The sequence below is a fragment of the Oncorhynchus masou genome, chromosome 11 (assembly GCF_036934945.1).
Source record: "Oncorhynchus masou masou isolate Uvic2021 chromosome 11, UVic_Omas_1.1, whole genome shotgun sequence".
NCBI classification, from domain to species: domain Eukaryota; kingdom Metazoa; phylum Chordata; class Actinopteri; order Salmoniformes; family Salmonidae; genus Oncorhynchus; species Oncorhynchus masou.
In genome coordinates, this window is record NC_088222.1 from 8939449 (window position 1) to 9157779 (window position 218331).

Here is a 218331-nt window from a genome sequence, read left to right on the forward strand (position 1 = left end):
TAGTCGGGAGATTCATGAAATGGGTTTTCATGGCTGAGCAGCCACACACAAGCCTAAGATCAAAATGTGCAATGCCAAGTGTTGGCTGGAGTGGTGTACATCTGGAGCAGTGGAAACACATACTCTGGAGTGATGAATTCACCAATTGGCAGTCCGACGGACAAATCTGGATTTGACAGATGCCAGAAGTACACTAACTGCCCCAATGCATAGTGCCAACTGTAAAGGAATGGGGCTGTTTTTCATGGTTCGTGCTAGGCCCTGAGAAATCTTAACACTACAAAATACAATGACATTCTAGACGATTATGTGCTTCCAACCTTGTGGCAACAATTTGGGGAAGGTCCCTTTCCTGTTTCAGCATGACAAAAAAAAACAATCCTACTTATTCGAAGACAAGGGGGACTTGCTTCCACAAAGAGAGGTCCATACCGAAATGGTTTGTCGAGATCGGTGTGGAAGAAATTGACTGGCCTGCACAGAGCCCTGACCTCAACCCCATCGAACACCTTTGGGATGAATTGGAACGCTGACTGCGAGCCAGGCCTAATCACCCAACATTCGTGTCTGATCTCACTAATGCTCTTGTGGCTGAATGGAAGCAAGTCCCTGCAGTAATGTTCCAACATGTAGTGGAAAGCCTTCCCAGAAGACTGGAGGCTGTTGTAAGGGCAAAGGGGGGGGGCAACTCCATTTGGGAATGAGGTGTTCGACGAGCAGGTGTGCACATACTTTTGGTCATGTAGTGTATATGCAGACAGACAGACCTATTTTTAGGTCTCACTTCTAACTTTCCAATTCAAATGTTCCCTTCAGGGACAATAAAGGATATCATTCAGGGCTTGACATTAACTTTATTTAGTCACTTGTCTTCGGACAAGTAGGACTGTTTTTTTCACTGTCCCGCAAAAGAAGGTCTGTAACACCATTTTTACATCATTGTATGATGCAAGGAACCACTTCACAAAATATATGCATCACAATGTTTTTTTACTATAGAGTATCAGATCAAATGAAGGCTACACTCTGCCTTATTGGCTTCTTTGTCAAATCACATTGTATTTGTCACATACCCATGGTTAGTCTTTTTCAGTGGCTAAACCAACTAGGCTCGTAATTGAACAACTTTATTTGTATTTACAGATGGCATACAAGTTTGTTATTAAAGCACACAAAATGTCAAATGTTACACATGGCATTTCTGCCCCCGCCCCCAAAACAAAATAAACATTCAAATGCCTCTCCTGTGAAGTCGTGACTTCCTGAAGCAAGTCACACCTTGTTACATTAAAGCCTTATTCTAAAATGTATTAAATTGGGTTCTTTCCTCATCAATCTACACACAATGCCCAACAATGACAAAGCAAAAACAGGTTCAGAAATGTTTGCATATGTATTTAAAATAATAAAAACTTAAATAGTACATTTACATAAGTATTCAGACCCTTTACTCCGTACTTTGTTGAAGCACATTACAGCATTGAGTCTTCTTGGGTATGACACTACAAGTTCGGCACACCTGTATTTCGGGAGTTTCTCCCATTCTTCTCTGCAGATCCTCTCAAGCTCTGTCAGGTTGGATGGGGAGCGTCGCTGCACAGCTATTTTTAGGTCTCTCCAGAGATGTTAGATTGGGTTTACTGTAGAGGAACTCAAGTCCTTCTGTTCCTCACAATCAAATGCCGTCTGTATTATCTCCCAAGAGATTATTGGTTATTGTCGGGTATTGTCACTGCGGTGTATATCCCCCCTGCCCCCAAGCCGACACCACGACGGCCCTCAAGGAACTCCACTGGACTCTATGTAAACTGGAAATAAATCCGGAGGTTGCATTCATTGTAGCTGGGGATTTTAACAAAGCAAATTTGAGAACAAGCCTACCTAAATTCTATCAGCATATCGAATGTAGTACCCAGGCTGGCAAAACACTGGATCACTGCTACTCTAACTTCCGTGATGCATACAAGGCCCTCCCCAGCCTTCTGTTCGGCAAATCCGACCACGACTCAATTTTGCTTCTCCCCTCCTATAGGCAGAAACTCAAAAAGGATGTACCTGTGACTAGGACCATTCAACACTGGTCTGACCAATCAGAATCCACGCTTCAAGATTGTTTTGATCACGCAAACTTGGACATGTTCTGGGTAGCCTCAGAGAATAATATAGATTTATACGCTGATTCAGTGAGTTTATAAGGGAGTGCATTTGAGATGTTGTTCCCACTGTGACAATGAACCTTTCTAGCGCAGGGGAACCCCTCGACAACATTCCGCTGAAAAGAAAGCGCGCGAAATTCAAAAATATTTTTTAGAAATATGTAACTCACACATTAACAAGTCCAATACAGCAAATGAAAGATAAACATCTTGTTAATCTACCCACCGTGTCCGATTTCAAAAATGCTTTACAGCTATTGCACAACATATGATTATGTTAGATCACCGCCAAGTCGAAAAAACAAACAGCCATTTTTTCCAGCCATAGATAGGAGTCACAAAAAGCAGAAATATAGATAAGATTAATCACTAACCTTTGATGATCTTCATCAGATGACACTCATAGGACATCATGTTACACAATACATGTATGTTTTGTTCGATAATGTGCATATTTATATAAAAAAATATCAGTTTACATTGGTGCCTTACGTGCAGTAATGTTTAGATTCCAAAACATCCTGGGATTTTGCAGAAATACTCATAATAAAACATTGATAAAAAATACTAGTGTTATTCACAGAATTAAAGATAGACTTCTCCTTAATGCAACCGCTGTTTCAGATTTCAAAAAAACTTTACAGAATAAGCATAACCTGAGAACGGCGCTCAGAACCCAAAACAGCCAGAGGAATATCTGCCATTTTGGAATCAACAAAGTTAGAAACAAAACCATAAATATTCACTTACCTTTGATGATCTTCATTAGAAGGCACTCCCAGGAATCCCAGTTCGACAATAAATGACTTATTTGTTCCATAAAGTTCTATCATTTGTGTCCAAATAGCCACTTGTTGTTAGCGTGTTCAGCCCAGTAATCCATCTTCATGAGGCGCAGGCACTTCGTCCAGACAAAAACTTGAAAAGTTCCGTTACAGTCCTTTAGAAACATGTCAAACGATGTATGGAATCAATCGTTAGGATGTTAACATAAAACATCAATAATGTTCCAACCGGAGAATTCCTCTGTCTTCAGAGAAGCACTGGAACGAGAGGTAACTCAGTCGGGAGCGCGCGTCATGAGACCAAGGCTCTCTGCCAGACCACTGACTCAAAGAGGTCTCATGAGCCCCTCCATTATAGTAGAATCGGCATGCAAGTTTCAAAAGACGGTTGACATCTAGTGGAAGCCATAGGAAGTGCAACCTCATCCATATCTCAATGTGTCATCGGTAGGCCAAGCTTTGAAAAACTACAAACCTCAGATGTCCCACTTCCTGGTTGGATTTTTCTCAGGTTTTCGCCTGCCATATGAGTTCTGTTATACTCACAGACATCATTCAAATAGTTTAAGAATCTTCAGAGTGTTTTCTATCCAATAATAATATGCATATATTAGCATCTGAGAAAGAGTAGGAGGCAGTTCACTCTGGGCACGCTATTCATCCAAAAAGTGAAAATGCTGCCCCCTATCCCAAAAAGGTTAATACCTACCCTAAGCAGAAACTGGCATTCGCACAAAACTGAAAGCGCAAACCACCGCATGTAACGATGGAAAGATGACTGGGAATATGGCCGAAGACAAACAGTTATTCCCTCCGCAAGGCAATCAAACAAGCTAAACGTCAGTATAGGGACAAAGTGGAGTTGCAATTCAACGGCTCAGACATGAGATGTGTCGCATGGTCTACAGGCAATCACGGACTACAAAAGGAAAACCAGCCATGTCACGGACACCGACGTCTTGCTAACAGACAAACCTTCATTGCCTGCTTTGAGGATGATACAGTGTCACCGACGCGGCCTGCTACATTTACATTTACATTACATTTAAGTCATTTAGCAGACGCTCTTATCCAGAGCGACTTACAAATTGAAATTGCTACCAAGGACTGTGCCTCCCCTCTCCTTCTCCGTGGCCGACGTCAGTAAGACATTTAAACGTGTTAACCCTCGCAAGGCTGCCGGCCCAGACGGCATCTCTAGCCGAGTCCTCAGAACATGAGCAGACCAGCTGGCTGGTGTGTTTACAGACCAATCTTTCCCTATCCCAGTCTGCTGTCCCCACATGCTTCAAGATGGCCCCCATTGTTCCTGTAGCTAAGAAGGCAAAGGTAACTGAACTCAATGACTATCGCCCCATAGCACTCACTGCTGTCATCATGAAGTGCTTTGAGAGACTAATCAAGGATCATATCACCTCCACCTTAGATGTCACCATAGACCCACTTAAATTTGCATACCGCCCCAATAGGTCCACAGACGATGCAGTCGCCATCACACTGCCCTATCCCATCTGGACAAGAGGAATACCTATGTAAGAATGCTGTTCATTGACTACAGCTCAGCATTCAACACCATAGTACCCTTCAAGCTCATCATTAAGCTTGAGGCCCTGGGTCTGAACCCCGCCCTGTGCAACTGGGTCCTGGACTTCCTGATGGGCCACCCCCAGGTAGTGAAGGTAGGAAACAACATCTCCACTTTGCTGATCCTCAACACTGGGGACCCACAAAGATGCGTGCTCAGCCCTCTCCTGTACTCCCTGTTCACCCATGACTGTGTGGCCATGCACGCCTCCAACTCAATCATCAAGTTTACAGATGACACAATAGTAGTAGGCTTGATCACCAACAATGACAAAACAGCCTACAGGGAGAAGTTGAGGGCACTCGGAGTGTGGTGTCAGGAAAACAACCTCTCACTCAACTTTAACAAAACAGGCAGTTTTCTTTGGGCACGTCATTCAACCGGAAATTGAGAAAAAAGGGGCCTAGCCCTAAGAAGTTCTCACAAATGGACCTCTAGTAACTTTATTAATGATGTTTACATATCTTGTATGTCACTCATCCCAGATGTATATACTGTATTTTAAACCTTCTATTGCATCTCGTCCATGCCGGTCGGTCATGGCCCATCCACATATTTATATGTACAGTTGGAAGTTTACATAAGCTTTAATCACTCCAACCTAAGTGTGTTTTTCAACCACTCCACAAATGTCTTGTTGACAAACTATAGTTTTGGCAAGTCGGTTAGGTCATCTACTTTATGCATGACATAAGTCATTTTTCCAACAAATTGTTTAGACAGATTATTTCACTTATAATTCAGAAGTTAACATGCACAAAGTTGACTGTGCCTTTAAACAGCTTGGAAAATTCCAGAAAATAATTTCATGGCTTTAGAAGCTTCTGATAGGCTAATTGACATAATTTGAGTTAATTGGAGGTGTTCCTGTGGATGTATTACAAGGCCTACCTTCAGACTCAGTGCCTCTTTGCTTGATATCATGGGAAAATCAGCAAAGAACTCAGAAAAAAATTGAAGACCTCCACAAGTCTGGTTCATCCTTGGGGGCAATTTCCAAGGTACCTGAAGGTACCACGTTCATCTGTACAAACAATAGTACACCAGTATAAACACCATGGGACCACGCAGCCGTCATACCGCTCAGGCTGGAGACGCGTTGTCTCCTAGAGATGAACGTACTTTGGTGCGAAAAGTGCAAATCAATCCCAGAACAACAGCAAAGGACCTTGCGAAGATGCTGGAGGAAAGAGGTGCAAAAGTATCTACATCCACAGTAAAACGAGTCCTATATATCGACATAACCTGAAAGGCCGCTCAGCAAGGAAGAAGCCACTGCTCCAAAACCGCCATAACAAAGCCAGACTATGGTTTCCAACTGCACATGGGGACAAGAGAAATGTCCTCTGGTCTGATGAAACAAAAATAGAACTGATTGGCAATAATGACCATCGTTATGTTTGGAGGAAAAAGGGGGATGCCTGCAAGCCGAAGAACACCATCCCAGTGTTCTTCAGGAGGGACTGGTGCACTTCACAAAATATATGGCTTCATGGGGAAGGAAGATTATGTGGATATATTGAATCAACATCTCAAGACATCAGTCAGGAAGTTAAAGCTTGGTCGCAAATGGGTCTTCCAAATAGACAATGACCCCATGCACACTTCCAAAGTTGTGGCAAAATGGCTTACGGACAACAAAGTCAAGGTATTGGAGTGGCCATCACAAAGCCCTGATCTCAATCCCATAGAAAAACTGTGGGCAGAACTGAAAAAGCGTGTGCGAGCAAGGAGGCCTACAAACCTGACTCTGTTACACCAGCTCTTGTCAGTAGGAATGTAGGAAGTTATTGTGGGAAGCTTGTGGAAGGCTACCTGAAACAATTGACCCAAGTTAAACATTTTAAAGGCAATGCTACCAAATACTAACTGAGTGTATGTAAACTTCTGACCCACTGGGAATGTGATGAAAGAAATAAAAGCTGAAATAAATCCTTCTCTCTACTATTATTCTGACATGTCACATTCTTAAAATAAAGTGATGATCCTAACTGACCTAAGACATGGAATCTTTACTCAGATTAAATGTCAGGAATTGTGAAAAACTGAGTTTAAAATATTTGGCTAAGGTGTATGTAAACTTCCGACTTCAACTGTACATATTTTCATTCCATCCCTTTACTTTGTGTATTAGCTAGTTGTTGTGGAATTGTTAGATTACTTGTCGGAATTAGAAGCACAAGCATTTCGCTACACTCACAATAACATCTGCTAACCATGTGTATGTGACCAATAAAATTTGATTCTGCCACCACCATGCTTCACCGTAGGGATGGTGGCAGGTTTCCTCCAGACATGATGTTTGGTATTCAGGCCAAAGAGTTCAATCTGGGTTTCATCAGACCAGAGAATCTTTACTTCTCATGGTCTGAGAGTCGTTTAGGTGCCTTTTGGCAAACTCCAAGACGGCTGTCATGTGCCTTTTACTGAGGAGTGGCTTCCGTCTGGTCACTCTACCGTAAAGGCCTGATTGGTGGAGTGCTACAGAGATGGTTGTCCTTCTGGAAGGTTCTCGCAACTCCACAGAGGAACTCTGAAGCTCTGTCAGATTGACCATTGGGTTCTTGGTCACCTTCATGACCAAGGCCCTTCTCCCCCGATTCCTTAGTTTTGCCAGGCGGCCAGCTCTAGGAAGAGTCTTGATGGTTCCAAACTTCTTCCATTAAGAATGATGGAGGCCACTGTGTTCTTGGGTACCTTCAATGCTGCAGACATTTTTTTGGTACCCTTCCCCAGATCTGTGCCGACACAATGCTGTCTCAGAGCTCTATGAACAATTGCATCGACCTCATGGATTGGTTTTTGCTCTAACATGCACTGTCAACTCTGGAACCTTATATAGACAGGTGTGCGCCTTTACAAATCATGTCCAATAAATTGACTTTACCACAGGTGGACTCCAATCAAGTTGTAGAAACATCTCTAGGATGGTCAATGGAAACAAGATGGACCTGAACTCAATTTCAAATCTCATAGCAAAGGGTCTGAATACTTATTAATTTAATCCGTTTTAGAATGAGGCTGTAACGTAACAAAATGTGGGAAAGGGAAGGAGTCCCTTTTCCACATTTTGTTGTTACAGCCTGAATTTACAATAGATTAAATTGAAATTGTGTCACTGATCTCCACACAATACCCCATAATATCAAAGTGGAATTATGTTTTTAAAAATGTTTATATATTAATGAATGAAAAGCTGAAATGTCTTGAGTCAACAAATATTCAACATTGTTGTTATGGCAAGCATGAATAAATTCAGCATAAATTCAGGATTAAATAATAGCTTAACAAGAAACATAATAAATTGCATGGGTTCACTCTGTGTGCAATTATTGTGTTTAACTCTTGAATGACTATCCCATCTCTGTACCCCATAAAATGATCTGTAAGGTCCCTCAGTGAATTTTAAACACAGATCCAACCAGAAAGATCAGGGAGATTTTCCAATGCAAAGGAGTGAAAAGGAAGCCTGTACAGAATTAAAATATTCCAAAACACACATCCTGTTTGTAACAAGGCACTAAATACTGCAGAAAATATGGCAAAGAAATGTAGCTTTTGTCCTGAAAGTGGTATGTTTGGGGCAAATCCAACACGTCACTGAGTATATCTCTTCATATTTTCAGATCAAATCAAATCAAATTTTATTTGTCACATCCACATGGTTAGCAGATGTTAATGCGAGTGTAGCGAAATGCTTGTGCTTCTAGTTCTGACAATGCAGTAATAACCAACAAGTAATCTAACTAACAATTCCAAAACTACTGTCTTATACACACAAGTGTAAGGGGATAAAGAATATGTACATAAAGATATATGAATGAGTGATGGTACAGAGCAGCATAGGCAAGATACAGTAGATGGTATCGAGTACAGTATATACATATGAGATGAGTATGTAAACAAAGTGGCATAGTTAAAGTGGCTAGTGATACATGTATTACATAAAGATGCAGTAGATGATATAGAGTACAGTATATAAGTATACATTTGAGATGAATAATGTAGGGTATGTAAACATTATATTAGGTAGAATTGTTTAAAGTGGCTAGTGATATATTTGCCATCATTTGCCATCAATTCCCATTATTAAAGTGGCTGGAGTTGAGTCAGTGTGTTGGCAGCAGCCACTCAATGTTAGTGGTTGCTGTTTAACAGTCTGATGGCCTTGAGATAGAAGCTGTTTTTCAGTCTCTCTGTCCCAGCTTTGATGCACCTGTACTGACCTCGCCTTCTGGATGATAGCGGGGTGAACAGGCAGTGGCTCGGGTGGGTGTTGTCCTTGATGATCTTTATGGCCTTCCTGTAACATCAGGTGGTGTAGGTGTCCTGGAGGGCAGGTAGTTTGCCCCCGGTGATGCGTTGTGCAGACCTCACTACCCTCTGGAGAGCCTTACGGTTGTGGGCGGAGCAGTTGCCGTACCAAGCGGTGATACAGCCCGCCAGGATGCTCTCGATTGTGCATCTGTAGAAGTTTGTGAGTGCTTTTGGTGACAAGCCAAATTTCTTCAGCCTCCTGAGGTTGAAGAGGCGCTGCTGCGCCTTCTTCACGATGCTGTCTGTGTGGGTGGACCAATTCAGTTTGTCTGTGATGTGTATGCCGAGGAACTTAAAACTTACTACCCTCTCCACTACTGTTCCATCGATGTGGATTGGGGGTGTTCCCTCTGCTGTTTCCTGAAGTCCACAATCATCTCCTTAGTTTTGTTGACGTTGAGTGTGAGGTTATTTTCCTGACACCACACTCCGAGGGCCCTCACCTCCTCCCTGTAGGCTGTCTCGTCGTTGTTGGTAATCAAGCCTACCACTGTTGTGTCGTCCGCAAACTTGATGATTGAGTTGGAGGCGTGCGTGGCCACGCAGTCGTGGGTGAACAGGGAGTACAGGAGAGGGCTCAGAACGCACCCTTGTGGGGCCCCAGTGTTGAGGATGAGCGGGGTGGAGATGTTGTTGCCTACCGTCACCACCTAGGGGCGGCCCGTCAGGAAGTCCAGTACCCAGTTGCACAGGGCGGGGTCCAAGCATGATTGTGGCTGTATCATGTTTTGGGTTTGGGAGTTATTTAGGATTTAAAGAAACAGAAAAGAGCCAAGTCCAGGTATAATTCTAGAGGAAACCCTGGTTCAGTCTGCTTTCCAACAGACACTGGGAGACAAACTCAACTTTCAGGAGGATAATTACCTAAAACACAAAGCCAAATGTACACTGAGTGTACAAAACATAAGGAACACCTTCTTAATATTGAGCTGCATTCATTTTGCTCTCATACGGCATCTATTCGTCGAGGCGTGGACTCTACGAGGTGTCTAAAGAGTTCCACAAGGATGCTGGCCCATGTTGACGCCAATGCTTCCTAAAGTTGGCTGGATGTCCCTTGGGTGACAGTGGTGGTGGTGGTGGTAAAGACAAAAAGCTGAGGATAATGTTGTGTTGGCCCAACTCTGCGAAAAATCTCTCCCTCCAGCAGGTGGAATTTTTGCAATTTTCCACCCACCAAATTAGGAGTTTTGTATAGAGGTCAATGAGTGTCGGATTTGGTTAACAACATCAAATAAATGGCTTATTTGCTTTTATGTCATGCTTAAGTTGTTATGAGTGTACTGATTTAATTAGGGCACCTGGCATCCTGGCAACTTTGAGAATAAATATTATCAGTTGAACCTGGTCGTTACTTCATACCAATTTGTTCAAATATATGAACCACTGTTAGACGTGCAGATTCAGAAACATGTAGTTAGATTTTTATTGTCTTTAACAAAATTAAAATAAACTTTTAAATTGAACATTTACCTCAGGATCATCATCATAAAACATACACGACCCCTTGGTCAATGGTCAAAGGTCATTTGAAAAGCCACACCTACTACACCTCACCCTGATACCATATAAACTGGCCCATGAAGCAGACTGCCATTGTGTTCAAAGGTAAGTGAGTGAGTGTGTTTGGAGTTCAACATGTAGCCTAGCCTATGATACTTTACTTACGTCAATTTGATATGTAAACGCTTGTGCTGAAACTGTTTCAGGTTTCATTAATTCCTCAAAAAGGCCATCTATTCTACATAACTGCAGGAAAAATGGTGAGTTATTTTTAATTCAACATGACTGCTTTGTCATTTTTTTTTTAAATCTCGACTTGTGCTTCCCTGTGCTAATTTCCTGTTTTGTTCATATAGAATGTACATTCAGGATAAATGAGAACTGATAATGAGTTGTGAGATTTGTTGGAGGTGACAGTTTCTTCTCCTCCCAGCTTTAATGTCAGGATTTATGATTGCTGGGCTCAGTCCCCCCTTTTATAAATTATTGATCGACTAAGGAGTGTTTATCTCGACAGAGGGAGTGCATTTCCGTCCACATCGGCCAAGCAGGAGTCCAGATGGGCAATGCATGCTGGGAGTTGTATTGTCTGGAGCATGGTTTCCAGCCAGATGGGACCATCCATGCGAACACTGCTCCTCAATTGACTGACTCATCGTTTGGCACCTTCTTCAGTGAGACTGGGGCTGGGAAATATGTTCCCAGGGCCATCTTCTTAGATCTGGAGCCTACTGTTGTGGGTGAGGAAGCTGCATGTATAGTGGTGGCCTTAACCTGGTCTCAGATCTGTTGTGTGGTTTTGCTTACGCCTATGTTCATTGTCATTGAATGACCTTAAAGCGTTTTGAAGACTGCACAAACAGATCTGGGAGCAGGCTCTGTCTGCCCCAAATTGGTAAACAGTTCATGGTATGCATTTTGTAATGATTCAGTGTTTGTAGCCTTTGCTGCTGTTCTGTCCTGTGTGGTATAACATTGCCTTCTTATATTGTGTTCATATGTATGTCCATGATTTGTTGTAGATGAGATCAGGGCTGGCCACTACCGTCAGCTGTATCACCCTGAACAACTCATCAGTGGCAAGGAAGACGCTGCCAATAACTACGCTCGTGGCCATTACACCATCGGCAAGGAGATTGTGGACTCTGTCATGGACAGGATGCGTAAAATGGTGCGCTGCTGAATGTTTGCAGGGCCACTGCTGTTTACCATCCAGTTTAGAACTTTTAAATTGAAATCATTGACTGGTTAGCTTGGCTGAACTTTATCATAAACAATCTTATTTTTTGGGTTTAACTGCTGAATGTTTAGTTTAAATCTTTCAAAGCCCCAACATTGGGTGAATTACTAATGATTCCATGTCTTCTGTCATCAGGCTGACCAATGCACTGGACTACAAGGGTTCCTCATCTTCCATAGTTTTGGCGGTGGGACCGGCTCTGGTTTTACTTCCTTGTTGATGGAACGCCTGTCTGTGGATTACGGCAAGAAGTCCAAACTAGAATTCTCAGTCTACCCTGCTCCCCAGGTGTCCACAGCAGTGGTGGAGCCCTACAACTCCATCCTGACCACCCACACCACCCTGGAGCACTCTGACTGCTCTTTCATGGTGGACAACGAGGCCATCTTTGACATCTGCAAGCGTAACCTGGGAGTGGAGCGGCCATCTTACACCAACCTGAACCGCCTCATCGCCCAGATTGTCTCCTCCATCACAGCCTCCCTACGCTTCGATGGAGCTCTCAATGTAGACCTGACAGAGTTCCAGACCAACCTTGTGCCTTACCCCGTATCCACTTTCCCCTGGTCACCTATGCCCCCATCATCTCAGTAGAAAAGGCCTACCACGAGCAGCTCTCTGTCCCCGAGATCACCAACGCCTGCTTTGAGCCGGCTAACCAGATGGTGAAGTGTGATCCCAGACGCGGCAAGTACATGGCCTGCTGCTTGTTGTACCGCGGCGACGTGGTTCCCAAAGATGTCAACGCAGCCATCGCCAGCATCAAGACCCGGCGCAGCATCCAGTTTGTAGATTGGTGTCCCACTGGGTTCAAGGTGGGGATCAACTACCAACCGCCTACGGTGGTTCCTGGAGGAGACCAGGCCAAGGTCCAGAGGGCTGTGTGTATGCTGAGTAACACCACAGCCATCGCTGAGGCTTGGAGTCGTCTGGACCACAAGTTCGACCTGATGTATGCCAAGAGAGCCTTCGTGCACTGGTACGTGGGTGAGGGCATGGAGGAGGGGGAGTTCTCTGAGGCCAGAGAGGACATGGCTGCTCTGGAGAAGGACTATGAGGAGGTGGGGGCAGACTCTGGGGACGCCTGTGAGGACGAGGAGGATGAATACTAAATCTGTCAATCTTGTTCTCTTGAAAGGAACTCGTCCAAAGCAATTTTCAATAAAAACCAAATGCATTTGAATTCTTGTCTTTATGTATTACTCAGTTTACAGTATCAGATTCTAAATCAAATCAAATTTTATTTGTCACATACACATGGTTAGCAGATGTTAATGCGAGTGTAGCAAAATGCTTGTGCTTCTAGTTCCAATGCAGTAATAACCAACAATTCCAAAACTACTTTACACAAGTGAATATTCTTTATCCCTTTACACAAAGATATGAGTGATGGTACAGAGCGGCATAGGCAGGAGAATGTAAACAGTGGCTAGTGATACATGTAGACACCCTACATTATTTCTCATACGTATGTAAACATTAAGTAGCATTGTTTAAAGTAGCTAATATATTTTGCATCAATTCCCATTGACTGAACTCCAGCCACTTTAGTGTGTTGGTGGCTGTTTAACAGTCTGATGGCTTTGAGAGGTGTTTTTCATTCTCTGTCACGCCCTGGCCATAGTTTACTTTGTATGTTTTGGTTGGTCAGGGTGTGATCTGAGTGGGCATTCCATGTTGGATGTCTTGTCTATTTCTGTGTTTGGCCTGATATGGTTCTCAATCAGGGGCAGGTGTTAGTCATTGTCTCTGATTGGGAACCATATTTAGGTAGCCTGGGTTTCACTGTGTGTTTGTGGGTGATTGTTCCTGTGTCTGTGTTTTGCACCAGATAGGGCTGTTTAGGTTTTCACACGTTTGTTATTTTGTTTATTAGTGTATAGTTTTCTTTATTAAAATGAATAACAACCACGCTGCATTGTGTGCTTTCTCTTCCGGCGCCGACAGAGATGGCCGCCTCGCTTCGCGTTCCTAGGAAACTATGCAGTTTTTTTACGTGTTATTTCTTACATTAGTACCCCAGGTCATCTTAGGTTTCATTACATACAGTCGAGAAGAACTACTCACCATCAGTACGACCAAGAATATGACTTTCGCGAAGCGGATCCTGTGTTCTGCCTTTCAACCAGGACAACGGAATGGATCCCAGCCAGCTCCCTGTCAGAACTACAGATCACAAAATGGCCGACCACCAAAACTACAAGTTCCAGAAGCAAGGGGAACCCTCAGAAGGTGGAGCCAACCCACAGATAAAGGGTCAAGAAAAACCAGGAAGAGAAGAAGAGAGTGCTGGAAGGATCTATGAACAATAGAGATAGAGACAATAGAGATTGGCTGCATTTACCGTGTATGAGCTGGACTGTTTTGGACTTACCTGTTGGCGTTTGGACCTGGACCTACCGAGAACCCGATTCGTGTACCGAACCCTGCTATCCTTGACCTCGCCTACGGCCTGGGTGGACCAGGATGGAGAAACAAACACACAGGTACTGTCCTGTTCGAAAGAACTCTCATTCTTGGGTGATTTGGTGACAGTTTACCACTTAGTTTGTGACAAACGCTCCTAATCTTGAAGAGGTTTGCCACAACGTATATACTGTACTCTATATAATCTACTGCATCCTTATGTAATACATGTATCACTAGCCACTTTAACTATGCCACTTTGTTTACATACTCATCTCATATGTATATACTGTACTCGATACCATCTACTGTATCTTGCCTATGCGGCTCTGCACCATCACTCATTCATATCTTTATGTACATATTCTTTATCCCCTTACACTGTGTATAAGAAATTAGTTTTGGAATTGTTAGTTAGATTACTTGTTGGTTATTACTGCATTGTCGGAACTAGAAGCACAAGCATTTCGCTACACTCGCATTAACATCTGCTAACCATGTGTATGTGACAAATAAAATTTGATTTGATTTGGTCCGCTCCTCCTTCCCACAACGAAAGCCGTGACAGAATCACCCACCACAACAGGACCAAGCAGCGTGGTAACAGGCAAAAGCAACAGCAGGAGCAACAAAAAAAGGAATGGACATGGGAGGACGAATTAGACGGAGAAGGACCCTGGGCTCAGCCTGGAGAATATCGCCGCCCCAAGGAAGAACTGGAGGCGGCAAAAGCGGAGAGGCGCCAGGAAGGGGAGGCAGCACGGCGACGCAGATGGAAACCCGAGAGTCAGCCCCAAAAATGTCTTGGGGGGGGGGCTCAGGGAGAGTGTGGCAGAGTCAGGAGTCAGTCCTGAGCCCACTCTCCCTGTTTATTGTGAGGAGCCAAGGAGGAGACCAGAACCAGAGCCGGTGTTTGAGGTGAGCGAAACAGAGACTGTGAAGGAGTTAATGGGGAAATTGGAGGAGAGAGTAATGAGGGAGTTGCTATGTTGGTGCTTTAAGTATGGCATTCGCCCGACGGAGCGTGTTGGGGATTTGATGGCACCTGGGACAGCGCTCCATACTCGTCCTGAGATGCGTGTTAGTCGGCTGGTGAAGTTGGTGCCAGCCTCACGCACCAGGCCTCCTGTGCACCTCCCTAGCCTTGCATGTCCTGTGCCAGCACTGCTCTCAAGATCTCCAGTACGCCTTCACGGTCTAGCCCATCCTGTGCCACCTCCACACACCAGCCCTCCGATGGCAGCTCCCCGCACCAGGCTTCCTGTGCGTGTCCTCGGCCCAGTACCACCAGTGCCAGCACCACGCATCAGGCCTACAGTGCGCCTCGCCTCTCCAGCGCTGCCGGAGCCTTCCTCTCCTGCGCTGCCGGAGTCTCCCGCCTGTTCAGCGCTGCCCAAGCCTTTCTCCTCTCCTGCGCTGCCGGAGTCTCCCGCCCGTTCAGCGCAGCCAGAGCCTTCCTCCTCTACAGCGCTGACAGAGTCTCCCGCCTGTTCAGCGCAGCCAGAGCCTTCAACCTCTCCTGCGCTGCTGGAGTCTCCCGCCTGTTTAGCGCTGCCAGAGCCTTCCGCCTCTACAGCGTTGCCGGAGTCTCCTGCCTGTTTAGCGCAGCCAGAGCTGCCAGCCTGCATGGAGCAGCCAGAGCTGCCAGCCTGCATGAAGCAGCCAGAGCTGCCAGTCTGCATGGAGCAGCCAGAGCTGTCAGTCTGCATGGAGCAGCCAGAGCTGTCAGTCTGCATGTAGCAGCCAGAGATGTCAGTCTGCATGGAGCTGCCAGTCTGCATGGAGCTGCCAGTCTGCAAGGAGCTGCCAGTCGGCAAGGAGCTGCCAGTCGGCAAGGAGCTGCCAGTCTGCAAGGAGCTGCCAGTCTGCAAGGAGCTGCCAGTCTGCAAGGAGCTGCCAGAGCTGCCAGTCTGCAAGGAGCTGCCAGAGCTGCCAGTCTGCATGGAGCAGCCAGAGCTGCCAGTCTGCAAGAAGCTGTCAGAGCTGCCAATCTGCATGGAGCAGCCAGAGCCGTCAGTCTGCCAGACTCTTCCAGATCTGCCAGTCAGCCAGACTCTTCCAGATCCGCCAGTCAGCCAGACTCTTCCAGATCCGCCAGTCAACCAGACTCTTCCAGATCTGCCAGTCAACCAGACTCTTCCAGATCTGCCAGTCAACCAGACTCTTCCAGATCTGCCAGTCAGCCAGACTCTTCCAGATCTGCCAGTCAGCCAGACTCTTCCAGATCTGCCAGTCAGCCAGACTCTTCCAGATCTGCCAGTCAGCCAGACTCTTCCAGATCTGCCAGTCAACCAGACTCTTCCAGATCCGCCAGTCAGCCAGGATCTGCTGGAACCGTCAGTCTGCCAGACTCTTCCAGATCCGCCAGTCAGCCAGATTCTTCCAGATCCGCCAGTCAGCCAGGATCTGAAAGAGCCTTCCTCCTCTCCTGTGCTGCCGGAGTCTCCCGCCTGTCCGGCGCTGCTGCCGGAGTCTCCCGCCTGTCCGGCGCTGCTGCCGGAGTCTCCCGCCTATCCGGCGCTGCTGCCGGAGTCTCCCGCCTGTCCGGCGCTGCTGCCAGAGTCTGAAGAGCCCCTCTGTCCCGAGCTGCCCCTCTGTCCCGAGCTGCCCCTCTGTCCCGTGTTGATAAGTAGGGTTGCCGTGGCTGGGAGGTCACGGAAGCGGACAAGGTGGGGGAAGACTGCGGTGAAGTGGGGGCCACGTCCAGCACCAAAGCCGCCTCCGCGGACAGATGCCCACCCAGACCATCCCCGATAGGTTCAGGTTTTGCGGCCGGAGTCCGCACCTTGGGGGGGGATACTGTCACGCCCTGGCCATAGTTTACTTTGTATGTTTCTATGTTTTGGTTGGTCAGGGTGTGATCTGAGTGGGCATTCTATGTTGGATGTCTTGTTTGTCTATTTCTGTGTTTGGCCTGATATGGTTCTCAATCAGGGGCAGGTGTTAGTCATTGTCTCTGATTGGGAACCATATTTAGGTAGCCTGGGTTTCACTGTGTGTTTGTGGGTGATTGTTCCTGTGTCTGTGTTTTGCACCAGATAGGGCTGTTTAGGTTTTCGCACGTTTGTTATTTTGTTAGTTTATTAGTGTATAGTTTTCTTTATTAAAATAAAATGAATAACAACCACGCTGCATTTTGGTCCGCTCCTCCTTCCCACAACGAAAGCCGTGACACTCTCAGTCCCAGCTTTGATGCACCGGTACTGACCTCGCGTGGTTGTTGTCCTTGATGATCTTTATGGCCTTCCTGTGACATCGGGTGGTGTAGGTGTCCTGGAGGGCAGGTAGTTTGCCCCCGGTGATGCGTTGTGGGCGGTGATACAGCCCGACAGGATACTCTCGATTGTGCATCTGTAGAAGTTTGAGTGCTTTTGGTGACAGGAGTCTGAAGAAATTCAGCTTGAGGTTGAAGAGGCGCTGCTGCGCCTTCACGATGCTGTGTGGGTGGACCAATTCAGTTTGTCTGTGATGTGTACGCCGAGGTACTTGCTACCCTCTCCACTACTGTTCCCTCTGCTGTTTCCTGAAGTCCACAGTCATCTCCTTAGTTTTGTTGAGTGTGAGGTTATTTTCCTGACACCACACTCCTCGGGCCCTCACCTCCTCCCTGTAGGCCGTCTCGCCGTTGTTGGTAATCAAGCCTACCACTGTTGTGTCGTCCGCAAACTTGATTGAGTTGGAGGCGTGGGTGAACAGGGAGTACAGGAGAGGGCTCAGAACGGACCCTTGTGGGGCCCCAGTGTCGAGGATCAGCGGGGTGGAGATGAGGAGTGGCTTCCGTCTGGTCACTCCACCGTAAAGGCCTGATTGGTGGAGTGCTACAGAGATGGTTGTCCTTCTGGAAGGTTCTCGCATCTCCACAGAGGAACTCTGAAGCTCTTTCAGATTGACCATTGGGTTCTTGGTCACCTCCATGACCAAGGCCCTTCTCCCCCGATTCCTTAGTTTTGCCGGGCGGCCAGCTCTAGGAAGAGTCTTGATGGTTCCAATCTTCTTCTATTACGAATGATGGAGGCCACTGTGTTCTTGGGAACCTTCAATGCTGCAGACATTTTTTGGTACCCTTCCTCAGATCTGTGCCGACACAATGCTGTCTCAGAGCTCTATGAACAATTGCATCGACCTCATGGATTGGTTTTTGCTCTAACATGCACTGTCAACTCTGGAACCTTATATAGACAGGTGTGCGCCTTTACAAATCATGTCCAATAAATTGAATTTACCACAGGTGGACTCCAATCAAGTTGTAGAAACATCTCTAGGATGGTCAATGGAAACAAGATGGACCTGAACTCAATTTCAAATCTCATAGCAAAGGGTCTGAATACTTATTAATTTAATCCGTTTTAGAATGAGGCTGTAACGTAACAAAATGTGGGAAAGGGAAGGAGTCCCTTTTCCACATTTTGTTGTTACAGCCTGAATTTACAATAGATTAAATTGAAATTGTGTCACTGATCTCCACACAATACCCCATAATATCAAAGTGGAATTATGTTTTTAAAAATGTTTATATATTAATTAATGAAAAGCTGAAATGTCTTGAGTCAACAAATATTCAACATTGTTGTTATGGCAAGCATGAATAAATTCAGCATAAATTCAGGATTAAATAATAGCTTAACAAGAAACATAATAAATTGCATGGGTTCACTCTGTGTGCAATTATTGTGTTTAACTCTTGAATGACTATCCCATCTCTGTACCCCATAAAATGATCTGTAAGGTCCCTCAGTGAATTTTAAACACAGATCCAACCACAAAGACCAGGGAGATTTTCCAATGCAAAGGAGTGAAAAGGAAGCCTGTACAGAATTAAAATATTCCAAAACACACATCCTGTTTGTAACAAGGCACTAAATACTGCAGAAAATATGGCAAAGAAATGTAGCTTTTGTCCTGAAAGTGGTATGTTTGGGGCAAATCCAACACATCACTGAGTATATCTCTTCATATTTTCAAGCATGATGGTGGCTGTATCATGTTTTGGGTTTGGGAGTTATTTTAGGATTTAAAGAAACAGAAAAGAGCCAAGTCCAGGCATAATTCTAGAGGAAAACCTGGTTCAGTCTGCTTTCCAACAGACACTGGGAGACAAACTCAACTTTCAGGAGGATAATTACCTAAAACACAAAGCCAAATGTACACTGAGTGTACAAAACATGAGGAACATCTTCCTAATATTGAGCTGCATTCATTTTGCTCTCATACGGCATCAATTCGTCGAGGCGTGGACTCTACGAGATGTCTAAAGAGTTCCACAGGGATGCTGGCCCATGTTGACGCCAATGCTTCCTAAAGTTGGCTGGATGTCCCTTGGGTGACAGTGGTGGTGGTCGTGGCAAAGCCAAAAAGCTGAGGAGAATGTTGTGTTGGCTGCAAGTGAGCCAAATGAAAATCCGGAAGTGCCTTAACCAACAAAACATGCAGTCAGTGGAATTAATGAATACCATTTCTAGTTATCTATCTTGCTAGCTCCTTCCTGATACAAATGAGAGAACAGCTCACTGTGACCAAGTTATTCACCCGAGCATTGTTGGTTTGGCTGTTTTAGTGTTGTCTAGAGCGTTGATGGCTAAAGATTTTGCCAACGTTTACTGACACCGGTCATATTCAACGCGTGGTGCGGGTTTGTAAATTCATCAGTAATTCTTTGCTCTGGCACACTCAGACGAAGGTGCTCTGAAATAGGAGTAGATAGCCAGAGTGAATTTATAAATCAAATCAAATCAAATGTATTTATATAGCCCTTCTTACATCAGCTGATATCTCAAAGTGCTGTACAGAAACCCAGCCTAAAACCCCAAACAGCAAGCAATGCAGGTGTAGAAGCACGGTGGTTAGGAAAAACTCCCTAGAAAGGCCAAAACCTAGGAAGAAACCTAGAGAGGAACCAGGCTATGTGGGTCCATCGATGTGGATAGGGGTGTTCCCACTGTGGCCAGTCCTCTTCTGGCTGTGCCGGGTGGAGATTATAACAGAACATGGCCAAGATGTTCAAATGTTCATAAATTACCAGCATGGTCGAATAATACTAAGGCAGAACAGTTGAAACTGGAGCAGCAACACGGCCAGGTGGACTGGGGACAGCAAGGAGTCATCATGTCAGGTAATCCTGGGGCATGGTCCTAGGGCTCAGGTCCTCCGAGTGAGAGAAATAAAGAGAATTAGAGAGAGCATATGTGGGGTGGCCAGTCCTCTTCTGGCTGTGCCGGATGGAGATTATAACAGAACATGGCCAAGATGTTCAAATGTTCATAAATGACCAGCATGGTCGAATAATAATAAGGCAGAACAGTTGAAACTGGAGCAGCAGCACGGCCAGGTGGACTGGGGACAGCAAGGAGTCATCATGTCAGGTAGTCCTGGGGCATGGTCCTAGGACTCAGGTCCTCCGAAAGAGACAAAGAGAGAGAAGGAGAGAATTAGAGAACGTAGACTTAGATTCACACAGGACACCAAATTGGACAGGAGAAGTACTCCAGATATAACAAACTGACCCAGCCCCCCGACACATAAACTACTGCAGCATAAATACTGGAGGCTGAGACAGGAGGCATCAGGAGACACTGTGGCCCCATCCGAGGACACCACCGGACAGGGCCAAACAAACCCTTTGTGACTTAACTAGTGGCAACCATGATTATTCCTGTTCACAAAGAGCTATAGCTACCAGAGAGGAAGAGAAGGAGAGAGGCCCAACTCTGCGAAAAATCTCTCCCTCCAGCAGGTGGAATTTTTGCAATTTTCCACCCACCAAATTAGGAGTTTTGTATAGAGGTCAATGAGTGTCGGATTTGGTTAACAACAACAAATAAATGGCTTATTTGCTATTTATGTAATGCTTAAGTTGTTATGAGTGTACTGATTTAATTAGGGCACCTGGCATCCTGGCAACTTTGAGAATAAATATATCAGTTGTACCTGGTCGTTACTTCATACCAATTTGTTCAAATATATGAACCACTGTTAGACGTGCAGATTCAGAAACATGTAGTTAGATTTTTATTGTCTTTAACAAAATTAAAATAAACTTTTAAATTGAACATTTACCTCAGGATCATCATCATAAAACATACACGACCCCTTGGTCAATGGTCAAAGGTCATTTGAATAGCCACACCTACTACACCTCACCCTGATACCATATAAACTGGCCCATGAAGCAGACTGCCATTGTGTTCAAAGGTAAGTGAGTGAGTGTGTTTGGAGTTCAACATGTAGCCTAGCCTATGATACTTTACTTACGTCAATTTGATATGTAAACGCTTGTGCTGAAACTGTTTCAGGTTTCATTAATTCCTCAAAAAGGCCATCTATTCTACATAACTGCAGGAAAAATGGTGAGTTATTTTTAATTCAACATGACTGCTTTGTCATTTTTTTTTTTTAAATCTCGACTTGTGCTTCCCTGTGCTAATTTCCTGTTTTGTTCATATCAAATGTACATTCAGGATAAATGAGAACTGATAATGAGTTGTGAGATTTGTTGGAGGTGACAGTTTCTTCTCCTCCCAGCTTTAATGTCAGGATTTATGATTGCTGGGCTCAGTCCCCCCTTTTATAAATTATTGATCGACTAAGGAGTGTTTATCTCGACAGAGGGAGTGCATTTCCGTCCACATCGGCCAAGCAGGAGTCCAGATGGGCAATGCATGCTGGGAGTTGTATTGTCTGGAGCATGGTTTCCAGCCAGATGGGACCATCCATGCGAACACTGCTCCTCAATTGACTGACTCATCGTTTGGCACCTTCTTCAGTGAGACTGGGGCTGGGAAATATGTTCCCAGGGCCATCTTCTTAGATCTGGAGCCTACTGTTGTGGGTGAGGAAGCTGCATGTATAGTGGTGGCCTTAACCTGGTCTCAGATCTGTTGTGTGGTTTTGCTTACGCCTATGTTCATTGTCATTGAATGACCTTAAAGCGTTTTGAAGACTGCACAAACAGATCTGGGAGCAGGCTCTGTCTGCCCCAAATTGGTAAACAGTTCATGGTATGCATTTTGTAATGATTCAGTGTTTGTAGCCTTTGCTGCTGTTCTGTCCTGTGTGGTATAACATTGCCTTCTTATATTGTGTTCATATGTATGTCCATGATTTGTTGTAGATGAGATCAGGGCTGGCCACTACCGTCAGCTGTATCACCCTGAACAACTCATCAGTGGCAAGGAAGACGCTGCCAATAACTACGCTCGTGGCCATTACACCATCGGCAAGGAGATTGTGGACTCTGTCATGGACAGGATGCGTAAAATGGTGCGCTGCTGAATGTTTGCAGGGCCACTGCTGTTTACCATCCAGTTTAGAACATTTAAATTGAAATCAATCTTATTTTTTGGGTTTAACTGCTGAATGTTTAGTTTAAATCTTTCAAAGCCCCAACATTGGGTGAATTACTAATGATTCCATGTCTTCTGTCATCAGGCTGACCAATGCACTGGACTACAAGGGTTCCTCATCTTCCATAGTTTTGGCGGAGGGACCGGCTCTGGTTTTACTTCCTTGTTGATGGAACGCCTGTCTGTGGATTACGGCAAGAAGTCCAAACTAGAATTCTCAGTCTACCCTGCTCCCCAGGTGTCCACAGCAGTGGTGGAGCCCTACAACTCCATCCTGACCACCCACACCACCCTGGAGCACTCTGACTGCTCTTTCATGGTGGACAACGAGGCCATCTTTGACATCTGCAAGCGTAACCTGGGAGTGGAGCGGCCATCTTACACCAACCTGAACCGCCTCATCGCCCAGATTGTCTCCTCCATCACAGCCTCCCTACGCTTCGATGGAGCTCTCAATGTAGACCTGACAGAGTTCCAGACCAACCTTGTGCCTTACCCCGTATCCACTTTCCCCTGGTCACCTATGCCCCCATCATCTCAGTAGAAAAGGCCTACCACGAGCAGCTCTCTGTCCCCGAGATCACCAACGCCTGCTTTGAGCCGGCTAACCAGATGGTGAAGTGTGATCCCAGACGCGGCAAGTACATGGCCTGCTGCTTGTTGTACCGCGGCGACGTGGTTCCCAAAGATGTCAACGCAGCCATCGCCAGCATCAAGACCCGGCGCAGCATCCAGTTTGTAGATTGGTGTCCCACTGGGTTCAAGGTGGGGATCAACTACCAACCGCCTACGGTGGTTCCTGGAGGAGACCAGGCCAAGGTCCAGAGGGCTGTGTGTATGCTGAGTAACACCACAGCCATCGCTGAGGCTTGGAGTCGTCTGGACCACAAGTTCGACCTGATGTATGCCAAGAGAGCCTTCGTGCACTGGTACGTGGGTGAGGGCATGGAGGAGGGGGAGTTCTCTGAGGCCAGAGAGGACATGGCTGCTCTGGAGAAGGACTATGAGGAGGTGGGGGCAGACTCTGGGGACGCCTGTGAGGACGAGGAGGATGAATACTAAATCTGTCAATCTTGTTCTCTTGAAAGGAACTCGTCCAAAGCAATTTTCAATAAAAACCAAATGCATTTGAATTGTGTCTTTATGTATTACTCAGTTTACAGTATCAGTTTCTAAATCAAATCAAATTTTATTTGTCACATACACATGGTTAGCAGATGTTAATGCGAGTGTAGCGAAATGCTTGTGCTTCTAGTTCCAATGCAGTAATAACCAACAATTCCAAAACTACTTTACACAAGTGTAAAGGGATAAAGAATATGTACATAAAGATATGAGTGATGGTACAGAGCGGCATAGGCAGGAGAATGTAAACAGTGGCTAGTGATACACGTAGATCATTTCTCATACGTATGTAAACATTAAGTAGCATGGTTTAAAGTGGCTGGAGTTGAGTCAGTGTGTTGGCAGCAGCCACTCAATGTTAGTGGTGGCTGTTAAGCTGTCTGTGTAAGCCGAGGAACTTGCTACCCTCTCCACTACTGATCCATCGATGTGGATAGGGGGGTGTTCCCAATCATCTCCTTAGTTTTGTTGACGAGTGTGAGGTTATTTCTGACACCACACTCCTCGGGCCCTCCCTGTAGGCCATCTCGTCGTTGTTGGTAATCAAGCCTACCACTGTCGTCCGCAAACTTGATTGAGTTGGAGGCGTGGGAGTACAGGAGAGGGCTCAGAACGCACCCTTGTGGGGCCCCAGTGTTGAAGGGTGGAGATGTTACCTGGGGGCGGCCCGTCAGGAAGTCCAGTACCCAGTTGCACAGGGCGGGGTCGAGACCCAGGGTCTCAAGCTTAATGAGTTTGGTGGGTACGATGGTGTTAAATGCTGAGCTGTAGTCGAACAGCATTCTCACGTAGGTATTCCTCTTGTCCAGATGGGTTAGGGCAGTGTGGTTGGACCTATTTGGGCGGTAAGCAAATTGGAGTGGGTCTAGGGTGTCAGGTAGGGTGGAGGTGATATGGTCCTTGACTAGTCTCTCAAAGCACTTCATGATGACGGAAGTGAGTGCTACGGGGCGGTAGTCGTTTAGCTCAGTTAACTTAGCTTTCTTGGGAACAGGAACAATGGTGGCCCTCTTGAAGCATGTGGGAACAGCAGACTGGGATAGGGATTGATTGAATATGTCCGTAAACACACCAGCCAGCTGGTCTGCGTATGCTCTGAGGGCGCGGCTGGGGATGCCTTCTGGGCCTGCAGCCTTGAGGGTTAACACGTTTAAATGTTTTACTCACCTCGGCTGCAGTGAAGGAGAGTCCGCATGTTTTGGTTGTGGGCGTGTCAGTGGCACTTCATTGTCCTCAAAGCGGGCAAAAAAGTTATTTAGTCTGCCTGGGAGCAAGGCATCCTGGTCCGTGACTGGGCTGGTTTTCTTTTTGTAATCAGTGATTGACTGTAGACCCTGCCACATACCTCTTGTGTCTGAGCCGTTGAATTACGATTCTACTTCGTCTCTATACTGACGCTTAGCTTGTTTGATTGCCTTGCAGAGGGAATAGCTACACTGTTTGTATTCGGTCACGTTTCCAGTCACCTTGCCCTGATTAAAGCAGTGGTTCGTGTTTCAGTTTCACGCAAATGCTGCCATCAATACACGGTTTCTGGTTTGGGAATGTTTTAATCGTTGCTATGGGAACGACATCTTCAACTCATGTTCTAATATACTCGCTCACCGAATCAGCGTATTCGTCAATGTTGTTGTTTGACGCAATACGAAACATGTCCACGTGATGGAAGCAGTCTTGGAGCATGGAATCAGATTGGTCGGCCCAGCGTTGAACAGACCTCAGCGTGGGAGCTTCTTGTTTTAGATTCTGTCTGTCGGCAGGGAGCAACAAAATGGAGTCGTGGTCAGCTTTTCCGAAAGGAGTGCGGGGGAGGGCCTTATATACATCGCGGAAGTTAGAATAGCAATGATCCCTGGTTGCGCAATCGATATGCTGATACAATTTAGGGAGTCTTGTTCTCTGGAAGGGTGGGGAGGATGTTCTCTGGAACAATTTACTTGTGAATAACATGAAAACCACTGACTTTTGGTGCAACTAAAGTGCATTAGACCCAATTCTCTTGAATGGCCGACACTCTTCCCCATTTGGTTGACTTCAGATCACTAACTTGTATCAAATTTTGGCCCATATCCTGATCACATTGGTTCCTTAACATTTGGCTGAAACCAAGGCTAATCTTTGATACATGAGGTTTTCAGAACTCTTACTGCTCCCTACCAAGGGAAAGGTTGCAGTAAATCAAGGCCCGGATGGCACTTCTCTTTTGGCTTTGGTCAGACAGACTTAATTCCACTTCACCCTCAGACCAGCATGTGGGGAAACACTGATACGCTTGCAAATACTTAGTTGGCAGACTAGAATACATTAAGGCCATTGTCATTTTGTTAACCTTTAACTAGCCAGGTAAATAACTACTCAAAAGTGCATAGGAAATGCCAATTGCTTTTAAATAAAGTACCAACATGTAAATTTCACTTTTATTTACAAATTGCAATATTTCAAAAGATGAATATGTACACTAATTTCCTTTAACACTGGCAGCAATAACCATAATACGATTTACAATGCAAATACTGTCGTATTCTGTCAAGGCAACTTCCAGCATCAAAATCTTTAAAATATGAATTTATTAACTTTCAGATATTTCATAAGCCAATCTATATAAAAAAAAAACATTGCTTTCATGTAGATAAGACGGGAACATCAACTGTATTGTTCTTGTGTATACATTAAGAGAAGGGGTAGCAGCTACAGAGGTAGAGGTCAAGCAAACAAAAATATACAGACTCCTGTGAGGGACTACTTCCCCCAGACACAGATCGAGCCTGGTCGTGGACTAAAAACCATGTTAAATGGAGATTCTCTATTGAAAGTACCAGTAAATCCAATACTAGGCTTGATCTGTGTTCGGGACACCATCCCAGACTGTTAAGGCGTTGGTTGAGCAGTGGTTTTGTAAATCCACTGCTTGGTGCTGTGCTGTGTGTAGTCTCCGTCGTTGTTCTGCTCTCACCAACAGGTGTGCGCAACATTGGGACTTTCGTAAGGTTGCTATCCTGAGATTTTCTCCTCAGCTTGAAGACATCGGAGCACATATAAGATGACTTGATAGCAGAAGATGTATTGTTCCTGTGTGGAATAAACAATGATTATGTATATTATTATTAATGCAGAAATAGCATGTACATTACAGACTCTTGAAAGGAATCAACATATTGTAGTTGTTACCTCCGTTTGTACCATTCCTTGTCTCTGCAGCCTCATGTTACGTACCACATCTGAAATATCAAACTAAAAACAGTAGTGCGTGTTAAAATATCATCTCTCAAACTGGAAGAAGTGTGGTTGGACCTTTTTTAAGCATAATAAAAGCTATAGTCTTGTCACCATACTTACATCAGCATCTTTACTGATGAGGCCGAGAACCACGTCTACGCAGATGAGAGTTCCGGATCGGCCAATCCCTGCACTGCAGTGCGTGATGATGGGTCCTGATTGGTGGATGTGCCTCATGTAGGATATGAACGTCAACAGCTGCTCAGGCTGCGAGGGCGTACCGTGGTCTGGCCAACCGGTGTAGTTCAGGTGGGTGACGCGTTGAATTTCTTCAGTCTAGAACAGGAGGGATAGGCCGTTATCTGATGCTCTGAATACCCAAATGATTTTGCACTGGCTTTTGTTTCTATTTGTTTAACCTTATTATTACATTTACTTGGTAATAAAGTAAAATTCTAGAAAAATACATCTCTTCACGGTTAAGTATGGAGTCCTGCAAGGCTCTGTTCTGGGGCTCCTGTCCTTATAACCTACTGTATACCTAATCTCACCTGGATATCTTTGACCTCAATGAGACGGATAACAAAGTTGTCCAGGTGCTGATCTTTGACCAAGGTGATCTGCAGCCTCTCGTCCACCATCTCAGCCGTCCGCGGGGTGTCAGGCCAGTACCGTTGACATTTGACCTTTCCCCCTTCCACTTCCTGGGTCATCATAGCAATGACATTAGATTTCTGCTCCCAGATCATCTGCCAGAAGTCACCCAGAGTGGTGGGTAGGGGTCCTTGACAAGCAATGAACATGAAGTTCTCATCTTTCACTGGCATGTTGATAAAGTTGGCATTAATGTAGCCACCATTTTTACCCAGGATCACTCTGGTGGTATCGACTGGAGAAACAAGAGAACACAGGAGAAGCTTTGATTGGGCTCGTTATATACTGCACTGGGCTTAAGTGGAGGCTGTTGTGGGGAGGACGGCTCATAATAAATGACTGGAAAGGAATGGTATCCAATTATATATTTGATTGCGTTCTACTCATTCCGCTCCAACCATTACCATGAGCCCGTCCTTCACAATTAAGGTGCCACCAGCCTCCTGTGCTGGGCTATTATTGAAGTAGATAGAGGAATATTGACACGTATAATCTGCACCATTCCCAGGTAAAACACTTCAGCGATAATGGGTGGTGTTTTCGTTGTGACATTCTATCTCCAGCGATAATGGGTGGTGTGTTCGTTGTGACATTCTATCTCCAGCGATAATGTGGTGTTTTCGTTGTGACATTCTATCTCCAGCGATAATGGGTGGTGTGTTCGTTGTGACATTCTATCTCCAGCGATAGGGTGGTGTGTTCGTTGTGACATTCTATCTCCAGCGATAGGGTGGTGTGTTCGTTGTGACATTCTATCTCCAGCGATAATGTGGTGTTTTCGTTGTGACATTCTATCTCCAGCGATAATGTGGTGTTTTCGTTGCGACATTCTATCTCCAGCGATAATGTGGTGTTTTCGTTGCGACATTCTATCTACACTTACAAGGGACAATGTTCTTATAACGATTCTTCTTCTTGTTTTCCTTCGTCTGACCAATTAGACAGTCGTCCAGCGGCTGTAGATTCTGCAGATTCTTTTGGAGAGAGAAGTAGAAATAAGTAACTTTACAGATTTTCAAGAAAATAAAATGTTCTGTATTATAGTGATGTCGTGTATTATGCATCGAAGTGTTTTTTTAAATGTAATTTTGAAAGTAATAAACACAGGCCAGCGCCAGACAAAAAGCTTCAGAACAACATACTATGGAAGAAAACCAAGAGGGGATAATGTTGAGGCTGTTTAATGTAGAGCAATGGTGTGAAACTCATTCCATGGAGGGCCTAGTGGAGGGGGGAGGGCCTAATGGAGCCCCCCCTTTCAATTAAGCCCTAGACAACCAGGTGAAGGGATTTCTTTACTAATTAGTGACCTTAATTCATCAAGTACGAGGGAGGAGTGAAAACCGACAGACACTCGGCCCTCCGTGGAATGAGTTTGACACCAGATGTGAGGTTTCTATACTAGATCAGACAGACAAGTTCGTACCTCAAACTCCTGCAAAGGGATCTTCTGTTCGAGCAGACCCCTCAGCATACGCACCACAGTGTTGAGTTTGGCCCCAGTGTATTGTCCTTCAGGGACCACCTTCACCAGGGGCAGAGAGGTCAGCTCATCCTCTGTAATGATGGGCTTATCTGTGGGGGAGGGGAGGAGAATGTTGAGACGCAGCTAACCAGAGACTCAGCTAACCAGAGACTCAGCTAACCAGAGACTCAGCTAACCAGAGACTCAGCTAACCACTCACTCGAGAAAATCCATTCAATTGCATATGTTTTGGAAGAGGACATTCAAAATCGGCAGATCCAAAGGTCAATCAAGGTTAGGCAATGAAATTGGTGACGTTGAGTCGTTGGGTGCGGTGTTCACGCTCAAAGTCAATTTCCAGTTAATATTCTCTATAGTAAGAATTTGTTCTTAACTGACTTGCCTGGTTAAATAAAGGTAAAAAAAATAAAAAATAAATAAATAAATAAAATAGATGGGCTTACCGTCAGTGAATTTGGAGTTGATGTTCTCTATAGGCAGCTCGTCACTCCCCCAGGTAATCTCATCCTCTTCTGGAAGCTCTGACGTCATCTGCAGGTAGCTGGGAAGGAACATACGATATGAGATTTAAAAAAATATATACAAAAAAAAAATACAAAAATGTTCTCTGGTGACATTCAGTCACATTATTCTGGAGCCCCACCTTACCTTTCATTCAGTGGGTCGTCAACACTTTCTTCTTTCCAGTCGGCTTTCCGGGAGGTCTGGAATTCCACACACAACACAGAAACAAGCTGAGTTTTGACCCTCCAGGACTGTAATTGTCTCTGGCCCCCTCCCAGTTAGGGGGAGTGATGAGCTCGACAGCAGAGTCTCTGGCCCCCTCCCAGTTAGGGGGAGTGATGAGCTCGACAGCAGAGTCTCTGGCCCCCTCCCAGTTAGGGGGAGTGATGAGCTCGACAGCAGAGTCTCTGGCCCCCTCCCAGTTAGGGGGAGTGATGAGCTCTACAGCAGAGTCTCTGGCCCCCTCCCAGTTAGGGGGAGTGATGAGCTCTACAGCAGAGTCTCTGGCCCCCTCCCAGTTAGGGGGAGTGATGAGCTCTACAGCAGAGTCTCTGGCCCCCTCCCAGTTAGGGGGAGTGATGAGCTCGACAGCAGAGTCTCTGGCCCCCTCCCAGTTAGGGGGAGTGATGAGCTCGACAGCAGAGTCTCTGGCCCCCTCCCAGTTAGGGGGAGTGATGAGCTCTACAGCAGAGTCTCTGGCCCCCTCCCAGTTAGGGGGAGTGATGAGCTCTACAGCAGAGTCTCACAACTCAATCGCTAGTTGAAAACTGTTTTCTGCCCCTCCCAAAAGATAGAATTTGTAGATAATTGGCCCTCTTTCTGGGACTCACCAACAAACAGGACCAAGCCTGGCCTGTTGAGGAGTGACGGACTCCATCCTAGCTGGAGGGGTGCTCTCATCTTATCTACCAACATAGACAGGGCTCTAACTCCTCTAGCTCCACAATGAAATAGGGTGCAGGCCAGGCAGTAGTGAAGTCTGCCACTAGCACAGTCAGTGTAGTCAGCTCACTATCCCCATTGAGACTGTCTGTGCCTTGACCTAGGTTGGGCAAAACTAAACATGGCGGTGTTCGCCTTAGCAATCTCACTAGGATAAAGACCTCCTCTATTCCTGCCATTATTGAAAGAGATCATGATACCTCACATCTCAAAATAGGGCTACTTAATGTTAGATCCCTTACTTCAAAGGCAGTAATAGTCAATTAAATAATCACTGATCATAATCTTGATGTGATTGGCCTGACTGAAACATGGCTTAAGCCTGATGAATTTACTGTGTTAAATGAGGCCTCACCTCCTGGTTACACTAGTGACCATATCCCCCGTGCATCCCGCAAAGGCAGAGGTGTTGCTAACATTTAAGATAGCAAATTTCAATTTACAAAAAAAAAAAGAATGTTTGTCTTTTGAGCTTCTAATCATGAAATATATGCAGCCTACTCAATCACTTTTTATAGCTACTGTTTACAGGCCTCCTGGGCCATGTACAGCGTTCCTCACTGAGTTCCTATCGGACCTTGTGGTCATAGCGGATAATATTCTAATTTTTGGTGATTTCAATATTCACATGGAAAAGTCCACAGACCCACTCCAAAAGGCTTTCAGAGCCATCATCGACTCAGTGGGTTTTGTCCAACATGTCTCTGGACCTACTCACTGTCATACTCTGGACCTAGTTTTGTCCCATGGAATAAATGTTGTGGATCATAATGTTTTTACTCATAACCCTGGACTATCGGACCACCAATTTATTACGTTTGCAATCGCAACAAATAATCTGCTCAGACCCCAACCAAGGAGCATCAAAAGTCGTGCTATAAATTCTCAGACAACACAAAGATTCCTTGATGCCCTTCCAGACTCCCTCTGCCTACCCAAGGATGTCAGAGGACAAAAAATCAGTTAACCACCTAACTGAGGAACTCAATTTAACCCTGCGCAATACCCTAGATGCAGATACACCCCTAAAAACATTTGTCATAAGAAACTAGCTCCCTGGTACACAGAAAATACCCAAGCTCTGAAGCAAACTTCCAGAGTCTGCACAACACTGCCAGGACCTTGGATCAAGAGAGCCACTCAAGTGTTTTAGTACTATAACTCTTGACAAAATAATGAAAATAATAATTGTCTCTAAACCTTCAAGCTGCCTACTGGAACCTATTCCAACTAAACTACTGAAAGAGCTGCTTCCTGTGCTTGGCCCTCCTATGTTGAACATAATAAACAGCTCTCTACCCACCGGATGTGTACCAAACTCACTAAAAGTGACAGTAATAAAGCCTCTTGAAAATGCCAAATCTTGAACCAGAAAATATAAAAGACTGTTGGCCTATATCAAATCATCTATTCCTCTCAAAAATGTTTGAAAAAGCTGTTGCGCAGCAACTCGCTGCCTTCCTGAAGACAAACATTGTATACGAAATGCTTCAGTCTGGTTTTAGACCCCATCACAGCACTGAGACTGCACTTGTGAAGGTGGTAAATGACCTTTTAATGATGTCAGACCGAGGCTCTGCATCTGTCCTCGTGCTCCTAGACCTTAGTGCTGCTTTTGATACCATCGATCACCACATTCTTTTGGAGAGATTGGAAACCAAAATTGGTTTACACGGACAAGTTCTGGCCTGGTTTAGATCTTATCTGTCGGAAAGATATCAGTTTGTCTCTGTGAATGGTTTGTCCTCTGACAAATCAACTTTCAGTGTTCCTCAAGGTTCTGTTTTAGGACCATTATTGTTTTCACTCTATATTTTACCTCTTGGGGATGTCATTCGAAAACATAATGTTAACTTTCACTGCTATGCGGATGACACGCAGCTGTACATTTCAATGAAACATGGTGAAGCCCCAAAATTGCCCTCGCTAGAAGCCTGTGTTTCAGACATAAGGAAGTGGATGGCTGCAAACGTTCTACTTTTAAACTCGGACAAAACAGAGATGCTTGTTCTAGGTCCCAAGAAACAAAGAGATCTTCTGTTGAATCTAACAATTAATCTTGATGGTTGTACAGTCGTCTCAAATAAAACTGTGAAGGACCTCGGCGTTCCTCTGGACCCCGATCTCTCTTTTGACGAACATATCAAGACTGTTTCAAGGACAGTTTTTTTTCGATCTACATAGCATTGCAAAAATCAGAAGCTTTCTGTCCAAAAATGCAGAAAAATGTATCCATGCTTTTGTTACTTCAAGGTTACACTACTGCAATGCTCTACTTTCCGGCTACCCAGATAAAGCACTGAATAAACTTCAGTTAGTGCTAAATACGGCTGCTAGAATCCTGACTAGAACCATAACATTTGATCATATTACTCCAGTGCTAGCCTCCCTACACTGGCTTCCTGTTAGGCAACGGCTGATTTCAAGGTTTTACTGTTAACCTACAAAGCATTACATGGGCTTGCTCCTACCCATCTTTCCGATTTGGTCCTTCCGTAGATACCTACACGTACGCTACGGTCACAAGACGCAGGCCTCCTAATTGTCCCTAGAATTTCTAAGCAAACAGCTGGAGGCAGGGCTTTCTCCTATAGAGCTCAATTTTTATGGAATGGTCTGCCTACCCATGTGAGAGACGCAGACTCGGTCTCAACCTTTAAGTCTTTACTGAAGACTCATCTCTTCAGTAGGTCATATGATTGAGTGTAGTCTGGCCCAGGAGTGTGAAGGTGAACGGAAAGGCTCTGGAGCAACGAACCGGCCTTGCTGCCTCTGCCTGGCCGGTTCCCCTCTCTCAACTGGGATTCTCTGCCTCTAACTCTATTACAGGGGCTGAGTCACTAGCTTACTGGTGCTCTTCCATGCCGTCCCTAGGAGGGGTGCGTCACTTGAGTGGGTTGAGTCACTGACGTGACCTTCCTGTCTGGGTTGGCGCCCCCCCCTTCGGTTGTGCCGTGAAGGAGAACTTTGTGGGCTATACTCGGCCTCGTCTCAGGATGGTAAGTTGGTGGTTGAAGATATCCCTTTAGTGGTGTGGGGGCTGTGCTTTGGCAAAATGGGTGGGGTTATATCCTGTCTGTTTGGCCCCGTCTGGGGGTATCATCGTATGGGACCACAGTGTCTCCTGACCCCTCCTGTCTCAGCCTCCAGTATTTATGCTGCAATAGTTTGTGTCGGGGGGCTAGGGTCAGTCTGTTATATGAAGTACTTCTCCTGTCTTATCCGGTGTCCTGTGTGCTCTCTCTAATTCTCTCTTTCTCTCTCAGAGGACCTGAGCCCTAGGACATGCCTCAGGACTACCTGGCATGATGACTCCTTGCTGTCCCCAGTCCACCTGGCCGTGCTGCTGCTCCAGTTTCAACTGTTCTGCCTGCGTCTATGGAACCCTGACCTGTTCACCGGATGTGCTACCTGTCTCAGACCTGCTGTTTTCAACTCTCTAGAGACAGCAGGAGTGGTAGAGATACTCTTAATGATCGGCTATGAAAAGCCAACTGACATTTACTCCTGAGGTGCTGACTTGCTGCAACCTCGACAACTACTGTGATTATTATTATTTGACCATGCTGGTCATTTATGAACCTTTGAACATCTTGGCCATGTTCTGTTATAATCTCCACCCGGCACAGCCAGAAGAGGACTGGCCATTCCTCAAAGCCTGGTTCCTCAATGCTAGGTTTCTTCTTAGGTTTTGGCCTTTCTATGGAGTTTTTCCTAGCCACCGTGCTTCTACACCTGCATTGCTTGCTGTTTGGGGTTTTAGGCTGGGTTTCTGTACAGCACTTTGAGATATCAGCTGATGTAAGAAGGGCTATATAAATAAATTTGATTTGTAGTTGAATAGCCTCACCTTAGAGGCAGGTCCTCCCCACAGTATGTACCCACCTCAGGAGAGTCCCCTGGTAGAGAGGAACAGTCACAGTATGTACCCACCTCAGGAGAGTCCCCTGGTAGAGAGGAACAGTCACAGTATGTACCCACCTCAGGAGAGTCCCCTGGTAGAGAGGAACCGTCACAGTATGTACCCACCTCAGGAGAGTCCCCAGAGAGGAACCGTCACAGTATGTACCCACCTCAGGAGAGTCCTCGGGTAGAGAGGAACAGTCACAGTATGTACCCACCTCAGGAGAGTCCCCTGGTAGAGAGGAACCGTCACAGTATGTACCCACCTCAGGAGAGTCCTCGGGTAGAGAGGAACAGTCACAGTATGTACCCACCTCAGGAGAGTCCCCTGGTAGAGAGGAACCGTCACAGTATGTACCCACCTCAGGAGAGTCCTCGGGTAGAGAGGAACCATCACGGTCTGTGTCTTCAGACAGCTCAGTGTTCTCCACCTCACCCTCTCTCGTCCTCCGTTCCATTGAACCTACATCATAGTCTGGGTGACGAACACAGGAGAGAAGAAGACTGTCAAACTGGCACATGGTGTTGACAACAGTGAGGAGCAGGCATCAGAAAACTTCAGAACTTTTCAACATACCCTTCAACACGCAAATCTGTAGGGATAAAGAGTAGTAACTTACCTATTGGCGGTATGTCAGGAGGGCTACTGTTCTCATCAGGTGGACTAGACGGTTTAGTCTTCACCCCAATGTCGTCACTGTTGCCGTTGCACTTGTCAGAGATGATGGGGAGGTAGGCCAGGTAGGTGTTGGGGTTTTGGTCAGGCGGTCTGGACACTATGAGGTGGACCAGTCCTTTGACCTTTCGGATAGTGGTGACAGCTTTAGTGTGAGACACACCAGTCATCAGCTCCTCGTTCACCTGATGGATAGAAACACCGTCAGCTAGAAACATCAAAACTGCGTCATGTATGGTAGGGTGAAACATTTTGAAATGGACTGAAACAGGGAGGTAAATGCCTGAATTTGTTTTGCTGTTGTAAAACCTTTATTACGACGTGCCCTAGTGCACAACCCTGCATTCAGATGAGTTATGGTCAAAGATCACCACCTAGTGGACAAGAGCTGTTATTACATTGAAAACACCTCAAGAGTAGATCCGACTTACTTTGAGCAGTCTATCCCCCACTTGCAGCCGTCCTGTACGATCTGCTATGCCACCAGGGGTGATGGACTTGACAAAGATGCCCCTCTCTCCTCCGATAACAGAGAAGCCTAGGCCTCCTGCCGCAGGCTTGTCAAGGTCCAACTGAATGATCTCCTCCTGGAAGCACAACAAAACAGAATTAGAATATTACTTTCACTTTCCAATGTTCAGGGGTAATCGAAAATCTCAAGACACCCACAGGTCGGAGTCAACAGATCAGAACACTTTAGTCTACACATTTTATTGACTACTAAAGGACATATCCTTATAGCCATCAACAGGGAAATGGTCAAAAACATCAAGTTTCTCACCATAAACATCTACAAGGAGCTGAAATGGTCAAACCACAGACACCCCGGTGAAGGCATGACAGTGACTCTTCAAACTCTGGAGGCTGAAGAAACTTGGCCTGTTCCCCGAGGGTTCTCAGTGTTCTACAGGAGCACCAGAGAGCATATTGTCGAGCTGCATCACAGCCTGGTACGGCAACTCCACCACCACGGACGGCAAGGCTCTTCAGAGGGTGGTACGCTCAGCCAAACGCGCCATTGGGTGCACACTGCCTGCACTCCAGGACACTTATCCCACCAGGTGGCTCAGGAAGGACAAGCTGATCATTAAGGACCTCAGCCACAGACTGTTGTCCCTGCTTCCGTCACTCCGCACGGAGCGAAAGGCGAGAGCAGCCGCTTTCAAGGAGCGGGACACTAATCCGGAAGCTTATAAGAAATCCCGCTATGCCCTCAGACGAACCATCAAACAAGCAAAGCGTCAATACTGGACTAAGATTGAATCCTACTACACCGGCTCGTCGGATGTGGCAGTGCTTGAAAGCCACGAGCTGCCCAGTGACGGTAGCCGAATGACTTCTATGCACGCTTCGAGTCAAGCAACACTGAAGCATGCACGAGAGCATCAGTTGTTCTGAACGACTGTGTGATCACGCTCTCCGTAGCTGGTCAGTAAAACCTTTAAACAGGTCAATATTCACAAGGCCGCAGGGCCAGACGGATTACCAGGACGTGTACTCCGACCATGCTCTGACCAACTGGCAAGTGACTTCACTGATACGTCCCCATTCACATCGACAGGGCTGCAGTGGAGCGGGTCGAGAGCTTCAAGTTCCTTGGTGTCCACATCACCAACAAACTATTATGGTCCAAATACACGAAAACAGTTGTGTAGAGGGCACAACACCATCTATTCCCCCTCAGGAGACTGAAAATATTTGGCACGGGTCATCAGATCCTCAAAGAAATTCTACAGCTGTACCATCAAGAGCATCCTGACTGGTTGCATCACCGCCTGGTATGGCAACTGCTCGGCATCCGACCGCAAGGCACTACAGAGGGTAGAGCGTACGGCCAAGTACATCACTGGGGCCAAGCTTCCTGTCATCCAGGACCTTTATACCATAAGTCTGCTGGACAGTTAATCAAATGGCTCCCCAGACTATTTGCATCGACTCCCTTTATTACGCTGCTGCTACTCTCTGTTTATAATCTATGCATAGTCACTTTAACTCTTTACCTACATGTACATATTACCTCCATTACCTCGACTAACCCGTAGCCCCGCACATTGATTTGGTACAAGTACTCCCTGTATCATTTCATTGTGTTACAGTTTTTTATTAAACTTTACTCTGCATTGTTGGTTAAGGGCTTGTAAGTAAGCCAGCATTTCACAGTAAGGTCTACATCTGTTGTATTCGGCGCATATAAACAACATTTGATTTGATTCAGATGCGGGCAGTATAGGAACATCATGGCAAAAACACTAACCCCAGACCATTAGGACATTTACACTGCCCCCCCCCCCCACGAATGGACATTTATACTGCCCCCCCCCCCCAATGAATTGACGTTTATCATGCTGAATAGTCACCACTAGACAGCTAACCACTCCCCCCCATTGGTACTGTTGGAGCTCAACATTTCTCACTGTACCCTACATTTACATCTCTGTGAATGTGACTAATGAACTCTAGTCGAGTTAACCCAATTGCTTATCCTTATAGCAGAGTTAACCCAATTGCTTATCCTTATAGCAGAGTTAACCCAATTGCTTATCCTTATAGCAGAGTTAACCCAATTGCTTATCCTTATAGCTGAGTTAACCCAATTGCTTATCCTTATAGCAGAGTTAACCCAATTGCTTATCCTTATAGCAGAGTTAACCCAATTGCTTATCCTTATAGCAGAGTTAACCCAATTGCTTATCCTTATAGCAGAGTTAACCCAATTGCTTATCCTTATAGCTGAGTTAACCCAATTGCTTATCCTTATAGCAGAGTTAACCCAATTGCTTATCCTTATAGCAGAGTTAACCCAATTGCTTATCCTTATAGCAGAGTTAACCCAATTGCTTATCCTTATAGCTGAGTTAACCCAATTGCTTATCCTTATAGCAGAGTTAACCCAATTGCTTATCCTTATAGCAGAGTTAACCCAATTGCTTATCCTTATAGCAGAGTTAACCCAATTGCTTATCCTTATAGCAGAGTTAACCCAATTGCTTATCCTTATAGCAGAGTTAACCCAATTGCTTATCCTTATAGCTGAGTTAACCCAATTGTTTATCCTTATAGCAGAGTTAACCCAATTGCTTATCCTTATAGCAGAGTTAACCCAATTGCTTATCCTTATAGCTGAGTTAACCCAATTGCTTATCCTTATAGCAGAGTTAACCCAATTGCTTATCCTTATAGCAGAGTTAACCCAATTGCTTATCCTTATAGCAGAGTTAACCCAATTGCTTATCCTTATAGCTGAGTTAACCCAATTGCTTATCCTTATAGCAGAGTTAACCCAATTGCTTATCCTTATAGCAGAGTTAACCCAATTGCTTATCCTTATAGCAGAGTTAACCCAATTGCTTATCCTTATAGCAGAGTTAACCCAATTGCTTATCCTTATAGCAGAGTTAACCCAATTGCTTATCCTTATAGCAGAGTTAACCCAATTGCTTATCCTTATAGCTGAGTTAACCCAATTGCTTATCCTTATAGCAGAGCTAATGCAATTTAAATGTGTGTAAGTGACTAAAGTTGAGTTGCTATAGTCACATGTAAAGCAAGTGTTGTCAACCTATCCACCAATAGGAAAGTAGTAGACTGAATAAAGCAGGTGTAGTTACCTCTGGAGGACATAGTGTAGAGAAGGCCTCTGTTTCTCTGTGATCAGCCCCCAAGACATAATCTGTGACAGGGGGGAAGGAACAGTCACATCATACTCCACAACAACATTTTTTATTTTTTATTTTAATTTTACCTTTATTTAACCAGGCAAGTCAGTTAAGAACAAATTCTTATTTTCAATGACGGCCTAGGAACAGTGGGTTAACTGCCTGTTCAGTGGCAGAACGACAGATTTGTACCTTGTCAGCTCGGGGGTTTGAACTTGCAACCTTCCGGCTACTAGTCCAACGCTCTAACCACTAGGCTACCCTGCCGCACTAGGCTACATACCAGCGTTACGTTGAAGACGGCATGTATTGTTCATAACATGCAGAGCCTTCAGAAAGTGTTTCATACCCCTTCAGTTACTCCACATTTTCTTGTTACAGCCTGAATTTAAAAATTGATTAAATATATATATTTTTTTGTCACCCATCTACATACAATACCCCATAATGAAGTGAAAACAGGTTTTTAGAAGTGTTTGCAAATGTATTGAAAATGAAATACAGAAATCTAATTTACATAGGTATTCACGAGTCAATACTTGTTCGAATCACCTTTGGCAGCAATTTCAGCTGTGTGTCTAAGAGCTTTACACACCTGGATTGTACAATATTTGCACATTATTATTTTTAAAAAATCTTCAAGCTCTGTCAAGTTGGTTGTTGATCATTGCTAGACAGCCATTTTCATGTTTTGACCTACATTTTCAAGCTGGTTTATGTCAAAACTGTAACTAGGCCACTCAGGAACATCAAACGTCTTCTTGGTCAGCGACTCCAGTGTGTATTTGGCCTTGTGTTTATGTTATTATCCTGCTGAAAGGTGAATTCATCTCCTAGTGTCTGGTGGAAAGCAGACTGAACCAGGTTTTGCCTGTGCTCAGCTCCATTATGTTTCTTTATCCTGAAAAGTCCTTAACGATTACAAGCATAGCCATAACATGATGCAGCCACCACTATGCTTGACAATATGGAGAGAGGTACTCATTGATGTGTTGTATTGGATTTGCCCCAAACATAACACTTTTGTATTCAGGACAAAAAGTGAATTGCTTTGCCATATTTTTGCAGCATTACTTTAGTGTCTTGTTGCAAACAGGATTCATGTTTTGGAATATTTTTATTCTGTACAGACTTCCTTCTTTTCACTCTGTCATTTAGGTTAGTATTGTAGAATAACTACAATGTTGTTGATCCATCCTCAGTTTTCTCCTATTACAGTCATTAAAGTATGTAACTGTTTTAAAAAGTCAGCAGTGGCCTCATGGTGAAATCCCTGAGCAGTTTCCTTCCTGTCCTGCAACTAAGTTAGGAAGGACGCCCGTATCTTTGTAGTGACAATCAAAAGCCTAATTGATAACTTCACCACGCCACACTCAAAGAGACATTCAGCAACTGCTATTTTTTAATTAATTTTTTACATCTACCAATCGGTGGCATCCCTTGAGAACTTTAAAAAAAACTGTGGTCTTTGCTTGAAATTCACTACACAGTTGAGGGACCTTACATATAATTGTATGTCTGGGGTACAGAGATTGGCTAGTCATAAAAAATAAAAATGTGGGTTATTGTGTGTAGATCAGTAACATAAAAATTACATTTAAAATTCAGGCTGTAACAACAAAATGTGGAAAAAGTCAAGGGGTATTGTATACTTCCTGATTGTGAAGGTAAGAGAACTTGACTGGATGTACTTACTGTACATGTACCATAATGCTATACACATTCAGCAAATCTTTCAAAGGATAACAGTCTACGATTTGTATGGATAGGTTTTTACAAGTACTTACCATTGAGGCCGGTGGAGACTTCAGGACTGACGTTGTTGTTGAGAAAAGAAATACTCTTCTGTCCTGGAGACACTGGTTTCCCATCCCTGGAGGGAGAAGAGAGATCAATTAGGTCAAGGATAATGAACACGTGTACCTCTTGGACGGGTATCTGAAGAGGGCATTATAGGAAGTAATCATTTATTGAGTCTCAGTTCCAAACCTCTTTGACACGAGCTGGCAAGCACTGCCTTGCACAGAGATGGACTGACGATGTTAACTAGTAAAGGACATTTCTTGGACAAAAAAACGTGTTTATGGTACATAAGGCTAGCGTTTACCTGGTGAGGTCCCTGAGGGACCCTCGCAGGTCTACACCTAACCCAAAGTGACTAGTGTGTAGGGGCGAGGGGTCTATTTCGAATTCAGGGTGAGGGTTAAGTTTACCTTGTAGCTTTGATAGTGAGCTCCCTGAGGGAGATCTCCAGCAGCCTGCAGCTCTCATTGAGGGTCAGGTCCAGAGTTGGAGCTCCGTTGATATAGTGGACCAGGTCCAAGGGCCTCAGACTCCCCTCCAGCAGCGCCACCGAGCCAGGCAGTACCTCCTTTATGAATAACACCCCGTACACACTGTCACTGCCCCCATCCAATACTAGACCTGTAGGGAGAGACAACACCCCGTACACACTGTCACTGCCCCCATCCAATACTAGACCTGTAGGGAGAGATACAACACACTGTCACTGTCCAATACTAGACCTGTAGGGAGAGATACAACACCCTGTACACACTGTCACTGTCTAATACTAGACCTGTAGGGAGAGATAAAACACCCCGTACACACTGTCACTGCCCCCATCCAATACTAGACCTGTAGGGAGAGATACAACACACTGTCACTGTCCAATACTAGACCTGTAGGGAGAGATACAACACCCTGTACACACTGTCACTGTCTAATACTAGACCTGTAGGGAGAGATACAACACCCTGTACACACTGTCACTGTCTAATACTAGACCTGTAGGGAGAGACAACACCCCGTACACACTGTCACTGTCTAATACTAGACCTGTAGGGAGAGACAACACCCTGTACACACTGTCACTGTCTAATACTAAACCTGTAGGGAGAGACAACACCCTGTACACACTGTCACTGTCTAATACTAGACCTGTAGGGAGAGATACAACACACTGTCACTGTCCAATACTAGACCTGTAGGGAGAGATACAACACCCTGTACACACTGTCACTGTCTAATACTAGACCTGTAGGGAGAGATACAACACCCTGTCACTGTCCAATACTAAACCTGTAGGGAGAGATACAACACCCTGTCACTGTCCAATACTAGACCTGTAGGGAGAGATACAACACCCTGTCACTGTCCAATACTAGACCTGTAGGGAGAGATACAACACCCTGTACACACTGTCACTGTCTAATACTAGACCTGTAGGGAGAGATACAACACCCTGTCACTGTCCAATACTAGACCTGTAGGGAGAGATACAACACCCTGTACACACTGTCACTGTCTAATACTAGACCTGTAGGGAGAGATACAACACCCTATACACACTGTCACTGTCTAATAATAAACCTGCAGGGAGAGACAACACCCCGTACATACGGTCACTGTCCAATACTAAACCTGTAGGGAGAGATACAACACCCTGTACACACTGTCACTGTCTAATACTAGACCTGTAGGGAGAGATACAACACAGTTAAGCTTTATGAACAACACCACATACACACAGTCACTTCCCACGTCCAACAACGTCCCTGCAGCGAAAATAATATGTTTTAAAATGTGTTGCTATGGAAAACTGAAGTCCAGCTCGGTTATACCTGTTCCATTCTCTTCTGTTTGGTGCCGAATTAACACAACCCTGACCTTCTGAACCAAAAGCTTGGTTATACCTGTTCCATTCTCTTCTGTTTGGTGCCGAATGAACACAACCCTGACCTTCTGAACCAAAAAGCTTGGTTATACCTGTTCCATTCTCTTCTGTTTGGTGCCGAATTAACACAACCCTGACCTTCTGAACCAAAAGCTTGGTTATACCTGTTCCATTCTCTTCTGTTTGGTGCCGAATGAACACAACCCTGACCTTCTGAACCAAAAAAGCTTGGTTATACCTGTTCCATTCTCTTCTGTTTGGTGCCGAATTAACACAACCCTGACCTTCTGAACCAAAAGCTTGGTTATACCTGTTCCATTCTCTTCTGTTTGGTGCCGAATGAACACAACCCTGACCTTCTGAACCAAAAGCTTGGTTATACCTGTTCCATTCTCTTCTGTTTGGTGCCGAATGAACACAACCCTGACCTTCTGAACCAAAAAGCTTGGTTATACCTGTTCCATTCTCTTCTGTTTGGTGCCGAATGAACACAACCCTGACCTGACAAACACAGATATTTTCAACAGTTCAACAGTTGAGATGATACACGTGAATTAAATAGATAATTGTAGGCGGTGTAAATAGATCTCTATAGCTCTCTTACCTAATGTTTGGTCAGGGCACTGGAAGGAGATGTCCGACAGTAGGTGTGCTTCTATAGGGGGTTTAGGAGCCTCGAGAACCCTTCCTACCACTAGATCGACCACCCTGGGGGCTGCTCTCACCAGGTTCACCACCTCAGTGTGACCCATGTTGGACACATCTTTGTTGTTCACCTGAAGGGGGAGGGGGCAGGGTCATTAGTGAAGAGCTACAGGTGAAATGCTTGTGATACAGCATGACAGGGAGTGTTAAAACATGACTATCAATTTGTCCGTCTTCAATTTCTCGTATCCTCTCTCCATGAGTCCTGAAACTGCATTGGAGAAGGACACCCAAAGTCTCTCCTCACCTCCTTAAAACGCATTGGGGGAGGAGGTGAGGAATCAAGGAAAACCAGATTGAGAGTGTTCAGTAGCTACATTCAGCAGATGTGTACCATGATCATGCGATCCCCGGGACGCAGCCTGCCGTCTCCCTTGGCAGGGTCCTGGATGATGTCATGGATGTAGCAGCCCAAGTCATTCCCTTTGGTCAGAGTAAACCCCAGGCTTCCTTTCTCAGACTTCACAAGGGACACTTTCAGCTCCACGTCCTGACGAACAGACAGTGGTAAACAAACGCTGTTGGAATCAAACTGCGCTAAAAAAGGAAATTAATACTGAATACTACACAAACTCAGCATAAAAAGAAACGTCCTGTTAAATGCGTTTATTTTCAGCAAACTTAACATGTGTAAATATTTGTATGAACATAAGATTCAACAACAGATAAACTGAACAAGTGGCCAGCAGCTGCATTAAGTACTGCAGTGCATCTCCTCCTCATGTACTGCAACAGATCTGCCAGTTCTTGCTGTGAGATGTTACCCAACTCTTCCACCAAGGCACCTGTAAGTTCCCGGACATTTCTGGGGGTGTGGAATGGCCCTAGCCCTCACCCTCCGATCCAACAGGTCCCAGAAGTGCTCAATGGGATTGAGATCCGGGCTCTTCGCTGGCCATGGCAAAACACTGACATTCTTGTCTTGCAGGAAATCACGCACAGAACGAGCAGTATGTCTGATGGCATTGTCATGCTGGAGGGTCATGTCAGGATGAACCTGCAGGAAGGGTACCACATGAGGGAGGAGGATGTCTTCCCTGTAACGCACAGCATTGAGATTGCCTGCAATGACAACAAACTCAGTCCGATGATGCTGTGACACACCGCCCCAGACCATGACGGACACTCCACCTCCAAATCGATCCCGCTCTAGAGTACAGGCCTCGGTGTAACGCTCATTCCTTCGACAATAAACGCAAATCCGACCATCACCCCTGGTGAGACAAAACCGTGACTCATCAGTGAAGAGCACTTTTTGCAAGTCCTGTCTGGTCCAGCGACGGTGGGTTTGTGCCCATAGGCGACGTTGTTGCCGGTGATGTCTGGTGAGGACCTGCCTTACAACAGTCCAGCCTCTCTCAGCCTATTGCGGACAGTCTGAGCACTGGAGGGATTGTGCGTTCCTGGTGTAACTCAGTTGTTGTTGTTGCCATCCTGTACCTGTCCCTGCAGGTGTGCTGTTCAGATGTACCGATCCTGTGCAGGTGTTACATGTGGTCTGCCACTATGAGGACAATCAGCTGTCCGTCGGCGTCTCAGTACGGACATCGCAATTTATTGCCCTGGCCACATCTGTAGTCCTCATGCCTCCTTGCAGCATGCCTAAGGCACGTTCACGCAGATGAGCAGGGACCCTGGGTGTCTTTCTTTTGGTGTTTTTCAGAGTCAATAGAAAGGTGTACACTCTTTAGTGTCCTAAGTTTTCATAACTGTGACCTTAATTGTCTAGCGTCTGTAAGCTGTTAGTGTCTTAACGACCGTTCCACAGGTGCATGTTCATTAATTGTTTATGGTTCATTGAACAAGCATGGGGAAACAGTGTTTACACCCTTTACAATGAAGATCAGTGAAGTTATTTGGATTTTTACGAATTATATTTGAAAGGCAGGGTCCTGAAAAAGGGACGTTTCTTTTTGTTGCTGAGTTTAGTTCCATAATTACATGAATAATGCACATTGCATCCTTGCCTCCTCTGCCCATGAGAAATTCCCTTGGACCTCCTCCAATGTGCTTTGAGAGAAAGGAATGGAGGAAACCAGGACGGTCAAAGTACTTATGCTTTCAGACAGGTCCTAGTGTTCCCCTGCTCTTACCGGCACAAACTCGTCCATGTCCTGTCTGTTGTCTGTCAAGGTGTGGTTGAAGTGTGGTGGTCGAGGGAGAGGCAGGGGGTCGGGACTGGGGGCTTCTGGAGATAATACCATAGGTTGAGGGGTCGTGGTCAGGTCAGGGACCCGAGGGGAGGAGGGACACCTGTGGAAATAGAACACAAGGAATCCATCAAATAAGTGATTTTTAAACCAACAGTTGTCGCAAGGTTGTTTACTGTAACCTGGTTTAGACCCCACGGAGCAAGTAGAAGCTGAAGCACAGTGTACAACTGAGGTGGCATTCTTAGTCTATAAGGTTATCATATGAATATATTGTGTAGAACAGATCATACAATATTATTGTCTGTCGGGTAGAATAAAACAACTTTTCATTACATTTCACCTGACTGCAATGAGTCACCTCTCATTGGTTACGGTACTAATGACCTGGAAACTATATCACCTCTCATTGGTTATGGTACTAATGACCTGGAAACTATATCACCCCTCATTGGTTGTTCTAGTCGGTCCATAATAAAGCACTGCTCTACCTTATCAGCACTATCAATAAGGCAGGTCCTACAGGCCCTAGTTTCTACCTTCTTAACAACACTATCAACAAGGCAGGTTCTACAGGCCCTAGTTTCAACCTTCTTAAAAACACTATCAACAAGGCAGGTCCTACAGGCCCTAGTTCTTTTATTTAACGAGGCAAGTCAGTTAAGAACAAATTCTTATTTACAAATGACAGCCTACCCCGGCCAAACCCGGACGACACTGGGCCAATTGTGCGCCGCCCTATGGGACTCCCAATCACAGCCGGATGTGGGCACAGCCTGGATTCGAACCAGGGACTGTAGTGACGACCTCTTGCACGGAGATGCTGTGCCACTCGGGAGACAAGGTCCTTTCAGGTGTTTTGTCTCATCTGGACTGCTGTTCAGTCAGGTGCCACAAAGGGACATAGGAAAATTGCATTTGGCTCAGAACAGGGCAGCACGACTGGCCCTTGGATGTACACAGACAGCTAACATTAATAATATGTATATCAACCTCTCCTGGCTCAAAGTGGAGGAGAGATCGACTTCATCACTACTTGTATTTATGAGAGGTATTGACATGTTGAATGCATACACGCACACTCACACACACACGTACACATGGATTTAGTATTGTAGATATGTGGTAGTGATGGATTAGGGGCCTGAGGGCGTACAATGTGTTGTGAAATCTGTGAATGTATTTTAATGTTTTAAAATGGTATAAACTGCCTTAATTTTGCTGGACCCCAGGAAGAGCAGCTGCTGCCGTGGTAGGAAATAATGATGATTTATTATTATTATCCTCATTTTAAGCTCATCTTTCAAAAAAGTATCAAGTATTTTTTCGACTGTTTAGATGCCGAATATCAGGCCCGCCCCCTCTGCGGGATATCAGGCCCGCCCCCTCTGCGGGATATCAGGCCCGCCCCCTCTGCGGGATATCAGGCCCGCCCCCTCTGCGGGATATCAGGCCCGCCCCCTCTGCGGGATATCAGGCCCGCCCCCTCTGCGGGATATCAGGCCCGCCCCCTCTGCGGGATATCAGGCCCGCCCCCTCTGCGGGATATCAGGCCCGCCCCCTCTGCGGGATATCAGGCCCGCCCCCTCTGCGGGATATCAGGCCCGCCCCCTCTGCGGGATATCAGGCCCGCCCCCTCTGCGGGATATCAGGACCCGCCCCTCTGCGGGATATCAGGCCCGCCCCCTCTGCGGGATATCAGGCCCGCCCCTCTGCGGGATATCAGGCCCGCCCCTCTGCGGGATATCAGGCCCGCCCCCTCTGCGGGATATCAGGCCCGCCCCCTCTGCGGGATATCAGGCCCGCCCCCTCTGCGGGATATCAGGCCGCCCCCCTCTGCGGGATATCAGGCTAATATCAGCAGTAGGATATAATCTTTACCTTTTGCTGAGGTTGGACAGTGACAGGTTGGAAGAGTAGTAGGCAGAGCGGATGGTGTCATCCAGCTCACAGGGGGTCTCATACTGGCGGAGTCTCTCCAGAGTGAGGTTACTGCTGGGGGTCTGGTAGATACTACGATCCCAGGCTTGTCGGCCCTGCTCCAGAGATGGGCTGAAGGCCTCCTCCACCTGAATGAATTAAGTAATGAATGAATGAATGAATGGATAAATAAATAAATCCTTTGTTTAGTCATTCATGAATTTGACAAAATGTCCAGTTGCCCCAGCCGAGTGAAACAATACACACATTAAAAATCATTAAAAACTCAATAGTTTACAGACCCATTCCTATTGTGGTTCTTGATATCAATTGTTACTAATTATCAATGAAATCGTTACCTCCTCATCATCTGTGCTGTCGCTGTAGCTGTCCCGACGGCTGGGGGACTTCATGAGCAGCCTGTCCAGAGCTTCCTCCATTTGCCCAGGTCCCAGACCCAGGCTCGTCTTCCCTTCAGACCCCACAGGAGAGGCTGTTCTGGGCCTGGCCAGGCTGGATTCAGGCTGCTGGGTCTGGACTACTGGTTCCTTACGAGGAGAGGCCATGGGAGTCTGGGGAGGGAGAATGAGATACACTCAGTATGTATATTAGTGTATAGCTCACTAAACATCAAAAATACACTGCACTCCTCTTATAGTGAATGCGGTCCTATGCCATCACTATAAGAGAAAAGCAGACATTTTGCCCAGTTTGTGGCCCACGTGAGAGGTGCTGCTGACTGGTAGAGTTCCTCACCAGAGCAGAGGCGTCCATCTCAGGTAAGACACCCTGATCAGGTCTACAGAGCAGCAGAGTGACCTCTTGGCCGGTCCCTCGCAGCGCTGAGATCACCTCCTAGTGGCAGGGCAGAGAAACGCAACAGAATATTTAATATGAAAATGGTTAAGTCATGTAATATTGGAATACAAGGGAGTCAGTTCTTCAACTGAAAAAGACATTTGAAACCCCACCCCTTAATATAACCCATTGTTCGACCTGATTGATCGATATTGACAAGGTGCCATACGTGCTGCGAGAGTCCTTTGAGGGGCGTCTGGTTGACACGGACAATGACGTCCCCCACGTTGATTCGTCCACTCTCAGCAGCAGGTTGCCCAGGGAAAAGCTTCTTCACCCGGACCATGCTGTAGCTGTTACCAGGGCCGTTACCAGTGTTCTGGTCAGGGAGGGTCTCCTCTCTACTGAAGCTGAACCCTAGGCCTGACGAATTCTTCAGCAAGGGCACCTCAAATACATTGTCTTGGGGACAGGAAGACAAGAAAACTTTAACTCTCTCAGGCACCACACACCTGAGATACTGGTAGGAGCACAGGGTCAGCTGCAGAGTAACGCCCCTGGAGCAAATTACGGTTTAAGTGCCTTGCTCAAGGGCACAACGGCAGTAGGGCACAGTGTCATAATCAAACATCAAAGACTAGCAACTGCTGGTGACGTATAAGAAAGTAATGAATGAATTAATGTGTGTACTGTACACTCACTATCAGTGATGAAGATGTACTCTGGCTGGGCTCTCGCCGGTTGTTGCTGGTCGTTGGGAGGGGTGCACTGAGGCGTCAGTGGGGCATGGATACGGTCCGCAGGGAGCTGACCCTTCTCTAACAGCAAGTGGACCATCTGAAGAGGGGAGGAGCGGAGGAGAAGGGGAGGGGCGGAAGAGAAGGAGTGGAAGAGAAGGGGAGGAGCGGAGGAGAAGGGGTGGAGCGGAGGAGAAGGGGAGGAGCGGAGGAGAAGGGGAGGAGCGGAGGAGAAGGGGTGGAGCGGAGGAGAAGGGGAGGAGCGGAGGAGAAGGGGAGGAGCGGAGGAGAAGGGGAGGAGCGGAGGAGAAGGGGAGGAGCGGAGGAGAAGGGGAGGAGCGGAGGAGAAGGGGAGGAGCGGAGGAGCGGAGGAGAAGGGGTGGAGCGGAGGAGAAGGGGAGGAGCGGAGGAGAAGGGGAGGAGCGGAGGAGAAGCGGAGGAGAAGGGGAGGAGCGGAGGAGAAGGGGAGGAGCGGAGGAGAAGGGGTGGAGCGGAGGAGAAGGGGAGGAGCGGAGGAGAAGGGGTGGAGCGGAGGAGAAGGGGAGGAGCGGAGGAGAAGGGGTGGAGCGGAGGAGAAGGGGAGGAGCGGAGGAGAAGGGGTGGAGCGGAGGAGAAGGGGAGGAGCGGAGGAGAAGGGGAGGAGCGGAGGAGAAGGGGAGGAGCGGAGGAGAAGGGGAGGAGCGGAGGAGAAGGGGAGGAGCGGAGAGTAACACCACTGGTCAGAAAGCACAAGGAGTCTCAAATTGGAAAGAAGACACCATAAGCCTATATAGTAGATACAGTTGAAGTACAGTATATACATACAGTATATAAGAATACAGTATATACATACAGTATATACATACAGTATATACATACAGTATATAAGAATACAGTATATACATACAGTTGATAAGAATACAGTATATACATACAGTTGATAAGAATACAGTATATACATACAGTTGAAGTCAGAAGTGTACATACACCGTAGACAAATATATTTAAACTCAGTTTCACAAATTCCTGACATTTAATCCAAGTAAAAATTCCCTGTTTTAGGATCGCCACTTTATTTTAAGAATGTGAAAAGTCAGAATAATAGAGAGAATGATTTATTTCAGCTTTTATTTCTTTCATCATATTCTCAGTGGGTCAGAAGTTTACATACACTCAATTACTATTTGGTAGCATTGCCTTTAAATTGTTTAACTTGGGTCAAACGTTTTGGGTAACCTTCCACAAGCTTCCCACAATAAGTTGGGTGAATTTTGGCCCATTCCTCCTGACAGAACTGGTGTAACTGAGTCAGGTTTGTAGGCCTCCTTGCTCGCACACACTTTTTCAGTTCTGCCCACAAATGTTCTATAGGATTGAGGTCAGGGCTTTGTGATGGCCACTCCAATACCTTTTTTGTCCTTAAGCCATTTTGTCACAACTTTCGAAGTATGCTTGGGGTCATTGTCCATTTGGAAGAACCATTTGCGACCAAGCTTTAACCTGACTGATGTCTTGAGATGTTGCTTCAATATATCCACATAATTCTCCTCCCTCATAATGCCATCTATTTTGTGAAGTGCACCAGTCCCTCCTGCAGCAAAGCACCTACACAACATGATGCTGTCACCCCCGTGCTTCATGGTTGGGATGGTGTTCTTTGGCTTGCCAGCCTCCCCCTTTTTCCTCCAAACATAACGATGGTCATTAGGGCCAAACAGTTCTATTTTTGTTTCATCAGACCAGAGGACATTTCTCCAAAAAGTATGATCTTTGTCCCCATGTGCAGTTGCAAACCGTAGTCTGGCTTTTTTTAGGGCGGTTTTGGAGCAGTGGCTTCTCGCTTGCTGAGCGGCCTTTCAGGTTGTCGATATAGGGCTCGTCTTACTGTGGATATAGATACTTTTGTACTCTCTTCCTCCAGCATCTTCACAAGGTTCTTTGCTGTTGTTTTTTTCCTGAGGTTTTGGCTGATTTCTTTTGATTTTCCCATGATGTCAAGCAAAGAGGCACTGAGTTTGAAGGTAGGCCTTGAATACATCCACAGGTACCCCTCCAATTGACTCAAATTATGTCAATTAGCCTATCAGAAGCTTCTAAAGCCATGACATCATTTTCTGGAATTTTCCAAGCTGTTTAAAGGCACAGTCAACTTAGTGTATGTAATCTTCTGACCCACTGGAATTGTGATACAGTGAATTATAGGTGAAATAATCTGTCTATAAACAATTGTTGGAAAAATGATGTGTCAAGCACAAAGTAGATGTCCTAACCGACTTGCCAAAACTATAGAAATTTGTGGAGTGGTTGAAGAAAAACAAGTTTTAATGACTCCAACCTGTGTATGTAAACTTCCGACTTCCACTGTAGATGCTGGAACTTGCTAAACAAGCTAATGGACTTTAAAAACTGTCTGGTTAAATCATACCGTAGTAGGCAATCAATCACCACCACAGGTAAGTGGAAATAAGGTAAAACTTGATGAAAGTGAACTATCGCTTCAACTGTGACTGTACTGACCTTTCCAGTATCTCTGAGGGTCTCCACAGCCTGGTTGTGAGTGGCTCCTTCTAGACTCTTCCCATTGACAGCCACCACCCTGTCACCTAGTAACAATAGAGACGGGTATTACACTGAGTGTACAAAACATTAGGAACACCTTCCCAATATTGAGCTGCATCCCCTTCTGTCCTCAGAACAGCCTCAATTCGTCGAGGCGTGGACTCCACAAGGTGTCGAAAGCGTTCCACAGGGATGTTGGCCCATGTTGACTCCAATGCTGCATGTCCCTTGGGTGGTGGAGCATTCTCGATACACACGGGAATCTTGATTTTGGAAAAACCTAGCAGCGCTGCGGTTCTTGACACAAACCGGTGCGCCTGGTACCTACTACCATACCCCGTTCAAAGGCACTTAAATATTTTTGCTTGCCCACTTACCCTCTGAAGGGCGCACATACACAATATGTGTGTCAATTGTCTCAAGGCTTAACAATCCTTCTTTAACCCGTCTCCTCCCCTTCATCTACACTGACTGAAGTGGCTTTAACAAGTGGCATCAATAAGAGATCAGAGCTTTGACCTGGATTCACCTGGTCAGTCTATGTCATGGAAAGAGGTGTTAATGTTTTGTAGACTCAGTGTATATAAACAGTCTGACTCAGCAAACACCAGTCAAGCATTGAGGTGCTGACAACATGATACCACGGCAGGTTCGTTGGGAATCCTCCATGCTGGCGCAAGTCCATCAGGGTAATGTTCAGTAGGATACACCATGGCACAGGTTTTTGCTACGGAAAGCTTAAATCTGTGTTCTTATTGGACAAGGTCAGGTAAGTCCTCCCCATTTCTAAAATGTTTTCTCCCTACTGACGTGTTGATCAGGCACCAAATGGAACAGACTGAAACACGGAGAGACTACCTGGACATGTCCCAAAAACAAACCCTTCTTTTAAAACTTTTTGCTACGGTGTGCCTTACTGAACAGGACCTAAGTGCTATAGCTTACCCTTCTGGATCCTTCCGTCCAGTTCTGCAGCTCCTTTAGGGATGATGGCCTTCACATAAACCCCTCCATGCTTCACACTGGTATTCACTCCACCCTGAGGAGAACAGGTCGTGTCACTACAGTCAACCAGACAGAAGGAGCATAATGCTGTATTCTCCACAGTCAACCAGACAGAGGGAGCATAATGCTGCATTCTCTACAGTCAACCAGACAGAGGGAGCATAATGCTGTATTCTCCACAGTCAACCAGACAGAGGGAGCATAATGCTGTATTCTCTACAGTCAACCAGACAGAGGGAGCATAATGCTGTATTCAGTAGTCAACCAGACAGAGGGAGCGTAATGCTGTATTCTCTACAGTCAACCAGACAGAGGGAGCATAATGTTGTATTCAGTAGTCAACCAGACAGAGGGAGCATAATGTTGTATTCTCCACAGTCAACCAGACAGAGGGAGCATAATGCTGTATTCTCTACAGTCAACCAGACAGAGGGAGCATAATGCTGTATTCTCTACAGTCAACCAGACAGAGGGAGCATAATGTTGTATTCTCTACAGTCAACCAGACAGAGGGAGCATAATGTTGTATTCTCTACAGTCAACCAGACAGAGGGAGCATAATGCTGTATTCTCTACAGTCAACCAGACAGAGGGAGCATAATGTTGTATTCTCTACAGTCAACCAGACAGAGGGAGCATAATGCTGTATTCTCTACAGTCAACCAGACAGAGGGAGCATAATGCTGCATTCTCTACAGTCAACCAGACAGAGGGAGCATAATGCTGTATTCTCTACAGTCAACCAGACAGAGGGAGCATAATGTTGTATTCTCTACAGTCAACCAGACAGAGGGAGCATAATGCTGTATTCAGTAGTCAACCAGACAGAGGGAGCATAATGTTGTATTCAGTAGTCAACCAGACAGAGGGAGCATAATGTTGTATTCTCCACAGTCAACCAGACAGAGGGAGCATAATGCTGTATTCTCTACAGTCAACCAGACAGAGGGAGCATAATGCTGTATTCTCTACAGTCAACCAGACAGAGGGAGCATAATGTTGCATTCAGTAGTCAACCAGACAGAGGGAGCATAATGCTGTATTCTCTACAGTCAACCAGACAGAGGGAGCATAATGCTGTATTCTCTACAGTCAACCAGACAGAGGGAGCATAATGCTGCATTCATGTCTTCCACAGACTACCGGTCTTTGGGGTTATTAGTTGGTTTGTATTATACAGATCAGATTTATCTAAGTGGTGTTGTTAACATGACGTATCACCATGATAGACCACATGACTCAAGTTGAAAGACACTAACACTAATAATACCACTCATTCACAGGGGAAATTACACTGCTGGTCACTTCAGCAAATCAAAGTGGTCAAGCAGGCAGTGGCACAACATCTACGCAGGCATTAGTAAAACTAAGATTAAACTGCTGGGTCAAATGATACTTCTGTAATCTGTACCTACAGCGCCAGTGTCGCCATGTGTGAATCCTCATCCATTCAACATGTCTGTTTGAGAAAATTTGCATGCAGAGACGCAAAGCAATCTACAAATCCCACAATGAAAGTCAAGCAGCAGACCGACCACGCCAGGCAGCAGAGCGACGCTAGGCAGCAGAGCTACAGGAAAACACATACATCAGTCATGAGGAAAGAAACCCCCCCACCCCCCTCCCAAAAACAAAAATGAGAGAACCTTTCAGAACAGTACCAGAAAAAGTACACTAAGTAGCAGAACCGTGACACTAAGTAACAGTACCGTGACACTTATGCCCAAGCTGCTGTCCTTTTTAGACAGCTCAACGACAAACAGATCTCCAGGAGAGAGACTACTGACCCCTGGGACATTGCCACTTAACCCTCCCATGCTGCCGTTGGGGAGAGGAGGAGTTAACTCCTGCAAACAGAGAACACGGCAGTAAATGGAACATTGGGGTTGTTGCCAGGCAGCAGACATGCAGAGAAAATAACAGGAAGTAGTTTTAGAGGAGGGGGAGGAATTGGTATAGGAGGTATAACATAGGAAAAGATCAAAAGATGCAGCCATACTATAATGCTGTATTGCATTTGTTAAAATGTCTAAATGCAATGACATGTAGCCAGACATGATTAAACAAAACATGCAATTAGTTTGTAAAAAACGTCAAGCATTTGAGAGGTTGTTTTGTACATGCATGTTTGTAGTGGTATTGTATAGTCTACCTTGAGGATACCTACAAACATATGACTAAATACTAGGGACTGTTTCTCAGGTAGTCTTCAGGTGATACACAAGATGTTCAACATTATTCGCTGTACATGTTGCTCTTGAATTTGATATTGTAGCCTACTGACTACCAGACATGTCAAAAGCACCAAAACACCACCAGAGAAAAACACTCCATTACAGGTAACTGAAACAGGCACCTGTTGAACTCTTGTTCAAGTTTTGTCAGAAAAAACACCGGCCCCTACCTACCTTTTTAAACTTTGGTTTCTCTTGACTACTAGAGTACGTCTCCTCATCCATTTCAGAGTCCCCTCTATCTGAATAGTCTGGGTCTTTAGGGACCTCAGGGATCTTAGCTTTCCTGGTTTTGGGTGGCAACGCTGGTGGAGACGCTTTGAGTGGGTCGAAGGTCAAGGCGATGTTGTTGGTTCGATCCTGGTGATGGAGTATAGATACGGGTACTGAGGCAGCTTCAGTGGGCAGGGTGCGATGGGGGTGGGTGCCGTTGACTGGGATCTGGAGAGGTGCGTTGGTGCTCTCGGTCCTGGAGGCCTGCGAGCGGAGGCTGCTCTGGCGTGGGACAGTGGAGACAGATGGGGTGGTGGTGGGGAGAGGAGGGCTGGGGGAGCCTGGTCCTGCCTCCTGTTCCTCAATTGAAGACTCAAAGTCCAGGTCCTGTCGTCGCTGTCCGGAGACGACCAGAGGAGCCTGGGGTTTATAAACAAACCCTGACGGAGGCTCTAGAGGAGACAGACAGGAATAGTGGTTATGATTGCACTGCTACGGATTATAAAGCGTGACATAGGCGCTTATAGTGCCTCAAACATCTATAACTACATTCATAAAGGATACTAGTTATAGGATTGCTCTACCGCTAACCCCCCAGCCAGTCAGACCCAGCGCTAACCCCAGCCAGTCAGACCCAGCGCTAGCCCCAGCCAGTCAGACCCAGCGCTAACCCCAGCCAGTCAGACCCAGCGCTAACCCCAGCCAGTCAGACCCAGCGCTAGCCCCAGCCAGTCAGACCCAGCGCTAGCCCCAGCCAGTCAGACCCAGCGCTAGCCCCAGCCAGTCAGACCCAGCGCTAGCCCCAGCCAGTCAGACCCAGCGCTAACCCCAGCCAGTCAGACCCAGCGCTAGCCCCAGCCAGTCAGACCCAGCGCTAACCCCAGCCAGTCAGACCCAGCGCTAACCCCAGCCAGTCAGACCCAGCGCTAACCCCAGCCAGTGAGACCCAGCGCTAACCCCAGCCAGTCAGACCCAGCGCTAACCCCAGCCAGTCAGACCCAGCGCTAACCCCAGCCAGTCAGACCCAGCGCTAACCCCAGCCAGTCAGACCCAGCGCTAACCCCAGCCAGTCAGACCCAGCGCTAGCCCCAGCCAGTCAGACCCAGCGCTAGCCCCAGCCAGTCAGACCCAGCGCTAGCCCCAGCCAGTCAGACCCAGCGCTAGCCCCAGCCAGTCAGACCCAGCGCTAACCCCAGCCAGTCAGACCCAGCGCTAGCCCCAGCCAGTCAGACCCAGCGCTAACCCCAGCCAGTCAGACCCAGCGCTAACCCCAGCCAGTCAGACCCAGCGCTAACCCCAGCCAGTGAGACCCAGCGCTAACCCCAGCCAGTCAGACCCAGCGCTAACCCCAGCCAGTCAGACCCAGCGCTAACCCCAGCCAGTCAGACCCAGCGCTAACCCCAGCCAGTCAGACCCAGCGCTAACCCCAGCCAGTCAGACCCAGCGCTAGCCCCAGCCAGTCAGACCCAGCGCTAGCCCCAGCCAGTCAGACCCAGCGCTAACCCCAGCCAGTCAGACCCAGCGCTAACCCCAGCCAGTCAGACCCAGCGCTAACCCCAGCCAGTCAGACCCAGCGCTAACCCCAGCCAGTCAGACCCAGCGCTAACCCCAGCCAGTCAGACCCAGCGCTAACCCCAGCCAGTCAGACCCAGCGCTAACCCCAGCCAGTCAGACCCAGCGCTAACCCCAGCCAGTCAGACCCAGCGCTAATCCCAGCCAGTCAGACCCAGCGCTAACCCCAGCCAGTCAGACCCAGCGCCCTCTCTCACGAGAGAATTCATTAAGCAAATATTCAACAGAGTTCAGACGCAGAAACGTGCTAATTAACTATAACGACCATAATCCATTGCGCCTGTTTTTCCCGGCTCAGACAGACGGATCAGAGGGGGAAGAGTCATTATTTCATTTTGCATTTAATGTTCAAAATAAATCATCTAAAACTGTTTGAACCGAAATCGCCTTAAAGAACTAATCTCTCAGCACTAATAATGGAATATAATGCACAACAAGAGGTGCTTATAACTACTCAAACATCTATAATAACTACATAAATAGATACAAAGAGCATTTCCCTGGCCTGTGAGAGATACATAATGCATTATAATGCAAGACATAGCTGCTAATAACTGCCCATTAGCTTAAATAAACTACCTTCATAAAGCCTCTCTCTGGGTTGAGACACCACCAGCGTGACATCATCGGGGGCGCTCTGCAGGACCTCGGTGGCAGCGGTGTGGGGAAGGCCCTGGAGGTTCACCTCATTCACAGAGATTAGACGGTCCCCTGCAGAACACAACACACACACTGGCCCTGTCACTCACACGGCACGTACTGGAGCAATCTGTCTGGAGTCATCTATTCCACACAATTCAGATATGGCTCTCTGAAAGTTACAAAGTAAGGCTTCCTGATGGATGCAAAATACACTTTTCTGAACCATTTACACTACACACACACACACACACACACACAACACTACACTACACTACACTACACTACACACACACACACACACACACAATACAGTATCAGTGAAAAGTTTTAGAACACCTACTCTTTCAAGGGTTTTTCTTTATTGTACTATTTTCTACATTGTAGAATAATAGTGAAGACATCAAAACTATAAAATAACACATATGAAATTATGTAGTAATAAAAAAAAATAAAAAAATTGTTAAACAAATCAAAATATATCTTAAATTTGAGATTCTACAAATAGCCTTGATGACAGCTTTGCACACTCTTGGCCATCTCTCTCTCTTCATGAGGTAGTCACCTGGAATGCATTTCAATTAACAGGTGTGCCTTCTGCAACGTTGATTTGTGGAATTTCTTTCCTTCTTAATGCGTTTGAGCCAATAAGTTGTGTTGTGACAAGGTGGGGTTGGTATACAGAAGATGGTCTTTTACCAAATAGGGCCAAGTCCATCTGAATCTCAAATATATTTTGATTTGTTTAACACTTTTTCTTAGTTACTACACGATTCCATGTGTTATTTCATAGTTTTGATGTCTTCACTATTATTCTACAATAATAACAGTCAGTTCATCAAATTTCTGCTCTACTGGAGCTGCCCCAGTCAACTACAAGTTGACTAGCCTGCAGAGGCCTGACCGCAACCCCATCGAACAACTTTGGGATGAATTGGAACGCCTACTGTGAGCCAGGCCTAAATCACCCAATATCAGTGCTGACCTCACTAATGCTCTTGTGTCTGAATGGAAGCAAGTCCCCGCAGCAATGTTCCAACATCTAGTGGAAAGCCTTACCAGAAGACTGGAGGCTGTTATAGCAGCAATGTTCCAACATCTAGTGGAAAGCCTTCCCAGAAGACTGGAGGCTGTTATAGCAGCAATGTTCCAACATCTAGTGGAAAGCCTTCCCAGAAGAATGGAGGCTGTTATAGCAGCAATGTTCCAACATCTAGTGGAAAGCCTTCCCAGAAGAGTGGAGGCTGTTATAGCAGCAAAGGGTGCGGACCAACTCCATATTAATGCCCATGATTTTGGAATAAGATGTATGACGAGCAGGTGTCCACACAGTTTTGGTCATGTAGTGTATATTACACAAGAAGGAGCAGGTGTCTACATACTTTTGGTCATGTAGTGTATATTACACAAGTACGAGCAGACCCTTTGGCTTGGTTTCAAAGACATGGTGCAATACATTTTAGACATTAAGTGCATTTTGTAAATGATACTATATTATACAATACATTATTATTCAATACATAAATGATTATTATAATACACATTACATTATTATTATTAGTAGTAGACACTACATTATTATTATTATTATTATTCACTATATTATTATTATTACACTACATTATTATTATCACACACATTATTATTATTATTATTATTATTATTCACTATATTATTCACTATATTATTATTACACACTACATTATTATTATCACACACTACATTATTATTATTATTATTCACTACATTATTATTATTATCACACACTACATTATTATTACAAACATTATTATTATTATCACACACTACATTATTATTACAAACATTATTATTATTATTATTATTATTATCATACTACATTATTATTATCACACATTACATTATTATTATCACACATTACATTATTATCACACATTACATTGTTATTACACATTACATTGTTATTACACATTACATTGTTATTATCACACATCACATTATTATCACATTATTATCACACACTACATTATTATTATCACACACACTACATTATTATTATTATTATTATTATACTACATTATTATTATCATCCCACACTACATTATTATTATCATACTACATTATCATTATCGTCACACATTATTATCATCACACATTATTATTATCACACATTACATTATCATTATCACACATTACATTATCATTATCGCACATTACATTATCATTATCACACATTACATTATTATTATTATCACACATTACATTATTATTATTATTATCACACATTACATTATTATCACACATTATCATTATCACACATTACATTATTATTATTATTATCACGCATTACATTATTATTATTATTATCGCACATTACATTATCATTATCACACATTACATTATTATTATTATCACACATTACATTATTATTATCATTATCACACATTACATTATTATTATTATCACACATTACATTATTATTATTATTATCGCACATTACATTATTATCATTATCACACATTACATTATTATTATTATCACACATTACATTATTATTATTATTATCGCACATTACATTATCATTATCACACATTACATTATTATTATTATCACACATTACATTATTATTATTATTATCACACATTACATTATTATCAAACATTACATTATTATTATCACACATTACATTATTATCATCACACACTACATTATTATTATTATTATTATTATTATTATCATTGCACACTACATTATTATTATTATTATTATCATCACACTACATTATTATTATTATTATCATCACACTACATTATTATTATTATTATTATTACACACTACATTATTATTACACTACATTATTATTACACTACATTATCACACACTACATTATTATTACCATCACACACTACGTTATTATCACCACACTACACTACATTATTATTATTATAATCATTATCATCACACACTACATTATTATTATCACACACTACATTATACATGACATTATTATTATTACTATCATACACTACATTATTATTATCACACACTACATTACACATGACATTATTATTATTACTATCATACACTACATTATTATTACACACTACATTATCATTATCACACTATATTATTATTACTATTATAATACAATACATTGTTTTCTCATTGTTTTCTCTGGTCTGTTGCTCTGTTCATACTAACCTGCTGTCTCTCTGTCTACACCAGGGTTTCAGAGAGTAGGGGGGCAGAACTCTGGTCATGTTGCAGTTACTTACACTATTTGTTCAGTCGTGTTACTTCATTGCTAGCTAGCTAACTACCAGTGTTATCGAACTCTACCAATGAGACTTAGTGTTGTTGCATTTACTTACACCTATATAACTGAGGCTAGCTAGGTACATTCAGGGGGGGGGGGGCACAGAAAGTAAGGAAGAGGGTTATCTTCTTCAGAAGCCCAATGATCATTTTTAAATTTTTTATTTTACCTTTATTTAACTAGGCAAGTCAGTTAAGAACAAATTCTTATTTTCAATGACGGCCTAGGAACAGTGGGTTAACTGCCTGTTCAGGGACAGAACGACAGATTTGTACCTTGTCGGCTCGGGGGTTTGAACTTGCAACCTTTCGGTTACTAGTCCAATGCCCTAACCACTAGGCTACCCTGCAGCCCCTTCATAGCAATGAATGAATGACAGATCTCTTGCATGTCATCATCACAAATCTGATGTTTTTATTATTCTATTATTATTATTATTATTATTATTATTATTATAATAACAATACGAACAATAATAATACCGTCCTTTTTCTCCCTAATTTTCATGATAACGATCTCATCGCTGCAACTCCCAAACGGGCTCGTGAGAGGCGAAGGTTAAGTCATGCGTCCTCTGAAACATTATCCACCAAGCCGCGCTTCTTAACACCGGCTCGCTTAACCCGGACGCCAGCCGCACCAACGTGTCTGAGGAAACACCGTTCAACTGATGACCTGCAGGCGCCCGGCCCGCCACAAGGAGTCGCTAGAGTGTGATGTACATTTGAAAAGTACCACTATCAAATCAAAACATCGAGGTCGTATTAAGTTGACTGAGGATTTCCTGTCATACTGACCATAACACGTTGAATAAGAAGAAGCGTGTTGCTGGACCCTGGGTAACCTAATAACACACTATGGTGAGCACATCACTCCGCAAGATAAAATGACCCACATGATTAAATACATTAAGTGTGAATGGACAGCAATATCTGTTGTGGGTGTGTGTCTGTATGCATTCTCTCTGGTGTATCACAGAGACTGGTGAAATACATCGCTCTGCTCTCTAACTGGGAGCAGCCTGTATGTATGACGCATTGAAGAGGTTTAAACAGGCTGATCGCTTTAGCACATCTATATATCACTGTCATCCAGCACAACAGAAGCAGTGTGTGTGTGTGTGTGTGTGTGGGCCAGTGGCTAATGGGAGCGAGCTAACACAGGCTAAGCTAGGGTAAAAGGTCACGATACATTCTGGTGCCAAGCATGAGGCTGTTCAACTGGGGAGCCCTGGTCCAATTTAGTGCACTATATAGGGAATAGGGTGCCATTTTGGCCACACATGGGGAACAGAAGCCAGAGTTATGGAACTCTACCAATGAGACTTAGTGTTGTTGCATTTACTTACACCTATATAACTGAGGCTAAAAACCCCACTCACGAGACCGACAAGTCTCCCCAAATGGCAAACCTATTCCCTTTATAATGGACTATAAAGGGAATAGGGCAGTAGTGGACTATAAAGGGAATAGGGCAGTAGTGGACTATAAAGGGAATAGGGTAGTAGTGGACTATAAAGGGAATAGGGTAGTAGTGGACTATAAAGGGAATAGGGCAGTAGTGGACTATAAAGGGAATAGGGCAGTAGTGGACTATAAAGGGAATAGGGTAGTAGTGGACTATAAAGAGAATAGGGTAGTAGTGGACTATAAAGAGAATAGGGTAGTAGTGGACTATAAAGAGACGGGCGCTGTCAGAGAGACGGGCGCTGTCAGAGAGACGGGCGCTGTCAGAGAGACGGGCGCTGTCAGAGAGACAGGCGCTGACGCCAGTCAGAGCTCACACCTGGAAAGGGAACAAACAAGTATGCCTACCTGAATACAAGAAACATCCTCACATGGTTACTAGAGAATACATGGACAATGTATTGTACAATGTTCACACAGACAGACAGTGTTGGTACTGCCAAGGCCAATGTAAAAGCAAAAAAACAAAGACAAGCACAGCATGTCTCATAGCAACCAGAAAAAGACTGACCTACGACATCAGCATGTCCCGTCTCTTCCACGGAGGAGGAGGAGTCAGACTCTTTCTGGAAGCTCTTAAGACTCCAGGTGGTGCTGCCGTGCGATGCTGAGGAGCCAAACCTTCTGTTGAGGAGAGAGAGAGGAGAGAGAAAGAGAGGAGGGAGAGAGAGAAAGGAAGGAGAAAGAGCATTAACACCCTTCTACAGAGCCCCTACAGAGCCCCTACAGAGCAGAGTATGATATTTTTGTTACTGGTCTGGGACAGCCCAAACTATACTGCTGTATTAAAAGAGAAAGTCTTAGGCTAGAACTAACTCCATATTCAGATGGTAGTTAATCTGTCTGGAAGCAAAAAACAACACAGAGACTGTGGCTGAATACAACAATCCCCTTCACAAATGAACATGATGTTAATATGAAGCCCTGTTCTAGTCTATGGGTCAGAACCAAACACCTTTTTAATAAGAACAGAGCAGAGCAGAATGTCTTTCCATTCCAAAAAGCCTCAAAACAAAATCCGGTGGGAGGAAGATATGAGGGAAGACAAAGTACTGTCAACTCAGCACTGAACCAGAAAGGCCCTCCCTCGCCTCTCCTCCCCTAGAGGGCTAATTAAAGGCATGACTAGACATAGACGAGAACACTCACTGATCCACAGACAAAGGAATGAAGAGATATTACATAGTAAAAAATAAAGAGTCTGCTGTGGTGCTGAAGGTAGGCAAAGCCCTGCCCTGCTCTAAGGTCAGCTCAGTCCAGTGGCAACCCGTCATTCAGGGCAGAGGCCCACATTTTTTGCCTGTTTTGCAAAGTTATTTTGGCATTAATATGTGTCACATATCAGTTTTCAAACAATGTAAAAAAAAAATAATTTTTAAAGTTCATAAACCCTCCATACAAACACGGTCTCTTTTTTTGTTTTCTTGAGTAAGGCAGCTCCAAAATTCAGGTGTTTCAGCCTAGCTCATTGCTTTCTGTGGTGGTGGGGCAGCCAGCGGAAAATGCGGAGCGTAGGGGTTGGTAATGTTCTCTAGTTGCGCTGTAATTGGCTCAGTGTTCGGTCACTCATGGGGACACTAAGTCACTGCCAAATCTAAGGGTAGAGCTAGAAAATTCAAGCCCCTTAGGTGCTGCCATAGAGTTACATTGGAAGTGCACATCGGCCATAAACATTACACAGTAAGTTAGAAATTACAAATTCAACAATGAGTGGTTTGGAAGGAATCAGTGGCGATCTGCAAGCACTGCAAAGCAATCTCTAGCCTGCTATTCAGTGGAGGGGGTGTAGTCCCAATTCTCGCTAGGGGGCAGTATTCGGAAGTTTGGATGACCGAGGTTCCCAAAGTAAACTGCCTGTTACTCAGGCCCAGAAGCTAGGATATGCATATGCATGGTAGTATCGGACAGAAAACTCTAAAGTTTCTAAAAATGTTAAAATAATGTCTGTGAGTATAACAGAACTGATTTGTCGGGAGAAACCCCAAGCACAATCCATCCAGAATTTTGTTGTTGTTGAGGTCATTGGATTTTCCAATGATTTTCTATGGGAAACCTGATTTATTAGGACCCAGATTGCAGTTCCTACAGCTTCCACTATATGTCAGTCTTTAGAAATTGTTGTGTGTTTTTGTTTTGTTTAAATGAAGTAATCGTATTCTTTGTAAGTGTCACTCAGGTGGACTCTAGTCTTTTGGTGTGTGTGAATGAGAGCACGCTCCGTGTTGTTTTTCTCCGGTATTGGAAACAGTTTATTCCATCTTAAATTTTATAGATTATTTACGTTTTAGGGTACTTGAGGTTGGATTAGAAACATTGTTTGAAATGTTTGGACCAAGTTTACAGGTAACTTATTAGATACTTTGTAATCATGTTGGGCGAGTTGGAACCGGTGTATTTCTGAATCAAATAAATTGACGTTTTGGGGATATATAATATATAAAAGAAGGAATTTATCGAACAAAACGACCATTCATTGTGTAACAGACATTTGGGATTGCAAAAAGATGAAGATCTTCAAAGGTAAGCGATTTATTTTATTGCTATTTCTGACTTTTGTTATGCATCTGTTTGGTTGGAAAATGGTTTATGCTTTCGTATGCGGGGCACTGTCCTCAGATAATCGCATGGTGGGCTTTTGCTGTAAAGCCTTTTTGAAATCTGACACAGCGGCTGGATTAACAAGAAGTTAAGCTTTTTTTTAAATGTATGACACTTTTCATGAGTTAAATATCTATATTTCTGTAACTTGAATTTCGCGCTCTGCAGTTTCACCGGATGTTGTCAAATCTATCCCGTTAAACGGGATTTGATCCTTAAGAAGTTTTTAAAAGGTCACTTTTCCAAACTCAAAATTATAAACATTCAACATTGGCCATGCTGTCAATCCAGCATGAATTCTGCAGAACTCAAGACAACTTAACTCAGAACTGGGAAATCTGATTTCAGTGAGTTCAAGACAACTGGTAAGTCAGGGGGAAAAAACTAACTCCGACTGGGAAATTACGTTTTGAACGGTCATCCAACTTAAAATTGTAAGTCGGGAACCCGGGCCTCTTTCTAGAGCTACTACCTGAATATCACTGACATCATCATGATTGGACCTTGTTCCCCCCCCTCCCCCTAAGAGTTCCCAGTTGTCTTGAAAGCACCATAATTTCAGAGAATACCCGACTTTAATGACAAAATTAGCCCAAGAGAAGGACCGCCGCACCACCTTCCTGTTCAAGTGAGCACAACAAGGTGAGTCCAAAAATGTATTGTATGCTGCTGCATAAATTATGTAATTTGCCAGTGAGATATGTATACTGTAGCTGAGAAAGTAATACTAAGTGTATGTTGTGTAGTAAGCTGTTAGTAGCCTCACCCTAATAAATTTGGTCTATTTTCCCCTCTTAATTTTGCCTACTGTTCTGACTTGGTGTTGCACATGTAGCCTGAAGCCTGTTTTAGAGAAATGTAATCATTGAATATCGTAAAAGCTTTCATTGTCTGCTTATATGCCCCCTTTATTTATCCTACACTTCTGACTTGGTGTACAGGGAGAACACTATTGCCCATGTTCTGAATTCTGGCGCTGTACATTTCAAAAGTGCTGAACAAATCGTTATATTGACTACGTCCGTCCTAGCTCGCGCATTAGTGCCTCTTACCAGCTTGTCGTCCTCTTATGCCATAGTTTGTACATCTCAATTGTCAGTAGAAACCACATTTGTTTAAGTCAGCCATTTCAGCTATGTTTTTTTAAGCAGTAAAAGAGGCTGAATGAACTGCTTCGCTGCCAGACAAGGCTCCATTCCACTGTAGCAGTGGTAATGTGTTGGGAGTCTGCAGTTTTGACAGCTTTATATGTAGGTCCTAACAGTTTGTGGGCACCGTTTGTCACCGTTATGGTGCAATTCATGTATTGTTTAGTGTTGTGACTTTGCTGGCATTCATCCCCCCCATGTTTGTTTGTTTATTTGTTTGTTCCACCGAGATTTAGATGTTAAAAAATTACCACCAGCTCAGTCAGGACGAGACAATGCTGTCTGCTGCAATAATAACCATCTTTATTCAAATGCTCGGGATGTTTCTATGGAGCACCAAAACATTGCCTGAAAAAGTCTGATTCTGTTTTCAATGAAGAGTAGGCTGGAGAAGGAAGCAGAACACATGAAAAGAGCTGGGATTGGTCTGGCAGGTAGCCTAGTGGTTAGAGCGTTGAGCCAGTAACCGAAATGTTGCTGATCGAATCCTCGAGCTGACAAGGTAAAAATGTATTGTTATTGACTAAGTATTTCACTGTTAGTCTACACCTGTTGTTTACAAAGCATGTGACTAATAAAATGTGATGATTTGATTAGACCCAAACATGTGTCATGACTTCTGAAGTCGGTCCCTCTCCTTGTTCGGGTGGTGTTCAGCGGTCGACATCGTCGACATTCTAGCCATCCTTGATCCATTTTCCATTGGTTTTGTCTTGTCTTCCTACACACTTGGTTTCAATCCCATTCCTTACATGTTGTGTATTTAAGCCTCCGTTTCCCCTCATGTCCTTGTCAGAGATGGTTTGTTGTATGTAGGTGTGTTATTTGTTCTGGTGTGCGATGGGTTTTGCAGCCTATCATGTTATTTTGGCATACTTTGGCTGTCGGAGTTTAAAAAAAATGTTTATTAAACAGCTCCGTTTTTACCAAGTTCATTCTCCTGCGACTGACTTCCCTGCCACCAACACACACCACATTACAATCGTTATGATAACATATACATATAACATATACCGTAATCCATCTTCTAAATCAATATCAGGGGAAGTGTTTTGGATCATCGGATGGTCTCTCCCTTTAACTAAAGAGGCTTAGGTGAGCACTTAAGGTATAGGTGACTCACCTATCCTGCTGGTAAGCTACAGAGATGGAGTCTGTGTCTGAGCTGGCTCGGTGGTGGGAGTCCGGGAGCTGGGCATGGTTCACTGCAGACTGAGACTGGCTGTTGAAGGAGACTGCACGGTGCTCTGGAGATTCAGGCACCTGGATAGAGCCATACATGGATAGATAAATATTTTAATAGCTGCTAGGATTGAACTTTATTAATCTCAGATGGGAAAATGTCATACAGCAGTAGATAAAAACACACACAACAAAAATAATAACACACAAAGTCAAGAGCCATAAGAAGAGCCATAGCATCCATAAGACAGCATGATTAAATGGCATCATACCTGGCCCAGGTTGTGGTGTGATCTGCTCATCATTAACCGGGCATTGGAAGGGTGGTGGTGGTGGGGGCCGAGGCCGGAGTTGAACCCAGGGAAGAGCACCTCTTCCTGTGCATGGAGCCGGCCGCCAGGGGCCTTGTTCAGGGCCACCTGAGATAACACTTTTGTTATTGTTTTTCACAAAAAAAAATGGATGTAATTAAAACTACACACCACAAAGAACAGAGGAACTGGGGATTGGACCAGGGATTTCTAAAGATGTAAAACATCAATTACCTCTGAGTAGGAAATCCTCTTCAGGTCTGAGTCTGAGTGTGCGGAGCGGGCTGAGGAGCTAGGGGTCAGGCTGGCAGAGCTCACGGCCCTCCCTATCCCCTCCACCCCCCCCTGGCCCAGAGAGTACTGCAGGAGGTTCAATGGAGAGTTCTCTGTGAAACAGGGAGAAGTACCAGGTCGAATATTATGAGAAGACTTTATCAGGGGGTCTTAAATGCTAAATCTTATACAATAATTCATATCAAATCAAATTTTATTTGTCACATACACATGGTTAACAGATGTTAATGTGAGTGTAGCGAAATGCTTGTGCTTCTAGTTCCAACAATGCAGTAATAACCAACAAGTAATCTAACTAACAATTCCAAAACTAATTTCTTATACACAGTGTAAGGGGATAAAGAATATGTACATAAAGATATATGAATGAGTGATGGTGCAGAGCAGCATAGGCAAGATACAGTAGATGGTATTGAGTACAGTATATACATATGAGATGAGTATGTAAACAAAGTAGCATAGTTAGTGGCTAGTGATACATGTATTACATAAGGATGCAGTTGATGATAGAGTACAGTATATACGTATACATATGAGATGAATAATGTAGGGTAAGTAACATTATATAAGGTAGCATTGTTTAAAGTGGCTAGTGATATATGTATTACATAAGGATGCAGTAGATGATAGAGTACAGTATATACGTATACATATGAGATGAATAATGTAGGGTATGTAAACATAACTGAAACATAAAGACAAAAGGCTATCTAAAATGTATGTCTCCACCCCATAAGTAGGTCTAACACAATCAGTTAAATTGTTCTACTGTTTAGGATGAGGACATGTGACAAAGCTCATGTAGACATGCTGTCGTTAAGTTCACCATCTCCCTCTGTCTCACCTAAGTCCTGCAGCTCCTGGTTGTTCTGTCGGGCCTTCATCTGGAGGTGGAACTTGTGCTGAGCAGAGCAGAGGCACAGCAGGTACTGACAGGTCTTGTTGCTGTCTGTCTGGAACAGGTGTTTGATCCCGTCTGACGTGTTCTGAAGACAGATTTTCTTCTTCTGCAGAGAAACAGACAGATAAGAAAAGTGAGTGAGAGCAATACACCAAACAGGGGGAAAAAAAATTGGCATTCCAATGAGTGACGGAGAAATTTTACAAAACAATGCAGAAGAAACCAGGTACATTACAAAGCAATGCAGAACAGGGCACATTACAAAGCAATGCAGAAGAAACAGGGCACATTAATGCAGAAGAAACAGGGCACATTAATGCAGAAGAAACATGGCACATTACAAAGCAATGCAGAAGAAACATGGCACATTACAAAGCAATGCAGAAGAAACAGATCACATTACAAAGCAATGCAGAAGAAACAGATCACATTACAAAGCAATGCAGAAGAAACAGGGCACATTACAAAGCAATGCAGAAGAAACAGGGCACAATACAAAGCAATGCAGAAGAAACAGGGCACATTACGAAGCAATGCAGAAGAAACAGGGCACAATACAAAGCAATGCAGAACAGGGCACATTACAAAGCAATGCAGAAGAAACATGGCACATTAATGCAGAAGAAACAGGGCACATTAATGCAGAAGAAACATGGCACATTACAAAGCAATGCAGAAGAAACATGGCACATTACAAAGCAATGCAGAAGAAACGGGGCACATTACAAAGCAATGCAGAAGAAACGGGGCACATTACAAAGCAATGCAGAAGAAACGGGGCACATTACAAAGCAATGCAGAAGAAACGGGGCACATTACAAAGCAATGCAGAAGAAACGGGGCACATTACAAAGCAATGCAGAAGAAACGGGGCACATTACAAAGCAATGCAGAAGAAACGGGGCACATTTCCAGTGAGTGAGAGAGAGAAACAGTACACCAGACTAGAGGCTTCACTTTTATCATTTATAGACTAAGTATTTTGAAATGTGGAGATTAATTAACATATTGGATTCATAGAGCACCTATCTAGTAGCTCAAAGCCTTTAACATAAGTATGAAAAACACCTCATCACCCCCACCCAAAATGTTTATTAAAAGGGGCGGCAGGAAGCCTAGTGGTTAGTGTTGGGCCAGTAACCGAAAGGTTTCTGGATCGAATCCCCGATCTGACAAGGTACAAATAATTGTCATTCTGCCCCCTCACAGTTAACCCACTGTTCATAGGCTGTTATTGTAAATAAGAATTTGTCCTTAATTGACTTGCCTGGTTAAATAAAATTAAAATAAAACGATTTAATTATGAAATTGAACTCTGCTTGGAGTTCAGAGTGCAATACACTTACTGTGAAAGAAATCTTCTTGGTTTCTCTCCAGGGGAACCTTAGTACTGGGGTTCTGTTTCCATTCAGGACCTCAAAGATGAGGACACCCTTGGAGAAGACCCCTAGCATGATACCTGTCTGGGACCGCTTCTCAGGGAGGACACGGTGGAAGTGAACCCCGTACTCCGTCAGCCTCTGGCTCGCCTTCAGGAAAGAAAACAGGATAAAAGGAGTCTTTAAAACTCAAAAACAGGGATCAATCATAATTACGATCAACCATAACGTCTCCACCCCCTTGACGTTACCGCATCTTGAAGCCTGGTCCTAGACCTGGGGACCAGGCTGGTCCTAGCCACCTGGGGACCAGGCTGGTCCTAGCCACCTGGGGACCAGGCTGGTCCTAGCCACCTGGGGACCAGGCTAGGCCTAGCCACCTGGGGACAAGGCTAGGCCTAGCCACCTGGGGACAAGGCTAGGCCTAGCCACCTGGGGACCAGGCTGGTCCTAGCCACCTGGGGACCAGGCTGGTCCTAGCCACCTGGGGACCAGGCTGGTCCTAGCCACCTGGGGACCAGGCTGGTCCTAGCCACCTGGGGACCAGGCTGGTCCTAGCCACCTGGGGACCAGGCTGGTCCTAGCCACCTGGGGACAAGGCTAGGCCTAGCCACCTGGGGACAAGGCTAGGCCTAGCCACCTGGGGACCAGGCTGGTCCTAGCCACCTGGGGACCAGGCTGGTCCTAGCCACCTGGGGACCAGGCTGGTCCTAGCCACCTGGGGACCAGGCTGGTCCTAGCCACCTGGGGACCAGGCTGGTCCTAGCCACCTGGGGACCAGGCTAGGCTAGCCACCTGGGACCAGGCTAGGCTAGCCACCGGGGACCAGGCTAGGCCTAGCCACCTGGGACCAGGCTAGGCTAGCCACCGGGGACCAGGCTAGGCCTAGCCACCTGGGGACCAGGCTAGGCCTAGCCACCTGGGGACCAGGCTAGGCTAGCCACCTGGGGACCAGGCTAGGCTAGCCACCTGGGACCAGGCTAGGCTAGCCACCTGGGCACTTACCTTGAGAAACTCAAACTCTGTCTCTGCCTCTGTGGCTCCATAGTATGTGCTGTGTAGTTTGAGCAGTTCTTCCTTGATGGAGCTCTGGTCAATATTATCCAGCACAGAGGCAGACATGTAATGTTCCATTCTGAAGTACGTCTTTCCATGGAGCTAGAAGAAACAGACGGTATAATTGTAGCCCTCACATATAGGATTGGTCGGCATCCTGGTTCCAGATCAAGCCGACTCCTGGACTAAAAAGGCATGTTCAATGGAGAGCCTCAACTGAAATGGCTTTGTAGTCCAGGATTGGCTTAATATGGTCTAGGAAACCACCCCATTATGTCAATGTGGTAAACACTGTATAATAACTATACTACTACTGTAGAGGAGGGATTACTACCTCTGCCTGGTAGTCACCAAACTCTGCCTGAAGAGCCAGGGACGCCAGGAGCATGGCATTCTCCATGTCACAGCACACCCTCTCCTCCAAGATATCCTTCCTCAGCTGCAAGTAGTACTGGTGTTTTGTCATGGTGTGTCTGGAGTGGAGCACAGTATTGATACTTTATTCTGAAGCAGGCTATTGTTGTTTAACCAAGGGCTTGTTTCACTTCAGCTAAAGGCTCTGACTAACCTGGTCCCAGATCTGTTTGTGCTGTATAGTCCTATTGGTTGTTGCCATGCTTGGCACAGATCTGAGACCAGGTTCCATATTATTATGATTTATTTAGAATTCAAGGCACACTTATCCAGCATGTTTACCACGGCATTCTTTATTATAGTAACAATAAAAACCCTTGAATGAGTAAGTGTCCGAACTTTTGACTGGTATTGTATATACACAGTAAGTAAAAATGGACACATACAGTAACAGTCAAAAGTTTGGACACACCTACTCAAAGGTTTTTTCTATTTTCTACATATATGGAATCATGTAGTAACCAAAAAAAAAAGTTTAAAAACAAATAAAAATATATTTTATATTTGAGTTTCATCAAAGTGGCCACCCTTTGTATTGACAGCTGTGCACACTCTTGGCATTCTCTTTACCAGGTTCTCCTGGAATGCGTTTACAACAGTCTTGAAGGAGTTCCCACATATGCTGAGCACTTGTTGGCTGCTTTTCCTTCTTCCTTCACTCTGCGGTCCAACTCATCCCGAACCATCTCAATTTGGTTGAGGTCGGGTGATTGTGGAGGCCAGGTCATCTGATGCAGCCCTCCATCACCCTCTTTCTTGGTCAAATAGCCCTTAAACAGCCTGGAGGTGTGTTGGGTCATTGTCCTGTTGAAAAACAAATGATAGTCCCACTAAGCGCAAACCAGATGGGATGGCGTGTTGCTGTGGTTGCCATGCTGGTTAAGTGTGCCTTGAATTCTAAATAAAATCACTGACAGTGTCACCAACAAAGCACCTCCACACCATCACACTTCCTCCTCCATGCTTCACGGAGGGAACCACATATTGCAGACATCATCCGTTCACCTACTATGCGTCTCACAAAGACACAGCAGTTGGAACCAACAATCTCAAATTTGGACTCATCAGACCAAAGGAAAGATTTCTACTGGTCTAATGTCCATTGCTTGTGTTTCTTGGCCCAAGCAAGTCTCTTCTTATTATTGGTGTCCTTTCGTAGTGGTTTCTTTGCAGAAATTCAAGCACGAAGGCCTGATTCCCGCAGACTCCTCTGAACAGTTGATGTTGAGATATGTCTGTTACTTGAACTCCGAAGCATTTATTTGGGCTGCAATTTCTGAGGCTGGTATATCTAACGCACTTATCCTCTGCAGCAGAGGTAACTCTGGGTCTTCCTTTCCTGGGGTGATCCTCATGAGAGCTAATTTCATCACAGAGCCTGATTTTTTCCCCCGACTGCACTTCAAGAAAATTTCAAAGTTCTTGAAATTTTACTGATTGACTGACCTTTATGTCTTAAAGCGAAACGACAGTCCATTACTTATTTGAGCTGTTCTTGCCATAAATATGGACTTGGTCTTTTACCAAATAGGGCTATCTTTTGTATACCACCCCTACCTCATCACAACACAACTGATTGGCTCAAACGCATGAAGGAAAGAAATTCCACAAATTAACTTTTAACAAGGCACACCTGTTAATTGAAATGCATTCCAGGTGACTACCTCATGAAGCTGGTTGAGAGAATGCCAAGAGTGTGCAAAGCTCTCAAGGCGGCTACTTTGAAGAATCTCAAATATATTTTGATTTGTTTAACCCTTCTGATTACATGTCTTATTTCATAGTTTTGATGTCTTCACTATTATTCCACAACGTAGAAAATAATACAAATAAAGGAAAACAATTGAGTAGATGTGTCCAAACTTTTGACTGGTACTGTATATATGTGCCATTTAGCATGCTATTTTATCCAAAGCGAATTACAGTCATGCGTGCATACATTTGACATGTGGTTGGTCAAGGGAATCGAACCCACTATCCTGACGTTGCAAGCGTCATGCTCTACCAACTCTACCAAGAAAGACAAAAGCGATTCCAGATAAGCATTTCTATTCTGAGATGCTTCATGAATAAGGGCCCGAGCTCCACTGACAGGAAGTGGGCAGACATGTTTCCATTGTCTTACTTTATGGAGGACAGGGCCTGTCCCGGAGTAAGAATGGGGAATCAGGTCCCCTTCTCTCCATGTCTTCGTAATCAGTATTATCTAAAATAGCAAACTGCTCCTAGATCATCACTCATACTCTGAGAAGATGAATAGCCCCATAGTCTTACTGTATGAGGTTGACATCATCCAGAAAGAACTTGATGCGTAGGAATAGGTTAAACTGGATGTCTGGTTTCTTCTTCTTGGGTTCTTCCTTCCACCCCTCAGGAGCAACTTTGGACAGCTTGGCATCGGGATCAATGAAGAAGAACTCATTGTCTAGATAAAAGAGACACAGAGGGAGGGAGGGAGGGAGATGGAGGGTTAGGGGAGATGGAGGGTTAGGGGAGATGGAGGGTTAGGGGAGATGGAGGGTTAGGGGAGATGGAGGGTTAGGGGAGATGGAGGGTTAGGGGAGATAGGAGGCGGGAGGGCGCAGGGAGAGGGAGGGATGCAGCAGTAAGGGAGGAGAGAGGGAGAAGAGGAAGTAGAGGGAGGGAGCAATGCAGCAGAGAGTGAGGAGAGAGGAGGAAGTAGAGGGAGAGAGCAATGCAGCAGAGAGTGAGGAGAGAGGAAGAAGTAGAGGGAGGAGAGAGGAAGAAGTAGAGGGAAGGAGCAATGAAGCAGAGAGTGAGGAGAGAGGAAGAAGTAGAGGGAGGAGAGGGGAAGAAGTAGAGGGAGGAGAGGGGAAGAAGTAGAGAGAGGGAGCAATGCAGCAGAGAGAAAGAAGTAGAGAGAGGGAGCAATGCAGCAGAGAGGGAGGAGAGAGGAAGAAGTAGAGGGAGGGAGCAATGCAGCAGGGAGGGAGGAGAGATTTGTTCAAACAGTAAAGTGCATTATCCTCCATGATTTGTTCGAACAGTAAAGTGCATTATCCTCCATGATTTGTGTAATGGAAGTGTCGTTCCAGCCCATGACTTCGCCTGCTGCTGTAATGAGCGAGCCTGTCTACTCTCCCTGCATGCGCTCAAGAGAAAAACGCGTTCTGATCATGTAACATTTCAAAATGCAACTGCGAGAAGAAAAGTTGCCGCCACATGCAGTGATGTGGACTGGTTAAGATGTCATGGCCGAATTCTTGTCCCAGTCGGCCCCTGACACACACACAGGATGAACCCTCCACCCATACCATACCTGTGAGACACGCCAGGCCGAAGAGGTGGTGCTCTACCAGTCCAATGTGAGCCACCACCATGTCCAACACATCCTTGCACACAGCCTTGATGTCACAGCTCAGCTCCAGCTTCTGGCCGGTCAGCAGAACCACCCCCACCTTCCTCTGGACGTCATCCAGCTTCCCACGCTTGTTCTGGGGGAGAGAGACGACACGGGACAGGAGAGAGATCGAAAGGGGTAATTTAGGGTGAGATATGGGACAGGAGCGGGCCCGTACATTAGCCCTGTACCGGCAGAGGGCCCGTACATTAGCCCTGTACCGGCAGAGGGCCCGTACATTAGCCCTGTACCGGCAGAGGGCCCGTACATTAGCCCTGTACCGGCAGAGGGCCCGTACATTAGCCTGTACCGGCAGAGGGCCCGTACATTAGCCCGTACCGGCAGAGGGCCCGTACATTAGCCCTGTACCGGCAGAGGGCCCGTACATTAGCCCTGTACCGGCAGAGGGCCCGTACATTAGCCCTGTACCGGCAGAGGGCCCGTACATTAGCCCTGTACCGGCAGAGGGCCCGTACATTAGCCTGTACCAGCAGAGGGCCCGTACATTAGCCTGTACCGGCAGAGGGTCAATACATTACACTGACCACCAGACCTGGGATCTCACCTCTCCAGTGCAGGTTATTTATTTGTATTTTTATAGTTTGAGAGAGTTTGATTGAGCATGCCTGTAGGTACTAGGTAGGCAGGGTTTCATTGGTTCCATTGTAGCCAGGCCAGCTCAATCAAGCAGAGAGATATGATTCAAAATGAAAGCTTTCTGTTTGAACCCAGAGCTAGAGGAGAGGTTAGGATGTATTCCACTACACTGACATAACCCTCACTCACACAACCACCGGGCTAGAAATCAGTCTGCTCCACTAGTACCCCATCTGAAACACCTTGAGTCGTCTCACCATTATTGAAGAGGGAACCGTCAAGGCAACACATGGCTCGCTGGTCATCTTCACAAATTCAGGACCAAAGAAATTCTGCAATAAGAACGAGAGACAGTAAGAAGAGGTTACACACACAGACTGCACCGTGTCGTGCTGTAAAAGGTAGGCTACCTTAGGTTTGCTATGCGGTATGCTACCTTAGGTTTGCTATGCGGTAGGCTACCTTAGGTTTGCTATGCGGTAGGCTACCTTAGGTTTGCTATGCGGTAGGCTACCTTAGGTTTGCTATGCGGTAGGCTACCTTAGGTTTGCTATGCGGTAGGCTACCTTAGGTTTGCTATGCGGTAGGCTACCTTAGGTTTGCTATGCGGTAGGCTACCTTAGGTTTGCTATGCGGTAGGCTACCTTAGGTTTGCTATGCGGTAGGCTACCTTAGGTTTGCTATGCGGTAGGCTACCTTAGGTTTGCTATGCGGTAGGCTACCTTAGGTTTGCTATGCGGTAGGCTACCTTAGGTTTGCTATGCGGTAGGCTACCTTAGGTTTGCGGTGGTGTGGTAGCGTTGCATTGAGAGGGTCCCGGAGGTCCAGCATGGAGGTGCGTGCCAGGGGCTCATCCCCGGTGTAGAGGCTGGCTCGGGGGTCGTCCCCTGGGTATAGGGAGACCCTGGACAGCCTGTTAGCCAGGTGAGCCTGGAGCCTCTGAACCTCTTCCTCACGTCTCTGGAGCATCAGACCCTCGTCGGCTGCACCCTCATGTCGCCTGGGGGAAAAACAGATTGAAATGTACAACAGAACGGACACCATGGATTCCATTCTATACATTGCAGACATTTATGTGTGTGCAGCCCCTTCATACAGCCTGCATGGGGAGGACATGGAAATAAGATGCATAGAACTGCCATGATTACTTACTCTACATGGCCTAGTCAGGCATATACACAGAGTGTACAACAACATTAAGAACACCTTCCTAATATGGAGTTGCTCTTCTGAATATCCTTGTTTCGTCAGGGCTTGGACTCTACAGGGATGCTGGGTGGTGGACCGTTCTTGATACACACGGGAAACTGTTGAACGTGAAAAACCCAGCAGCGTTGCAGTTCTTGACACAAACTGGTGCACCTGGCACCGACTAATATACCCCGTTCAAAGACACCTAAATATTTTGTCTTGCCCATTCCCCCTCTGAATGGCACACACACACACACACAATCCATGTTTCAATCGTCTCGGGGCTTACAAATCCTTCTTCAACTTCTTTAACCACCGTCTCCTCCCCTTCATCAACACTGATTCAAGTGGATTTAACAAGTGACTCAATAAGGGATCAGAGCTCTCACCTGGTGTTCCCCGGGCGCCGTCAATATCGATTAAGGCACCCTTTCGCAACCCTCTGATGCAGAGGGGTTGGGTTAAATGCGGAAGACACATTTGAATGTATTCAGTTGAACAACTGACTCGGTCTCCCCTTTCCCCTGGTCAGTCGGTCATGGAAAAAGCAGATGTTCTTAATGTTTTGTTCACTCAGTGTATGTTCTACATTAGACATTTCTATCCAGACACTGTCAGTCAGCAACATGGTGACAATGTTAAATGCCTGACAAAGGTTGTGTATTGTCCTAATTATGCATTCATTGGATTTTTGACAAGCTATGTGTTAAGGGAATTTTTATCAATGATGACTAATTATGCATACATTTCAATCAGGACTGACTAGTCCAAATGCTATTGTGTACTGTACATATATGCATTTTCTCTCTTGCTCCCATTCCCAATTGTATTTAATATAGTCAGGAGTTTAGAACAGTGCCTTGGTACAAATGAATGAACTATCTCCAGATGGCAGGGACGGACTATCTCTAGACTGTCTAGAATGCTTATCAACACTGACTGACCTTGGCTACAGGCGAGGAGGGAAGGCTCGAGAACTATAGGGCCTCTCTACTGGTGTCAAGAAGAGATAGAACATTTAGAAAACGCTGACGTCATTTTCAGTTTATAACCTGTGGAAAAATGTATATATACCAGTACTCCCTTGAATTAAACGCAGTTACCTGACTTAAGACCGGGGCTCTGTCCATTCTTATAAAAATATTGGGTCTTACAATCCCATAGAATGCATTGACAGAGTAATTCATTCTGATTGGGAAAACATACAGAGGAATTTAGAATTCCTCTAACACTATGTCAAGGAGATTTATTTTAGAGACGTGAAAAACCCGAAATTCAAGTCTTTCATGGATGTGATACGGTCCTGTGTGCTTAATGTCAAACTGAAGCTTAGACATAAATCTAAAAGCACGAGAACATTCAGACCTCTTCCCCTTTTCCACATCTTGTGACATAACAGCTTTACTCTAAAATGGATTCAATTGTTTTCCGCATCAATTGACGCACAATAACCCATAATGACAAAGAGAAGAGGTTTTGAGAAATATTTTTTTTTTGGTCAGGTTCTTCTAGCGGGGCTTGATACTGGTGATGTCTTGGATGGCTTGCGTGATGTCTCTGCCCCTGCTTGACACAGTGGGTGCAGCGGTATGTATATATGTATATATATGTATATGTATGTATGTATGTATATGTATGTATGTATGTATGTATGTGTATGTATGTATGTATATGTATGTATATGTATGTATATGTATGTATGTATATAGAGAAATACCTTATTTACATAAATATTCAGAATCTTTGCAATGAGACTCGGAATTGAGCACTAACTTCCAGTATCTCATCGTCTAATTAACATCACTTTACATGGCCCAGTATCTCCTATCAACTAATTAACATCACTTTACATGGCCCAGTATCTCCTATCAACTAATTAACATCACTTTACATGGTCCAGTATCTCCTATTGTCTAATTAACATCACTTTACATGGCCCAGTATCTCCTATCAACTAATTAACATCACTTTACATGGCCCAGTATCTCCTATCAACTAATTAACATCACTTTACATGGCCCAGTATCTCCTATTGTCTAATTAACATCACTGTACATGGCCCAGTATCTCCTATTGTCTAATTAACATCACTTTACATGGCCCAGTATCTCCTATTGTCTAATTAACATCACTTTACATGGCCCAGTATCTCCTATCGTCTAATTAACATCACTTTACATGGCCCAGTATCTCCTATCGTCTAATTAACATCACTTTACATGGCCCAGTATCTCCTATCGTCTAATTAACATCACTTTACATGGCCCAGTATCTCCTATCAACTAATTAACATCACTTTACATGGCCCAGTATCTCCCATCATCTAATGAACATCACTTTACATGGCCCAGTATCTCCTATCATCTAATTAACATCACTTTACATGGCCCAGTATCTCCTATTGTCTAATTAACATCACTTTACATGGCCCAGTATCTCCCATCATCTAATGAACATCACTTTACATGGCCCAGTATCTCCTATTGTCTAATTAACAACACTTTACATGGCCCAAAACATTAAAACAAAGACATGAAAACAACACCCACATTCTTGGATCTAATCACCGTAACTCATATCTAAATTATAAGGGTGCACCCCTGTGTCGGTCCTCTGAGCTACCAGCCTTCCGATGAACAGAATAACACAGTGTCTCTGTAACGGTAATCACATACCACTTACACTACAATGAAACATATCAACATGCAAGGCTCTTTATGAATGCTTGAAACAATCCAAACATGACAATTTAATTCACTCAGTAACACGCATTTTGTCTATTCAAGTTTAATCAGTCTTCAACTCTCCTGGCTTCAGTGAGCCTATGACTTCTGTTGGAATGTCTCTTCACTGACATTGCTACAGTTCAGGTGTGTTTGACCACTGTGTTAGTTATTCAAACAGTGCCATAAATGGTGATTGAGTCATCACGCTGTGCTCCCACGCTAGCCAGTCACGAGGACCACCTTCTCTCATCATCATCACGCTGTGCTCCCACGCTAGCCAGTCGCTAGTCACGAGTATCACCTTCTCTCATTATCATCAAGCTGTGCTCCCACGCTAGCCAGTTGCTAGTCACGAGGATCACCTTCTCTCATCATCACGCTGTGCTCCCACGCTAGTCACGAGTATCACCTTCTCTCATCATCATCACGCTGTGCTCCCACGCTAGCCAGTCGCTAGTCACGAGGATCACCTTCTCTCATCATCATCACGCTGTGCTCCCACGCTAGCCAGTCGCTAGTCACGAGTATCACCTTCTCTCATCATCATCACGCTGTGCTCCCACGCTAGCCAGTTGCTAGTCAAGAGTATCACCTTCTCTCATCATCATCAAGCTGTGCTCCCACGCTAGCCAGTCGCTAGTCACGAGTATCACCTTCTCTCATCATCATCACTCTGTGCTCCCACGCTAGCCAGTCGCTAGTCACGAGTATCACCTTCTCTCATCATCATCATCAAGCTGTGCTCCCACGCTAGCCAGTCGCTAGTCACGGGTATCACCTTCTCTCATCATCATCAAGCTGTGCTCCCACGCTAGCCAGTCGCTAGTCACGGGTATCACCTTCTCTTATCATCACGCTGTGCTCCCACGCTAGCCAGTCGCTAGTCACGAGTATCACCTTCTCTCATCATCATCACTCTGTGCTCCCACGCTAGCCAGTCGCTAGTCACGAGTATCACCTCTCATCATCACGCTGTGCTCCCACGCTAGCCAGTCGCTAGTCACGAGTATCACCTTCTCTCATCATCACGCTGTGCTCCCACGCTAGCCAGTTGCTAGTCACGAGTATTACCTTCTCTCATCATCATCACGCTGTGCTCCCACGCTAGCCAGTCGCTAGTCACGAGTATCACCTTCTCTCATCATCATCACTCTGTGCTCCCACGCTAGCCAGTCGCTAGTCACGAGTATCACCTTCTCTCATCATCACGCTGTGCTCCCACGCTAGCCAGTCGCTAGTCACGAGTATCACCTTCTCTCATCATCATCACGCTGTGCTCCCACGCTAGCCAGTCGCTAGTCACGAGTATCACCTTCTCTCATCATCACGCTGTGCTCCCACGCTAGCCAGTCGCTAGTCACGAGTATCACCTTCTCTCATCATCATCACGCTGTGCTCCCACGCTAGCCAGTCGCTAGTCACGAGTATCACCTTCTCTCATCATCATCACGCTGTGCTCCCACGCTAGCCAGTCGCTAGTCACGAGTATCACCTTCTCTCATCATCATCACGTTGTGCTCCCACGCTAGCCAGTTGCTAGTCACGAGTATCACCTTCTCTCATCATCATCACGTTGTGCTCCCACGCTAGCCAGTTGCTAGTCACGAGTATCACCTTCTCTCATCATCATCACGCTGTGCTCCCACGCTAGCCAGTCGCTAGTCACGAGTATCACCTTCTCTCATCATCACGCTGTGCTCCCACGCTAGCCAGTCGCTAGTCACGAGTATCACCTTCTCTCATCATCATCACTCTGTGCTCCCACGCTAGCCAGTCGCTAGTCACGAGTATCACCTTCTCTCATCATCATCATCAAGCTGTGCTCCCACGCTAGCCAGTCGCTAGTCACGGGTATCACCTTCTCTCATCATCATCAAGCTGTGCTCCCACGCTAGCCAGTCGCTAGTCACGGGTATCACCTTCTCTTATCATCACGCTGTGCTCCCACGCTAGCCAGTCGCTAGTCACGAGTATCACCTTCTCTCATCATCATCACTCTGTGCTCCCACGCTAGCCAGTCGCTAGTCACGAGTATCACCTTCTCTCATCATCATCACGCTGTGCTCCCACGCTAGCCAGTCGCTAGTCACGAGTATCACCTTCTCTCATCATCACGCTGTGCTCCCACGCTAGCCAGTTGCTAGTTACGAGTATCACCTTCTCTCATCATCATCACGCTGTGCTCCCACGCTAGCCAGTCGCTAGTCACGAGTATCACCTTCTCTCATCATCATCACGCTGTGCTCCCACGCTAGCCAGTCGCTAGTCACGAGTATCACCTTCTCTCATCATCATCACGCTGTGCTCCCACGCTAGCCAGTCGCTAGTCACGAGTATCACCTTCTCTCATCATCATCACTCTGTGCTCCCACGCTAGCCAGTCGCTAGTCACGAGTATCACCTCTCATCATCACGCTGTGCTCCCACGCTAGCCAGTTGCTAGTCACGAGTATTACCTTCTCTCATCATCATCACGCTGTGCTCCCACGCTAGCCAGTCGCTAGTCACGAGTATCACCTTCTCTCATCATCATCACTCTGTGCTCCCACGCTAGCCAGTCGCTAGTCACGAGTATCACCTTCTCTCATCATCACGCTGTGCTCCCACGCTAGCCAGTCGCTAGTCACGAGTATCACCTTCTCTCATCATCATCACGCTGTGCTCCCACGCTAGCCAGTCGCTAGTCACGAGTATCACCTTCTCTCATCATCACGCTGTGCTCCCACGCTAGCCAGTCGCTAGTCACGAGTATCACCTTCTCTCATCATCATCACGCTGTGCTCCCACGCTAGCCAGTCGCTAGTCACGAGTATCACCTTCTCTCATCATCATCACGCTGTGCTCCCACGCTAGCCAGTCGCTAGTCACGAGTATCACCTTCTCTCATCATCATCACGTTGTGCTCCCACGCTAGCCAGTTGCTAGTCACGAGTATCACCTTCTCTCATCATCATCACGTTGTGCTCCCACGCTAGCCAGTTGCTAGTCACGAGTATCACCTTCTCTCATCATCATCACGCTGTGCTCCCACGCTAGCCAGTCGCTAGTCACGAGTATCACCTTCTCTCATCATCACGCTGTGCTCCCACGCTAGCCACGAGTATCACCTTCTCTCATCATCATCACACTGTGCTCCCACGCTAGCCAGTTCGTTAGTCACGAGGATCACCTTCTCTCATCATCATCACGCTGTGCTCCCACGCTAGCCAGTTCGTTAGTCACGAGTATCACCTTCTCTCATCATCATCACTCTGTGCTCCCACGCTAGCCAGTCGCTAGTCACGAGTATCACCTTCTCTTATCATCATCACGCTGTGCTCCCACGCTAGCCAGTCGCTAGTCACGAGTATCACCTTCTCTTATCATCATCACGCTGTGCTCCCACGCTAGCCAGTCGCTAGTCACGAGTATCACCTTCTCTCATCATCATCACTCTGTGCTCCCACGCTAGCCAGTCGCTAGTCACGAGTATCACCTTCTCTCATCATCATCACGCTGTGCTCCCACGCTAGCCAGTCGCTAGTCACGAGTATCACCTTCTCTCATCACGCTGTGCTCCCACGCTAGCCAGTCGCTAGTCACGAGTATCACCTTCTCTCATCATCATCACTCTGTGGTCCCACGCTAGCCAGTCGCTAGTCACGAGTATCACCTTCTCACATCATCACGTTGTGCTCCCACGCTAGCCAGTTGCTAGTCACGAGTATCACCTTCTCTCATCATCACGCTGTGCTCCCACGCTAGTCACGAGTATCACCTTCTCTCATCATCACGCTGTGCTCCCACGCTAGCCAGTCGCTAGTATCACCTTCTCTCATCATCATCACGTTGTGCTCCCACGCTAGCCAGTTGCTAGTCACGAGTATCACCTCCTCTCATCATCATCACGTTGTGCTCCCACGCTAGCCAGTTGCTAGTCACGAGTATCACCTCCTCTCATCATCATCACGCTGTGCTCCCACGCTAGCCAGTCGCTAGTCACGAGTATCACCTTCTCTCATCATCACACTGTGCTCCCACGCTAGCCAGTCGCTAGTCACGAGTATCACCTTCTTTCAGTATTCCACCACAAAAGGTTTAGTTAAAAGTTGTCCTAAAATCCCCCAAGCAACTAAAACATGGAGAAAAGACATCTTGGTTCCATAGCCAATCTGCCGGCATCACATACAACTGGATAGTTTTTTTTAATTTAAATTTTACCTTTATTTTACTAGGCATGTCAGTTAATAACAAATTCTTATTTTCAATGACGGCCTAGGAACAGTGGGTTAACTGCCTTGTTCAGGGGCAGAGCGACATATTTGTAACTTGTCAGCGAGGGGGTTTGAACTTTCGGTTACTAGTCCAACACTAACTACTAGGCTACCCTGCCGCTCTAACCACTAGGCTACCAGAGTTTAACATACTCCATTAAAAATGTTATGGACATTCGGTTACTGGTTTTAGAGATGATGGATAGAGATACACACATGAACACACACACACATGACACACACACACACACACACACACACACACACACACACACACACACACACACACACACACACAGGGAAGTATTCCGACCCCTCGACTTTTTCCACATTTTGTTACGTTACAGCCTCATTCTGAAATGGAATAAATAAAAAATGATCCTCAGCTACACACAATAGCCCATAATGACAAAGCGAAAACCGGTTTCTGAATTTTTGCAAATGTATTAAAAATATTTCCATTGATCATCCTTGAGATGTTTCTACAACTTGGTTGGAGTCCACCTGTGTTAAATTTAATTGATTGGACATGATTTGGAAAGGCACACACACTGTCAACAGTGGGACCTTATATAGACAGGTATGTCAGAGCAAAAACCAAGCAATTAGGTCGAAGGAATTGTCCATAGCGCTCCGAGACAGGATTGTGTCGAGGCACAGATCTGAGGAAGGCTACCAAAAAATGTCTGCAGCATTGAAGGTCCCTAAGAACACAGTGGCCTTCATCATTCTTATATGTAAGAAGTTTGGAACCACCAACTCTTTCTAGAGCTGGCCGTCCGGCCGAAGTGAGCAATCGGGGGAGAAGAGCCTTGGTTAGAGAGGTGACCAAGAACTCTACGGTCACTCTGATAGAGCTTCAGAGTTCCTCTGTGGAGACGGGAGAACATTCCAGAAGGACAACTACCTTTGCAGCACTCCACCAATTAGGCCTTTATGGTCGAGTGGCCAGAAGGAAGCCACTCCTCAGTAAAAAGGCACATGACAGTCTGCTTGGAGTTTGACAATGAGAAACAAGATTCAATCTTTGTTTCATCAGACCAAAGAACTCTTTGGCCTGAATGCCAAGGGTCACCTGGCACCATCCCTACGGTGAAGCATGGTGGTGGCAGCATCATGCTGTGGGGATGTTTTCAGCAGCAGGGACTGGGAGACTAGTCAGGATCGAGGGAAAGATTAATAGAGCAAAGTACAAAGAGATCCTTGATGAAAACCTGCTCCAGAGCGCTCAGGACCTCAGACTGAGGCGAAGGTTCACATTCCAACAGGTGAACTTGGTGAGCCCGGACTTGAAAATAGCTGTGCAGCGACGCTCCCCATCCAACCTGACAGAGCTTGAGAGGATCTGCAGAGAAGAATGTGAGAAGCTCCCCAAATACAGGTGTGTCAAGCTGGTAGCGTTATAACCAAAGAAGACTCGAGGCTGTAATCGCTGCCAAAGGTGCTTCAACAGAGTACTGAGTAAAGGGTGTGAATACTTACAGTACCAGTCAAAAGTTTGGACAAACCTCCTCATTCAAGGGTTTACATTTTTACTATTTTCTACATTGTAGAATAATAGTGAAGACATCAAAACTATGAAATAACACATGGAATCATGTAAGCAAAAAACAGTGTTAAACATGTCAATATATATTATAGAAGAAAGCCTTATTTGGTAAAAGACCAAGTCCATATTACGGCAAGAACAGCTCAAATAAGCAAAGAGAAACGACCAGCATTACTAAGTCAGTCACTACGGAAAATGTCAAGTACTTTGAAAGCTTCTTCAAGTAGCAAAAATCATCAAGCGCTCTGATGAAAGTGGCTCTCATGAGGACCGCCACAGGAAAGGAAGACCAGTTCTCTGCTGCAGAGGATGAGTTCATTAGAGTTAATTGCACCTCAGAATTTGCAGCCCAAATACATTTTTCAGAGTTCAAGTAACAGACACATCTCAACATCAACTGTTCAGAGGAGACCACGTGAATCAGGAATTCATAGTCGAATTGCTGTAAAGAAACTACTACTAAAATAAGAGACTTTCTTGGGCCAAGAAACACAAGCAATGGACATTAGACCAGTGGAAATATGTCCTTTGGTCTGATAAGTCTAAATTTGAGATTTTTGAATCCAACCACAATGTCTTTGTGAGACGCAAAGTAGGTGAATGGATGATCTCCGCATGTGTGGTTCCCACTGTGAAGCATGGAGGAGGAGGTGTGATGGTACTTTGCTGGTGAAACTGTCAGTGATTTTGTTAGAATTAAAGGCATGGCTACCACAGCATCCCATCTGGTTTGCGCTTAGAGAGACTATCATTTGTTTTTCAACAGGTCAATGACCCAACACACCTTCAGGCTGTGTAAGGGCTATTTGACCAAGAAGGAGAGTGATGAGTGCTGCATCAGATGACCTGGCCTCCACAATCCCCCGACCTCAACCCAATTGAGATGGTTTGGGATGAGTTGGACCGCAGAGTGAAAGAAAAGCAGACAATAAATGCTCAGAATATGTGGGAACTCCTTCAAAGCTGTTGGAAAAGCATTCCTCATGAAGCTGGTTGAGAAAATGCCAAGAGTGTACAGAACTGTCATCAAGGCAAAGGGTGGCTAATTTGAATAATCTAAAATCTATTTTTGATTTGTTCAATAGTTTTTTGGTTACTATGAGTCCATATGTGTGATTTTATAGTTTTGATGTCTTTACTATTATTCTACAATGTAGAAAATAGTAAAAGTAAAGAAAAACCCTTGAATGAGTAGGTGTGTCTAAACTTTAGACTGGCACAATGTATGTATGTAATGATTTCAGGGTTTTCTTTCAAATAAATGTGATTTTTTGTTGTTGTTGCTTTGTCATTATGGGGTATGGTGTGTAGAATGATGAGGGAAAACTATTTAATCCATTTTAGAAAATGGCAGTAATGTGGAAAAAGTCCAGGGGTCTGAATACTTTCCAAATGCACTGTATCACTAACAGCTGTTTGGGTGAGTGTGTGTCGTTCCACTCTGTGGCCCTGTGCCCAAACTGTCTGCCTACACACAGGATCGATTATGAAATCCTACTGGCACTGATTAACCTACCACACCCCGCCACACTACAGCCAGCCTGCAGCAGACCGTGTAAATCACACTGATATCACACACACAGCCAGTAGCAGAGCCCAATAGAACCCTATTCCCGAAATAGTGCTTCAGGCCAAAATTCTGTCGTTCTGCCCCTGAACAAGGCAGTTGACGTAGGCCGCCATTGTAAATAAGAGTTTGTTCTTAACTGACTTGCCTAGTTAAATAAAGGTAAAAAATAAAGATTCGACCATAGAGCCAGGTTATACATTAATTTAACCAGCAGGGGGTGCAGGAGGGCCATAGACAAAACATCATACAGCTAATGGGTAAGACTGCTTCAGGAAGTTAAAAAAACATTACCCTTTAGGAAGCACACCTTACCCTGGAACAAGTGTGAATAATTGAAAACAGGATTAATTACCTTCTATGATATACATTTCCAGATTTTTGATTTAATCTTTATCTTGATTCTTAACTCCACTCGGACTGGCGTGTTTCCAAACCTTTAACCACGACACACGGCTCCGTTTTCCCAGTCTTGTGCAACGTGAGCGATGTGAGAATAGCTTCACCCTGAGATACATACATTTAGTTAAACATTAACAGGTGTCTGTCCTGGGCCACGGTATATACACTACATGACCAAAAGTATGTAGACACCTGCTCCTTCTTGTGTAATATACACTACATGACCAAAAGTATGTAGACACCTGCTCGTCAAACATCTCATTCCAAAATCATGGGCATTAATATGGAGTTGGTCCCCACCCTTTGCTGCAATAACAGCCTCCACTCTTCCGGGAAGGCTTTCCACTAGATGTTGGAACATTGCTGCGGGGACTTGCTTCCTTTCAGCCACAAGAGCATTAGTGAGGGCAGCACTGATGTTGGGTGATTAGGCCTGGCATGCAGTCGGCATTCCAATTCATCCCAAAGGTGTTCGATGGGGTTGAGGTCAGGGCTCTGTGCAGGCTAGTCAAGTTCTTCCACACCGATTGACAAACCATTTCTGTATGGACCTAGCTTTGTGCACAGGGCATTGTCATACTGAAAACAGGAAAGGGCCTTCCCCAAAACAGTTGCCACAAAGTTGCAAGTACAGAATTGTCAACAATGCCATTGTATGCTGCAGCATTAAGACTTTCCTTCACTGAAACTAAGGGACCTGGACCGAATCACAAAAAACAGCCAAACACCTTAATTCCTCCTCCACCAAACTTTACAGTTGGCACTATGCATTAGGGCAGGTAGCGTTCTCCTGGCATCAACCGAACCCTGATTCCTCCATCAGACTGCCAGATGTTAAAGCGTGAGTCATCACTCCAGCCAACGCTTGAAATTGTGCATGGTGATCTTAGGCTTGTGGTGATCTTAGGCTGGTGATCTTAGGCTTGTGTGCAGCTTGTGTGCAGCTGCTCGGCCATGGAAACCCATATCATGAAGCTCTTTACAATAGTGCATCTAAATCATTTAATCCTATTTATCCTATCCTCTTCAAGGAATACCTAGGATAGGATAAAGTAATCCTTCTCACCCCCCCTTAAATGATTTAGATGCACTATTGTAAAGTGGCTGTTCCACTGGATGTCAGAAGGTGAATTCACCAATTTGTAAGTCGCTCTGGATAAGAGCGTCTGCTAAATGACTTAAATGTAAATGTAAGCTCCTGACGAACAGTTCTTGTGTTGACGTTGCTTCCAGAGGCAGTTTGGAACACAGTAGTGAGTGTTGCAACCGAGGACAGACGATTTTAATGCACTAGGTGCTTCAGCACTCAGCGGTCACGTCCTGTGAGCTTGTGTGGCCTACCACTTCACGGCTGAGCCGGTGTTGCTCCTAGATGTTTCTGCCTCACAATAACAGCACTTACAGTTGACCGGAAATTTGATGAACTGAATTGTTGGAAAGGTGGCATCCTATGACGGTGCCATGTTGAAAGTTACTGAGCTCTTCAGTAAGGCCATTCTACTGCCAATGTTTTGTCTATGGAGATTGCATGGCTGTGTGCTTGAATTTATATGCCTGTCAGCAACAGGTGTGGCTGAAATAGACATATCCACTAATTTGAAGGGGTGTCCATATACTGCTGGATATATAATCTAAATGCTATAGAGCAGGGTGTGCACACACACAAACACGTTTCTAAAGCAGGACTCAGACATTTGACTGGACACTAGGAATGTGAGAGGGGGGAGAGTGCAGGTGAAGGGTTGTTTTCGTTAAGGCACACCATAGCACAACTTTGTTTTAAACATTCTGTAATGAAAAACAAAAAAGGAGCCTTTGCTATTGGACAAATTCAGATGGTACCTCCCTGTTTCGGACTGTTTTCTTCCATTGCGTATCCTAATGAACAAAGCCCAGGTGAATCTTCCTCTGGGAACGGACATGCCTGTATCTCAGTTGTAATTCTTAACAGGGATGTACCTGTGTCTGTGTGCGTTGTGGCTGGTGAGAGACATGCCGTGATGGTCTGAGAGAGCCAACTGGGAGCTGTAACGTCTCACTTCCTCTGGTTTCTTAACTGAAACAGAAGAAATAAAATATATCAAGTTCCATCACATGATCAACAGCACGCGCTAACAGGCAGCAGGCTCCGAGGGGCAGCAGGCTCCGAGGGGCAGCAGGCTCCGAGGGGAGTTGGTCGAGTAGTGACGGTGAAAGTGGAACAGACCAGAAGTATCACACATTCATAAAACTAAGCAACGGTTAACAGCAGCTTTGTGTCAGTGAGGTTGCTGGGAGTGCTGTTAAGCTGTTTAGAATTTCCTTTCCAAGATGAGGGGGACGTGAAGTGGACAGCAGTGGTGTAAAGTACAGAAGCAAAAATACTTTAAAGTACTACTTATGTCATTTTTTGTGGGTATCTGTATTTTAATGTATATTTTTGACAACATTTACTTCACTACATTCCAAAAGAAAATGATGTATTTTTTTACACCATACATTTTCTCTCACACCCAAAAGTACTTCTTACATTTTAAATGTTTAGCAGGACAGAAAATAGTCCAATTCACACACTTATCAAGAGAACATCCCTGGTCATCCCTACTGCCTCTGATATGGCAGACTCACTAAACAGAAAACATCCCTGGTCAACCCTACTGCCTCTGATCTGGTGGACTCACTAAACAGAGAACATCCCTGGTCATCCCTACTGCCTCTGATCTGGAGGACTCACTAAACAGAGAACATCCCTGGTCATCCCTACTGCCTCTGATCTGGAGGACTCACTAAACAGAGAACATCCCTGGTCATCCCTACTGCCTCTGATCTGGAGGACTCACTAAACAGAGAACATCCCTGGTCATCCCTACTGCCTCTGATCTGGAGGACTCACTAAACAGAGAACATCCCTGGTCATCCCTACTGCCTCTGATCTGGAGGACTCACTAAACAGAGAACATCCCTGGTCATCCCTACTGCATGTCTGATCTGGAGGACTCACTAAACAGAGAACATCCCTGGTCAACCCTACTGCCTCTGATCTGGATGACTCACTAAACAGAGAACATCCCTGGTCATCCCTACTGCATGTCTGATCTGGAGGATTCACTAAACAGAGAACATCACTGGTCAACCCTACTGCCTCTGATCTGGATGACTCACTAAACAGAGAACATCCCTGGTCATCCCTACTGCATGTCTGATCTGGAGGATTCACTAAACAGAGAACATCACTGGTCATCCCTACTGCCTCTGATCTGGAGAACTCACTAAACACAAATGCTTAGTTTGTGAATGATGTTGGAGTGTGCCTTTGGCTATCTGTACATTTAAAAAACACAAACAATTGTACCATCTGGTTTCCTTAATATAAGGGATTTTAAATAATTTACTTTTAATTTTACATTTTTGCAAATTACATTTCATTATGATACTTAAAGCCTATTTAAAACCAAATACTTTTAGACTTTTACTGAAGTAGTATTTTACTGGGTGATTTTCACTTGAGTCATTTCCTATTAAAAAGGTATATCTTTACTTTCACTCAAGTATGACAATTGTGTATTTTTCCCATCACTGGTGAATAGTCAGCTCCGGCTTCAAGACATGTGACTCATAATGAATCTACATTCAATGACACATTTTCCTCTTTCGCTGTGGAATTGGAAACGCGTGTTTGACGGACATGCAGTTTTTGTATTTTAAAGTTGAAAAAGGACTGGCTTGAATGATATGCTACCTTGTCTGTAGTCGGTGTCGGAGGATGCTACAGAGGGGCTCTCACTGGACGAGCTGTAGTCACTGTGGTACCTCCGATGGGAGTGGAGAGGATCTGAAAGATAGACACATTAAAATCAGAGTTATTATATTGGATCTCTATGCTCTGAAAGACAGACATTTACTCAGACAGTAGAGAAGCTGCTGTGTGTCAAATAGACAGAGTGTATAAAACATTAGGAACAACAGCTCTTTCCATGACAGACTGATGACCAGGTGAAAGCTATGAACCCTTATTGATGTCACTTGTTAAATTCACTTCAATCAGTGTAAATGAAGGGGAGGAGACGGGTTAAAGAAGGATTTTTAAGCCTTGAGACAATTGAGACATGGATTGTGTATGGGTGCCATTCAGAGGGTGAATGGGCAAGACAAAAGATTTAAATGGGGCAAGCCGAAAGTGCCTCTGAACGGGGTATGGTAGTAGGTGCCAGGTGCACCGGTTTGAGTGTCAAGAACTGCAAAGCTGCTGAGTGTATCAAGAATGGTCCACCACCCAAAGGACATCCAGCCAATTTGACACAACTGCGGGAAGCACTGGAGTCAATTTGCTTCCCGATAGAACGTTTGAGAACTTGTAGAGTTCTTGCCCTGACGAATTAAGGCTGTTTTGAGGGCAAAAATAGGGTGCAACTCAATATTAGGGAGGTGTTCCTAATGTTTTGTACAAGCACTGAATTTTCATGAGAGAACAGTCACTGCATCACAGTCACGTTTTGCTTTCACAGCTCCAACACATCCGTAGACACAGCATCACTGTGAGTTATGGCTAGAAAATCATGCAAAGTAGGTTTTTCCCTTTTGACACAGAAAAAACTAGTTTGAGCCAAGAAGACATATTTTATGTCCCAACCAAATACATTGAAATAAATTCATTTTAAGAGGATTTGACTGATTAGCAGCGAAGACTGTCTAACTCAGGGGAAACGGAGTCCACGCGTGGTAGTGAGACTGAGGCGGTGTCACAAATGCCACCCTATTCCCTATATGGGTTCCGGTCTAAAGTAGTACACTATATAGGGACTACTAGGGTTCCATAGGGCTCTGCACTAAATAGGGAACCATAGGGCTCCGGTCTAAAGTAGTGCACTATATAGGGAATAGGGTTCCATAGGGCTCCGGTCTAAAGTAGTGCACTATATAGGGAATAGGGTTCCATAGGGCTCCGGTCTAAAGTAGTGCACTATATAGGGAATAGGGTTCCATAGGGCTCTGGTCTAAAGTAGTGCACTATATAGGGAATAGTGTTCCATAGGGCTCTGGTCTAAAGTAGTGCACTATATAGGGAATAGGGTTCCATCTGGGCCAGCCTGAGAACTCAGAGCAGCAGTTCCTTTCCAACTGCTGGGGGAATTTGATTCTCTAAAATTGTTTGTGAACAAACACATTAAACCTGTTGGAGACAACAGTAAGAAAAACAAATAACTCATACCAGGAAAGTAAACAAATATGGAAAGATGTCATGAAAAGTCCCTATAATCAGATAGAAAATATCATAAATAATAGGTGAAGGCAGCAAGCTTGACACTGCAAAGTGTTGTGAATATCCCTCTAGTCTTAACAGCCTCGGGCAGGGAAAGAGGCAGGGTTGTGTGGAGGAGCGCTGACTAGATGGAATAGCGGCAGGGCTGGCTTTGTGACAGGCGAGCTGACAAAATGGATTAAAGGCAGGCGGGGCTGTGTGACAGGATAGCTGACTCGATGGATTAGAGGCAGGGTTGGCTGGCTGAGTGAGTGAGAGATCTGACTAGATGGATTAGATGCAGGGTTGACTGGTTGTGTGAGGAGATCTGACTAGATGGATTAGAGGCAGGGTTGGCCGGCTGAGTGAGTGAAAGATCTGACTAGATGGATTAGAGGAAGGGTTGACTGGCTGTGTGAGAGGAGATCTGACTAGATGGATTAGAGGCAGGGTTGACTGGCTGAGTGAGAGAGATCTGACTAGATGGATTAGAGGCAGGTTTGGCTGGCTGAGTGAGAGGAGATCTGATTAGATGGATTAGAGTAAGGGGTTGACTGGCTGTGTGAGAGGAGATCTGGCGAGATGAATTAGAGACAGGGTTGACTGGCTGAGTGTGAGGAGATCTAACTAGATGGATTATAGAGGCAGGGTTGGCTGGCTGAGTGAGAGGAGATCTGACTAGATGGATTAGAGGCAGGGTTGACTGGATAGATGGATTAGAGGCAGGGTTGACTGGTTGTGTGAGAGGTGATCTGACTAGATGAATTAGAGGCAGGGTTGACTGGCTGTGTGAGAGGAGATCTGACAAAATGGATTAGAGGCAGGGATGACTGGCTGTGTGAGAGGAGATCTGACTAAACTCCATGGGTGAGTCAGAACTCTTCAACTGAGACAATGCTAAAATATCAATCCATTGGTGAGTCAGTGCCAATATTTTCCATTTGTGCTGAAATGAAAATGAAAGGCTCAGGGTGTAAGAGGTTTTGTTGAAGTGCTGTCTTTAACGTTAATGCCATCTTTGGTGCATTTATCAATGCACGACCACAAGTTTAAAATGCATTCTGTCATTCCAAAATGCAGACTGTGATATATTTGAACATTACTATTTTATAAACACAAATAAACATTTGATTAATAAAATATGTAACCTCTTGAGTGGTACACTACAAAGCAGGTTCAATGAGTTAGCCATCTAACTCTGATAAAGAACCAGAAATCACCATTCGCTTTCTCAATCAATCAGAAAAACAAACTTAGATGTGTTTTTGGCTGAGTCAATTAGACCACGCACAGTTCAACCTTATCCTTTAAAAATATATATTTTAAAAATCTGAATATTTAGGCAAGTTAGCGAGCTAAGTCATTGAACCTGCTTTGTAGTTTACCTCCCCACTGTGGTAAAACCCATGACGTCAGTCCAACATACCTTCAAGTGTTTACAAGACCAGAAAGTCCTGCTCACTCCATGCTACTGCACATACTTTAAAAACAACATTCTTCAGAGATTTCTCATGTAGGCGTGGGGTTAAAAAAAATACTTCTCAGTACAGTAGGTTTCTGGCCTATTTGGTGTCCTACGTAAACAATGAGCAGAGCAGAATGGTAAGACACTTAAAGCAACAGGGATATCGATGCTGAGTCAGTAGGCCACGATTGACCGGTTCACCTATTGACAAAAAAATAGTTCCTCAGATCCTTCCACTGCGACTCCAGATCTCAGAGAATAAAGCGGATTCACACTGACCCTGACTAACGTCTGTCCCATTGGGAATAAAGATGAGTAAAAGTAGTAAATACATCTGACATCGGCTGTGAAATCCTTACTAAATGCTACAGGGAGGGGTGGTAATGGGTTTTAGTAGGCCTACAGACAATCAAATGATTCAAGGGACATCTTTCATGGACACAATTGTAAGCCAAATATATTTTCATTATGTGTGCGCGTTCGTACATACATTTCCGACAGAAAAGATATGTCAAACTGAGATTCTGTCATTCTGCCTATCAGCAGCAGCTCTGAGGAAATAGCCAAGTGAGTGAAGACCAACACACCTGACCCGGTTAACACACGTCTACAACAGTACCAACACGTCTACAACAGTACCAACACGTCTACAACAGTACCAACCCACCAACCCACGTCTACAACAGAACCAACCCACGTCTACAACAGTACCAACCCACCAACCCACGTCTACAACAGAACCAACCCACGTCTACAACAGTACCAACCCACCAACCCACGTCTACAACAGTACCAACCCACGTCTACAACAGTACCAACCCACGTCTACAACAGTACCAACCCACGTCTACAACAGTACCAACCCACGTCTACAACAGTACCAACCCACGTCTACAACAGTACCAACCCACGTCTACAACAGTACCAACCCACCAACCCACGTCTACAACAGTACCAACCCACGTCTACAACAGTACCAACCCACGTCTACAACAGTACCAACCCACGTCTACAACAGAACCAACCCACCAACACACGTCTACAACAGTACCAACCCACCAACCCACGTCTACAACAGTACCAACCCACGTCTACAACAGTACCAACCCACCAACCCACGTCTACAACAGTACCAACCCACGTCTACAACAGTACCAACCCACCAACCCACGTCTACAACAGTACCAACCCACGTCTACAACAGTACCAACCCACGTCTACAACAGTACCAACCCACGTCTACAACAGTACCAACCCACGTCTACAACAGTACCAACCCACGTCTACAACAGTACCAACCCACGTCTACAACAGTACCAACCCACGTCTACAACAGTACCAACCCACGTCTACAACAGTACCAACCCACGTCTACAACAGTACCAACCCACGTCTACAACAGTACCAACCCACCAACCCACGTCTACAACAGAACCAACCCACGTCTACAACAGTACCAACCCACCAACCCACGTCTACAACAGTACCAACCCACCAACCCACGTCTACAACAGTACCAACCCACCAACCCACGTCTACAACAGTACCAACCCACGTCTACAACAGTACCAACCCACGTCTACAACAGTACCAACCCACGTCTACAACAGTACCAACCCACGTCTACAACAGTACCAACCCACCAACCCACGTCTACAACAGTACCAACCCACGTCTACAACAGTACCAACACATGTCTACAACAGTACCAACCCACGTCTACAACAGAACCAACCCACCAACACACGTCTACAACAGTACCAACCCACCAACCCACGTCTACAACAGTACCAACCCACGTCTACAACAGTACCAACCCACGTCTACAACAGTACCAACCCACCAACCCACGTCTACAACAGTACCAACCCACCAACCCACGTCTACAACAGTACCAACCCACGTCTACAACAGTACCAACCCACGTCTACAACAGTACCAACCCACCAACCCACGTCTACAACAGTACCAACCCACGTCTACAACAGTACCAACACATGTCTACAACAGTACCAACCCACGTCTACAACAGAACCAACCCACCAACACACGTCTACAACAGTACCAACCCACCAACCCACGTCTACAACAGTACCAACCCACGTCTACAACAGTACCAACCCACGTCTACAACAGTACCAACCCACCAACCCACGTCTACAACAGTACCAACCCACCAACCCACGTCTACAACAGTACCAACCCACGTCTACAACAGTACCAACCCACCAACCCACGTCTACAACAGTACCAACCCACCAACCCACGTCTACAACAGTACCAACCCACGTCTACAACAGTACCAACCCACGTCTACAACAGTACCAACCCACCAACCCACGTCTACAACAGTACCAACCCACCAACCCACGTCTACAACAGTACCAACCCACGTCTACAACAGTACCAACCCACCAACCCACGTCTACAACAGTACCAACCCACCAACCCACGTCTACAACAGTACCAACCCACGTCTACAACAGTACCAACACACGTCTACAACAGTACCAACACACGTCTACAACAGTACCAACCCACGTCTACAACAGTACCAACCCACGTCTACAACAGTACCAACCCACCAACCCACGTCTACAACAGTACCAACCCACGTCTACAACAGTACCAACCCACCAACCCACGTCTACAACAGTACCAACCCACGTCTACAACAGTACCAACCCACGTCTACAACAGTACCAACCCACGTCTACAACAGTACCAACCCACGTCTACAACAGTACCAACCCACCAACCCACGTCTACAACAGTACCAACCCACCAACCCACGTCTACAACAGTACCAAACCACGTCTACAACAGTACCAACACACGTCTACAACAGTACCAACCCACCAACCCACGTCTACAACAGTACCAACCCACGTCTACAACAGTACCAACCCACGTCTACAACAGTACCAACCCACGTCTACAACAGTACCAACCCACGTCTACAACAGTACCAACCCACGTCTACAACAGTACCAACAGTACCAACCCACGTCTACAACAGTACCAACCCACGTCTACAACAGTACCAACACGTCTGACCCAGTTAACACACGTCTACAACAGTACCAACACGTCTACAACAGTACCAACACGTCTACAACAGTACCAACACGTCTACAACAGTACCAACACGTCTACAACAGTACCAACACGTCTACAACAGTACCAACACGTCTACAACAGTACCAACACGTCTACAACAGTACCAACACGTCTACAACAGTACCAACACGTCTACAACAGTACCAACACGTCTGACCCAGTTAACACACGTCTACAACAGTACCAACACGTCTACAACAGTACCAACACGTCTGACCCAGTTAACACACGTCTACAACAGTACCAACACGTCTACAACAGTACCAACACGTCTACAACAGTACCAACACGTCTACAACAGTACCAACACGTCTACAACAGTACCAACACGTCTACAACAGTACCAACACGTCTGACTCAGTTAACACACGTCTACAACAGTACCAACACGTCTGACCCAGTTAACACACGTCTATAACAGTACCAACACGTCTGACCCAGTTAACACACGTCTACAACAGTACCAACACGTCTACAACAGTACCAACACGTCTGACCCAGTTAACACACGTCTACAACAGTACCAACACGTCTACAACAGTAAAAACACGTCTGACTCAGTTAACACACGTCTACAACAGTACCAACACGTCTGACCCAGTTAACACACGTCTATAACAGTACCAACACGTCTACAACAGTACCAACACGTCTACAACAGTACCAACACGTCTACAACAGTACCAACACGTCTACAACAGTACCAACACGTCTGACCCAGTTAACACACGTCTATAACAGTACCAACACGTCTATAACAGTACCAACACGTCTGACCCAGTTAACACACGTCTACAACAGTACCAACACGTCTGACCCAGTTAACACACGTCTACAACAGTACCAACACGTCTGACCCAGTTAACACACGTCTACAACAGAACCAACACACGTCTACAACAGTACCAACACGTCTGACCCAGTTAACACAGGTCTACAACAGTACCAACACGTCTGACCCAGTTAACACACGTCTACAACAGTACCAACACGTCTGACCCAGTTAACACACGTCTACAACAGTACCAACACGTCTGACCCAGTTAACACACGTCTACAACAGTACCAACACGTCTGACCCAGTTAACACACGTCTACAACAGTACCAACACGTCTGACCCAGTTAACACACGTCTACAACAGTACCAACACGTCTACAACAGTACCAACACGTCTACAACAGTACCAACACGTCTACAACAGTACCAACACGTCTACAACAGTACCAACACGTCTGACCCAGTTAACACACGTCTACAACAGTACCAACACGTCTGACCCAGTTAACACACGTCTACAACAGTACCAACACGTCTGACCCAGTTAACACACGTCTACAACAGTACCAACACGTCTGACCCAGTTAACACACGTCTACAACAGAACCAACACACGTCTACAACAGTACCAACACGTCTGACCCAGTTAACACAGGTCTACAACAGTACCAACACGTCTGACCCAGTTAACACACGTCTACAACAGTACCAACACGTCTGACCCAGTTAACACACGTCTACAACAGTACCAACACGTCTGACCCAGTTAACACACGTCTACAACAGTACCAACACGTCTGACCCAGTTAACACACGTCTACAACAGTACCAACACGTCTGACCCAGTTAACACACGTCTACAACAGTACCAACACGTCTACAACAGTACCAACACGTCTACAACAGTACCAACACGTCTACAACAGTACCAACACGTCTGACCCAGTTAACACACGTCTACAACAGTACCAACACGTCTGACCCAGTTAACACACGTCTACAACAGTACCAACACGTCTGACCCAGTTAACACACGTCTACAACAGTACCAACACGTCTACAACAGTACCAACACGCGTCTACAACAGTACCAACACGTCTGACCCGGTTAACACACGTCTACAACAGTACCAACACGTCTATAACAGTACCAACACGTCTGACCCAGTTAACACACGTCTACAACAGTACCAACACGTCTACAACAGTACCAACACGTCTACAACAGTACCAACACGTCTACAACAGTACCAACACGTCTACAACAGTACCAACACGTCTGACACAGTTAACACACGTCTACAACAGTACCAACACGTCTACAACAGTACCAACACGTCTGACCCGGTTAACACACGTCTACAACAGTACCAACACGTCTACAACAGTACCAACACGTCTACAACAGTACCAACACGTCTACAACAGTACCAACACGTCTACAACAGTACCAACACGTCTACAACAGTACCAACACGTCTACAACAGTACCAACACGTCTACAACAGTACCAACACGTCTACAACAGTACCAACACGTCTGACCCAGTTAACACACGTCTACAACAGAACCAACACACGTCTACAACAGTACCAACACGTCTACAACAGTACCAACACGTCTACAACAGTACCAACACGTCTACAACAGTACCAACACGTCTACAACAGTACCAACACGTCTCACCCGGTTAACACACGTCTACAACAGTACCAACACGTCTGACCCAGTTAACACACGTCTACAACAGTACCAATACGTCTACAACAGTACCAACACGTCTGACCCAGTTAACACACGTCTACAACAGTACCAACACGTCTACAACAGTACCAACACGTCTACAACAGTACCAACACGTCTACAACAGTACCAACACGTCTACAACAGTACCAACACGTCTGACCCAGTTAACACACGTCTACAACAGTACCAACACGTCTACAACAGTACCAACACGTCTCACCGGGTTAACACACGTCTATAACAGTACCAACACGTCTACAACAGTACCAACACGTCTGACCCAGTTAACACACGTCTACAACAGTACCAACACGTTTGACCCAGTTAGCACACGTCTACAACAGTTCTGACCCGGTTAACACACGTCTACAACAGTACAAACACGTCTGACCCGGTTAACACACGTCTACAACAGTACCAACACGTCTGACCCGGTTAACACACGTCTACAACAGTACCAACGTCTGACCCAGTTAACACACGTCTACAACAGTACCAACACGTCTACAACAGTACCAACACGTCTACAACAGTACCAACACGTCTACAACAGTACCAACACGTCTACAACAGTACCAACACGTCTACAACAGTACCAACACGTCTGACCCAGTTAACACACGTCTACAACAGTACCAACACGTCTGACCCAGTTAACACACGTCTACAACAGTACCAACACGTCTACAACAGTACCAACACGTCTGACCCAGTTAACACACGTCTGACCCAGTTAACACAAGTCTGACCCAGTTAACACACGTCTACAACAGTACCAACACGTCTACAACAGTACCAACACGTCTACAACAGTACCAACACGTCTACAACAGTACCAACACGTCTACAACAGTACCAACACGTCTACAACAGAACCAACACGTCTGACCCAGTTAACACACGTCTACAACAGTACCAACACGTCTACAACAGTACCAACACGTCTACAACAGTACCAACACGTCTGACCCGGTTAACACACGTCTACAACAGTACCAACACGTCTATAACAGTACCAACACGTCTGACCCAGTTAACACACGTCTACAACAGTACCAACACGTCTACAACAGTACCAACACGTCTACAACAGTACCAACACGTCTACAACAGTACCAACACGTCTACAACAGTACCAACACGTCTACAACAGTACCAACACGTCTACAACAGTACCAACACGTCTGACACAGTTAACACACGTCTACAACAGTACCAACACGTCTACAACAGTACCAACACGTCTGACCCGGTTAACACACGTCTACAACAGTACCAACACGTCTACAACAGTACCAACACGTCTGACCCGGTTAACACACGTCTACAACAGTACCAACACGTCTACAACAGTACCAACACGTCTACAACAGTACCAACACGTCTACAACAGTACCAACACGTCTACAACAGTACCAACACGTCTACAACAGTACCAACACGTCTACAACAGTACCAACACGTCTACAACAGTACCAACACGTCTGACCCAGTTAACACACGTCTACAACAGAACCAACACACGTCTACAACAGTACCAACACGTCTACAACAGTACCAACACGTCTACAACAGTACCAACACGTCTACAACAGTACCAACACGTCTACAACAGTACCAACACGTCTACAACAGTACCAACACGTCTCACCCGGTTAACACACATCTACAACAGTACCAACACGTCTGACCCAGTTAACACACGTCTACAACAGTACCAATACGTCTACAACAGTACCAACACGTCTGACCCAGTTAACACACGTCTACAACAGTACCAACACGTCTACAACAGTACCAACACGTCTACAACAGTACCAACACGTCTACAACAGTACCAACACGTCTACAACAGTACCAACACGTCTACAACAGTACCAACACGTCTGACCCAGTTAACACACGTCTACAACAGTACCAACACGTCTACAACAGTACCAACACGTCTCACCCGGTTAACACACGTCTATAACAGTACCAACACGTCTACAACAGTACCAACACGTCTGACCCAGTTAACACACGTCTACAACAGTACCAACACGTCTGACCCAGTTAACACACGTCTACAACAGTACCAACACGTCTGACCCAGTTAGCACACGTCTACAACAGTTCTGACCCGGTTAACACACGTCTACAACAGTACCAACACGTCTGACCCGGTTAACACACGTCTACAACAGTACCAACACGTCTGACCCGGTTAACACACGTCTACAACAGTACCAACGTCTGACCCAGTTAACACACGTCTACAACAGTACCAACACGTCTACAACAGTACCAACACGTCTACAACAGTACCAACACGTCTACAACAGTACCAACACGTCTACAACAGTACCAACACGTCTACAACAGTACCAACACGTCTGACCCAGTTAACACACGTCTACAACAGTACCAACACGTCTGACCCAGTTAACACACGTCTACAACAGTACCAACACGTCTGACCCAGTTAACACACGTCTACAACAGTACCAACACGTCTACAACAGTACCAACACGTCTACAACAGTACCAACACGTCTACAACAGTACCAACACGTCTACAACAGTACCAACACGTCTGACCCAGTTAACACACGTCTGACCCAGTTAACACACGTCTACAACAGTACCAACACGTCTACAACAGTACCAACACGTCTGACCCAGTTAACACACGTCTGACCCAGTTAACACAAGTCTGACCCAGTTAACACACGTCTACAACAGTACCAACACGTCTACAACAGTACCAACACGTCTACAACAGTACCAACACGTCTACAACAGTACCAACACGTCTACAACAGTACCAACACGTCTCACCCAGTTAACACACGTCTACAACAGTACCAACACACGTCTACAACAGTACCAACACGTCTGACCCAGTTAACACACGTCTACAACAGTACCAACACGTCTGACCCAGTTAACACACGTCTACAACAGTACCAACACGTCTGACCCAGTTAACACACGTCTACAACAGTACCAACACGTCTGACCCAGTTAACACACGTCTACAACAGTACCAACACGTCTGACCCAGTTAACACACGTCTACAACAGTACCAACGCGTCTGACCCAGTTAACACACGTCTACAACAGTACCAACACGTCTGACCCAGTTACCAACACGTCTACAACAGTACCAACACGTCTACAACAGTACCAACACGTCTACAACAGTACCAACACGTCTACAACAGTACCAACACGTCTACAACAGTACCAACACGTCTACAACAGTACCAACACGTCTACAACAGTACCAACACGTCTACAACAGTACCAACACGTCTACAACAGTACCAACACGTCTACAACAGTACCAACACGTCTGACCCAGTTAACACACGTCTACAACAGTACCAACACGTCTGACCCAGTTAACACACGTCTACAACAGTACCAACACGTCTGACCCAGTTAACACACGTCTACAACAGTACCAACACGTCTGACCCAGTTAACACACGTCTACAACAGTACCAACACGTCTGACCCAGTTAACACACGTCTACAACAGTACCAACACGTCTACAACAGTACCAACACGTCTACAACAGTACCAACACGTCTACAACAGTACCAACACGTCTACAACAGTACCAACACGTCTACAACAGTACCAACACGTCTGACCCAGTTAACACACGTCTACAACAGTACCAACACGTCTGACCCAGTTAACACACGTCTACAACAGTACCAACACGTCTACAACAGTACCAACACGTCTACAACAGTACCAACACGTCTGACCCAGTTAACACACGTCTACAACAGTACCAACACGTCTACAACAGTACCAACACGTCTACAACAGTACCAACACGTCTACAACAGTACCAACACGTCTACAACAGTACCAACACGTCTGACCCAGTTAACACACGTCTACAACAGTACCAACACGTCTGACCCAGTTAACCCACGTCTACAACAGTACCAACACGTCTACAACAGTACCAACACGTCTACAACAGTACCAACACGTCTGACCCAGTTAACACACGTCTACAACAGTACCAACACGTCTGACCCAGTTAACACACGTCTACAACAGTACCAACACGTCTACAACAGTACCAACACGTCTGACCCAGTTAACACACGTCTGACCCAGTTAACACACGTCTGACCCAGTTAACACACGTCTGACCCAGTTAACACACGTCTACAACAGTACCAACATGTCTACAACAGTACCAACACGTCTACAACAGTACCAACACGTCTACAACAGTACCAACACGTCTACAACAGTACCAACACGTCTACAACAGAACCAACACGTCTGACCCAGTTAACACACGTCTACAACAGTACCAACACGTCTCACCCAGTTAACACACGTCTACAACAGTACCAACACACGTCTACAACAGTACCAACACGTCTGACCCAGTTAACACACGTCTACAACAGTACCAACACGTCTGACCCAGTTAACACACGTCTACAACAGTACCAACACGTCTGACCCAGTTAACACACGTCTACAACAGTACCAACACGTCTACAACAGTACCAACACGTCTACAACAGTACCAACACGTCTACAACAGTACCAACACGTCTGACCCAGTTAACACACGTCTACAACAGTACCAACACGTCTGACCCAGTTAACACACGTCTACAACAGTACCAACACGTCTACAACAGTACCAACACGTCTGACCCAGTTAACACACGTCTGACCCAGTTAACACAAGTCTGACCCAGTTAACACACGTCTGACCCAGTTAACACAAGTCTGACCCAGTTAACACACGTCTACAACAGTACCAACACGTCTACAACAGTACCAACACGTCTACAACAGTACCAACACGTCTACAACAGTACCAACACGTCTCACCCAGTTAACACACGTCTACAACAGTACCAACACACGTCTACAACAGTACCAACACGTCTGACCCAGTTAACACACGTCTACAACAGTACCAACACGTCTGACCCAGTTAACACACGTCTACAACAGTACCAACACGTCTGACCCAGTTAACACACGTCTACAACAGTACCAACACGTCTGACCCAGTTACCAACACGTCTACAACAGTACCAACACGTCTACAACAGTACCAACACGTCTACAACAGTACCAACACGTCTACAACAGTACCAACACGTCTACAACAGTACCAACACGTCTACAACAGTACCAACACGTCTACAACAGTATCAACACGTCTACAACAGTACCAACACGTCTACAACAGTACCAACACGTCTACAACAGTACCAACACGTCTACAACAGTACCAACACGTCTACAACAGTACCAACACGTCTGACCCAGTTAACACACGTCTACAACAGTACCAACACGTCTGACCCAGTTAACACACGTCTACAACAGTACCAACACGTCTGACCCAGTTAACACACGTCTACAACAGTACCAACACGTCTGACCCAGTTAACACACGTCTACAACAGTACCAACACGTCTACAACAGTACCAACACGTCTACAACAGTACCAACACGTCTTCAACAGTACCAACACGTCTGACCCAGTTAACACACGTCTACAACAGTACCAACACGTCTGACCCAGTTAACACACGTCTACAACAGTACCAACACGTCTACAACAGTACCAACACGTCTACAACAGTACCAACACGTCTACAACAGTACCAACACGTCTGACCCAGTTAACACACGTCTACAACAGTACCAACACGTCTACAACAGTACCAACACGTCTACAACAGTACCAACACGTCTACAACAGTACCAACACGTCTGACCCAGTTAACACACGTCTACAACAGTACCAACACGTCTGACCCAGTTAACCCACGTCTACAACAGTACCAACACGTCTACAACAGTACCAACACGTCTACAACAGTACCAACACGTCTACAACAGTACCAACACGTCTGACCCAGTTAACACACGTCTGACCCAGTTAACACACGTCTGACCCAGTTAACACACGTCTACAACAGTACCAACACGTCTACAACAGTACCAACACGTCTACAACAGAACCAACACACGTCTACAACAGAACCAACACACGTCTACAACAGTACCAACACGTCTACAACAGTACCAACACGTCTACAACAGTACCAACACGTCTACAACAGTACCAACACGTCTACAACAGTACCAACACGTCTACAACAGTACCAACACGTCTACAACAGTACCAACACGTCTACAACAGTACCAACACGTCTCACCCGGTTAACACACGTCTACAACAGTACCAACACGTCTGACCCGGTTAACACACGTCTACAACAGTACCAATACGTCTACAACAGTACCAACACGTCTGACCCAGTTAACACACGTCTACAACAGTACCAACACGTCTACAACAGTACCAACACGTCTACAACAGTACCAACACGTCTACAACAGTACCAACACGTCTACAACAGTACCAACACGTCTGACCCAGTTAACACACGTCTACAACAGTACCAACACGTCTACAACAGTACCAACACGTCTGACCCAGTTAACACACGTCTGACCCAGTTAACACACGTCTGACCCAGTTAACACACGTCTGACCCAGTTAACACACGTCTACAACAGTACCAACATGTCTACAACAGTACCAACACGTCTACAACAGTACCAACACGTCTACAACAGTACCAACACGTCTACAACAGTACCAACACGTCTACAACAGTACCAACACGTCTACAACAGAACCAACACGTCTGACCCAGTTAACACACGTCTACAACAGTACCAACACGTCTCACCCAGTTAACACACGTCTACAACAGTACCAACACACGTCTACAACAGAACCAACACGTCTGACCCAGTTAACACACGTCTACAACAGTACCAACACGTCTGACCCAGTTAACACACGTCTACAACAGTACCAACACGTCTGACCCAGTTAACACACGTCTACAACAGTACCAACACGTCTGACCCAGTTAACACACGTCTACAACAGTACCAACACGTCTGACCCAGTTAACACACGTCTACAACAGTACCAACACGTCTGACCCAGTTAACACACGTCTACAACAGTACCAACACGTCTACAACAGTACCAACACGTCTACAACAGTACCAACACGTCTACAACAGAACCAACACGTCTACAACAGTACCAACACGTCTACAACAGTACCAACACGTCTACAACAGTACCAACACGTCTGACCCAGTTAACACACGTCTACAACAGTACCAACACGTCTGACCCAGTTAACACACGTCTACAACAGTACCAACACGTCTGACCCAGTTAACACACGTCTACAACAGTACCAACACGTCTACAACAGTACCAACACGTCTACAACAGTACCAACACGTCTGACCCAGTTAACACACGTCTACAACAGTACCAACACGTCTGACCCAGTTAACCCACGTCTACAACAGTACCAACACGTCTACAACAGTACCAACACGTCTACAACAGTACCAACACGTCTACAACAGTACCAACACGTCTGACCCAGTTAACACACGTCTGACCCAGTTAACACACGTCTGACCCAGTTAACACACGTCTACAACAGTACCAACACGTCTGACCCAGTTAACACACATCTACAACAGTACCAACACGTCTACAACAGAACCAACACGTCTACAACAGTACCAACACGTCTCACCCAGTTAACACACGTCTACAACAGTACCAACACACGTCTACAACAGTACCAACACGTCTGACCCAGTTAACACACGTCTACAACAGTACCAACACGTCTGACCCAGTTAACACACGTCTACAACAGTACCAACACGTCTGACCCAGTTAACACACGTCTACAACAGTACCAACACGTCTGACCCAGTTAACACACGTCTACAACAGTACCAACACGTCTGACCCAGTTAACACACGTCTACAACAGTACCAACACGTCTGACCCAGTTACCAACAAGTCTACAACAGTACCAACACGTCTACAACAGTACCAACACGTCTACAACAGTACCAACACGTCTGACCCAGTTAACACACGTCTACAACAGTACCAACACGTCTACAACAGTACCAACACGTCTACAACAGTACCAACACGTCTACAACAGTACCAACACGTCTACAACAGTACCAACACGTCTACAACAGTACCAACACGTCTACAACAGTACCAACACGTCTACAACAGTACCAACACGTCTGACCCAGTTAACACACGTCTACAACAGTACCAACACGTCTGACCCAGTTAACACACATCTACAACAGTACCAACACGTCTACAACAGTACCAACACGTCTGACCCAGTTAACACACGTCTACAACAGTACCAACACGTCTGACCCAGTTAACACACGTCTACAACAGTACCAACACGTCTACAACAGTACCAACACATCTGACCCAGTTAACACACGTCTACAACAGTACCAACATGTCTACAACAGTACCAACACGTCTGACCCGGTTAACACACGTCTACAACAGTACCAACACACGTCTACAACAGTACCAACACACGTCTACAACAGTACCAACACACGTCTACAACAGTACCAACACACGTCTACAACAGTACCAACACACGTCTACAACAGTACCAACACACGTCTACAACAGTACCAACACACGTCTACAACAGTACCAACACGTCTGACCCGGTTAACACACGTCTACAACAGTACCAACACACGTCTACAACAGTACCAACACACGTCTACAACAGTACCAACACACGTCTACAACAGTACCAACACACGTCTACAACAGTACCAACACACGTCTACAACAGTACCAACACGTCTGACCCGGTTAACACACGTCTACAACAGTACCAACACGTCTGACCCGGTTAACACACGTCTACAACAGTACCAACACGTCTGACCCAGTTAACACACGTCTACAACAGTACCAACACGTCTACAACAGTACCAACACGTCTGACCCAGTTAACACACGTCTGACCCAGTTAACACACGTCTACAACAGTACCAACACGTCTACAACAGTACCAACACGTCTACAACAGTACCAACACGTCTACAACAGTACCAACACGTCTACAACAGTACCAACACGTCTACAACAGTACCAACACGTCTGACCCAGTTAACACACGTCTACAACAGTACCAACACGTCTGACCCAGTTAACACACGTCTACAACAGTACCAACACGTCTACAACAGTACCAACACGTCTGACCCAGTTAACACACGTCTACAACAGTACCAACACGTCTACAACAGTACCAACACGTCTACAACAGTACCAACACGTCTACAACAGTACCAACACGTCTACAACAGTACCAACACGTCTGACCCAGTTAACACACGTCTACAACAGTACCAACACGTCTGACCCAGTTAACACACGTCTACAACAGTACCAACACGTCTGACCCAGTTAACACACGTCTACAACAGTACCAACACGTCTACAACAGTACCAACACGTCTGACCCAGTTAACACACGTCTACAACAGTACCAACACGTCTGACCCAGTTAACACATGTCTACAACAGTACCAACACGTCTACAACAGTACCAACACGTCTACAACAGTACCAACACGTCTGACCCAGTTAACACACGTCTACAACAGTACCAACACGTCTACAACAGTACCAACACGTCTGACCCAGTTAACACACGTCTACAACAGTTCTCACCCGGTTAACACACGTCTATAACAGTACCAACACGTCTGACCCCATCCTGTGTAACATGACTTCTCTTTATTTCTGGTCCTCTTTCCGGCCCCGTTGTTCTACCAACCCTGATAAGGTTCAGTGCCATGACCACTCTCTTAACCTGTTGAAACTCCCCATCCCGGATCCGGGATCGTGACTAAAGCCTCAGGCTCATTAGCATAACGCAACGTTAACGATTTCTGACGTTGATGCTCTGGGGGCGCTATTTCATTTTTGGATGAAAAACGTTCCCGTTTTAAACAAGATATTTTGTCACAAAAAGATGCTCGACTATGCATATAATTGATAGCTTTCGAAAGAAAACACTCTGACGTGTCCAGAACTACCAAGATATTTTCTGTGCGTGCCCTAGAACGTGAGCTTCAGGCAAAACCAAGATGAGACGGCATCCAGGAAATGAGCAGGATTTTTGAGACTGTTTTCCATTGTCTCCTTATATGGCTGTGAATGCGAGAGGAATGAGCCTGCCCTTTCTGTCGTTTCCCCAAGGTGTCTGCAGCATTGTGACGTATTTGTAGGCAGATCATTGGAAGATTTACCATAAAAGACCACATTTACCAGGTGTCCGCCCGGTGTCCTGCGCCGGAATTGGTGCGCAAAAGACAGCTGCCAGTATTTTTCCATGGGATACAGAGAGGAAAGCAAGCTTCCACGAACTGCATATCAATGAAGAGATATGTGAAAAAACACCTTGAGGATTGATTCCAAACAACGTTTGCCATGTTTCGGTCGATATTATGTAGTTAATCCGGAAAAAGTTTTACGTTGTAGGTGAATTTTCGGTTCGTTTCGGTAGCCAGACGCAATGTAGAAAACGGAACGATTTCTCCTACACACAGACGCTTTCAGGAAAAACTGCGCATTTGGTATGTAACGGAGAGTCTTCTCATTGAAAACATCAGAAGCTCTTCAAAGGTAAATGATTTTATTTATTTGGTTATCTGGTTTTTGTGAAAATGTTGCGTGCTAAATGCTACTCAAAATGCTATGCTAGCTTTGCATACTCTTACACAAATTAGTCAATTTCTATGGTTCAAAAGCATATTTTGAAAATCTGAGATGACAAGTGTTGTTAAGAAAAGGCTAAGCTTGAGAGCAGACGCATTATTTTCATTTTATTTGCGATTTTCAGAAATCGTTAACGTTGCGTTATGCTAATGAGCCTGAGGCTTTAGTCACGATCCCGGATCCGGGATGGGGAGTTCCAAGAGGTTCGGGACCATTAGTAGTGTCCGTGACGTCGATGAAGAGATGTTGAGCATCATAACACTCAGGTCTAACGCAGGTTGTGAAGGTGCCGTCCGTCTAACTACACCGGTGTACGTGTTTTTGTTATTTAAAACCCATTCACTAGGACCTCTGTTCTGAGAGCTGGGGGGAGCAGGCCATTTGAAACGCTTTGCCATACATACATACATACATACACGTTCAGTTCAGACGCTATACACTCGTCACCCTGTTTACCTCCCATTCAGCTGACTTTCCTAGTCTAAACTAGAGCAAAACGTGCATTTACTTGATCTCAGCTATCTGCCTTGATCGGTCTGTGTGGTAACATAGCCCAGCCCAGCCCAGCCCAGCCCAGCCCCGCCCCGCCTGGGTAACATAGCCCCGCCCCGCCCGGGTAACATAGCCCCGCCCGGGTAACATAGCCCCGCCCCGCCCGGGTAACATAGCCCCGCCCCGCCCGGGTAACATAGCCCCGCCCCGCCCGGGTAACATAGCCCCGCCCCGCCCGGGTAACATAGCCCCGCCCCGCCCGGGTAACATAGCCCCGCCCCGCCCGGGTAACATAGCCCCGCCCCGCCCGGGTAACATAGCCCCGCCCCGCCCGGGTAACATAGCCCCGCCCCGCCCGGGTAACATAGCCCCGCCCCGCCCGGGTAACATAGCCCCGCCCCGCCCGGGTAACATAGCCCAGCGGTATCTAACTATAAAGAGAGGGTGTGGGACAGTGGTTTAAAGGGATGGCCTCCTGATACTGATTTTCAAATGGGAGCTCTTACATTTAACCAACCATTAACCTTTAATTTAATTCAGACAATAAAAGTCACTAAATCAATCCGTTTTCACAATTAGACTAACAGCTCTGCTGAGAGAGCGCGAGAGGAGCAGACCAGCAGTAAAGTTGACATGATTCTTCACGCAGTCAGAGTAGCCAGAAACACTACCAGAGGACAAGACACACATCTGTTATTCTACACTGGTGCTTCCTGCTGCCTCCTCATCAAAACAGAGCCACTGACTCTTCTCTGGGAGAGAAACGGTAACGTGGTAAGGCCATCCAGCCCTGTACTGCCTAGGCCATCGTCACACAGGCTGTGGGAGGGTGGCAGTCAAGGCCATGACAGAGGATAAAGAGCCGAGGAGAGCCAGGCTCAAACACACAGACACACCCACAGCTAATCTGGAATGAACATCTCAGCACATTCCCCACGCCAACACACTCCGCAGAGGGAAGGGAGGAAGGAGAACAGGGCAGAGTGGGAAAGAGAGACCGTGTGTGTGTGTGTGTGTGTGTGTATTTGGGAAGATGAATAGTTTACTTTGAAGATCTAATCCTCCCAGTGAATCATTTGATAATTGATTCATTAATGTTATGTCTTTCTATTTTATAACTATTTGGATTTTCTGCTTCAAAGGCAATAATCACCAACACACACTAGTGGAGAGAGAAGGAAAGGCCCCACTACGTTATCTGAGTCACACTAGTAGAGAGAGAAGGAAAGGCCCCACTATGTTATCTGAGTCACACTAGTAGAGAGAGAAGGAAAGGCCCCACTATGTTATCTGAGTCACACTAGTAGAGAGAGAAGGAAAGGCCCCACTACGCTATCTGAGTCACACTAGTAGAGAGAGAAGGAAAGGCCCCACTACGTTATCTGAGTCACACTAGTAGAGAGAGAAGGAAAGGCCCCACTACGTTATCTGATTCACACTAGTAGAGAGAGAAGGCCCCACTACGTTATCTGAGTCACACTAGTAGAGAGAGAAGGCCCCACTACGTTATCTGAGTCACACTAGTAGAGAGAGAAGGAAAGGCCCCACTACGTTATCTGAGTCACACTAGTGGAGAGAGAAGGCCCCACTATGTTATCTGAGTCACACTAGTGGAGAGAGAAGGCCCCACTATGTTATCTGAGTCACACTAGTGGAGAGAGAAGGCCCCACTATGTTATCTGAGTCACACTAGTGGAGAGAGAAGGCCCCACTATGTTATCTGAGTCACACTAGTGGAGAGAGAAGGCCCCACTATGTTATCTGACTCACACTAGTGGAGAGAGAAGGCCCCACTATGTTATCTGAGTCACACTAGTGGAGAGAGAAGGCCCCACTATGTTATCTGAGTCACACTAGTGGAGAGAGAAGGCCCCACTATGTTATCTGAGTCACACTAGTAGAGAGAGAAGGCCCCACTATGTTATCTGAGTCACACTAGTTGAGAGAGAAGTAAAGGCCCCACTATGTTATCTGAGTCACACTAGTAGAGAGAGAAGGAAAGGCCCCACTGTGTTATCTGAGTCACACTAGTAGAGAGAGAAGGAAAGGCCCCACTATGTTATCTGAGTCACACTAGTAGAGAGAGAAAGCCCCACTATGTTATCTGAGTCACACTAGTAGAGAGAGAAGGCCCCACTATGTTATCTGAGTCACACTAGTAGAGAGAGAAGGAAAGGCCCCACTATGTTATCTGAGTCACACTAGTAGAGAGAGAAAGCCCCACTATGTTATCTGAGTCACACTAGTAGAGAGAGAAGGAAAGGCCCCACTACGTTATCTGAGTCACACTAGTGGAGAGAGAAGGCCCCACTATGTTATCTGAGTCACACTAGTAGAGAGAGAAGGAAAGGCCTCACTATGTTTATCTGAGTCACATTAGTAGAGAGAGAAGGAAAGGCCCCACTATGTTATCTGAGTCACACTAGTAGAGAGAGAAGGAAAGGCCCCACTATGTTATCTGAGTCACACTAGTAGAGAGAGAAGGAAAGGCCTCACTATGTTTATCTGAGTCACATTAGTAGAGAGAGAAGGAAAGGCCCCACTATGTTATCTGAGTCACACTAGTAGAGAGAGAAGGAAAGGCCCCACTATGTTATCTGAGTCACACTAGTAGAGAGAGAAGGAAAGGCCCCACTATGTTATCTAAGACACACACTAGTGGAGAGAGAAGGCCCCACTATGTTATCTAAGACACACACTAGTAGAGAGAGAAGGCCCCACTATGTTATCTGAGTCACACTAGTAGAGAGAGAAGGAAAGGCCCCACTATGTTATCTGAGTCACACTAGTAGAGAGAGAAGGAAAGGCCTCACTATGTTTATCTGAGTCACACACTAGTGGAGAGAGAAGGAAAGGCCCCACTATGTTATCTAAGACACACACTAGTGGAGAGAGAAGGCCCCACTATGTTATCTAAGACACACACTAGTGGAGAGAGAAAGCCCCACTATGTTATCTGAGTCACACTAGTAGAGAGAGAAGGAAAGGCCCCACGATGTTATCTGAGTCACACTAGTAGAGAGAGAAAGCCCCACTATGTTTATCTGAGTCAATAGGGAAGAAACACTAGGGAAATTCCACTGCAATTTGTGGCATAAATTTTGTCGACACAAAAAGATTCCAGTGTTTCCATCACAGTGGTAGTGATTTAAATATACGCTGTGACTTTATTCATTATAACTGGCTGTTTTTCCTTTTCAAGCCTGTCAGTCAAGCCAGACTGATTCAACACTCTGAACACTCTTAGAGCCTCTTCACACGAACTACACCTTTCCTAAAAATACCTTCTGCTAAACATATTACTCAAATGTAAACGAGCGGACTTGCTCCGTCTCAATCAGTACCTCCAGAGGTAGTGCTCGATACCCAGGCTGATAGTTGCCCCCTCCCCACCCCCCGAAGCACGGCGGTGTAAACAGAATTGTCTCAGTAAGCCAACATTGCTACAGAATAAATGGTAACAGTAGAGCCATGTTTTTGAAACAGCTGAATGTATAGACTTTCAGCTGTTTTTACCTGAAATTGGAGTAACAGACTGTTACATTCTGAAATTGTAGCAGTAGCATCTGGTTGCACTGAGCCACGTAAAACTCTGGAAGCAAAAGTGGTGGTCGGGGGGGTGGGGTTGTTTTCCTGGGGCCCCAGAGTTGAGGTAGTAGGCTGACCTAACCAACTGCGGTTGTAGCGTATAATGTAGTATTACATCTGCTGTAAATTTAAATATATATATACACATTTATTTCTCCAAAACGGATGATACGGTTTATAAATAAATAAAAACTCCTCGCCCTAGGGACAATGAAAACAAACCCTTTACACAGAAAGAGACAACAGCGATTGGATAAAAACTAAAACTGGGCTGAACTGGCTGTATGCAGGATTGCATCGTGAAGGCCTTTGCATCTGTAATTTAAAAAATACTCACAGTATTTCATCACTATTGCATTGATTGATTCATTCCAGTCAATCATCTTGGATTAAAAAGAAGTAGGTAGCCTAACCACCTGAAGCTTGAATATAAACCAAATTTGACCATTCACATTTTCTCAGAACACAAATAAAATGGGTCTATTTTAGGCTATAAATACATAGCTTTCCCCTGGACCAGATGGGATCTAGGCTTTCTGCACCTGTGGTTGTCGCCAGCTCTAGGCTACCTGTGGTTGTCGCCAGCTCTAGGCTACCTGTGGTTGTCGCCAGCTCTAGGCTACCTGTGGTTGTCGCCAGCTCTAGGCTACCTGTGGTTGTCGCCAGCTCTAGGCTACCTGTGGTTGTCGCCAGCTCTAGGCTACCTGTGGTTGTCGCCAGTAGGCTGCTCTAGGCTACCTGTGGTTGTCGTCAGTAGGCTGCTCTAGGCTACCTGTGGTTGTCGTCAGCTCTAGGCTACCTGTGGTTGTCGTCAGCTCTAGGCTACCTGTGGTTGTCGCCAGCTCTAGGCTACCTGTGGTTGTCGCCAGCTCTAGGCTACCTGTGGTTGTCGCCAGCTCTAGGCTACCTGTGGTTGTCGCCAGCTCTAGGCTACCTGTGGTTGTCGCCAGCTCTAGGCTACCTGTGGTTGTCGCCAGTAGGCTGCTCTAGGCTACCTGTGGTTGTCGCCAGTAGGCTGCTCTAGGCTACCTGTGGTTGTCGTCAGTAGGCTGCTCTAGGCTACCTGTGGTTGTCGTCAATTCTAGGCTACCTGTGGTTGTCGCCAGCTCTAGGCTACCTGTGGTTGTCGCCAGCTCTAGGCTACCTGTGGTTGTCGCCAGCTCTAGGCTACCTGTGGTTGTCGCCAGCTCTAGGCTACCTGTGGTTGTCGCCAGTAGGCTGCTCTAGGCTACCTGTGGTTGTCGCCAGTAGGCTGCTCTAGGCTACCTGTGGTTGTCGTCAGTAGGCTGCTCTAGGCTACCTGTGGTTGTCGTCAATTCTAGGCTACCTGTGGTTGTCGTCAGTAGGCTGCTCTAGGCTACCTGTGGTTGTCGTCAGCTCTAGGCTACCTGTGGTTGTCGCCTGCTCTAGGCTACCTGTGGTTGTCGCCAGTAGGCTGCTCTAGGCTACCTGTGGTTGTCGCCAGTAGGCTGCTCTAGGCTACCTGTGGTTGTCGCCAGTAGGCTGCTCTAGGCTACCTGTGGTTGTCGCCAGTAGGCTGCTCTAGGCTACCTGTGGTTGTCGCCAGTAGGCTGCTCTAGGCTACCTGTGGTTGTCGCCAGTAGGCTGCTCTAGGCTACCTGTGGTTGTCGCCAGTAGGCTGCTCTAGGCTACCTGTGGTTGTCGTCAGTAGGCTGCTCTAGGCTACCTGTGGTTGTCGTCAGTAGGCTGCTCTAGGCTACCTGTGTGTGGTTGTCGTCAGTAGGCTGCTCTAGGCTACCTGTGGTTGTCGTCAGTAGGCTGCTCTAGGCTACCTGTGGTTGTCGTCAGTAGGCTGCTCTAGGCTACCTGTGGTTGTCGTCAGTAGGCTGCTCTAGGCTACCTGTGGTTGTCGTCAGTAGGCTGCTCTAGGCTACCTGTGGTTGTCGTCAGTAGGCTGCTCTAGGCTACCTGTGGTTGTCGTCAGTAGGCTGCTCTAGGCTACCTGTGGTTGTCGTCAGTAGGCTGCTCTAGGCTACCTGTGGTTGTCGTCAGTAGGCTGCTCTAGGCTACCTGTGGTTGTCGTCAGTAGGCTGCTCTAGGCTACCTGTGGTTTTCGTCAGTAGGCTGCTCTAGGCTACCTGTGGTTGTCGTCAGTAGGCTGCTCTAGGCTACCTGTGGTTGTCGTCAGTAGGCTGCTCTAGGCTACCTGTGGTTGTCGTCAGTAGGCTGCTCTAGGCTACCTGTGGTTGTCGTCAGTAGGCTGCTCTAGGCTACCTGTGGTTGTCGTCAGTAGGCTGCTCTAGGCTGCTCTTTTGCCACAATTGAAGACATGCTATTACCAACTCAATGCTTTTGCCTTGAAGCCAAAACGTAATGAGTATCCTACAGATGAGAAAATACACCCTTTGTCTGCACATACAATCTTGTGAATTGTTTCGTCAATCAGTAGCGTACGATGACTCCTTGCTTTCTCCAGTCCACCGGGTTATGCTGCTGCTCCAGTTTCAACTGTTCTGCCTGCGGCTATGGAACCCTGACCTGTTCACTGGACGTGCTACCTTGTCCCGGACCTGCTGTTTAGGACTCTCTCTACCGCACCTGCTGTCTCTAACTGAATGATCGTCTATGAAAAGCCAACTGACATTTACTTCGGAGGTGCTGACCTGTTGTACCCTCTACAACCACTGAATAATATCTGACCCTGCTGGTCTCTTCAGAGACATTCAAACAGGTTCAAGTCAGGGCTCTGGCTGGGCCATTCAAGGACATTCAGAGACTAGTCCCGAAGCCACACCTGCATGGTCTTGGCTGTGTGCCTAGGGTCCTCCTGTTGTGAGGTGAACCTTCACCACCTTTATGGTAGAGTGGCCAGACGGAAGCCACTCTTCATTAAAAAGGTCTCGACAGTCCGCATGGAGTTTGCTAAAAGAAACCTACAAACTCAGGTCTGATGAAATCAAGATTCAACTATTTGGCCTGAATGCTAAGCGTAATATTTAGAGGAAACCTGACACCATCCCTATGGTGAAGCATGGTGGTGGCAACATCATGCTGTGGGGATGTTCTTCAGCAGCAGTCACTGGGAGACTAGCCAGGATTGAGGCAAACATGAACAGAGTAAAGGTACCTCTGATGAAAACCTACTCCAGAGTGCTCAGGGCCTTAGACTGGGGCAAAGGGTCACCTTCCAACAGTGGCTTCGGGACAAGTCTCTGATTGTCCTTGAGTGGCCCCACCAGAGCCCAGGCTTAAAACCGATCAAACATCTCTGGAGAGAGCTGAAAATAGCTGTTGAGCAACGCTCCCCATCCAACCTGACAGAGCTTGAGAGGATCTGCAGAGAAGAATGTGAGAAACTCCCCAAATACAGGTGTGCCAAGCTTGTAGCGTCATACCCAAGAAGGCCGGAGGCTGTAATTGCTGCCAAAAGTGCTTCAACAAAGTACTGAGTAAAGGGTCTGAATAATTACATACATTTATTTCAGTGCTTTTGTTTTATAAAATTAGCAACATTTTGGGGGGTATTTTGTGTAGATTTTAGAATAAGGCTGTAACCTAACAAAATATGGAAAAAGTCAAGGGGTCTAAATACTTCCAGAAGGTACTTATTAATGAAAATAAAATAGATTGTGTAGATAGTTTGAATTCAAGCTGTGAGAACGACTTATGCCTGTTTGAGTAGAATGTGTACACCTCTTTAGGATTATGTGCTCAATGGGCATCAATGAGGTTGTAATCAGGAAGTATACGCTGGAGAGTCTTGGTTGTGTATGGATTGTAATCTCGCATGTCCAAAATGACGTTCATGTCGGTAACAATAACCAAATGGAATTAAGTTCATGCTAACGATATGCTGCTCAGAGAAAAACAAATAGGATAATATGAATTTGGAGCACACACACACACACACGAATAAAAAGGTAATTTTCTTTCCATTTTGGATACATTAAGGGAAGTGATTCTCCATTCTTGGTCTTCGCCTTTACCCAAGATGGCGATTGAGTTTCTTATGTATCATTATGAATACACTTAGTTTTGTTTGGGGCTGATGAAAAAGCAGCCAGTTTGTACAAATGGTTCTTTATGCAATGTGTGTCCTTTTGGAACAGGTGTGTTTCTTGGAACATGGCTATATAAACATGGTTTCTTGCTAGGATATCAAGACAGCTGGAAGGTTTAATAGGATTATCAAGGCTTTTCCAATTCCAAGAGAGAATATCTAGCGTTGCCATTGTTAAAAAAAATATATGTTATTAATAATATATAATTAATAATATTCTCAAAGACGTCTTGAGCTGCTTTGGCAGAAGAGAACGTGTGTGTTGTATTCTGGAAGGTGAAGAAGAGTTTTGCCAGGTGGATGAAGCCATATTTCAGATTTAGCCTACATAGCTTGGATCTCACTTCATAGTAGGTTTCCCTCTGTTTTAGCAGTCAGCACTCGGGTCTGGGTAGGTGCTGATCCTCTTCTCCACATTAGGTCAGAGCCCTCCCCGATTCCGCTGCAAGGCAAACAGTTTGTCCTTTGACTTCTGTGGATTCGTACCATCAGCAAGACCGATTCCGGAGAGGACCCGTGTTAATTAACATCATGGGACCCAGCTTCTCCTGCCTAACCAGTTCATAGAAAAGATTGCTCATAACAGAAGTTGTGTTGCCCGTTTCCAAAGCAGCTTCAAGTCCTACAATCCGCACATTGAATTTAAGTGAATAACTTAAGGTGATTCTATTTTCTCTATTAAGAGATTGATTCCCCCCCCCCCTCTAACTTAGAGTTAACTGTTTCCAGGTCATGGAGTTGCACCTCGGTCTCATTGGCTGCCTTCTACAGACTTTCCACTTTAATTGAATAGGCATATACTTTCAAAAGGGAGCAATGGGAGTGATTCATTTACCAGTTTTAATTGCAAGTTAAGGGCATTGGTAATCTCCTCACAAACAATCTCTCGGATACTTGTTATACAATGAATTCGCCACACCTTAATATGGTGTTTACAATCGACAATTTTAGAAAACAAGTCTGTTTATTTGTCGTCATTTTGCAACAACAACAAAAACACGATAAGGCCACACGTTTCAACGCATGCCACCAGAACCAGAACCCCGCGAGTTGTTTGTCATTTATGAACGGTTTGTGCTTACTGGCTAGTGGCTACTGGGATATGTATGGTCAATTTGAGCTGCAGACAAAGAATTTCACATTTCAATTCACATTGACATCCTTGCCTTTTTGTTGTGACTTGCAAAGTCTAATTCTCTTTCACCACACCGCTCCTCGCAATATTTGATTTTCCATGTCAAAAAATAAAACACAAAGCAGAAGATCTTTGGACCTTAAAAACCTACTTTAAGTCAAATATTCTGTGCTGTAGGTGTTTTTAAAGAAAAAATACCCTGGAGGACAACATAGTAATGTTTGTTTCAAACATTAGGGCTTTTTTACTCAAGAAATGAAATCTTCCTCATTGTTTTGTTTCCTTGCCACGATACGTTTGAGTATCGCGTTACTGGTAGTGTGACAACTCTATTTAGAAGGTATATCATCAACCATTCAACAACAATATTGACCATGTAGTAAGAATAGATTTGTTCTAATTGTATTCAAAAAGGGCAATGAAACAAAGTCAATCATTGTGGTTGACTTGACTTCACATTCTCAATAACTGACACATCCTTCATATCACCTAGTGGGAATAGGGCCTTAGGTGAGTTGGAAAACAAGCTCTGAAGAAAGTCCTTGCTGTTGAATGTGTGACAGCATAGAAGCTATGGCCTTCAGCTATGTTCAAACAGAGAGGAGGAGAGGACAACTCAGATTATTTACAGTCTGGTGGCTCCAAGGAGGAAGCAGAAGAGCCTCCCTCCCACTAGAACATATGCTAACTGGATAATGATAGCTTACTAGGAGAAGAGCCTCCCTCTCACTAGAACATATGCTAGGAGAAGAGCCTCCCTCCCACTAGAACATTTGCTAACTGGATAATGATAGCTTACTAGGAGAAGAGCCTCCCTCTCACTAGAACATATGCTAGGAGAAGAGCCTCCCTCCCACTAGAACATATGCTAGGAGAAGAGCCTCCCTCCCACTAGAACATATGCTAGGAGAAGAGCCTCCCTCCCACTAGAACAGATGCTAGGAGAAGAGCCTCCCTCCCACTAGAACAGATGCTAGGAGAAGAGCCTCCCTCCCACTAGAACAGATGCTAGGAGAAGAGCCTCCCTCCCACTAGAACAGATGCTAGGAGAAGAGCCTCCCTCCCACTAGAACAGATGCTAGGAGAAGAGCCTCCCTCCCACTAGAACAGATGCTAGGAGAAGAGCCTCCCTCCCACTAGAACAGATGCTAGGAGAAGAGCCTCCCTCCCACTAGAACAGATGCTAGGAGAAGTGCCTCCCTCCCACTAGAACAGATGCTAGGAGAAGAGCCTCCCTCCCACTAGAACAGATGCTAGGAGAAGAGCCTCCCTCCCACTAGAACAGATGCTAGAAGAGCCTCCCTCCCACTAGAACAGATGCTAGGAGAAGAGCCTCCCTCCCACTAGAACAGATGCTAGGAGAAGAGCCTCCCTCCCACTTGAACAGATGCTAGGAGAAGAGCCTCCCTCCCACTAGAACATATGCTAACTGGATAATGATGGCTTACTAGGAGAAGAGCCTCCCTCTCACTAGAACATATGCTAACTGGATAATGATAGCTTACTAGGAGAAGAGCCTCCCTCCCACTAGAACAGATGCTAGAAGAGCCTCCCTCCCACTAGAACAGATGCTAGGAGAAGAGCCTCCCTCCCACTAGAACAGATGCTAGGAGAAGAGCCTCCCTCCCACTAGCACAGATGCTAGGAGAAGAGCCTCCCTCCCACTAGAACAGATGCTAGGAGAAGAGCCTCCCTCCCACTAGAACAGATGCTAGAAGAGCCTCCCTCCCACTAGAACAGATGCTAGGAGAAGAGCCTCCCTCCCACTAAAACATATGCTAACTGGATAATGATAGCTTACTAGGAGAAGAGCCTCCCTCCCACTAGAACAGATGCTAGGAGAAGAGCCTCCCTCCCACTAGAACATATGCTAACTGGATAATGATAGCTTACTAGGAGAAGAGCCTCCCTCCCACTAGAACAGATGCTAGGAGAAGAGCCTCCCTCCCACTAGAACATTTGCTAACTGGATAATGATCGCTTACTAGGAGAAGAGCCTCCCTCTCACTAGAACATATGCTAACTGGATAATGATAGCTTACTAGGAGAAGAGCCTCCCTCTCACTAGAACAGATGCTAGGAGAAGAGCCTCCCTCCCACTAGAACAGATGCTAGGAGAAGAGCCTCCCTCCCACTAGAACATTTGCTAACTGGATAATGATAGCTTACTAGGAGAAGAGCCTCCCTCCCACTAGAACATATGCTAACTGGATAATGATAGCTTACTAGAACTCAGAATTTCCGGTAACTGAAGTTGTTTTTTTTAACGGTGCAAAACGTGATACAAATAAATAATTTTTTGGGGTGTGATAGAAGCGTTCATTTTCCAGAATTGTGTTTTTTCAGGGGGTTTTACCCCTTACCAAAATTAGATAAATATTCTCAGCAAAGCAAAGCAATCTGTTGTTTGCCCCAGTTTGCCCCAGTTTCTTCTCCTGAACCCAGGTATCTCTGACTCAGATTTGAGCCTATGGATCTGATCACATTAGAGGAGCATGTCATCTTGGTCTGTGAATCAAACACATGGTCACACTGCAGGGCGAGTAAGTGACAAAACAAGAGGACTTTAGGTAAACCATTTGAATTCAATCACTTTGACAGCACCCTTTTTGATTTGAATGAAACCTTTCATATTTGCTCATTGTAGAAGTGGTCAGAAAGAGATTTTTTAGACATGAATGTGCTCAAAGTAGTTTCCATAATGTTATGTCTATTTTTATGTATAGATTTTGTTCATATTCACATATACTGTAGCAGACCCTATTTTACGTCTGAGGTTGAGACATGTTCTTGAACACATGGCTTGATCACCGTTTCATAGTATCTCACATTTACTGCATGGTTGGTTAGTTATATCCAGAGGAACAATATTTGATGGACTTGTACATACAAGAGCTACTAGATTCTACAGCTACTGCTTCTGCATTCCCAACAATTATTCTGAGCCAAAGTATTGCCTAGCAACCGTTACATTCTTGTTAAAAGCCCTCCCTTCTGACTTAACCTAAGTCTTGCGACAGCCGACAACTTTTGATGTCAACAAGCAGAAAAACCCTATTTAGAAAAACTGTGGTAATTAGTTTTAGTTAGGCCCCTCCACCTCGTTCTCCAACCCATTCGGGAGCTCAGCCCATCCTATCCTAGCCCAGTCTAGCCAATCACATCCTGGAGCCCTGCCCATCCTATCATATCTTAAGCCCAGCCAATCCAACCCAGCCCATTCCGGAGCCCGATCCAGCCAATCACGGCTCAGGTCCGCCCATTACAGAACCCAGCCCAGCCTATTCGAGAGCCACATGACCCGCTGCCAAGCACCGGAAAGTCCAATAACATTTGTATTTCCCCTCATCCGCTACACATGACTCCAATTACTAACCTCAGGGAAGCTAGGAAACTATAGTCCTGATTGAAGCACCTTGGCCCTGAAGTGGAGAGAAGAGGGGTAGAGGAAAGAGGAGGAGGAGAGAAGGGGGGTAGAGGAAAGAGGAGGAGGAGAGAGGGGGGTGGAGGAGGAGGAGAGATGAGGGTGGAGGAGGAGGAGGAGGAGGAGAGAGGGGGATAGAGGAAAGAGGAGGAGGAGGAGAGAGGGGGGTAGAGGAAAGAGGAGGAGGAGAGAGGGGGGTGGAGGAGGAGGAGTAGGAGAGATGAGGGTGGAGGAAGAGGAGGAGGAGAGAGGGGGATAGAGGAAAGAGGAGGAGGAGGAGAGAGGGGGGTAGAGGAAAGAGGAGGAGGAGAGAGGGGGGTGGAGGAGGAGGAGTAGGAGAGATGAGGGTGGAGGAGGAGGAGGAGGAGGAGGGGGTAGAGGAAAGAGGAGGAGGAGAGAGGGGGGTGGAGGAGGAGGAGTAGGAGAGATGAGGGTGGAGGAGGAGGAGTAGGAGAGAGGGGGGTGGAGGAGGAGGAGGAGGAGAGAGGGGGGTGGAGGAGGAGGAGGAGAGAGGGGGGTGGAGGAGGAGGAGTAGGAGAGATGAGGGTGGAGGAGGAGGAGGAGGAGGAGGGGGTAGAGGAAAGAGGAGGAGGAGAGAGGGGGTGGAGGAGGAGGAGTAGGAGAGATGAGGGTGGAGGAGGAGGAGTAGGAGAGAGGGGGTGGAGGAGGAGGAGTAGGGAGAGAGGGGGTGGAGGAGGAGGAGGAGGAGAGAGGGGGGTGGAGGAGGAGGAGTAGGAGAGAGGGGTGGAGGAGGAGGAGTAGGAGAGATGAGGGTGGAGGAGGAGGAGTAGGAGAGAGGGGGTGGAGGAGGAGGAGTAGGAGAGAGGGGGTGGAGGAGGAGGAGGAGGAGAGAGGGGGGGGAGGAGGAGGAGGAGGAGAGAGGGGGTGGAGGGAGGAGGAGTAGGAGAGATGAGGGTGGAGGAGGAGGAGTAGGAGAGAGGGGGTGGAGGAGGAGGAGTAGGAGAGAGGGGGGTAGAGGAAAGAGGAGGAGGAGAGAGGGGGTGGAGGAGGAGGAGTAGGGGAGAGGGGGTAGAGGAAAGAGGAGGAGGAGAGAGGGGGTGGAGGAGGAGGGAGGAGGAGAGAGGGGGTGGAGGAGGAGGAGGAGAGAGGGGGGTAGAGGAAAGAGGAGGAGGAGAGAGGGGGTAGAGGAAAGAGGAGGAGGAGGAGAGAGGGGGGTAGAGGAAAGAGGAGGAGGAGAGGGGGGTAGAGGAAAGAGGAGGAGGAGAGAGGGGGTAGAGGAAGAGAGGAGGAGGAGAGAGGGGGTGGAGGAGGAGGAGGAGAGATGAGGGTGGAGGAGGAGGAGAGATGGGGGTGGAGGAGGAGGAGAGATGGGGGTGGAGGAGGAGGAGGAGAGATGAGGGTGGAGGAGGAGGAGGAGGAGAGATGAGGGTGGAGGAGGAGGAGGAGAGATGAGGGTGGAGGAGGAGGAGAGATGAGGGTGGAGGAGGAGGAGAGATGAGGGTGGAGGAGGAGGAGAGATGAGGGTGGAGGAGGAGGAGAGATGAGGGTGGAGGAGGAGGAGGAGGAGAGATGAGGGTGGAGGAGGAGGAGGAGGAGAGAGGGGGGGTGGAGGAGGAGGAGGAGGGAGAGAGGGGGGGAGGAGGAGGAGGAGGAGGAGAGAGGGGGTAGAGGGAAAGAGGAGGAGGAGAGAGGGGGGTAGAGGAAAGGAGGAGGAGGAGAGAGGGGGTAGAGGAAAGAGGAGGAGGAGAGGGGGGTAGAGGAAAGAGGAGGAGGAGAGAGGGGGGTAGAGGAAGAGGAGGAGGAGAGATGGGGGTGGAGGAGGAGGAGGAGAGATGAGGGTGGAGGAGGAGGAGGAGAGATGGGGGTGGAGGAGGAGGAGTAGGAGAGAGGGGGTGGAGGAGGAGGAGTAGGAGAGAGGGGGGTGGAGGAGGAGGAGTAGGAGAGAGGGGGTGGAGGAGGAGGAGGAGGAGAGAGGGGGTGGAGGAGGAGGAGGAGGAGAGAGGGGGTGGAGGAGGAGGAGTAGGAGAGATGAGGGTGGAGGAGGAGGAGTAGGAGAGAGGGGGTGGAGGAGGAGGAGTAGGAGAGAGGGGGGTAGAGGAGGGAGGAGGAGGAGAGAGGGGGGTGGAGGAGGAGGAGTAGGAGAGAGAGGGGGTAGAGGAAGAGGAGGAGGAGAGAGGGGGTGGAGGAGGAGGAGGAGGAGAGGGGGGTGGAGGAGGAGGAGGAGGAGAGAGAGGGGGGTAGAGGAAAGAGGAGGAGGAGAGAGGGGGTAGAGGAAGAGGAGGAGGAGAGAGGGGGTAGAGGAAAGAGGAGGAGGGAGAGAGGGGGTAGAGGAAAGAGGAGGAGGAGAGAGGGGGGTAGAGGAAAGAGGAGGAGGAGAGAGGGGGTAGAGGAAGAGGAGGAGGAGAGAGGGGGTGGAGGAGGAGGAGGAGAGATGAGGGTGGAGGAGGAGGAGAGATGGGGGTGGAGGAGGAGGAGGAGAGATGAGGGTGGAGGAGGAGGAGGAGAGATGAGGGTGGAGGAGGAGGAGGAGAGATGAGGGTGGAGGAGGAGGAGGAGGAGAGATGAGGGTGGAGGAGGAGGAGGAGAGATGAGGGTGGAGGAGGAGGAGAGATGAGGGTGGAGGAGGAGGAGGAGGAGAGAGGGGGGTGGAGGAGGAGGAGGAGGAGAGAGGGGGGGGGAGGAGGAGGAGTAGGAGAGATGAGGGTGGTGGAGGAGGAGTAGGAGAGAGGGGGTGGAGGAGGAGGAGTAGGAGAGAGGGGGGTAGAGGAAAGAGGAGGAGGAGAGAGGGGGTGGAGGAGGAGGAGTAGGAGAGAGGGGGGTAGAGGAAGAGGGAGGAGGAGAGAGGGGGTGGAGGAGGAGGAGGAGGAGAGGGGGGTGGAGGAGGAGGAGGAGGAGGAGAGAGGGGGTAGAGGAAGAGGAGGAGGAGAGAGGGGGGTAGAGGAAAGGAGGAGGAGGAGAGAGGGGGTAGAGGAAAGAGGAGGAGGAGAGAGGGGGGTAGAGGAAAGAGGAGGAGGAGAGAGGGGGGTAGAGGAAAGAGGAGGAGGAGAGAGGGGGGTAGAGGAAAGAGGAGGAGGAGAGAGGGGGGTGGAGGAGGAGGAGGAGAGATGAGGGTGGAGGAGGAGGAGAGATGGGGGTGGAGGAGGAGGAGGAGAGATGAGGGTGGAGGAGGAGGAGGAGAGATGAGGGTGGAGGAGGAGGAGGAGAGATGAGGGTGGAGGAGGAGGAGGAGGAGAGATGAGGGTGGAGGAGGAGGAGAGATGAGGGTGGAGGAGGAGGAGAGATGAGGGTGGAGGAGGAGGAGGAGGAGAGATGAGGGTGGAGGAGGAGGAGAGATGAGGGTGGAGGAGGAGGAGGAGGAGAGATGAGGGTGGAGGAGGAGGAGGAGGAGAGAGGGGGTGGAGGAGGAGGAGGAGGGAGAGAGGGGGGTAGAGGAAAGAGGAGGAGGAGAGAGGGGGTAGAGGAAGAGGAGGAGGAGGAGAGAGGGGGGTAGAGGGAAGAGGAGGAGGAGAGAGGGGGTAGAGGAAAGAGGAGGAGGAGAGAGGGGGTAGAGGAAAGAGGGAGGAGGGAGAGAGGGGGTAGAGGAAAGAGGAGGAGGAGAGATGGGGGTGGAGGAGGAGGAGGAGAGATGGGGGTGGAGGAGGAGGAGGAGAGATGGTGGTGGAGGAGGAGGAGGAGAGATGAGGGTGGAGGAGGAGGAGGAGAGATGAGGGTGGAGGAGGAGGAGGAGGAGAGATGAGGGTGGAGGAGGAGGAGGAGGAGAGATGAGGGTGGAGGAGGAGGAGGAGGAGAGATGAGGGTGGAGGAGGAGGAGGAGAGATGAGGGTGGAGGAGGAGGAGGAGGAGAGATGAGGGTGGAGGAGGAGGAGGAGAGATGAGGGTGGAGGAGGAGGAGGAGAGATGAGGGTGGAGGAGGAGAGATGAGGGTGGAGGAGGAGGAGGAGAGATGAGGGTGGAGGAGGAGAGATGAGGGTGGAGGAGGAGGAGGAGAGATGAGGGTGGAGGAGGAGGAGGAGAGATGAGGGTGGAGGAGGAGGAGAGATGAGGGTGGTGGAGGAGGAGGAGAGATGAGGGTGGAGGAGGAGGAGAGATGAGGGTGGAGGAGGAGGAGAGATGAGGGTGGAGGAGGAGGAGAGATGAGGGTGGTGGAGGAGGAGAGATGAGGGTGGTGGAGGAGGAGAGATGAGGGTGGTGGAGGAGGAGAGATGAGGGTGGTGGAGGAGGAGAGATGAGGGTGGTGGAGGAGGAAAGAGGAGGGTGGTGGAGGAGGAGAGATGAGGGTGGAGGAGGAGGAGAGATGAGGGTGGAGGAGGAGGAGAGATGAGGGTGGAGGAGGAGGAGGAGAGATGAGGGTGGAGGAGGAGGAGGAGAGATGAGGGTGGAGGAGGAGGAGGAGAGATGAGGGTGGAGGAGGAGGAGGAGAGATGAGGGTGGAGGAGGAGAGATGAGGGTGGAGGAGGAGGAGGAGAGATGAGGGTGGAGGAGGAGGAGGAGAGATGAGGGTGGAGGAGGAGGAGGAGAGATGAGGGTGGTGGAGGAGGAGGAGAGATGAGGGTGGTGGAGGAGGAGAGATGAGGGTGGTGGAGGAGGAGAGATGAGGGTGGTGGAGGAGGAGAGATGAGGGTGGTGGAGGAGGAGAGATGAGGGTGGTGGAGGAGGAGAGATGAGGGTGGTGGAGGAGGAGAGATGAGGGTGGTGGAGGAGGAGAGATGAGGGTGGTGGAGGAGGAGAGATGAGGGTGGTGGAGGAGGAGAGATGAGGGTGGTGGAGGAGGAGAGAGATGGGTGGTGGAGGAGAGATGAGGGTGGTGGAGGAGGAAAGAGATGGGTGGTGGAGGAGGAAAGAGATGGGTGGTGGAGGAGGAAAGAGATGGGTGGTGGAGGAGGAGAGGGTGGTAGAGGAGGAGAGGGTGATGGAGGAGGAGGAAAGAGATGGGTGGTGGAGGAGGAGAGGGTGGTGGAGGAGGAGGAAAGAGAAGGGTGGTGTTGAACTGCAGCCGGAGGAACAAGCCACAGTTTAAGGCACCATATGTTGGTAAGGGGTGAGAAAGGATAAAGAGGAGATGGGAGGATGGAAAGGAGGAGGCTGGTACGCTGCAGCCAGAGGAGCAAGTCACAGATTAAGGCTCCATGTACATGGAGGTAACCAGAGAGCATTAACCGCTGCTGTGCCATCATTTAAAAACAACCACAGAGGAAGGAGAAAAGAAACAGAGCAAGCTGCCATCCCAATTGGGACCCTATTCCATACAAAATGCGGTACTTTTGACCAGAGTAGTATGGGGCATGGTCAAAAGTAGTGCACTTAAAAGGGAATATGATGCCAATTGGGATGCAACCCGAGGAGGGGCAGGCAGGCCGGATAGGAAGGCCTGAGGTTTATTATAGGAGCTCGTTCATCCGTCCCTCCCTCCATCCAGCCCTAAAGCCTCCATATGGCCACCAGACACCGCTGCATTAGAGAAGGACATAAACATTAATGTCCCATGTGACTTCATATCAGTAACACTTCTCAGAAATTAAATAAGAGCCATGGCAAGTAGAATAAGACAGACAGACAGACAGAGCTATAAGTGAGAGAGGGTTAAAGGGTTAGAATTATCCTGTCTCTTATTAAAAAGCAGGCATTTGGAAACCACAGCCACTCTGTCTCATGCACTCTGGGTGTTAATCCCAAACAGTACCCTATTCCCTTTATAGTGTACTACTTTGACCAGGGTCCATAGAGCTGGGGTAAAAATGAGTTCACTACAGCGAATAGAATGCCATTTGGAATGCACCTGGACCAACACAGCTTCCCACATCCCGGCCATCTAGAACATCTCACTAACCAGTCAGCCTCTCTGCTCTGGTAACGTCATCTCTCACACATTTTTCACCTTTCTAAACGTCTCAACAGCTGATAGACGACTACTTATCAATTTCATAGCAGCAGGTCCACGGAGGAGTCTAGTCTACATGGTAGTGCTGCAGACTCCAGTCCACACATACACCCTGAAATAGTGGTCCAAGCACTGTCTCAGTCATTCTCCTGTCTGTGACCCTGACATTTCAATCTCTTCATCTACTTCCTTATCCGACCATTAAAACCAGGGGAAAAAAGGTCTCACCATCCATGGCTTGGCGGAGCACCTGCAGCTTCCTCTGCTTCTCCTTGATCCGGTCATAGGCTGAGGTCAGAGCTGAGCTGACCAACAGGGGTGAGTGGGGGTGGGCCTTCGTCCTGGGCGTCTCCAACCCACCAAAGTCTGAGTAGCGGTTCTCCCCGTCTCGATCCCGGTACACCCGGGAGGCTGACTTGTGCCTTCCCCCTGAGCGGGTACTGAGGGCACTGCTACCCCGCCTGGCATCCTCAAGGGCTCCAAAGCGGAGCATATCCGGGTCTATGTGGGCCAGGTCTACAGAAGACGCCCAGTTCTTCTTGTGTTGGGCTGTCGAGTCTCCTCTATAGGGCAGGGACCTCCTGTCCAGCTCTACCGGCCTGCCTCTCTGCTGGGGCTCGAGGTAGAGGGCCAGGTCTGCGGAGGACTCTGACTCAGGATGGTAGTCCGATGGCGGGTAGGGACCAGGCAGGGCCCCCTCACCTCTCAGGAGGTCCTGGATGGGGAGGGAACCCATGGAGCGACTCAGGCCACGGTTCAGAGATGCCTGCTCCTGACTACGAGCCTTGTAACGCTCCAGTACCCTCGGGGCTGCACTCCTCCCTGAGGGTAAAGACAGAAGGTAGATCAGACAACAGGGAAATAACATACCGTAAAGGGACTAATGAGAAAGTGTACCACAGGTTTTTGTGTTACACTACATGACCAAAAGTATGTGGACACCTCTTTGTCAAAAATCTCATTCCAAATGAGTGGTATTAATATGGAGTTGGTCCCCCCCTTCGCTGCTGTAACCACCTCAACTCTTCTGGGAAGGCTTTCCACTAGGTGTTGGAACATTGCTACGAGGACATTCAGCCACAAGCTTTAGTGAGGTCGGGGGGGGGGGGTGTATTAAGGTCCCCATTAGCTGTTGCAAAAGCGGTAGCTACTCTTCCTGGGGTCCACACAAAACATGAAATAATACAGATCGTCAACAGACAAGAACAGAACTACATACAAATCAAATCAGATTCTTCAGATATCCAAGATGGCGTAGCAGTCAGACGTCTTCGTCTTGCCCTGTCCTATGTATATATTTTTCTTCAATCTTTTAAATATTTTTCCTAAACCTCAACTTCAAAATACTTTCCTGCAACCCGCCTCACCAAATGTGGAGTGGATCTGTTTTTTTTTCGAAAGTATTTCTATTTACCGCCAAACTGGAATACCTCAACTGAAGCTATCTAGCTACTAGCTATCAGTCAGCGAACCACTGCTAGCGGTCATCAGCTAACCTTTAGCTCGGAAAGCTCTCGCCAGTTTGTACAACGAGTTTCAAACCAGAACATAATCGGACCTATTTTTTTCTCCATATCCCCAGATTCCTACCGCAAACTCTGAACCTTTTCATCTGGACCATCACAGTTAGCTAACCGCAACCCGGGTTGACTACTCCTGGCTAACGTTTCCGTCCCGGCGCTAGCCCCAACTAGCCTGGAGCTAGCCCATGCTAGACCTATCTCCCGGCTAGAGCTCCTGGGCTACTCCTGAAGCCCACTCATCGGCTACAATATCCGGACCCCTTCTACTGCCGGTACGGGGCACGGAACCCCGCCGATCCTTCACGACTGGAATACCGACAGGCCCCTCAGGCGCGACATCCCTTGAAGGCCCATTCTGCTAACCGTGGCCTGCTGTCTCGAGCATATTGGACTGTTCGCTGATCCTTCAGCCAGTTTCTTGAACCACTATACCCATTTTGCCAATTGGACTTGGACCCCTCTGCTACTTGGAACCATGTTAATTCCACGACTGGTCTATCAACGTCACTGCACGAGGAGGCAAAAACAGACTTTCTTCCATCGCGTCCATCTAAGGCCCTTATGCTAGCTTGCTAACCCTGGCCTGCTAACTGCTAGCCCCGGCCTGCTAACTGTCTGAATCGCAGTGTCCCCAGCCAGCCCAACCACTCACTGGACCCATACGATCACTTGGCTACGCATGCCTCTACCTAATATCAATATGGCTTATCCATTACTGTTCTGGTTAGTGATTACGGTCTTATTTCACTGTAGAGCCTCTAGCCCTGCTCAATATGCCTTAACCAACCATGTTGTTCCACCTCCCACATATGCGATGACATCACCTGGTTTAAACATCTCTCGAGACTAGATCTCTCTCATCATTACTCAATGCCTAGGTTTACCTAAAATGTACTCTCTTCCTACCATACCTTTGTCTGTACATTATGCCTTGAATCTATGCTATCGTGCCCAGAAAACTGCTCCCTTTACTCTCCGTTCCAAACGTGCTAGATAGCCATTAGCCGTACCCTTATCCTACTTCTCCTCTGTTCCTCTGGTGATGTAGAGGTTAATCCAGGTCCTGCAGTGCCTAGCTCCACTCCCACTCCCCAGGTGCTCTCATTTGTTGATTTCTGTAACCGTAAAAGCCTTGGTTTCATGCATGTTAACATTAGAAGCCTCCTCCCTAAGTTTGATTTATTCACTGCTTTAGCACATTCTGCCAACCCAGATGTCTTAGCCATGTCTGAATCCTGGCTTAGGAAAATAAGAGACATTACTGTGCAGCCGTATTCATCGACCTGGCCAAGGCTTCCGACTCTGTCAATCACAACATTCTTATTGGCAGACTGAACAGCCTTGGTTTCTCAAATGATTGCCTCTCTTGATTCACCAACTACGTCTCCGATAGAGTTCAGTATCTCAAATCGTAGGGCCTGTTATCCGGACCTCTGGCAGTCTATGGGGGTGCCACAGGGTTAAATTCTCGGGCCGACTCTCTTCTCTGTATACATCAATGATGTCGCTCTCGCTGCTGGTGATTCTTTGATTCACCTCTACGCAGACGACACCATTCTGTATACCTCTGGCCCCTCGTTGGACACTTAACTAACCTCCAGATGAGCTTCAATGCCATACAACTCTACTTCTGTGGCCTCCAACTGCTCTTAAATGCAAGTAAAACTAAATGTATGCTCTTCAACCAAATGCTGCCCGCACCTGCCCACCCGTCCAGCATCACTACTCTGGACGGATCTGACTGAGAATATGTGGACAACTACAAATACCTAGGTGTCTGGCTAGACTGTAAACTCTCCTTCCAGACTAATATTAGGCATCTCCAATCCAAAAATAAATCTAGAATCGGCTTCCTATTTCACAACAAAGCATCCTTCACTCATGCTGCTAAACATACCCTCGTAAAACTGACCATCCTACCGTTCCTCGACTTCGGCGATGCCATTTACAAAACAGCCTCTACTCAACAAATTGGATGCAGTCTAGTGTCATCTGTTTTGTCACCAAAGCCCCATATACTATCCACCACTGCGACCTGAATGCTCTCGTTGGCTGGCCCTCGCTTCATACTCGTCGCCAAACCCACTGGCTCCAGGTCATCTACAAGTCTCTGCTAGGTAAAGTCCCCCCTTATCTCAGCTCACTAGTCACCATAGCAGCACCCACCCATAGCACGCGCTCCAGCAGGTATATCTCACTGGTCACCCCCAAAGCCAATTCTTCCTTTGGCCGCCTCTCCTTCCAGTTCTCTGCTGCCAATGTGGAACGAACTGCAAAAATCTTTGAAGCTGGAGACTCTTACCTCCCTTACTAGCTTTAAGCACCAACTGTCAGAGCAGCTCACAGATCACTGCACCTGTACATAGCGCATCTGTAAATAGCCCATCCAATCTACCTCATCCCCATACTGGTATTTATTTATTTATTTATCTTGCACATTTGCACCCCAGTATCACAACTTGCACATTCATCCTCTGCACATCCTACCATTCCAGTGTTTAATTGCTCTATTGTAATTACTTCACCACCATGGCCTATTTATTGCCTTACCTCTCTTATCCTACCTCATTTGCACATGCTGTATATAGATTTTTCTACTTTATTATTGACTGTATGTTTGTTTATTCCATGTGTAACTCTGTGTTGTTGTATGTGTCGAACTGCTTTGCTTGATCTTGGCCAGGTCGCAGTTGTAAATGAGAACTTGTTCTCAACTGGCCTACTTGGTTTAATAAAAAATAATAAGCATGAAGTAAATGGTCTGAATACTTAAATAAAGGTGAAATAAATAAAAAAATCACATACACCTGGTTAGCAGATGTTAATGCGAGTGTAGCGAAATGCTTGTGCTTCTAGTTCCGACCATGCAGTAATAACCAACAAGTAATCTAACTAACAATTCCAAAACTAACAATTTCACAACTATCTTATACACACAAGTGTAAAGGAGTGAATAATAATATGTACATGAAAATATATATGGATGAGCGATGGCCGAACGGCATAGGCATGATGCAGTAGATGGATTAGAGTACAGTATATACATTTGAGATGAGTAGCATTATGAGTAAACATTATGAGTAAGCATTATATAAAGTGGCATAGTTTAAAGTAACTAGTGATACTTTTATTAGATCCAATTTTAAATTATTAAAGTGGCTAGAGATTGAGTCAGTATGTTGGCAGCAGCCACTCATTGTTAGTGATGGTTGTTTAACAGTCTGATGGCCTTGAGATTAAGCTTAATGTTGGGCGATTAAGCCTGGCACGCAGTCGGCATTACCATTCATCCCAAAGGTGTTTGGTGGGGTTGAGGTCAGGGCTCTGTGCAGGCCAGTCAAGTTTTTCACAACGATCTTGACAAACCATTTCTGTATGCACCTCGCTTTGTGCACGTGGGCATTGTCATACGGAAACAGGAAAGGGTGTTCCCCAAACTGTTGCCACAAATTTGGAAGCACAGAATTCTATAACGTCATTGTACGCTGTAGCGATAAGATTTCCCTTCACTGGAACTAAGGGGCCTAGTTCGAACCATGAAAAAAAAAACAGACCCAGAACATTATTCCTCCACCACGAAACTTTACATTTGGCACTATGAATTGGGGCAGGTAGCGTTCTGATTGGTGGATTCCAAGTCTTATTTGTCCATTGGACTGCCAGATGGTGAAGCAGGATTTATCACCCCAGAGAACATGTTTTCACTGTTCCAGAATTACACCACTACAGATGACACTTAGCATTGTACATGGTGATCTTAGGCTTGTGTGCGGCTGCTCGGCCATGGAAACACATTTCATGAAGCTATCGACTAACAGTTACTGTGCTGATGTTGCTTCCAGAGGCAGTTTGGAATTCGGTAGTGAGTGCAACCGCGGAGAAGCGATTTTTGCATGTGGCCTACCACTTCACGGCTGAGCTGTTGACACTCCTAGACGTTTCACTTCACAATAACAGCACTTGCAGTTAATTGACCGGGGGCAGCTCTAGCAGGACATACATTTGACGAACTGACTTGTTGGAAAGGTGGCTTCCTATGATGGTGCCACGTTGAAAGTCACTGAGCTCTTCAATAAGGCCATTCTACTGCCAATGTTTGTCTATGGAGACTGCATGGCTGTGTGCTCAATTGTACGCATGTTGTTACATTACAGACTTATTCTACAATGATTTAATAAATATTTTCCATCAGTAATCTACACACAATACCCCATAACAACAAAGCAAAAACGTTTTTTTTATAAATGTCTGCAAACATAATACAAAAACAAAACAGAAATATCTTATTTACACAAGTATTCAGACCCTTTGCTATGAGACTCAAATTTGAGCTCAGGTGCATCCTGCTTCCATTTATCATCCTTGAGATGTTTCTACTTCATTGGAATCCACCTGCGGAAAATTCAATTGATTGGACATGACTTGGAAAGGCACACACCTGTCTACAAGGTCCCGCAGTTGACAGTGCATGTCTGTACAAAAACCGAGCCATGAGGTCAAAGGAATTGTCCTTAGAGCTCAGACAGGATCGTGTCGAGGCACAGATCTGGGAAAGGGCACCAAAAAAGTCTTCAGCATACCCAACAACACAGCATCAACAACTTTCTTAAATGGAAGTAGTTTGGAACCACGAAGACTCAGAGCTGGCCGCCTAGCCAAACAGAAATCGGGGGAGAAGAGCCTTGGTCAAGGAGGTGACCAAGAACCCAATGGTCACTCTGACAGAGCTTCAGAGTTCCTCTGTGGAGATGGGAGAAACTTTCAGAAGGACAACAATCTCTGCAGCACTCCACCAATCAGGCCTTTATGGTAGAGTGGCCAGACGGAAGCCACTCCTCAGAAAAAGGCACGACAGCCCGCTTGGAGTTTGCCAAAAGGCACCTAAAGGACTCTCAGACCATGAGAAACAAGATTCTCAGGTCTGATGAAACCAAGATTGAACTCTTTGGCCTGAATGCCAAGGATTACGTACGGAGGAAATCAGGCACCATCCCTACAGTGAAGCATGGTGGTGGCAGCATCATGCTGTGGGGATGTTATTCAGAGGCAGGGACTGGGAGACTAGTCAGGATCGAGGGAAAGATGAACAGAACAAAGTACAGAGAGATGCTTGATGAAAACCTGCTCCAGAATGCTCAGGAACTCAGATGGGGTGAAGGTTCACCTTCCAACAGAACAATAACCCTAAGCACACAGTCAAGACAACACAGGAGTGTCTTCGGGACAAGTCTCTGAATGTCCTTGAGTGGCCCCGCCAGAGCCCGGACTTAAAACCGATCGAACATCTCTGGAGACCCCTGAAAATAGCTGTGCAGCAACGCTCCTCATCCAACCTGACAAGAGCTTGAGAGGATCTGCAGAGAATAATGTGAGAAACTCCCCAAATACAGGTGTGCCAAGCTTATAGGGTCATACCCCAAAAGACTCAACTGTAATTGCTGCCAAAGGTCCTTCAACAAAGTACTGAGTAAAAGGTCTGAATACTTATATACAATTATAGTAAAAAAAAAAACTAATTGTAATACATTTGCAAAAACTTCTAAGAACATGTTTTTGCTTTGTCATTATGGGGTATTTAATCAATTTTAGAATAAGGCTGCAACATAAAATGTGGAAAATGTGTACAAAGTAAATGGATCTGAATACTTTCCTGTATATAGTGTATAACTAGCTTGGTGTCGGATCTGTGTTGTCTTGCCAATGCTGTGACAACCATAAGGAGTTGAGAAACTGGGACCTTTTCCGACTGAAGAACGAGAGAGACGGCGTAGCTAATGTTGGAGAGAGGGGGAGGGGACTCAGGCCTATAAAACATGTAGTGCCTTGCTTTAATCTACAAAGCATATGGCTCCATCTCTACAGTAAAACAGAACATCAAAAGACAGAATTAATTTTTTCCAGGAACACTCGCTATGGGGCAGACAGAAACTTTTCCAGGAACACGGTTGCTATGGAGACAGACAGACCAGGACAAGATTGATTGAAAAAAAACAAATATAAAAACAAAAACAAACAGGAAATAGAACATTTGTTTTGAGGGTCCATTGGCCTTTCATTCTTAGTTGCAACATTCAGAGAATTGTTTCCAGGAGGTTTATCTAGAACTATTAGTGGTGGTAGGCATGGGCAAGCTGCACTGCACAGTCAGCGCTGTGGTACTAAAGCAGAATGAAAACAATCACGTCGCCCAGCATGAAAAACAAAGCAATGACAGCATTTTCTCCACAGTCACTTCAACGCTAACCACCGACGTGTCACATCTGCAGAAAGAAAGACAAGTGATGTTCACCCATGACTGCGTGGCCACACATGCCTCCAACTCAATCAAGTTTGCAGACGACACTATAGTAGTAGGCCTGATTACCAACAGTAACGAGACAGCCTACAGGGAGGTGGTGAGGGCCCTGGGAGTGTGGTGCCAGGAAAATTCCTCACATTTAACGTTAACAAAAACAACTGATCGTAGACCTCAGGAAACAGCAGAGGGAGCAACACCCCTCCAATCAACGGTACCGCAGTGGAGAAGGTGGAAAGTGAAGCTCCTTGGCATACACGTCAATGACACTGAAAATTGTACACCAACGCAGTGTGGTGAAGAAATTTGGCTTGGCACCTAAAACTTTTACACATGCACAATTGAGAGCGTCCTGTCGGGCTCTATCTCTGCCTGGTACGGCAACTGCACCGCCTGCAACCGCAGGGCTCTCCAGAGGTTGTTGCGGTCTGCCAAAAGTATCACCGGGGACAAACTACCTGCCCTCCAGGACACCTACAGCATCCAATGTCACAGGAAGGACAAAAAGATAAATCAAGGACAACAACCACCTGAGCCACTGCCTGTTCACCCCGCTATCATCCAGAAGGCGAGGTCAGTACAGGTGCATCAAAGCTGGGACCGAGAGACTGAAAAACCAGCTCAAGGCCATCAGACTGTTAAATAGCCATCACTAACACAGAGGCTGGTGGAATATATACAGAATTGAAATCACTGGCCACTTAAAAAACAGAACACTAGCCACTTTAATAATGTTTACATATTTTTGCATTACTCATCGCACATGTATATACTGTATTCTATCCTATTCTACTGTATCTTCTATACCGCTCAAATACTTCTAGGTTTTGCTTTAGCCTGCCTGTAGTGCCAGGTGGGAGGAGGTTGTTCTTCTGAGACTTTTATATTGGTTCCAATGTGCCAGGCGAGCTCAATCAAGTCCAGCTAAAGTATTTTAAATTAGTATTGAACCCAGACCAGCTTAGGAACTATAATCAATACCATGCAATGGTTACATAAGCCTCCTATCCCCTCCCATTTTTTTTTCATCGAAAATTTAAAGTATCAATAAAAAGTCTGATGACCTGAGGACTGAAGCAGTGGAATCTCAAAAAAGGGTAACACAGAAAGCCCCTGGATCTTCATACCTTAATTAACACTTTAAAAAAACTTGATACTTTCTATTGTATACACACCAATTCGATTAGCTAACTTCCAGCACATTACAAGGCTGTTCATTGTCTCTCACCACTGACTTGTCTTCTGAGCACCTCCCTCTTGGTCATGGTTCAGGAAGCGTGGGAGTCAGTCAACATTAGGACACTGGTAATGCACCGCCACCCATTAAAAGAAGGATCCGTGAACTAAAACTAGTGTTCAGTTCACTGTCCCAACTTGTCTATGCCAGCCTACCAGGGTCTCTATTGTCAGTGTTATGTTCAGCCCGCCTACTGTAACACCCCCAGGGACTTTTTTCTTCTTCCATCAGCTTGAGGAGACCAAGCCTGTTAGAACCGGACCAAGGTCTGTCTCTCTGTTGAAATTGTGAATCACTTCCTCCCAGTAACACTGACATGACTCAGAAAGTCATTAGATCAGATATTCATCAATCAGGTATATACTCAGTCTATATTGAGATCAGGTGAATTGACTGTAGGCCGTAAGTACGTACAGTGCCTTCAGAAAGCATTCACACCCCTAGACTTTTTCCCACACTCTTGTGTTACACCCTGAATTCAACATCAACATGTATTTATTTTCCTCAACCTTCTACTGCACACAAGACAATGACAAAGTAAAAACATGTTCTTAGTAATTTTGCCAAATGTATTTGAAAATGAACTACATAAATCTAATTGACATTAGTATTCACACCTGTCAATGCTTTCTGTAAGTTTAAAAGCTTTGGATTGTACAAATATTTAAATTCATCAACCTCTGTGTCAAGTTGGTTGTTGATCATTGCTCGACAGCCATTTTCAAGTTTTGCCATCGATTTTCAAGATGAATTAAGTCAAAACTCTAACTATGCCACTCAGGGACATTCAACGTCATCTTAGTAAGCAACTCGTGTATTTTTGACCATGAATTTTAGGTTATTGTCCTGCTGAAAGGTGCATTTGTTTCCCAGTGTCTGTTGAAAAGCAGACTAAACAAAGTTTGACCTCTGATTCTGCCTGTGCTTAGCTCCATTCCGTTTCATCCGAAAAATAAAAATAAACCTCTAGTCCTTGCCAATGACAAGCATACCCATAACATGATGCAGCCACCACCATGCTTGAAAATATGAAGAGTGATACGTTGTTGGATTTGCCCCAAACATAATGCTTTGGCTTACTGGTGCTCTTCCATGCCGTCCCTAGGAGGGGTGCGTCACTTGAGTGGGTTGAGTCACTGACGTGGTCTTCCTGTCTGGATTGGCACCCCCCTTGGGTTGTGCCATGGCGGAGATCTTTGTGGGCTATACTCTGCCTCGTTTCAGGATGGTAAGTTGGTGGTTGAAGATAACCCTTTAGTGGTGTAGGGGCTGTGCTTTGGCAAAGTGGGTGGGGTTATATCCTGCCTGTTTGGCCCTGTCTGGGGGTACCGTCGGATGGGACCACAGTGTCTCCTGACACCTCCTGTCTCAGCCTTAAGTATTTATGCTGCAGTAGTTTGTGTCGGGGGGCTAGGGTCAGTCTGTTATATCTGGAGTACTTCTCCTGTCTTATCCGGTGTCCTGTGTGAATTTAAGTATGCTCTCTAATTCTCTCTTTCTCTCTCCCGGAGGACCTGAGCCCTAGGACCATGCCCCAGGACTACCTGGCATGATGACTCCTTGTTGTCCCCAGTCCACCTGGCCGTGCTGCTGCTCTAGTTTCAACTGTTCTGCCTGCAGCTATGGAACCCTGACCTGTTCACTGTGATTACTATTATTTGACCATGCTGGTCATTTATGAACATCTTGGCCATGTTCTGTTATAATCTCCAACCAGCATGGCCAGAAGAGGACTGGCCACCCCTCATAGCCTGGTTCCTCTAGGTTTTGGCCTTTCTAGGGAGTTTTTCCGAGCTACTGTGCTTCTACACCTGCATTGCTTGCAGTTTGGGGTTTTCGGGCTGGGTTTCTGTACAGCACTTTGAGATATCAGCTGATGTATGAAGGGCTATATAAATACATTTGTATTATGACAAAGTTAATTTCTTTGACACATTCTTTGCAGTTTTACTTTATTACCAACTGGATGTATGTTCTGGAAGATTTTTATTCTGTACAGGCTTCCTTCTTTTCACTCAGTCATTCTATTCGACCTGGCCTGGGTATCCTGGAAGGATATTGACCTCATCCCGTCAGTTGAGGATACCTGGTCATTCTTTAAAAAGTAACTTCCTCACCATTTTAGATAAGCATGCTCCATTCAAAAAATGCAGAACTAAGAACAGATATAGCCCTTGGTTCACTCCAGACCTGACTGCCCTCGACCAGCACAAAAACATCCTGTGGCGGACTGCAATAGCATCGAATAGTCCCCGCGATATGCAACTGTTCAGGGAAGTCAGGAACGAATACACGCAGTCAGTCAGGAAAGCAAAGGCCAGCTTCTTCAGGCAGAAATTTGCATCCTGTAGCTCCAACTCCAAAAAGTTCTGGGACACTGAAGTCCATAGAGAACAAGAGCACCTCCTCCCAGCTGCCCACTGTACTGAGGCTAGGTAACACGGTCACCACCGATAAATCCATGATTATCGAACACTTCAACAAGCATTTCTCAACGGCTGGCCATGCCTTCCTCCTGGCTCCCCCAACCTCGGCCAACAGCCCCCCCCCAGCTACTCGCTCAAGCCTCTCCAGGTTCTCCTTTACCCAAATCCAGATAGCAGATGTTCTGAAAGAGCTGCAAAACCTGGACCCGTACAAATCAGCTGGGCTTGACAATCTGGAACCTCTATTTCTGAACCTATCCGCCGCCATTGTCGCAACACCTATTACCAGCCTGTTCAACCTCTCTTTCATATCGTCTGAGATCCCCAAGGATTGGAAAGCTGCCGCAGTCATTCCCCTCTTCAAAAGGGGGAGACACCCTGGACCCAAACTGTTACATACCTATATCCATCCTGCCCTGCCTATCTAAGATCTTCAAAAGCCAAGTCAACAAACAGGTCACTGACCATCTCGAATCCCACCGTACCTTCTCCGCTGTGCAATCTGGTTTCCAAGCTGGTCACGGGTGCACCTCAGCCACGCTCAAGGTACTAAACGATATCATAACCGCCATCGATAAAAGACAGTACTGTGCAGCCGTCTTCATCGACCTTGCCAAGGCTTTTGACTCTGTCAATCACCATATTCTTATCGGCAGACTCAGTAGCCTCGGTTTTTCTAATGACTGCCTTGCCTGGTTCACCAACTACTTTGCAGACAGAGTTCAGTGTGTCAAATCGGAGGGCATGCTGTCCGGTCCTCTAGCAGTCTATGGGGGTGCCACAGGGTTCAATTCTCGGGCCGACTCTTTTCTCTGTATATATCAATGTTGCTCTTGCTGCGGGCAATTCCCTGATTTACCTCTACGCAGACGACACCATTCTGTATACTTCCGGCTCGTCCTTGGACACTGTGCTATCTAACCTCCAAACGAGCTTCAATGTCATACAACACTCCTTCCGTGGCCTCCAACTGCTCTTAAACGCTAGTTAAACCAAATGCATGCTTTTCAACCGTTTGCTGCCTGCACCTGCACGCCCGACTAGCATCACCACCTTGGATGGTTCCGACCTAGAATATGTGGACATCTATAAGTACCTAGGTGTCTGGCTAGACTGTAAACTCTCCTTCCAGACGCACATCAAACATCTCCAATCTAAAATCAAATCTAGAGTCGGCTTTCTATTCCGCAGCAAAGCCTCCTTCACTCACGCCGCCAAATTTACCCTAGTAAAACTGACTATCCTACCGATCCTCGACTTCGGCGATGTCATCTACAAAATAGCTTCCAATACTCTACTCAGCAAACTGGATGCAGTTTATCACAGTGCCATCCGTTTTGTTACTAAAGCACCTTACCCCACCCACCAGTGCGACCAGTATGCTCTAGTCGGCTGGCCCTCGCTACATATTCGTCGCCAGACCCACTGGCTCCAGGTCATCTACAAGTCCATGCTAGGAAAAGCTCCGCCTTATCTCAGTTCACTGGTCACGATGGCAACACCCACCCGTAGCACACGCTCCAGCAGGTGTATCTCACTGATAATCCCTAAAGCCAACACTTAATTTGGCCGCCTTTCGTTCCAGTTCTCTGCTGCCTGTGACTGGAACGAATTGCAAAAATCCCTGAAGTTGGAGACATTTATCTCCCTCACCAACTTCAAACATCTGCTATCTGAGCAGCTAACCGATCGCTGCAGCTGTACATAGTCTATCGGTAAATGGCCCACCCAATTTTACCTACCTCTTCCCCATACTGTTTATATTTATTTACTTTTCTGCTCTTTTGCACACCAATATCTCTACCTGTACATGACCATCTGATCATTTATCACTCCAGTGTTAATCTGCAAAATTGTAATTATTTGCCTACCTCATGCCTTTTGCACACAATGTATAGACTTTTTTCTACTGTGTTATTGACTTGTTAATTGTTTACGCCATGTGTAACTGTATTGTCTGTTCACACTGCTATGCTTTATCTTGGCCAGGTCGCAGTTGCAAATGAGAACTTGTTCTCAACTAGCCTACCTGGTTAAATAAAGGTGAAATAAAAAAATTAAAAAAATAGGTTAGTATTGTGGAGGAACTACAATGCTAACCCATTCTCGGATTTCTATCACCGTCATTAATTAAACTCTGTAACTGTTGTAAAGTCCCCATTGGCCTCATGGTGAAAATCCCTGAGTGGTTTCCTTCCTCTCCGGCAACTGAGTTAGAAAGGATCCCTGTATCTTTGTAGTGACTGGGTGTATTGATACACCATCCAAAGCCTAATCAATAACTTCATAATGCTCAAAGGCATATTCAATGTTTGTTTGTTTACCCATCTACCAATAGGTGCCCTTCTTTGTGAGGCATTAGAAAACCTCCCTGGTCTTTGTGGTTGAATCTGTGTTTGAAATTCACTGCTCGACGGATGGACATTACAGATAATTATATGTGTGGGGTACAGAGATGAGGTAGTCATTCAAAAATAAGGTTAAACACTATTATTGCACAGTGAGTCCAATCAACTTGTTAAGCACATTTACTCCTGAACTTATTTAGGCTTACCAAAACAAAAAGGGGTTGAATAATTAGACTCAATACATTTCAGGTTTTTATTTTTAATTAAATGTGTAAACATTTCTAAAAACATAATTACACTTTGACATTATGGGGTAATTGTGTGTAGGCCAGTGACACAAAATCTCAATTGAATCCATTTTAAATGCAGGATGTTACAACAAAATGGAAAGTGGAGAAAGTCAAGGCCAGTACATTCTGAAGGCACAGTGCCCACCTTCCTGTAGTGGCGTCTTAAATGATTGACACCCTTGATGAAGATGAGAAATAAATGGCAGCATAAAATAATTATAAATATTTTCCATAAATGAGGGAAATTATTTGCCGAAAGGTTAGTATTTGGTCCCATATTCCTAGCACGCAATGATTATATCAAGCCTTGTGACTCAAATGTGTTGTATTTGCTGTTTGTCTCTCAAAATATTTTTTTTTGCCCAAAAGAAATGAATGGTAAATAACAGTGTCATTTTGGAGTAACTTTTATTGTAAATAACTATAGAATATGGTTCTAAACACTTCTACATTCATGTGGATGCTACCTCCACTACAGAGAATCCTGAAAGAACCGTGAATAATGATGAGTGAAAGTTACAGAGGGCCAAAGACATGCAAACTCACCATTACCAATAACAGGCCAGGTGAGCATGTTTTTATTTGTTTTTTTTATCTTTGACCATTAACTTTCACTCATCTTTATTCACAATTCAGTCAGGATTATCCGTAATAATGGTAGCATCCACATTAATGTAGAAAATGGTTTAAGAGACTCCAAAGTGACAATACAATATTTAATCATTCATGCCTACTGGGCACAACTCCAAATGATTCCAACAAGTTTGTAGAGCCCGAAGCTTGATTTAGGCATTGTGTGCTGGAAATATATGGACAAAATACTACACTTGGACTACTTTATTTAGAAAAATCTTTAGGGGTGTCAATAATTTGCACCCCTACCTTGTTGAGAAAAAGTATTAAACAAAATCTGAGCAATTGTATTAGTATAAAATGCAGCAAAAAAAGTGGCATACAATGTTGCTCAGTATTTGAAATTCTTTATTTTATACAGTCATTATTGCTTATATTTATCAAGGGTGTCAATCATTTCAGACCCCACAGTGTGTGTGTGTGTGTGTGTAGGGATAGAAGGTAAGGTTCTCTATTGTCACTAAAAGCCTCTATGCAGGAGGTTGGGAGGTTGAGATTGTGAAGATCATGTTACCTGAGGGAAGGCCTTTGCCCCGAAGCCTCTCCCGAATCTCCTTGCTCCTCTCCGGAATAGACTCCCTATCACTCTGGGACAGCAGGCCATCCAACTAATGGAGATATGGAGAAAGACAGAAAAAGGAGGGAGCGAGAGAGAGAACAAAATGGGCAAGAGAGCGCAAGAAAATGAGAAAGAGCGAGCAAATGAGAGAGTGAGCAGGAAGGAAAGAGTGAGAATAAAGGAAAGCAAGAAACAAAACAAAAAGACAATGATTGAGGTTATCACAAGGAGCTGGAGGGGACATCTAATAGTATGTCTGAGGTGTCATAAAAAGCCAGTCAGTTAGTTAGTAAACAGCAGGTAGAAAGAGGGAGCAGGTGAATCCATACCATACTATTACCATAGTTCCCCCCCAGTAAAGTTGAGCCAGTCACGTGTTAGTTAGTAAACAGCAGGTAGAAAGAGGGAGCTGGTGAATCCATAGAGATCTATATCTATCGGAGAGTCTCAGTAAAGTTGAGCCAGTCACGTGTTAGTTAGTAAACAGCAGGTAGAAAGAGGGAGCAGGTGAATCCATAGAGATCTATATCTATTGGAGAGTCTCTGTGAAGTTGAGCCAGTCACGTGTTAGTTAGTAAACAGCAGGTAGAAAGAGGGAGCTGGTGAATCCATAGAGATCTATATCTATCGGAGAGTCTCAGTAAAGTTGAGCCAGTCACGTGTTAGTTAGTAAACAGCAGGTAGAAAGAGGGAGCAGGTGAATCCATAGAGATCTATATCTATCGGAGAGTCTCAGTAAAGTTGAGCCAGTCACGTGTTAGTTAGTAAACAGCAGGTAGAAAGAGGGAGCTGGTGAATCCATAGAGATCTATATCTATCGGAGAGTCTCAGTAAAGTTGAGCCAGTCACGTGTTAGTTAGTAAACAGCAGGTAGAAAGAGGGAGCTGGTGAATCCATAGAGATCTATATCTATCGGAGAGTCTCAGTAAAGTTGAGCCAGTCACATGTTAGTTAGTAAACAGCAGGTAGAAAGAGGGAGCAGGTGAATCCATAGAGATCTATATCTATTGGAGAGTCTCTGTGGTGCGGCATACGAGGTGATGAAACTACACATATGCAATTCACTACTAAATGTTTGCCATCTTGTTCCTCCGTTCTCCTCCGCTCCGCGTACACATGCTGCTCTTCCTTCAGAAAAGCATGACTAAGAATTCTATGAAGATGAATACACAACGCAGAGACCAAACCTGCCTGTCCTTGTAATTAGTTTATGTTCGTTAGCATTTAGCTAACGGCGTCCATCTGATTTCGCTATTACTTTTGCTAATTTTGTTAGCATTCTGGTTAGACTGCCAACAGGAAGGAATTTGTTTGTGTTTTTTGCGCCCCCTTGAGTGCAATCCAGGTAATACCGTGAGAATGGTATGAAAATCTGGATACCGCCCAAGCCTACTGTATTTTGTTAAGAACAAGGGGTATTAAACCCACAGGTCCATTATAAAATGTTCCAACACTAGCTAACAGTGATGTGTTGTAGTTGTTTACCTGGGAGAGGCTGCCCAACACCAGTCGGACCAGCTTTCTGATGTGTGTGAAGGAGGGTTCGCAGCTAGAATTTCTGATGTGTGTGCTGCAGGCGTCCATTACGGTGAGAACAGACATACGGCTCAGGGTGGTGTCGTCACACATGTTGAGGAGAATACTGTTCAGGTGCTCACCCAGCTTCATGGGCTGAGGCAGATATCACAGAGGGGTTAACGAACACATACACGGGTGGAGAAGTATACATAAAACATCATTTCTGCAAATAGAAAAAACATGATTGCTGATCCGTTTCCAACTTGTGAATATATCATCTATGGATTGTGAATGTTGCAGCTGTACCTGACTCTGTGGAACCTCATAGTCAGCTCCCCAAAACAAGGTCATTCCAAGGGAGTACATGTGCATCTGTGGAAAATTAATTCCAAAAAAAACAGGATAAGTGGTTCCAATCATTTGACACACAAAAAGGTAGCAGCTGTAGTTGAAAAAAACAAAACAAGGGAGAGGACTCTTTCATCTGACTAGTACAACAATATTCAGACCCTTTGTTCTGTTCTGAAACTAAGCGATGAGATGCAAACCTTTTCCATTCCATACAATTCTGCAGGAAAGCTCCCTAAGAGCAGAGAAATAGCTTCCCCTCAGAGTTAGGCTTGGTGAAGGAAAGAATAACTAGAGGATCGCCAAAGAACGCAACATCATAGCCGTGAACGTCTAAGGAACAGTCTGAGTTCACCACAAGCTTAAAGAGTAAAACTACAGTTTCTTGAGTTATGTGATTCACAAACCCCTCACAATTGCCATGTCCTCTCTGTAATTATACAGAGCATGGCATTTATAGTGCAATTAAAAGAGAAAAGCATAGGACGATGTAATATATATATCATTCAAATGTATTTCTATTATAAATGAGAATCGAAACCTTATTGTAGCCTAACCTATACAGTTACAGTGGATAGTCACAATTGACTGTGTACAGCCCTGTGTGTTGAGGTATGTGATTCTTGGCCAGAGAGAGGAGGTATGATGGGGTCAATTCAGGAAGTAAACTGAAATGGAATTGACCCCCACGCTCTTATGCTTTTGATTGACATTGTTTTTTTATATACACACACACACAAAGCAACAACCCCACAAACATGTGTTGATACTGCAACAATACAGTATCTTCTCTACACAGGAGAGGAGAAGAGTGGAGGAGAAGAGTGGAGAAGAGTGGAGAAGAGTGGAGAAGAGTGGAGAAGAGTGGAGAAGAGTGGAGAGAAACGACAGAGGCAGAGAGACAGGAAAGTTTTACATGTCTACTTTGATGCTCATTAGCATTTACAAATCCAAGAGTAAAATATAAAACATCCATAAAAAGGTCACCTTTATCAGAGAGATTTACACGGTTATCAAAAAGTCATGCCAGGTTAAGCCGACAAAACAGTTCTTAGTTTAAATGCTTCTGAAATACACTATGGGGAAAAAACAAAAAAAATGGTGGAAAACAATTGGAACCATTTTCCTGTTTGACCACTGCACCTTCTAACATAATAATATACAGTATCATAAATACCTTCTCTATATCTGACAGGGAGGAGAGAGTGACTCCCTCCAGGACCTCTGGAGCTGTGAAGGCCCTCAGGTCCTGCTGCGTCACGTTCTCGTCTGTGAAGGAGATGCTGCCTGAGGGCATCAACAACAGGGACCAGGGAGAGATGATGAATCCCAGGGCAGAAGGGTCTGGAGGGAGACATCAAGGATTAGAGGGGACCGGAGCGTCTTCATTCAATAAAAAAAAGTCACACAGCACATCATCATGAATCTCAATTGTTAGGACTTCAGTTGCTTTAGCTGAGACTTTTTCATACATGCAGGTATGATGATTTAGTTTGGTTATGGATGAAGAGTGTCATGAAAAAAACACCCGTCAATAATAAATAGATTTAAATAACACAGTCAGTGTTTCCACTGCACTCATTCAACTGTGGCACTGAGCCAAGGCAAAATCATTGCCGCCATGCCAAAAAAAAATGTAAACATTTGTCAAGGCGCAGTTTGAAGATGCTAGAACAGTCCACATTTACTTTTCCTCTGACAACAAAATAAGTAATGTATAGAGAAAAGTCAGATAACCCCATGGTACAATACTTCAACCTATTTACCTAGTCCGCTCGTTGTGTCCTCAGAGAGAAACATTACTCCTCGAGGAACATTCAAGTAACCAGTGCCACAGGGAGGGAAACCTGCATTCTGACAAGCAGTTAATGAACAACAATTCTTGCGATCGCAGGAAAACAGCCATTTTGAAATGCCCTTTGTTAATTCCCAGCATTCCATTCCTACTTTATTTATTTGTCAATTCCTAAATATGCACTAACTGCACTATTTAAAAAAAACTATTTTTAGTAGCATCATGGTTAAATCACAGAGAGGGGCTAAATGTGACACGGGTCCATTGTAGAGTAACACGCCACCAAAACTCTATTATTTTTGAGTGACTGACTGAAATTGCGATGAGACCGATGACATTTTTTAGAGTAGTGGCAAACAGGGAAAGTGTAGGGAAGAAAAATAGTGACGAGAAGTGAGAAGTACAGGCAGGTGGCATGTTACCCCATGTTACCCTAACAGGTAGGCCCACATTATTCTCACTGTTTATGCATGGTTTTTTTTAGGGCATAAAATTAAATCAATAGGATGCAAAGAAGTTAAAATTATCACATTTGGGATCTAACTAATAATTAGCCCAGTAGGGTAAATGCAGATCAGCAACCCCATGCCTCAGCCTATTTATGTATAGCCAATATGTTGTATACACATTGATAACATCATTTTACCAATATGTTGTATACACATTGATAACATCATTTTACCAATATGTTATATACACATTGATAACATCATTTTACCAATATGTTATTAGGCTGATTTCTGGGAGGTGGAAATTATATTTAAAAAAAAATGTAATTCATTTTAGAGTAGAAAGTCCTAAATTAAAAATATCTGGGGGAGTATCCAGGACCCCGAAAACAGGGGGGGGGGGGTTAAGGAGAAGTCCTTCCCCTCCTTGTTTTGGGGGTCCGGTGTCCTCCCCCAGATATTTTTTTTTAGTTAGATGGACTGAGAAGCTCAGTTCTAGTGACTTTTTAAAAGTACATTCTACTCCAAAATGAACATACATTTTTTCAGAGGAAACACCGCAAAAATGTATCAACAGTTGCCTGTTTTACAATGGGGGTCAATAGGAAAGAATGTTTTGGGAAATTCATTATTATTATTAAGTCCCATTATTACTCCAACTTCGTGAAAGTATAGTTTTAATTTTGGTTAATAAAAATTAAGGCGTGCCTTTACTTTGCACATCCGCAGTTCGGCATGAGATGATAGTTACACCCGATGACGTGTTTCTGCGCATGAGCTTAGCTAGACAAAGTTTAGATTAGCCAGGAGGATGGTTAACTGCTGCCGCCTAGCAACCATCAAGAACCTAAGAGCCTCGGCATTACAACTACATTTCATACTAAGCCATAGGCAGAACTTTACCGCAATCATGACTAGGTCGGTTGGCGGAAATATAAAGTAGAGGCTTGGTAGCCGCCAATACCTTTCAGATATAAAGAAATGTCGTTTAGGACGATCAAGTTGGCAAAACAAAAAATCTCTTGGTTTGAAAAGGTGTGACAGAGAGAAATGGGCCTTCAAAGAAATGGAGTAATTCTCCTTTCCTACAAAGCAACACTCAGGAGGTTGAGTTACACTGAACTAACATCTTAAAAATATACAAAGGAATGTTAGAGCTGCACTGCAAAATTCCTTTCTTTGAATGACTGATATTCTTCTCCCGAGAGGAAGAGAAGGAAAACAAAAATAAAAAAGGTTATGAAGTACAACATTTTTTCAAAGACTGGAATTCACAAAGTAAATAGGATGTTTCCTGTTGAATTATTTTTGACCGTCTTGCAAAGACCTCACTGGAAAAGCTGGATGCCATTGTAAGTCATTTTACTCAAGAAAATCTAATGTACAACTCCAATCCCTATCCTTACCATCATAAACACTTGAGTTAAGGCAACACCCATACTTGATAAAAAATTCAACAAAGTGACAAAAAGGCAGGCCAACAACCCTAACACTCAACGCACTTGAAGGAGATCCCACAGTAAGACTGCACCCTATTCCCTATATACTTGACATTAACATTATAGTCATTTAGCAGACGTTCCTATCCAAAGCAAAGTACAGTAGTGAGTGCAGACATTTTCATACTGGTCCCACATGGGAATCGAACCCACAACACTGACGTTGCAAACCAACAGCCACAGGGGCCCTGGTTGAAAGAAGTGCACTATATATAGTCAGTGTACCATTTTGGATTCAGGCTTAAACTACTCCAGTCAGGCAGTACCATCAGATAAGCTTTGTTATCAGGGCTTGGGACTCGGATCAATGAAGAGGCAGAGGGCCAGGCCAGGAAGTAGCTAGCTCTCTAAAAATAGCAGCAGGCATGCAGCAAACTGTACAGTATCATGCTAGCCAGCTATCAGTTTTTAAAAATCGCACACAAACTAAACAAGCTTTGAGGGCACTGGGTATCACCACAATACCTTTTTTCATTTTTAGATCATACTGTTGAAGTGATAAGCAGATTACTACACATTACCTAGTTAAACAACTTAATTCCCACTAACATGGTAGCTAACAAAATCTGTAGGCAACTAATAAACCTGACAAACAAACGACTATTTTACACAAAGTAGGCTATATATGGCATCACTGGAGGTGAAGGTTTAGTGTTTGGACAGACCGTGTTGCTCTGTCACAGCCATAACGTTGTAAACAGAATAGTGTTCCCTACGTAGTGCACTTCCTTGGGTAAAAAGGTAATTGTGACTCGTCAAAAGTAGAGCATGTCATAGGCAGCCATTTGGGATATAGACAGAGGGTATGGTTTCTTTAGTTCGTCTCAGAGCAGGACACATTCCTGACGAGGAATAATATAGGGGGCCGGGTTGAACTAAGGTCTCCACTTGTACCCTCCAGTCCAGTGGTAGCAACACCTGCAATCAATTGGTTTATTTCCACAAAAACAAAAAACTTGATGAATCTGTTAGTAAAAGTAGGGCACTGGTATATAAATAATATAGAGGACTACAAGCAAATAAAAATCAGTCACACACAGCCTTCAAAAATGTATACACACCCCATTCACTTTTCCCCATTTTGTTGTTACACAGCCCGAATGTAAAATGTATTAAAATTAAGATTGTCACAGATCGACACACACAATACCCCATAATGTCAAAGTGACATTTTGCTTAACTCTATGTTCAATAGTGGTTAACATGATTTGTTCACTAACTACCCAGTCTCTGTACCTCACACATACAGGTAACTAAAGTCCCTCAGGAGAGCAGTGGATTTCAAGCAAAGATTTAACCACAAAGACCAGGGAGGTTTTTCAATGCCTTACAAAAGGGCACCGAGTGGTAGCTGTGTAAAAATAACAAAAGAAACTAAAAAAAGCAGATGCTGAATATCCCTTTGAGCATGGTGAAGTTATTAATTAGGTTTTGGATGGTGTATCAATACACCCAGTCACTACAAAGATACAGGTGTCCTTCCGTTCTTCCTAACCCAGTTGCCGATGAGGAAGGAAACTGCTCAGGGATTTGACCATGAGGTGACATTAAAACAGTTAGAGTTTAATAGCTGTGATAGAAAACTGAGTCTGGATTAACAACATTGTAGTTACGCCACAATAACTAACAAATGACAGAGGGGAAAAAAGGAAGTCTGTACAGAATAAAAAATATATTCTAAAACATGCATCATGTTTGGAACAAGGCACTTAAATAATACTGCAAAGAACATGGCAAGGAAATGAACTTATTGTCCTGATAAAGTGTTATGTTTGGGGCAAATCCAATACGTCAATGAGTACCACTTCATATTTTCAAACATGGTGATGGCTGCATCATGTTATGGGAATGATCGTCAACGGCAAGGACTAGAGGTTTTTAGGCTTAAAAGAGATGAAATATGCACAAAATCCTAGAGGATAACCTGGTTGTGTCTGCTTTCCAACAAGCACTGGGAGATGAGATTCACCTTTCAGCAGGAAAATAACCTAAAACACAAGGCCAAATCTACACCGGAGTTGCTTAACAAGACTACATTGAATGTTCCTTAGTGGCATAATTACAGTTAACTTAAAAATCATCTTGAAAATCGATGGCAAGACTTGAAAATGGATGTCTAGCAATGATCAACAAACAACTTGACAGAGCTTGAAGAATTTTTGAAATGATAAAAATGGGCAAATGTTGTACAATCCAGGTGTGCAGAAACTTACAGGCTGACCACACCGCTCATGTTGTAAAATACATTTAGAAATCTATGTTATTCAATTATTACACCCACACTGCTTGCAAGCGTCTGCGTTGCCAAGTGGTAAAATAGAAAATCAGTCCTTTTTCTGACACAGATCACGCTGCAAGTCATGCCTCTCCCATCTCATTGGTTTATAGAAGCAGGTGCCATCTCCTCATTGGTTATACCCACGTGGGTGACTGAAAGACGAATGAGAACTGTGGCGGTAACGCACCTAATTTATGAACGTTGCCAATTGCAATATAAAGTCAAGAAAAGGAAAAGCCTGGAAGGGAGATGACTAGAAACGATTCGGTTGACCGTTTTATGTGTGGATTAATTGGCGGAGTAGAGGACCTTGTGCATTTCAGGTAAAATTAAAACTCAATGTTTATATCTCAGGACAAATTAGCTAGCAACAGCAAGCTAGCTAAATAGGACAAATTAGCGAGCAAGTGCAAGCTAACTAGCCAAATTGCCATAAATGTTTAATGCTTTTCAACCTGTCCCCAAATTAATCTAATTGGTTGAGTTTGTTTTGATATTTTAACCTGCGTGTCGTGATCGCGTTTGGTGTGGGGGGACAAAATAGATGTATGCACGATGGTGCACGCGCGCAGCCGGTTTGGGTTCCGTGTAACAGCTGCCAAAGGTGCTTCTATAAAAAGCACCGACTCAGGGGTGTTAATACTGATGTAAATCAGATATTTCTGTATTTAATTTAATACATTTGTCTAAAAAGATGTTTTCACTTTGTCATTATGTATATGGTAAATGTTTTATTTAATCCATTTTTAATTCAGGCTGTAACAAAATGTGGAGTAAGTCAAGGGGTATGAATACTTTCTGAAGGCACTGTACATTGTACAAAACATTAAAGGATATTCTTTCCATGACAGACTGACCAGGTGAAATCAATGATCCCTTATTGAGGTCCCTTGTTAAATCCACTTCAAATGTAGATGAAGGGGAGGAGACAGGTTGAAGAAGGATCTTTAAGAGGATGAATGGGCAAGACAAAAGATGTATGTGCCTTTGAATGGGGTATGGTAGTAGGTGCCTGGAGCAACTGTTTGTCTCAAGAACTGCAAAGCTGCTGAGTTTTTCCACACGCAACAGTTGTGTGTATCAAGAATGGTCCACCATCCAAAGGACATCCAGTCAACTTGGCACAACTGTGGGAAGCATTAGTAAACATAGGCCAGAATCTGAGGGAAAATGGGGGGAGGGGGTGCTACTCAATATTAGGAAGGTGTTGCTAATGTTTGGTATAGTCATGTATGATTACATGCATAAAATTGGATGCCTTTTGGACATGGTTGACATGCACAGGATTCCGATTGGCTAATAAACATTCCCATCAACTAACCAAGGACACAGTAGAGCATGCAATCTCAATGTGGATGGTTGTTTGTTTTGATGGTAGGGGAATGTTCTGGACCATTGTAGTAAGAAGTTATTTCAATTACATATGGTTCTCATTGCAAATCCTTCACTCAGCATTCCATAACCATGCACACGAGGTCACAATTTGGACGACATGGCTCCTGTTTTGTCTGGCACAAACCAAACACTGCATTCCACAGTGAGAACCTCCTATCAACCGTATCATGGTGTGGGGATGCTTTGCTGCCATGGGGCCTGGGGCCTGGACGACATGGGGCCTGGACGACATGCCGTCATTTTTTTTTTTTTTTTACCTTTATTTTACTAGGCAAGTCAGTTAAGAACAAATTCTTATTTTCAATGACGGCCTAGGAACAGTGGGTTAACTGCCTGTTCAGGGGCAGAACGACAGATTTTGTACCTTGTCAGCTCGGTGATTTGAACTTGCAACCTTTCGGTTACTAGTCCAATGCTCTAACCACTAGGCTACACTGCCGCCCCATGGATTCTGCGCTGAAAAATCTGAAATTCTACAAGGAGAATGTCGGGCCATCCGTCCGTGAGCTAAAGCCCAGCTGGGTCATGCAACAAGACCATGATACAAAAAGACACAAGCAAGTCTACATCTGAAAAGCAACATTTAAAAAAAGTTCTGTAATGGCCTAGTCAAAGTCTAGACCTAAACCCGAGTGAGATGTGGCAGGACCTGAAACAAGCAGTTAATGCTGGAAAAGACATAAATGTCACTGAGTTAAAGCAGATCTGCATGGAAGAGTAGGCAAAAATATATCCAGAGTAGAGATGGGTATAAGTAGTTCAACACTCAGACTGATGTCAAAACCCCATCTTCAACCAGAAATCATATATTTCTCTTCAAATACGGTAAAAAAAAATTTTTTTTTTACATTTGCTGTCTTTTTTTTTGGGTTACTACATGATTCCATATGTCACAGTTTGGATGTCATCACTATTATTCTACAATGTAGAAAATAGTAAAAATAAAGAAAAAACCTTGACTGAATAGGTGTGTCCAAACTTTTGACTGCTACTGTACACACACACCTTCAAATTAGTGGAATAGGCTATTTCAGCCACACCCGTAAAACAAGGTCCATACAGAAATGGTTTGTCAAGATCCGTGTGGAAGAACTTGACTAGCCTGCATAGAGCTCTGACCTCAACATCAGGCCCGACCTGACCTCACTAATGCTCGTGGCTGTATGTCCCTGCAGCAATGTCCTAACATCTAGTGGAAAGCCTTCCCAGAAGAGTGGAGGCTGTTATAGCAGCAATGTTCCAACATCTAGTGGAAAGTCTTCCCAGAAGAATGGAGGCTGTTATAGCAGCAATGTTCCAACATCTAGTGGAAAGCCTTCCCAGAAGAGTAGAGGCTGTTATAGCAGCAATGTTCCAACATCTAGTGGAAAGTCTTCCCAGAAGAGTGGAGGCTGGTATAGCAGCAATGTTCCAACATCTAGTGGAAAGCCTTCCCAGAAGAGTAGAGGCTGTTATAGCAGCAATGTTCCAACATCTAGTGGAAAGCCTTCCCAGAAGAGTGGAGGCTGTTATAGCAGCAAAGGGGGGGGGGGGGACCAACGCCATGTCAATGTCCATGATTTTAGAATGAAATGTTCGACGCGCACACACACACACACACACACACACACACACAATAGAGAAATGTGCAAATTTTTTCCCCGTACAGCCATTGTTCTAAAAATAGCTTTTTTATTTGAGTACCAGGGGAAACAAATAATGCCACTACTTAGAACAGTCAAAAAAGGTCAAATGCCCATCCCTGATCAACAACTACAGGAAGTGCTTGGTTGCAGTCATTGCAGCCAACGGTGGCATAACCAGTTATTGAGTGTAAAGGGTCAAATCCCTTGTTCACACAGGGGCATTGGGTGTTGCATAACGCTTTACTAAAGAAATGGGGTGGGGGGGGGAGGGGGCGGAGTATCTATATGTTGGACTCATTTGTCCACTCAGGTTCCCTTTAAAAATTGGGTTTGGTTGAAGATTGATAACATTCAGGTGACTAAAATATGCAAAAAAAAAAGTTGAGAAAATGAGGGAAATACTTTCATGCCACAGTATGAATGAGGGGCCAAGACCTTCACATGCATTAACCAAGGACAGTAGCATTCTGAAGTCGCATGCCAGACTATCACCCTCACCACCCTGAAGGTACAGGCCAATTACACAACAACCACACTGGGCAGGCCTGAGTCAAAGAGGGCGGAAGGAGACTGACTCAGAAGTAGGTTAGCGATGATCCTGTTGGAGGATTCCCGGAATCAGGTTCAGAATCCTCCAACTGAGATTTCTCTGAAAACCTTTTTTTAGTTTGGAAAAGTTACCCGGAACTTGAAGGATCATATGACAGAAGCTGGGTATTGTCCTCTGACCCTAGTGACGCAGACAATCTACAAAGAGTCTGCCATCTCTGTCTCTCTACAGTGACCGGTCTGATGATGACATCAAGGGCCTTCGCATAGATGACCAGTATGTGGTCAAAATGGCCGGCTGGCACTCAAGACAGACCGACCAACGGCCCGAGAGACAGACCAAAGGCAGCAGAGCCCTTTGAACCTCCATGTTGTCAATACAGACCACAGGCAGTGGATAATAAAGCATCCTTTGTATGAAAGTCTGTTGGCCAGCACCACAACCCCCCCTATCCTTATCTGTTGAACACTGGGGTTGTGCAGGCTGAGGTACCAGCAGCTTGCATTGTGGAACATCTCAAAGCTCAATAGGCCATTTGCTGGAGATGAGAAATTAGTCAGTCAATCAATAGAACAAAATATAATTAATGATATTTCTATATGTCAATCTGCCACACATTTCCTTGAACATCGCACTACAAAATATAGGCTACATTGTTTTCATTGACGGACCACCGGAGGGTGAGAAGGCCACCTAGAATGAAGTAAAGAAAACATGGTTCACTGGAGATGCACTGTTGAGGCAACTTTACTCCCTTAACAGCTAATATGAAATAGTTCAGTAAGTAATTTTTGGATTCACCTTTAAATATGTTCATAAATCAAAAATGGATCGAGAGCCTCAAATCACAGAAGTCCATTAAAAAAAATATATTTTTTTTTTAAAGGCTGAAATGCTCAAGAGCAGTTCCATGGTTAGGAATGCCAAACCATCATATGGAAGAGTCTCAAATCCTACCCTATATAGTGTACTCTTTTTGACAAGGGCCAATAGTGCTCAGTGCACTATATAGGGAGCCAATTGAGATGCATCCAGAGCTTAGAATGCCAAATACAAATATTTCCACATTAAGTGAGGTAACTAGCTAACTTAGCTAGAGGCAGGATCGCTGTGGTTTGGAAGAAAAGTGTGTGTTTACATCTTGACCGGGCATTAGAACTATGACATATTCTGTTTGACATCTGCTATGATTTATCTCACACCAAACAGTAGGCTTATTGGCTCAAATGTAATAAAAACAAAAAAATAATAAAATAAAAACAAGTTTTACAAGAGTAGGTGGTTACGTCCTTTGACTCGTGAACAAATCGATTTAGGATATATATATATATATATATATATATATATATATATATATATATATATATATATATATATATATATATATATATATATATATATATATATATATATATATATATATATATATTCGCAAAACATTTAGGTAGCTACATACTGCATCTTCCTGACATTCGGAAGCACCATGTCATTCGTTCAGCATTTCATTTGCCATTTTAAAATACATACAGGCCAGGCAACTAATACATGTAATAGAATTACACAGAGTCAAAGACATGTTTCTATTGTTGTCCTCTTTTTGCTAGGTTAGTGACAGAAACATTAGTGACATGGACACTGATATGCATGCAATCATACACAACATCCACAAAAAAATAAATAAATGCATGTAGATATTTTACACATATATACATACAATTGAAGTCAGAAGTTTACATACATTTAGGTTGGAGACATTAAAACTCATTTTTCAACCACTCCACAAATTCCTTGTTAACAAACTATAGTTTTGGCAAGTTTGTTAGGACATCTACTTTGTGCTTGACACAAGTAATTTTTCCAACAGTTATTTACAGACAGATGATTCAACTTATAATAAACTATATCACAATTTCAGTGGGTCAGAAGTTGACTGTGCCTTTAAACAGCTTGGAAAATTCCAGAAAATGATGTCATGTCTTTAGAAGTTTCTGATAGGCTAATTGACATCATTTGAGTCAATTGGAGGTGTACCTGTGGATGCATTTCAAGGCTTAACTTCAAACTCAGTTCCTCTTTGCTTGGCATCTTGGGAAAATCAAAAGAAAATAAGCCAAGAACTCAGAAAATACTTGTAGACCTCCACAAGTCTGGTCCATCCTTGGGAGCAATTTCCAAGGGGAATTTTTACTCAGATTAAATGTCAGGAATTGTGAAAAACTGAGTTAAAATGTATTTGGCTAAGGTGTATGTAAACTTCAAAATTCAACTGTATGTATGTATGTATGTATGTATGTATGTATGTATGTATGTATGTATGAATGAATGTATGTACAGTGCCTTGCGAAAGTATTCGGCCCCCTTGAACTTTGCAACCTTTTGCCACATTTCAGGCTTCAAACATAAAGATATAAAACTGTATTTTTTTGTGAAGAATCAACAACAAGTGGGACACAATCATGAAGTGGAATGACATTTATTGGATATTTCAAACTTTTTTAACAAATCAAAAACTGAAAAATTGGGCGTGCAAAATTATTCAGCCCCTTTACATTCAGTGCAGCAAACTCTCTCCAGAAGTTCAGTGAGGATCTCTGAATGATCCAATGTTGACCTAAATGACTAATGATGATAAATACAATCCACCTGCCTGTGTGTAATCAAGTCTCCGTATAAATGCACCTGCACTGTGATAGTCTCAGAGGTCCGTTAAAAGCGCAGAGAGCATCATGAAGAACAAGGAACACACCAGGCAGGTCCGAGATACTGTTGTGAAGAAGTTTAAAGCCGGATTTGGATACAAAAAGATTTCCCAAGCTTTAAACATCCCAAGGAGCACTGTGCAAGCGATAATATTGAAATGGAAGGAGTATCAGACCACTGCAAATCTACCAAGACCTGGCCGTCCCTCTAAACTTTCAGCTCATACAAGGAGAAGACTGATCAGAGATGCAGCCAAGAAGCCCATGATCACTCTGGATGAACTGCAGAGATCTACAGCTGAGGTGGGAGACTCTGTCCATAGGACAACAATCAGTCGTATATTGCACAAATCTGGCCTTTATGGAAGTGGCAAGAAGAAAGTCATTTCTTAAAGATATCCATAAAAAGTGTTGTTTAAAGTTTGCCACAAGCCACCTGGGAGACACACCAAACATGTGGAAGAAGGTGCTCTGGTCAGATGAAACCGAAATTGAACTTTTTGGCAACAATGCAAAACGTTATGTTTGGCGTAAAAGCAACACAGCTCATCACAATGAACACACCATCCCCACTGTCAAACATGGTGGTGGCAGCATCATGGTTTGGGCCTGCTTTTCTTCAGCAGGGACAGGGAAGATGGTTAAAATTGATGGGAAGATGGATGGAGCCAAATACAGGACCATTCTGGAAGAAAACATGGAGTCTGCAAAAGACCTGAGACGGAGATTTGTCTTCCAACAAGACAATGATCCAAAACATAAAGCAAAATCTACAATGGAATGGTTAAAAAAATAAACATATCCAGGTGTTAGAATGGCCAAGTCAAAGTCCAGACCTGAATCCAATCGAGAATCTGTGGAAAGAACTAAAAACTGCTGTTCACAAATGCTCTCCATCCAACCTCACTGAGCTCGAGCTGTTTTGCAAGGAAGAATGGGAAAAAATGTCAGTCTCTCGATGTGCCAAACTGATAGAGACATACCCCAAGCAACTTACAGCTGTAATCGTATTAACTTAAGGGGGCTGAATAATTTTGCACGCCCAATTTTTCAGTTTTTGATTTGTTAAAAAAGTTTGAAATATCCAATAAAATGTCGTTCCACTTCATGATTGTGTCCCACTTGTTGTTGATTCTTCACAAAAAAATACAGTTATGTCTTTGTTTGAAGCCTGAAATGTGGCAAAAGGTCGCAAAGTTCAAGGGAGCCGAATACTTTCGCAAGGCACTGTATGTATGTGTGTATGTGTGTATGTGTGTATGTGTGTATGTGTGTATGTGTGTATGTGTGTATGTGTGTATGTGTGTATGTATGTATGTGTGTATGTATGTATGTGTGTGTATGTATGTGTGTGTATGTATGTATGCATGTATGTATGTATGTGTGTGTGTATGTGTGCATGTGTGTATGTATGTGTGTATGTGTGTGTGTACGTGTGTGTGTGTATGTGTGTGTGTACGTGTGTGTGTATGTGTGTGTGTACGTGTATACGTGTGTACGTGTGTGTACGTGTGTGTGTGTGCACACACACACACACAGTACAGGCCAGAACACATGGCTGAGAAACCGTTTCTGCCAGTCTTGATTCAATGCCACTCTGCGTGTGTGTGTGTGTGCGTGTCGTGGCTTTGAACCAAAAGACTGGCAGAAACGGTTTCTCAGCCATGTGTTCTGGCCTGTACTGTGTGTGTGTGTGTGTGTGTGTGCGTGTAGTGGCTTTGAACCAAAAGACTGGCAGAAACGGTTTCTCAGCCATGTGTTCTGGCCTGTACTCTGTGTGTGTGTGTGTGTGTGTGTGTGCGTGTAGTGGCTTTGAACCAAAAGACTGGCAGAAACGGTTTCTCAGCCATGGAGTTTTTCTCCACCTCCATATTTAAAAACGTGTTCTGGCCCGTACCGTTCTTGAACCGACATGGCACAAAATCTGTAGCACTGCCTCTCGTGGCTTAGGAATGACAGTCTCTAACAGTAGTAAGACAGCCCTTCAGATACTGGGGGGACTGTACCATGCACGAATTCATGGTTTAATTCAAGCGTCTGCTGAATGACTCTTTCATCAACTGATAGCCACCGTAGTACACTGAGCTGAGAAGGGCCAACAAGAGCCCGAGGGAGAAGATTCAGCACGACCCTTGACATTATAGCCTGAGCTGCCTGTAGCTTGTTCTTAAATGAACAAATGGAAGCTTCTGTACCACACAGAGTATTGCAGTCAAAGTGAGGCTGCAGAGTATGCAGTCGAAGTGAGGCTGCAAGGAACACTGCTGCAAGTGTTTTCAAGGTCCCTTTTTCTCTAGAAAAGGAAAGGAGAGACATGGTAGAGGAGAGACATGGTAGAGGAGAGACATGGTAGAGGAGAGAGGAGTGTAGAGACATGGTAGAGGAGAGGGGAGTGGAGAGACATGGTAGAGGAGAGGTCAAAGTAACACGGGATCAGAGGGGTGTGTGGAATCAAAGTATGATGCAACACTGCAGACAGCGAGAATTAATGCCAAAACGTCTTTCCTTTGATGGCGCTGTAAGAAGCAAAAAGGTACTCATTAATAACGTTTGTGGACATTGATATAGGAATCAGTAATCAACACAATTTCAGAAAGTTAACAGATAACAGATAACAGATATATATATATATATATATCTGTTATCTCATGCCTAGCTTGTTTCTGTTTGGGACTAGTGAACTAGATCCATGAAATCAATATATTGATCCGCAAGAAGTTGATTAAACCGCACGATCATTACACACGTGCACCTTGTGCTGGGGGCAATAAAAGGCCACTAAAAAAATGTACAGTTTTGGCACACAACACAATGCCACAGATGTCTCAAGTTGAAGGAGCGTGCAATTGGCAAGCTGACTGCAGGAATGTCCACCAGAGCTGTTGACGGAGAATTGAATGTTCATTTCTCTACCATAAGCCACCAACGTAGTTTGAGAGAATTTGGCAGTACGTCGAACTGGCCTCACAACTGTAACCACATCAACCCAGGACCTCCACATCCGGCTTCTTCGCCTGCGGGATTGTCAGACCAGCCACCCAGACTGCTGATGAAAAACTGTCAGAAACGCTCTCAGGGAAGCTTATCTGAGTTCTTGTCGTCCTCACCAGGGTGTTGACCTGACTGCAGTTTGGCGTTGTAACCCGACGTCAGTGGGAAAACGGTGACCTTCAACGGCCACTGGCATGCTGGAGAAGTATACTCTTCAAGGATGAATCCCAGCTTCAACCGATGGTGTTGTGTGGGTAAGCGGTTTGCCGATGTCAACGTTGTGAACAGAGTGCCCCATGATGGCGGTGGGGTCATGGTATGGGCAGGCATAAAGCTACGGACAATAAACACAATTGCATTTTATTGATGGTGATTTGAATGCACAAAGATACCGTGAAGAGATCTTGAGGCCCATTGTCGTGCCATTCATCCACCACCATCACCTCATGTTTCTGCATGATAATGCACAGCCTCATGTCGCAAGGATCTGTACCCAATTCCTGGACGCTGAAAATGTCCCAGTTCTTCCATGGCCTGCAAACTCACTAGACATGTCACCACCCATTGAGCATGTTTGGGATGCTCTGGAATGACATGTATGAGAGCATCATCCAGTTCCCGCCAATATTCAGCAACTTCGCACAGCCATTGAAGAGTGGGACAACATTACAAAATCAACAGCCTGATCAACTTTATGTGAAGGAGACGCGTCACTCTGCATGAGGCAAATGGTGGTCACACCAGATACTGACTGGTTTTCTGATCCATGCCCCTACATTTTTACTAAGGTATCTGTGAACAACAGATGTATATCTATATTCCCAGTCATGTGCAATCCTTAGTTCATGGCCCAATTCATTTAATTACTTCCTTACATGAACTAACTCATCGTTGAAATTATTACGTTTCTATTTCTGTTCCTTGTTGCTAGATCCCTTTGGACAAGATTTTACTTGACATCAAAAAGGAGACATCTAGCATTCCCACATCCAAATCATGGTAACAATAATAAAGTAACGAGTGAAATGTTTATTAACATTAATACGTTTGTTGTTGATCGTTTGTCTGATTGTATGCACAGCTTTTTTTTCCGAGTACGTGTAACACATGGGGGGGGTGAATGAATTATTTGTATTATGAATTGTGATGAAATTGTACTTACATATGCCATACAATACATTTACAGTGTATTCATAGTATTCAGACCCCCTGGACCCCCCCCCCCCCCATTTTGTTGCGTTGCAGCCTTTTTCCAAAATGCATTTTAAAAAAAATCTTCAATCTACACACAATACCCCATAATGACAAAGCGAAAACGTGTTTAGAATTTTTTGCAAATGTATTCAAATACATAACAGAAATACCTTATTTACATAAGTATTCAGACTCTTTGCTATGAGACTCGAAATTGAGCTCAGGTGCATCCTGCTTCCATTCATCATCCTTGAGATGTTTCTACAACTTCATTGGAGTCCACCTGTGGTAAATTCAACTGATTGGACATGGTTTGGAAAAGGCTGTCTATGTAGGGTTCCACAGTTGACAGTGCATGTCAGAGCAAAAACCAAGCTATGAAGTCAAAGGAATTGTCCGTAGAGCCCCGAGACAGGATTGTGTCGAGGCACAGATCTGGGGAGCAGTACAAAAACATTTCTGCAGCATAGAAGATTCAAGAACACAGTGGCCTCCATTCTGAAATGGAAGTTTGGAACCACCATGAATCGTCCTGGAACTGGCCGTCCAGCCAAATTGAGTAATCGGGGGAGAAGGGCCTTGGACAGGGAGATGACCAAGAACCCGATGGTCACTCTGACAGAGCTCCAGAGTTTCTCTATGGAGATGGGAGAACCTCCCAGAAGGACAACCATCTCTGCAGCACTCTACCATAAAGGTCTGATTGGTGATCTGATTGGTGGAGTGTACAGACGGTAGCTGCTCCTCAGGAAAAGACACGACAGCCCGCTTCGAGTTTGCCAAAAGTCACCCAAAGGACTCAGACCATGAGAAACACGATTGTCTGGTTTGACGAAACCAAGATTGAACTCTTTGGCCTGGCTGCTAAGCGTCACGTCTGGAAGAAACCTGGCACCATCCCTACGGTGAAGCATGGTGGTGGCAGCATCATGCTGTGGGGATGTTATTCAGCAGCAGGGACTGGGAGACTCGTCAGGATCGAGGCAAAGATAAACAGAGCATAGTACAGAGATCCTTGATGAAAACCTGCTCCAAAGCGCTCAGGGCCTCAGACCGGGGTGAAGGTTTACCTTCCAACAGGACAACGACCCTAAGCACACAGCCAAGACAACACAGGAGTGGCTTTGGGACAAGACTCAATGTCCTTGAGTGGCCCAGGCATAGCCCGGACTTGAACCCAATCTAACATCTCTGGAGAGACCTGAAAATAGCTGTGCAGGGACGCTCCCCATCCAACCTGACAGAGATTTAAGAGGATCTGCAGAGAAGAAAACTCCCCAAATACAGGTGTGCCAAGCTGGTAGCGTCATACACAAAAAGACTCTAGGCTGTAATTGTTGAAGCACCTTTGGCAGCAAAGTACTGAGTAAAGGGTCTGAATACTGATGTGGACTTGATATAACGTTTACCTGGTCGTGCTGCTGCTCCGGTTTCAACTGTTCTGCCTGCAGCTATGGAACCCTGACCTGTTCACCGGACCTGCTACCTTGTCCCGGAGCTGCTGTTTTCGACTCGCTCTCTACCGCACCTGCTGTCTCCAACTCTGAATGATCGGCTATGAAAAGTCAACTGACATTTACTCCTGAGATGCTGACCTGTTGCACCCTCTAGAACCACAGTGATTATTATTATCTGATCATGCTGGTCATCTATAAACGTTTGAACATCTTGGCCATGTTCTGTTATAATCTCCACCCGGCACAGCCAGAAGAGGACTGGCCACCCCTCAGAGCCTGGTTCCTCTAGGTTTCTTCCTAGGTTTTGGCCTTTCTAAGGAGTTTTTCCTAGCCACCGTGCTTCTACATCTGCACTGCTTGCTGTTTGGGGTTTTAGGCTGGGTTTCTGTACAGCACTTTGTGACATCGGCTGATGTAAAAAGGGCTTTATAAATACATTTGATTGATATTTCAGTTTGACATTTTTTAAACATTTGAAAAAGAAAATCTGTTTTTGCTTTGTCATTATGGGTTAAGTGTGTAGATTGATAAAGGGGGAAAAACAATTTCATACATGTTTTAATACGGCTGTAATGTAACGAAATGTAGAAAAAGTCAAGAGGTCTGAATACTTTGAATGCACTGCATATAAAAAAATATAAAGTTACCATGGAGACATTGAAGATATAGCAGATAAGAATCATGAGTCATTTAAATAAACCACCATCCTGGGTCACTGTCTCAACAGGACCATAGACTTTCTGGGAAATGTGTAAATGAGATGAAAATTAGAGAGTGAGAGAGAGAGAGAAAGAGAGGCAAAAGAAAACAGGGTATTTTGTGGGCTTTTTGTTTGAGGAAAACAAAATGGAGAAACACAACAGTTAACAGCGATGGTTATGCTGAGAATGGAGAAAGAAAAGAAAGAACAGAGAATGACAGAAAGATAAAAAAGGCTTCAACTCGTCAGATCAGACCAGATAAACCGGGGGAACTGGATGACGCAACGAACACACACCTCTGAATCGCTCTCTGGGGTGCGCTGGAAGAAGTAGATTGTGTCTGGACAACGAGAGCTCTCAGCAGTCTCACTCCCTAAGGTATACACAGTGAACTCTGGTTACCTAGCGATATGCCGTGGCTGCAGTAGCTTCACTGAATAACGTCAGACTCGCTTTATGCTCAACACCCTCGTCTCAGGGGGTACTGAAACTTTGATGAATCTTGTGATTACTGTAATCAATCATATTTATTTATAAAGCCCTTCTTACATCAGCTGATATCTCAAAGTGCTGTACAGAAACCCAGCCTAAAACCCCAAAACAGCAAGCAATGCAGGGTGTAGAAGCACGGTGGCTAGGAAAAACTCCCTAGAAAGGCCAAAACCTAGGAAGAAACCTAGAGAGGAACCAGGCTATGAGGGGTGGCCAGTCCTCTTCTGGCTGTGCCAGGTGCTGTATCAACGTACCTCTTCTGAATAGCTCCTGGAGGCTCTCAGCACTCTGACTGAGGACAGCCCAGACCTCCTCCTCCTGAAGGGGACCTCCTCGCACCTCCAGAGCTTCAGCTAGAGAGACATGCATCGTCCCTGGGAGGAGAAAATATAAAACACATTATTATTAAAAACGTGCTCAGTGGGGACGGTGGCTTACAGTATATTGCAATTATAACAAAAACATGATGGACTTGCATCATCCCGGAGGAACAGAAATAACAAATACATATTTTAGCTTCGTGGTTTATTGTAATTGGGGCTGTTAATTCCAGGGAGTGGGGATCTCCTGTAAAAAGATCTTATGTTATGTGATTCATTCTTCCATGTGAGTTTTAAAACCGCTAAGGGAGAGGAGAAAGGATAAAGAATGAGATGTCACTACAACACCAGCACTGTAATACGGGCCAGGTCTCCAATCACATATTGCTCCCCTCCAGCTGACGCGACGCAACGGCCCCCTGACGCGACGCAACGCACACTCAGACAACCTACGCTTCTGCTAAAATGATTATCGATTAAATAACCCCATTACCCTGCTGTCTATTGATTATTGAGTGTCATTACATTAGTTGTTGTTTATTCTGCTACTAGTCACTATTACTCCTGTTTACATGTATACATTAGTATCTATTTATCCTGCTACTGGTCACTATTACACCTGTTAACATGTAAACTCAGAAAAAAGAAAGAAATGTCCTCTCACTGTCAATTGCGTTTATTTTCAGCAAACTTAACATAAGATTCAACAGACAAACTAAACAAGTTCCACAGACATGTGACTAGCAGAAATTGAATAATGTGTCCCTGAACAAAGGGGGGGGGGGTCAATATCAAAAGTAACAGTCAGTGCTTCTACACCCGTTTGGGGTTTTAGGCTGGGTTTCTATACAGCACTTTGTGACATCAGCTGATGTAAGAAGGGCTTTATAAATACATTTGATTGATTATCTGGAGTGGCCACCACCGGCATTAAGTACAGCAGTGAATCAGGTTTGCCAGTTCTTGCTGTGAGATCGAGATCCGGGCTCTTCGCTGGCCATGGCAGAACACTGACATTCCTGTCTTGCAGGAAATCACACACAGAACAAGTATTATGGCTGGTGGCATTGTCATGCTGGAGGGTCATGTCAGGATGAGCCTGCAGGAAGTGTACCACATGAGGGAGGAGGATGTCTTCTCTGTAATGCACAGCATTGAGATTGCCTGCAATGACAACAAGCTCAGTCTGATGACACACCGCCCCAGACCATGATGGACCCTCCACCTCCAAAATCGATCCTGCTCCAGAGTACAGGCCTCGGTGTAACGCTCATTCCGTCGACGATAAACGCGAATCCGCCCATCCACCCTGGTGAGACAAAACCACGACTCGTCAGTGAATAGCACTTTTTGCCAGTCCTTTCTGGTCCAGCGACGGTGGGTTTGTGCCCATATGCAACGTTGCTGCCGGTGATGTCTGATGAGGACCTGTCTTACAACAGGCCTACAAGCCCTCAGTCCAGCCTCTCTCAGCCTATTGCGGACAGTCTGAGCATTGGAGGGATTGTCCGTTCCTGGTGTAACTTTTTGTTGCCATCCCGTACCTGTCCCGCAGGTGTGATGTTCGGATGTACCTATCCTGTCCAGGTGTGGTGACACACACTGCCACTGCGAGGACAATCAGCTGTCTGTCCTGTCTCCCTGTAGCGCCGTCTTAGGCGTCTCACAGTACGGACATTGCAATTTATTGCCCTGGCCAGATCTGCAAACCTCCTTGTAAATCAAATCAAAGTTTATTTGTCACGTGCGCCAAATACAACATGCCAAAGGCACATTCATGCAGATGAGCAGGGACCCTGGGCATCTTTCTTTTGGTGTTTTTCAGAGTCAGTAGTAAGGCCTCTTTAGTGTGCCAAGTTTTCATAACAGTGACCTTAATTGCCTACCATCTGTCCATTCCACAGGTGCATGTTCATTAACTTTAGGGATAGGGGGCAGCATTTTCACTTTGGATGAATTGCGTGCCCATAGTGAACTGCCTCCGACTCTGTCCTAGATGCTAATATATGCATATTATTATTACTATTGGATTTAAAAAAAACACTGGAGTTTCTAAAACTGTTTGAATGATGTCTGTGAGTATAACAGAACTCATAGGGCAGGAAAACTTCCAAACAGGAAGTGGAAATTCTGGGGCTGGTTGATTTTCAACTCGGCGCCTATTCACATCCCAGTAAGATATGGATATGTTCGCACTTCCTACGCCTTCCACTAGATGTCAACAGTCAGTAGAACATAGAATGAAGCCTCTAGTGTGATGTGGGACCGGATGGCAGCTATTTGAGTCAGTGGTCTGGCAGAATGCCAGTTTCCCTGTTAGGCTCATTACTCTTGATATTGCCATGCGTTCCATTAGTCTGTAGACAAAAACGAATGCTCCGGTTGGAAGGTTATTGGATATGATAATAACATCCTGAAGATTGATTCTCTACTTCGTTTGACCAGTTTATTCGACCTGGAATATAACTTTTTGAAGTTTGTCCGAGTTGCCTGGACCAGTGCCAGCTTTTGGACATGTGAACTAAACGTGCTAGCAAAAGTAGCACGTATCGAACAAAACAATTTATTGCGGAACTAGGATTCCTGGCACTGCATTCTGATGAAAGATCATCAAAGGGAACATTTATGATGTAATTTTGTATTGCTGTTGACTCAACATGGCAGAGTAATGTTGTTACTTCTGAATGCCGTATCAGATTGCATGGTATGCTTTTTTTGTGATTTAAAAAAAAAATCTGACAGCGGTTGCATTAAGAACAAGTGTATCTTTAAATTATATGTAAAAACATGTATCTTTCGTCAAAGGTTATGATGAGTATCTGTTATTTGACGTGGCTCTCTGTAATTATTTTGGCTATTCGAGGCATTTCTGAACATGGCGCCAATGTATACCGAGATTTGTGGATATAAATATGCATATTATCGAACAAAACATAAATGTATTGTGTAACATGATGTCCTATGAGTGTCATCTGATGAAGATTATCAAAGGTTAGTGATTAATTCTCTCTCTAATTCTGCTTTTGTGACTATCTTTGGCTGAGAAAAATGGCTGTGTGTTTTTTGGATTTGGTGGTGATCTAACATAAATATATGTTATGCTTTCGCTGTAAAACATTTAAAAAAATATATAACACGATGGGTAGATTAACCACATGTTTATCTTTCATTTACTGTATTGGACATGTTAATGTGTGGAAGTTAAATATTTTGAAAAAATATTTTGAATTTCCCGCGCTGCCTTTTCAGCGGAATGTTGGGGGGGAGGGGTTGCGTTAACAGACCGTGTGTCCTAGACATGTTAATTGATTATGGTTCATTGAACAAGCGTCGGAAACAGTGTTAAAACCCTTTACAATGAAGATTTGGATTTTTACTAATTCTCTTTGAAAGACAGGGTCCTGAAAAAGGGACATTTTTTTCTGAGTTTATATATTACCATTAGTACATTACTGTCAGTATTTATGATATTCCTTCTACTAGGAACTGTACATGCATACAAGGCTGAAAACTGAGTTCACAAAACATTAGGAACAGGTTCCTAATATTAAGTTGCACTCCATTTTGCCCTCAGAACAGCCTCAATTCGTCAGGGCATGGACTCTACAAGGTGTCAAAACCGTTCCACAGGGATGCTGGCCCATGTTGACTCCAATGCTTCCTACTGTTGGTGTCAAGTTGGCTCGATGTTCTTTGGATGGTGGACCATTCTTGAGCGTGAAAATCTCAACAGCTTGGCACTTATTGATACAAACCAGCACGCCTAGCACCTACTACCGTCGTTCAAAGGCACTTAACATGAATTTTGTATGTGTTCCATTAAAATGGGCAAGACAAAATATTTAAGGCTTACATTATTTTATTTTTTTAATCCTTTAATTGAAGTGGATTTAACAAGTGACATCAATAAGAGATCATAGCTTTAATCTGATCAGTCTCGTGTTCCTAATGTTTTGTCCACTCCGTGTATATCCTACTACCAGTCACTTTATATGTATAAACCCACATCAACATCTAATACCCCTGCACGAGTGGTGTAGCGTTTGGCTGGAGCAAGGAGTTTGAGTGGCCAGGCAAGGGAAACCGCTTTCAAGGTAAGAATTTCGCTGTACCCGTTTTACACCGGGATGTATCCTGTCCATGTGGCAAATACATTGTGAATCTATTACAACATTAGCAGGGGTTAAAACAACAAAAATCCTATGACTGAAACTGAAGTCGATCTCAGATCGATTGTCTGGGGCAAAGTTAACCCCCCCCCTTTCATGTAAAACTGTATTTGTAAACAAGCGCAATTGAGTAGAGAAATAAAACATGGCAGCATGCTGAACGAGACCTTAAGTTGTATTTTTTATTTGTAAAGTTGTTTTCTTACAAAAGTTTGATTTATATACACTTTTAGATTTTAGAACCTGCGACCGCTACCATCTGTCCCGGGATACTGCCTGACCAAAAAGCCTGAAGTTGTTTGCCGTAGCTAGCTATTAGCCTCGCTGGTAGCTATCAGTATCAAGCTAGCAGGGTTTCCCACGAACAGCTTGAACACAGTCCGCGACGTGGTTAGCCCTTATGGATGGGACCGCGAAGGTGTACCATGCTAATTGAGGCTGTATTCCCTACTAGCTGTTGCTTTTTCCCCTGTAATCTGACCTGGCTGAGACATTGCTTTCGTGTTCACCACTATGAGGACAAAAAAGGGCACATTTTGGCTTTTGCAATGTGTGTAAGCTCTTTTGTTCACTTAGTTGAGAATTCCCTGTAAGGCGAGAGATACTGAAGACCAGCTGTCCGGCAGTCTCAAATGGAGGTTGCTATTAAAGACCAGCTAGCCTAGCTGTCCGGCAGTCTCAAATGGAGGTTGCTATTAAAGACCAGCTAGCCTAGCTGTCCGGCAGTCTCAAATGGAGGTTGCTATTAAAGAACAGCTAGCCTAGCTGTCCGGCAGTCTCAAATGGAGGTTGCTATTAAAGACCAGCTAGCCTAGCTGTCCGGCAGTCTCAAATGGAGGTTGCTATTGAACGTTTTCAACGCTGCAGGAGCTGTGTTTATTTTGCTTTATACCTGGACAATGTGGACCGCCCAGCCTTCCAATGTCGCAACTGTTGCTCGCAGAGGACTACAGGGGAGAAGTGGCTATTCTTCACAAACAAGTAGTGAACCTAGAGCTCCCACCCTCAGACTGAGGCTGTCAGACTCTGGTCCGTTCATCATCCACGATGGATACTACTGCTGGCGGGGGTCCATTGGGCCCCACAGCCCTTCGGTCCTCGAGGGGTTTCAAAAATCACTCAAGGCGAAAGAATAGTCATCTGCAGTCAGTCCTATTGTAAGAAACATATTGGTTCCCAGGGCAAAAACCTTGTGCTATCCTGGAGCACGAGTACGGGAGATTACAAGGCTGCTTCCGACTGTTTTATGACAGATGCCGGGAACTGACGCTGTCGTAATCCATGTAATCTGAGTTTCCAAGATGGTGCAGCAGTAAGACGTTTGTTTTTGTCCCATGTAAATATTTTTATTTTTATGACAATCACAGTATTCTTATCGGCAGACTTAACAGCCTTGGTTTCTCCAATGACTGCCTCGCCTGGTTCACCAACTACTTCTCAGATTGAGTTCAGTGTGTCAAATCACAGGGCCTGTTGTCCAGACCTCTGGCAGTCTATGGGGGTGCCACAGGGTTCAATTCTCGGACCGACTCTCTTCTCTGTATACATCAATGATGTCGCTCTTGCTGCGGGTTATTCTTTGATCCACGTCTACGCAGACGACACCATTCTGTATACACCTGGCCCTTCTTTGAACACTTAACTAACCTCCAAAACGAGCTTCAACCCCATACAACACTCTTTATGGCCTCCAACTGCTCTTAAATGCTAGTAAATCTAAATGCATGCTCTTCAACCGATCGCTGCCTGCACCCGCCCGCCTAGCATCACTACTCTGGATGGTTCGGACTTAGAACATGTGGACAACTATAAATACCTAGGTGTCTGGCAAATGATGACACTGCATTCCATTTCAAATTTACAACGATTTAGAAATGTCATTCTATATCATTAATGACAGATGTTTTATTAAAAATGGTCCCTCCTGAGGCCTCCCGGGTGGCGCAGTACTGCAGCGCCAGCTGTGCCACCAGAGACCCTGGGTTCGCGCCCAGGCTCCGTTGTAACCGGCCTCGACCGGGAGGTCCTTGGGGCGATGCACAATTGGCCTGTCGTCGTCCGGGTTCGGGAGGGCTTGGCCGGTAGGGATATCCTTGTCTCATCGTGGACTAGCGACTCCTGTGGCGGGCCGGGCGCAGTGCACACTAACCAGGTCGCCAGGTGCACTGTGTTTCCTCCGACACATTGGTGCGGCTGGCTTCCGGGTTGGATGCGCGCTGTGTTAAACAAGCAGTGCGGCTTGGTTGGGTTGTGTATCGGAGGACGCATGACTTTCAACCTTCGTCTCTCCTGAGCCCGTACGGGAGTTGTAGCGATGAGACAAGATAGTAGCTACTACAACAATTGGGGAGAAAAGGGGTAAAATTCAATTTATTTTTAAGTCCCTCCTCTCCATGTTGTCCACAAAAAGGACACAGAGACTGAACAACTTGACCTGCAGCCACCCAGGCCTGGTCGTCATTGGCTGGCGAGATGTACACAAATCTTGTGTGGTCGTTTCTTATCAATAACTGCATCTCAACAGCATCAGAGTCCGTCTTAAAATGGGTTACCAGTCACACAAACTGCCTACACAGAGTATACCACGGAAAATACACGATCCATTGTCTCAAGGCATAAAAGTCCTTCTTTAACCCGTCTCCTCCCCTTCATTTACACTGATTGAAGTGGATTTAACAAGTGACATCAATAAGGGATCATAGCTTTCACCGGGTCAGTCAGTCTATAAAACATTAGGCTCTTTCCATGAAAAAGTGTATACCTCTAACCCTAGACTCAGGGACTGATACTCATTTCATTCCCTTGTTTATTTGAGCTAGATGGACTCATTCTTCACTCATCCCTCCTATATATTGTCATATCATTAAGTTGATGTCTTTCCTATGAAGGGCTAAACTTCCCTTTCATCATGGTAGATTAAATTATAACCTACCAGTGGCACAGGATTTGCATTTTAGTATACATTAGTTGTCAGATTGTAAATCACATAAGGCTTGCCAGTTGCAGTTAAACAAGCATGCACAGGGCAGACTACACAGACCAATACTCACTGGGGGGTACCCATAGTTACTCATGTGATCACATGCAATGCGCCAGTTAGCAGAACAACGCATGATTACAGTTCATATGAGAACGGGAGGATAACACACACACACACACACACACACACACGCTCCTGATGAAAGTAAACTTTGCACAGAAAGTTTGCATTCAATCATACTCGAAATGAGTCGACAATAACAACCTCTCCTCATCCGTTACAGATGTGACACTGCCTGCCCAAATCAGGGTTCATTCTATAACAGCACTGAATGGATAAACATTTCATTATTGTTTCATTAACCCTCCGACTTGGTGAGAAACACAGGGGGACCGATAGGGGGGTGGGGGGGGGGGGGGGGGTACCAAAACAAGCTATGTGAGCCCATTGTCAAAAGCTGTGAATTCTGGTTGACTGAAAATAGAGCCTTGTACTAAAAATATCCTACCTTGTACTAAATTGTTTTTACAGTAGTCTATCATAGACATGCCTCATTTACAGTAGTCTATCATAGACATGCCTCATTTACAGTAGTCTATCATAGACATGCCTCATTTGCAGTAGTCTATCATAGACATGCCTCATTTACAGTAGTTTATCATAGACATGCCTCATTTACAGTAGTCTATCATAGACATGCCTCATTTACAGTAGTCCATCATAGACATGCCTCATTTACAGTAGTCTATCATAGACATGCCTCATTTACAGTAGTCTATCATAGACATGCCTCATTTACAGTAGTCTATCATAGACATGCCTCATTTACAGTAGTCTATCATAGACATGCCTCATTTACAGTAGTCTATCATAGACATGCCTCATTTACAGTAGTCTATCATAGACATGCCTCATTTACAGTAGTCTATCATAGACATGCCTCATTTACAGTAGTCTATCATAGACATGCCTCATTTACAGTAGTTTATCATAGACATGCCTCATTTACAGTAGTTTATCATAGACATGCCTCATTTACAGTAGTTTATCATAGACATGCCTCATTTACAGTAGTTTATCATAGACATGCCTCATTTACAGTAGTTTATCATAGACATGCCTCATTTACAGTAGTTTAACTGCAGAACCAACATGTGTTCCACTAGAGGCGTGTCTTAACAAACATCTGCTTGGGAAAAACCTTTGAATTCATTTCATACAGTCAAATGAGGCAAGACCTGAGAACAAGTCTAAACAATGTAGGGTCTACATTCAATCAGCTTCATATCGTTGGGGTATGGACTCTATGATGTGCCAAGCGTCAAGTCTGGAGGAAACCTGGCACCATCCCTATGGTGGGGGCAGCATCATGCTGTGGGGATGTTTTTTTTAGCAGCAGGGACTGGGAGACTAGTCAAGATCGAGGCAAAGATGAACAGAGAAAAGTACAGAGATCCTTGATGAAATCCTGAGTGCTCTGGAGCAGGTTCTCAGACTGGGGTGAAGGTTCATTTTCCAACAGCACAACGACCCTAAGCAAACAGCCAAGACAACGCAGGAGTAGTGTCAGGACAAGTCTCTGACTGTCCTCGAGTGGACCAGCCAAAGCCAGGAATTGAACCCGATTGAACATCTCTCGAGAGACCTGAATATAGTTGCACAGCAACCCTCCCCACCCAACCTGAGGGCGCTTGAGGGCATCTGCAGAGAGAAATGGGAGACCCCCCCCCACAAATACAGGTGTGCCAAGCTTATAGCTTCATACCCAAGAAGACTCAAGGCTGTAATCGCTGCCAAAGGTGCTTCAACAAAAGTACTGGGTAGAGGGTTTGAATACTTATCTACAGTTGAAGTCAGAAGTTTACATACTCTTATGTTGGAGTCATTAAAACTTGTTTTTCAACCACTCCACAAATGTCTCGTTAACAAACTATAGTTTTGGCAAGTCGGTTAGGACATCTACTTGACAAGTAACTTTTCCAACTATTGTTTACAGGCAGATTATTTCACTGTTTCACAATTCCAGTTGGTCAGAAGTTTACATACACTAAGTTGACTGTGAATTTAAACAGCTTGGAAAATTCCAGAAAATGATGTCATGGCTTTAGAAGCTCCTGATAGGCTAATTGACATCATTTGAGTCAATTGGAGGTGTACTTGTGGATGTATTCCAAGGCCTACAGGAAACTACAGGAAACCTTTGATCTGTAATTGCAAACAAAGGTTTCTGTACCAAATATTAAGTTCTGCTTTTCTGATGTATCAAATACTTATGTCATGCAATAAAATGCAAATTAATTACTTAACAGTCATACAATGTGATTTTCTGGATATTTGTTTTAGATTCCGTCTCTCACAGTGGAAGTGATCCTAAGATATAAAATTACAGACCTCTACATGCTTTGTAAGTAGGAAAACATGCAAATTCGGCAGTGTATCAATTACTTGTTCTCCCCACTGTATATGGGATTTGATACTGTGATTTTATTGCGATTCGATGTTCCAAACATTGCTCACCATATGTCTGCTGCAGAGGGACAAGATGGAGACATGAGAAGACAAGTTTTGATCAGTCATGGAAATAAAAGTGCTAAAAACAAATTTATTCCCAAAATGGAGAACAGTTTGTGCTGAGTTTGCAGTGCGGGGGGATTCAGAGTGTCTATGATTAACGGGCAACGCGAAGCACATCATAGAACCCCACACAAAATGTTGCCCAATGTTAAGAATAGGAGCAGGGTAAGTTGTTCCGTCAGCCATCGAGCTGCTGGGCCAGTGGGACAGTAGGCTGCAGGCTTTGAATACAGTATGTGAACATGTAAATCTGTGACTTTCACGTTTTCAGTACTGCATGTAATAGTGTTGTGTATTTGTATGCTGACGCCACACAAAAAAAATGGTTTTATGTAAATGGGCAATAAAGTATATCTTACAGGAGAGTTCATTACACAGTAGAGAACTCTACAGTTGAGTACACTATAATATATTGTACTTTACTGTGCTGTACAAACTTGTGAAACAGACATCTTTGATTGGTTTAGACTTTATCCAGACCAATCAAATTTGGTCTTTTTTGAGGGCAGAGCTCAAAAAATAGCAGCATATACTAGTGTGTAAAAATAACACCCAAATTAGCAAAAGGAAGATATTTCATATGTATACCTTGGGTACCTATTTAGGATACATCACCATGAATGATATTAATTCCCATAATTATTCATTTCTTATGCATCAGGGACCCATGATAAAACTCCGTTACAGAAAGGTAGTTAGTTACCAGGTGTAAACCCATTTCACTTACTGTAGTTCAATAACCAAAGTAGATTTGTGTCACATCATAGCTGACACCCCATTCTTTCTGCATACATCGTTGAATCTTAAGTCGGAGCAGATATTTAAGAGTTTTTTTGGGGGGGGAAACGTGGATATAAAGCAGTGTGAGGTTTTACCGAAATTCTTCTTACCAAACTTTGCATATGCACAGTTCTTCCAGTAAATGTTATTGTAAAATGTCCAGCGTACATTGTTAAAAGTAGTCCTGGTGCATACAGTTATGGTGTGCTAAACGCAATTCCGGATTTCTGGTTCACCCAACCTGTCGAATTGCAATTTAAAATATGTTCATGTCCATTCCATTATCTATATTTCAATAGGTTTTCTATGGAGGACTGACAGTATGATTTAAAAACAGATATATTTTGGCTGATAAATGTAATAAAATTTACATTTGAACTTCTCAAAAATGGTACCATAAAGATGGTTGGAGGGTCCACACATCAGAGAATAACTTGAATAGGAATACCTATCACCCACTCTGTATTCGAAAGAATGTAATGACTGAACCAACGTTGGGCACAACAAACATCTCAGATGTAAAGTAGGGTTTACACTAGAACATAATAAACATGTATTTGGTGAGGAATTTACTAGACAAAATCGGTAGCAATTTGTCTTGTTGTGAAAAAATTAAAACATTTGTATTTTAAAATGTAAGAAATTTTTTTTTTTTAAATAGTTTGACAACCTTGTGTGTAAGCTTTTAAAAATGTTAACAATCTCACACCGTTGATCTTTTCCAGTGATTGATGTTTCTAATGTCTCACGGTATGGTGGCAGGGCCTCAACTTTCAGCACCTTTACCTCTTGAATGTTTTTGCATTCAGGTCCAAAAAGTCACTTCCTACAAATGACACATGCAGCTCGATGTAAGTCCCACTAATAAAGAAATAGTTGTTTGATGCCTTCTTTCCACTAAACTTTTTTCATCATTGTCACTGTCCCCAATGGCATTCTATCCCCATAGTTGCATATGGGCCCTGGTCAAAAGTAGTCACTATATAGTGAATAGGGTTTCATAGGGCCCTGGTCAAAAGTAGTGCACTATATAGGGAATATGGTTCTTTAGGGCCCTGGTCAAAAGCAGCGCACGATATAGGGAATAGGATTTCATAGGGTCCTGGTCTAAAGTAGTGCACTATATAGGGAATAGGGTTCCATAGGGCCCTGGTCAAGAGTAGTGCACTATATAGGGAATAGGGTTCCATAGGGCTCTGGTCTAAAGTAGTGCACTATATAGGGAATAGGGTTTCATAGGGCCCTGGTCAAAAGTAGTGCACTATACAGGGAATAGGGTTCCATAGGGCCCTGGTCAAGAGTAGTGCACTATATAGGGAATAGGGTTCCATAGGGCTCTGGTCTAAAGTAGTGCACTATATAGGGAATAGGGTTCCATAGGGCTCTGGTCTAAAGTAGTGCACTATACAGGGAATAGGGTTCCATAGGGCCCTGGTCTAAAGTAGTACACTATATAGGGAATAGGGTTCCATAGGGCTCTGGTCTAAAGTAGTGCACTATATAGGGAATAGGGTTCCATAGGGCTCTGGTCTAAAGTAGTGCACTATACAGGGAATAGGGTTCCATAGGGCCCTGGTCAAGAGTAGTGCACTATATAGGGAATAGGGTTCCATAGGGCTCTGGTCTAAAGTAGTGCACTATATAGGGAATAGGGTTCCATAGGGCTCTGGTCTAAAGTAGTACACTATATAGGGAATAGGATTCCATTTGGGACGCATACAGTGTGATAAACCCCAGCTGCTAGGCTGGGGCGATAAAGTATGTTTAAATCCTCTGAATCCCAATGCGATGTGATGCAAGTGAAGTATAGGAAGCGTCGGGTTTTAAAGGGATTACATTTAACTAAGCAAAAACCATTAGTACCTAAATAGGTGTGCGTCACATTTCAATTGAAATGTGGAGTCAGACCATCTGTGGGGTTTACTGCCTGTTGCTGTAATGCTGGTGTAGCAGGGCTACATCAGTTATGGGTTGTAGTGTTTCCCCTATATCTATATAGATGAATGCCCCAGGTAGAAACCAGTTGCTGCTCACCACCACCAAATAAAGCTCTAAAAACAGACTGTCGTGAATATTACACGCTGGGATGGATCGGTTTTGCAGAAAGCACTGCTAAATCCTGAAGCTTATCTAACGCAATCCACTCTGGTCAAAACGCAGAAGAAAAAAAAATAGCTAAGAATCAGCATCACAATCTACAATATCAGCCAAATGGGTGCAAATGAGGACACAATTATTCTAATGGATGGTAAGTGGATCAGTACGGTAGTTGATGAATAGGCATGTAGGGATAGTAATAAATATTTATGCAAGAATGCAAGTTAAAATACTTTAGTCAACGGGATGGATCCAGGACCAAAGGAAAGTGGGTTACAACCCATAACGATACTCATTAAAAACAACGACAGAATGGGTGAGAGTGAGTAGCGTGGAGAAGACCTTGGCCCAATTGTTTAGCGTTCTTGTTATTTCAACAGAGACCTAACAGTGGAATGTTTTTATCCTGACAGAGGCTGCTATGGAGGGCAGGCCCTATTCTGAGAGGAGAGAGAGAGAGGGGAGAGAGAGAGAGAGAAAAGAGAGAAAAGAGAGAGAGAAAGAGAGAGGAGAGAGAAAAGAGAGAGAGAGGAGAGAAAAGAGAGAGAGAAAGAGAGAAAGAGAGAGGAGAGAGAAAAGAGAGAGAGAGGAGAGAAAAGAGAGAGAGAGGAGAGAAAAGAGAGAGAGAAAGAGAGAAAGAGCTGGCATGCGAGAGATAAAAAGAAAGTGCGTGAGAGAGAAATTAAAAAGAGAGAAGGCAAGACAGAAACTGCATGAGAGTGAAAAAGAGCAAGAGAGCGAAAGGAGAGAAAGAGGGTGTGAGAGAGTAATTTTCTCTTTCCAAAAGGGGGTTGGTTTGTTTTATTCCAAGTTATTTCCCACACTACATTTAGAGAGGAACAAACTAAGACTACTATGTCACAGTCACAAGAAGATGCTACACATGGTCACAAGCTAGGTTGCATATTCTAAAATCCACAAAGAAAAAAAAATGCACCTTTTCCCACCAGTGGTGTTTCCAATGGTGCGTCTCCACCAAACTGTTGCAGATCAAAATTAGTGCGTGATGACGTAGTGCACACAAAACACACTTTTTGCTTAAAAAGTGCAACGGACAGCATTTTAGAAACATTAAAATGTATTCAAATCTGTTCATATACACCCAAAGGATGAACTACACTTTTCTTTTTGTTACATTTGTGACAAGCGTGCACTCAGTCATTTTCATAAATTCATAGAGTGTTTGGGAATGACATGCAATACTGGACAAAGCTGCCAAAGCAAAGGGTGGCTACTTGGAAGATTCAAAAATATATTTTGATTTGTTTAACTTGTTTGACTAGTACATGATTCCATGTGTTATTTCATAGTTTTGATGTATTCACTATTATTCTACAATGTAGAAATAAAGAGAAACCCTTGAATGAGTATGTGTGTCCAAACCTTTAACGGGTCTTGTATACTAAGGAATTTGTGAAAATTCTGTAGCAATATCGAGTGTGAAAACAGCTGTGCGTTTGGACAATGAGTAGACACTGCAGTAAATAAAACCTAATAAAACCATCTGTCCTGTCCAGGACCGGCGTCGACACAGACCGGTGGGCTATATATAGCCAAGCAGAGCTTCATTAGGCCTATATCATTTGCCGCACGGGCCTGCCATCATTCACTTGCCAAAAGCCACACCTGAATGGATTTCTGCAAATACCACGGGAGTCCTTACATTTGGGAACTTTAAAGTCCTAATGATAAAACACCATGAAAAGATGGGCAACTGGTGGAGAGAGCGTATGCACATCAACAACAAGATCAACAACTAATGCTAGCCAGAGTGAGACGCGCTAAAATCTAACGAGGCAACCAACACTAGATAAAAATGTTAAAACTTTTTCAGCTAGTTGGCCGTCAACTGCACTGATGAACGATGGGGAACAGTGGCCTGCTCGTCCTTCTGCAGTTTGCCTGCCAATGCACGCTCGTCCCAACCCACGTTTTGCCAACTGAAAGGGAACTTGCCTGCCTCACAAATACAGTCGACTGACAACAGATATGTTCATTTTGGATAGCAGTTCATTCATGTTCAGAATAGCTAGCAAAGCAATTCACATGTTTTTGCTAGCAAACCAAATGACACCTGTATCTCTAGCTGTAGGCAGTGAAAAACAATGAGGGGAATAAATCACTGGAGAAAAAAAACATTTTTTGTTGTTGTATTTTACATGAGCAACTGCGACCCAAACTGGCCATGGTTTTATAAGAAAAAAACATGTCCCTTTATAAATGTCTACAGGATGCTGTATATAGCGTTTTAAAATTAAAACAAAATAATATTTATCCAGCTGCTATGCTTGCAGATGTGCAGAATATGCTGCGACTAATCAAAAAGTATTTAATAACTTCAAAACAAAGCAAAAAAACGCAGCTATAAGTTTAAACATGTTTTTCGTGTTTTTGCACAGCATGGATCACCAGTGCAGTTGAATGCAGCATTGCTGTATGATCCTGTAATGTCCTGTAGTGAAGTAGCCAGCCTAGACTACTGCTCTAATGTTGTAACAGGCCTACTACATGTTCTACTGCTCTAATGTTGCTGTAACAGGCCTCTACTTGCTTGTCCTCTGCATGGTGTTTTGTTGCAGGTTTAGTTTTTTTGGTTATTCATTATGAAGCTTTAAAAACCAAAGCCAGGCTGCAACATTTTAGTAGCTTAGCTAGGGCTGTGGCGTGTGTCTGTAGAACTACACGTTCCCTCCACTGTGCGTTGTCAAACGGGACAAACACATTTCAGAGCAATTGAAGTTAAAGCCTGATGTGCTGGCATTGGTAAATGTAATTTCATAAAGTAGATGGCTCAACTGTTGACTCGCTTGGTTGTCCTAGTTGACCCACAGGCTTTGGGTTCGACAGGCACGCTAGCCTATTTTCCCCCTTATGACAGACTTGTGATCATTGCCCTTGCTAGTTAGATTATATTGACATTTCCAGCCTTAGCCACCCATAAAACAGTGCATCCCAAATGGGTGGAGGCAGCAAACAATGATAGCAATATTTTTTTGACTACCAAGAAAATGTATTGGTGATTAATATTAAATCAAGCATTGAACTGCATCTATCTATTCTGCTAAAAAAAATGCCTTGGTGTACGTCACGACATTTAGAAAATTGTAACGAAACGTACAGTTTCCATCACAGCTGTCACGGTTTATTGTTAACATGTTATGACTTTACTCACATAAAAACTGTGGATGGAAACATGGTTAGTGTCACATGAAGGATATTAACTAAGACTACTGTGGTATACGGCAGGGTAGCCTAGTGGCTAGAGCAGCGGACTGACAAGGTACAAATCTGTCGTTCTGCCCCTGAACAGGCAGTTAACCCACTGTTCCTAGGCCGTCATTGAAAATAAGAATTTGTTCTTAACTGACTTGCCTGGTTAAATAAAGGTAAATAAATAATAATACAGGGTAACAGTCACAAGAAGGCTTTTAACTTAAGAGTCCCTAGTCTTAGGTTGTCCCAAATGGCACCCTATATCAACATTTTATTTGTCACATTCGCAAAATACAACAGGTGTAAACCTTACAGTGAAATGCTTACTAACAAGCGCATAAACAACAATGCAGTTTTAAAAAGTGTTAAAGTATTTACTAAAATATACTGAAAAAATAAACAGACAATAGAAAAAGCACTAATAATTAAAGAGCAACAGTGACGAGGCTTTATACAGGGGGTACAGGTACAGAGTCAATGTGCTGGGGGCACAGGTTAGTCAAGGTAATATGTACATGTAGGTAAGAGTGACTAGTGCACTATTTTTGAGAAGAGCGCTATGGACCCTGGTCAAAAGTAGTGCACTACATAGGGAATTGGGTGGCATGTGGGACGTAGCCCTACTCTGTGGTGCTGTAGTGTTTTTCCCTCTCGCTGGTCTGACTGATGCAGTTACTCACCATGAAAAACAACCCTCTCTGTAAAATTACATTTTTCAAGTGGGTGAATAAGACTGAATCAGACAGATAACATAAATTGGCTCAGATTTACTGCCATTTTTCTCTGCCTTTTAGGGCCGAACAGAGATTATTATTATTTATTTTTTTAAAGAGACTGCAAAAACACACACACCTTCCTTTTCGAACTTCACAGAAATCCCTCAAAACTCACAAGTAATAATGGACAACTTTTGAAGCGATCAAAAAGAAAATCTGAAAATGTTACATGCAGGCTTAGTTTCCAACAGCATCATGATTCAGAGGTCTGAAAACACGCCGGTGGTTCATTTTGTCCATACGTTGGAGCTGAGGTTGGGTCAGAGCTGCTAAAACCATTTGGATCAGAAGGGGGGAAGCAACTGTAATAGTGACAGGGGGAGAAGGAAAAAAATATATATCATCGACAGCTGCTTATCACAATATTATTTTTGAATGATATGGATATTTGACTACGTATGAATTTGTATTTATTTTAGTTTTTGCTTTGTAGCACCTACAGATGAAACGTTATGTCGTCTTAAAAAGGGAAGCAGGGTAAAGGCAAAATGTCACAAATGTTCCAACTTTAATCTATTATCTCAGTTATGATTTAAGATACAAATGTCAAACATATGTCAACATTCCTTCCTCCAAAGGACCCTTCCATAGAGTCAATTGTGAAAATTCATGGTCCTGTTTTGTTCTAGTTTGTGAGGAAAGAGCAACGCCTTTCCTGGTCAGGTGACAGATCAACGCCTTTCCTGGTCAGGTGACAGACCAACGCCTTTCCTGGTCAGGTGACAGACCAACGCCTTTCCTGGTCAGGTGACAGACCAACGCCTTTCCTGGTCAGGTGACAGACCAACGCCTTTCCTGGTCAGGTGACAGACCAACGCCTTTCCTGGTCAGGTGACAGACCAACGCCTTTCCTGGTCAGGTGACAGACCAACGCCTTTCCTGGTCAGGTGACAGACCAACGCCTTTCCTGGTCAGGTGACAGACCAACGCCTTTCCTGGTCAGGTGACAGACCAACGCCTTTCCTGGTCAGGTGACAGAGCAACGCCTTTCCAGGTCAGGTGACAGAGCAACGCCTTTCCTGGTCAGGTGACAGAGCAACGCCTTTCCTGGTCAGGTGACAGAGCAACGCCTTTCCTGGTCAGGTGACAGAGCAACGCCTTTCCTGGTCAGGTGACAGACCAACGCCTTTCCTGGTCAGGTGACAGACCAACGCCTTTCCTGGTCAGGTGACAGACCAACGCCTTTCCTGGTCAGGTGACAGACCAACGCCTTTCCTGGTCAGGTGACAGACCAACGCCTTTCCTGGTCAGGTGACAGACCAACGCCTTTCCTGGTCAGGTGACAGACCAACGCCTTTCCTGGTCAGGTGACAGACCAACGCCTTTCCTGGTCAGGTGACAGACCAACGCCTTTCCTGGTCAGGTGACAGACCAACGCCTTTCCTGGTCAGGTGACAGACCAACGCCTTTCCTGGTCAGGTGACAGAGCAACGCCTTTCCTGGTCAGGTGACAGAGCAACGCCTTTCCTGGTCAGGTGACAGAGCAACGCCTTTCCTGGTCAGGTGACAGAGCAACGCCTTTCCTGGTCAGGTGACAGAGCAACGCCTTTCCTGGTCAGGTGACAGAGCAACGCCTTTCCTGGTCAGGTGACAGAGCAACGCCTTTCCTGGTCAGGTGACAGAGCAACGCCTTTCCTGGTCAGGTGACAGAGCAACGCCTTTCCTGGTCAGGTGACAGAGCAACGCCTTTCGTTCTGTCACTTATTCTCCTTTAAATGTGGGGGAAAACATCCTGTCCTGTTGCTGATGCTTTGATGACAGGCAGCTAGACATAAAGCAGGTCCATCATTACTAAGCCCTTCAGTCATCTCTCTCTCTCCATCCCTCGCAGCACTCTATTGGTCTTCACCTCATCCGCCCATTCCTGCTCATCACAGCATTACCATGGAGACACTGACATGCAGCTCATGGTTTTTTACTAAACCACACATATCTCCCCCCCAGTTCACTCCTGATTCCGGGATTTCTGACATCCCTGACTTCAACCGGGAATTCTGAAAAATCTGGGTAAAGTTCCTGGAATGTTGCAACCTTACCCAAGACTCAACGTTCCTATTTTTATGTTTTGGCATTTCTTATTGTTGTTGCATTGTCAAGAAAGGAGCCTGAAAGTAAACATTTAGTTGGATGATAGATAGATTTATTTTACCTTTATTTAACTAGGCAAGTCAGTTAAGAACAAATTCTTATTTTCAATGACGGCCTAGGAACAGTGGGTTAACTGCCTGTTCAGGGACAGAACGACAGATTTGTACCTTGTCAGCTCGGGGATTTGAACTTGCAACCTTTCAGTTACTAGTCCAACATTAACCACTAGGCTACCATAGATAGATAGATCACATCTTATCTACATACAACTAGTGAAACATGTTGGTTTTCCCCATAGCATTATAACTCAAACATACATACTGCCTTTTGGCCTACCAGTGATGAAGGAGACAGCAAAGTAACACCTTTCTAATCAACCTTTTCCTTGTTAAAACTGGGACTTTGCTCATTAGTTGCTACATGGCCAAACCCCCCAAAATAACTTTTGTTATATGGGACAAATTGTTCATTCATCCTCTGCCGATCTACCATTCCAGTGTTTAATTGCTATATTGTAATTACTTCGCCACCATGGCCTATTTATTTCCTTAACTTACCTCATTTGCACTCACTGTATATAGACTTTTTGTTTTCTTTTGTTCTACTGTATTATTGACTGTATGTTTTGTTTATTCCATGTGTAACTCTGTTGTTGTGTGTGTCGAATTGCTACGCTTTATCTTGGCCCGGGTCGCAGTTGCAAATGAGAACTTGTTCTCAACCTGCCTACCTGGTTAAATAAAGGGGATATACAAATAAATAAAAAGTCCTAAACCTGAGTGTTGACTTTACAAACATCTTATAGTTATGGATGGGGGGAGGGGAGAACTGCATTAGGCTTTATGCAATGTTGTCAACCAAGGAACCAAGACTAGATAGGTGGATGATTCTGAAAGTTACGTGAGATTCAAGGAACAGCTGAAATTCTATGAGTCATGATGCATTAATCTAATTGAACACGAGTTAGATTATCTAGCTGTAGTCCCCATGAGGATTCCACAGGTCTTTAGATGATACAGGCCTATATGTAATCTACAATCTGACAGAACCGCCAAAATGACCCTTGGTGGATTTCAACACTGGCTTCTATAATGCAACTGTGAGCCTTTTATTTGGAATGATGATTAATATTATGCATTAGACCTTTTAGATTAAAGTTGAAACATTGTAACAAATGTACACAGGGCAATGTTGCAGTTGATTCAGCTGGCTACTTCAGAGCGCTGATACTGTTTTTTTTTTGTTCCATCCTGTGGCATCTCGTGCTACAGCATTTTTCCTCGAGCGATACCTTCCTTTACAACATTGTTGCAACACACATTCCATGCTACGTTCAAACCACATAGGTCAAGTATCTACTAAAACGCAGCAACTATGTAACCATTAAAAGACAAGTAACGAAAAGTAACAGACTATTTTTTTTAAATGGGTGTTTTCCGCACATTCCTGTCTGAAAAAAGGTTGGCTTTAACCCCATGATAACAAAGCTAGAACACTAGCACCGTGTCGGTTGAGAACAGCGAGTGATAGACGGAGTAGTGCTAGCCGCTTTGCACGTCCATAAACTTTTATACTAAATAAACTTTATAAAGAAAGCTCAACCTCTGGAAAAATAGATACAAAATAGTCAACTTACCGAGCGATGTATGACACTAAAGAGCTTGAATGAAAAATGTTCGCAGTCCGACTATCCTACAGAAGCGCAAACAGACGAAACAAAACGTCATCGCATCCACAATAGAACATCTTAAAGTTGACCGCTGCCGCGAGACTGTCGGAAAGGATGCAACAGGTTAATGTCCTCACGACAACGTATTCGATCAAAAAATATATATATATCCGTTAAAGATCATGTGGTTAAAAGCAACAAAACAGTGCGTTGAAAAAGAATAAGAATTTTAAACAGTCGTGGCGGGTTTGCCTGTCAATCCCCAGTTTGTTCGGCGAAGCCCAGTAACCATTACTGCTTATGACCGTTTTCCTTCTCCAGTCCCCTCCCTTCTCCCGTCGAGCTGTGGCCGACTGGGAGTAACCAGACGCCATATTCACACTGTTCATTGGCTCTTTGCAGGGGGACCGTCTTCGTCATATAAGCATCTGAGACGTCTCTATAGTTACCCTCAACGGGGAGGAAAATACTGTACAGTAGGCTAAGGCTACTAATGTTGATATAGGTGTACCAGTACTCTTTTGGTCAAGTATAAAATCTGTCCAAGGTTTTCCATATGTGGTTTTCTATTCATTGTGGGTATTATTGAACAGTGGTATACAGTATATTTGTACAAAGGTCTGAGTAATTAACAATAGCTGGACCCTTGAATCCAAGCATTTTGGCAGGTCAACAAATAGAAACAACTAAATAACAAACGTAAAGTAATAGTGCATTCAAACTCTCTCTCTCTCTCTCCACTCCAATGTCTGGCGTGGATATTCTTCAGTGAGCCTACCACAGAGGCTGCTAGGAATGGACTACCGTATACTTACAGTATCTCTCCCCACTCCTCCACACAAACGCACGATGTTCTCACTTCTTTCTTTCTCTCTTGTTCTCTGTCTCTCACGCGCACTCTCATACACTTTCTCTCACTCGTTTTCTCACTTTTTAACAAACAACTATCAATCGTTGTAGTCCTATTGACACAATACTAGTGCTTTTTGGGGGTCTATTTCGGACATAGTTACTCGTGAGGAAAGTAGCACGTCATTTCACCACTTTCAGTGACTAACAAGAGAAGAATGAGGTTTCACACCACAAATGGCGGGGTATGAAGGGAAGAAATAGGCTCAACTCTGGTTCTGTTGTTTTTCTTAAGCCTCTACATTTCTCTTTCAGAAACATTATCCAGAGCAGCAGAAAGTGAGCTATTTCCAAGCAGACCACAAAATGTTTGTTTCAAGACATTTTTTCCCACAAGATTTAAATCAGAGCACAGCAAATAGGCTAAGTGATTAAATACTGTACTGTGCTGTGTTATGCTGTAATCCAACATAATCCACTTGTACTTTAACTTTTTCTTTATCTGCACTGTAAACTATTTGTAACTTTTGACCACAATATAGATGATGATTCAAGTTTTGTATTTTAATGAGAGAACATCATACCCACAAGGGATGGGAGCAGGCTAGGCTATTTTAAACCATACGTTGTTAGAACCTGTGGAACGAAGGAAAGCATTTGTCAGCAGTGCCTGTAGACCAAGCTCATTAAACCTCGAATGACATGCATGATGGCAAATACAGGAGTAGGAGTGGGAGGAGAGAATATATCGTGGTACAGTCTATTGGTATTTTTTTTAAATATTTTTTTATTTAACCTTTATTTAACTGGGCAAGTCAGTTAAGAACATATTCTTAATTACAATGACGGCCTACACCGACCAAACCCGGACGACGCTGGGCCAATTGTGCGCCGCCCTATGGGAATCCCAATCACGGCCGGTTGTGATAAAGCCTGGATAATTGGTCATCTGGGATTCACAGATGTATCCTTTGACGAAACCATACATTTCAATAAGTAGCACAAAACGTTTACGAACTTAAATGTAAACTTTCAAAAAAATATTATCAGAAGCATAAACAATATTGTATTGTATATGTACTCTATATACCCTATATGTCAATCAAAATATCGACAACAACAAAAACATGTTTTAACATTTCAGTTAAAAATAGCAGCTATGAGCACTGCCACATCAACTGTTTTGTTTGGAAATCTGATACCACCCAGTCAGTCAGTCAGGAAGTAATTCAGCATCAAGCACTTCCTCAGTTTGCACTGGGCTAGCCGTTTCAAACTCATTATTTGCCATCTAGTGTTTTTTTTAAATCATTGCAAGCAGGATGTGTTCACAGACTTAGTGCATATTCGGCTCAATGAGGCCAACTTCATTCACACATTGGGGAGGGGTATCTTTCAGGAATCTGTGAATCTGTGAATCTGATATACAGGTCTGATATACAGGTCTGATATACAGGTCTGATATACAGGTCTGATATACAGGTCTGGTATACAGGTCTGATATACAGGTCAGGTCTGATATACAGGTCTGATATACAGGTCAGGTCTGATATACAGGTCTGATATACAGGTCTGATATACAGGTCTGATATACAGGTCTGATATACAGGTCTGATATACAGGTCTGATATACAGGTCTGATATACAGGTCTGATATACAGGTCTGGTATACAGGTCTGATATACAGGTCAGGTCTAATATACAGGTCTGATATACAGGTCAGGTCTGATATACAGGTCAGGTCTGATATACAGGTCTGATATACAGGTCTGATATACAGGTCTGATATACAGGTCTAATATACAGGTCTGATATACAGGTCTAATATACAGGTCTGATATACAGGTCTGATATACAGGTCTGATATACAGGTATAATATACAGGTCTAATATACAGGTCTGATATACAGGTCTGATATACAGGTCAGGTATAATATACAGGTCTAATATACAGGTCTAATATACAGGTCTAATATACAGGTCAGGTCTAATATACAGGTCTGATATACAGGTCTGATATACAGGTCTGATATACAGGTATAATATACAGGTCTAATATACAGGTCTGATATACAGGTCTGATATACAGGTCTGATATTCAGGTCTAATATACAGGTCTGATATACAGGTCAGGTCTAATATACAGGTCTGATATACAGGTCTGATATACAGGTCTGATATTCAGGTCTAATATACAGGTCTGATATACAGGTCTAATATACAGGTCTGATATACAGGTCTGATATACAGGTCTAATATACAGGTCTGATATACAGGTCTAATATACAGGTCTGATATACAGGTCTAATATACAGGTCTGATATACAGGTCTAATATACAGGTCTGATATACAGGTCTAATATACAGGTCTGATATACAGGTCTAATATACAGGTCTGATATACAGGTCTAATATACAGGTCTAATATACAGGTCTGATATACAGGTCTGATATACAGGTCTAATATACAGGTCTGATATACAGGTCTAATATACAGGTCTGATATACAGGTCTGATATACAGGTCTAATATACAGGTCAGGTCTGATATACAGGTCTGATATACAGGTCTAATATACAGGTCTAATATACAGGTCTGATATTCAGGTCTGATATACAGGTCTGATATACAGGTCTGATATACAGGTCTGATATACAGGTCTAATATACAGGTCTGATATACAGGTCTGATATACAGGTCTGATATACAGGTCTGATATTCAGGTCTGGTATACAGGTCTGATATACAGGTCAGGTCTAATATACAGGTCTGATATACAGGTCAGGTCTGATATACAGGTCTAATATACAGGTCAGATATACAGGTCTGATATACAGGTCTAATATACAGGTCAGGTCTAATATACAGGTCTAATATTCAGGTCTAATATTCAGGTCTAATATACAGGTCTAATATACAGGTCAGGTCTGATATTCAGGTCTGATATACAGGTCTGATATACAGGTCTGATATACAGGTCTGATATACAGGTCTGATATACAGGTCTAATATACAGGTCAGGTCTAATATACAGGTCTAATATTCAGGTCTAATATTCAGGTCTAATATACAGGTCTAATATACAGGTCTGATATACAGGTCTAATATACAGGTCTAATATACAGGTCTGATATACAGGTCTAATATACAGGTCTAATATACAGGTCTGATATACAGGTCTGATATACAGGTCAGGTCTGATATACAGGTCTGATATACAGGTCTGATATACAGGTCTGATATACAGGTCTGATATACAGGTCTGATATACAGGTCAGGTCTGATATACAGGTCTGATATACAGGTCTGATATACAGGTCTGATATACAGGTCTGATATACAGGTCTGATATACAGGTCAGGTCTGGTATACAGGTCTGATATACAGGTCTAATATACAGGTCTGGTATACAGGTCTGATATTCAGGTCTGATATACAGGTCTGATATACAGGTCTGATATACAGGTCTGATATACAGGTCTGATATACAGGTCTGGTATACAGGTCTGATATACAGGTCTGATATACAGGTCTGATATACAGGTCTGATATTCAGGTCTGATATACAGGTCTGATATACAGGTCTAATATACAGGTCTAATATACAGGTCTAATATACAGGTCTGATATACAGGTCTGATATACAGGTCTGATATACAGGTCTGATATACAGGTCTGATATACAGGTCAGGTCTGATATACAGGTCTGATATTCAGGTCTGATATACAGGTCTAATATACAGGTCTGATATACAGGTCTAATATACAGGTCTGATATACAGGTCTAATATACAGGTCAGGTCTGATATACAGGTCTGATATACAGGTCTGATATACAGGTCTAATATACAGGTCTAATATACAGGTCTAATATACAGGTCTAATATACAGGTCAGGTCTGATATACAGGTCTGATATACAGGTCTGATATACAGGTCTGATATACAGGTCTAATATACAGGTCTAATATACAGGTCTAATATACAGGTCAGGTCTGATATACAGGTCTGATATACAGGTCTGATATACAGGTCTGATATACAGGTCTAATATACAGGTCTAATATACAGGTCTGATATACAGGTCTAATATACAGGTCTAATATACAGGTCTAATATACAGGTCTAATATACAGGTCTGATATACAGGTCTAATATACAGGTCTAATATACAGGTCTGATATACAGGTCTAATATACAGGTCTAATATACAGGTCTAATATACAGGTCTAATATACAGGTCTAATATACAGGTCTAATATACAGGTCTAATATACAGGTCTAATATACAGGTCAGGTCTGATATACAGGTCTGATATACAGGTCTAATATACAGGTCAGGTCTAATATACAGGTCTGATATACAGGTCAGGTCTGATATACAGGTCTGATATACAGGTCTAATATACAGGTCTGATATACAGGTCTAATATACAGGTCTAATATACAGGTCTAATATACAGGTCAGGTCTGATATACAGGTCTGATATACAGGTCTAATATACAGGTCTGATATACAGGTCTAATATACAGGTCTAATATACAGGTCTAATATACAGGTCTGATATACAGGTCAGGTCTGATATACAGGTCTGATATACAGGTCTGATATACAGGTCTGATATACAGGTCAGGTCTAATATACAGGTCTGATATACAGGTCAGGTCTGATATACAGGTCTGATATACAGGTCTGATATACAGGTCTGATATACAGGTCTGATATACAGGTCTGATATACAGGTCAGGTCTGATATACAGGTCTGATATACAGGTCTGATATACAGGTCTAATATACAGGTCTGATATACAGGTCTAATATACAGGTCTGATATACAGGTCTAATATACAGGTCTGATATACAGGTCTGATATACAGGTCTAATATACAGGTCTGATATACAGGTCAGGTCTGATATACAGGTCTGATATACAGGTCTGATATACAGGTCTAATATACAGGTCTGATATACAGGTCTGATATACAGGTCTAATATACAGGTCTGATATACAGGTCTGATATACAGGTCTGATATACAGGTCTAATATACAGGTCTGATATACAGGTCTAATATACAGGTCTAATATACAGGTCTGATATACAGGTCTAATATACAGGTCTAATATACAGGTCTAATATACAGGTCTGATATACAGGTCTGATATACAGGTCTGATATACAGGTCTGATATACAGGTCAGGTCTGATATACAGGTCTAATATACAGGTCTGATATACAGGTCTAATATACAGGTCTGATATACAGGTCTAATATACAGGTCTGATATACAGGTCTGATATACAGGTCTGATATACAGGTCTGATATACAGGTCTGATATACAGGTCTGATATACAGGTCTGATATACAGGTCTAATATACAGGTCTAATATACAGGTCTAATATACAGGTCTAATATACAGGTCTGATATACAGGTCTGATATACAGGTCTGATATACAGGTCTGATATACAGGTCTGATATTCAGGTCTGATATACAGGTCTGATATACAGGTCTGATATACAGGTCTGATATACAGGTCTGATATACAGGTCAGGTCTGATATACAGGTCTGATATACAGGTCTGATATACAGGTCTGATATACAGGTCTGATATACAGGTCAGGTCTGATATACAGGTCTGATATACAGGTCTGATATACAGGTATAATATACAGGTCTGATATACAGGTCAGGTCTGATATACAGGTCTGATATACAGGTCTAATATACAGGTCTGATATACAGGTATAATATACAGGTCTGATATACAGGTCAGGTCTGATATACAGGTCTGATATACAGGTCTGATATACAGGTCAGGTCTGATATACAGGTCTGATATACAGGTCTGATATACAGGTCTGATATACAGGTATAATATACAGGTCTGATATACAGGTCAGGTCTGATATACAGGTCTGATATACAGGTCTAATATACAGGTCTGATATACAGGTCTGATATACAGGTCTGATATACAGGTCTGATATACAGGTCAGGTCTGATATACAGGTCTGATATACAGGTCTGATATACAGGTCAGGTCTAATATACAGGTCTGATATACAGGTCTGATATACAGGTCTAATATACAGGTCTGATATACAGGTCTGATATACAGGTCTGATATACAGGTCTAATATTCAGGTCTGATATACAGGTCAGGTCTGATATACAGGTCTGATATACAGGTCAGGTCTGATATACAGGTCTGATATACAGGTCTAATATACAGGTCTGATATACAGGTCTGATATACAGGTCTAATATACAGGTCTGATATACAGGTCTAATATACAGGTCTGATATACAGGTCTGATATACAGGTCTGATATACAGGTCTGATATACAGGTCTGATATACAGGTCTAATATACAGGTCTGATATACAGGTCTGATATACAGGTCTAATATACAGGTCTGATATACAGGTCTAATATACAGGTCTGATATACAGGTCTGATATACAGGTCTGATATACAGGTCTGATATACAGGTCTAATATACAGGTCTGATATACAGGTCAGGTCTGATATACAGGTCTGATATACAGGTCTAATATACAGGTCTGATATACAGGTCTGATATACAGGTCTGATATACAGGTCTGATATACAGGTCTAATATTCAGGTCTGATATACAGGTCTAATATACAGGTCTGATATACAGGTCTGATATACAGGTCTAATATACAGGTCTGATATTCAGGTCTGATATACAGGTCTGATATACAGGTCTGATATACAGGTCTGATATACAGGTCTGATATACAGGTCTAATATACAGGTCTGATATACAGGTCTGATATACAGGTATAATATACAGGTCTGATATACAGGTCTGATATACAGGTCTGATATACAGGTCTAATATACAGGTCTGATATACAGGTCTGATATACAGGTCTGATATACAGGTCAGGTCTAATATACAGGTCTGATATACAGGTCTAATATACAGGTCTGATATACAGGTCAGGTCTAATATACAGGTCTAATATACAGGTCTGATATACAGGTCTAATATACAGGTCTGATATACAGGTCAGGTCTAATATACAGGTCTAATATACAGGTCTGATATACAGGTCAGGTCTGATATACAGGTCTGATATACAGGTCTAATATACAGGTCTGATATACAGGTCTGATATACAGGTCTAATATACAGGTCTAATATACAGGTCTAATATACAGGTCTGATATACAGGTCTGATATACAGGTCTGATATACAGGTCTGATATACAGGTATATTATAAACTGGGTGTGTTGAATGCTGATTGGCTGACAGCCATGGTATATCAGACCGTATACCACGGGTATGACAAAACATGTATTTTCCCTGCTCTAATTACGTTGGTAACCAGTTTATAATAACAATAAGGAACCTCGGGGGTTTGTGGTGTATGGAAAATATACCACAGCTAAGGGAATGTGTCCAGGCACTCCGCGTTGTGTCGTGCAAAAGAACAGCCCTTAGCCATGGTATATTGGCCATATGCCACACCTCCTCGGGCCTTATTGCTTAAATATACAGGTCTAATATGCAAGTCTGATATACAGGTCTGATATTTTTATTTAACCTTTATTTAACTAGGCAAGTCAGTCAAGAACAAATTCTTATTTTACAATATCGGCCTACCCCGGCCAAACCCGGACGATGCTGGGACAATTGTGCGCTGCCCTATGAGAGTGATTTGAGTAAGCAATGTACATGTAAACAGGGGCAAAAGTGTCTGATTGCAGGATCAATACTAATGGAAAAAAATAATCATTATAATCAATCCATCAAGAATGGCATCATTGAGTGTGTTGCGTGCATGGTAATGAGTGTGTGTGTGTGTGTGTGTGTGTGTGTGTGTGTGTGTGTGTGTGTGTGTGTGTGTGTGTGTGTGTGTGTGTGTGTGTGTGTGTGTGTGTGTGTGTGTGTGTGTGTGAGCATGGGTGCATGAGTGTGTACATGTATGTGAGTTTGCGTGAATGTGAAGAACATCACTGTAGGTGTATGTGGCTTAAATTGTGAAGAATTAGGAATAGTAGATAAGAGTTTGATAGCAGCAATTGTGATGTGTGTGTGTGTGTGTGTGTGTAACATGAATGTATTTGTGTGTGTATGTGTGTGTGTCTGTGTGTGTTTTTTGATTTTCTTTTGATTTTCCCAAGATATATCAAGCAAAAAGGCACTGAGTTTGAAGGTAGGCCTTGAAATACATCCACAGGTACACCTCAAATTGACTCAAATTACTATTTGCCTCTTGACTCCTTCATGCTTTGTTGACAACAAACTTTCTTTACCCAACCGTGGGACAGACTATATTTGTTCCCACACTCGGGACTCTGACTCGCTATTGGTTACACAGACATTTGGCCTCCTATCGTATTGTAACCATGACCAATCCAGATGTTGGTCATTACTGAGACGTGGTTAAAGAAGAGTATTTTGAATACTGATGTTAACCTTTCTGGTTATAACCTTTTTCGGCAAAACAGACCTTCCAAAGGTGGTGGAGTGGCAATCTTTACCAAGGATCATCTTCAGTGCTCGGTGGTCTCCACCAAGTCTCTCCCTGAAACAATTTGATTTGCTGGTTTTAAGCATTAAACTTTCAAATAGCTCTTTGTTGACTGTTGCTGTGTGCTATCGTCCTCCATCAGCACCGGCCTGTATCCTACCTGTACCCTACCTGTACCCTCCCTGCCCTAAGCTCTCTCCTGGCCCCTTACACTGCGTCTGAATTTGTCCTGCTAGGTGACCTAAACTGGGACATGCTTAAACCACCTGACCAAGTCCTAAAGCAATGGGACTCCCTAAATCTTTCTCAGATTATCACCAATCCCACAAGGTATGACACCCAGAAAAGGCCACTCTCCTTGATGTTATCCTCACAAATAATCCTGATAGGTATCAGTCTGGTGTTTTCTTTAATGACCTTAGTGATCACTGTTTTACAGCCTGTGTTCGTAATGGCTGCTCAGTGAAACGACCTGTCCTGATTTGTTATAGACGCTTGCTAAAAAGAAAGCCTTCATGAACTGGCCTCTATAAAATGATATAGAATCAGCTTGATCCCCTATGTTGGACCTTCTTCTTTGACATTTTCAGTGGAGTGAACGCACACTCAGGCTGACTGGCTCTCATTCAGGCAAATGAGAAATAAGTGCACTCAGGCTATCCGGAAGACCAAAGTTAGTTACTTTAAGAAGAAAGGGTCTAAACCACCTGCCCCAGATGTTTTTTGGGGGTAAAGTTTCAGGAGCTCCATTAGCACCTCGGAGTCAGGGAGAAACTTTGTAGCGGGGCAGGGGAAAAGAGGGAGGAGCATCAGGCATAGTCGCATAAGAAGGGGCGGGAGATGAGGAAATATTGGACGGGCAAGGAGGCGTGGCTGAGTCAAATAGGAATCCTGACTTAATGAAGTGGTGATTAAATAGCTCAGCCAACGTTCTTCTTGTCAGTACAACCACATCATCAACATTAAGGGACATTGGCAGCTGTGAGGAGGAGGGTTTATTCTTCAGGTCTTTAATGACGTTTTCCAGAACTTCTTGGGGTTAGACACACAGAGAGAGAATTGCTTCTTTAAGGTTACTGCCCCTATTATCGCCAAGCATATCTCTGACCTTTTTAACCGGTCTCTCCTCTCTGGGGAGGTTCCTATTGCTTGGAAGGCAGCCACGGTTTGACCTTTATTTAAAGGAGGGGATCAAGCTGATCCTCACTGTTACAGGTCTATTTCTATTTTGCCCTGTTTATCAAAAGTGTTGGAAAAACTTGTCAATAATCAACTGATTGGTTTTCTTGATGTCTATAGTTTTCTCTCTGGTGTGCAATCTGGTTTTGGCTCAGGTTATGGATGTGTCACTGCAACCTTAAAGGTCCTCAATGATGTCACCATTGCCATTGATTCTAAGCAATGTTGTGCTGCTATTTTTATTGACTTGGCCAAAGCTTTTGGCACGGTAGACCATTCCATTCTTGTGGGCCGGCTAAGGAGTATTGGTGTCTCTGAAGGGTCTTTGGCCTGGTTTGCTAACTACCTCTCTCAAAGAGTGCAGTGTATAAAATCAGAAAATCTGCTGTCTCAGCCACTGCCTGTCACCAAGGGAGTACCCCAAGGGTCAATCCTAGGCCCCATGCTCTTCTAGGAAGCTCTCTCATCCATTTATATGCAGATGATACAGTCTTATACTCAGCTGGCCCCTCCCTGGAATTTGTGTTAAATGCGTTAAACAAAGCTTTCTTAGTACCCAACAAGCTTTCTCTACCCTAAACCTTGTTCTGAACACCTCCAAAACAAAGGTTGTGGTTTGGTAAGAAGAATGCCACTCTCCCCCAGGTGTGATTACTACCTCGATGGGTTTAGAGCTTGAGGTTGTCACCTCATACAAGTATTTGGGAGTATGGCTAGACGGTACACTGTCCTTCTCTTAACACATATTAAAGCTGCAGGCTAAAGTTAAATCTAGACTTGATTTCCTCTATTGTAATCGCTCCTCTTTCACCACAGCTGTCAAACTAACCCTGATTCAGATGACCATCCTACCCATGCTAGATTGCGGAGACATAATTTATAGATCGGCAGGTAAGGGTGCTCTCGAGTGGCTAGATGTTCTTTACGATTTGGCCATCAGATTTGCCACCAATGCTCCTTATAGGACACATCACTGCATTCTATACTCCTCTGTAAACTCATATCTGTATACCCGTCGCAAGACCCACTGGTTGATGCTTATTTATAAAAACCCTCTTAGGACTCACTCCCCCTTATCTGAGATATCTACTGCAGCCCTCATCCTCCACATACAACACCCGTTCTGCCAGTCACATTCTGTCCCCAAGCACCTGGGTCGCTCGTCTTTTCAGTTTGCTGCAGCTAGCGACTGGAACAAGCTGCAACAAACACTCAAACGGGACAGTTTTATCTCAATCTCTTCAATCATGGACACTCTTACTGACAGTTGTGGCTGCTTTGCGTGATGTATTGTTGTCTCTACCTTCTTGTCCTGTGTGCTGTTGTCTGTGCCCAATAATGTTTGTACAATGATTTGTGCTGCTAACATGTTGTGTTGCTACCATGCTGTGTTGTCATGTGTTGCTGCCTTGCTATGTTGTTGTCTTAGGTCTCTCTTTATGTAATGTTGTGGTGTCTCTCATGTTGTGATGTGTTTTGTCCTGTATTTATATATATATTATTATTTTTGTATCCCAGCCCGGTCCCCGCAGGATGCCTTTTGCCTTTTGGTAGGCCGTCATTGAAAATAAGAATTAGTTCTTATCTGATTTGCCTAGTTAAATAAAGGTTAAAAAAAATCGATACAAAAATACATTAAAACGGTTCAGTTTGTGTAAAAAAATAAAAACACATCTTTAGCTTTGCACAGGCACAGTCATTGAATTTGAGCTGTGGCGTGTCGCCTACACTATGCATTCTTAAATGTTTATAGAATCAAAAAAGGAAAGCTGTGTGTGTGTGGGCTGATGAGTGAGGCCTACGGATATGGCCATGCTCAGAGGGAGGAAGGTGCAGGATCAGAGAGAAAGGAAGAGAGAGAGAGAGGGGGTAGCTTGAGCCTTCTCTCCTCCATACCCACCCCTCCCATCCAGGCCCTCCTATGTGCTCCGGGCATTGACGTCACATTTGCTCCTTTCGGTTGCCATAGCAACTTATTTCCCTAAACCCCTTGTTTTTTTTCTTCTCCCTCCTCTTCTCTGGTAGGTCCACAATGGTTGTACAGCCAGCATCTTGCAACACAATGATTGCAATACGGTGAACGGGGAGTGATTCAGCATTGCAATCTCGATTTCTAGGGTATTCTTCATCCATCGCTGAGTTTTTCTTTATTTCTAGTTATCTCCATCTTCACGTATATTATTCTGTGCGTGTAAAAGTCGTTAAATGTCTCCCGTCGGAATGTTTTGAACAGAACTGTCACCGGACTAGGATCGTCGTCAGCTGGCACGGAATGGTAGGTCTGCGCGGTGTGGTGCGGGAACGATGCGGTGGAACTGTGATATTAATGTAGCGGGAACTGCTGAAGGGTGGGGTGATGAATATTGATCTGCTACGAAGGTTAACTAAATGCTTTCCGCTTTGGAACGCGACAGCGACAATAACAAACTTTTTGATTTGACTCTGTTGTCCTGTGTAGCTATATTATACGTCGGTGGGTCGTAGTGTGATATGGAAGTGATACAAATGTGTTGATCTGATAGGATATCGTTTTGATGCAGGACAAAAGGTTGTTTTCCGCTAGTGCACAAATGCTTGATGTGTTTTCTTTATGTATCAGCAGTCGATTATATAATGGCAACAATGTTGCAACATCAATGAATATGGCCATACAGGAATGAATGGCAGTCTATTATTTAGAGTTTATAAGGCTATTTCAGACATATTTTCTATGTGGTTTGATCATATTCAATATTATTTTGACAATCTTGTTGGATAATACACCGTGCCTGAATGAAGTCACTTCACCTGTCCTCTAACGTGGCCATTAATTACAGTACACTGATAGAATGCGTCATATTCAACTGTCATGCATGGGCATGACAGAGGAACACTAGGTGCAAACAATTCTACTTATTTGACATTGCTTCTTTAGATCGTATCAAGACCTACAATGAAGTTGAATTAGATGTTATCAACTTGAACCGTAGACCATTCCCCCGGAGCTTTGTACATGGCCCTGTATTCAAGCCCATTCTCTGACGTCATTTGCACCTTGTGCAAATAGCCTATGTGTGTGTGGACAATGGACTCCCATTTCCTATAGAATGCCTTTGCATCAAAACCATCTCAATTATAAAGTGCACATTGACTCATTTGTATTGAAGAGTAAATTGATTCATCTAGAAAGATCATGAATGAATGGACATATTATTGCACAGTGATGATGAGATGTGTTGGAGGCTGTGCCTTACTGTATATGATAAGCCCATAGAAAGATTGGAGACTGTGGAAAAACAAAAATGCCTCTATTTGGGAGAAGAGCTGTAGTCATCCTAATGCAGCAAAGACATGGAATACAATACATTATTGATACAGGACAACTGTAGTAGGTCGCTAATGGAATGGTGCAATATGCTTACTCTGTGACGAAAATAAGAATATATATTTTTTTAATTTTATTTAAACAATGTGTTGTTTTTGTAAAGTTGACACCTCAAGAGGCCTGAGAGATGGCTCGTACAGACTACAAATATTTATTTGATAAGTCGTTTGGAAACATAATCAGAAAAGGCATGGGTTTGAAACAATGACTTCAAGGCGAATATAATCTAGTTTGGGGAATATCATAGCTTCCTGTACTGGGATCAATGTCTGGACCGCATCCTTCAGTCATGTTCTGGAAATATAAGAGGATGCTGAGATGTGAAGGAAGCCTCAGGATTACCAGTACAGATAGCAGCCCGAAGAATATGAAACTTGAAGAAGATCATAGAATATCAGGAATACAAGTGAGAACCAGAACCAAATAATCAATAGTTCTCCCACCAGTGTTACATATCTGAATGATAGACACATTTATCAAAGCATCGCCATTTACCCAATCATCTATTATTCATTATTCCTGTCCTGTCTTTCTGTCTGTCTCTCTCTCTCTCTCTCTCTCTCTCTCTCTCTCTCTCTCTCTCTCTCTGTCTGTCTCTGTCTCTCTCTGCCTGTCTGTCTGTCTGTCTGTCTGTCTGTCTGTCTGTCTGTCTGTCTGTCTGTCTGTCTGTGCCTCTCTCTCTCTCTCACTGTCTGTCTCTCACTGGCTCTGTCTGTCTGTCACTGTCTCTCTCTGTCTCTCTGTCTCTCTGCCTGCCTGCCTGCCTGCCTGTCTGTCTGTCTGTCTGTCTGTCTGTCTGTCTGTCTGTCTGTCTGTCTGTCTGTCTGTCTGTCTGTCTGTCTGTGTCTCTCTCTGTCTCTCTGCCTGTCTGTTTGTCTCTCTGCCCCACCATATGATGGATGATGCCATTTGTCCTTCATTAGGGCGACTAGGTACATCATGATATCTCTGGTAATGAGCACCTTGGGAGTAGTGGCATAGTGAAGCCTTCAGGCAGGAAGCCCAATGCCTGAACTATGTATGGCTGGCCTGGCAGGCTGGCATCGAAGTGAAGCCTGAGGCAGGAAGCCCAATGCCTGAACTATGTATGGCTGGCCTGGCAGGCTGGCATCGAAGTGAAGCCTGAGGCAGGAAGCCCAATGCCTGAACTAAGTATGGCTGGCCTGGCAGGCTGGCATCCTCCACTGAGTTCCAGTGAGTGAGATCGCATCATCAGAGATAATACTATTCACGGTCACCTCACTGAGGAATTAGAGATGGAGGGCAAACTCTTCAGCCAACGATGGTCCCATTCCAACAGAGATAGAGAGGGAGAGAGAGAGGTTTCCTGCTAAACGTTATGTCTGAATCGATTCTGATTAGACATGTCTTTGCATTGATCATCATCAATACTTGAATATCATGTCACATCGTAGAGGAAGGAAGTGTATATCAAGGTGACAGGGAGTAATGAAAAACAATTATTTGCTGTGACAATTCAGCCAGTCAAATGTACCAGCATCAAGTAAACAAGGCTGAACAGCAGAGGGATTTCACAGTTTGTGGCATTTTTTCATGATGAAATAGGCCAGGTTGACCACCTGCTAGGTAACATCCAAGGTGTTGTTACTAGACAGGATGCCATCTTAGCTCTCAACACTATACTGGAGAGGGACTTTTCAGTGATGTGTTTTCATGATGAAATAGGCCAGGTTGACCACCTGCTAGGTAACATCCAAGCTGTTGTTACTAGACAGGATGCCATCTTAGCTCTCAACACTATACTGGAGAGGGACTTTTCAGTGATGTGTTTTCATTATGAAATAGGCCAGGTTGACCACCTGCTAGGTAACATCCAAGCTGTTGTTACTAGACAGGATGCCATCTTAGCTCTCAACACTATACTGGAGAGGGACTTTTCAGTGATGTGTTTTCTTTATGAAATAGGCCAGGTTGACCACCTGCTAGGTAACATCCACGCTGTTGTTACTAGACAGGATGCCATCTTAGCTCTCAACACTATACTGGAGAGGGACTTTTCAGTGATGTGTTTTCATGATGAAATAGGCCAGGTTGACCACCTGCTAGGTAACATCCAAGCTGTTGTTACTAGACAGGATGCCATCTTAGCTCTCAACACTATACTGGAGAGGGACTTTTCAGTGATGTGTTTTCATGATGAAATAGGCCAGGTTGACCACCTGCTAGGTAACATCCAAGCTGTTGTTACTAGACAGGATGCCATCTTAGCTCTCAACACTATACTGGAGAGGGACTTTTCAGTGATGTGTTTTCTTTATGAAATAGGCCAGGTTGACAACCTGCTAGGTAACATCACAAGCTGTTGTTAGACATCACATCCATCCCAGCCCTACAGCTAGCTCTCTGGATCTGGTCTGAATACTACAGCTAGCTCTCTGGATCTGGTCTGAATACTACAGCTAGCTCTCTGGATCTGGTCTGAATACTACAGCTAGCTCTCTGGATCTGGTCTGAATACTACAGCTAGCTCTCTGGATCTGGTCTGAATACTACAGCTAGCTCTCTGGATCTGGTCTGAATACTACAGCTAGCTGGTCTGAATACTACAGCTAGCTCTCTGGATCTGGTCTGAATACTACAGCTAGCTCTCTGGATCTTGTCTGAATACTACAGCTAGCTCTCTGGATCTGGTCTGAATACTACAGCTAGCTCTCTGGATCTGGTCTGAATACTACAGCTAGCTCTCTGGATCTGGTCTGAATACTACAGCTAGCTCTCTGGATCTGGTCTGAATACTACAGCTAGCTCTCTGGATCTGGTCTGAATACTACAGCTAGCTCTCTGGATCTGGTCTGAATACTACAGCTAGCTCTCTGGATCTGGTCTGAATACTACAGCTAGCTCTCTGGATCTGGTCTGAATACTGCAGCTAGCTCTCTGGATCTGGTCTGAATACTACAGCTAGCTCTCTGGATCTGGTCTGAATACTACAGTTAGCTCTCTGGATCTGGTCTGAATACTACAGCTAGCTCTCTGGATCTGGTCTGAATACTACAGCTAGCTCTCTGGATCTGGTCTGAATACTACAGCTAGCTCTCTGGATCTGGTCTGAATACTACAGCTAGCTCTCTGGATCTGGTCTGAATACTACAGCTAGCTCTCTGGATCTGGTCTGAATACTACAGCTAGCTCTCTGGATCTGGTCTGAATACTACAGCTAGCTCTCTGGATCTGGTCTGAATACTACAGCTAGCTCTCTGGATCTGGTCTGAATACTACAGCTAGCTCTCTGGATCTGGTCTGAATACTGCAGTGGATGATGCCATGCCACTGGATCCTGATGTGGGTGAGAGGCTGGCACACTACTTTCATCTGTGTTATTGTGGCTATTTAATATTTTTTAAAGTAACCTTTATTTAACTAGGCAAGTCAGTTAAAGAACAAATGATTATTTACAATGACGACCTACCACAGCCAACGCTGGGCCAATTGTGCGCCGCCCTATGGGACTCCCAATCACGGCCGGATGTGATGCAGCCTGGATTCGAACCAGGTACCGCGGTGACGCCTCTTGCACTGAGATGCAGGGCTTTAGACCACTGCGCCACTCGGGAGTCTATGAGATTGCAGTTTTCTCTTCTGCCAGCTGCATTACCATCACTAAAGTTTGGGTTCAACTCCTAAACCTTGGTAATAATATTGTAATTACAGTAACAACATTGCTGTTATAGCATTTGGTAAGAGTTCAGCGACAAGAGTTCAGCGACAACTTGCGCATTACCATGTCCTCGCCACATTACACTAAGGATAGACACGGTATGTCGACAGCCCTAGCAGTACGCCCTGGCCAGTAGACAGCTACAGTTAGCCGGTTACATAAATGAATTTGACGGAAATACTGCATGGGGTTTTTCAGTTGTCTCTATGCACCCTCCCTCCCAGCTGACTAAGGCTAAGCCAGTCAGCCATACGGTAGTAGCCTGCGTGCCAAATGATGCCATATTTCCTATATAGTGCACTACTTTTGACAAGGGCCTATAGCGCGCTATGTAGGGAATAGAATGCCATTCGGGATGCTGATGTAGTCTCTGCCCAGTCACTCCTATGATAAGCAGCATCATACAGTAGTATCCGTAATGGGAGCAATCTACTTCAGGGGTCAAACAGTAAAACTAATCTAAGGGTCAAACAGCAAGGCAGGGGCCATCAAAGGATTCAGAAGACAGCATTAATCCAGACTGAAAGCTACAAAGACCTGATCTTAATGTGCACCACCACGGGCATAATATAATGACATTATAACAAGTTGCACATTACGAACAGAATGATCAGCGGTGAAAATATGTTGTTATAGCCATGGCTTTTTGATCCTAGACTGTGTACAGAACTGTGTCGGGAGGGATCTGCTTGTTCACTGAAGGGCTCAACATCCACAGTTAAGGCCTCAGCGTCCAGCTTGATTATGTTTCAGGCTGATTAAGAACGTGCTAAAGGAGGGAAGAGAAAGAGGGGTTGGGAGAAAGAGAGGGGTGAGAGAGAGAGAGAGAGAGAGAGAGAGAGAGAGACAGACAGCGGTAGAGAGAGTGAAGGAAGGAGGGAGAGATGGAGGGAGAGAACGGGAGAGAGAGCTGGAAGACAGAGAGAGAGAGATGGTGGTAGAGAGAGTGAGGGAAGAGGGAGAGAGGGAGGGAAGAGGGAGAGAGAGCTGGAAGACAGAGAGAGAGAGAGAGAGACGGCGGTAGAGAGAGTGAAGGAAGAGGGAGAGAGAGCTGGAAGACAGAGAGAGAGAGAGAGGCGGCGGTAGAGAGAGTGAGGGAAGAGGGAGAGAGGGAGGGAAGAGGGAGAGAGAGCTGGAAGACAGAGAGAGAGTGAAGTGCGTGTGTCTGAATAAAATAACAGTTCTTTAAGCTGTGTTTTTGCCATGTTTACCTCTTCAAGGCTTTGGAATTGTGTCGTGCCTTTTTTTTCAAACAATGGAGGATATTTGGCGAGCAGGGACAGTTGAAACAGTAGCAGCAATATAATAGATCTCAACTGATTGTTTCCTGTGTTTGAATTAGGGTTTCATATTTTCCGTGAGAATGCACCAATTTTTTCCTTCCCAAGAAAATTGCGAGAAATGACCGGGCTTCCTGGTCTTCCCGGTCTTCCCATTCAAACCAGAAGTGGTTTTTAAAATAATATAATATCAGCTAATAGTGCTGAGCGATTAGTACGTTTCGCATCCGGTTCAGTTTCGGTTTAGATTGTTACAAAATAATCACAGTTTTTTTTCTTTTTCGGTTTCAATTATTTTTTTAAACATTAAATGCACTATGCATTATGGGGTTGAATGATGTCACAACACAGAATAAAACAGTTAATACAAGACCCATGGTGGTAGTGACTGTTCATTACTGCTCATCACTTATCAACCGTCATTTATATACTTTACGTTAATACAATATTTGAGTTGTTGTGTATATTACATTGCTTTTATTTGACTGGATGTCAGAAGGTGAATTCACCAATTTGTAAGTCGCTCTGGATAAGAGCGTCTGCTAAATGACTTAAATGTAATGTAAAATGTAATGACTTTATTATTTCATTCCATCATCTCATCTTTTATAGAGCGGCTGTCTGACAACATCACTGTTTTAGTAGTTCTTCAAAGTAAATAAGGCTTACCAACTATCGATCACTTAGATGATGTATTTCAGGTAGAGATACCTTTCGGAAGCAACAGCTGCTTTCTCTATCCACTTACGATCGCGCTCCTTAACAACCACCTGCTTAACCCGGAAACCAGCTGCACCAATGTGTCGGAGGAAGCACCGTTAAACAGACGACTGAAGCCTGCAGGTTGGAACAAGGCGCCCGGTTCGCCATAGCGCGATGAACCAAGTAAAGCCCCCTCGGCCAAACCCTTCCCTAACCCAGCCGACGCTGGGCCAAATGTGCGCCGCCCTATGGGACTCCCGATCACGGACAGTTTTGACACAGCCTGGGATCGAGCCCAGGTCTGAAGTGACCCCGCAAGCACTGCGATGCAGTGCCTTAGACCGCTGTGCCACTCGAGAGGCCCAGTATAACATGTTATACACAAACTTAGGCTATAGGCTACGTCAAACAACCTAGTAGGCTTATCCTGTAGCAAATCAACAAACAAAATCATTTAAAAAATAAAATATATCCCATTTAGCAGACGCTTTTGTCCAAAGCGACTTACAAGTCGGCTGGGGCCACTACTTTTACATATGGGTGGCCCCAGCGGGAATCGAACCCACGACGCTTGGCGTTGCAAGCGCCATGCTCTACCGACTGAGCCACACAGGACCCAGGACTCCTTTGACCTGATAAGACCTGTTTAATTTAGATTTGTTTCTGCTGAAGTGGGTTCTCTCTTTTTTTTCAATGCTTCCCAGACTCAGACGGTTTCTGATCTATCGTCACACATTGGCCACAGACTGAGAAGGATCTATCGTCACACATTGGCCACAGACTGAGAAGGATCTATCGTCACACATTGGCCACAGACTGAGAAGGATCTATCGTCACACATTGGCCACAGACTGAGAAGGATCTATCGTCACACATTGGCCACAGACTGAGAAGGATCTATCGTCCTTCACAGAGGTGGCCTGGATTGTGGCGAGCGCCTCAAACAGGTGCTGCAGGTATTTTTACCTATTTGTTTGTGGTTTCAAACAGGCCGAATTAGACAGGATTTTGAGCAGGTTTGTTTTGCGTTCGGCCTTGTTGGAATTAATTTTAGTAAACCTTTGCCACGCAGACAACATTTTTGGAATTAATAAAAGCAGGTACAGTTGAAGTCTGAAGTTTTCATACACCTTAGCCAACTACATTTATTAAACTCAGTTTTTAACCATTCCTGACATTTAATCCTGTTCCCTGTTTTAGGTCAGTTAGGATAACATTTTTATTTTAAGAATGTGAAATGTCAGAATAATAGTAGAGAGAATGATTTATTTAAGCTTTTATTTATTTCATCACATTCCCAGTGGGTCAGAAATGTACATACACTCAATTAGTATTTGGTAGCATTGCCTTTAAATTGTTTAACTTGGGTCAAATGTTTCGGATAGCCTTCAACAAGCTTCCCACAATAAGTTGGGTAAATGTTGGCCCATTCCTCCTGACAGAGCTGGTGTAACTGAGTCAGGTTGGTAGGCCTCCTTGCTATTTTGTGAAGTGCACCAGTCCCTCCTGCAGCAAAGCACCCCCACAACATGATGCTGCCATCCCCGTGCTTCACGGTTGGGATGGTGTTCTTCGGCTTGCAAACCTCCCCCTTTTTCCTCTTAACATAAAAATGGTTATTATGGCCAAACAATTCAATTTTCGTTTCATCAGACCAGAGGACATTTCTCCAAAAAGTACGATCTTTGTCCCCATGTGCAGTTGCAAACCGTAGTCTGGCTTTTTTGTGGTGGTTTTGGAGCAGTGGCGTCTTCCTTGCTGAGCGGCCTTTCAGGTTATGACGATATGGGACTCGTTTTACTGTGGATATAGATACTTTTGTACCTGTTTCCTCTAGCATCTTCACAAGGTCCTTTGCTGTTGTTCTGGGATTGATTTGCACTTTTCGCACCAAAGTACGTTAATCTCTAGGAGACAGAACACGTCTCTTTCCTGAGCGGTATGACGGCTGCGTGGTCCCATGGTGTTTATACTTTCATACTATTGTTTGTACAGATGAACCTGGTACCTTCAGGTGTTTGGAAATTGCTCCCATGAATGAACCAGACTTGTGGAGGTCTACAATTGTTTTTCTGAGGTCTTGGCTGATTTATTTAGATTTTCCCATGACGTCAAGCAAAGAGGCTCTGAGTTTGAAGGTAGGCCTTGAAATACATCCACAGGTGCACCTCCAATTGACTCAAATTATGTCAATTAGCCTATCAGAAGCTTCTAAAGCCATGACATCATTTTCTGGAATTTTCCAAGCTGTTTAAAGGCACAGTCAACTTAGTGTATGTTCTGACTCACTGGAATTGTGATACAGTGAATTATAAGTGAAATAATCTGTCTGTAAACAATTGTTGGAAAAATTACTTGTGTCATGCACAAAGTAGATGTACTAACAGACTTGCCAAAACTATAGTTTTTTAACAAGAAATTTGTGGAGTGGTTGAAAAAAAGAGTTTTAATGACTCCAACCTAAGTGTATGTAAACTTCCGACTTCAACTGTACATATTGTATTGCGGCAATGGGACAGTTGTGGTCCTTTTTCTCTTTGTTTAGTGGGGAATGAAGTCTCTTATGTGGCTACCCTTTCTGAAACATGGAGGGAATGAGAGCCCTTCTTTCCCACAACGTACACTATGCTCAACGGCAGTGTGTTTTTCTGGCCGGGCCTGCAAACTTCCCCAGAGTCCAGATGGAGGGAGAGGAGGCTGCGTTACACAGGGATGGAGAGAAGGAGGGATGGAGGGATGGAGAGAAGGAGGGATGGAGGGATGGGTGAATGCAGCAGGAGGAGCTGCTGAATGAAGCTGTCGCAATGGAACACAGAGGGAGGGGTGTGGAAAGGAGGGAAGACTTAGAGGTGAGGAGAGGAAAGGAGTGAGGACTCAGAGGGAGGAGAGGAAAGGGGTGAGGACTCAGAGGGAGGAGAGGAAAGGAGTGAGGACTCAGAGGGAGGAGAGGAAAGGAGTGAAGACTCAGAGGTGAGGAGAGGAAAGGAGTGAGGACTCAGAGGGAGGAGAGGAAAGGAGGGAAGACTTAGAGGAAAGGGGTGAGGACTCAGAGGGAGGAGAGGAAAGGAGGGAAGACTTAGAGGAAAGGAGTGAGGACTCAGAGGGAGGAGAGGAAAGGAGTGAAGACTCAGAGGTGAGGAGAGGAAAGGAGTGAGGACTCAGAGGTGAGGAGAGGAAAGGGGTGAGGACTCAGAGGGAGGAGAGGAAAGGAGTGAGGACTCAGAGGGAGGAGAGGAAAGGAGTGAAGACTCAGAGGTGAGGAGAGGAAAGGAGTGAGGACTCAGAGGGAGGAGAGGAAAGGAGGGAAGACTTAGAGGAAAGGGGTGAGGACTCAGAGGGAGGAGAGGAAAGGGGTGAGGACTCAGAGGGAGGAGAGGAAAGGAGTGAGGACTCAGAGGGAGGAGAGGAAAGGAGTGAGGACTCAGAGGTGAGGAGAGGAAAGAAGTGACTCAGAGGGAGGAAAGGAAAGGAGTGAGGACTCAGGGGGAGGAGAGGAGAGAGGGATAAGGGAGGGTAGAAATGAGGAATCAAAGGCTTTCTGCTGCAGTACTGTAGATGGAGAGAGAGCGAAAGAGACAGAAAGGAAGAGAGAGAGGGAGCAAGGATGGAGGGAGGGTAGAAATTAGGAATCAAAGGCTTTCTGCTGCAGTATTGTAGATGGAGAGAGAGTGAAAGAGACAGAAAGGAAGAGAGAGAGGGAGCAAGGATGGAGGGAGCAAATCACTGACACATTCATGTGATGTGTGTAAGCTGCCTTAAAGGCTGTCTCCTGTGAGAAGTAGGGGAATATCAGGAGAATCTGTGACAGGATGTGAACAACATGTTATGTTACAGCTCATGCTGATTGTTTTTAATTGTTGTGTACCAGGTTGTCATTTGTGTGGGGAAACAGACTGGTACATTAGGGCAATGGATTTACAATTACACTACAATAGTATCAACAGTGTCTAAGAGCTGAATTACATTATACAATATAAAGGAGAAGTTAGTAAAACATAATCAACAACAACAACAACACATTCACATACAGAAGTAGCCTACTGCACCCACTTTCTGCTCAATTAGAACAGTGAGTCCAAGAGGAAGAATCTAAGCAGAGCTGGTCAGATCAGGTTTTGGGATGTCCAGGATAGGACACTTGAATGGGATGTCCAGGATAGGACACTTGAATGGGATGTCCAGGATAGGACACTTGAATGGGATGTCCAGGATAGGACACTTGAATGGGATGTCCAGGATAGGACACTTGAATGGGATGTCCAGGATAGGACACTTTAATGGGATGTCCAGGATAGGACACTTTAATGGGATGTCCAGGATAGGACACTTTAATGGGATGTCCAGGATAGGACACTTTAATGGGATGTCCAGGATAGGACACTTTAATGGGATGTCCAGGATAGGACACTTTAATGGGATGTCCAGGATAGGACACTTGAATGGGATGTCCAGGATAGGACACTTGAATGGGATGTCCAGGATAGGACACTTTAATGGGATGTCCAGGATAGGACACTTTAATGGGATGTCCAGGATAGGACACTTGAATGGGATGTCCAGGATAGGACACTTTAATGGGATGTCCAGGATAGGACACTTGAATGGGATGTCCAGGATAGGACACTTGAATGGGATGTCCAGGATAGGACACTTTAATGGGATGTCCAGGATAGGACACTTGAATGGGATGTCCAGGATAGGACACTTGAATGGGATGTCCAGGATAGGACACTTTAATGGGATGTCCAGGATAGGACACTTGAATGGGATGTCCAGGATAGGACACTTTAATGGGATGTCCAGGATAGGACACTTTAATGGGATGTCCAGGATAGGACACTTGAATGGGATGTCCAGGATAGGACACTTTAATGGGATGTCCAGGATAGGACACTTGAATGGGATGTCCAGGATAGGACACTTGAATGGGATGTCCAGGATAGGACACTTTAATGGGATGTCCAGGATAGGACACTTGAATGGGATGTCCAGGATAGGACACTTGAATGGGATGTCTAGGATAGGACACTTTAATGGGATGTCCAGGATAGGACACTTGAATGGGATGTCCAGGATAGGACACTTTAATGGGATGTCCAGGATAGGACACTTTAATGGGATGTCCAGGATAGGACACTTGAATGGGATGTCCAGGATAGGACACTTGAATGGGATGTCCAGGATAGGACACTTTAATGGGATGTCCAGGATAGGACACTTGAATGGGATGTCTAGGATAGGACACTTTAATGGGATGTCTAGGAAAAGAACAAGAAAGAAAATGGAACACTCAGTATCTCATCCGATCTGATCTCATCCGATCTCATCGAATCTGAGAATGTATTTTCGGGACATACAAACAGGCTTAGGTTTCGTCATAGGATACCCTTCATAGGAACGTTGGTTTCTACTCATTTTCGGCAAAGGTGCTCATTGTAAAATCCCTTTGTGGCCATAGCCGAGCTGCGGGGGTGTGTGCGAGCGTGACTCCAAGATCAAATAAGAAGCATATGAGTCACTCATAGAGGCAGTTGATGTAGACATTTCTACCAGTCGAGGAGGATCTGTTAAGAGACACATTGGTTCGAGTACCAAATGGCACCCTATTCACTTTATAGTGCACTACTTTTGATCAGGGTCCTGGTTGAAAGTAGTGCACTATGTAGGGAACAGGGTGCCATTTGAGACTTAGACATTGAGTCAGAGCCTGTGGAGGCATGATTATGAATTCACTGTTCTCTTTATGACTGGGAACCCTAATTGTCGCTCACAGCAACACCACAGTCATTTAGCTCATATGTCTTCTCACGTATCTGGGATGTGCTACGGTCACTGCTTCTGTACGTCTTCTCACTCACACTCCTATCCTTCTTTTGACGGTTGGATTTCATGGCAAGGATGAGATGGGGTGGACATAGAAATATCTCGAGTTGATTCAGGCCTTATAAAGAAGCCCTACAGCCATAGCTGTTTTGCCCAGTGCCCAGCCACTGTGGGAATGGACAGAGAAATATCTTGAGTTGATTCAGGTCAATGAAAGAGCACAACTTAAGCCGCTGTGAGTTGTGTCCAGAGGGGTGTAACAAAGCGTCCGCGTTCCAAGTCGCTCCCCACCTGGTCCCGGTCTTTACTTCCTCTACCAGGACCTGCTAAACCAGGACTTCCTCTACCAGGACCTGTTCTACCAGGACTTCCTCTACCAGGACCTGTTCTACCAGGACTTCCTCTACCAGGACCTGTTCTACCAGGACTTCCTCTACCAGGACCTGTTCTACCAGGACCTTCTCTGAATGTCAACCTCCTGAGCCACAACACTCTTACGTCTTAGTCCTCTACCTTGTGTGTGTGTGTGTGTGTGTGTGTGTGTGTGTGTGTGTGTGTGTGTGTGTGTGTGTGTGTGTGTGTGTGTGTGTGTGTGTGTGTGTGTGTGTGTGTGTGTGTGTGTGTGTGTGTGGCACTAGGAAATCGACTCGTATCCTCAGGGTAAAGGTTTGTAAAGGTATTTCAGGTCACCAGGTTCTCAGGGTTTTCTACTCATCTCATTTGTGCTGTCTGTCTGTGTAGAATAGATCAACCTAGAATTTGTAACAGTTCAGCTTCATAGTATTCTAAGGGCTGCGTGATCTGATGAGAGAATTAAAGATTACATAATGTTTGTGTGTGTGTGTGTGTGTGTGTGTGTGTGTGTGTGTGTGTGTGTGTGTGTGTGTGTGTGTGTGTGTGTGTGTGTGTGTGTGTGTGTGTGTGTGTGTGTGGGTGACCCAAACGGTCACCTCGAACCCCCATCCACTGCTGTTCGGTTGGGAGGATTGTGAGGTTGTTGTGTAATGTAATGGTGTTTGTTAGATTGGAGGATTGTGATGTTGTTGTGTAATGTAATGGTGTTTGTTAGAATGGAGGATTGGGAGGTTGTTGTGTAATAGTGTTTGTTAGATTGGAGGATTGTGATGTTGTGTAATGTAATGGTGTTTGTTAGATTGGAGGATTGGGATGTTGTTGTGTAATAGTGTTTGTTAGATTGGAGGATTGTGATGTTGTGTAATGTAATGGTGTTTGTTAGATTGGAGGATTGGGATGTTGTTGTGTAATAGTGTTTGTTAGATTGGAGGATTGTGATGTTGTGTAATATAATTGAGTTTGTTAGATTGGAGGATTGGGATGTTGTTGTGTAATAGTGTTTGTTAGATTGGAGGATTGTGATGTTGTGTAATGTAATGGTGTTTGTTAGATTGGAGGATTGTGATGTTGTTGTGTAATGTAATGGTGTTTGTTAGAATGGAGGATTGGGATGTTGTTGTGTAATGGAGTTTGTTAGATTGAAGGATTGGGATGTTGTTGTGTAATAGTGTTTGTTAGATTGGAGGATTGTGATGTTGTGTAATGTAATGGTGTTTGTTAGATTGGAGGATTGGGATGTTGTTGTGTAATAGTGTTTGTTAGATTGGAGGATTGTGATGTTGTGTAATGTAATGGTGTTTGTTAGATTGGAGGATTGTGATGTTGTTGTGTAATGGTGTTTGTTACATGCATTACAGAGTAGCAATATGATCACATTGGATTTAAAGGAGGCTTTTTAATCATAGAATAATCTGGTGGAAATGAAGGGTATTGTATGTTCAGGTAACTGAGAAAGTACACAGCTTCCAGACAGGTGAGTTAATTAAGCAATTAACATTCCATCATGCTTAGGGTTACTTATAAAAATGCCCAGATGCCCATTATTTTGGCTCAAAAAATAGATTTTAGTGACTTGGATAGAGTAGTCTAAAAGGAACATAGGGGGTTTGAAGTGTGTGTGTGTGTGTGTGTGTGTGTGTGTGTGTGTGTGTGTGTGTGTGTGTATGTGTGTGTGTATGTGTGTGTGTGTGTGTGTTTGGGTGTGTGTGTGTGTGTGTATATGTGTGTGTGTGTGTGCGTGCGTGTGTGTGTGTGTATATGTGTGTATGTGTGTGTGTATATGTGTGTGTGTGTGCGTGCATGTGTGTGTGTGTGTATATGTGTGTATGTGTGTGTGTATATGTGTGTGTGTGTGCGTGCGTGTGTGTGTGTCTGAGTCGCCAGGTCTCAACCCAATGTAACACTTATGGGAGATTCTGGAGCCGCGCCTGAGACAGTGTTTTCCACCACCATCAACAAAACACTGAACTATGGAATTTCTCCCTGGAAGAATGGTGTCACATCCCTCCAGTCGAGTTCCAGACACTTGTAGAATCTATGCCGAGGTGCATTGAAGCTGTTCTGGCTCGTGGTGCCCAACGCCTCATGGTGGCCCAACGCCACATTGAAGCTGTTCTGGCTCGTGGAGGCTCAACGCCACGTGGTGGCCCAACGCCACATTGACGCTGTTCTGGCTCGTGGTGCCCAACGCCTCGTGGTGGCCCAACGCCACATTGAAGCTGTTCTGGCTCGTGGTGCCCAACGCCTCGTGGTGGCCCAACGCCACATTGAAGCTGTTCTGGCTCGTGGAGGCCCAACGCCTCGTGGTGGCCCAACGCCACATTGAAGCTGTTCTGGCTCGTGGTGCCCAACGCCTCGTGGTGGCCCAACGCCACATTGAAGCTGTTCTGGCTCGTGGAGGCCCAACGCCTCGTGGTGGCCCAACGCCACATTGAAGCTGTTCTGGCTCGTGGAGGCCCAACGCCTCGTGGTGGCCCAACGCCACATTGAAGCTGTTCTGGCTCGTGTTGCCCAACGCCTCGTGGTGGCCCAACGCCACATTGAAGCTGTTCTGGCTCGTGGTGGCCCAACGCCACATTGAAGCTGTTCTGGCTCGTGGAGGTCCAATGCCTCGTGGTGGCCCAACGCCACATTGAAGCTGTTCTGGCTCGTGGTGCCCAACGCCACATTGAAGCTGTTCTGGCTCATGGTGCCCAACGCCTCGTGGTGGCCCAACGCCACATTGAAGCTGTTCTGGCTCGTGGTGCCCAACGCCTCGTGGTGGCCCAACGCCACATTGACGCTGTTCTGGCTCGTGGAGGTGCAACGCCTCGTGGTGGCCCAACGCCACATTGAAGCTGTTCTGGCTCGTGGTGCCCAACGCCTCGTGGTGGCCCAATGCCACATTGAAGCTGTTCTGGCTCGTGGTGCCCAACGCCTCGTGGTGGCCCAACGCCACATTGAAGCTGTTCTGGCTCGTGGAGGCCCAACGCCTCGTGGTGGCCCAACGCCACATTGAAGCTGTTCTGGCTCGTGGAGGCCCAACGCCTCGTGGTGGCCCAACGCCACATTGAAGCTGTTCTGGCTCGTGTTGCCCAACGCCTCGTGGTGGCCCAACGCCACATTGAAGCTGTTCTGGCTCGTGGTGGCCCAACGCCACATTGAAGCTGTTCTGGCTCGTGGAGGTCCAATGCCTCGTGGTGGCCCAACGCCACATTGAAGCTGTTCTGGCTCGTGGTGCCCAACGCCACATTGAAGCTGTTCTGGCTCATGGTGCCCAACGCCTCGTGGTGGCCCAACGCCACATTGAAGCTGTTCTGGCTCGTGGTGCCCAACGCCTCGTGGTGGCCCAACGCCACATTGACGCTGTTCTGGCTCGTGGAGGTGCAACGCCTCGTGGTGGCCCAACGCCACATTGAAGCTGTTCTGGCTCGTGGTGCCCAACGCCTCGTGGTGGCCCAACGCCACATTGAAGCTGTTCTGGCTCGTGGTGCCCAACGCCTCGTGGTGGCCCAACGCCACATTGAAGCTGTTCTGGCTCGTGTTGCCCAACGCCTCGTGGTGGCCCAACGCCACATTGAAGCTGTTCTGGCTCGTGGTGGCCCAACGCCACATTGAAGCTGTTCTGGCTCGTGGAGGTCCAATGCCTCGTGGTGGCCCAACGCCACATTGAAGCTGTTCTGGCTTGTGGTGCCCAACGCCACATTGAAGCTGTTCTGGCTCGTGGTGCCCAACGCCTCGTGGTGGCCCAACGCCACATTGAAGCTGTTCTGGCTCGTGGTGCCCAACGCCTCGTGGTGGCCCAACGCCACATTGAAGCTGTTCTGGCTCGTGGTGGCCCAACGCCACATTGAAGCTGTTCTGGCTCGTGGAGGTCCAATGCCTCGTGGTGGCCCAACGCCACATTGAAGCTGTTCTGGCTCGTGGTGCCCAACGCCACATTGAAGCTGTTCTGGCTCGTGGTGCCCAACGCCTCGTGGTGGCCCAACGCCACATTGAAGCTGTTCTGGCTCGTGGTGCCCAACGCCTCGTGGTGGCCCAACGCCACATTGACCCTGTTCTGGCTCGTGGAGGTCCAACGCCTCGTGGTGGCCCAACGCCACATTGAAGCTGTTCTGGCTCGTGGTGCCCAACGCCTCGTGGTGGCCCAACGCCACATTGAAGTTGTTCTGGCTCGTGGTGCCCAACGCCTCGTGGTGGCCCAACGCCACATTGAAGCTGTTCTGGCTCGTGTTGCCCAACGCCTCGTGGTGGCCCAACGCCACATTGAAGCTGTTCTGGCTCGTGATGGCCCAACGCCACATTGAAGCTGTTCTGGCTCGTGGAGGTCCAATGCCTCGTGGTGGCCCAACGCCACATTGAAGCTGTTCTGGCTTGTGGTGCCCAACGCCACATTGAAGCTGTTCTGGCTCGTGGTGCCCAACGCCTCGTGGTGGCCCAATGCCACATTGAAGCTGTTCTGGCTCGTGGTGCCCAACGCCTCGTGGTGGCCCAACGCCACATTGAAGCTGTTCTGGCTCGTGGTGCCCAATGCCTCGTGGTGGCCCAATGCCACATTGAAGCTGTTCTGGCTCGTGGTGCCCAACGCCTCGTGGTGGCCCAACGCCACATTGAAGCTGTTCTGGCTCGTGGTGCCCAACGCCTCGTGGTGGCCCAACGCCACATTGAAGCTGTTCTGGCTCGTGGTGCCCAACGCCTCGTGGTGGCCCAACGCCACATTGAAGCTGTTCTGGCTCGTGGAGGTCCAACACCTCGTGGTGGCCCAACGCCACATTGAAGCTGTTCTGGCTCGTGGTGCCCAACGCCTCGTGGTGGCCCAACGCCACATTGAAGCTGTTCTGGATCGTGGTGCCCAACGCCTCGTGGTGGCCCAACGCCACATTGAAGCTGTTCTGGCTCGTGGTGCCCAACGCCTCGTGGTGGCCCAACGCCACATTGAAGCTGTTCTGGCTCGTGGAGGTCCAACACCTCGTGGTGGCCCAACGCCACATTGAAGCTGTTCTGGATCGTGGTGCCCAACGCCTCGTGGTGGCCCAACGCCACATTGAAGCTGTTCTGGCTCGTGGTGCCCAACGCCTTATTGAAACACTTCATGTTGCTGTTTACTTTATTTTGACAGTTACCTGATGGCTTCTTTGATTTTATCAGCCTCCTTAATAAGTAAATTATGTTTTTTCTCTCATGACATTGTCTGCTACTTTTCCATGCTTTGCTCAGTGTTCGGCTGGCCAGCGTCCATGCAATATTTTAGAGAGACGAGGATGATAAATACCTATTCCAGAGACTATTCTAGAGAGATGTTGATGGTAAATAGCTATTCTAGAGACTATTCTAGAGAGATGTTGATGGTAAATAGCTATTCTAGAGAGATGTTGATGGTAAATACCTATTCTAGAGAGATGTTGATGGTAAATAGCTATTCTAGAGAGATGTTGATAAATACCTATTCTAGAGAGATGTTGATGGTAAATAGCTATTCTAGAGAGATGTTGATGGTAAATAGCTATTCTAGAGAGATGTTGATGGTAAATAGCTATTCTAGAGAGATGTTGATGGTAAATAGCTATTCTAGAGAGATGTTGATGGTAAATAGCTATTCTAGAGAGATGTTGATGGTAAATAGCTATTCTAGAGAGATGTTGATGGTAAATAGCTATTCTAGAGAGATGTTGATGGTAAATAGCTATTCTAGAGAGATGTTGATGGTAAATACCTATTCTAGAGAGATGTTGATGGTAAATAGCTATTCTAGAGAGATGTTGATGGTAAATAGCTATTCTAGAGAGATGTTGATGGTAAATACCTATTCTAGAGAGATGTTGATAAATACCTATTCTAGAGAGATGTTGATGATAAATACCTAGTCTAGAGAGATGTTAATGATAAATAGCTATTCTAGAGACTATTCTAGAGAGATGTTGATGGTAAATACCTATTCTAGATAGATTGTGTCTTCTGTCTGTTGTTTTTGATCATGTTGTAGGGGGTTTCTCCTCATCTTTCAACTGTAGTATCATTTTGGATATGGTTAGGTTCTACATTTAAAATATTATGTGTATAGAATAGGTTATATTACACAAACAATGTGCAGAATAGTCACTTTTAGATATATCTTAGGTAGCAGATGTAACCGATGTGAAATGGCTAGCTAGTTAGCGGCGGTGCGCGCTAATAACGTTTCAATCGTTAACGTCACTCGCTCTGAGACATTGAAGTAGTGGTTCCCCTTGCTCTTCCAACCCTAAACCCCAACCCTAACCCTAACCCCAATCCTAACCCCAACCCAACCCAACCCTAACCCTAACCCTAACCCTAACCCTAACCCTAAACCCTGCATCTCCCTCTTCATTTAACTTATCGTATGGCTAGTTTCAGAGTAACGTCTTCTTCTGCATTTGGTGAAACTCTTGATTAAACACAAGGTGAGTTGGCAGTGGGTAGCAGGACGATGAACGGGCGTTTTAAAGTCTGCCCACCCGGTGCTGAGAAAGTATGCTACTAGCACAATCTGCTGAACTTATTCTACCTCTGTCAGGTGATTGTAAAGCGGACAAACAAGCCAAGTGGGTTTCTAAAGCAGAGTAATGAGCATTTGGGTTTGATTGCATCCCAAACGGCACCCTGTTCCCTATTCAGCCCTTAGGCCCTGGTCAAAAGTAGAGCACTACATTGGGAATGGGGTGCCGTTTAGAACGCGGTCTTAGACTCTAGACATGCTGAATTAGCTGCTGGAGAGGAGGAGATGAGGAGGAGGAGGGGAGAGGAGAGGAGGAGGAAGAGAGGAGGAGAGGAGAAGGAAGAGGAGAGGAGAGGAGAGGAGAAGGAAGAGGAGAGGAGAGGAGGAAGAGAGGAGGAGAGGAGAAGGAAGAGGAGAGGAGAGGAGAAGGAAGAGGAGAGGAGAGGAGGATGAAGAGAGGAGGAGAGGAGAAGGAAGAGGAGAGGAGAGGAGGAGGAAGAGAGGAGGAGAGGAGAAGGAAGAGGAGAGGAGAGGAGAAGGAAGAGGAGAGGAGAGGAGAAGGAAGAGGAGAGGAGAGGAGAAGGAAGAGGAGAGGAGAGGAGAAGGAAGAGGAGAGGAGAGGAGAAGGAAGAGGAGAGGAGAGGAGAAGGAAGAGGAGAGGAGAGGTATTGAATGGTAATGGTAATAGCTTTACTTGAAGTTAATGTGTGTTGAGAGCCAGGAAGATTAGAGTCTGCTCTGTCCCTCTGCTTAACACAGGCTACAGGCTCTGCCCTCTGCTTAACACAGGCTACAGGCTCTCCCCTCTGTTTAACACAGGCTACAGGCTCTACCCTCTGTTTAACACAGGCTACAGGCTCTGCCCTCTGTTTAACACAGGCTACAGGCTCTGTCCCTCTGCTTAACACAGGCTACAGGCTCTCCCCTCTGTTTAACACAGGCTAAGGCTCTGCCCTCTGTTTAACACAGGCTACAGGCTCTGCCCCTCTGCTTAACATAGGCAACAGTGCCACGACCAGCAGCAGCAGCTGGGTCAGACGAGAATATTTTTTGAGTTTGGGTTAGGGTCATGGGGAGGGGGGGGGGGTAAAGCATCTGTGGACATGCTGTCATACAGGGTCACAGTGTCATGAGGTGGTCTGAGCCCTTTGTCTCAGACCATGTGCACTGTGAGTGAGCACTGCAGGCCTACTGTACCATCTGTACCCCCTGCCCAGACAGAGCCCCTGCTTGCCCTGGCCTGCCAGACGAGAGCATTAAGATCAGCACTGGACAGCTACTTGGCATGACTGAGAGCTTTATG

The 218331-nt window shown here is 44.9% G+C and overlaps 2 protein-coding genes and 2 pseudogenes across 15 annotated transcripts in view; 3 read left to right on the plus strand and 1 right to left on the minus strand.

Moving 5' to 3' along the window:
• The first annotated feature begins 10429 nt into the window (after window positions 1-10429).
• Window positions 10430-12769, plus strand: LOC135548081 (tubulin alpha-8 chain-like; annotated as a pseudogene).
• An 8377-nt stretch (window positions 12770-21146) lies between these two features.
• On the plus strand, window positions 21147-23464 carry LOC135548082 (tubulin alpha-8 chain-like; annotated as a pseudogene).
• Window positions 23465-25861: 2397 nt separating this feature from the next.
• ptpn13 (protein tyrosine phosphatase non-receptor type 13) lies at window positions 25862-185184 on the minus strand. 4 transcript variants are annotated; one of them, XM_064977319.1, is made up of 48 exons: window positions 184815-185184; window positions 164436-164555; window positions 146234-146400; window positions 145015-145080; window positions 144676-144861; window positions 143146-143239; window positions 128108-128701; window positions 90089-90181; window positions 88330-88426; window positions 75457-75682; window positions 74940-75014; window positions 74005-74179; window positions 72999-73149; window positions 70645-70783; window positions 70260-70412; window positions 69222-69404; window positions 67819-67981; window positions 66915-67066; window positions 66642-66788; window positions 66311-66450; window positions 61953-62065; window positions 56621-56752; window positions 54431-54921; window positions 53810-53869; window positions 51963-52056; window positions 50976-51061; window positions 48444-48579; window positions 47972-48204; window positions 47701-47799; window positions 47304-47516; window positions 46906-47093; window positions 44968-45127; window positions 43209-43364; window positions 42774-42945; window positions 40707-40917; window positions 40281-40366; window positions 38446-38507; window positions 35269-35424; window positions 34782-35022; window positions 34524-34636; window positions 29461-29516; window positions 29256-29353; window positions 28753-28901; window positions 28210-28300; window positions 27224-27561; window positions 26793-27008; window positions 26625-26687; window positions 25862-26525 (listed from the first exon to the last, which is right to left on the minus strand). In XM_064977319.1, exons 2-48 carry the CDS (start codon window positions 164548-164550, stop codon window positions 26448-26450), a joined length of 7407 nt encoding a protein of 2468 aa, XP_064833391.1. In that variant the 5' UTR covers window positions 164551-164555; window positions 184815-185184; the 3' UTR covers window positions 25862-26447. The 4 variants fall into 4 exon arrangements, with proteins under 4 accessions (XP_064833391.1, XP_064833390.1, XP_064833392.1 ...); XM_064977318.1 differs by having other exon boundaries at window positions 53732-53869; XM_064977320.1 differs by lacking the exon at window positions 53810-53869.
• Window positions 185185-197406: 12222 nt separating this feature from the next.
• mapk10 (mitogen-activated protein kinase 10) overlaps window positions 197407-218331 on the plus strand; it is a 133011-nt gene continuing 112086 nt past the window's right edge. For 9 of the 11 annotated variants that reach the window (XM_064977329.1, XM_064977330.1, XM_064977323.1 and 6 more), the window contains exon 1: window positions 197407-197665. Coding sequence is in view for 7 of the 11 variants with exons in the window: in XM_064977323.1 (XP_064833395.1) it covers window positions 197663-197665 (3 nt within the window). In the remaining 4 variants the exon portion in view is untranslated. Of the gene's footprint in view, window positions 197666-205119; window positions 205372-218331 lie in introns of all 11 variants that reach the window. The other 2 variants (XM_064977325.1, XM_064977326.1) reach the window with 2 other exon arrangements.

Bases quoted from the DNA above. Each gene is read 5' to 3' on its own strand.
- ptpn13 (XM_064977318.1), bottom strand. From the start codon at position 164,550: ATGCATGTCTCTCTAGCTGAAGCTCTGGAGGTGCGAGGAGGTCCCCTT. The intron at 75,683-88,329 runs GTACATCCCTGT...TTTTTCCCCCAG, and splicing joins CACAACGCACACAGACACAG to GCGACATGAGGGTGCAGCCG. The intron at 35,425-38,445 runs GTAACTACACCT...TTGTGCTTCCAG, and splicing joins CTACACTATGTCCTCCAGAG to GAGGAGATCATTCAGTTGGA.